The following is a 279879-nucleotide window of genomic DNA, read 5'->3' on the forward strand; positions in this document are numbered from 1 at the left end:
CCGTTACTTCTTTTTTTAAATTAAGGAGAAAAAGAGAGAACAGAGAGGACCAGTCTGCTTAATGCGTGAGGGCTTCTAGTATCTCATTCTGTGGGTTTCCTCCATAAGGAGTTTGTGACCTACTTTTGAGTGTGCTAAGCCTTTACTGCATAATTACCATCAAGAAGCATATACTTATTTGTTAGAAATCTTATAGAATTCCAACTGAAGAGGAAGTTTTTATGTAATATGTATTTTAAAAATCACAGGAAAGAGACTTGAATGCAGGGCTCCTTCCTCCCTGGGGAGTGGAGACTTTACTCTCTTGCCTGTTGCTTCCTAGCTAAGCATGAAGTCTGACCTTCTTTCCCTGAGTCAGAACAAAACTAGGCCAGACTTGTAGTAACAAGGGTTTGAAGGTGGGGAAGGGAAACTTATGGCCATGCAACCTTAGAAAATTACTTACCTTTGCCTCAGTTTCTTCCTCTGTAAAATAGGGATGTTAATATCTCCTCTATAGAGTGGGTTGGAGAATTAGAGATAGTCTGTATAAATCATCTAGCATAGAGCCTGACACCTCATGTGGATGCTCAAAAACGGTATCATCATCATCATTGCTGGTTAGTGTCTGTTGATTTTAGGCCCCTTGAAGGAATAAAGGATATGAGATTCTTTTCATTGAGAATGAAAGATAGATGTTTAGGGGAAGAAGGAGTGTATCAGTTATCTACTGTTGTGTAACAAAGCACCACAAATCTCATGGCTTAAAACAACAATGAACTATTTCTTACCCTTTTGTGGTTTAACCTGGTGGTTTTTGTCTCCTTAGATGTATTTGTGTAGCCGCAGTCAGAGGATGACAGGAGAGGCTGAAGGGTCCCTCCGTGGACTCACTCACGTGTCTGGCAGGTGCTGCCGGCTGTTTTTGAAGCATGTTGGTTCTCCTCTAATGGCCTCTCGTGTTCAGGAGTCTAGACCAGCTTTCTGACAGCACAGCAGTCACGCAAGCTCCACGTGACCTCTGCTCGCTCCTGCAGTCTCTGATTTCCCACTGGCCAAAGCAAGGCTCAGACCAATCCCAGGGTCACTGTGGGGGGATGAGACCCCACCTCAGTGGAAGAGGGAGTAGCAAAGCATCTGTGGCCCTTTTTATCTCTCACAAGCTTGACCTTATTAGAGCTCGTTCTTGGGCTAAAATTGGGCCCAGAAAGAAAAGGTTCTGTTGGTTTCTCCACTTTTCCTGTATCACTGAACCCTTCATTAGTCCGACTTAGGAGCTCATTAGGGAACTGGGGATATTTTGTTTGGACTAAAAGTTGGAGTGAAGGGTAATAGCTCCTTTTCTGTATTTGAAGATCTTTCTTGGGAAGGAGGGACTAGTTTCAGGGTGTGGAGATGACTGGAAAGCACGTATTGCCTCCATTTAAGGAAGGATTGCCACGTGAGACAGTGAGTCTTCTTGATTGGAAGTAAAGCAGAAGATGGGTAATAAGTGCCAGGTACTTTGCAGGAGGGTTTTCCTCATTGAATGACTTGGCTTGTTACTCATTCTAGAACTCAGAGAGAGCATTGTGCTTTTTTGCTGTGGGGAGGAATGGGGTGGGGGTGATGACAGGAAGGGAGAGATTCCCTGTGCTCAGACTGGCAGAGTCACCCTGCACCGAATTTTAACCTTACTTGATTTATAAGGTCAGCTCTACCTGCTGAACCCCTGAGAGTCGGCGTCTACTGTCGGTGCGAAGAACGTTTCTATTTGGTACAGTGTCGGGGGGATGCTGCATCTTGAAGACAGGTTTTCTGTGCGTCTTCTTGGGTTAGAATGGAAGGAATTGAGAGAGAAGAAATTTTAACAAATAAATGTGTACAATTGTTCCAGCAGCTGTAGGTTAGATGGTCAGCCTGTTTAATTTGTCTAATGAAAATGATTTTGGTACTTTCCCCATATCATGTGTTTTGCGCTACCCCAAGCGTGATTTTGAGGTCTTCTGATTTTGTCACAAAACACCCAGCCCAGTTGGTGCTATTGTCAGTGGAGAACACTGTGTCAATAGAATGTGGTCAGAATGTGAGCCTATTTCCTTTTCTCCCTCCATCACTCTCTTTGGAGGAAGAGGCAGGGACCACTACCTGCTCACCCTGTTGTAAAGCTGCTGAGCAAGAAGTTTGGTGTAGGTGCTGCCTTTGGCTTTGGTTAGTGTTACCGGGCTGGCCAGTTTGGTCAGTGGTGTTTCTGTGGAGCCTGCCTCACTTCCGGCACTTGGATTTTTAGAAAACTGAGAGTGAGACAATAAGCTACAGTACCTACAGGATTCAGACACAGAGTGGTGTTAGGTTTTCGGTGGGAAGCAAAATTTAAGCTACAAATAAATCTTCCAGCAGAAGCAGATGATTGCTCTCCTGACTGGCGCATTTACAAACTGGAAAATTGTGAAAAACCTCAACCCACCAACTGTCAAGCTCATTGGCTCTTTGCTTTGGGCTTCAGTGTTCTTCCTGATAAAAATAATAATTAATGTTATTCGGATATGGTTGCCAAGCGTTCATGCTTCTCGCTCCACTTGTGCTTATAAACGATGCTGCAGCGTGAGCTGCTTTGTCTTTGATTGAACGTTTCCGAGCACTGGAGAGTTTTGTTACCTGTGCTGATTTGTCGTTCTCTTCTCTAACTTTTCAGAATGGACTGCTGAATTATGAAGTATTCCAGACCCAGGAGGAGAACGTCACTCTGCCACTCACTCCCTTCTCCCCTACTAGTTATTTAAATTGGACTTTTAATATCCTACCAGCTGCTCTTCAGACACACATGGTGCATTGTTGCCATTCCCCAGATTGCATCTCTGAAACACAGGCTCTTAGTAACCTTCAGCAAACAAAGAGGCCGCCTCCCGGGGACGCTTGCTGGGAGGGTGTCACCCTGACTGCCCTCTAGCTTCGGCTGGCTCTGGATTGGAATTCCACCATGGAGCCTCGCATGGAGGCCTGCCTGGCACAGGTGCTACAGAAGGATGTGGGGAAGCGACTGCAGGTTGGCCAAGAACTGATAGACTATTTCTCAGACAAACAGAAGTCTGCCGACCTTGAGCATGACCAGACCACATTAGACAAACTTGTGGACGGACTCGCTACCTTTTGGGTGAACTCCAGCAATTACAAGGTAAGCCATGCGCTGGAAGACGCTCTTCTAGGTGGCCGGGCAGCCGTGGGGGATCAGAATGGGTCCTAGAAGAATCCTTTGTGAGCCGTCAGCATGATTCCTTGCTTTCCAGTAAGAGCAAGTAGAGTTTTCTTTGATTTTTGTTGGAGCTCAGAAAACCCCTTGTCCTTTAGCGCACTGAGAGAAGGCCAAGTGACCGGATAAAGAGAGGCTTTTATGTGGGAGAGGTTGCAAGCATTTGCAGCCTTGAAGTTAAAGTGACTATCGCGTCTAGCAGTGAGTGGCCCTTCGTGAATAGCAAGTGGCTTCTCTGGGGGTGGAATTGGCAGTAGGATGTGGGCATTTTACCTGCATTTTAGCTGTTTTGAAGTCGGCCCAGGTACTCAGCCAAGGTCCCTCCGGTGACTTGTGTGTAAAGGCCTGGAGGATATCCTTTAGGTTCCAAAGATCAAGGCTCTTCAGGTGCCCTTGGCGGGTGGGAAGGGCCAGGCGGGGTCCCATGACCCGACTGAGTTGTGAAGGTTGATTGTGTTGCCATTCGAGGACTAAGTTTTCATGAATGAAAACTGGGCTGGGCTCCAAGTGCTGAAGAGGTGTCGTTTCCCCGCCTTGCCCTCCCCACCTTTAGTTTGTTAAGAAGGTGGCCCCTTTGGATCCGGTTGAGGTGGAAGACATTGTGGGACATGTGCTAATAGGTGCTATAGACATTATACAGTCGGGCTTTCAGAAACAGAACCTTTTGCGATTTTTTAATTGAACCAGTCTTCTGACATGGATTCGGACTTGGAAAGGGTGCTTACAGGATTTCTTTGTTTGCTCTAGTATAGACTGTTTTCCAATTACATTAAACCTTGATCTTATCTAAGAGTCAGCGGGCTTTAGACTTGTTACCTCGGGCCCTAATAGTTCACTTACAACTCGATGTAAAATTTACCCTAATAGTCTTTGAAAGCCGAGCTTAAATTTCCTGTTTCATTCATCTGTTTTATTCATTTAGCTGAAATTAACAAGTGCTGGCTGCTGGGTGGTGGGAGCGTTACAAAGGGGAGGGTGATAGAGACTCTCTAGTCCCTTACATTTTTGAGGTCTCGGAAGTCTCCTTATCTGTGTTTGAATCACGGCTCCACGAACCTTTCTGTGTGCAAATCAGGATGCTTCTGGCTCAGAGTAGCTGAATGCTGACTTAGTTGACTTAAAGTTATCTATCATAAGGAGATTGAGTAATTTCCATTAAGTCTGCATAGTTAATGCAATGGCCAGGGAAGAAGAATGTCTGCTTGTGTCTTTTACTTGGTACTTGGGAGGAAACCTTCTCTGAAGCTCCCCAGCCGACTTTTTTACACTGCATTGGCCAGAATGGCCTTGCGCGCACACCATAGTATCGCTGGAAATGGACAGGTGTCCACGGTGGCCTTCAGCCATCACGCTCAACCTCCGGGTCCTACAAAGGGGTTCAGCCTCCCCTGAGCGAAGTGTGTGGCCGAGTGGAAGAGGCGGGGTACTCGGGTGGTATCGGACTCCTGATAGGAAGGAGGAGGTGAGGGATAGGAGTATCAGTCAGTATTAAGACTTGGTTCCTGTCTTCAAGGAGCTCGTAGTCTGGGGGGCAGGGGTGTGTGTATGGGCATGAATAAATAAGGGAATAGTTCCAATCAGTGTCGAGTGTGCAGTAATAGAGATGCACAGAATTTTGTGGGAAGACAGAAGAAGAAAGTAGTAACGTTGTCTAGAGGAACCCAGAGGTTTGAAAACTGAGTCTTTTTTTCGTAATAGGAATTGCAGAGTCACAAAGGAGTGAAAGATTAAGACTTGACCCTTTGTGAAGTACTTTCTAAGAAAGACAGCTCGGTGGGAAGGAAAGCAGGAAGATGGGGTTTGCTGCTGACTCGCGTGCCGTCATGGACAAGTCACTTTACCTGTCTGTGCAGGGCAGGTGTTTGACTACATCTTCTCTCAGGGCCCTCAAGCTCTGATATCTTGTGTGACTTCATACCGATGGCTTTGGAGTCAAGGCCATGTCTTGTGGTTCTGATCTGACCCAGTGATGAGCACCCCCCTGGTCTCTAAGGTCTCTAAGTATGGTGACTATGGGCCTTGTTCACACCTGGAGCCTAGAGCCTGGAACATAGCAGGTGCTCAACGAATCCTGGTTACCTGTGTGAACTCAGGAACTTAGGCATACTCTCGGCAAGTGTTCCTGGTTGCTTTACTGAAATCTGGAAACGTATCTTTTAGGGACCCATACCTGTTTTTTTCCTTTATCGTAGAGCAAGATTTCTCCTTCAGAGCCCGAAGTACACTTTAAGTTTTATTTGAAGGGATTCACTTTGTATTAAATAATTCTCTGAAGCTTGGCTTCTTGAAATTTTTTATTTTTAAATTCAGTACTAAAAAGATAAGAGAGGAAAAGGGAAGTACTTTTGGCTTTCCAAAACAGTAGTGCTTGGGTATTGTTATTCCTTTTCCTAGCAGGGAATGCAGATGAATGCAAGGACAAGGTCTTATTTAAAAAAAATAGTTGGCTGAAGTTTCAGTCACTTTACCTTTGAGTATTTATTAACGTGGTAGACAAATTTGTACCTGGTTTTGATTAAAGTTTAGTAGCTATCATTTCTTGCTTATTTACCATATGCATTCAGTATCTCATTTAATCTTCATAACACCCCTACAAGGTAGATGGTGGTATCCTGATTTTATACATGAGGTCACTGAAATTACTGAGAATTGCGAGGTAATTTCTACTTGTGATTATGGAACTGGGATTTAAATGTAGGTCTCTCTGGGGACCTCCCTGGTGATCCAGTGGTTAAGACTCCATGCTTGCACTGCAGGGGGCGTGGGTTTGATCCCTGGTTGGGGAACTGAGATCCCACACACCACGCAGCGTGGCCAAGTAAATAAATAAATAAGTAATAAAAAAATGTAGGTCAGGCTTCCCTGGTGGCGCAGTGGTTGAGAGTCCGCCTGCCGATGCAGGGGACACGAGTTCGTGCCCCGGTCTGGGAGGATCCCACGTGCGGCGGAGTGGCTCAGCCCGTGAGCCATGGCTGCTGAGCCTGTGCGTCCGGAGCCTGTGCTCCATAACGGAAGAGGCCACAACAGTGAGAGGCCTGCGTACCACAAAAAAAAAAAAAAAAAAAAAGTAGGTCTGTCTGATTTCCTAGCCAGTGTTCCTTTCAGAAGAATAGAGGTCAGCAAACTTGAAGAATAGAGGTAAACATATTAGGCTTGGTGGGCCCTGTGGTCTTCTTGTAAATATTTAACTAGTTTGGGCCATTATGATGCAAAAGCAGCCCCAGAGAATGTGTTCGTGAATGGGTGTGGCTGTGTTCCAGCAAGACTTAACGTACAGGAACAGGTGACTGTGGACTCCTATTTAATATTGTAGAATAATAATAATGACCCACGGTTATGGGACATTTCCTATGTACCAGAAGTTGTGCTAAAGATGTGTTCATTTTAACGTATCATTACCATATGAAGTTGGTCAGTTGGTCCCCTGGACCATAGTTTGCCAACCCCGGCACTAGCTAGAACATTGAGCACCTACTATGTGTAAATGCTTCTCCTTTACTGGTGGGAACCATTCGTGATTCAAGTAGGGGAAGAGTGAGCCTTATAATTTGCACATAAGTTGGGAATAACGGAGCATTCATTTAGGTTAAATAGAACGCAGTTTGCTTTTGGAGCATTTTAGCTCTCTTATGCAGACTCATTTTAGGGTCAGTATGCGTTCTGCTAGCCTATCGCTGGTTATCTGCTGTGAGCTGGCTGTGATCACGGGCCTCTCTACACGGCGTGCTGAATTGAATCTCGGAGACAGAGTGTTGGGTGAAGTAGAAAAGAGTAACTTTATTGCTTTGTCAGGCGGAGGGGGTTAACAGCAGGCTCCTGCTCTCGAAAACTAAGTGTCCCTTGAGGAGGAACCAGGACCCTGCCCCAAGGCTGCACTGTTGTTTCCTGGCTGCTCCTCCTATGTCTCTCCATCCCCTCCCTTCCTGGATTAGCAACCGTTGGAATCTGCCCCCCGGAACTCAGGGATGGTCAAGGAGGCTGAACGGAAGGGCTCCCCATACCCAGGAGCCCCTACAGGTCCTGCTCAGTTTCAGCTTTGGACTTTCTTGGGTCACCTTGGGGAGTGAGTAATTGGTTCTTTAAGTAATGTCCTCATACAGGCGGCACACCCTGGGGCTACACTGTGGGGCACCTTTCACCACCCCACCCCACCCCGTTGCTGGAAGAACTTCTTCGATGTCACCATGACCGTGGGAGACACGGAGGAGATGGGAGACTTCTTCTTGATTATGGGGCTTCTTTTCTAGATTAGTCTGACATTAAAAATAAAAATAACAACGAAAAATTTGAATATGGCTGCCCTCATTGATGTGGTCTCCTCTTCCTGTTTTTCCTGAATAAAACTCAAAGAAAGAGGAAGATGGTGGAGTAGATTCCTGATGTACCTCCAGCCACTTTTCTTGTCTCCCCCTGCCCCTTTAGGTGAGAAGGGATGAAGGTAAGAGTGAGCTCACCTGGGGAGGCCACCTGGGCCATGGCAGTTGGAGGGGATTGAGGGAGCCTTTCCCAGCTTTCCCAGGTCATCTGAGCAACTTGTACTGAGCCAAACAGCTCCGTGCGTGCAGTCTGGCGGTTCTCACAGGGCAGGAATGTGCGCGTCTAGTGGGCTGATCGGAACAGAGCATCCCAGTGGGGACCAGGTGCTTTTGTGAATATAGTCCCGCAGTCCCTTCTCTGCAGTTACAAATTCCCCAAATCTCTGAAGGCCTAGTGTTCTTCATTTTTCATTTGATGTGAAGTGAACCGATGTGAGAGTGCTTATGGTCCTTATTTACCTGCTTAGGGCATGTTGTGCTGTAGAAATATTCACGTTTGATGGTGGGTGCTGGCCCAGGTTCTGTTCAAGGGGATACCTATCTATCCATCTATCCATCTGTCCATCTATCCACCTATCCATCTGTCCCTGCCTGTCTGTCTGTCTATCTGTCTAAAACTGTGTGCAGCATTTTACCTTTCTAAAACATGAAAATTCTGTGTTCCAGAGCACATTTGGCCCCCAGAGTTTTGGATAAGTGACTGTGGACTCCTATTTAATATTGTAGAATAATAATAATGACCCACGGTTATGGGACATTTCCTATGTACCAGAAGTTGTGCTAAAGATGTGTTCATTTTAATGTATCATTACCATATGAAGTAGATCTTGTTATCCTCATTTTACAGATGAAGACATTGACGTGCACATAAATCAGGTAACTTGTTTAAGGCGACAGAGCTGGTAATTAAGGTTTCTGGGACTTGAACCCAGGTGTTCATGCAATGGCTGAAGTACATTAAGCACCTATCCTGTGCGGGTACTGCCCTGGGGGTGGGTATACCGTGGGAAAAGACAGGCCCGGTCCCTTCCCTCACAGTGTCCGGCCAGCGCTGGGCAGTCTCGCTCTAAATCTAACATATGTGGACTCCAGCCCTGTGCACTGTTGTCTCAAGGCCCAGGCTGTGCTGACTTGTATTTGACATTTGTAGGTTCCCTCTTAACTGAGGGCTTCCTTCCTCCCCGCCCTAATGGTCTTCGTGGTGTAAAGGGGGACAGGTAAGGCAGAGGAGAGGACAGGGCGCAGTGTAGGGTAGGGAATAATCAACTGTTAAATCTGTAGGTTCCCTCTTAACTGAGGGCTTCCTTCCTCCCCGCCCTAATGGTCTTCGTGGTGTAAAGGGGGGACAGGTAAGGCAGAGGAGAGGACAGGGCGCAGTGTAGGGTAGGGAATAATCAACTGTTAAATTTGTAGGTTCCCTCTTAACTGAGGGCTTCCTTCCTCCCCGCCCTAATGGTCTTCATGGTGTAAAGGGGGGACAGGTAAGGCAGAGGAGAGGACAGGGCGCAGTGTAGGGTAGGGAATAATCAACTGTTAAATTGCATCGTCGGAGCGTCTGTAAATGCCGTAGTGCCCAGAAGCAGACTGCAGAAGGTTTAGTCTCTCCTTAGCTGCTTTACGGGGCGCAGTGTGCCCTCTGCCCCAGATCAAGTGCCCTTTATGGCTGGAGGGGCAGGTGCTGACAGATACCTGGAGGCCCCTCTGTTTTCCCTTGCCTATCTCTAGAACCTTGGCTTCCATTGAGGCTTTTATTTTCCCCCTTTGCTCTTGAGAGGAGAGCCACAAAAGATGATTGGATTCAGATTAAGTGACTTCCGTTTCTGTTCTTGGCTTGGTGCTGACCTAGCGATGAGGCCTTCCAGAGGCTGTTCATTCTTCCCAGGTTTCCCCTGCAGCATTGTCCTGTGGGTTGCAAGAGGTGAATTTTTCTGGGTGTAGTTTAAAAAGACAGGTGCCTCTCGCAAGTAGGAAAGCTACAGTAAGCAGTACTAAGCAAAAGCAAAAGCAAAAAAAAAAAAAAAAAAAAAAAAAAAATCCAGGAAAAATTATTGCAAGAAAATTTATGCAGCTTGTCAAATAAAAATGGTGTCCTTAATGTATGTGATTAATGGCATTTCTTTCTGAATATGTGTTTATGTACATGCAAGGGCAGCAAAGTGTATTTGGAAATGATTCATGTTGGAGCATGAACAGTCTGGATTCCCGTCCTGGCTCTGCCACTTAGACTTTTGAGCAGGTCACTCTACCCATCTGTGCAGGGGGTCTGATGAAACCTGGTACATAGCATTGTTATAAGGGTCCAGTGAGCCAGTGTACGAAGGTGCCAGGACTGCTTGATAGCAGCACGTGGTCAGTAAAAGAAGCAGATGAAGATATGTAGTTATTGGGCCCAATGATAACAAGATCTGTAGAAAGGGAACTTTTACGTGGGACTGAGTTAGTGTGCCTTCCTGTAGTCCTTGTCAGCCTGTGCCCTGGAGCAGAGGCCTGGATCTTTTGTAATACAATAAGAATCCTTGAACCCTGCATTGTTGATAACGGAAGCTCTGAGCAGAGCAGCCGCTAGCCGGAAATTCTGAGGGTGAGTTTAAAACCTACTGGCAAAGGCAGTCCACTGATCGAGGACCCCTGTTTTCGGAGGGTTTCACTTGTTCTTTTTAATACTTTGCCTGGTTTCAGAAAGCTAAAATTGAAATAAGGATACATATGATAAAAGAAGTCATAAATTGGATATCGAAGCAAAAAGGAAAAGAAGCAGCTGGGGTGAGAGCATGGAGCTGACAATCAGGCTGATGTGTACGAATGGCTCACATTTATGAGGCACTCGTGTGCGGGATCCCTGAAGCGCTTTGCGGTCATTGCCTCCTGTAATTGTGAGGCAGGTACCCCGTGACAGGCCCTGGGATTGGTCCCGTTCTACAGCTGGGAGAAGAGCAGTGAAGAAACTTGCCCAGGGTTATATAACTAGAAAGTTATTTTAATCTGGATAGTCTGACCTTCGAGCCCACATCCGCATCCATGCAGTACGGCTTCCTTTATAACGTTGCAACAATATTTATAGCATATTTATCAGAGCAAAAGAGTGTAAGGACATACCTCACAGCTACCAGTGATGACTTTAGGAGGTCAGGTCCTGAGTGAGAGATAAGCAACTCATTTTGTACTTTAATAAAAAACCAAAATTATTTAAGATCAGTGTATTTAAAACAGTTCTTTGGCTGGTCTTAATAGAATCATGACAGTATGTACTTTTTAAAGTTTTTATTTTGGAAAATACTCAGACCTACAGGGAAGTTTCACAAAACAGTGCAAAGAAGCATTATTTACTATAGCCAAGATATGGAAACAGCCTAAGTGTCCATCAGTCAATGAATGGACAAAGAAGATGTGGTGTGTCTACACACACACACACACACACACACACACACACGCACGCACACAATGGAATATTATTCCACCATGAAAAAGAATGAAATAACGCCATTTGTGACATGGTTGGACCTTGAGGACATTATGCTAAGTGAACTAAATCAGACAGGAAAAGACACACCCTGTATGATCTTATATGTGGAATCTAAACAAAACAGAACACAAACGAAGCTCACAGGTGGTTGGTTGCCACAGGGAAGGGTCCGCGTTGGGCGAGATGGGTGGAGGCTCAAAAAGCACAGACTTCCAGCTCCAAATTAAGTACTGGGGGTAACATGCAGCGGGTATCACATAGTCGAAAGTTGGTGAGAGAGCAAATCTTACAAGTTCCCATCACAAAAGAAACTTCCTGTAACTATGTATGGTGATGGATGTTAACTAGACTTCTTGCGATGATCATTTTGCAGCATGTACAAATATCGAATCATTATGTTGTACACCTGAAACTAATGTCATGCTACCTCACAAAACAAATAAACCCAAAGCCAACATACCAGTGCAAAAAATTTCCATGTGTTTCATTCAGACCCCAGTGGCAATACTTCACCACTTGTTTTATCTTCTCTGTATGTGCATTTTATTATCGTTTGTGAGTTGTAAGACATATTCATGTTTCCTAAAAACATGGGCGTTCACTTACGTAGTCTTACACAGGTATCTAGAGCAGGATTAGGATTGATAGAGTACTAATATCCGGTCTGTGAGCCTTATTCATATTTTACCTGTTGTCCTACAAATGTCCTTTATAGCAAAAGAAAAAAAATTTTCTGGTGCAAATGCAGCCCAAGCTCACAGGCTACATTTTGTTCTCACCTGTACAGTCTCCTTTGGTCTGGAGCAGTTCATCACCAGTCTGTCCTTGTCTTTCTTGACTTAATGCACACCCGTTTGTTTCGTATAGCCCCTCCATTTGAGCTCGGTGGCTGCTTCTCAGGATTGGGTTAAGGTTATGCGTTTTGGCAGAATACCATGGAAGTGATCGGTGTATCACATCAGGAGGCACGTGGTATCTCTTTGTCCCACTTGGTGAAAGAGGTGTTTGCCAGGTTGCTTCCAAAAGTCGATATTTTTTCCTTTTATAATTAGTAGGTAGCTTGTGGGGAGATATTTTGAGACTGTAAATATCCTGTTTGTCATCAAACTGTCACCTACTGGCTTTAGTGTCCACTGATGATCCTTGTCTAAAATAATTATTTGGATGCCAAAGGGTGATTTTCTTTTCTTTCTTTCTTTCTTTTTTTTTTTGGCCATACTGCGAGGCTTGTGGGATCTTAGCTCCCTGACCACCTGACCAGGGATCAAACCTGGGCCCTCAGCAGTGAGAGCGCAGAGTCCTAACCCCTGGACCGCCAGGGAATCCCCAAAGGGTGATTTTCTGATTCCATCATTTCTTCTCCATTTATTAGTTGGCTTCATATATTTTTGAAATGTATAACCTTTGTCTATTTGTATAGCAGGAATTAAGTGTATATTTTGATAGTTATTCCCAAAAGGAACTACTGTGATGAAAGAAAAAAATGTTTAAATTTAGTCTTATTTAGATACATTTATATTTGTAAAGAATTTAAGGCAACCTAATAATTTGTGAACATAATGTGGTTAAGTTTGTTTTGAGCTCTGGGCTTCCTAGCAGCCAAAATAGAAATGGAGAATTGGTTACCTATACCATTTTTTAACAACTGTGAAAGGAATATAGAAAGGCAAATAACAACAAAATGCCTTCCTGGATGTAGCAGGGTATTAAAGGACACTTTGCATGAGGGGGAAAAAAGGAGAGCATGGAAAACAGATGAGACAGAAGACAGTATTGAAACCGTGCACCTCAGACTGGGACTTGAACCCATGTGCTGGGATTCTAACCCAGCCTAAACCCACTTGAATCCACGTGGCTGGGACTTGAACCCGGCCAAAACCCCCGGTCTTCCAACTGAGATCACACATCTGGTTTCAGGACTTAATGAAGCTCAGGTTCTTGATGTCTCGTAGCAAAAAGAATTCAGTGAAAGACAAAGTGATAGGTAACAAGTGGATTTATTCAGAGAGAAACACACACTCCACAGAGTGTGGGCCATCTCAGAAGGCGAGAAAGGCACCAGGGTATGGGGTTGTCAGTTTTTATAGGGCTGGGTAATTTCATAGGCTAATGGGTGGGAGGAGTATTCCAGCTATTTCAGGAAGGGGTGGGGATTTCTAGGAGTTGGGCCAGTGCCCATTTTTTGATCCTTCCGGTGGGCCTTGAAACTGTCATGATGCCTGTGGGTGTGTCATTTAGCTGGCTGATGTGTTACAGTGAGCATGTACTGAGGCTCAAGGTCTAGTGGAAGTCGACTTGTCCACCATCTGGGACCCATTTGGTTCTAATCAGTTTACGTCATGCCCTTGGGCTATGTCATTCTTTCAAAGGTTGTGCCCTGCCCCTTCCGTCCTGTTTCGGTACTGAGTGAGACACAGGTTATTCAGCTGTTCCTGTAGACAGAATTCACCAGCTAGAGTTTTGGGCTAAGGGGAAATTGTCAGATGGCATCCAGGGTGAAAAGATAACCAAGAGCTGAGTTATCTTTAAAAAAAGATAACTGAGTTATCTTTTTAAAAAAATTTTATTTATTTATTTATTTGGCTGTGCCGGGTCTTAGTTGCGGCACGTGAGATCTTCGTTGCCACGTATAGGATCTTTGTTGTGGCACGCATGCAGGACCTAGTTCCCCAACCAGGGATCGAACCCAGGCTCCCGTCTTGCAAGCGTGGAGTCTTACCCACTGGACCACCAGGGAAGTCCCTGAGTTATCTTTTTAACAGGTTAAGTAGAGGGAGAGTCTGTGACAAGGACCACGGCAAAGAATCCAGAGAAATTGGATGAAAGTGGCTTGAAATAGAGAAAGGGAGGTTGGCCTAGAGGAATTATCTGGCTGTAGCTGATTTTTGCAGGGTATTTGGGGTTGGGGCAAAGAGGGCTGTCCATTGTGGACCGTGTGGATGGGGTTCTGGAAGAGGAGGCAGTGCTTGGTGCCAGGCCTCATGGCGGGTGGGGATTTCTGTGTTTAATCATGCTCATTAAAGCCTTTGTGGAAGAGATGGCCTTTGGGCCTTTTCTGGATGAGAGAAGGGAGATGGCTCAGTGACTACCCAGAGGAGCATGTGGCAGGCCTCATTAATAGAGATGATGTTTTGACGTAAGCGGCCTGTCCTACACAAGTGAGGCGGGTCCTTCATGAGTGAGGCGCCTGGAGGGGGCTGTAGGGAGTGACTGTCCTCTGGCAACTTCGTAGGACCTGGGAACCGACCGGAGGGGCCATGGAAGCCGTTGAAGGACCAGCAGCTCTGGGTGCTGATGTGGGTGGTGTGGACTAGGGTGATTTAATGTAGCTTTAATGCACTATTTTCTTCTATGAGTTTTTAGCTGTCATTTCTTTATCCGTACTTGGTTGCCAACATCTAGGCTGTTTCTAGTTTTTTGCACTGAGCATCCTTGAACATACGCGTGTATTGCCCTCTTGTGTGTCTCTGCGCTGGAAGTTCTGAAGGGTTGAAGTGTTGGGTCTGAGCAGGCCGTATTGCCCACCCACCGGTGCTGTGTGAGTGCCTTCGTACGTTCCTGGGTCCTGGGTGTTACTTTTTCTCTGAATGTTTTTCCTTTTTGCTGGGCAGAAGATGTCTCTGTGTTGCCAGGCACAGTGTTGGAGAACGTTTCTTCTGCTTCTGACCTTTCAGATAAAAGCAAATCTTAAGAGGATATAAAGTAAATAATTTGATTTTTCTTAATCTCATTTCCCCCTTAAATGCTTGATGCAAATAGGTTCTGTCTGGGCCATCTCAAACATTAGCAGAGTAGGGGATGTCAGTGGTCAGGGGGAGGGAGGCCTGATAACTTGGCCGAGTCTACCCTGAAGTGGATTAAAGAAGTGGGGTCTCTCTATTTGTTGTTATTTATTCCCATTAGCTTTTGTTAAAAAAAAAAAACCCACAGAATGAATAAGAGAGTTGTGAGGAAAACACCCACCGTAATCCATTTCTTTGGAATGTTCCTTTCCTTTTTTCCAAGTGCTTTCCCATCTAGTAGAACCTAAATAGCAGCGCCTCTTAACTGGGCTAAGATGGGAGATACTGAATAGTCACTTTGTTTTTGTTGGACAGTGAGGGTATGTGTCTGATCTTCCTTGATTCTTCATGTAATTGTAGCCTAACCTAAGGAGCATTTTTTAAAAAACAGCTTTGTGAGGAAAAGGATTGATATTAACTTTTCTGCTCGAGGTGAGGAATTTGGATGGACTTTGTATTGAACAGTTAACTCAGCTCAAACCAGTTCAAGACAGAGAGGGCATCATTGGGGCAGACCCCTGGCCGGGGCTGTGGTTTACCGTGGAGAGCGCGCGGGGCCTTGGGGGGGGAGGGCGTCTGCTCTGTCTGGCCATTGGCTTCTGGACTCTCCCTTCAGCACTGCCCTCGTGGCCACCATGGTCCCACCTCACATCTTGCGGCCCTGTCACCGGGGCAAGAATCTCTATTCTCCCAGCTGGGAGTGAGACATGCCGCTAAGCCTTTGGCCCACTCGCTGTGGCCAGGCAGGTGTGGTGCCGCAAGGAAGTGGTAGCCTCTCTCAGAGCCCTGCACGTCGGGAGCTGGAGGAGGTGGGACGGTTCCCCTAGGAGAAAGGGGGCTTGGCTGGGGGCACTGTAGGCAGTGAGGACCTCATAGGTCAGATTGCTTGAGAGGCTGCAGGGCCCCCATGGAAGGCCCAGGCTGGCAGTGCAGCTGTCGTACTCGCTGGCCTGAATTTGGGGTCCCGTTGACCTCTGCTCCGCACACTCAGGAGTTGGCGCCCAGAGGTGCCCCGCGCTCCAGGGCTGGCCTGCCACCTGTGCCTGTGCCTCGCTTCTCTCCTCTGATGACCCTGCATTACGTGGGCTTTTCGCTGTGTCGTCAAGTGAGAGCTTTTCCGTCTTTCCCAGCCCCTTTAAGCTGAGAACTTATTTATTCTTGGTGGTTATTATACTAGTGTTTGTAATTCTAGTACCAAGATGCCAGTGTTTTTAGGAGTATAATGCCACTCTTTCCGTAGTTTAGACATCCGAAGTCTGGATCACTTATGTATCGATGGACGTAGAATCACAGGCTGGTTTTTAACGTTTCAGATGTGCATTTGCTTACCGTTTGCCTGTCCGGTTAAAACCATTCCTGGGTGTCTTGTTGTAACTAAGGAAACGGCAGTTAACATGAGTGAAACTGAGCCTCTTACGTTTATGATTTATCACTTACATTTTTCTGAGAGCCAGTTTGGGCCTTTCACTTCTGTCGGAGCTCCCAAATGGAGTAGCTTTACAACTAGGAGGGGAGGGGTGATGTGATGTTCAGGAGATTGATTTGGCTCCAGGCCTGCTTTCCAGCCTCCCGGGTCTGGGCCGCTTCCCTGTGTCAGGGGCTAGACTCCTGCTCTCCTTCCCTGCAGCTCCAGGTCTGTTCTCTCGTTCAGACCTTCTCTTCCCTAGGAGGACTTACTTTAGTCAGAGTCAGCCTTCCTGCCTAGTTATGCTACTTTGAGAGAAGTGTGTTCAGAGCAGATGGGTGAAAGCCAGTGCGCTTCCCAGTGAGTGTTGCTTGGGGGCCCGTGGCAGACGTGTTCCCAGCCCAGCCCTGGGGGGCTGCTCCTGGCTGGCTGTGTGTGAGCCACAGCCCACATATAAAATGAATGAGGAGGTTTAGACTCCCAGGGCCCCAAAGCACAGGGGGATGTGGGCACAGTGGGGACACGCCCACACACCGAGGATAGCTGATATACATACGGGGACTTTTTTTTTTTTTTAAATGCTTATTGAACATACTTGAGTTCAAGAAAACCTTATGTATACGCATCACTGATGTACATAGGAGCTTATATTTTGCTTTAACATCTGTGCTTTAACTCCATGTACATCAGTACATAAATGATTCAGACTTCAGGTTTTTCAAATACAGGAAGACTACCATAAAATACCATAAAAACACTGGCATTTGGTGCTAGAGTTCCAAGGAAAAATCTGGTATGGCATGTGTCCCACTATTAATGGAGTGTTTTTAAGCGGGAGGGGAGCATTTAAGGGAAAAGAGAATGTTCACATTACTACTACATTAAGTATTTCAGTGTTGGAAATTTCTTTTGTAACATCCGGCATTAAAAACAGCTTTTCTTTTTTAAGGAGACTTCGGGCCCTCAACACTGTTAGTTCTCTACACAGGTCAGCTTTATTCGTATTAGAGATGCATTCCTGCCAGTGTTCTCATTTATAACGGAGCAAGTGGAGCCAACAGGTTGAAGGTGGCGGGACAGAAAGCCGTCTAGAAGATGCTCTGAAGAGAAACCTCGAGTGCCTTGGGAGAAGGATTTGTTTTTTGAGGCCCATCGTTAAAAATTTTATTTTATTTTTTAAAATTCATTTTATTCAAGTATAGTTGATTTACAGTGTTGTATTAGTTTCTGCTGTACAGCAAAATGACTCAGTTACATTCATTCTTTTCCACTATGGTCTATCACAGGGTAGTGACTAGAGTCCCCTGTACTCTACAGTAGGACCTTGTTGTTTATCCATTCTCTGTATAATAGTTTGCATCTGCTAGAAGGATTTATTTTTACAGGCTGAGATCTTGATCCCTTTCTATAGAAAAAATTGGTCTGTTTGTTTTGCCAGCCCCCAGACGAGGTCCTCCTGGTTTAGGGCGGCGGTGCACCTCTAGGAATGGAACACCGACACAGGCGAGCTCCCGCGCTCAGTCTCTGTGGAGCCGTGATCTAGAACCCTGCTTTGGCGATTGCTTTCACATCCTCTGGGACCGTGGCCTGCCTCTGCTCTGGCTGTTGTTTTTGTCACTTGCCGGCAAATGCTTCCAGGCTGCAGAGATGTTTAGGAAGCCCTTTGTGATGTTGCAGCTTCCACTCAACAGTTCCTGGTTGGTACTTTTCCCCCCTTTTTCTTCTAAGGCGGCTCCAGTTCGGTAAAATACATAATTCCTAATGGAAAGTTTCAGAGCCTGGAATCTGGGGCCAGACCGCTAGGGTTAGAGGACATGCTCCTTCCTTTACTCCCCCTCTCACTGGCTGTGTGGTCCTGGGTAGGCTACTTAACCTCTCTCGGTCTCAGTTTTTCATCTGTAAAATGGGGACAGTATCCGTCTCAGGGTTGTTGTGAGGGCAAAAGAGTTCTTACGCAGGCAGTGCTTGACAGGTACACAGTGCTGCAGGCTTGCTGGCTTTATGATGATTTTACAGCACCTGCTGTGATAATTTCTCTGTGGTTGGTCCAGCACTATCACCACTTACCTTTGGGTACCCGTTAGGGGTTTAAATGGTCACAGAACAACCAAACAGCGGCAGAAAGAGAGGCCACAGGGGAAGAAGAAGTCTGGTTGCAAAGCAGCCTCGTTTCAGGAGACTGTAGTTGAGGGAGCTTTGCCGTGTGTCTCTACAGGGCACTGGGTGCAAGTTTACTGGCTCTGGCCTCTCCGTGCATTAACATGTGTACTAAGATGGGTTGTGGGCTCTTTGTTTCTTCTCTCCCTTTTTCCCTTCTCAGATCAGCACTGAACTGATCACAGTCAAGAACAAAAGAGAACACCTGTGAGCAGGAGAGGGACAGGGCTTGGGTGGGGAGACAGTAGCCTGATGGGCACTTGGCTGGGGCTCTAGAAGAGGAAGATGGTTTCGCTTGAGTAGAGTTAAAAGTGCGTTAGAGGTGTTTGCTGTGCGTATTTTGTCGAAATGAATAACTGGTGAGGGAGGTTGTGGAAGAGGAACTGTCTGAACGTCGTGAACAGAGTCACCAGGTATTCGACCTCCTGCCACGTGTCACAGATAATAGTAGGTTTTCCCATGCGTCGCTCTTACCCCACTTCCCAGAGGTTGGTTAGCCCAGAGACTCCTCAAGTTTAGGCAATGTCCCCTAGGGCACAGAGCACAGGACTGGAATTTACTGGACGTTTGTAGGGTGGCAAGGCCTTTTCGTCCCTCATTCAGCCTCAGAAAGCTTTGAGGCTGAATCCACCTTGTTCAGGGGGTAAGTTCAGCAGATGCTTGTGAGACAGGAGGGAGGGGAGCACCACAGGGTCTCGTCACGGTGGCTGGGAAACGGCTTGGTGTCCACAGGTTGTGCCCCTAGAGCACGGGCTCTAGGTGCACGGGCTTCAGTAGTTGTGGCTCCCGGGCTCTAGAGCGCAGGCTCAGTAGTTGTGGCGCACGGGCTTAGTTGCTCCACAGCATGTGGGATCTTCCCGGGCCAGGGCTCGAACCTTTGTCCCCTGCACTGGCAGGCGGATTCTTAACCACTGCGCCACCAGGGAAGTCCCATTAATTTAAAAAAGTAATGTGCCCTTGAACTGCGATAAAGAACTGGAAGTTTCTGCTTGCATTTATTTGGCTGGGTCAGTAGTTGAAAGCGGGCCCTGGTGTCTTGCTTCTCCTTTATGTGCTGACCTGCTGTCCTGAGGGCTTGGCTGCCTGCAGACTCGGCTTGGGGTGCAGCAGCCTTCTTCCTGAAGTGGCCCCTTGACTCTGCAGTAACCTTTGTGAGACGCTGGTCTGCCTGAGGAGCGCGTCTGAGGGTGAAATTCAAGGTCAGCTCCGTAAGATAGCCGTTGCCCAAGTGACACAGTAAGACAAAGTGAATCTTCCCTCCCCACATTCTTGGTGCTAGAGGTCAGGGGACGGCTCTGATGCAAGCTTAGAGTAGAAGAGAACGCTTTTTGACTGATTGAGGGCATGGCCTTTCATTTCTAAGTGGTTTAAAGAATTTACGGCCCATTGTTTGTTCATTCCAGAGTCCTAAGGATATGGGTGATATTTTTTCTCAGACAGGAATGTGGGTTTTGGCAGTGACTCTGCATCACAATAACTTGAAAATAACCCAGTCCTTTGGAACCGAAATGAAAATGTGTGACCTCTGTGCACAGGATGTGCGTGCCCATGAAAGAAATGTGTGCATGGTGAATAAAAAGTCATTTGAAACCAGAAATAGTGGCTTTCAAGTTGGGAAAATCTCAAATACCCAGCATTAGGAGAATATGAGAGGTATGTATTTCCACCCGTTTATCAGGAAGATGGTGTACTCCGCTCAGGGGTAGTCTGTAAAGACTTTTCAGTGCGGAAACGCTGATGGGGTGATGTAAAGTGAAAAAGGCAGGAGCAAAATTTATATAGAGCAAGGTCTTAACTGTGCACAAGTGTGTAGAATAAATGATCTAGAAGGAGCTGTGTGAAAATCTGAATGGTATTAATCTATATCGGGAAATTATAGACGATAGGTTTTCTTTCCATGTTCCTGTAGTTTCTAAATGTTTCACAGTAGGTGTTTGTTATTTTTATAAACAAAAATTAAAGAATTTTCTTCTTCAGCTGCTTTTGAGACGATATTGGTCAGGAAGTGATAGGGATGACATACCACGCATGCTGTCTGCTGCAGAAGTCAGACTTGTTGCAAAAAAGCAATGCCTTTGGTAGGCGCACATTTGCACGTCCGAAATTAAGGAGGGTCCCTGGTAGCTTAAAACGGTTCCTTAATTACTCTCTTGGAATTATGGTTACAGTAAAGTAACTTTTAAAATATGACTGATATGCAAGCAGTATTGCAGTTAGGGTCATGAATCCACTCAGCATATTCAACTATGTCAGCCCTACTATTTTCTCATCAATTTTCATCTAATTGCTTGAAAAAGATGAAGAAACTCTGTAGAAAATCTGTTATGCGTTCAACACAGGAACTGTTTTGATAAGTTTGATGGCTAAGTGAGCAAACATTGGTATGAATTTAGCTTATCTTGATGATTTAGTTTACCCCTCCCCCCCCTTTTTTTTACATTTATCTTTTTGTGGTGATTGCTGGATTTTATTTCGTTTTTGCCTCAGAATTTTGAGACAGAAGATTGTGAAATGTGCCATGGCCACATGTTCAGAGGTGATCAGCAGGGCAGTCAGAGGAAGCCAATGCTGGCTGTGTGATTTGATTCCTGCTTTATAGTAAAAAGAGGATTAATACAAGAGGAAAATGCTGATTTATCTTCACCAATGCATACGCTGGAGTTGAAGCTTGTTCTTTATATATTTCGAGCCGTTAGAGTGGGGATCTTTTGCCCTGAAGGCATGTATTGCCTCTTCCTGTCCCCTTCCCTAGCAGAACAGCCTTGGTAACAATTATAATCCTTTAGAGATTGCCAGGGTCTGAGGGAAGAGGTGGGGTGGGGGTAATGGGGAGTGAGTGCTGATGGGTGACGGTGTTCTTCTGTGTGATGAGGGTGTTCTGGACTTAGATAGTGGTGATGGCTGTGCGGCCTTGTGCAGATACTGAAAATCACTGAATTGTACATTTTAAAAGGATGAATTCTATGGTATGCGACCGATGTCTCCATTTTTTTTTTTAACATCTTTATTGGAGTATAATTGCTTTACAATGATGTGTTAGTTTCTGATTTATAACAAAGTGAATCAGTTATACATATACATATGTCCCCATATCTCCTCCCTCTTGCATCTCCCTCCCTCCCACCCTCCCTATCACACCCCTCTAGGTGGTCACAAAGGACTGAGCTGATCTCCCTGTGCTATGCGGCTGCTTCCCACTAGCTATCTGTTTTACGTTTGGTAGTGTATATATGTCCATGCCTCTCTCTCGCTTTGTCATAGCTTACCCTTCCCCTTCCCCGTATCCTCAAGTCCATTCTCTAGTAGGTCTGCATCTTTATTCCCGTCTTGTCTCTAGGTTCTTCTAACCACTTTTTTGGTTTTTTTTAGATTCCATATATATGTGTTGGCATACGGTATTTGTTTTTCTCTTTCTGACTTACTTCACTCTGTATGACAGACTCTAGGTCCATCCACCTCAATACAAATAGCTCAGCTTCGTTCCTTTTTGTGGCTGAGTAATATTCCATTGTATATATGTGCTACATCTTCTTTATCCATTCATCTGTTGATGGACACTTAGGTTGCTTCCATGTCCTGGCTATTATAAATAGAGCTGCAATGAACATTTTGGTACATGACTCTTTTTGCATTATGGTTTTCTCAGGGTATATGCCCAGTAGTGGGATTGCTGGGTCGTATGGTTGTTCTATTTTTAGTTTTTTAAGGAAACTCCATACTATTCCCCATAGTGGCTATATGAATTTACATTCCCACCAACAGTGCAAGAGGGTTCCTTTTTCTCCACACCCTCTCCAGCATTTATTGCTTGTAGATTTGTTGGTGATGGCCATTCTGATAGGTGTGAGATGATATCTCATTGTAGTTTTTTTCTTGTTTTTTTTTTTTTTTTTTGCGGTATGCGGGCCTCTCACTGTTGTGGCCTCTCCCGTTGCGGAGCACAGGCTCCGGATGCGCAGGCTCAGCGGCCATGGCTCACGGGCCCAGCTGCTCTGCGGCATGTAAGATCTTCCTGGACTGGGGCACGAACCCGCGTCCCCTGCATCGGCAGGCGGACTCTCAACCACTGTGCCACCAGGGAAGCCCCCTCTCATTGTAGTTTTGATTTGCATTTCTCTAATGATTAATGATGTTGAGCATTCTTTCATTTGTTTGTTGGCAATCTGTATATCTTCTTTGGAGAAATGTCTATTTAAGTCTTCTGCCCATTTTTGGATTGGGTTGTTTTTTTGATATTGAGCTGCATGAGTTGCTTGTATGTTTTGGAGATTAATCCTTTGTCCATTGCTACATTTGTGAATATTTTCTTCCATTCTGAGGGTTGTCTTTTCTGTCTTTTTTATAGTTTCCTCTGCTGTGCAAAAGCTTTTAAGTTTCATTAGGTCCCGTTTGTTTATTTTTGTTTTTATTTCCATTTCTCTAGGAGCTGGGTCAAAAAGGATCTTGCTGTGATTTATGTCATAGAGTATTCTGCCTATGTTTTCCTCTAAGAGTTTGATGGTGTCTGGCCTTACATTTAGGTCTTTAATCCATTCTGAGTTTATTTTTGTGTCTGGTGTTAGGGAGTGTTCTAATTTCATTCTTTTACATGTAGCAGCTGTCCAGTTTTCCCAGCACCACTTATTGAAGAGGCTGTCTTTTCTCCACTGTATATTCTTGCCTCCTTTATCAAAGATAAGGTGACCATATTTGCGTGGGTTTATCTCTGGGCTTTCTATCCTGTTCCATTGATCTATATTTCTGTTTTTGTGCCAGTACCATACTGTCTTGATTACTGTAGCTTTGTAGTATAGTCTGAAGTCAGGGAGCCTGATTCCTCCAGCTCCATTTTTCTTCCTCAAGATTGCTTTGGCTATTCGGGGTCTTTTGTGTTTCCATACCAGTTGTGAAATTTTTTGTCCTAGTTCTGTGAAAAATGGCAGTGGTAGTTTGATAGGGATTGCACTGAATCTGTAGATTGCTTTGGGTAGTAGAGTCATTTTAACAATGTTGATTCTTCCAATCCAAGAACATGGTATATCTCTCCATCTATTTGTATCATCTTTAATTTCTTTCATCAGTGTGTTATAATTTTCTGCATACAGGTCTTTTGTCTCCTTAGGTAGGTTTATTCCTAGGTATTTTGTTCTTTTTGTTGCGGTGGTAAGTGGGGGAGTGTTTTCTTTTTTTAAAAAATTTTTTATTTATTTGTTTTTGGCTGCATTGGGTCTTTGTTGCTGCACGTGGGCTTTCTTTAGTTGCAGTGAGTGGGGGCTACTCTTCATTGTGGTGTGCGGGCTTCTCATTGCAGTGGCTTCGCTTGTTGCGGAGCATGGGCTCTAGGTGTGCAGGCTTCAGTAGTTGTGGCACTCAGGCTCAGTAGTTGTGGCTCGCGGGCTCTAGACCACAGGCTCAATAGTTGTGGCACACGGGCTTACTTGCTCCATGGCATGTGGGATCGTCCCGGACCAGGGCTTGAACCCATGTCCCCTGCATTGGCAGGCGGATTCTTAACCACTGCGCTACCAGGGAAGCCCCTGTTTTCTTAATTTCACTTTCAGATTTTTCATCATTAGTGTATAGGAATGCAAGAGATTTCTGTGCATTAATTTTGTATCCTGCTACTTTACCAAGTTCATTGATTAGCTGTAGTAGTTTTCTGGTAGCATCCTTAGGATTCTCTATGTATAGTATCATGTCATCTGCAAACAGTGACAGCTTTACTTCTTCTTTTCGGATTTGGATTCCTTTTATTTCTTTTTCTTCTCTGATTGCTGTGGCTAAAACTTCCAAAACTATGTTGAATAATAGTGGTGAGAGTGAGCAACCTTGTCTTTTCCTGATCTTAGTGGGAGTGGTTTCAGTTTTTCACCATTGAGGTGGTGTCTCCAATTTTAAAAGAGAAGGGATTCCATATGTGAAGGAGTCCCATCAGTGTCCCACCAACCCCTTTAGTCCTCTTAGTAGTAAATTACAGAGTAGCCTAGTTCTCCCAGAGAAGCCTGGGTTAAGGCTGAATTTTCACAGGCATTTGACATGCAAGTTTAAAAAAATTCATGTGATTAAATGATCAGTCCCATCTAAAATGCTGCTATGAGAAGATAAAATCTATGGACATGGATAATACCATACCTGAAAGATCTGTTTCAGGAGGACCATTATGGGGATGTATTAGTGAAGACCGCCTCTGCTTTAAACTTTAAAATGAAACAAACATGTATTAGGTGTCAATAAATAACTGAATGAAGGAAGAGAAGGGAAGTAGGTGGGTTTTGGACTTGAGAAAATGAGGGGGTTTTTTTGGTATGTTTTAAGAAGCAGTTGCTTTATTGTGGTTTTCAAATGGGGGAAGAAAAAAGAAGAGCTCTAACAGTTTTGAATGTCTAGTTATGTGCCAGATCTTGTGATAATTGCTTTCCATATTTTATGCCATTTAAGCACCATAAGAACCATATTTTCAACCCTCTTTTAAATTTGGGAAGCTAAAAATAAAACAAAGAGGGACTTCCCTGATGGTCCAGTGGTTAAAACTTCACCTTCCAATGCAGGGGGTGCAGGTTTGATCCCTGGTTGGGGACCTAAGAGCCACATGCCTTGCGGCCAAAAAACCAAAACATAAAATAGAAGCAACACTGTAACAAATTCAATAAAGACTTTAAAAATGGTCCACATCAAAATAAAACAAAAAATAAAAAATAAAATAACATTCACTGCCCCCTCCCCCTTAAAAAATTACAGTTGTATGAGTGAATGCCTTCAGAAGTTCCCGAAGAACAGTTGACACCCAGTGTATCACCCCCCAGAGATGCCCACATCTTGCTGAACATCTGGGCATTTTCTTGTGCATGTATCACATTAGAATTATATTATACAGGGAATTCCCTGGCGGTTTAGTGGTTAGGACTCCGCACTTTGCGGTGGTGGTGGGGGGGGACCCGGGTTCGATCCCTGGTCCGGGAAATAAGATCCCGTAAGCCGCACGTTGTGGCCAAAAAACAAAGGATTATGCTATACATGCTGTCCTACGGCCTGTTGTGTGTTTGTTGCTTTGTTTTACTCAGTGTAGAAAGTTAGTAGAATTTTTGGGGAGATAAAATATGGTTGTTTCTATGGCCTCGTGATAATTCCTTTTTGTGTGTGTGTAATGATTTACCTAATCAGTCAGTCTCCTACTGATAGAGATTTAGGTTGTTTGCACATTTTCACCATTTAAACAACATTGTGATGAGTATTCATGCGTAAGGGCTGTATTTTCCCCCAGCCTTTTGTCATGGGTTTCCCTCCAACATGCATAAAAATAAAGAGAATAAAACTGTGAATCCCACATCCCATCATCCAGGTTCAACAGGTATTAGCGGTCTACCATTCCTGTTTCATCTGTCCTTCGTCCACTTTTCTCCCCCTGGAGTGTTTTAAAGCACATTCCACGAGTATTATCATTTTAACTGTAAATATTTCAATACATATCTCGAATAAATAAGGACTTAAAAAAAGTATCAAAAAAAAAAGTACCTACAGTGACATTATCACACCCAACAAAATTACTCAAAATTCCTTAATATCATCTAGTAACTACTCTAAGTTCAGTTATCCTCTGTTTCAGAATTGTCTTTTTACAGTTGATTTCTTTGGAATCATATCCAAATTATGTCCTGTGTTACATTTAAATTTTTGTTAAAATTGATGTTTCTCTCCCCACCCTCTCACCTTTTTTTTTTTAACATCTTTATTGGAGTATAATTGCTTTACAATGTTGTGTTAGTTTCTGTTGTACAACAAAGTGAATCAGTTATACGTATACATATATGCCCATATCTCTTCCCTCTTGCGTTGTCTCCCTCCCTCCCACCCTCCCTATCCCACCCCTCTAGGTGGTCACAAAGCACTGAGCTGATCTCCCTGTGCTATGGAGCCGCTTCCCACTTTTTGTTTTTGTTTTTGTTTTTTTTTGCGGTACGCGGGCCTCTCACTGTTGTGGCCTCTCCCGTTGCGGAGCACAGACTCCGGACGCGCAGGCTCAGCAGCCATGGCTCATGGGCCCAGCTGCTCCGCGGCATGCGGGACCTTCCCGGACCGGGGCACGAAGCCGTGTCCCGTGCATCGGCAGGCGGACTCTCAACCACTGCGCCATCAGGGAAGCCCGCTTCCCACTTTTTATTCATATAATTTATTTGTTGAAGGAACTGTAGTATTTGTTTTGTAGAAGCTCCCTTATTCTGGATTTGACTGATTGCATTTTATGTCATGGTGTCATGTGGCATGTTCTGCTGTGTGTGTCTGGAAAGCTGGTAGCTAGACCTGATTCTGGAGGCTCGATTAGCTTCAGTGTTTCTCTTAGTAATGAATGCTTCCTCGGTGCTGGCATGTTCATCCATCTGCATCACATTCACCGGTCCATACTGGCTGGTATTCTTACTTCTGGGGATGCCAGGATTGATCAGGGGGTTTGGGTGTCCTCATGGATCCCCCTGTTATATCATCTCTCACTTGTAATGGTTTTTAGGAGCAATTGATGATTGCTGCCTAGATTATTTCATTAGATGGCAATAGGACAGTTTTCTAATTCTATCATTTTCTTTAATTCTATTATTTATTCACTGTGATTCTTCTGTAAAGAACTTTGCCTCATCAACTAGTTGGTTACTCTGAAATACAGTCAGTATAGGAAAGGCAGTTTGCCTTATTCTTTCCTTCAGTTTATCAATTTTCAGAACACGAGCTGGTGCCTACCAGCCTCCAAAGATGTCTAAAGAGGGTGTTTTTAGTATTAATATGACTGATGAATTTAAACATATTTGTTGTGTTCAATCCATTGCATTTGAGCATCTTCTTGGTGTCCTATATCTGGCCATAGGAGTGCTTTTAAGTCATGTCAGAAGGGCACAAAGCCAATTTGAAAGGGCTGTTTTCCAGTAAAAGGAATTGGGGTGCCTTAGAGAGATGGCTGATTCCAGGTCTAGGCAGGAATTGTCCAAGATGAGCCCGGGACACCTCGTCAGACTTACAAGCAAGGAGGCGCTTTTATCAGGTTTCACACTCTATGGAAGATACCTGTCTGTTTGTGGCTCCGCACTAGAGATGAGCTTCTGGGCAGCAGGGACTGTGTTTTCTTTTGGAGTCTCATAACCCAGAGCTATCCCTGCTGGAGGCTCTGCATCCCACCGCCACTCCCCAACATTAAACAAAGCAAAACTCAGCTGAGAAGTGCTCTTGGAACTTAAGGTGCCATTTTCTCAACTGCGGTGGTTTCCCCAGTGGTCTTCCAGGAGCTCTTAGTGACGTCCCGAGAGTTGATTCTGGCGACTTGGAGTCCTGTCTTCCTGTGGCTTTCTCTCCTGTGTCCTTTAGCGAGGGCAAGTACAAGTCGTGGTGGGAATTTGACCCGGCCTGGACCATAGGTTTTATGGATCAGGCGGACCGTAGGCTCCAATTAGACCCTGGGCCGTGCAGTTGGCTAAGGATAGTGGGTGTAGTATGGGGCTAGGACAGCTGCACTGCTCTTTTCTGTCACCTCTTTTTCCCTCTTGCATCGGGTAGTCAAAGTTTTATTTGTGTGTTAGAGCTAATTCTCTGCATTTTACAACACTATTTTTTTTCCCTTTCAGAGCTGAATTTCTTATTACATATGTTATATTCCATAAATTTTGATCTCTCATCTCTTTGAAATTATTTCTTATACCATTTTATATGACTTCAAAGCTTTCCCTTGTAGCATTTATCATAGCTTAATTTATCTTGTGATGATTTGATTAGTGTCATAATGATTAATGTCATAATTTCTATGTGTCTTTTTTTTTTTTAAGTAATTTTACCTGTAACACCTTGGAATATAATTGTTCAGTAAAATTTGTCTCATAAACGAACAATCCCCTAACCTTTTCTGCCTGTGGTATTCGATGAGAATTTTTGAGAGTCAAATGAGAAGAATATAAGGGAAAGCCAGGTTGTGTAATGCCTTGCGTTGCAGAGACCTGGCTGTCAGGGCTTTGGGCTTGGCCTTGGCCTGTGTCACGCTCTCAGTAGCATCACTCATCTTGCACTGGAGGCGGGAGTTTGCACCTTCTGGTGTTGGGCGGGGTTTTGATGTGTCTGTCTCCTGTAGTTCATAACATGAAGCTGCCCCGTAGGTCATGACCCTTGGTTTATTATCTCGACGTCCCTGAAATGCTGTTGCTTGAATGATATCAGTTTGGGAGCCTTTGACCTTGCACATCCCCCCAACCTCCTCTAGTGGGAGGAAAGAATGTTTACACCGAGTTGTGAACATGTGGTTGTGGACTCAACAGGTTGCCTGACTCTGAGCCTCCTTCTGTCTGCGAGACTGCTACCTGGCAGTGATGCGGGCCTTCCCTCCCCATAAGACTGTGTGTAAAACTGGAGACCAAGGAATCGTTCAGTGGTTTCTCTTACTTTCTCCCTTTTACTTTGTGGTCACCAAGGTTTAGAATCTGAAACATTTCTGTGCTTTTACCTGTAAGTATTTAGCTCCAAAGCTTCCCTTTTTGTTGTTAGTCTATGATGCAGCCAAAGTACATAGGGTTTTACAGGACAGAGCTGCCCACTATTGTGTGTGTGTGTGTGTGTGTGTGTGTTTTGTTTTGTTTTGTTTTAATTACAAAGGATTCCCTTATTTAAAAAACTGAGATATTAAAGATTCATGCAACTGAAATAATACAACAGGATTCCTTGTACAATGCCTAATTTCTCACAAATAGTTACCTTTTGCCAAAGTGTGGTACAATACCATAATTGGGCATTGGCATTAATAACACCCCAACAGTCCTACTCAGGGTTATCTAATTTTATTTGTATTCACTTATGTGTGTCCATTGCTTTGGAACCGAAAAGTTTCCTAATCTGACATTTTAGATTTACGGTGATCAGGTAGGGTCATAGGGAAATATCACACGTCATATGAAGTAATTAACTTACAAGAAGAAATATGGTATCTTTCCTTTTTTTTAAAATAAATTTATTTATTTTATTTATTTATTTTTGGCTGCGTTGGCTCTTCATTGCTGTGCGCGGGCTTTCTCTAGTTGTGGCGAGTGGGGGCTACTCTTCAATGCGGTGCATGGGCTTCTCATTACGGTGGCTTCTCTTGTTGCAGAGCACGGGCTCTAGAGTGCAGGCTTAGTAGCTGTGGCGCATTGGCTTTGTTGCTCCATGGTATATGGGATCTTCCCGGACCAGGGCTCGAACCTGTGTCCCCTGCATTGGCAGGTGGATTCTCAACCACTGTGCCACCATGGAAGCCCGGTATTTTTCCTTTTAATTCTAGTGAAAGTAGTAGTACAGACCATGATAATTTGGGGGCAAATAGTGCAGTAACATTATCTCACAGATGTTTTAAAGAATTGAGAACTAATTTCTTGCATATGCATTCTTGACCTGTCAAGGACACTTTACAAATGACTTAACATATACTTGAAAATGGTTTGATAACTATATCCCACTGTCACTTTGTTTACATTGGTCTTTTGCTTAGAAAACCATGGTTTCTCGAGCACTGCAGGGTAATTCAGTCCAGCTCTGGGTTAGTGGAACCTGAATTAGATTTAATATCTTTGGTTTTCCCTTTTCCTTTTTTTTTTGCTATACGCGGGCCTCTCACTGTTGTGGCTTCTCCCGTTGCGGAGCACAGGTTCCGGACGCACAGGCTCAGCGGCCATGGCTCACGGGCCCAGCTGCTCCGCGGCATGTGGGATCTTCCCAGACCGGGGCACGAACCAGTGTCCCCTGCATCGGCAGGCAGACTCTCAACCACTGCGCCACCAGGGAAGCCCCTCCCTTTTCCTTTTTTAATTAATTAGAAGAAATTGGTGGATGAGCCTTAGAAGACTGCTTGCTTTCCTCCTTTGTTCCTGGTTGGGTTTGAGGCATGGCCAACACTGTAATAGGGGTTAATTTTTAACTCTTTATGTCTCAAATACCCCATTCCCCAAACATGCATAATCCAACTGTCCATATGTTTTAGTAGCTTTTTTTTTCTGAAATAATTCTTTTTGTATTTCCCCCATATTTAAGAATATGAAAAATGATACAAATGAACTTATTGACAAAACAAAAATAGAGACATAGAAGGCAAACTTACGGTTACCAAAGGGGAAAGGGGGGGAGGGATGAATCAGGAGTTTGGGATTAATATACACACTGCTGTGTATAAAATAGATAATCAACAAGGACCTGCAGTGTAGCACAGGGAACTATACTCAATATTTTGTAATACCCCATAATTGAAAAGAATCTGAAAAAGAATAGATACATATATATGTATAACTGAATCACTTTGCTGTACACGTGAAACTAACACAACATGTAAATCAACTATACGTCAATAAAAAATAAAAATAGGGACTTCCCTGGTGGCGCAGTGGTTGAGAATCCGCCTGCCGATGCAGGTGACATGGGTTCGATCCCTGGTCTGGGAGGATCCCACGTGCCACAGAGCAGCTAGGCCTGTGCGCCACAACTGCTGAAGCCCGCACACCTGGAGCCTGTGCTCTGCAACAGGAGAAGCCACTGCAATGAGAAGCCCGCGCACCACAGCAGAGACCCAATGCAGCCAAAAATGAATAAATAAATAAATTTATTAAAAAATAATAAAGAAAAAGAAAAAGAATATGCACCTATTTGAAAAGAGTGGAAAAGCACAAGGAAAATGGCACCAATTCCTTCATCTGAAGTATCTTCCAAACTTTTAGCTTTCCTTTCATTCCAGCCTCCCTCTGACCTAGGACCCAGACACCGCTTTGTTCTTCCCTGGCCTGTCGCAGTAGCTCTCTGACGGGTCTCCTGCTCCAGGCCAAGTAAGCTTGCTAAAACACAGGCTGCTCCGTCCACCCCTGCTTGGAGTTCTTGGCTTCTCTGCTGCTTGCAGAAGAAAGCCTGGACAGCTGACCATGGCTTTCAAAGCCCTCTAACATTTTTCTCCCACCATGTTGCCTGTACGTCTCAGCTACACTGCAGTGTCCCCACCCTGATCCGCAGTGGTATCCTTCCCCGCCCCTCCTCTTTCCTCTGTCTGGATGGCCTCTTCCTGGCCTTGTCAAACTCCTTTACATGGTTGAAGGCTCAGCTTAAATGCTGTGGTGTCTGTAGAGCCGGTGCTGATTTCTCCCAATTGAGGTGACTTTGTTCAATGGTTGGTGCCCACGGTTCGTAGACCCCAATTTATTTTTGCCAGACCAGGCTTTGCCTGGAACTGTGGTCATCTGCATACTTGTTTCAGCTATATTATCAATGTTTTGCAGCCGAGGGCCACATTTCATTTATCTTTGTGTCTCTGAACCCCTTACTTGCCCAGGAGGACCCTGCATATAGTAATTGCTTCTTAAATTTAATTATTCAACTGCTTGCCTGTATTTCCGATGGCTTTTTCTTTTTCTCTGTATTTTTTTTTTTTTTTTTTTTTTTTATGCGTTACGCGGGCCTCTCACTGTTGTGGCCTCTCCCGTTGCGGAGGACAGGCTCCGGACGCGCAGGCTCAGCGGCCATGGCTCACGGGCCCAGCCGCTCCGCGGCATGTGGGATCTTCCCAGACCGGGGCACGAACCCGTGTCCCCTGCATCGGCAGGCGGACTCTCAACCACTGCGCCACCAGGGAAGCCCCTTCTCTGTATTTTTGTTTAATCTGCTTCGTCATTAAAAAAAAAATCACTCAGACAACTTCCTCTCTTGTGGTTGTATCCTAATACAGTATAGTTTTATGAGAAGGACTAGCTGTGGGACAGATTTGTAGAAATGGTCCCTGCAAGGCAGGAGGATTCTAATGGGCCTCCAGATCCCATGGGTGGCATTTGTTTCTCACAAGGGTGAAGTAAAGTGGGAGCAGCCAGTGGGAGGGGACACCTGGGAACCAGCCAGGAATAACCCTTGTTTCCTTCCAGTCTAATAAATCTGGAAGTTGAGTTTTGGTTGGATGAATTCCTTGGCATCCATCCTAACCTTTGTTAGTAATTTAAGAACTTGATTTTCTATTGTAATTCATTGCCAGAAAAGTCCGACTAGAAGAATCATGAGTGTTCCAGAAGATCACACGGAAGGAAATGTAGAAGCGTGAAGTGTAGTTTTGATGCTGTGAAAGAAATACTGACGCCTTCACACCCCACCCCCTTTTGCAGGGGAAGTGCTGTGTCCGCTCTGTGCTGGAGGAGGCCCTGCAGGCGGGGAGCCCGTGGATCCTTAGGATCATTAGATTCCGTCTGCAGCTGTTAGAAAACGAGCAGTCTGGCATGTGGGCCTCTACCACGTTGCTCAAACGCTCAGCGTGAATAAGTGTGGCCACAGAGTATTTTTCATTTAGAGAAGGAAAACCTCTCCCAGCCAAGAGGAGGAGATTGCCCTCAGCTTTAAGAAATGGTAAACCGCCATCGTCTGCCTGCTGCCATGGCCGTAGCTGCCAGCAATGAAAAGGGGGGACCCTTTACTCTGTTAACGAGATGGTGTCAACTGTCCATTTCCTGTCTGAGAGAGAGAGAAGGCAAAGACGGACTCACGCGCTACAGACTTCTTGGGGACTAGCCCTTGCATTGTTAGTGATATTTATAAGCTTGGATACCGGTTTTTTTTTTCCTTTTGCTGTTAAAACCGAAACTAAAACAGCAACTTTGAGATATTCACGTTTATCTCCCTTTTACAGAGGAGGAAACTGAGGCATACAGAGGAAGTAATTTGCCCAGAGTTACATAGCCAGTGAGTAGAACAGTCTAGGTCCAAAGTCTGCATTCTTAACCCCTGTGCAATACTGTGATATCAGTTTAAAAACAAGATTGGCCATGGTTCCTGGAACCATCTTTGGTTCCTGGAACCAACTTTCTTTTTCTTTCTTTCCTGGAATGAACCAAACTTTTTAAATTTTATTTTATATTTATCAACTATACTGTTGATTTGCAATGTTGTTTTAGTTTCTGCTGGACAGCAAAGTGATTCCGTTATACACATAAATGTTCTTTTTCATATTCTTTCCATTATGGTTTATCCCAGGATATTGAATGGAGTTCCCTGTGCTGTACAGTGGGACCTTGTTGTGAACCCATCCTGTATATAACTGTGTGTGCCTGCTCACCCCGCACTCCCAGCCCATCCCCTCACCCCCAACCCCGGAACCAGCCTCTTAGAATCCTGTCTTAGAGGATATGTGATACCAACTCAGTACACTAAAAGGCTGCTACTTATCACCTCTGTCCCTCCAAACTCTGCCACGTCCCAAACTAAAACTTGCAGAGAGAGTTTGTGTCCCCCAGTGGCTTAGCAGCAAGTGAAGGCAGGACCCGACAGTTATAGAAGGCTTCCTGTGATGTGATGCTGGGCCTTGTCTGGTCCTGGAAAGGAACTCTGGACTTCAGCTCAGCACAGTGACTGTGTCTGTAATAAGTGACCCTGAGACATCAAGAAAGGCTCAGTTCCAGAACATTCTCTGTAGTAGACATGTCTACTACATTTTAGGAGATTTCCATGAACTAAATAGGAAGTCCAGACATTTGGGAACAGTCCTGTTATCTTAGAGAAACCTCTCTCTGGGTAGACTAACTTACCATTCTTTCAGCTGTGGGCCTGTGACTTGTTTAGTGCTGGGGCGTCTTTGCCAAATCCGCTATGCTTATTAAAGAAATGTTTCTTGCATTTGTCCTTCCACCTGTCTAGAATGCAGCTTGTTCCTTACCTGACCTCAAAGGCACTTTGAGTTTTCTGAGGGTCATTAACAAAATCTGATTAGACTGGCCCAGTGTGAGGGCCGGGAGGCTCTTAAGTCTGTGTGCCTTGGTCACGACTGCCCCCAGGGGTCCACAAGGGAGGGAGCCCGGGGCTTCCTGACCCTGCTGGGCAGAGACAGCTCCTGAACCCTTCCGGCTGGGCTTCATGAGCCCACTCTCCTGTCCCCATTCGTCCATGAACCTAAGAGCCTGTTGCACATTGTAAAGTTTCTCTGGGCAAGTGTGCGGACCCTTCTGTTCTGTACTAGCCCTTTCCCCCTCTTGGCTTTCAGTGAACATTTTATAGTAAGAAAAGGAAGGCCTTAATCTTCCTCTCTTTTTTGTTTCACTGATGTAAAAGCGTGCAACTCTCAGAAGTTCATTAGTCCATCGAAACTTTTCCAGTCTACCAATCCCATCTAAGGAAGACTTAGGTAGTCACATACAGAAAGAAACATTGTAGTGTCTTAGCCAAGATAGACCATTGAACCCTTGGTGTTATGTAGGCTCTGTAGGTATTTCTTTTCTTTCTTAAACCTCTTTATAATCTGGATTTCTCTTGGGGTTCCTTGGCTTAATCATAGCACGATGAGAGGATAATTGAGTTACAGATTTATTTGCCCATTTCACAAATTTGTTTTGAGAACAGCAGATGTGCCGCTTGTTGAGGAGAGAAAATTATACCCTGGCTTCTGAACAAGCGATTATAGCAGCGTTGATGTGGTTGCATCCGCAGACCTTGTGTTTGATGGGACAGTCAGCTGACCAGTTAGGAGAGGTGCCCACAGACAGCCCCAAGCTTCCCTTCTGTGGGAGGAGGCTGCAAAAGCCCCCTGCCGTGGTGGCCTGGGAGCTGGGTCTCAACAGATGGGCAGGATTTGGGCAGGTGTGGCTGGAGCAGGCTGGGGAGATTCCGCCTGGATGGGGCTGGTCTGTGAGGCCATGGGTGCTGCCCGCGCAGTCACGTGGAGCTCCGAGAGGCCTCGCTGGGCTCACCCGGAGAGCGGGGCACTCACACAGGGCCTGGCCCACGGCCGCACTCGAGTATTTGTTGGTTAGTGTGAAGGAGGCGGGCGGTGATGGCAGAAGCTGACGCTCACTGGCCAGTGCTCTGTGCCAGGCTTGTGCTGAGCTCTTGTAGGCAAGTCATTTCCCTCCATCCCATGGCCACCTTGTTAGTCACTGTTGTAATTCCCCTTCAGTGGGTGAAGGAACGTGGCCCAGCCGGCCTCGGGAAACCCGACTGCTGGGCTCAGGACCCACACTCTTCACTGGAACAGTGCTTCCTAGAAGGACAGGCTGGGGCTAGACCCGAGGGCGAGAAAGCCACACCCAGGCGCATAAGCTGGGTCTCCAGCAGCAGCCTGTGAGGAAGCAGTGAAGGGTTTAGAGCAGGCTCCTGGGGTGTTCTGAGCTGACCTGGGAAAGTTAAAATGTTATGGTGGTGTCTGAGCTGACCTGGGAACGACTAGGAGGTTACTAGGAAAGAGCTCAGTGAGATGAGCAGTAATGAGGTTGGGAGTGGACTGATTACTGGCGTGCTGGGGGAAGTTGGGTCATAATTTGAGCCCTTGGCCTTGGAATGTAGATATTATCACCAGACTTCATAGTGGCATCTGAGAGTGATTTAAACTTGAGCTTGTGCTTTGCACACAACAGGTCCTTAAGATAATAAATTGATTTCATTTTCTCTACAGTGCCTACTGGTTTGGAACTTTGACTCTCCCTGAGCTAAGGATGTCCTGTGTGCAGACATCTGAGGCATTATGCCTGTGAATGATATCTTTTTAGCTCTCTCCCATAGCTCCCCTTGAAATCAGAGCCTTTCAGAAAAAGAGAGAGGCCCGGGTCCATTTAATGTTTATATTTGATAGACTAGTACTTGTAACACAGAGTGTAGTGCAGTAAAGAACACGTTACAACACACTGTGACTGTTGCTCATAAAGTACTTCCAGGATTTATGAGAATGAGAATTCAGGTTATACCCCTAGCTAGCATGTGATCTGATAATAGGGCCCAAGAAATGCATGGCCCTCTGAGGTTGGGCCAAAGACTCCCCTCATTTCCTCCCCATTTCTCTTCTTGTCCCCCTCCCTCCCCTGCCTTCACTGTGGGAGAACCTTGAAACAGTTGCTTCCCAGGCACCTGAGCCATTGATGGGTGGGTTTCATCAGAATTGTTTGGTAGCTTGGATTAAACCAGTGAAATCTGAGAAGGGTGCTGGAGATCCATTAATAGGACACACAGCTGTCAATCTCAGAGAAGCCAAGGTCAGAGCTGGTGCTAATAACTCTTCCCGCAAGCTTCCCTTCCCAGAAACACCCCTGCAGGCCATCTTCTCTTGTGCTTTCTGGGAGTTTTCTCCTCAGATAAGAAAGGGACGGGGTGGGAGAGTTTGGGGTTAGCAGATGCAAACTATTATGTAGAGAATGGATGAACAACAAGGTCCTACTGTATAGCACAGGAAACTATAACTATATTCAATATCCTGTAATAAACCATAATGGAAAACAATATGAAAAATAATAGATATGTATAACTGAGTCACTTTGCTGTACAGCGGAAACTAACACAACATTGTAAATCAACTATACTTCAACTAAAAAAAAGAAAAGAAAAGAAAGAAACGGACCCCAGGGCTCTTGTTTAGTGCCTTCCCTGTGGGTGACTTGCGACAGGCTTTCCCAAAAGGGAAAGCAAGGACTTAGAACAAGTTTAAGAATCTCCTCCCTTCTCTCTGTGTATCAGGACTCTCAGTACTGCTGTAAACATCCAGACCCGGCAGGCCTGCTGGCCAGACCCATGAGCTGTGTTGGGCGTCACTCAGCGGGGGGCCGGCCGCGGGGAGGGGATGGCCCTACAGGGAGACGGGGCCCTAGGCCAGCCCGGCCCAGCCAGGACAGGGGGGACGTGGAAGGTCAAGGGGAGCTCGGGGGTGGGGGGGAGGCGGCTTGAGGGCAGGGCGTCAGTTGGCTGTGGACGTGGAGAAGCTTATTTCAAAGATCATTTAGAGAGGTTTTTAAAATTTAATTTTAAAAAGTGCGCCTCTTTCTGCAGGCGCACACCTGTGCCTATGGCTGTGCCGGTGCCCCTGGAGTCTGCGACAAGGTGGCTCAGGTAGCAGCTAAACACAGAGTGCTTTCGACACCTGTAGACGACTAGAGAAGGCGGTCACACCAGTTGCTAGCATTTGCTGAGAGCCGCGTGGTTTGGGGCATCGGGAGCAGAACAGGGCATCGCCCCGGCCTTGAGGGCCGCCTGCCTCAGGAGGCCATCTGTCCTTTTCGTCTGAGCCCATCCCCGTTTATGCCTGTTGTCCTGGTATCATTGTTAACAGCACCCCATTGACACCCAGAGTGCCCCAGTGTGGAGAAATTACTTGCTTGCCTTACTCGCAGTCTGGTGGCGAGAGGCTAATATGTAAACATTTATCTCATTACTGCTCATCTCACAATGAGCCTGACGTGCAAAGGGGCCTAGTCTGGCCGGTCGGTAGACCCCCTCCCCTGCCCGCCCCTGGCACCTCCCTCGTCTACCTACTTTCTGCTTCTCTCCCACAGTCCCGAACCCTCCCTGCCTCATAGCTGCCCACACAGGGCCCAGAACTTGCTCAGCGTCCGGGAGGATGGGCGCGCATCCCCACTGGAGCCCCTTTGGAGCAGACTGTGGGGTGCGGCCTCCCCTCTCTTTTCTTCTTCTGGAATTGTCTTTGGGGAGAATTTTCATTTACCGATGGCCGCTTGAGTGCCCCCTAGTCCCCCAGTTCTCTAGGGTATTTTGGAAAGAGCCTTCTGTGCTTCGATGCTGTCATTTTTATGGGCTGCCAGGAGGAGAGGTGGATACGCATGCGTGCTTGGGGTCCTGCCTTCAGCTTGGCACGCTGCTGGGCCCCGCTTCCTACTTGCCTCCACCCCTGGGAAGGAGACACAGTGCCATAGGAGGGGCTGGGCTGTGGAGCCCCCCTAGACCTGGGCGTCAGGACAGGCGGTAAGGCAGCCCTGAGATGGGGAAGCCGAGCACAGGATGGCGTCCGAGGCCCCTTCTGCCCGCATCCTTCAATAATCGCTCCGCAGTGATTTTGAGTTAGGGAGATGCCCTGATTGTAGAAGCCAAACCGCTTTAGGATTATGATAGGCGATGGTCTCTGGTGGTGGGCTAGAGATGAACTGACAATGTCTTAGAACAGAATGGGAATCCTAAAGGAGCCTTTGTGGAAGAATGGATACATGCTGGCTTCTCTCTTTCTTTTGTTTTTCATCATTGCCTCTGGGCAGATAGTGAATTCCTCATTTGAAATAATTCCATTGTGAACTTTTCATTTTCATCCCTCACCCTTTTTGATTTGTTTATTTTCCCCCAGGTGTGGTCCTGCCTACTTTGGAAATTTGGAATCACAATTAGATATGAGTAGGAGGTGGTACAGAAGAAGCTGGCTTCCCCAGAGCTGAGAATTCACCCCCAGTTCCCGGGGCCTTTTGTTTTCTAAGAGGCTGGAAGTTAGAAGAAATTAGAGCAGCAAGTTTTTTTTTTGATTTCTCTGTCCTGCCTTTAAGGTTTCTACACTAGAACAAGTTAGCTTATTTTTCATAAATGAATTCATTAAGTGTGCAGGCGTGTATATTTTTTTACTTTTCGGCGAGGCCGCCGTGCCTTGTGTTTGAAAACATGAATGAACTTGCCGAGCGGAAGAGGAGGGGCTTGACCCACAGGGGCGGCTTCTGCTGGTTCTTCCCGCCTGCTCTCTCTCTACGCTGTTACTTGCCCTCTGATAACATCACCTGGCTCTTACCTGCCTCTTTTTTCCAAGGTGATGTAGGCATTCCCAGCAAATCATCAGACAGTCATTTTACAGCAGAGGAAGGAACTGACACCCGGGAGGGACTAGGAACTCCCTTTCCAGATTCTGAAAACGCAAAATTAAACAAAGGCAGGAAGGATTCCCTGTACCCAGCCGAGTCACTGAGAGCCAACACTTAAAAACAAAACCCAAACAGCAGTGAAACCCCAGAGGACAAAGCCCAGCTTAAGCGAAGCTTGCCTGTCGTGTTTCTGCACTCGTGTTTGATCCCTTAGTAAATAATTGAAGAATTTGGGACAGTTCCAAAACGGAAACGTTTCCCAGTCATATCCATCTGAGAGTGTTTGGAGGAGCTGTTCAGTATTCCACCCAGTTGAGTTTTTGTGGAGGGAAAAAAAGGACTCAGTGTTGTAGCAACTCTGTCATGTTCTAGCCCGACTCTGGCTTTGGAGTTTTTGTTCTTTGCTGGGTGACTAGATAAATTAGTGAAAGGCAGAATACAGGGGAAGGAGGAGGGGTGTAGTGGGGAGAACCAAATGTACTGACTGCCTGGTTCAGTGTCGTGTGCTAAGTATCAGTACGTTCTCTGAGTCAGCTCCTCCAGTCCTGGGAAGGGCGCACATCTCCCGCAAATGTTCAACAGCGCAGGAGGGCAGGTGGTTACAGTCAGGCCAGGTCCCTGGGCTGTGTCCAGTCCTGGACTTTGCTCTAAGGAGACAGAGGAGGCCACCAGCTTGTCAGGCTCTTGCACTAGAGTCCATAGAAAAGCAATCTATTTTTTTGGGCTTCCCTGGTGGCGCAGTGGTTAAGACTCCGCCTGCCAAAGCAGGGGACACGGGTTCGAGCCCTGGTCCGGGAAGATTCCACATGCTGCGGAGCAGCTAAGCCCATGAGCCACAACTACTGAAGCCCGTGTGCCTAGAGACCGTGCTCTGCAACAAGAGAAGCCACTGCAACAAGAAGCGCACGCACCGCAACTAAGAGTAGCCCCTACTCACCGCAACTAGAGAAAGCCTGCGTGCAGCAGCGAAGACCCAACGCAGCCAAATAAATAAATAAATTTATTTAAAAAATATCTATTTTATATTGCAACCCATAAGAACACCTTAGGATTCAGAGGACAGACGCTCCACCCTGAGAGAAACCCCAGGACACAAGAACACCTTGTCTCACGTGAGGCCCTAACAGAAATGAAACCTTCCCTCATGAAAACCACTTCCCCTCTGCTTTTAGGATACCTGTGCCAGCAGACAGGTAGCGACCCCGACCCTCGTGGGTAGATGTGCCAGTCATGGGAAGAAACGGGTGATTTTCCACAAAAAAAAGGACAGTGAACATATTAATTATAGCTTTAGAAAACCCTTTAGACACCAGCATTATCCTTTATTTCAGAAGCCTGGACTCGCCCTTATGTCATCTGCAAGTGCTTGTCTTATTGTCTCTGAGTTTTCCTTTGACGTTGGTGGTACGAGACCAGTGCCCCTCAGGATTCCCTTTTAAGTCACTGCAGTATTTAGGGTGGGGGAGGAGGGCCTTAGGATGGGGTGTGTAGCCAGGGATTCTTCTTCCCAGAGCCTTAGTCACGAGTCTCACTCCTAACTCGGGAGAGATGGATCTCAAGGATCAAAGACATAGGCACCTGTAAAGTTTTCCTTTTTTTTTTAAAGTTGATTTACAATGTTGTGTTAATTTCTGCTGTACAGCAAAGTGATTCAGTTATACACATATATATTTATATATATATACATTCTTTTTCATATTCTTTTCCATTATGGTTTATCACAGGATATTTATCATAGTTCCCTGTGCTGTAGGACCTTGTTGTTTATCCATTAAAAAAAGATAAATTAATTCATTTATTTATTTTTGGCTGCATTGGGTCTTCGTTGCTGCACGGGGCTTTCTCTAGTTGCGACGAGCAGGGGCTACTCTTTGTTGCTGTGCGCAGGCTTCTCATTGCGGTGGCTTCTCTTGTTGTGGAGCACGGGCTATAGGCGTGCAGGCTCAGTAGTTGTGGCTCGTGGGCTCCAGAGCGCAGGCACACGGGCTTAGTTGCTCCACGGCATGTGGGATCTTCCCGGACCAGGGTTCGAACCCGTGTCCTCTGCATTGGCAGGCGGATTCTTAACCACTGTGCCACCAGGGACGTCCCTGCTGTTGGTTTCTAATCGGATACTTTTGATTTGTTGAAAGATGTTTCCTCCAGTTCTTTAGTTGCTGATAGATCATAATCATAATCAAAAGCAGAAATGAGAGTTAAAGCTTTTATTTTTCTTCATTTCCGCGAGGTGTTTTTATTCTGGTGCTGGGCCTTGTTACCTCATTTTTCTTCCTGGGATTCTCCCTCTTCTCGGTGCCCTTTCCTACCTACACCTTTATTGTCCATAATTTCCCTTCTCCCATTCCCCAGAACAATCCAGGGCATCCTAATCCATTTATTTTACACATATTTTGGGTGTTTATGATAAGGAAGTCTTTTAAATTTTGTGATGGACAACGAGAGCATTCCAGTTGTGTTAAGATTTCTGGGGGTTGGTTGCAAGTGGCCATCAGCATACCCTAGCTCCTGACACCTGCCCAGTAAAAAGAACTGTCAAAACTGGTTTAAGACACTGACTGCGGTTAATTCCCCGGGTTTCTGTCTGCCGCGTCACACTCGGGCAGGCCTTGGATCATCAGGCTTTGGATACCGCATTTTAGCACCTCTCCCAGCATCCTCTAGCTCCTCCTCTGTCCTTTGTGGTGTGACCTGAAATGCCTATCAATGATAGACACATTCCCTTAACTTCTGAATCTCCTCCTTCAGTCTATAAAATAGGCTCACGTGTCTACCATTCGAAGAAGAAACAACCGCCACCTTTACTTGACCAGCAGAGTCTTCAGGCTGCCATACTGAGTTTTGCCTGCACTTGGACTTTCCCACATTCGGTCTCGACCCGACATCCCCGTCACTCTTCGTTCCACATGTCTGACCTCTCCTCCCATGAACTTGCGGATGGACTAAGGAATTGCCAAAGCCAGAGTTCTTTCCACTCTGATCTTATGTGACTTCTTACCTGATCAGGCCCCACTGGGGACGCTGTCTTCTTCACTGGCTTTTGATGCCACCTGAGTGAGTTCTTCTTCCAGCAGCTCTTCTTCATCTACTTCGTGGATACCACCTCCTCCAGCCCTTGCAGACGTGGGTGTTCATCAGGATGCCAGCCTCAGTCTTCCCTCCGCGTGCTGCGTGTTCTCACTGGTGACTCTCATTCCTGTACGTGTTCCCAGACCCATATCTGCACCCTACACTTCCCTCCTGGGCTTCAGGTGGCAGACACGTGCCTGCAGGATATTTCTGTGTTGATGTCCCATCAGGCCCGGAGCGCAATGTGCCAGAAACAGTTCAGCTCCTTCTGCTGTCACACAGACCTGCCCCCAGCCCCCCCGCCTCATCTTGGGGTATGACACAACCATCGGCTTTGTTGCGCAGCCCAGAAACCCGCAGTCTCCGTCCTTGTTGCACCCAGAGTCCTCCCTGCCTCCAATTCGTGCTCCCCACGTTTGCAAAAATGAGCTTTCAAAACTGCAGATATATCCGTTTCACACTCCCCTATCCTTATCCCTGTCCTCTTTCCATCCCATCCCCTTTTTTCTTCCAAACTTTCAAATCTTTCAGTGGTTCCCCAGCACCTCAGTATGAAATTTCTAAGTTCTTAGGATGCTCAGAACTTTGTTTCCTTCCAGACTCTATAAAGTTTTTGGATTTCTCTCTTATTAGTGGGATTGGATACGTTTCCTTAACTTTGCATGTGATCCTTGCCCAGTTTTGTAGAGTTTTGCGAGCTTTTAGAATGAATTGGGAATCTTCTACCTCTCAGTGCTAGAATGTTTGTGGGTGGAGATGTCACTTGTAACAGGGTTGAAAGGAAAAATGGTTTCTTCTGGTTTGACCGTGGTGGGCACAGCCACGGCACCAATAGAGACGATGCTATTTTGGACTCGGTGTTGTAGTGAGGAAACAATTGCAGGGGGGAGATTAAACACTGCAGATGGTGTAAACCATTTTACAGCTCACATACCTACAGGCCTTCTATTTTTGATTTGTCCCTTGGTTTGCCCTGCACATACTCTTAAAATTAAAAAAAAAATTTGTGTTAAAATATACATAACATAAAACTTAGCCATTTTAACTGCTTTTAGTTGTACAGCTTAGCGGCTTTAAGTGTATTCACGGTGTTGTCCAACCATCACCACTGTCCATCTCCAGAACTTTTTCATCATCCCAAACTCATCCATTAAACAATAACTTCCCATTTCCCCCTCCCACCAGCCGCTGGTAGCCACTACTTTCTTTCTGTTTTTCTTTAATTGAAGTGTCGTTGATTTACAATATTAGTTTTAGGTGTGCGGCATACACTGTTCTACTTTCTGTCTCGAAGAATCTGCCGTTTCTTGGCACATCCTATATCTGGAGTCACACAGTATGTGTCCTTTTGTGTCTGGTTTATTTCACTTGCCTTAACGTTTGCAAATACTCTTGAACTTGATTTTTTACCTGGGAACGAAGGGGAGGACAGGGCCACGTTTACTATGTGTGGTTCACTGTGGCATGTCGTTGAAATTGATTGCTTCAGTAATTTTCCCAGTCACCTGCAGAAGGGGGTATTAGGTATCCCATTTTACAGATGCATATATGGAGTTTGAGACGTTAACATTCTTGAGGGCCCATGGCTAGGAACCATGGTGGTGCCATGTTTTGAACCCAGTTTTGTCTGACTCCAAAGCCTACTTACTTTATTCTCTGCTGCTTGGATCTCCACCCCCGCCCTCACCCCGACCCCACCCCATACTGGGTTTCTGATGATGGAGCATTCTGCTGGGCTTGTCCTGAACTGTGTGGCCTGCACATCTTAACCGGGTGTGGTTCACACCTTGCCTATCTCCATCACAGTGACCTGAAAGCTTTCCCCTTGAGTTCAGACAGGATGGCCGTCGGCTACTGTGGGTAGTAGTTTTGCTGATTGGTACAGTTCAGTGAATTGATTTTTCCATAAAATGTTCTTCAGATACCTAGCCTTGTGGAAGCTTTGTTCACAAGATCATTCTTACGAAGCACCCTGAGCAGAGTGTGATGGAATTTGGCTAGCTCTGCAATGGAGTCTGAGGGACTTGGGAATATGTCGTTTTAGCTGTCCCTTTTCCCTTGATTGCAGTACGACGCTTCCTAAAAAGTGGGACCTGGAGGGTTTCTTTCTGTTCTATTGTTCCCTCATTTCCCATCAGGGTGAGGTAAAATTCCTCACAGTTGAGGCCACCTTCACTTTTTAGACGAGTGGGCTTCATAGTGGGCACAGGGTGGGCCCTGGCACTGCAGTATTTTCCAAGTGAGAAATAAAGCAAATTGATGGGATTCATTCATTTATTCAACAAATAAGGTTCTGGACAATAGCAATGAGTATAACTAGATACAAATTCCTTTCTTCATGGAGCTTACTTCCCCCATGAGGGAAAGAACCCATAAGCAAGTCAACTGAGTGAGTTTTTATAGACCACTGGGAAGTGAGAAGTGCTTTGGAGAAAAGTAAAGCCGAGTGGGCCGAGGGCGTGCGTGCACGCCCATGATATTCAGTAGGGTGGTCGGAGCGGGCCTGGCTGAGAACATGGCACTGGGACAGAGACCGGGTGGGATGTTGGGACGGGCTGGGTGGCAGCCTTGGGGAAGGGCATTCCAGGCAGAGAGAGTGTCTGGCATAGGGAGGGAGCAGCTGGGAGGCCAGTGAGGGGAGGGGGCGGCCATCGGGGAGACCAGTTCTTACACAACATGGAGCCATTGGCGGGTTTTCAACAGAGGACATGCTATGACTTAACTTTTAGATGGACATTCTGGTCGCGTGGTGAGAATAGACGGAAGGGAGCCCGGGGTGGAAGGAAGGATCCAAACAGGGTAGAGTGACGGTGCTTTGCTGTTGGCCATTGTGTTTGGGGCTGTTCACTGGAGCGCGAAGCTCGTACCATTCACATTATTCCCTCTCTTACCCAGGCACCCCCAACCACTTCCTCCAAATTTGCTGGCATCATGGTCGATGCTGGTGATTCAGAAATGATGGAGATACGGAACCTGTCTTTAGGGAGCACTCAAGCTAGGCTTTAGGCACTAGAGAAACAGATGGTTTAACAAACCAGAGGTCGCAACCGCTACAAGAGCAGTGTGCGGTGGGTGTGCGGGACGTACCGCCTTCCGTCCCGGGCTACTGGGTATAGGCGGGAGGGTGCTGGAGCAAGTGATGCTTGAAGTGAGCCTTGAGAGGCACGAGAGTGACACAGAGAGAAAGCACAGTGCTTCAGGCCGGGACCCGTGTCAGTGAGAGCTGGCACATTCGGGAAAGCTGTGGGTGATGACTGGCCCACAGAGCGAATTGAGGTGTGTGGACTGTGGGCTCTTCAGAGCGTTCTCCGCAGCACCGATGGGCCTCTTGGCCCACGCAGGCTGCACTGCTTCCCATCACAACTCAGCTCCCGACCCAGCTGTTGGCCTTGCTTCCTTCTGCCGCAGGCACCACTTCAGGATCATTTCCGGATAGATAGATAACAAATACCTACCTTTGGCAGGTGTAATGAATTCTTCTTCCACAGTCCAGTCACCAGAAAGATCAGAGTAGAGTGCTTTTAAAACAAGTAACTGATTTTTCTTTTACAGCTCTATCGAGGTATAATTTACCTGTTAATCATACAGTTCAGTTATTTTTTAGTAAATTTATGGAGTTGTACAGCCATCACCGCTATCCACTGTTAGAGCGTTTGCCCATCACTCGGAAAGATCCCTTGCCTGCGCCTGCAGGCATTCCCCACCCCCACCTGCAGTTGTAGGTGACCATTTCTCTACTTCCTGTCTCTGTAGATTTGCCTTTTCTGAGCATTTCGTATAAATGGGATCATACAATAGGTAGTCTTTTATGTCTGGTTTCTTTATCCTGTATTCAAGGTTCATGAATATTGTAGCATGCATCAGTACTAGTTTGTTCCTCTTCACTGTGAATGGTATTTGATTGTGTGGATGTACCACATTTTGTTTCTCTGGTCATCAGTTGATGGGTGTTTGGATTATTAGCACTTCTGGGCTCTTAAGAGTGATGCCCACTTTTTTGCCAGAAGGGCATCTAGTAGGCCGAGGGTTCTCTGGGGAAGGTGCACACGAGAGCGATTTCGGTTTGGGAAGTGTCCTTACAAACTTAACTGTTCTTGCCTCGCCCTTTTGGAAGACTGGTGGAGTAATGAATGTTATTGGAGCCACGTAGTAGCTGAGTGGCCTTGCCCAGTTGCCTGTTTCCTTAGCTGGGAGGTGGGGATGCTTATAGGTGCAGTGCTTGGTACAGGGTATCGTGAGGATTCAGTGAGATAATAGGGAGAATATGTGCAAGGTAATGGTTAATTTTCCCCATGAGCCCCCCAGCCGCCAACACCCACCCGTATGCTGCCCCTGGGGAAGTGCTTGGGCATGAGAGGGGCTGTGTTAGGACCGCCCCGCTTCGAGTGGTCTGTGGTCTTTGGAGAGAGGTGTGGAGTGCCCGTGAAGTAGAGGGCCAGGGAGGAGCCCAGAGGCTGGAAGAGCTCCCGGGAGGGGAGCGGGGTGGGGGGCTCTTAGGAGACCCCGTAGGCCTGGCTGACTGGCTGGCTGGAGGAGAGGAGTGGGGAGGTCAGCTTAGAAGCTTATTGGGAGAATTTTAAAAGCCCACGTGGAAGACTTGGGTCCTTGTTTAATCCCTTGGGCAACCATGAATGCTTTGGTGCCTGATCTCACGTTTATGAGATGCGTCTGGAGGAGGGAGGTTGCAGATTTAGGGGTCTTTGGCCGGATTCCACCCACGAAATGTGTTTTTGGGCTCCCCAGTCCTTTAAATTCATTCAAAAAGTTGCCCGTGTTTAAAATCTGGCCATCTGGCCATGCTGGCTTCAGTTCCCACCTGGTGTCATGTGAGCAGGGCTTCCCAAGGAGTCCGGGTTTCCGTGGTTAGGTGCCGCCTCATCTCTCCCTGCTTGAGTTGCGGCCGTGGGTCTAGAGCTGCGCTGGATGGCACGGTGGCCTTGAGCCCCGTGCGGCTGTAAAGTTACATTAAGGAGCTCGATGGTTTAAGCTAAATTTAAGATTCTTTTCCCCATTCACACGAGCCACATTTCACTTGCTCAGTAGCCATATGTGGCTAGTGGCTGCTGATTTGTACAGCACCAATCTGGGACATTCCTGTCACTGCTGAACATCGTATGGGGCTGGTCCAGATCTTTGAACAAAGGTTACTGACTCTGCCTCGCACTGTGTTCAACCCCGGCCTCCTGGGCTCGCTGGGCCTGTTGCTGCTCGTGTGTGAAATGAAGTGGTTTGATGACGGATGATCCTTTCTAATGGTAAGACCCTGGTGTATGGGCAACAACAGGTAACAAGCCTATCACTTCGTGAGTCCCGTTAATCTCACATTAAGTACTTATATTTTAACAGACTTTTGTGGCTCAAAAAGTGTCTCCGGCGGCCATTCCAGAAGAGGGATTTAAAAAGTCAGCGGCCCAGAGGCATCTGGCTGGCACGAGTGTCCCAGGAGTCGCTGGGTGAAGCTGTGAAGGACAGCATGCTTGTGTGGACAGTTCTGCTGTCTCGCATGAACGCACAGGGTCACCGACTTTGTCACACTCTTCTTGGGTATCTGTGTTGTGCTTTTATTCTTGGGATTGAAAGTGAGTGCACCGTAAGAGTACTAATTGATTTCCCCCTTACTTAGTAAGGTTGCAGTGTAGAGTCTTAAAACGACAAAAAAATGTATAGAGTCAGCAGCCTGTGGCCCCATAGGGCACCTAGTGCATTATGGTAAAAATAATGCTAGTCGGGTGTACAGTGTGTGCTCTTTTTCAGAACTTGTCCTGAGGAGATAAGTGCACGTGTGCGGAAGTGTGTACCCATCACAGTGTTGATTAAGATAATGACTGTGGGTAGGGGCTTGGCGGCTCCGTTTAGTGATTATGGTGCCTGCACACAATGGGGTATCATCCAGCCACTGAAAATGGGGTGGAGATCTGTATGTATAGATCCGGGGCGATTTCCGTGGCATACGAACCGTTTCTGTAGAACTCACAGCACACACGTGTGCACACGTGTATATGCGAGATGTCTTGAGGGACAGTCATCAGAATGTTGACAGTTGGGTGATGAGATTTCAGGCGCCCTCACTTTCACCTTTGGGGTTGTGCCCCCTCGGACTGTTCCTCTCTTTGCTCAGTAGGCTGTGCTTTTTTGTTTTTTGAAAGTGCTGCTGTCATAAAGAAGGGAACAAACACTTACTGAGTGCCTACTGTATGCCAGCCATTTTGTTAAAACTCTTTTTTTTTTTTTTTTGCGGTACGCGGGCCTCTCACTGTTGTGGCCTCTCCCGTTGCGGAGCACAGGCTCTGGATGCTCAGGCTCAGCGGCCATGGCTCACGGGCCCAGCCGCTCCGCGGCACGTGGGATCTTCCCGGACTGGGGCACGAAGCCGTGTCCCCTGCATCGGCAGGCGGACTCTCAACCACTGCGCCACCAGGGAAGCCCTAGAATTTCTTTCTTTGATCATCGAGCAGATGTTATACCGTGGAGAGAGAACTGTGGTTGGTTCCATTTTGGTGCTTTGACTTGTGGTTTAGAAAGTAAGTAAGGCAGAGACTAGGTCCAAGCCACTTGTCACAGACTTTTATATATAGGTCAAGTGGTCCAGGGTCACTCCCACTTTTCTAGTTTTTAAAACCTTTAAAAAAATTGTGAGCTGTATTTAGAAAGTGCATAAAATGCAAATGCACAGTTTAATGAGTTGTAAAGCTAACAGCTCTTTAATTGCCACTCGGGACAAGAACTGGAACATTGCCAGCACTCCCCGAAGTTACCACTCTCCTGACTTGTATGGTATCACTCTCTTGCTTTTCTTTTTTAGTTTTATCATCTAAATATGCACCTTAAAATTATAGTTTATGTTTGCTTGTTGTTGGACTTATACAAAAGTGTATATACAGGCCTTTTCACTCATTATTATAGATTTATCTCTGCTGTTGAGCGTAGCTTTGATTCATTTATTTTGATTGATTATTGTATTCCCTGGCATGAAAACCACAACTTTCACATTCTACAGTAGATGGACACATGGATTTCTAGTTTTTGGCTATTACGAATGGGGCTGCTCTGAGCATTTTTGTGCATTTCTCCTGTTGTACACGTGCATGCGTTTCTGTTGGGCATATTCCTAGCAGTGGAATAGCTGTATCTCCAAATTTGGGAGATATGCCAAGATGTTTTCTGAAGTGTTGGTTGTACCAGTTTACATTCTACCAGCCCAAGTTTCCATGGTAACACGTTCTTGTCAACACTTGGTCTTGTCGTTCTTTAATTTTAGCCATTCAGGGAGTATGCAGTAGTGTGTCATTGTATTTTAGTTTATGTTTCTCTGATGAGTAATGGAGGTTGAACAACTTTTCATGTACTTAGGAACATTGATATCTTTTGTGAAGGGCCTGTTCAAATATTTTGCCCATTTTTCTACTGGGTTGTTTGGGCTTGTAGGTGATCTGTATATTTTCTAGAATCAAGCCTGTTGTTGCTTATTTGTCTTATAAATATCTCTTTCCAATGTGACTTGCCTTTTAACTTTCTTAGGGTGCTTTGGTATACCACAGTTCTTAATTTTAACTTGGTCCAGTGCATCACTCTTTCTTTTAACGGTTTATGTTTACTGTGTCCTGATACTTTCTCCTATCCTGGGATCATGCAGCTGTTTTCCTGTGTCATTTGCTAAAAGCTTTATTGTTTTGTTTTCCACACTTATATCTATACCAGGAGTTCATCTTTACGTATGGGGTGAGAGAGGAGTTAGTTTCTGTTTTATTCTAGATAGATACTCAGTGGGCCCAGGGTTCTCACTCCTCTGTAGTGCACACTTTGTCATAAAGAAGGTGCCCATATATGCATGAGTCTGTTTCTTTATTCTGTTCTGTTGCTATATTTGTCTTTTCTTGAGCCGATAGCACATTCTTGCTGTTTTATAATAAATCTTGATATCCCATGGGAGCGAGTTTCACCAGCTTGTGTCCTGCCATTTGCATTTCCACATAGATTTTGGAATCAACTTGTGAACTTCCTAAAGAAAAATTATAGTTGGGATTTTGAGTGGAATTTTATGTATAGATCAATTTGGGGAAAATGGAAATTTTGCAATACTGAGTATTTCAGTCTGTAGCTTCTCTCTGTTTATTTTGGTCATCTTTAATTTTTCTTTCTTTTTTTTTAATCATTCCATAGCTTTTGGGGTAGAGATTTATTTTGGCTAGATTTATTCCTAGGTGTTAATTTTTATGCAATTAAGAATGGAAAGTTAAGATTTCCTTTTTTGGCTTGTTGTTGGTATAGAAATGTAATTGTTTTTTGCCGGGGGAGGGTACATTGACTTTGTATTAATCAGTCTTGCTAAACTCACTTATTTTATAATATACCTGTAGATCTTCTGGATTTTCTACTTACAATTTCCATTCGTAATGACAGTTTAGCTTCTTCTCTATGAGTTTTATACCTTTAATTTTTTTCTTGCCATAAAGCTTTAGCTAGGACCAGTGTTGAAAAGAAATTGCAGAATGGATGTTTTTGTCCTGTTCCCCATATCAAAGGGAAAACTTGCAGTATTTCATCAAGTGTGGTGCTTGGTTTGATACTTGGATCAAAATTTGGCTCTTTCCACCTTTTAGCTGTTGTGAATAATGTCGCTCTGAGCGAGTGTACAAGTATCTGTTGGAATCCCTGCTTTCACTCCTTTTGGGTTTATAGCCAGAAGTAGAATTGCTGGATCATACGGTGATTCTGTGTTTAATTTGGGGGACCTGCACACCGTTTCCCACGGGGACTGCACCACTGTGTATTCCTACCAGCAGTGAACGCACAAGAGTCCCAGTTTCCCCACATCTTCACCCACAGTTGTTTTCTGTTTCTGTTTTTTGGGGGATAGTAGTGACCCAGATGTGTGTCCACTATTGCTTCTTGCCTAGCGTTGCTGACCTCTCCTTTTGAACTCCTTTTCAACTTATGTTAGTTCTGTTTTTCTCTATCTTTGGTCTCTTACCTCCTCTTTTGAATTCTCCATCCTTTTGTCTCTCTGGGCTTCATTCTGGATTTTTTTCTGCAGACTCAGTTTCCTGTTTACTTCTCCCTTCGTCTATATCTAGTGTGTTTTTAAGCCCATCTATCGAGTACTTAGCTTTGGATTTCTCTCTCCCCAATTTTAATCATGTGTTTTGTTTTCTTATACATAGTAAGAATTGTTATTTTAACATCTGTTTCTAATTATTCTCATACGCATAGTTCATATGGATCTTTGTTTCTGCTAGTTTTCATTTACAGTTGTCCTGTGTACCTGGTTGTCTTTGGTTGTGTTTTGGACATTGTATTTGAGAATTGTCTACAGAAGTAAATTGAAGACTAGACGAGGATTATATACTCTCCAACCAGAAATGATTTGTGTTTTTATCTGCCAGGGGCTTTAGGGCACCAGCAATCTAATAAGATCATTTCTATCTGCTGTGAGGGATTGGCATTTTTCTGGGTCACCCAGATTCTTGGAAGCTGGCCTGCAGTACATCTGGAGGCTGTTTTATTTCCAATTCACTCTCCAAGTGTATAGCCATTTGGATTTCCAACCCAAGGTATAGGGGTTTATCTGGGCCACTAGTCTTCTGAGGGCTCTGGAGTGCATGTTCTAGATAATGTGGTTATCACAAGTAATCAATCCTCAGTGTTGCCCCGTCCCAGTGTATAAATGGCCCTAGGGCAAAAGTAGACCATTTGCTGTAGGCTCATCTCTCTGGATTTTACTTTTCTTATGTTTTATGAGCCGGTAGTTCTTCTGTGCCTTCTTAGTTCTCTGATGTTTCCAAGAAGATGTTCTTTTATATGATATCCAGCATTTGTAGTTGTTTTTAGCATGAGGGGTGGTCTGAGTTACTTAGCCACTATTACCTCCTTTTAAAAGCATCTTTTAAAAGTTATAAAGGAACTGTGTTGGACCTTGAGAACACATCTGTTCTAATTCATCACTAGTCAATAAAGTAGGGCTTTATTGGTCACTTACCATGAACCCGGTATTGTGCTATATGTTACAGAAGTTTTGAGGAAATACAAGGCATGGTATTTCTTACATTCAAGGAGTTTAGCTGGGGACACAAGCGTAAACTCAGAAAATTAAATAGAATATTGGAGGAGGTGCTCAAGCGTCATACAGAGTTGATGGCTTAGTGAAAACTACGGGCAGAGTGGTGGTGTGAGCCTGGCCCTCTCTCTGCTGCTGTCCCCTCCGTCCTAGCCATCTTCACCATGGTGGGCACCATGGTGTCACTCCCCCTTCACATTCCAGCTCTGTGGTGGCTCCCCCACTGTGTTCGGGACCTAGCTGCGGCCCTTCCCGAGCTTCCTCCCTGGCCCCTCCCCCGCACCCATTCCCCTCCTCCCACCCCATGTGCTCTTCTCTCTGCGGGGAGGTCTTCTCTTCCTTTGGCGTGAGGCTAGGTCTTCAAAGCTTATGAGCCTGGTGCAGTGAAAGCCTTTCTGGGAAGCCTCCTCTGGGAATCGACCCCAGTCCCTGTCCCCGGGACTCATAGGCGTGGCCTCCACTGACCTGAATCAGTACCTATTTCCTCTGGCAGGGGCAGTGACAGTGCTTCGGTGCTAACAGCCAACAAGTGGAATGGTCGGGCCCTTTCCCCTACGAGGTAGCTGTTACTCTTTCCCCCATTTAACAGGTCAGAAAACTGAGGCACAGTGAGGCTTCACAGCCCCTAGTTAGAGTGGTCTTCTAGGCAATGACTTCACTCATTTATCCCTCTCTTCACTAGGGAAACAGGAGCATAGAAGGGCCTGAGCTGTGAAGATAAACATGCATGGTAGTGGTTCCTTTCCTGCCCCAGTGGGGCTGTGGCTAAGGGAGAACTGGACAAGTGTGTGCGGTAGTTGATTCTGTTGTGAGGGTGCCTGGACTGTGCTCCAGCCACTGCGGTCCTAGTGCTCTGGAGCTCGGCTGCATCAGTCAGCCTCGTCTTCCCGGACCGTCTGTGGATTCCCCAGTGTCTCTGGGTGGGACTGTTGGGGAACGTTGCGGTCTAGGATTTAGCCAGGGCTGCCGTGGTTGGACCTGCTAGCAAACCTTGATCCTGGAAAAGCTTAAAGTCTGTTTCCCCCAAATTCCACGAGTAGGTAAACCGACATGGGCTGGCATATGTGAAAAGGCCATAGTCCTCTTGCAGCTAAGTCTTGAGGGATTATACTTAAGGCAGGTATTAATAGTTCTACCACGAGGAACACTCCCCTCTCCGACCAGTAGTGCATCCAGACCAATGCTTAGGATTTCATCAGGAAAAGGCCAGTTCCACATCATTGAGAGGCTACTCTTCTTATAAAATAAAATTTTAGAACAGTTTTGCATTGACAGAAAAATCCCATTATATCATTCACCTCTAACACTGGTGGGGTATATTTCTTAAACCCAATAAAGAAAGACTGACAGATTATTATTAACTTAATGTCCATAGTTTGTTCAGGTCTTAAGTTTTACCTGACGTCCTTATCATCCCAGGATATTACACTCCACTTTATTATTGTGTCTCCTAGGCTCCTCCTTTTGGCTGTGACGATTTGACTTTCCTTGTCTTTGACGACTTCAAGTGTTTTGAAGTGTACTGATTAGGTGTCTTGCAGGATGTCTGTTGGGATCGAATGTGGGCTTCTGAGTTCTTATGCGAAGGACCACAGACCTTCTAATCACATACGAAGTAGGTCCTGCCGACGTGATTTTGTGGCTGTTGGTGTTGACTTTGCTCATGTGGTTGAGATACCGTTTCTGAGGCTTTTTCTCGTCGTACGGTTAGTTACCCCCCTCCACCTCTACGTTGTATTCTTCGGAAGAAGAGTTAAAACCTGGTACCTAGTCGTCCGTAGCTCATAAGTCATTATTTTAAAGTGTTTTCCACCGTACCATTACAGACACAAAAACCTGTCGAACGACAGTTGTTTCTTTAAGAAACGTTAAGAGGTGTGTCTTAAGATTTTAATGTTGCCAATTCCTTGGAAGGATAGTGCCTGAACTGTGGTGACTAGCGGACAAATTTGGATTTACCTCCTTTCGAAGTGGTGAACTTAGAGCTGACCAGCAAAACCTAACGTTTTCGCTTTTATCGAAACGCAGGAGCAGGAAGGTACAAAAACTCTTGAGTGTTATTACTTGAGATCTTCTCCAGTAACTTCAGAGTAGCTCTCAAAATAAACTTACACAACGCAGAAGTGTGTCTACTGGCAGTGAATTTCCGCACGGCTCGCGCGGCGAAGGAGACCAAGAAATCTGAACTCTGTGGAAGCTGCTAGCGCCCCCTTAAAATACAAAACAGTTTTACAACGGCTTTAATACAGCTCGGAAAAACTGCTCTTGAACTTTGACCTCGTGGAAAAGAGAAAATTCTTTTTTCCAAAAATTGCACCGAGGTAAAGCGTAGCTTTACCAGGTGCGAGCGTGTTGCATAGGCGTTAGCAGTACTGCCCTCGCTAAACGCTCATCGGACAGTAGCGCAACCCCAAGAAAAGGATGGTTAGCGCCGGCGCTCTTCGCGCCGCGAGAAGCAGGCGCCAACACCGGGTAGGCTTGTGGCGACTAACCCGAGCATTCCACCGCAGCCGCCCGGCAGCCGGCGCACTTCTGCTGATCCTGGCTCCCGAAGCTCGCCACGAACTCCCCGTTTTCGGAGGCTTCGGAAGGTCGCAAAGGGGCCGCTCAGTGTTACCCAGAAGGCCACGCGCCAGCTGCGAGCTGATATGCATATGTACTCTCCGCCGGGGCGGGGCCTGCAGGGGGCGGGGCCGCAGCGCGCGCTCCCACCCTAGAGGGCGGGCGCCCAGGACTCAGGCCGAGGCGGTGGGGATTGATTCGTGTCTCGCCACCGACTATTTCGTGTTAGCGCTGTAAACAGCCCTTTCCGGCAAGCGGCCCCCCTCCTGACACCCGGCTTAACCCTGCGGGTCGGCGCACGCTCCGGCTCCCGGGCCGCGTCTGAGCCAGAGATGCGGAGGCGCCCCGGGAGCCGGCGGGCGAGGGCGCCGCGCCCCCCGCCGGCCGCTGACGGGGGCCCGCTGTTTGCCGTTGCAGGTGGTTCTCCTGGGCATGGACATCCTGTCCTCGCTGGTCACCCGGCTGCAGGATCGGTTCAAGGCACAGATCGGCACAGGTGAGCGCTCTCCTCCTCCAGCCCCCGGCCTTCGCTGGGTCTCGCCAAAGCTTCACTTGTCTGTACCCGCCTTACACCCTTACCCTCTAGTCCCCCACCCCCCAGCCCGCCCCCACCTCCTCCTGCATCTTTAGATGCCACGGCTGCCCCGTTGCCCTCGCCCCCCTCCTGGGCGTGGCCGGATCTGCCGCCTCCGCACACCTGCTGGCACCCCACTCCCATATCTTTCTGCTGGCTTCTTCCACCTCCCGGTTCTAGTACCAGCTATTACTTTGGTTTCTTCCAGTTAGCCATCAGGCTGTGGTGCCAACCAAGCCCTCCTTGTCCCTGACCCTTCCCTTTGAGAGGCATCGCTTTCTCTCTTTGAGAGTCCTGCAGGTCCGATTCAGCTGTATTGTTAACAGATTTTTGTTGCTATGACTGTTTACACTTTGGTTGTAGATGTCATTTCAGGTGTGTGGTAAATGATCACTCTTATTTTGAAGGGAGAGCAGTAAGTCAGAAAAATGAAATAAAAATAACCCCAGGTTCCGTAGATTAAGAGATGATTTAATTCCCGACCTCTGGGCTTTGATGATGACAATATAAACACTAAGCGTCTCTGTGCAGGCATTTCCTTGTAGAATTTCTCGGTTTCAATTGGTACACGTGTATTTGTTCTGTTAACCGTCTGGTCAGTGTGCACCTTTCGATAAAGTCATGAGCTCTTCCCACTCTGGTACAAACCGCCCATCTGCAAATAAAAAAATCCCTCTGAGGAATTTGATGTTTTAGTAGCGTTCCATTTCCCCCTAAATTAGCTGAATTGTTCAGGGCTATCTCTTGTAAAAGAAATGTTTATAGATTTTTAGAAGAAGCAAAGAAAATTGACCTCTGATACCCAGGTGCCCTTGGAGCAGTAGTGATGGCCCGCCCCCAGCCATATGGAGGAAGGGCAGAGGAAGGGCAGAGAGCTGCATTCTGTCTGATGAGCTTGGGTGGATGTGATGTAAAAGTAAAAAGAGATTGAGCCATATGCCTGTTCCTCCCCCGCTCTCCTCCCCACTCCCCCCGAGCAGACGTGCTGGAGCCCCTCTGTCTAACCTGGATTTCCTTTTGTGTTGACTCTTTCTTGCCAAGGTCTTCCATCGACATCCATGTTAATAGCATTTCAGTAGCTTAAAAACATGCTGGAAGCTGCCTAGAGGAAGGTGGGATAAGGAAGAAGACAAACAGTGTGTCCATGCAAAGGATTTCTGCAGATTTGCCTAGTAGCTCCCCGTGGATGGATTTGAGCAGGAAGTGTAGAACTACAGGGGTTGGTGGGTTTAGAGTGATGTGCATCATTTAGGCCAGGATTTTGAAATATCCACAGTTGGTGACCACAGGCCACTAGACTAGGTTTTCATTTGATCAGTTTGCATTTTAATTTCCAGTGCTGCCGAGTTTAATAGACAGACTGGGCGACGCTAAAGACTCTGTGAGGGAACAAGACCAGGCCCTGCTGCTGAAGATCATGGATCAGGCTGCTAACCCCCAGGTGAGGCGGGGCAGGGCGGGGTTGGGGTGTTCCTGCAGAGTGCCAGTGGGTTTCAGAGGAAAATTTTCATAGCATTTCATCTGGCCCCTCTTCCCCCCATAGGATATTTAAACAACAAACAGCAGAAGGTATACCTTTGAATAAGTTAGTGGACTTAACATGGGTATCGAGTGCTTGGTTTGATCCATTAGAGTTGAGCTCATTTACATAACTGACTGTGTGCGTCTCTGAAAAGATGCAGCTGTGGTGTCCGGGCACTCAGAGGCCTGGCTGCAGCCCTGGTCCCTGTCTGCTGGTGAGCTGGGGCTGCCAGGGGTCCAGCTGTCCATTGTTGTGGGGTGGGGCGGGGCGGGGCGGGGAGGTGTCAGGAAAAGCCTTCCCAGGAAAGGTAAAGCCTGCATTGGCCTGAAAAGCTGAGCAGCTGTTTGGCTTGTGGATGGGGTGGGCACAGCTGTTCAAGCTGAGAGAGCAGTGTCAGTATGTGACCTTGGGCCTCATTTTCCTCACCCACAAAATGGGGACAGTTTCACCTCCCTTTCAGGGCTGTTGGGAGAATTAAACACAGTTGTATAAAGGAATGTGTTTTGACCGTTTTTAACTTGATATACGAGCATAAGTCACCATTTTCCAGCAAGCTCTTGAGAGCGCTTAATGAGCTGGTGGAGGTGGGGAGGGCTTTGGCACCTGTTGCGACGTGTCCCCCCCACCCCGACCCCCGTGGGCCCCGTGTTGGACGGGGCTGCAGAAGCTGCCCTCTCTCCTCTCCCCCCCGTCCTCTGCGCCTGCAGTACGTGTGGGACCGGATGCTGGGAGGCTTCAAGCACAAGAACTTCCGCACCCGGGAAGGCACGTGTCTCTGCCTGGTCGCCACACTCAACGCGTAAGTCTGGTGGGGCCTCAGGGTGTCCTCGGCTGAGCTTTTGTATCTGTAACTATTAATTCTGAAATCATCACAAATCTACTGGAAGTTATAGGGAAACGTCCTGGGAGGTGCCGTGCACCCACCTGTCGTCTTGCGTGTCTGTAGTGCAGGGTCCAGACCAGGAAGTTGGTGTAGATACGATCCACAGAGCTTGTTCAGGTTCATCCAGGACACACGCATGTCGTGTGTGTGCGCAGCTCTGACACGGGTGCAGCTCTGGGTAACTCATTGCCATGTTCAAGGTGCAGACCCGTACCTCGCCCCAGGCGCCCCCATGCTGCCACTCATGTGCTCTCCAGCTCTGCGATTTCATTATTTTATGAATGGAATCACATAGAATGTGACCATTTGAGATTGACCTTTTTTTCCCCCTCTCAGCGTAATTCCCTTGAGATTGCATACATGTTGTTGCCTGAACAGTAGTTTGTTCCTTTTTATTGATGAGTAGAATTCCCTGGTATAGACGTATCATAGTGTGTTTAACAATTCACCCGTTGAAGGACATTTGAATATTTCCAGTTTTTGGTTATTTCAAATAATACTGTTGTGAGCACACATGTACCAGTTTCTGCATGAACAGAAGTTTTCATTTCTCTTGGGTCAGCGCCCAAGAGTACAATTGCTGGGTCATTTGGTAGATTCATCTTTACTTTTAAGAGAAACTGCCAAACTATTTTCCAGAGTGGTCTGTATCATTTTGCATTCACACCAGCAGTGTATGAATGATTCATTTCTTCATTTCCTCGCTAGCATTGAATGTTACCACTGTCTTTAATTTTAACCATTTTGATATGCGTGTAGTGCTGTGTCATTGCGGTTTTAATTTGTGTTTCCCTAATAACTGTTGATGTTGAACATTTTAAGTGCTTATTTGTAGGAGAGCCTTTTTTTTTTTTGCGGTACGCGGGCCTCTCACTTTTGTGGCCTCTCCCGTTGCTCCGGACGCGCAGGCTCAGTGGCCGTGGCTCACGGGCTTAGCCGCTCCGCGGCATGTGGGATCTTCCCGGACCGGAGCACGAACCCATGTCCCCTGCATCAGCAGGCGGACTCTCAACCACTGCGCCACCAGGGAAGCCCAGGAGAGCCTTTTTTAAAATTACAAATTACAAATCACCTTTTCTGATTACTAAAGTAATACTGTGTATATCACAGAAAATTTACATAAAAAAGAAAATGATTATTGTCTATAATTCTGCCACCTTCAGATAATCACTGTTAACATGTAGCATTTTGTTCCAGCCTTAAGAGTTCTATTATTTTTAAAAACAAAATGGAGATTGTAACGTTTACATTACCGTATAAGTGTTTCCTCTTAATGTGCTAGACTTTTCGGGACCATTAAACTCGGTCTCTGAAGCTTTTTTTTTGGCTGCACCACGTGGCATGCGGGATCTTAGTTCCCCAGCCAGGGATCGAACCCTGTGCCGCCTGCAGTGGAAGCGCGGAGTCTTAACCACTGGACTGCCAGGGAAGTCCCTGGTCTCTGAAGCTTCTAAAAAATGTTTCTAGCCTTTGCTTACTGTAGTTCCGCATCTAAGAATTTGTCCTAAGAGAGTACTCAGGAAGTAGTCAGGGAGAGTGTTGTTGACCGAGGGTGTCTGTGACAGCGTTTAGTTTATGGCAGTGAACAGCTGGAGATAGCTGAGCTGTCCTCCAGCAGGGCATCATTCAGCTGGCGTCCTCTCAGCCGTTTATCGCAGTCTGTCTTCAAGCGGTTATTAACTGAATGTCTGGTGTGGCAGAGAGCCGCACAGCAGGGCGATTAGGGGAGGACCCCGGGAACCTGCCGGGTGGCTGAGTGCACTGAGTCGGCCAGAGTAGGGACCACCGCATGACGCATGGCAGTGTCAAGACGACAGGACCCCACGTGGGCGAGGCTGCGGCTGCGGCCCGGCAGCGAACGGCTGGGCCAGGTGGAGGGACCCTGAGCCGGGGTGGGGGGGGAGGGCGCTTGTCCTAAGAGGCACTCACAGTTTAGAACTGTGCAGAGGGGCTGTGCGGGTGTGCGTTTAGTTTGGAAGCAGAGGGGGACGGGTAAGGGGTGAGCCTTGGTGGGAGGTGGCGATGGGCCCAGGGAGGGAGGGAAGGAAGGGGTGAGAGGGAGGAGAGGCAGTGTGCTTTCCTCTCTTCCCACCAACAGTAAAGCACTGCTTTTGTTTTCAGCTCTGGAGCACATACCTTAACACTAAGCAAGATTGTGCCACATATATGTAACCTGCTCGGAGATCCAAACAGCCAGGTGAGTGTATTTAGTGAGAAAGAAATCATTGGCTGTAGACAGTGAGGGTGCATTTTGGTTCTGGGTGGGACTTTATTTCTCTCTCTAGAGCTCGGGGTGTTGGTTGAGGTGATGGGTGTTAGTGCCCAGTAGCATTTATCAGCATCTTTGGTGGATGGGGCCCGCTTTGCCCTCTTCTCCACATTGGGATGGGCCCTCACTAGCCTGTAAAGTGATGTCATCAGACCAGCCTCCAAGAGAAGGCACTCTGATCACCATCTCTGCAGCTAGAGGGGTGGGCGTGGGGAGGGAGTGACGCTGATGGTGGAGCAGCGGCCCCCTTCTGGGGTGGGAGAGGTGGGCTGGACAGGGCCTGCGGGGGCTTCTCCGAGGTGACAGAGAGGGCCCACGTTTTGTTTTGAGCGGTGGCCACATTGGTGCATATAACTGTGGAAACACTTCAGACTGACCTGTGCGTGTTATTTTGTGTAAAGTAAAACAAAACCCAAAAACGTCAAAGCACCACTTCCCTGGTGTCAGGGTGGGTGGGTGGGGATTTGCTAAGCAGTGAGCGGGCAGCCTGGGCCCCGGAAGTGCCAGTTCTCTCCCAGGTCAGTTCTGGTTATCACCCAGAGCCCTGTCTGTCACGTTGGCTCACACACCTGGTTAGATGAGGGGCTGAAAATAGGAACAGTAACTCGCAAAAGAAATGTACACCTGCCCATTGAACGGCATGGGATCGGAGTGAGCAGGTGCACCGGTAGGTGGCTGTTCAGTAGGAAACACTGCGGTACTGCGTGGCCCCCGGTGGTCTGGATCCGGCAGATCTGTGGATGCCTGGAGGGTTGGCGGCCCGCCTCCCCACGCAGTGTTCAGGGGTCGACGGTACATGGTGGACAGCATCTGTCAGTCTTGACTGGCGATGGCTACAGTGCCCTCCATAGATGACTCTGCTCTCCCTCCACCGCCCCAGCTCAGCTCCGAGGGCCCTTGGGTCGCAGAGCCTCCTGTTCCGCATCCTTTCTCCCTCCTCATCTCTGCCCTTGATCCCGGCTGTGTTTCCCGCTTCCTCTTTGGTGCCCTGCTGCGCTCCCCTTCCCGTCGCCGGCAGCTCCTCCTGCCTTCTTGCTTGCTGCCGGCCTGTGTCCCTGCTCTCCCTCACCTGCACCCACTTGCTTCTTTCTGTGCATCCTCTATCCAGCCTTCACTGAAAATATCTGACGTTGGAAATTTGAGTTTTAGATACTTTTATTTCCTGGATCATACTTTATGTTCATCATCAATTTGAAAATAACTGAAGCTACTTTGTATTTTTAAATTTTTTGGCCACACTGCGGCATGCGGGCTCTTAGTTCCCGGACCGGGGACCGAACCTGCACCCCCTGCATTGGACGTGTGGAGTCCTAACCACTGGACCGCCAGGGTAGTCCCTAACTGAAGCTACTTTTAGAAAAGATTCTGAATTACCAGATGGACTATTTTGCCTTTTTGCCCCCTTAACGTCTTGTCTCCACTTTGTTTTCTGTGGAAAAAAGTCCTTTATGGGGATCACTCCTTGAGGCTGTCACTGCTACCACGTGGTCCCTTCGGTAGAGCAGGAGAGCCAGCTGGGCTGGTCGAGGCTCTTTGTTCCTGACTCGGGTGCCTGCACCGGCCTGACAGGTGATATGAGTATCCCCGCCGGCCTCAGAGAGGCAGCGTGCCGGGGTGAACGAGGCGGGGCTCAGTGGGCGGCTGTCAGCAGTCTGGAGTGGCAGCGCCTGTAGCCAGTTTCCCACACTGAGCATCGGAGGAGTCCTTAGGAGTGTTTACCCGCACGTGTGCGCGTGTGTGCAGACACAGACACGCGGTCCTCACCTCCCCGCACCCGGGGGCTCCACGCCCGCTCCTCTGATGCTAAATAACCCACTTACTCATCCCCCCTTCCAGGGTGCGTGTGTATGTCACGTGTGCTTGTGCTCCGGACTTTATTTTCATTTTCTCGTCAGTCTTTCCTGCTGGTCTCTGAACCTTGAGGGTCAGGACTACCCCTGTCTCCTCTTTATCGTCCCAGGACTGCCTTCCAGTGGCCTTAGGACTGAGTAGACTCCCCATGGCTACCTGAGCGGTGTTCCCCTCTTAGCCATGGATGCCTCAGGCCGGAGAGGACAGTTGTGTGTTTTGCTGGTGCTGTCACTGCACTGGGCCCCTGACCTTGTGGTCGGCTTGCATCCAGCTCTCAGTCCTCTGCGGGGGTGAGTGAGTGTGTGAGTGAGTGTGTGTGTGTGTGTTGAGCCCTGCAGACACTCCTGCCCCAGAGGCTGTGAGTCCTTTGGTACTGGTCTGAGTGCAGAGTGACTCAGCTTCTCAGAGCGGGCGCCCATGCGCAGGCTTTGTGTGGCTCGGGATGCTTTTGGCTGCTGAAAGTAACTCCAAGTCCAGCTCAGAATCACCAGAGCAGTGGGGAAAATGTATCATCCCGTGTATGGGGGGCGGGGGCCCGAGGTAGGGAAGCCGCAGGGCCTGTTATCGGCTCAGTGATGTCCCCAGGACTGCGCGTCCCGCTCCGCTTCTGCTGGGCTGCCCAGCCCCTGGGCTTTGTCCTCTGCAGCTCTGCTCATGGGCCCTGCGTGGTACAGCCCAGCTGCACGCGTGTCCCGCGTGCCTGGCAGATGAAAGCCCAGTGCTTCTATGTGCCTCTCCTGTTTTCAGCTTTTCTAGATTGAAAGGTTCAAACGGAGGTAGAAGTGGAGAGAATGACGTACAGCATCCCCTCGGGCCCGTCCTCTGGCCTCAGCAGCTGACCAGACGAGGCCAGTTTACTTTCATCTTTTTGCCTCCCCCACCCCATTGTTTGGAAGCAAAATGTAGATTATTTTGAAGGAAATCTTAGACATTGGTTCATTTAATTCTTAAATACTCTAAAGGGTAAGGGCTCTCCACCCCCGCAAGCCCCCCACATAACCTTAACACCATTATCACCTCCTGTCCCTCAAGAATGCCTGATTCTCGCATGTCATTAAGTGCCCAGTCCACGTGCACGTTTCCCTGAGTGTCCCTGCGCTTACCCCCTTTCGCAGAGCGGACGGGCGTCTTCCGGAAGCTTTGCTCAGGCTCCCTGTCGTGTCTCGTGAGACCACATCCTGTGCCGCGGTCAGGGAAGGGACCAGGGTTATGGGGTGGCTTTACACTCGGGAGACTTTATCTCCCGAGCTGAGAACAGGGCCAGGGAGGACGGGGCCGCGGCATCCGAGACACCTGCTCTATGGGGAGCCCCTTTGTCAGATAAGGAGAACTCCAGTTCTGCCTGCAGACCTCTGACTTCATAGCTGCTCAGCTGGCCTAGGGCAGGCAGCGGTCGCCTCCGCAGGGCCTCCCCCCGCTGCCTGCCGTCTGTTTTGCTGAGGAGTTTGATCCGCATCTTCAGAGTCTAGAAGCATCTTGGGGTGGCCGAGGGGCCGGCACTGATCTCAGAGCTCTCTGCAGCTGGCCCTGGGCTGGCTGGCTGGCTGGGCTTAGGGGGGAGGAGCAGGGGAAGGAAGCCCCCGCAGAGGGTTTGACTGGTACCTGAGGAGTGGGCGGGTCTGAGACATCCTCTCTGTGGGCGGGTGGCTGCGGGGACAGGGTGGTTTTGGCCTCGAGTGGGTTTCTGGGTGCCCTCCCTGTCCCTGGGGGTGAAGTTCCCCCTGGAGTTTCCGCTGTGTAGGGAGCCCGTTCCTGGTGCCCACGTTGGGGTGCAGCGTGGCGCAGTGAGGTGACCGTGGGCCCCGGCAGGTGGCCAGCCCACCAGGCTCCGCCCTCCTCTGTGTCACAGTCAGCAGTGGCCCGGTGAGCGAGGTCATAGATTTGAAGGCCTCAGTCTCTCTAAAGCCTTCGGCCAGGGCCCGGCAGGTGGAGCTTAATGTACGGGGCCCTGGTCTTTTGCTGTCCTGGTGGCCTGAGCTCTTGGGGTCATTTGCGTGGCGAGCCTGCGGGTGGGCAGAAGCACGTGGGGCCCCCGTGGCGGCCTGTGGAGGGAGCACTGCATGGTCCCTTCAGCCCGAACCGACTTGCTTTGAGGGGACGCCCCTCCTCAGTTGGGCTGTGATACTTTGTAGTGCCACAGACAATCTGTTCTTCTGTGATTCTTGGGTCGTTTAGATCCTCAGATGCTCCCTGGCCTTGGAGCTTTCTAAGCCTGAGGAATAGCTGTTTAAAGGCTAAGGTTGCTGATCTGAGAGATGTAGATGATACCAGTCCCACCGGCCACTGTGCTGAGTGCTTTATGCATATAAACACGGGGCACAAACCGCTGGCCTGTGTCTGTGCACATACACGTGTCTGCAGGATGACTTCACTTCAAGTGTGGAGTTTGGGTTTGTGAGTTGACATTTGGGAGGAGCGTTTCTGAGCTTCCGCAGAAGAGTGAAGGTGGGGCAGAGCTGTACCTGTGCCCCACGGCTACATGTTGGCGGCCGCCTGCCCGAGGCTGGGCATCCCCCTTCCCCCACCAGCGGGTCCCGGGCCGGGGCCATTGGTCATCGTGCACCCACCCTGCTCCATGCATCGTGTTACCTGCCTGGGCCATGTAGCGCCCCCAGTTTGGCCCCGTAATAGGCAGTCAAATATTTGTTGAATTGAATCCATTTTTTTTCTTTCTATTCTTCTTCTTATTTTCTTGTGGTACGTGGGCCTCTCACTGCCGTGGCCTCTCCCGTTGCAGAGCACAGGCTCCGGACGCGCAGGCCCAGCGGCCATGGCTCACGGGCCCAGCCGCTCCGCGGCATGTGGGATCTTCCCGGACCGGGGCACGAACCCGCGTCCCCTGCATCCGCAGGCGGACTCTCAACCACTGCGCCACCAGGGAAGCCCTCTTTCTGTTATTTTTTTTAAATCTCAAAGCAGCCTTCCACTTACGAAGGAGAAAATGGAGACTAAAAGAGTTTAAAACACAGCATTGTAAAGCAGTTGTACTACAATAAGGATGTATAAATGAATGAATGAAAGTTTAAATGCTTTGTCCAAAGTTATGGCAGCCTCTAAATGGCCAAGTAAGTCCTCAGGCCTACTTTGACTCTAAGGCTAGTAATTTTATTAATTGATTGGATGAATGAATGAAAAATTCTTTAAATTCTATAGCGCTTTACAATTTCAAAAGTTTCACACATGATTTCATATAATCTCATAATAACCCCATTTCTCCTACCCCAATATTGCCCCTCCCCCCTTCCCTCTCCCCACTGGCAACCACTACTTTGTTCTCTATATATGGGAGTCTCGCTCTTTTTTGTTTCATTCACTAGTTTGTTGTGTTGTTTAGATTCCACATATAAGCAACATGTTACAGTATTTGTCTTTCTGTGTCTGACTTATTTCACTTAGAAGTCTAGTCATTTCTCCACTAAATCCCTTAAACTCCTCATAGCCCAGACTTTGTAAGTAGCAGACAGGGTATCGATTGCTCTTTAAAGGGGGTCCCCGGTGTGATCTGCTCTGGCTCTGAGCAGACGTCATCACTAGAAAGTAAGCCACGGCGATGCACTTGTCACTGATCCTCAAGACAGGGCATTGACTGCTTTTGTGAGATGTGCATGTTTCAATAGGGAAATGTTCCCTAACATCAGAAATTATTTCTTTTCCAAAATAAACTGGTAATCTCTGTTAGTCAGCTCAGGCTGCCATTACAGTATACCGTAGACTGGGAGGCTTAAACCACGGAAGTTTGTCTCACAGTTCTGGAGGCCGGCAGTCCTGGAATAGGGTGTCGGTGTGGCCGCACTCTACTGAGGGTTCTCTTCCTGGCTAGCAGACACATAGAGCTGTCTGGTGTCTCTCTTATAAAGACGCCCCTCTTATTATTATCAGGACCCACTCTTACGACCTCATTTAACCGTAACTACCTTCATTATGGGCCTGTCTCTAACTGCCATCATCAACATATGAATTGTTTCGGGGGCTGGTGGGTCACACACACAGTTTGGTGCACAGCATCAGGTTTTGGGTGAGAAGTAATAAGAACTTAGAATTTGCCTTTTTCTATCACGAGGGGGAAAATTATAAACAAAATTACCTATCGTATACCGCTGTTAAATCAAAGGGTAACTTGGCAGTGTTCAGAGCTGTAAACTGTTTGTACCCCTGCTTCTTTCCTCTCTGTTTCTTTGATTTCATTGCTTGAGACCAAATCTGCAATTGTGTTTGCTCTCTTGTCTTTGCTGGCTCTCCTCCCCTGGGCACCCCTGGGCACCCCACAGTCTGGCCTTGAGTCCATTGGATTTATAAACTTTTTTTCTTCCCACCTTTCTGTTGGCAAAATTTTAGACCTATAGAAAAATGGAAAGGGTAGTATAGTGAACACCCATATTTACCATTTAACTTTTGTCACATTTGTCTTATATCTCAACGTGTATACACACATGTGTACACACACACACACACACACACAGAGAAATAGACCTTTTTTCTTGAACCATTCGGAAGTATCTAGCACACGATCTTTTTACTCCTAGGTACTTCAGTGTGTGTCTGCTAACAACAGGGATATTTTTGTGTAATCACATGTTTTCACATCCAAGAAATTTAACATTGATACAACTATAATGTTTGGTATACACACAGCCCATATTCAAAGTTCCCTGTTCTGTTTTTTGTGTGTGTGTGTGTGTTTTTGTTTTTGTTTTTTGCGGTATGCGGGCCTCTCACTGTTGTGGCCTCTCCCGTTGCGGAGCACAGGCTCCGGATGCGCAGGCCCAGCGGCCATGGCTCACGGGCCCAGCTGCTCCGCGGCATGTGGGATCTTCCCGGACCAGGGCATGAACCCGTGTCCCCTGCATCGGCAGGCGGACTCTCAACCACTGCGCCACCAGGGAAGCCCTAGCGTCACCAGGGAAGCCCTGTGTGTGTGTTTTGTTTAAGTCCATTCTGTCTCTCGAGCCTTACATATCGCGACCTTTCTTTTCCTATCTGTGTTTGGCCAGACCGCTGCCTTGCTCTTCCTGAAGTGTATGCCTTGCTTCTCTGCTTTCATGCCTCTGCGCAGGCTGCTTACCTTGTTTGGAGCCTGTCTCATTCCATCTTTCCCTGGTAAAATGCTGTGTTTCTAAGTACATTTTAAGTGGTTCCTTCCTCTTCCATAAACTGTTTCTTGGTATCCTCTGGTGTGCTGTCTCCCTTCCCTAAACTATGTGAGCTCTTTGTACTCTTTTGTATAACATTTATTACATCCTGCCCTGTGTTACATGTAGAATTTGTGGACTTTTTTTCCCATCTCCCTTTTAGAACTATGAGCTTGAACGCAGTCTCCGTGTAGCCTCTACCATCCTTTTTTGTTGCTCCCTAAGTATTTATTTGACCTACATCCAGAATGTTTTACATCGTGTTTTATTTTTAGAATAATTCATTTATTTATAGTGTTTTCTATTTCGGAAAGGTGGTCTGGTTTCCAGACATCGTCTTAAAGGATGGAAAGAACTAAGGGGTGTGGACTTTAGCAGGTACATAGGGATGGGATCTGAATTTTTTCCTCCTCTTTGGAACTGTGCCCACAGAGTCAAAGCTGTCAAACCACAGCTGTGTCTAGTCCCATGCCCCTTAAGGGTTGTGTTTAGAATCGCGCTGGTGAGTGGGTGATAAACTTGGGGTGTTGTATAGCCTGTTGTGTCCGCAGCAGGAAGTGCTGGGGAATGACACAGAGCAGCTGTAAGATCTCTTCTTTTACATCTAGGTTCGAGATGCAGCAATAAACAGCTTAGTGGAAATTTACAGACATGTAGGAGAACGTGTGAGGGCAGATCTCAGTAAGAAAGGATTGCCACAGTCCCGGTGAGTTCAGACTTTTTTCCTTTCTTCTGCTCTTTCCCCCTGTACTCTTTCTCAGTTAACATCTTGGTTTGCACTGCTTATTTTGTTGTGGTAATTTTACTGAAAGAATATACGGTGAGAGGATCGGTGGATGGAGATCGCACCCAGATCACGTGTCAGGGGCCCCCTTTCATTCCACTTGCTCAAAAGTAAGACTTTCTCACCCAGACGTCTAGCCAGGTCCCCTGCCACATACCGATTTTAGAAGCATATTTAAAAGTGTTTGGTGTTGGAAGATTCAGCATTCTCTCGGTTCATACGGTTCTACATTTTGTATACGCACGACACCTAGTATAGTAGAGGCTTGGAGAATATTTGTTTGAATGAAGCCTTTCCAGGATGAGTCTGGATAGAAACATATAAGTAATAATTCTGGAAAACATCTTTGAAATGATAGCTTTCTGGTCAGGAATGCCAGTCTCAATGTCCAAGTCTCCAGTGCAAGATCAGTGTCTTATCACATCCAGGACAGCTTGAGTCCACAGATGTTTCTGTCGTAGTCAGAATTTTAAAAGTAATGAAAAATCACTCACCTGTGATTTTACCTACGACTGAGAAATCTTACACCAAGTGAATTCTAAGCCTTTTGCCCATCAATTCCATTGTGGGAGAAAGTGATATGAAAATCCTGGGAAGTTAGGCCTGGATGGGGCTCACAGAGCGGCTTGTCTGGCCTGTCACTGTGTCCACGGGGACAGCAGAGGCCCGGCGGCAGGAAGTGGCTGGAGAGATCACCCAGCTAGCAAGTCAGGGCTCAGACAGAAGTCCTGTTCTTCATTTTCTCCACCCCGTTCCACAGAAGAGCTTACGGACTCTTGGGCATCTCGATGTGGGATGGAATGTTGAAATATACAGGAGCCGTCTGCCGTGATGCCCCTCAGCCAGGTGTGACGGAAGTGGGCCACCTGACTTACCCTGCAATCGGGGTGCCTGGAGCACCTGGGGGGGCATCTTTCTTTGTTGAGAGTCACATCTGACCCCAGTGCTGCTCTCACCATGGCCCCTATAATTTTTTTTTTTTTTTTAAGCACTACAAGACTTTATAATGGTGCTGGAAATAGTCCATGCTAGCAGACATTGTGATCCATGAGCCCTGGGGGCGGGGTCGGCAGGGAGTGTGGCAGAGACCGCCCGTTTATGCCGAGAGCCTTTCAGTGGGGCAGAGGCAGCAGATGAGAATACAACGACTTTACGTGTTTTTTTACAAGAGGCAATCTGTGAGAACGGGGGTTTTTAATTCCTGTCTTTCATGAACCTCAACCTTCTGGTCTTTGAATAGATGGTGAGAACGCTTAGGAGGGAGCTGCATTAGAAAGTACTGACCGGGCTGTTAGGGAAAACTGGAGGGTGCAGATGAGGAGAGCAGCGGCGGCTGTAGGGGTGGCTATTTAGTGATGACGTCACCAGCATTGTCGGGGAAGCAGGCCTTGGGCAGCGAGACCCTCTCCTGCTTCCGCACGGCATCACCGCGCTGAGTAGCTCACGGTGAGCCTAGGCCGTGACCGGCCCCGTCTTCCCCGTGGGATTCGGGGGTCGTGTCCGATGGTTGCTGTAGCAGGCGACGACGGGGAGGTGACATGGTGAAACTGAGATCTAGAGAGACGAGCACAGGAGGCAGCTCACTCTGCAGGCCTGCTTGCAGGGGTGGCCCGGGCTGCAGCCTGGGAGCTTGGATGTGGGGGGCTTCCACCATTTCCACAGAGTGGGCCGGGGGTGGGGGGGTCTCTTGCTGCAGCCCGGCCGGGGCGTGGCTGCCCTCCTGCGGGGGTCTGGCGATTGCGGAGCCTTAGGCAGGGGGTGCCTGGGTGACCAGCGCCCATAAACCCTGCCCTTAGACTCAACGAGCTCTCCCAGTGGCCGGCGTTCCACCCGCGGCATCACAGCTTGTGGCTGGGGAATTCAGCCTGTGACTCTAGTGGGAATCTTGCTCGGCTTTCTGTGGACTTCACCCCACACGCCCTTTCTCTTTGCTGATTTTCCTTGTGCGCTTTTACCGTAATGATCACAGCTGGGAGTGTGACTCTGTGCTGAGGGCTGTGAGTCCTCCTAGTGAATCGTGAAACCTGGGGTGGTCTTGGGGACCCCTCCACGGAGATTGGTTCAGGTAAGGTCCCTCCTGGAGCTGGGGTTAGAACCTTCTCTTCCAGATTCCCAGTCATGTGGTTTCTTTCCCCCCATCACCCCTCACCCCCTTTTAAAAAGGAAATATTAAATAAATATTAAAAAGAAGCTACAGAAGGGTTAGAGCCTCTGTGAACAGGATTGAGAGTTTCCATTATCTCATGTTAGCTAAAGTCCTTCCTAAAAATTCTGGACCGAAAGGAGAGGGTGAGCCTAGGGAAATGGACCCACATCTTTTACAGCCATTATTGTAAAAATCTGGCAGACACACAGTGCTTGGAGAACTAAAAACTGTAGTGAAAGGATCGGAAACTTCATATTTCTTTGTATTTATGACAAGACATTACATGGGATCTCACACTGTGAGGGCCAGAGGCTCCGGCTGCCACCTTAATTTTGTTGGGGACCGTGTCCAAATGAAACAAGACATGGAAAGAATCTCCTACCGTTGTTTGGGAAATTTAGTATCTGCTATGTGTGGCTCCAAGTGGCTGACTGGAATACTTGAATATTCTAGACTTCTTTTACGTCATTACAGGGTTTTTTTGTTAACTGTGTGAGAGCATAGGGGAGTCTTCAGCTTGGCAAGATTCCATAGCACTAACAAAACATTGTGGAATTTGCTTGATGTTTTCTAAAACTTGCGTTTAGTCCTGGAATAAAAACGTTATCGTCTTCCGAGTTTGTTCATTGAGCGAGTACTGTATTTGAGAAGATTAATTGAATCTCTAGGAAATACGTGATGAAAAAGAATGCCTTCCTAATGTCAGCTACCTGACTTAGGGAATAAGAGTAATGATCTGATTTTGGCAGTAGTTTTCTTTGCCCATTTCACAGTTGGGACGAGAGACTCGTACGCTCTCAGTTTCACTTTGGAGGAGCTGGAATCATGCTTTGGGGCCATGTGTTCAGTAGTTGGAGTATTTCATCTGCTGGCTAACGTCATGTTCCTCCCGAGAAGGGAGTGGAGATGTTTGGCCCAGTCTTCATTTTAGGAGGTGTCTCCCCTCCGTGGGGTGTCAGCACAGCTGAGCTGCGAACTTCCTTAGCGTGGTATTTGGCCATTTTCCATTGTTTTACGCGTATTGTTTTCACAGTTCACACACGTGATGTGTTCTGAAAACAAGTACTACAGGATTCACTTCTAGCTGTCTGTTATACGAGGCCATACGCTGTAGGATATTTGTGAGGTGTGCTTGGAACTAAGGCAAACGTCGGTAGCTGCCCTGTCACTCACTACCCAAGGTTTCCCTTCACAGACAGGTGCTGTCCGCCTGTGTGCACACCCACTGTCACCCCACTGTATGTGGCAGAATATATTTCCATTCCATATGGTGTGTTTTAGTTTGCGAAGCTTTGGTAAAAAGATCACTGGTGTTAACTTTCTTCTGGAACCATCACCTGGGAACCAAGCTCCTGAAACAGCAGCAGCTTGAAATCTGATGATAGTTTAAGATAGAACTGAAGATAGAACTGAAGCATGTCAGTGGATGCATTGTAACTATTTGTTAAACTTTTCCTTCCTGTGAACCTACAGTTTTGAATAGCTCTCATAATATTTGTTCATAAAAATTGTATAAACATTCACTAGCCATTATTATCTCATGATTGTATTGTTAAGGGGAGAATTGAGGCTTTCTTATTTTTAATTTTAATTTGCTTGCTAAAGCTTTGGTGTTATAGGGAGGGCCCAGGGCAAAAGCAGATGAGAAAGGTGCTCTGTAATACCCCCTCTCATTTTTAAATTTTATTTTCTGTCATTCAGACAGAGAAGGTTGACTAGGTTTACAAGATACATTGAAAAAAGGCAATTCCTTATCTCTCCTGCCATTTTTCCTTAGAGGCAAACAGCGTCAACGGTTTTTACTGACTATGTTGTATCTGTTGCTCTGCCTCTAAATACTGTGCATGCACTGCTGTTTCTTAGTTTTGTGTCAATCTAAGAATTTTACTTCACATTACGGAGGGTGAATTTCAGCTCTCTTTCCTCCTACCCTCCCTCAGGTGCACTTACTGTCTCCTTGTCCACGTTTTCATTTTGATGAGGACGACATTTAGTTTATTCTCTGGCTGTGTAGGCTGTTCACAGCTCCCTATTTCTGTTTGGTGAACTTTGATGACTCTACCGTCTCTCCCCACCTCCCATGCACCCTGTTTCCCTGGGTTAGTGTCTTACCTTCATCTGTGTAGTTGTCTGCATGCTCCTGTTGCACCAGCGCTGTCTACCCACTGACGTACAAGTCAGGTACGTCTCCTTGAGCCTGCCCTTGCAGTCCACAGCAGCCGCCTCCACTGCCTCTCGCTTACCTTATCATCCTCTGGGGACTGCACTGCACCTTTCTCTGCAGGTGCACCTGCTGTTTCTTGCAGACGACGTCCTTCTTGGTTTTGTCCCTCATCATAATGGTGAGTATCTTCCAGTAGCTTTCTGAGAAAAGATGTGGAGAAGGAAAGTTTTTTGAGTCTGAGAATATTTTTATTCTATCTCGGTACTGATAGTCTGTCAGGGTTTAGAGATCTAGGTTGGAAGTCCTTTTTTTCCTCCAGAATGTTGAAGTTCATGTCCCCGCTCCCCTGCTTGTGTCTCAGCTTTCAGTGTTTCTAGTGAGAACCCAAAGTCATTCTGATTCTTTATTGTATGTCGATAACTTCGGTTCTCTTTGTCCTCACCGTTTGTCTGAAGCTTTATGATGATGGGTCTTATATGAGACACTTTTCATTTCTTTTTGTGCACTTGGAGGGCCTTTCAGGCGGGAACCTCATGCTGTCTAGATCTGGGCAAGTTTCTCTAAAAATATAATGACCGCTTGGACTAGTTGGTCTTCTGATTCTCTTATTTTTCTCTCCCATTTATAGCTTCACAATTTTGCCCTGTGAGTAATGCTCCTGTGAAAATGGGTGTACAAATATCTGTCCCATCCCCTGCTTTCAGTTCTTTTGGGTGTAAGCTTTTTTTTTTTTTTTTTCTGTGGTACGCAGGCCCCTCACTGTTGTGGCCTCTCCCGTTGTGGAGCACAGGCTCCAGACGCGCAGGCTCAGCGGCCATGGCTCACGGGCCCAGCCGCTCCGCGGCATGTGGGATCCTCCCGGACCGGGGCACGAACCCGTGTCCCCTGCATCGGCAGGTGGACTCTCAACCACTGCGCCACCAGGGAAGCCCCTGGGTGTAAGCTTTTTGAGGAACCACCATTCTGTCCTGCAGCTGCTGCACCATTCTGCATTCCTGTCTGCAGTACACATCCTGCCAACAATTGTTATCTCCTGTTTTGTTTGTTAAATAGCCATCCTAATGAGTTTCTCTTTGTGCTTTTGATCCTCATGGAATCTTTGTGGGACCTTTGTTGAAAATCAGCTGACCACTAATATAAAGGTTTCTTGGGAATTCCCTGGCGGTCCAGTGGTTAAGAGAGCCCGTGTTCAATACCTGCTCAGGGAACAAAATCCCATAAGCCACGCGGGGTGGCCAAAATAAAAATTTTTTTTCTGTAATCTCAGTTCTATTCCATTGATCTGTATGCCTGTCCTTCTACTGGTAGCACGCTGTCTTGATTAATTTAACTTTGTAGTAAATTTCGAAATCCACATTTGTTCTTTTAAAGATTGTCTTGGCTGTTCTGGGTGCCTTTTGTGTCCATGTGAATTTTATGATGTGTTTGTCAATTTCTGCAAAAAAGGACAGCTGGGATTTTGGTAGGAACTGAATCTGTAATGAGTTTGGGGAATAGTACCATCTTAACAACATTGCCTTCCAGTCCATGAACGTGGAATGTCTTTCCATTTTTAAAAGTCTTTAATTACTTTCAGCAATTGCTTAGTAGTGTCCAGTGGACAAGTCTTACACTTCCTTTGTTGAATTAACTCCTATGTATTTTCTTTTGGTGCTATTGTAAGCAGAATTTTTAAATTTCAATTTCAGATCGTTCATTGTTAACGTAGGGAAATACAATTGATTTTTTTGTATTGATCTTGAATCCTGCAACCTTGCTGAACTCCCTGGTTCTAAAGGTTTTGCCGTGGACTTCTTGGGATTTTTAAATACAAGATATGTCGTCTGCCAGTAGAGAGAGTTTATTTCTTCCTTTCCAATCTAGGTGCCTTTTATTTCCTCTTTTTTTGCCTAAAAGCCCTGGCTGGAACTTCCAGTAAGATGTTGAATAGAAGTGCTGAGAGGGGACAGCATTGTCCTGTCCTGATCTTAGAAGAAAAGCTTTCAGTCTCACACCATGTTTTATAATGTTAGCTTTGGGTTTTTTTCTGTATGACTTTATAAGGTTGATAAAGTTTTATTCCTAGTTTCTTGAGTGTTTTTATCATGAAAGGATGTTGGATTTTTTCAAATACTTTTTCCACATCTACTGAGATGATTATGTAACTTTGTTTTTTATTCTCTTGATATGCTGTATTATATTAATTGATTTTCAGATGTTAAACCAACTCTGCATTCCTAGGACAAATATCACTTGGTTATGGTGTACAACTCTTTATTTCTGCTGGATTCACAAGGGGTATTGGTCTGTACTTTTATTGTGATGTCTTTTCTGGTTTTGTTGTTACTGTAATATTAGCCTCATAGAAAGCATTCCCTCCTCTTCTGTTTTTTAGGGGTATATATATATTTGTTTAATTAGTAGACTTATTTGTTAGAGCAGTTTTCATTTTATAGAAAAACTGACTGGAAAGGACAAGAGAGTTCCCTTATTCTGTCCTCCCCCGCTCACGGTTTCTCCCATTCTGGTCTCTATTTTGAAAGAGTTTGTGAAGGATTGGTGCTAATTCTTTTTTAAACATTTGTTAAAATTCACCAAAGGTGAAGCCATTTGGGCCTGGGCTTTGCTTTAGGGATGCAGTTTTGATTCCTGAATTCAATTTCTTTACTTGTTATAGGTCTATTCAGATTTTGTTTCTTCTTGTGTCAGTTTTGGTAGTTTGTGTCTGTCCAGGACTTTGTCCATTTTATCTAAGTTAACTAATTTTTCACATACTGTTGTTCATAGAGTTCTATTGTGATCCTTTTCATTTTTGTAAAGACAGTAGTAATGTGCATTCTTTCATATTTTTATTTCAGTAATTTGAGTCTTCTTTCTTCTGATCTATCTAGCTAAAGGTTTCTCAAATTTGTTGATCAAAGAACTGACTTTTGGTTTGTTGATTTTTCTCTATTGTTTCTCTCTTCCCTGTTTCATATATTTCTACTCTGATCTTTGTTATTTCCTTCCTTTTGCTTGATTTGCTTTGCTTTTTTTTTTTTCTCTCAGTTTTTTAAGGTAAAGGTTAAGTTATTGATTTGGGATCTTTGTTTTCTTATAGGCATTTGTTTGGCTGCATTTCATAAGTTTTGGTATGTTGTGCTTTTTTTTTGAAGTATAGTTGTTGTACAATGTTACATAAGCTACAGGTGTACAAAACAGTGATTCACAATTTTTAAAGGTTATACTCCATTTATAGTTATTATCAAATACTGGCTATATTTCCTTTGTTGTACGATATATCTTTATAGCTTATTTTATACCTAATAGTTTGTACCTCTTAATGCCCCTATTTTGCCCCTCTTCATTTCCTCTTCCTACTGGTAACCACTAGTTTGTTCTCTATATCTGTGAGTCTGTTTGTTTGTTATATTCACTAGTTTTTTTTTTTTTTTTTTTAGATTCCACATATAAGTAATATCATACAGCATTTGTCTTTCTCTGTCTGACTTATTTCACTTGGTATGTTGTACTTTCATTTTCATTCATCTCAAAGTAGTATCTAATTTCCCTTTTATTTTCATCTTTGACCTGTTTGTTATTAGGGCTGTTTTGTTAAATTCCTACATTATTTGTAACTTTCCCATTTCTATTTGTTATTCATATCTAATTTTATCCTATTATGGTCAGAGATCATAATTTCTGTGTTCTGTGGTTTCGGTTCTTTCAAGTTTATTGGGGCTTGTTTTATGGCCCAACATGTGGTCTGTCCTGGAGAATGTTCCATGTGCACTTGAGAAGAATCTATATTTGAAATGTGCAATATTGAAGTCTTCTGTTAATACTGATGAATTACCTAGTTCTCTCTTCAGTTCTGTCACTTTTTGTTTCATATATTTTGGGGCTCTGTTCTTAGGTGCTTATAATTGTGTCTTTCTGATACACTGATCCTTTTATCACTGTAAAAATGTCCTTCTTTGTCCGTGGTAGCAATTTTTGTCTTGAAGTCTATACTGTCTGATATTACTATAGATACCCTAGGTCTGTTTTGAACACTGTTTGCATGGATTATCTTTTTACATCCTTTTACTTTCAACCTTTGTGTCTTTGTGTCTAAAATGAATCTCTTGTAGATAGCATGTAGTTGGGTCTTGTTTGTTTATTCAACTTGAAAATCTTTGCCATTTAATTGAAGTGTTTAATCCACTCATATTTAATGTAGTACTGATAAGGTACACTATTTCTGCTATTTTATTTTGCTCTTTGTGTTCTGTATGTCATGACTTTCTTGTTCCTCTATCCTTTCATTACTGCCCTATTTTGTAATAAATAGATATTTTCTAGTATGCCAGTTTAATTTTCTTGCTGTTTGTTTTATGGAATTATTAGTGTGTTTGTTCTGGGGATTTCAGTTAACATCTTAAATTATAGCAGTCTAGTTTGAATTATTATTCTTAATTTTAGTATTAAAAACTTTACTCCTACATAGCCCTATTTTCTCCCCACCTCTCTGTTGCTATTCTTGTTATACAGCTTACACCTTTGTACATTATAAGCTAGCCAACATACAGTTTTATAATTATTGCTTTATGCAATGTCCTTTTAAGTCATGTAGGACGAGCGAAGAATTAACAACAAAAAAATAACATTTGTACTGTCTTTTATGTTTACCTGTGTTTTATATTTACCTTTGTAGTTTTTCATCACCTCTTGTGATGTGTGGGGGATTTGTTCCAGGACCCCCTGTGGATGCCAAAAATCCATGGTTGCTCGAGTCTCTTATATAAAATGGTGTAGTATTTGCTTATAACTTATCCTCTTGTATGCTTTAAACCATCTCTAGGTTACTTAAAATACCTAAACACAATGTAAATCCTATGTAAATAGTTGCTGGCATGTGACAAATTCAAGTTTTCTTTTTTGGAACTTTCTAAAAATAAAAAAAAATATTTTTGGTCCACGGTTGGTTGAATCCCCAGATGTGGAACCCACGAATATGGAAGGCTGACTGAACTTTTACTGGTGTTCTTTATGTCTCCATGTGGATTTGGGCTCTTGTACTGTGTTCTTTCATTTCAATTCGGAGTCTTATTTTATTCTTTGCTTATCAAGAAATGTCCTAAATTCTCCTTCATTCCCCCCCGTCCCCCGCCCTGCCGCCATGCCCCAAGTCTGCACTTTATTGTATTATTAGTATGGCTTCATGTAAAGACTGAAGTGTCTTTGGTCCAGAGAGGATTCTCTGCTTCATTTTTGAAGGTTGATTTTGTTGGATATAGAAGTCTTGGTTGAGATTTTTAGTTTCAGGACTTTGAATATATTATCCCACAGCTGCCTGGCCTCCATTGTTTTTTGGTTTTTTTTTTAAACATCTTTATTGGAGTATAATTGCTTTACCATGGTGCATTAGTTTCTGCTTTATAACAAAGTGAATCAGCTATGCATATACATATATCCCCATATCTCCTCCCTCTTGTGTCTCCCTCCCACCCTCCTTATCCCACCCCTCTAGGTGGTCACAAAGCACTGAGCTGATCTCTCTGTGCTATGTGGCTGCTTCCCACTAGCTGTCTATTTTACATTTGCCTCCATTGTTTTTAATGAAAAATCAGTTACTAATCTTATTGGGGAGCCCTTGTATGTGATGAATGGCTTCTCTATTGTTGTTTTCAAAGTGTTCTCTTTGTCTTTTCTTTTAATCCTTTGCTTATTGTGTGTCTAGGTTAGGATCTCTTTAAGTTTATCCCATTGGGAGTTTGTTGAGCTTCATGAATTTAGAACGTTTTCGGTCATTATTTCTTCACATATTTTTTCTGTCCTTTTTCCTTTCCTCTCTCCTTCTGGGATTCCAATTAAGTGTATGTTAGTATAGTAAGAAGATAATCTCTGAGGCTCTGTTTATTTATTTATTTATTTTTCCTGTTCATTTTTCTTCTGTTTCTCAGACATGATAGTGTCAATTGACTCATCTGCAAGTTTGCTGCTGCTTTTTCTCCCAAATCACTGAAATCACTGTTGAGCCTCTCTAGTGAATTTTTATTTATTTATTTTTAAAAAATTATTTATTTTATTTATTTATCTTTTGGCTGTGTTGGATCTTCGTTGCTGTGTGCGGGCTTTCTCTAGTTGCAACGAGCAGGGACTACTCTTTGTTGCAGTGCGCAGGTTTCTCGTTGCGGTGGCTTCTCTTGTTGCAGAGCATGGGCTCTAGGCACGCAGGCTTCAGTAGTTGTGGCACACAGGCTTCAGTAGTTGTGGCTCGTGGGCTATAGAGCACAGCCTCAGTAGTTGTGGTGCATGGGCTTAGTTGCTCCGTAGCATGTGGGATCTTCCTGGACCAGGGCTCGAACCCGTGTCCCCTGCATTGGCAGGCGGATTCTTAACCACTGTGCCACCAGGGAAGCCCTGAATTTTTCATTTTAGTTGTTTATAAATGTTTAATTTCATTTCGAGAATTTCTGTATGATTCTTATGTTTTCTATCTCTTCATTGATATTCTCTATTTGGTGAGACCTTGGTTCTTATATTTTCCCCAGGCTTGCTGCTGTTGGTGTTTATTGTTTTTGTTGCTCATTGCTTGTTTAGTGACTTATCTGAGCTAATGCTGTAAAATCTGTAGTTTTTGGTTGTGTGTGGTTACTATAGTCATCTGTCCTTGGTTAGATTAGCGTTCAGCTGATGATTGGACAGGGGTTTCCTTCAGTGCCTTTGCTGAAGGCTCTGTATGTTGGGATGTGCTTTCAGTGTTCTGGCAGGCAGTTTATAAGTTACTGCCTTTATGTCTCTTTACTGCCTGCTTGTGCAGAATCTCACGGTCAGCCAGAGGTGAGACGTTAGTGCCTTGGGTCATTCTCAGGCATGCACACAGCCTTGTCCATATATGTGATCTTCTAGATTCCCAGGAATGTGTCAGAGCTTTTCAAAGTTTCCTGAGAACATCTCATCCTCCAGTTTTTCCTTATAAGTTTTTTGGTCAGTTTCTTTGCTCCTGCAGTTATTGCTGTGTTAAATAGTCATTGTGGATTCTTTTTGATTGTGGCCTCAGGGAAAAGGGTCTCACACTGAGCATGCTCTGAGTGAGTTGCGGTAAAGACAAGCCCTGTGAATGGGGCTTCAGGGATATACCAGGCAGGTCAGATAATGACAGTTCTCTGGGAATGGGGATTCTTGGGGGCTCCAGACTTGTTCAACTTTTTCTAGTGGTTGTGAGGCTGTTGGTTTTCAGCCTGAGTTGAGGTGGAAATAGGGCACTTGCAAAGCAATGGAAAACTTACTGTTCTTACCAAGATTCAGCCTTTTTGCTTGAAGAATGCTCGGATTGTTGCAAGCCTTTGTTTAATTTCCAGTTTTGGAAAACTTGATTTTGCTGATGTTTTCTTTGCTTCTTTGGAGGAGCAAATTTTCAGAGGTCCTTATGGTGCCATTTTGAAGGGCTCCTCCTGGTGTGCTTTTTTTTTTTTTTTTTAAAGAATTGTGTTGCATTCTTTTTTTTAAAAAAAAAAATTTATTTATTTATGGCTGTGTTGGGTCTTCGTTTCTGTGCGAGGGCCTTCTCCAGCTGGGGCAAGCGGGGGCCACTCTTCATCGCGGTGCACGGGCCTCTCACTATCGCTGCTTCTCTTGTTGCAGAGCACAGGCTCCAGACGCTCAGGCTCAGCAGTTGTGGCTCACGGGCCCAGCCACTCTGCAGCATGTGGTGTCCTCCCCGACCAGGGCTCGAACCCGTGTCCCCCGCACTGGTAGGCAGACTCTCAACCACTGTGCCACCGGGGAAGCCCCCTGTGTGCTTTTTTTTTTTTTTTTTTTTTTTTTTATTTTTTGGTACGCGGGCCTCTCCCGTTGCGGAGCACAGGCTCTGGACGCGCAGGCTCAGCGGCCATGGCTCACGGGCCCAGCCGCTCCGCGGCATGTGGGATCTTCCCGAATTGGGGCACGAACCCATGTCCCCTGCAGCGGCAGGCGGACTCTCAACCACTGCGCCACCAGGGAAGCCCCCCTGTGTGCTTTTATAATTAAAATATTTTCTCATCTCTTTGGAAATATAAATAATATATTAAAAACTGTTCGGAGCTTCCCTGGTGGCGCAGTGGTTGAGAGTCTGCCTGCTGATGCAGGGGGCACGGGTTCGTGCCCAGGTCCGGGAAGATCCCACATGCTGCAGAGCGGCTAGGCCTGTGAGCCATGGCTGCTGAGCCTGTGCGTCCGGAGCCTGTGCTCCGCAACGGGAGAGGCCACAACAGTGAGGCCCGCGTACCGCAAAAAAAAACCAACCAGACAAACTGTTCATAGTCTTTTCCCTAAATTGGGATTTGGGGGTATGTGTGTGTTCCTTTTGGTCTCACTTTTTCATATAACAAGCTTTGCTCATATAGTTTATAATCCTTGGTACGTACTCATATTTAAGAGTAGTGGACTGAAAAGCCAATTATAAACTCTGAGTGTAGAACTGGAGCTTGTTTACTATGAGATTACTAGTATTTGCTTTTAGGAGATTATTTTAAACTTATAAAATATTCTAGGGAGGCGTAATTAGATCTAAATCTTACAGTAAAATAAACACCAGTTGCATTGAAGAATTGAAAATAAAATTTAAATTCAGAAAAATGAGAGGAAAATGGTATTGGGTTATTTGTCAAACTAGTGAAGAAATTTATTTTATATTTGAGATCCGAAGATTTAAAATTTAGAAAGTGCAAAAAAATTGGTGGCTTCAGAGGGTAATCGTTAGTTATGTATTCAACGTCTTTGAACCTGTAAAACTCACCCTTTCAGACTTGTGCAAGTTGGTAGGTCATGGGAGAGGCATTTTGTATTGCTGTGCTCAGGGCTAGGAGACAGAAGGCATTCCCAGGGGAGGTTTTGTTGCTCTTGGACTGTCATAAAGCCAGGCTCCTGCGATCCGGGGGTGGTCATCTGGACAGGAGCCATTGTCTAGGCAGCTATCGAGGCAGGAGCTGGAAAGCAGCGGGAAAGGACGCCTGCCTGAAGTAATTCTGAATTATGGTGCAGGTGCCAACAACGGTAATCATCTTAGCCTTCCCATACCTAGTTGTCTGGGCCTACCGGTTGTGGGTCCCGTGGCCGCTGTGAGGAGACCCTACCTGCGAGCTACAGAGAATCTACAGGTGCTTCCACAGTTGCCATCGATAATGGTGAACGCTCTCCCAGGAACGGAGGAAATACTCGCCCCTCCCAGTGATTTCAGGGACAACCAGCTGGAGGTGCCCTTTGTCCCCAGTGGGCAGCCTCGCAGACATGCTCACGTCAGAGGGTGTGGCTGTGATGCAATAAAGTGGTAACTTGGTCAGGGCAGGCCCCGGCAACCTGTGTAGGGATATTATTTATGGGCTTGTTAAGCCAGCGGGGATCTTTGTTACTTATCAAAGGGCAGGTGATGGGTACATCATAAGAACTTGATTCTAAGGCATCTTTCCAGATTTTTAGTATTGCAAGTGAGCAATAGTTTTACTCATCTGGTCCTGGGATGACAAATAGAACTTTAACTCAGTGCCGACTTTGATTCATTGGTCGTAGCTGCCGGGAGCAGTTTTGGGAAGGATTCTGAGGCTACACCTGGACTTAGATGGAAAGACGGGTTGAAAAGATCAATATCCGCCATGGGACGGGAAGCGGGAGGGGCCGTGTCATCAGGCTGGTTCATCCCCTTCACTTACCTCGTGTTTGCTTATGAGTATTTTTGGCTCTCTTGTTTCCTAGAATGTCACAGTCGAAGTAGAGGTAAGTAGGAGCTCTAGAGGGTGGGACCTTCCCACACTCAGCATCTAGCTAGTTCAGTGCTGGCTCAGCCAATGAACGAGTGCATGAGCTGAGACAGGAGTGTGTGAACTACCTAGTTTTCCACCTTGCGCGCGGGGGCAGGACCAGGCACCAGCCTTCTCATTCGGTGATGTCACCCTCCTGCATGATGTGATGTGTGGTGTACACAGAATACCAAAGATAATATAGGTCCCATTCCTATACCCAAGGGGCTTCCATCCTGGTTGGAAAGGAAATCAAACATGTTTGAAATGATTAGAGCTTGTATGACAGGCTGGTTTGTAGGAAGGTGCTAACGTTTCTAGTCTAGTCCTGGAAAATGGGTGGCGTAGGTTTCAATGCAAAAGTGCGTGACTTTGGAATCTCATCCTTTAGGCTTATTCCAATATATCTGTGTTTCGTTCAGAAAGCCTCTTTTTTCTTGACTTTTCCTACAAGGTAAACCCCACCCCCACCCCCAGTTTTCCTCTCATTTTCGGTGTCACTAGGATGGAATATTTGGTGGTTAAGGAGTTTTGCTTCTTTTAAAATGTCATGGTGAAAATGATCCACTAATAGAAAATACATGTCATGCAGATTTTTAAGCTGAAGATTATCCAGTCACAACATTTGCTTCTAGAGAAATTATTTACAGCATTTTTAAAATAAGCAAAAGTCACAGAAAAGCCTTTGTACTGTAATATCAATGCATTTTGAAAATCTTTGTCCTGAGTAATCAGCAGTCTGTGCTTAGACAGAAATAGGAGATATAAACAGTTTTCATGATGCATACATTTTGTGTAGAGACGTCAGTCAGTTTAGTATAATGTCTGAGAGCCTGGGCTCTGGGTTCTTACTCTCAGGGCTGGCATCTCTACCCTGACCAAGTGTGTTACCTTAAGTAAGGGGGTTTTGATTTCCTCGTCTGTAATATGGGGATACTGATAACCCCTTATACAGCTGTTACAAGAATCAGAGGAGATTTTTCAGGTAGAGCTTAGGTCGGTGCTTGGCTTGTAATAAGCAGGTGCTCACTCATTGTTGGCTATTGATAATGCTGTTAGCATAGCGACTGTTGTTGTTAGATGGGTCTGTTATCAATGAGTGAGACTCACCTTCAGTGTATACTATGATTGTAAATATGTTAATGTAATTGTAATATGGTTAATAGTTTGTATAATATATATATCTTTTTTTTTCATACAGGTTGAATGTAATTTTTACAAAATTTGATGAAGTCCAAAAATCTGGAAACATGATACAGTCTGCAAATGGTGAGTAGAAAAAGCAACCATTCTACTTTTGCTTCTTCACTTCCACTTTTAGCATAAGTATTACTTACACTATATGCTATTCCTGAATAGCTGAATTTGATACCTTGATAGGAGTTTCTAGGTCTCAAGATTTAACCTCCATTTACCCACTTTCCCAAGCTCGAAACTATGGAGTTGTCATTGACTTTCTTTTATAACCTACACTGAATCCACCAGCTAATCCTGTTGCCTTTATTTTTAAAAATACATCTAGAATCCCAAAGAGTCCCCATGTAACTGCTTCTCTCCTCCTAGTACAAGCCATCACGGTGTTTTGCCTGCACTCCTGATTTTATTCTCGCCCCACACCTAAAGTCTGTTTTTCACTCAGCAGCCAGACTGATCCCTTTAGAATGTAGCGCAAGTAACGTTAATCCCTTGTTCATCAGAATCCCCCAGAGGTTTCCCAGTGCAGTGACTCACGGTGCCCCACTGGGCCCTGCCTGACCTGCAGCCCCCATTCTGAGGTCATCTACCATTGTTCTTCCTGAAAGTTCTCTTGGCTCCAGCCTGTTGGCTTCCTTGCTAATTTTTAGCATGTTTCTCCTGCTTCAGGGCCTCTGTGCTTGTGATTCCATCTGCTTGAGGCGCTTGTTCCCAGCTGTCATTAGGGCCTCCTCCTTATCCCACCCAGAGCTCGGCTGCAGTCTCGCTTCATTACACAGGCGTCCAGAACAGCGCACCCAGTGTTGTAAGGGAACACTCTCTGCCCTCACCTGATGTGACTTTCCTCCTTAATGAATATTACTGCAGAACTGTTTTTTTGTTTATTCATGAGGGTAAGAACTTTGGTTTTTTTTTCTCTTCTTTATCCTTAACGCCGTTTGGAAGTCATCAGAAAGTCCGTTGCCAACAAGAAGTTTTCTAACGTTGGATACATCACTGTATCATAGCTGTTTCAGGATTGCTAGGGATCTGAGACCATAGCGTAGCCTTCAGATTTTGACTATCTTGAGGCTGTTAAAGAAGTTTGAGTGATTTCCTGCAAAGGGACATAGTACTTGAGGGCAGAGCAGGAAACAGAATCCAGGTCTTTAAGCTCACACTCTAGTTGTGTACCCGTCGTTACCAGTACGGAATTTGTTTTTAAATAGCATGTTTCTTATAAAATGCTTTTTTAAAATTTCTTTTTCATACATTTGTAAAATCGTTACAGTATTAAAATAAAAACGATTAATTATGATTCTGCTATCACCAGCAAATCAGTTTTCATTTTTCTGTATTATCTTCTAATTAATTTTCCTATAACTGTATAATTTGTATGCAGTTTTAACCATGGCATAATTTCTGCATATTACCCTCTACTTTTATATATACTTTTCTTTGTGCTTTCAACTGTATCATTGGTAGAGCTGAGACCAGTGATGAGGGGGGTTGACAGTGTGTGTGGGCAGAGCTGTCCAGCCAATTGCTAGACACGTGCTTTTATTTTGTATTTTTGTTTTTTATTTTGTTTTGTTTTACGCTTATTTTTTTTTATTGGAGTATAGTTGCTTTACAATGTTGTGTTAGTTTCTGCTGTTCAGCAAAGTGAATCAGCTATATGTATACATATATCCACTCTTTTTTAGATTTCCTACCCATTTAGGTCACCACAGGGCATTGAGTAGAGATCCCTGTGCTGTACAGCAGGTTCTCATTAGTTATCTGTTTTATACATAGTAGCGTATATATGTCAAGCCCAATCTCCCAGTTCATTCCACCCACCCCCCCTTCCCCTCTTGGTATCCATAAGTTTGTTTGTTCTCTACATCTGTGTCTCTGTTTCTCCTTTGCAAATAAGTTCATCTGTACCATTTTTCTAGATTCCACATATAAACGATATTATATGATATTTGTTTTTTTCTTTCTGACTTACTTCACTCTGTATGACAGTCTCTAGGTCTGTCCACGTCCCTGCAAATGGCACTATTTCATTCCTTTTTATGGCTGAGAATATTCCATTGTGTATATATATATATATATACCACATCTTTATCCGTTCCTCTGTTGATAGGCATTTAGGTTGTTTCCATGGCCTGGCTATTGTAAATAGTGCTGCAGTGAACACTGGGGTGCATGTATCTTTTCGAATTATGGTTTTCCCTGGATATATGCCCAGGAGTGGGATTGCTGGATCATATGGCAGCTCTATTTTTAGTTTTTTAAGGAACCTCCATACTGTTGTCCATAGTGGCTGCACCAGTTTACATTCCCACCAACAGAGTAGGAGGGTTCACTTTTCTCCCCGCACTCTCCAGCATTTATTGTTTGTAAATTTTTTGATGATGGCCATTCTGACCGGTGTGAGGTGATACCTCATTGCGCTTTTGTTTTGTTTTTTGTTTTTTTTTTTTTTTTTTTTTTTTTTTTTTGCGGTACGTGGGCCTCTCACTGCTGTGGCCTCTCCCGTTGCGGAGCACAGTCTCCGGACACACAGGCCCAGTGACCGTGGCTCACTGGCCTAGCTGCTCCGCGGCATGTGGGATCTTCCCGGACCGGGGCACGAACCCATGTCCCCTGCATCGGCAGGCGGACTCTCAACCACTGCGCCACCAGGGAAGCCCTCTCATTGTGCTTTTGATTTGCATTTCTCTGATAATTAGTGATGTTGAGCATCTTTTATGTGTTTGTTGGCCATCTGTATGTCTTCTTTGGAGAGATGTCTATTTAGGTCTTGCACCCGTTTTTTTCACTGGGTTGTTTGTGTTTTTGATATTGAGCTGCATGAGCTGTTTGTATATTTTGGAGATTAATCCCTTGTCAGTTGTTTCATTTGCAAATATTTCCTCCCATTCTGAGGTTTGTCTTTTCTTTCTGTTTATGGTTTCCTTTGCTGTGCAAAAGCTTTTAAGTTTAATTGTGTCCCATTTGTTTATTTTTGTTTTTATTTTCATTACTGTAGGAGGTGGGTATAAAAAGATCTTGCTGCGATTTATGTCAGAGAGTGTTCTATGCTTTCCTCTAAGAGTTTTATGGTGTCTGGCCTTACATTTAATTCACTTTGAGTTTATTTTTGTGTATGGTGTTAGGGAGTGTTCTAATTTCATTCTTTTATATGTAGCTGTCCAGTTTTCCCAGCATCACTTATTGAAGAGACCAGCTTGACACATGCTTTTAATTGTGTGTGTGTGTATTCGTGTGGTTTTCCAGTTTAAAACTTGTTGACATCAAGATGGAAAGTAATGGGCAAGGAGGTAGCATTGGTGGCAGAAAAGCAAGTTTGTGCTTCATGCCTTTATTATATATGAGACAGAATCTCATTACAGTGCTGGCAATGGGGAGAAAGACCACACCATGTTGGCGGCCTTGCCTAGAAGATTATATATATGCACTCCATGAGTACTTTTTCCCCAGTTTTATTGAGAAATAATTGACCTACATCACTGTATAAGTTTAAGGGATACAGCATGATGGCTTGATTCACATATATCTTGAATATTCTGTGAGTTTTAATGAACTGACAATATGATTTAATCATCAGGAATACCAAAACCCTGTGGCGTTGGGAGCATCCCAGCAACATTTTATTCTAATTGTCCAGGTGTGAATATTGCCCCCCCATTTCCTTATTTTTGTGAAATGTGCATATGTATGTGTGTGTGTCTGTGTGTGTGTGTGTGTGTGTGTGTGTGTGTGTGTGTGTGTGTCTGTGTGTCTGTGTGTGCTTAAAGGGGTAGGGTTGAGGATGAAAACAGTTCTGTTAGGCTCTGTGTTAAAAAATAACAGATTGTAAGAAAGCCTTAACTCAAAATTTCTTAGAGACCTGTTCAGCTTTTTACTGTAGAGGCATACTTAGGAGGCATTGCAGGTTCGGTTCCAGACCCCTGCAGTAACGCGAATAAAATGGGTCACGTGAAGTTTTTGGTTTCCCAGTGCATATAAAAGTTACGTTTACACCATACTGTAGTCTCTTAAGGGTGCGATAGCATTATATCTGGAAAAAAAATACAGTGTACATACCTTAATTAAAAAATACTTTAGGGGCTTCCCTGGTGGTGCAGTGGTTGAGAGTCTGCCTGCCGATGCAGGGGACACGGGGTCGTGCCCCGGTCCGGGAAGATCCCACATGCCACGGAGCGGCTCGGCCCGTGAGCCATGGCCGCTGAGCCTGCGCGTCCGGAGCCTGTGCTCCGCAACGAGAGAGGCCACGACAGGGAGAGGCCCGCGTACCGAAAAAAAAAAAAAAAAAAACTTTATTTGCTAAAAAAATGATAAACATCATCAGACCCTTCAGCAAGTCATAATCTTTTTACAATAGTAACATCAAGGATCACTGATCACAGATCATTATGACAAATACAGTAATAATAGAAAAGTTGGAAATATTGTGAGAATTACCAAAATGTGACACAGAGACACAAAGGGAGCAAGTGCTGTTCGCGAAAATGGCTTCAGTAGATTTGCTTGACGCAGGTTTGCCACAGACCCTTCAATTTGTAAAAAAACAAAACCAAAAAGACGCAGTACCTGCAAAGCACAGTAATGAAAAAGTGCACTGAAACGAGGTATGCCTGTTGATGCGTAGACTTACTATTTTAATTGTTAGAGCCAGAATAGAATAACGGAAAGGCGCATATATAAAGGTTTTAGAATTCCTAACCCAAATAGCTTGGTCTCTCATCAGTAACTTTGGGAGACCAGCAAGGTGTTTAATTGCTGTCAAAAAATAAACCACCTCATTTTCTTCTTTGCTGGAGCCATTGAACATTTAGGTAGCAGGTAGCATAGAGAAGCTGCAGTAGCAGCAGAATAAAAGTCCCCCCCCCCACCCCCGACCCAGCTTCTCCTTTTTATTTGCCCACTGACTTCCAGTGTAAAAGCATTCTTTGAACTCTTTTGGACTTCAGACCATTGAGTCTTCTACTTTTTTCAACCCATCCACCCTCTGCTTTCTCCTGCTTGCTGTTTATACAGCTTGTATCGCAACCTTTCTGAACTTTCTTGTTAGTTCTAGGAGTTTTTGTTGGCTCCTTGGGATTTTCTGCGTAGACAGTCATGTCATCCACAAGCAGGAACAGTTTTGTCTCTTTCTGATGTGTATACTTTTTCTTTCCTTTTCTTGCCTTATTGCACTGGCTAGAACTTCTGCCATATGTAAAATAAGGGTGGTGAGAGTGGACCTCCTTGCCTGGTTCCCAGTCCTAGTTTTCCATAACTAAGTTTGATGTTAACTGTAGGTCTTTTTGTAGGTGTTCATTAGCAAGATGAGGTAGTTCTACTACCTCATTCCTACTTATCTGGCTTTTTATTACAAATGGGTGTTGCACTTTTTTCTGAAATCATCAGCATATTTTATTTATTTATTTTTGGCTGTGTTGGGTCTTCATTGCTGCTCGCAGGCTTTCTCTAGTTGCGGCTCGCGGGGGCTACTCTTTGTTGCGGTGCGCGGGCTTCTCTTTGTGGTGGCTTCTCGTTGCGGAGCACGGGCTGTAGGCGCACAGACTTCAGTAGTTATGGCTCGCGGGCTCAGTAGTTGTGGCTCACGAGCTCTAGAACGCAGGCTCAGTAGTTGTGCCGCACGGGCTTTGTTGCTCCACGGCATGTGGGATCTTCCCGGACCAGGGCTCGAACCCGTGTCCCCTGCATTGGCAGGCGGATTCTTAACCACTGCGCCACCAGGGAAGCCTGATCATCAGCATATTTTAAATATTAAGATATAATTCATACCCAAATAATTTACTTTGTTAAAGTGCATAATTCAGTGGTTTTTCATATATTCAGAAAATTGTGCAGTTATCACCACTGTCTAATTCTAGAAAATTGTCAGCAGCTCCAAGAAAACCTGTGCCCGTTAGCACTAGCTGTTTCCCTGTCCTTCTAGTCCCTGACAACCTGTCTTTTGTCTTTGTGGATTTGCCTGTTCTGGACATTTTATATAAATGGAATCATACGGTGTATGGCTTCTTTCACTTAATATTTTCAAGGTTCATCCACCTGGTAGCATATGTCAGTACTTCATTCCTTCTTATGGCTGAATAACATTTTTTTTTATAAATACACCATGTTTTGTTGATTCACTCAACAGTTGAAGGACATTTGGGTTGAAGTTTGTGCTTTTCAACTTTGTTCTTCTTTTCAAGATTGTTTTGACTCTGCTGGGTTCCTTGCATTTCCATATGAATTACAGGATTTTGGTAGGGACTGTGTTGAACCTGTCGACCAGTTTGAGAAATATTACCATCTTAACAGCATTAAGCCTTCTAATCCATTAATGTAAGATACCTTTCAATTTATTTAGGTCTTGGAATTCTTTCAACAATGTTTTGTAGTTTTCAATTTATAAGTCTTGCACTACTTTGGTTAAATTTATTCCTAAGTATTTTATTCTTTTTGGTCATATTATAAATATAATTCTTTTCTTCATTTTATTTTTGGATTGTTCTTTGCCAGCATATAGAAATAAAGTAGAATTTTATATTTGATCTTGTATTTGGCAACCTTGCTTAACCCATTTTTTAGCTAGATTTTTCCTCTCCAGTGGATTCCTTAGGATTTTCTATATACTAGGTCATTTAATCTGTGAATAGAGATTGTTTTACTTCTCTCTTTCCAATCTGGATTCCTTTTAGGGTGTTGCTTTTTTTGTTTTCAAATGCTTTTTTTGATGTCAATTGATATTGTTTTTCTTTAGCCTGATGATATTGTGAGTTATATTGATGGATTTTTTTCAGGTAATAATCCACTCTTGCATACCTGGAATAAATCCCACTTGGTCATAGTGTACAGTTCTTTTTATACAGTGTTGTGTTCAGTTTGCGAGTACCCTGTCGAGGAGTTTTGCACCTAACTTCATGAGAGAGGTTGGCCTGCACTTGTTCTCACCCCTCGCGCCCCCCCCCCCTTGTCTGGCCTGTTGACTTTTAAGCATGCCAAGTGTCGTTCAGTAAAAACACGCATACGTATATCTCCAGCCATTCTCATTGCTCTGCTTCTCTCCTCCCCTGTACAGCAAACTTATCCTGAGATGGCTGTGTTAAAAAAAAAAACAAAATTCAACTGAGTAAATTTTAAAGATCTACTTGGCTTTATTGAACGAGTCTTGAGTTGGGGAGCATCCCATCTAGCGAGGGTGTGTGTGTCTGGGGGGTTGCTCCAAAAGGAGTAGAGAAAGGGAAAGGTTTTTTAAAGGCAAGACAAGGAAGTCATAAACAGAAAAGATTATTTCAGGCTAAAGTAACCCACCTGTGGGGGACGGGACGGGTCTGTGTGGCAGTGACCTCACCTTCACTGGGGCTGGAGGTCGCCCATGAGACGGGTGACCTCCTTGGTGCCGACCGGGAAATTCCTGACTGACCGCGTGAGACCGCAGTTGGTAGGGAGGTTGAAGCAGCAGTTGGGTTAGGTATTCAGCCCCACTCTGGTGGTGTGGCCCAGTGTAAGTGACTCTGTCATGGGCCTGTGGTTTACTTTTTGAAACATCTGTATTCCCTTTCTCAGTCTCTTCGCCTAGTCACCTCCTCAGACTGCTCCAGGCTCGGGGTCAGCTCACGTCACCGACACAGCTGCTGGCGCTGTTACGGGGTGATGGCCACGCTACTCCACCCGCTGGCATTGCCAGTCTTCACCCTGCCCGGCCTCTCACCATGCTGGACACTGCTGAGCCCCATCTCCTCCTCCTGGAAGCATCCTTCCTCCTTGCCTCCTCTGGCCTAACCGCCTTTTGATGTTTTTTTCCTGCTGTTGGGCTGTTGTTTCTAGGTTTGCTGTCTGCTACTTGCCACTAAATTCTTAAGGCTGGCTTGGTGCTATGCCTTTCTCTTTCTCAGGCAGTGCTCTCCTCTGGGTTATAATTTTCCATGGCCGGAACTCTGTTTACTAGCCAGATAACATGTTTCCATAAATGCGTTCAATGCTGCTAACCGTATGTGAAGGAGCTGCCTGTCTGACATTTCTTCTTGTATTGGAGACACGTACCCAGACTCATGTCCCAAAGACAAAACCCAGAACACCTCAACATGACCTCGTCCTAGCTTCTCTCTGTACATCTCCCGTGGACGACCGCTCCACTGTCCACCCAGGCGTGTGAACCAGGACTTGCCTGTCACCCCGGAGGCCCCACCTTCCTCCCTGCCTGGTGCCTCGCCACTGGCTCCTGTGGCTGTGGACGCCTCTCAGTGGCCCCAGCGCTCTTCTCCAGCCCCTTTGCCCGCACTGTTGAAGCCACCTGCTCGCGGTCCCCCTGCCTCCTCCCCCCGGTCTGGTCTGTTGTGCGACGTCGCCGAAATGAGGGGACCGATCTTTCTCTCTGGATGAAGACTGCTCTGTGGTGGAAGAGACTGAGGCCAGGAGGTCTTCTCCTGTCTCCTTTTTCCTTCAGCCAGGACAGTGTTAAAAACATTTATAAGTATTACCTGCACTGTCACTTTGATGTTAGCCTGAGAGATGTTCACTTTTCAGAAGTCTGAGCAGGTCAGATCCTTGAAGGTGGACACAGCCTGTAGCCAAACTCTCTGGGCGCTCCTGGGGGCGGCCTCAGAGCAAGGTCTTCTGACCCCTTCCCTTTTCATTTCTTTATTTGGAAAATGTTAAATGTATGCTAAAGTGCATAGATGAGAATAATGGAGCCCCATGTGGGCACCACCCAGCTTCACCAGGTCTTGTTTCATCTCCATTCATCAGAAATAATGGGCTGTAAGTGAAGAAGAGCTGGAACACATTATGTCATTCAAGTCGGGTTCAAGACGTGGGCCTGGCCCTTTCTGTATTTTTTAGTAGAAACATTAATATAGAAAATGAGCATCAGTTCCAGATTAGGTATATTCTTCTTAGGAATTTTGCAAGCATTAATCTCCCAAAAATAAGCACACCGTTGTTATCGTCTACTTTTAAGAACAGGGGGGGCTTCCCTTGTGGCGCAGTGGTTAAGAATCCACCTGCCAATGCAGGGGACACGGGTTCAAGCCCGAGTGCCACAACTACTGAGCCTGCGCTCTAGAGTCCGTGAGCCACAACTACTGAAGCCCATGTGCCTAGAGCCTGTGCTCTGCAACAAGAGAAGCCACCACGATGAGAAGCCCACGCACCGCGACAAAGAGTAGCCCCCGCCCGCCGCAACTAGAGAAAGCCCCGCGCAGCAACGAAGACCCAACGCAGCCAAAAAGAAATAAATTAAATAAATAAATTTATAAGAACAGAGGAAAACAAATTACAGTTGGTGGTGACTCCTGTTTGTTTCAAGCGGAGGGAAAGGCGTGAACATCATACGTTAGCTGCGTGCTGATGGTGGCTGTGGGGAGGGCTTCCGTCCCATAGGGTTAGACGAAGGCTTTCCGGGCAGCTCTGTGTTGCAGGTGGATTCTGCCTCCTGCCCTCACAACTCACATGATTAAAAAAAAAATCTTCTTCCTGTTTCAATTCATTGCTCTCAAGATATCCCCCAGTCCTTAGCGGCCTGCTGCAGCCTTCTCAGCCCGGCCCTCCCCTGGGGCCACCTGTCCTCATTACCCTTCCTCTGAGACCCTGCTGCACGTCTCTTCTGTCTCCTCTTTCTTATCTCGCTGTTCCTCATCCTTTCCAGCTCAGTATTCCCTCCCTCTGGCTCTAGAAAGCTTTCCCTGACCTCCCTGTTGGACACTTCCAAGCATCCCCTACTTTGCTGCATTTGGTGATTTGACCGATGTCCCTCTTCTGCATTGGACTCTTAGCCCCCTGAGTACAGGGCATTCTAGGCCCCAAACACCTCCGTCTGTCTTCTGTTCTTAGTCCTGGTGAGTCCTCTGGGGTTGGCTCGTTTGAGGGGCATCAGTGTTTTCCTCTGTAATCTCTTTTATTATTGATAACACAGAGTGCATACGTGGAAACTTTGTACCTGAGGTACCCCAGTCCTTCTTGTTTTCTGCTTTTCCCTATGGATTCTTGGGTACCAGATGAGAGTTAGACCTGAGGAAGAAATGAGTCAAAGGCAAAGAGAGGATGGAAACATGGGGCTCATTTCCAGGTTCCTGAACTGCCTTTGGGCCAGGGTTCTGATGGATGGAAGGCCGCCGTGTTTGATTCGTACGTGTGTATTTCCTAGGCTGACCCGACAAGCCGTCTGTTGAGTGATCTGTCTCTCAAACCCCATTTGTGAAAATTCAGCCTCTGTTCACAGCAGGAGGACTTAACAAGTGACTCAACAGGGACCTAACACTTTAATGAGTGGTGACTGTGTGTGGCCACAGCAGGTGTCCGTTTTGGAGTGTGGGTGCCCGAGTCCCCCACGGGACAGGTAGACAGAGCGTCAGGGAGAAGCCGAAAGGGGCTGCTGTGGACGGGTGTGGCCATCGTTCCTCCTTAGGAAAGGCTTCTCTGCCCCCACACGCGGGCTGTGTGACTCGGGGCACCGCGCTTCCCTCCTGGGAGCCGGCTCGCTCCTGTGCTCTGCAGGGTAAATGAGGTCGGGTGTAAAGCTCCCAGCCGTGCCCGGATGGGGTTGGTGCTCAAAATGATAGGTTTCTCCTCCATTGCTCCATCTCAGGGATATATTCATTTTTTTTTAAATAAATAGAACATCATTTGAGAATAACTCTCATACTTGTGTTTCTTGTAGAGTTTTGGGTGATTTTGGAGTATACATTTAAAATTGAATGCACGTTTCCTTTAACGATAATGCACTTTTTAAAAAATGGTGTTTTTGAGGTGTAATTCACGTACCATACAATTCACCCACTTACAGTATATACTTCAGTCATATTTAGCATATTTACAGATATGTGCAATCATCACCACAGTCAGTTTTAAAACAGTTTTGTCACCGCAAGAGAGAAACCCGGTGTGCGTAGCCGTCACCTTCCTAATTCCCTAACCCCCACCCCTGCCCCAGCAGCTGCGAATCTACTCTACAGACTTGCCTGTTCTGGGCATTTCATGTAAATGGACCCACACAGTACGTGTTGATGTCTGTGACTTGTTTCATTTAACGTGATGTTTTCAAGGTTCGTGCGTGTCGTGGTGCTGGACCACCTTCTCTTGATCCTGTCCATTCATCCAGTGATGAACATTTCGATGGTTGCTACCTTTTTGGTATGGTGAATAGTTTACAGATTTTTGTTGAACGTGTTTTCAGTCCTTTCTGAGTATATACCTAGAAGTGGAATTGCTGGATCCTGTGGTGATTCTGTGTTTGAAGAATTGCATATTCCTCTTCTTGAGGAACTGTCAAACTGTTTCCCACCATGGTTTCCACATTTTATATTTCCACCAGCAATGTGTGAGGGTTCTATTTTCTCCACGTCCTCTCCAAGAAGACAAAACAAAAAACACCGTTGTTTCTTTTCTTTTTAAAAAATGACAGTCATCCTAGTGGGTGTGAAGCGGTATCTCATTATTTTGATCTGCATTTCCCTCATGACTGATGGTGCTGAGTATATTTTCATGTGCTTGTTGGTCATCTGTAGCTCTTACTTGGAAAATCTCTCTTCAAGTCCTCTGCCCGTTTCTAAATTAGTTTATTTGTCTTTTTGTCGTTGAGCTAAAAGAGTTCTTTATATATACTAGACAACAAGACTCTTATCAGATATTTGATTTGCAAGTATTTTTTCCCCATCTGTGGGTTGTCTTTTCACTTTCTTGGCATCTAAGTTTTTAATTTTGATGAATTCTAATTTATATGTTTTTTCTTTCGTTACTTGTGCACAATGCTCCTTTGAGTAAGAAATAAAAGCTCTGGATTTGAGCTAAGTTGAAAGGAACTATTAATGTAATAGCAAGACTCTTAGGGAAGAAATGGGTTTTGTCTTGGGTTGTATTTCTTGACATGTTCAAAATTATATTGTTCTAAGATGTGTAATCGATTATATTTATATAAATGCCACGGACTTCATGTTTTAGAAGTGTAAGACTTGTGACTAAACAGCAGTGAAAAAGCATCTGAGCAGCAACTGGAAATGGGTGTTCTGTCTGTAATAGAATACTTCATCTTTGTATGATTCTTTTTTGTTGCTAGGTTACCTGAAGGCCTTTCAGTTTTGAATGGCAAGAATATGGGAGTTAAAAATATGTTGTTTTATAGATGTTTCTTTTTTCTTTTTTTTTCCATCTCCGTATAATTAGCAAACCCCTTGAAGCAAAAATTACAGTTTTTCCTTCTGTGGGTTTTAAAAAGCAAATTATTTTCTGTGTACGTTTTAAAAATCATGCAGATGTGCTTATGCTCATGGGAGAATCGAATTTTCAGCATGAAAGAGCCAGTAATTATAGACTAGTCATTTGTCCTTTATCTGCAGCCACTTAATGTTCTTTAATTGGATTTGATTGAAATGAGGCCCATGGTTGTTAATTTGGTTAAAAATGTGCATGCTTTTGAGTTTCTTGAGCAAAGCTGACATGTTCATGAGGAAAGAATGAAAGTATCATGCTGGTTCAATCTTGAAAATTCCATAATAAATCTGTAGCTAGAGGAAAAATACTTATTTGCTAACAAAACTGTAAGCTAGATAGTAGATAATCAGAAAATTGTAATGTATCTAGGGCGTCATTTTGCTGCAAAACGCAGCCTGCCCTCTGTCGTTTTACTAAAAAATTTTATAATTTGAAGAACGTTAGATATCATCTCTAAGTTTGTTGGAAATGAGAACTACAAGTCTGAAAACGAATAGACTGACGATGGATTGTTAGGTAAGATCTGAACTGTTGCCCAGCATCGCTGGGACAAAGCATTCATTGAAAGGCAAATTGATTGTCTTTTCTTTATTAAGAAGCTAAGCCGCCGTTATTGTGCAGTCTTTAAAAACAGTGGTTGTGAATAAGTGGATCAGGTCCGATAATGGGTTCCCAGCCCTCCCCCCACTTGTTTACGGGACGCCGCATGTTAGGAGGTTTGGGATTCTGGCTCAGTATCTTAGGCAAGTGATTCCGTAGTCACGGCCGCGGGGATGGTGCACTCCAAGACTGGCAAGGGCACTGGACTGCACCAAGGAGACCGCCCCTAAAATAGCCTGGAAGGGACTGTCTCTGGCGCCAGCTTAAGTAGCTTAGGCTGCAGCTGACAGCTTTCTTTATCATCTGTGTGGGAATGCCATAGCTTTGTGACTTTCTTCTCATTTAAAGTTTATGTTGAGAGCGTTCTCTGTTTTTCCGGGGGGCGGGGGAGGGGGGAGTCAGGTAGTTGGTTAACATTTTTTTCAATACCAGTGTTAAAGAGGGCTCCCCGACTTGCGTCAGATGGGAAAGGTGCCCCCGCCCCTTGAACAATCACTGTTCTGCAGAGTGTAGGCTTTCATTTTGGAATAAGGGCGGCCGCTGTCCTTGGTGCTCAGATCGCACTGAAGAAGCCCTGTGGGTGGAGAGTTTGCTGAGGCGTCAGTGCCTGTGAGCAGGTGTAGCTTTCAGAGCAGTGTTTTTATTTGTACCGCGGTCACTGACGGTCATGACCACTGGGAAAGGTAGGCTATTCTAATATATTCTGGAAAGTGTTTGTAATTATTGCTGCTTAACCAGGAAATAAGATATTTAAGGTATTTTATCGTTGCTTTGAGAACTGAAGATCATGGATGAAACTTAGGAAAATAACTGTTATGAGTATTTGCATTTAGGCAGGAAAAATTGTGGAAGCTGCGGCTCTATTAAGGTTAGTGTTGACCTTCAAGGACCAGGAGAGAGCAAGTAGGCACAGTGAGCCGAGGTTAGCTGTGTTTTCATCAGCCTCTGTTTATTTTATGTGCTTTCAACTTTTTTTTTCTGCTCTCGTGTATTCACAGTATATGGCTCATGAAAATAAATTATTTTGCAATTACAAGACATTTGTTAATAAGTATCGGCTGTCTTGAAAGGACTCTACTGGTTGGAAATTTCTATGGTTTTCCCAACAGTGGGCAGATTAAAAACACATATAAATCAGAATAGTGCAGGGGTGCCGCTTCTGTCTTGAGAATCATTGTATAAAATTTTTTCCTTTTAAAAATAAAGACTTACATTTTTAAAATGCGCAGATGGAACTGGGAAACTATGAAAGAAGCATTGTTTACAAAGGTCTTATTGATTAGCCTTCAGTCTTGCCACGGAGGTTTTGCCAGGTTTTGGCAGTGCTGAAAGGATATGAAAGAGCTCCGTGTGATGGAGGTTTGTGTTGGAAGAAGAGTGCCTTGGACGTGCTGTGAGCTACCTGTATCCCTGTCTAGGTTTCCCGTGGGATGGGCTTCCTGGCAGGCTTTTAACTTGTTGTCTCTGAAGGATATTTCCAAGCCCTTCAGCTGAAAATAGGTATTACACAGAATAAATTGTGCACGGTAACAAGTGTTCGTTTGTCTCCCTGCCGGGAAATTGGCATGTGTCCAGCTCATTGGCTCTGTTCTTTTGCCGTAGATTGTTAAGGTGTGTATATCTGTCTTCTTAATTTGGTTGAGTTTGCCGAAAATGGACATATTGGAAGATGCTGGATTATGTTTCTTAATTATATTTTAAAGTTGAGAATTGAAAGCGTATACTGCTAGTGGTCATTTTTATTTCACCCCTTTTAACAGTATTCTGCATTCAGCTTAAGTTGCTGCAGGAAATCAAAACCTGGGCAGGACAGCTAAATAATTCACGTTCTGAAGTGACCTCTTTTCAGAACCCTTCATTTGAGGATTTGAAAGTGTGTTACTTATAAGTGGCATTTGTCTTAACGTTGTCATCTTGTAGATTTTTTTTTTTTAAACAACAGGGAGACATAATTATGGGGTTGACCATTTTATGTTAAAGACCGTGGAGAAAGCCTTGTGGCTCTGACTTTAAAATAAAGACTGTTCTCTCACTTGATAAATCCTTTCCAATAACCTGTCTCCTTAGTCACTGTTACTCGAAGTGCAGGCTTTAAAAGCATTTAAAAGGGTACTTTTTACCCTAGGGAGCTGCAAGTATAGTAGGAAACAAGGATTAAATGCTGTTTCTTGTAGCAGGGGCATATTTGAATCTTCCTCTGTCAACCATGGTTAATAAGGGACCCATAACAGTCTGTACAATATAATGCCAGCCATTTTCTACTATGGTTCTGCGTATTTTAGTATTTTCAAAGCACTTTCACGAATGTCTCTTGTTTGTTTTTGTTTTCTGATTCTCACAGCAGCCTCAGGAGGAGTAGGCGGGGAGACGGGAGGTTTGAGTTCTCTAAATGGGCTGGTGGCCCCGGACTTCTGCCATCCTCAACCCGCCCTCCTTCCAGCAAACCGTCACCCAGCTCAATGCTTTGCCCCTGTTGTGATAAAACCCTGGCTTTGTTTCTTTGATTCTGAAATTGTGCCATTTTCAGTATAGATGCCTTAGGGAATAGTTTAAAACTGTAAGCATTCAAAGAGATATTATTAAAACAGGCATTGGCCTGTTTAGACACATAGTGATCTGGACACTTGGAAGATGTGACATCCCTAATCAGTTGTTTGCCCAGTGATGGGTGGGTGGGGGCCGAGGGGGGCGGTTCTGGGATTGGAAATCACCTTCTGAACATGACGAGTTTGTTTTTGAGAGCAGTGTGGCATTCCTGGAGGGGAAAGTGCAGGGGAGATGGCGGGGGCCTTGTAGGCCATGCTGAGAAGCTGAGGTTTTTATTGTAGGCCATTTGCTCCTCAGAGTTAAACCTTTAAAAATTGGGTGGAGAGACTGATACAGGGTGACCAACTTTCTTATTTTATTTTATTTTAAAAAATATTTATTTATTTTTGGCTGCATTGGGTCTTCATTGTTACACGTGGGCTTTCTCTTGTTACAGAGAGTGGGGGCCACTCTTCGTTGTGGTGCGCGGGCTCCTCATTGCAGTGGCTTCTCTTGTGGAGCACGGGCTCTAGGTGTGTGGGCTCCAGCAGTTGTGGCTCATGGGCTCAGTAGTTGTGGCTCGCGGGCTCAGTAGTTGTGGCTCGCGGGCTCTAGAGCGCAGACTCAGTAGTTTTGGCTTGCGGGCTCTTAAGAGCGCAGGCTCAGTAGTTGTGGCTTGTGGGCTCAATAGTTGTGGCTTGCGGGCTCTAGAGCGCAGTTGTGGCGCACGGGCTTAGTTGCTCCGCGGCATGTGGGATCTTCCCGGACCAGGGATCAAACCTGTGTCCCCCGCTTTGGCAGGCAGATTCTTAACCCCTGTGCCGCCAGGGAAGTCCCAGGGTGACCAACTTTAATTTCACCAAATATAACATAGCAACAACCAAAAACCCCCACCGTATCTCTTATTTCAGAAAACAAGGGACTTTAACACCAGTAAAAAAAAAAAAAAAAAAAAAAAAAAAAAAGAGAAAGAAAGAAAATGAAATGACGTAATTTAGAATAAATGCTGGTCTTTTAAATGAAAGAAATTTAGCTCTAAGAGAAATTTACAAGTTTTTCCTTGAAGTTCTCAGTTTGGTGCAGACGGGTTAAATCATCCAAAAAGTGTCATCGTTACTGTACGTGATGTTTGGGTCTAGCTGACTGGATCGTAAGCATGTGGACTTCGGATCCCCTCCGTTGGAGTGTGCATCTGTGTCTGCGTGGACAGTGTGTGGCCTGGGCGGGCGGCTGGTCCGTCAGTCCTGGTTCCTCGTGTTCAGGTTGGCAAGCTGCTGTGAGAGTGAATGAGATGATGCACGTAGCACCTGTGTGATGTGGAGACACAGTCTAACGGGAGGTGAAAGTTGGATTTAGCTTGAAAATGACGTGGTTGAGCTTTTTGTTTAGATATGGAAGCTCCCTTAAGAGAAACAAGGTACAGAATCAGATGCAGAATAAGGTCTCTTAAAAAGAAGCTGCCACTAGTGCTCCGATCTTGGTTTCTACCACTGCCAGGGTCCGTGGGGATGGCAGATTTGAGGCCTGGAGCAGGGAATGTACACAGTGAGCCTGGGCGTCTTGCAGCGCCGGACAGTAGGGTCGTACCAAACCAAAAGAAATCAAAACTGTGACGGGGGTATGTCAGCTGTCACAGAGGGCAGCTGAAAGGTTCTCACAGACTAGAGCGAGAAGAGTTTGATCAATAAGGTAGCACCGGATTATGACCCAGAGTGTAAGTGTTGATGAGTCTGTACTGATGCACATCAGTGGTCGAATAATTGTGAACAAGGGGAGGGGTTGGAGGTGAGAGCCATACCAGCTGCACTTCAGGGTGAAGTGAGAGGAGGGGGGCGGGGGGGACGTGGTGGGAGATGGCTGCTGGGCTGAGTGGTGCTGGGACCAGCTGAAGCAGGGCACTCGGAGAGTGAGCAGGTTTGAGTGTGGGGAGATGATTGTAGTTTTGGACACTTGAACTTAGAATTTTATTTGTATGTGGCTTTGATTCACGTGGGTTTGTGTCTTGGAGTAGAGATGGGGCTGGCCTTAGAGGACTAAGATTTATCAGAATGTAGCTGTTTATTGTCAGTTATATTGTCATCTTATTTCTCTCTTTCTTCTTACGTAGAGGTGTGATTATTTGCCTCCCTTGGGTTCTTGAGAATGAAGTCATTAAAGCAGGGATGGAGGATTTGAAGGGTTATTGCACAAGAGGCAGCTAGCTCTTGGTGCAGTGGCTTTAATATGAGAAGACATTCTGGTAGGGACCCTCTCCCAAAGTTGGCTCTGGATTTTTCCAGCTGACTTGCTTTTGCTCCTGTGTAGTGGTTGTCAGGAAGAATTGGGTCAGGGTTGGTACAGTGATAATTAAAATGACATTTCCAGACGAATGCAAAATGTAGATCTGATATTTGTGGGATTTGGTTTCTGACATTAATTAAGCACAATACCCTTTTGGCCAAGTTCAAAGGTAAAATAAGTCCTGTGGTCAAAAGGAGAAAAGAAGATTAAATCAGGGAAAGGATCCATTGTAATTTTTGTTACTGTGCCATTCAGAGATTACCCAAGGTTTTGAAAGATTAGTTGCTGATTCCTAGAAGATTAGTTTTCAGTCATCAATATGCAGATTTTGTCCACAGCAGTTAAAGTTGCTTAAAACTCCCCCCTTTCCGTGAAATAGTAAAAATGTAAGTCCAAATATGTTCACTTAAAATAAATATCTTCGGGCTTCCCTGGTGGCGCAGTGGTTGAGAGTCTGCCTGCCGACGCAGAGGACACGGGTTCGTGCCCCGGTCCTGGAAGATCCCACGTGCCGCGGAGCGGCTGGGCCCGTGAGCCATGGCCGCTGAGCCTGCGTGTCCGGAGCCTGTGCTCCGCAACGGGAGAGGCCACAACAGTGAGAGGCCCACGTAACACAAAAATAGATAAATAAATAAATATCTTCGTGTAATTTTGGAGCACTTGAAAAAATCCTTTCTTTCTTTCTTTCTTTCTTTATTTTTGGCTGTGTTGGGTCTTCGTTGCTGCGTGTGGGCTTTCTCTAGTTGCGGTAAGCGAGGCCTGCTCCTTGCGGTGCGTGGGCTTCTCATCGCGGTAGCTTCTCTTGTTGGGGAGCGCGGGCTCTAGGTGCGCGGGCTTCCGTATTTGTGGTGCACGGGCTTACCTGCTCCGCAGCATGTGGGATCTTCCTGGACCAGGGCTCGAACCCGTGCCCCCTGCATTGGCAGGTGGATTCTTAACCACTGCGCCACCAGGGAAGCCCTAGAGTACTTTTGTGAGAAGTTTAAGTACCAGTTTAAGTGCCCTACTCTAACTTATTACCATGCAGATGATTGGGGTTATTATTATTGATAATTACCAGCCTGTTCAGCCGTCTGTGTGCCTGTACTGCCCTGGGGTCAGTCCTGATCGCTGCCTGGGTTTCTTCAGCCCAGGGACTTGGTACACACGGACCCCACTGGAGTCCACACTCCTCGTCACCCAGCTCAGCAACTGCTCAGCTTCCAGGCACCACCGTCATGGTGCGGAGGCCTCGGGGTCCCTTCCCTGGGCCTCTGTAACCTCTAGGAATTTCCTCTCTGAAGCCTCCCCGTGCTGCTGGCCGTCAGCTCTGAGAGTGGGAAGCACTTTTTTCTCTGAACTATTGGCATCCAGTTAAGGGCCTGGCACAGAGTGGGCACCTAAAGACCTTCTGAGTACACAGGTAACGGGTATGTGAATGATGCTCACTCTGCAGGTGAGGGACAGGCTCAGGGGAGCCCAGTAACTTGTCTAAACTAAAACAACGCCAGGGATGTCAAAGTCTGGACAAGAGCTCTATGAAACCTGTGTACTTTTCACCACACGCCACCTCCCAAGGTTACAGTCACAGGGGGAGGATTGAACTCCAGTTATTGTTATCTTTTCTCAGTGGAACCGCACACTAACTGGTTTACCCCCGTGCTAGAAATGCCAGGGTCTTTATCCAGCACGAAAGCGTGTAGCGCTGAGGTCGGAACGCTTTCCTTGGCCCCTCCTCTCTGGTGGGCATGCACACAGAGGCTGCTTCTAGGCTCAGCCCATCACCTGACTGCACATGTGACTGTACCACCTGTGTGCACCGGATGCCCAGACATCGAAAACAGATCTACCACTGACCTTTGGAATTGGGAGAACTGATTGAGCAAAGCAGGAAAAATAGTAGAGTAGTTAGGATGGGCTTCGTGGGTTCTTCTTATAGCCAGGTTCAGGGCTGAGTAAGTGTGTACATTTGATTTTTATAAAAATGAAATTGGAAAAGAAAACAGTTGAAAGGCCGTCTTCTATCTTAAAGTTCAGTTTTGGTGTCTTTAGTTTACTTGGGTTTCTTTGGACAGAAACGAGAATCGGGTTTGAGTGTGGCTCTCTGCGTTCAGACACCCACAGCTAGGGCGGCTGTCATGGCGGTCCTAACAGCTGCCTGCACCTGCTGGTGGCCACGAGGCTGGAGCCACAGGGTCCTGAGTCCGTGGTGCCCTTTCCAGAGAGGAAGGACAGCCCTGCCCTAGGGCCCTTTCCTGCGAGAGCACGCTCTCTACCCTTTTTTGCTTCGCTGTTCACGGTACATTGGAACTTTGCTGCTACCCTTTCTCCCCGTCCTGCTCTTGAATTCTCTGCTCGTGACAGAGATGCCTGAGTGATCCTTGCCCCTGTGATGATGGTGAGCTTTGGGTCTTTGGTGGAAGCCACCCCGTCTAAAATGTCTCTCACGACCCCCTCTGCCTTTTCCCTCCTCCGCTGCTCTACGCTCTGGTCTTCTGCTGCATCACCCTTATCACGGGTTATCTGTCATACTTGCGTTTGCAAATGTATTCTCTCTCTTTATAGCGCAGGTTGCCTGCGGGGCGGGAGGGGAGCCTGCCCTTTCGTTCTTCCTGTCTTCCCAGGGCCTGGCAGAGTGTCCGGAAGGGACTAGACCCTCCCGCAGTCACCGGATGGGACAGGAGGGACAAAGGAGGGAAGTGGTTGTCAAAGTCAGGCAGCCGCCAGCCTGCGGTCCTTTTGTGAATTTCTTCAAGGAGAGCAACGCTTTGCTCGTGCATTAGAACTTCAGAAAGAGGGTCTGTTCTCTCCTGCCATTCTCTCCTCATTCCTTTCCTCTCCTCTGTTTTTCTTCCCTCTTCCCCACCAGGTTCCTTTTTCATCTCTCTGCTTTCTTCCCTCCCACTGCTGGGAGGAGCCCATTAGCTACTGGAAGGCAGTCTGCTATCAGAGCACATTTTTGAGCCGGGCTGAGGGGCTGTGATGGGGTCCCTCCGTCTGCCCAGAGGTGCCTGCGAGGCTGACTTTTGACCGGTGGCCAGAGGGGAGCGAGGGTGTCTGCTCTCGTAAGCAACCTCACATGGCGGTCTCCTTTGGCGTAACTGGGAAGCTGTTAGGTGGGAATTGGCTTGGGAGCTGGGGAGGGCTGCGGGGCTCAGGGTAACGGTGAGCTGGCCCTGGTGGCAGCCACGTGGTCTGTGTGCTCACGTGCCCTATTCTTAGGGCCAGGAAATAAGCACATGATCAGTGTGAAGGACAGTTATCAGACAAGTAATTTCAGCAGTAGGCTTACAATTTACCAGAAGCCTCTCTGAGGATATCCTGCACCTTATGTAGTATAACTGTACTTACTTGTACTTTCTCCCCTTAAAATACACAGGCTCACAGCCTCCCGTGGTGTTGATATTGCCCTGAGCTTTCCTTTGCTTGCTTCCTGTTTTTAGCCTGCAGCTGGGTGGCCTCTACACCTGGCCAGGCATCAGAATGTCTGTCTTAGAAGCCCTTAGCCGGCAGGGACTCAGTCTGGATGATTCTCTAGACAAATAACAGCAACAAATCTGAGTGCCATTAACAGTTAATGGGCCCAGACGAGATTAAAAGAATTTTAGAAAGCAAACTACTTTGAAATTTTCAAACAAGTGATTCTTGCTTTATTAATGTTTGCTTTGTAATTATGTAAATAATCATGGCATTGTGAACTCCCAAGTAGCTAAGAGAGTAAACTCAGTAAAAGATACTAAGGCCTTAGCAGTAGCAAATCGGTTTTTAGCCTGTGTGTGTTACAGTTATCCAAAGGCCCTATTCTTCTTAACACCATGGAACAGCATCAACTGAAATGTGACTTTTAACTTTTCAGATGGTAAGACTGGAATTGTTCAGATTGAATGAAAATTGCCCTAGAGAAACACGGCCCAGTAATAGCTGGAGAAGATGAAACAGACCCAAACTCTTGCTGCAGTTACTCAGGGATGTTTACTTGGAAGGATCGCCAGATTCTTAAAATTCACAAGACTGTGAATGTTTGTTCATTACAATGGTTAATTCTTTCTTAGAATCTCTTTTTGAGCTGTCCTGAGCTTGACTGATCTGTTTCATGGGATTTAGTGTAATCCCTTGGTAATCCCTTTGATAATCTTGTTTCCTAGGAGAGAAGCCTGAAGGTAGCTAAACATTCATGGCCAGAGAATACAAGAGTCAGTAGTGAACTGACTTAAACTTTCTACGGGGCTCTGTGCAGGGGCTGAAGCAGGAGGGATTCCAAGTTGTGTGAGGAACTGTCTTCTGCCCCAGAGCACCTGTGGCATCTGGAAGAGAGAGAGAATCACACAGATGACTGCTGATTTAAGCCCCCTGTGCCCTCTCCTCCTCTGGCCGAGTGACCTGGGTTTGGGTGGCTCGTGGAGGACGGTCCCAGGTCCCCGCTCTGTGACCCTCGCGGACAGTAGGAGCGTGAGAGGGAGAGGCACCCCTGGGGCAGGCTCCTCCTGCATTTCTCTCGCCCTGGACCTGTCCAGATTTTAAGGCACTAACACACCTATGTCTGGGAATGACGATTCTTGGCAGAATGGAAAGCCACGTTTTCCGTCTGGCTGGGAGTTCGTGGTTGCTCACCAGACCATGTTAATACGGGGACAGTTCAAGTCTTCCCCGAGCTCCGTGGCCAGCTCTTCCGGCAGGAAGGCTGGTCCATCCCCGTCTTCCCTACTTCACCCCCTGAGTTACTCAGGATAATAAAGTAGCCATCTCTTTGCATCCCTCCCTTTCGGTTGGTTCCAAGGATGAGTTTATAGTCTTTCTGAGGTGTGTTGGGAGATACTCTTCTTCAAGGTTGATCTTCTGTACCTGATGATTACTGTGTCGCCGTGGGTTCTTTTCTTTGGGGAAGGCATCGTATTAACAGGGTTAGTTTTAGTTGGGCCTTCACACTGGTCAGGAGATGCCAACTTTAGTAACTCAAACCGCTGGGCACGACTTGGCGACTGTGTCCTCTGCTCCCCGGCGCCCAAGATGGGGATAGTCCCAGAACGGTGGGGCTCCTGGACCCGTCTGTGTGCAGAGGGCCGCTGGCTAGTTAGTCCCCTTTCTCTTGCCCCTCCTCCATCTGTCCGGGAGGTGTCTTTGGAATGTGTGCTCTCTCACCGTGTGTTCACTCAGCGTGATGGTCTACTGTGTTCCTGAAGCGTGTAGGCTGTGCACCCATTTAAAGCATTTCATGGTCCCAGTTCACATGAAGTCCTCCGGTATCGGACACAAGTGATGGAGTGAGTCACGTCAGAGGGTCGGGGCGGGGGTGGTGGTGCACAGGGAATCCTTTCTGGCTGATTCAGCCCTGTTCTATGTGCCCCTCTTCTGTACCCACTTGGCATATCCTGTGCGTGCCTTGAGCAAAGCGTCACAATGAGTCATAACTGCTGCGGGTTGTGTGTGTCTGTTTCCCACTCTGGACCGTGAACTCCAGGATGAGAGCCACGCCTTCCTGTCTGCATCCCACCTCCCAGCAGAGTACTGGGCACAGAGGTGTCCTTGGTAAATGAATGCAGAAGAGACGAAGGAAGGAAGCTGCACGTGGTGTGCTCTTAGTATTCTGAGGAGGTGTCCTCTCCAGTAACCCCCACTCCCGCCCCCAAGGGGACAAGTCCACTGCCTCTGGGCATCCATCCAGTTTTGTTACAGAAGCAACAAAGTGGGTATTCTGAGACCACATCACCTTTCAGGTGACCCTGTGCCTTGGACTTGAACTTCCAAGTCACAGGCAGTCCGTGGAGGGTTTAGAGAGAATTTAAAAGTTGGTGCCACTTGGTGGAAGCAGATTCCTAATTTAGCTTTTTTTCCCCTTTACCTTATAAATGACACATTTCTTTCCTGTGACCCTGAGAAAATTGTCATTGAGACCAACCCAAGGGTTCTTGACAAGGGGGCAGGTGGATCCTTCCTTCCATTTTGGAACCAGCTCTACAGAAGGGAGTTTGAGGCATTCTTCTGTTTCTCAAAAACGTCCCTACATTTCTTTTACTATATAACCTGAATTAGTTCTATGCCTTTTATAAGAGCATTAAAAGAATTCTGTTCCTCTAAAATATGACACAAATGAACTTTTCTATGAAACAGGAACAGACTCACAGACATAGAGAACAGACTGGTGGTTGCCAATGGGGAGGGAGGTGGGGGAGGGATGGGTTGGAAGTTTGGGATTAGCAGACGCAAACTGTTATATATAGGATGGATAAACAACAAGGTCTGGACTTCCCTGGTGGCGCAGTGGTTAAGAATCCACCTGCCAATGCAGGGGGCACGGGTTCAAGCCGTGGTCCGGGAAGATCCCACATGCCACGGAGCAGCTAAGCCCGTGCACCACGACTACTGAGCCTGCGCTCTAGAGCCCACGAGCCACAACTACTGAGCCCCCGTGCCACAACTACTGAGCCTGCACTTTAGAGCCCACGAGCCACGACTACTGAGCCCGTGTGTGGCAACTACTGAAGCCCGTGCACCTAGAGCCTGTGCTCTGTAACAAGAGAAGCCACCACAATGAGAAGCCCCTGCACCACAACGAAGACCCAATGCAGCCAAAAATAAATAAATAAATAAATTTATAAAAAGACAAAAAACCAACAAGATCCTACTGTGTAGCACTGGGAACTATATTCAGTATCCTGTGATAAAACCACAATGGGGTAGAATATTTAAAAAGAAGAATGTGTATGTATAACTGAATCACTTTGCTGTACAGGAGAAATTAACTCAACATTGTAGATCAACTGTTCTTCAGTTAAAGAAAAAAGAATTCTATTCCTAATTCTTCAGCTCCATCCACATTTTTTTTTTTTTTTTTTTTGCGGTACGTGGGCCTCTCACTGCTGTGGCCTCTCCCGTTGCGGAGCACAGGCTCTGGACGCGCAGGCTCAGCGGCCATGGCTCACGGGCCCAGCCGCTCTGCGGCATGTGGGATCTTCCTGGACCGGGGCACGAACCCGTGTCCCCTGCATCAGCTGGCGGACTCCCAACCACCGCGCCACCAGGGAAGCCCCAATCCACATATTTTTGAAAGGTTGCTTTTTTGTACTCAGGGCATCACACAGTGACAGAGTGTAACAGCTGCTGTTTGTTGAGCAGTTGGAGTTTTCCTACCTTTGCGTATATTCTTTCTAATCTGTGTGACACCCCCTTCAAGTGGTACAGAGAGCCCCTTGATTGTAAATGGTACACCTCCACTCCAGGTATATAAGTAGAAAGGGGGATCAATTGGCTTGGGTAACCGAGGGGTCTTGTTTTGTCCCCAGGCACACAGACGCAGTGTTGGCCTCCGCTCTACCCCGACTTCTGCTCTGCCTTCTTCTGCTGGCTTCCCGCTTCCCTCTTAGGCTGGGGCCTCCCTTCTTTGGGCTGCAGCAGTGCTAGGCTGCCCTCCACCTGGCCCCAATCCTGCAGAAAGACAGGCTCTGCCGTGACTTAGGTGGCAGGTGGGGCAGAGCCTCTGGGTCCCGCCCAGCCCCGAGGCAGGGCTGTGGTCACAGGGGGGCGTCCCCCAGGTCTGTCGGAGCTGGCAGTGGAGGAGGGCTGCCTTCAGATGATCCCTGTTGGTGGGCAGTATCACTCTTTTTTCACAGACAGGGAAACAGGAGCCAATTTCCATTCTGTTAAACCTCTTTTTATTTTACTTTAATTAAATAAAGTGGAAGCAGGTTTATTTAGAGAGATACACGTTGCATAGGCAGAAGGCGGACTCCGTTTTTAAACCCCTTTTTCAGCCTCGAGGTTGGTCTTGATGGAGGTGCAGGCCGGTGGCCGTGGCCCCGCGGGGGGACAGGCTCACCGCCCAGCACCTGCTGTGCGTTCCTCCCCCACGAGGCTGGCCGCGGGCTCTGCCGCGTCTCTCCTGAGCTGCTAGCTGTAGAGCAGCGGCCAGCACGTTCTCCATCCGACGCCGAGGAAGAAGCGCGCCCTGACCTGCGCGGGGAGGGCTCATCAGTTGTCCCTGGCGGTGCCGGTGTCGGCGCAGCTTTGCTCTGGGTCCCCTCACCTCTCCTTTCCCTCTCCAGCTTCTGATTGTGTCTGCCCCAGTTGCTTCCCCTTTTTGCTCCCTTCTTAGGGGATGAGTAAGCCTGAACTGAATTTCCTCTTGTCCCATTTGGCCCCCACCCTCTCTGCTGGCTCATCTGCTCTGCGGGCGTCGGGTGGACACGCGCACGGCCGAGGGGGTGGAAACTCATCCTCGGCGTTGAACTTGCCCGTGCTTCAGCTCTGCTTTTTTGTGATGGACAGTGGGTGACTGCAGCCGTAACACACTCTCAGCACCCTCGTTGCTCCCGTTGCGCCATGTCCGGTTTTGTTCTGTGAAATGTGCCAGTGTTTCCCGCCAGGTTAAAGTTTTTCTACGCCTTGTGCTCTGAAATGCTTAAAAAGCATTTCTTAATTTTGTACACAGGGCAGAGGAAGTTTTGTTTCAGAATATGGATATTGAAGGGTGTTCGTCACTGAGCACTGTTAAGTAGGACTGGTCCTAGTTAGTACTGATGCCAAAAGCTCAGCTTCTCTGTGCACCGGTGCCGAATCCAATCCCAGAGACAGAGTTCTGGGTGAAGCAGAAAAGAATAGCTTTATTGCTTTGCCAGGCAGAGGGGGACACCGTGGGCTCCTGCCCTCAAAACTGTGTGTCCCAAGCTGGGAGGATTTGATGAGGAGTTGTTTAGCAGTAGTTCAAGGGTGGGATTGCTGTTCTAATCTGCCCTTTGGAACTCAGGGAAGGAGGTCATGGAGGCTGGAGTCTTGCCTACAAGAAACGGGTGACAAAAAGGCTTTCATGCCCAGAAGCCCCTCAGGGTCCTTCTTGGTTTCACTGCTGGTCCATACTGACTGGGTTTGGGGGGGGGGTACACTTACCCCACTCCCCATATTTTGACGGAGAGGAGTGTAGGAACTTTGTAGAGAAACAGCCTTTTACCCAGCCACCTGCTGCAGACAGTGTGGTTTGCACCTTCATGCCTCTCTAGGCACCGTCCAACTTTGGTTAAAAGTCAAAGCTGGTGAGGACAAATGGGCGAGAAATACAGTTTGGATAATGAGCAAAGTAACTTTTCTTAAGTCTTCTGATCCATGAACGTGAGCTGTCTTTCCATTTATTACGTCTTTAGTTTCTCTCAATAATGTTATGCAGTTTTCAGCAAACATGCTGTAACGTAACTTGTGTTAAAGTTACTCCTAAGTATTTTTTTTTCCTTGATGTTCTTGCTAATTGCTTTCTTAATTTCATTTTTGGATTGTTCATTGCTGATGTATAAAAATACAATGGATTTTTCTATTTTGGTTTAATATTCTGCGACCTCTCTGAACTCATTTATTAGTGCTAATAGTTTTTTTAGTGAATTCCTTAGAACTTTCTATATACAAGATTGTGTCATCTGTGAATAGAGATAATTTTAGTTCTTCCTATTTGCTAATTGTCCTGGCTAGAACCTCTAGTACAGTGTTGAATAGAAGTGGTGAGACTAGGCTTCTTGTCTTGTTCCTCATCTTAGGGGGAAAACATCTAGTCTGTCACCATTAAATAAGATGTTAACAGTGTGTTTTTTGTGTTTTGTAGCTAGTCTTCATCAGGTTGCGGGAGTTCCCTTCTAGTCCCTGTTTGTGGTGTTTTTAGCATGAAAGGCTTCTTCCCCCCACCCCCGCCCCAGTATTGTCAAATACTTTTATTGCGTCTACAGAGCATGTGTTTTTGTCTTTTGGTTTATTAACATGATGATTAAATTAAGTTTTATATATTAAACCAACATTCCATTCTTGGGATAAATCCTGCTTGGCCATGGTGATAGTTTTTTATATGTTGCTAGCTTTGGTTTGCTGATACTTCGTTGAGGATTTCTCTGTCTGCAGCCATAAGAGTCACTGATGATTCCGTGTTTAAGAAATTATCTTAATTAAGTACTTTTCTTAAGTAAGCAAAGACGTGTTGTAAGAATTAAATAGAATGATGCACAGAAAGTACTGAGCACCGTGCTTCGCACACAGTGGCCAGTTTACACGAGTTGCTCTTTTTGTGTGGTGGTTGTTTGTTACCACAACTCGGATCCTAGCATCTTGAGTCAGACGCACATAGACTTGAACCCGGGCTTCACCCCCTCTTAGTTATTAACTGTGTGACTCTAGGCACTTGTATCTGGCTGCGTTAAGATTTTCCGCCTTTAACGTGGAGTCATGATAGTGCTTCCCTCTTAGGGTGGTCGGGAGCATTTGATGAGAATAGGCACAGCCCCAAACACGGCCTGGCACGCAGGTATGTGCAGACCTAGGTGTGCATTCACTGTTGCTGCTTTTAAACACATGACTGCAGTGGTGTTATGAGGGTGAAAGATTTGAAATAATCGAGCTATCTGTAAGCGATTGATCGAGTGTTACATATGTGGGCAGTGTAATAGTAGTCTTCAAAATGGATTAGACAGATACAGAAAAAATATCTACTAAATATTGGTAGTGGGCAAAACAGTTTTTGTTGCATATGTGTGTATATAATGGTAGGTTTATGCACGCATTGAAGTCTGGAGATGCATATATATCGTTGTGAACAGTTTAATTTTGGGGGGTTATGATTGATATAAGAGGGCTTTGACTTGTAATTTTTAAATAGGTATATGTTTTATCAGAAAAAAGGAATAAAGATTTCTGACTGGTAGGACATCAGGAAGGTTAAAAAAACATTTAGGGTTGTATTTACCTTACTTTCTTCATTTTCCCTCAGATATTGTCAGACTTTGTTTGACTATATTATCTCATGAAGCCTTATACATTTTTAAAAGCAGTAAAAGCTTCTGAAAAAGACACGTGAAGAATGGTTTGCATCCATTCACAAGTTTTGACTTCTTTCCTGCGGACTGCCAGAGTTAAGTATCTGATTGCCCTACTGCGTGTTGGCCCAGGCTCTGTGGTAGGTGTTAGGGATTCCAGAAGAATGCGTCTGCTCCAGGGACAGAGAGACAGAACAGATCTGCACACAGCTCATCACAGGGGGAGTCGGAGTAAAAGGCAAGACGTGTATGGCCGTGCAGCCCAGAGCAGGACAGAGCCAGGGAGGCTCGCAGAGGATGGCGTGTTCAGGATTACACAGGAGTGTGTTTGGTGTATGGGGCCGTCAGCCATGGCTTAGAGCTGTGACAGATCAAGACAAGATATTCGGGGATATTTACGGAAAGCAGCCTGCCTTTGGGCTTATTATCGCGTCTCCGTGCAGCCTTCTCTTGGGATTGCTAATTATGCTCCAGTTACTAGGCTGCCACATTTCTCATTCCCTTGGAGGAGAATTTCAGTAACAGGGAGTGGGCGAAGCTGAAAGCCTGTTGGGGTATCAGCTTCCACAAAGTGACCCTGACACAGGGAGTTAGTTGTCTTTATAAAGAGAACGAACGAGGAACTTTCTCCCCGTTGGACCTGCGTGGGTCACAGCCTGCCTCAGGGGAAAAAAGAGGAAAAGCTTGGAGGTTTAGGTTCCGGCCTCCCTGGCAGATGGACAACGGGACAGACACCTCCTCTTAGTTTCTGTGACATTTTCTTCGTCCTCATAGATGAGTGTATACATTTTCTAAACGGACAATATGATCCAAAACTTGTAATTCCGAGTTCTAAACACCAAACTTGAAGTCAGTCTTTAGACTGATATGTTTTTCTGCCACTCCTGGACCTGAACCTCTAGTCACAGTGCTGTGCGATGGTCTGTGTGATGACTTTTGACCTAGAGTCTGTGTGTGGCTTGTTGCTTTGTATCATCCCCGATCCAGCCTGGTTACAGCTCAGTCCTGAGGCTGCCGGGGCTCTGCCGGCCCTTCCTTAGGGGGTTCAGAATGTGGGTCAGTTCAGACCGATGGAGGGACTGCTTCTACCCCCCCGCCTGTGCCGGCCCTGGCCACTCGCCAGCCTCTGTCCAGCATCTGGACCACAGTTGAGGACTTCAGCACAAGTTCACAGACTTACTCAGCCTTGAGAACTAGGCTGGTTTGCTGCTAAGTCCACGAATGACTGTGTGTGCTCTCTGGACTTTTAATTTTTTCAAAAGGTTCTCTTCTGTGTTTTAAAACCTCTATTGTATCAACAGTTCTTTGGGGCATGCTGTTTTACTGCTGTTTTTCACTTCACGATGGCTGCCTGCTAATTGGGTTACCAGGAGTGGGGTGATTGAGAGTTGGATGAAAATTAGCGTCACACTGTAGAAGTTTCACGCGTTATTTTTAAATGTCTTGTCCCAATGCTGTAAAAGGGGGAATGGAACTGGCGTGATTTTTAAGAGATTAAAGGAACCGAAGGCGCCAATGAGCTTATGCCAGGTTTCTACCCCAGGCTGTCACGTGAGAGAAGTGACCCTCAGATTCTGACAGTCTTTGCAGTGGTGCCAGGAGATAGAATTAATTATTTCTTTGGGCTCAGGGAGAACCGATCCTTCTCTAAGAACGTTTTCTGTGTAACAGATGTTTTCTTAATGTGTGAAAAGTTTTAAGTTGATGTAATAGCAAAAGCTTGCATAGCTAAAAATATTCATTCTCACACATGTGTTTGCCTTAGTTAAAGCTCTAGAAAAAGAGGCTGTATTCTAACAGATGTCTGCTTAGCTGAAAAGCCTAAAGAAAATGGGAATTTAAGTGACTCGTAGAGTTCAGTATGGATTGATTTAGTTGAAAGATACTGAAACATATTAGACCCAGAGACCACGAGACCCCTCACCCTGGACTGGATCCCGAGTGTGTCTCCTCTGTGACCGAGTGCGGTGGCAAACACAGCTCGTTTGTCCGGGTCGGGAACGGCACCTTCTACATAAGAGAAATTTAACCCCAGTTAACTGAAACTGGGTACCTTTCTGAGAGCCTAACCCCCTTTTGGATTTGATTTTAATTTCTGGGTGTCCCAAAAGCTGGGAACCAGAGGGCAAACTTATTTTTAGACGGTGTGTTAGTTTTCAGATAATAGGCTCAATTGACTTTTATCCTCCAAACACCTCTCTGGGCAAATTTAACCTGGTAAATGACTACACCCTCGTTCCTGTTCCCCTGAATTTCTAACTCAGATAGAAAACGTGAATTACTTTCTCTGTTAGCACATGGATCCCATGAACAATCATGTAATCTTGCTGGTGCAGCGTCGTGGTGATGGGCACGCGGTACTGTGCTTTTAGGTTGGGACACGTGATCTGACCCCTGCACTGGCTTCTAAGCCTTGTGAGTTCGGGGTGTTTTCTGTGTGCATGTTTGCTTTTTATAGTTTCTGTTTAGCTGTCGGGCTTTCAACTGTCACTTTTCATTCACATCACTGTGCTTAACTCCTGTGTTCCATCCCCCTTTCTCGCTATTTCTATATTTAGTTGCTTCTAATCTGTTTAGAAAATTCAATAAGTAAGCCCGTTAGATTTGTTTCCAAAGGGGAAGTAAAGAGGCTGAGTCGGGACTGTTGGAGCTCAGTTTTAAAAAACCTCCCACTGGCTGCCTTTCCCCCTTCCCTTCCTTGGGGGCTGTTTCCACGCCGACGCTGGTGATGAAGCAGCTGCGTCCTCGGTGCAGCGGACGTAATGTGACATCTGCAGTGAACGTGGACAAGTTGTGATTAACTTTTAAAACTACAAGCTCTTTGAGGACGAATCTGAACCGCTTCCATTCTCTTCATACTTGCCCAGTTTTCTGTGTGGCATCCCTTACAGCAACATATATCCTAACCGCCTGGATATCCACATGCCGACATAGATGCTTTCTCTGGCCGTGAGGTTATCCTCCTTGTAACATGAGACTATAAAAAGGATGGAGACCAAATGTTGAGTATTTTATTTCTGCCTTAAATAATCAGTTATCTTTTACAGTAGTTAAAATACGAGAAGAAAGTCTTATATTTATCCACATATTTACTATCACCAGTGATCTTCATTTCTTAATGTAATTCCAAGTTTCCATTTGTTACCATTTTCCTTTTGCCTGAAGATCTTCAGCATTCCCTGGAGTGCTGGTCTGCTGGTGATAAATTCTGGTTTTGTTTGTCTGAATAAGTTTTAATTCAGCCTCTGTTCTTAGAAGGTATTTTTGCTGGATGTAGAATTCTAGGTTAATACTCCTTTCACCATTTTCAAGATGTCATTCCGCTGTCTTCTGGCACACGTGGTTTCTGATGAAAGCTGTTGTCATTTTGTTCCTCAGTATCTAATGTGTCTCTTTCCCTCTGGCTTCTGCTGGCAGTGCAATTTCACGTGTGCCAGACTGCTGGATATCATCCTACAGATCTCTGAGACTATTCCTCTTATTTCTTTTCTTCTTCAGGCTTTTTTTTTTTTTTGTCTCTGTGCTTAATTTGGGTTAAATTTTATTGCTGTGTGTTTAAATTCTCTCATTTTCCCCTTCTTTTGCAGTGTCTCATCTGCTTTGAATCCCATTTCAACGATATTTTCATTTCAGCTACTGTGGTTTTTTAATTTCTAGAAGTTCCATTTGGTCCTTTTAAAACACCTTCCTTTTCTCTCATTGTGCCTGTGAGTTCCTTTACTCCCTGAACACAGGTGTAGCAGTTTTAATGTTCCTGTCTGCAGGTTCCATCATCTCTGTCATTTCCTAGTGGGTCCCTATTTTTTGACGTTTTTCTCTCCTGATTATGAGCCACATTTCCCTGCTTCTCATCTGTTTATGAACTTTTGCTTAGATGTTGTGTGTTGTGACTGTTACGTTGTTGAGCGTCTGCGTTTTGTTATAGTCCTTTAAAGAGTGTCATGCTTTGTTTGGCAAAGCAGTGGAGTTACTTGCAGATCTGTCTACTGTCCTTGAGACCTGGCCCCACTACTAGGCTTGCTCTCTCTGGGGTCTCTACTGAATGCCTCCAGTGAGTCACCGAGAGCACCCCAGCTCTGGTGCTTGAGCATCTTCCTACTTTGTGTGGACTTTGGGGGTTGTTCAGTTTACAGTCTCCTGGCCATTTTTTGCCCTCCCTTAGGGCATCTCACTTACACGGCGTGGCCCAGAACTTAAGGCATGCCTAGAGCTCTCTTTCAGTGTGGCTCTCTCTTTTCCAGCACTCGGCCCTGCCTCTCCCAGCTGCCTGGCCCCCCTGGAGTCTGGTCTTCATTTTCTCCACTTAGCAAGGCTGTCAGGCTCCCTGGCCTGGGTGGCCTGGGAATTGTCTCCAGGCAGGAACTTGGGGTGATTGTAGAGCTCACCTTGTTTGTTTCCCTTCTCTGAGGCATCTCAGCTCTGTACTGCCTGTTGTCCTGTCTGAAAGTAGTTGTTTTACATATTCTGTCTGGTTTCTCTTAAGAGGTTAGGTCCTTGCTAATGCATCATTGCTGCAAGTGGAAATTCCAGGAATTCCAGTGAAATCGGCCCATTGAAAATAATTCTCAATAACGACGCATTTCTACATGGCATGCCTGCCCGTGTTAGAAAGACAAAGCTAAACACAATTTACATGCGTTTTTGAGTGAAGCATAGTCGTGGTCGTGTCCCCCACTCACTATTAACCTTCCCCACAGCCCGGGGCTGTCACTGTTCTCAGTGGAGTAATGACACAGCCCCGCAGCGTGGCCGCGTCACGACAGCGGTCCACATGCTCTCGGGGCTCCTGTCAGTGCCCAGTGGGTGACCTCGTCCTGTACTTCAGACCAGGTTTTACTCTTGCAGCGGCCTTGTCAGTGTGCTCTGCAGTGTAAGAATCACTTCTGAATCCACGTGGGAAGTCTGTGCTAATAGACCACTGAACGCCTGAATCAGCAAGACCTTGCTGTGTGGATTACAGCACAGCTTGCCCAGGCGATGGAGAATGTAAAGGCGTGTGGGGGGAAGCTGTTTGCACAGGGATCTGCATTTGTGAGGATGTGGTTCCTCCCTCCCTGACTGTTGAATAAAAGAAGCCCTGTGATTTGAAGGGGATTGTTGGTGAGGTGTAAGGAACGTTAGGGTCCTGAGTAGACGCAAGACTTGGCTGTTGATAGTTCAGCTGAGAAGCGACTAGAGCAAGAAAAACAGGTTATTTGTATCTGTTTTTTGGTCAGCAATTATTTACTTCAGACTTTCTGGTAAAAATCTAATGCCCGTTTTCAGAAATCATGAATATTGCCGGCTGTGGACGTCAGTTTTCTTTTTTTGTTTTTAATGACTCCTAAGTTCTTTGTTTAGCCTCCTGAATGACCCACACGTGCTCTGTATAGTGTATCGTGAGAGCTTTAATATTTGTGCCATCAAAATGCTGTTCATAAGTATGTTCATTTTTATAAGCCCAAAGATGGTTTTCTTTTTTTTAAATTTTAAATACAACTTGAGGAATATTGGTTGGATTTCCTGCTGTTTAGAACATTTAGAAGTTAATGAACTTAGGAAAAAATGCTCAACTTCACTATGAGAGGAATGCAACAGTAAAGAAGAGGCTTGCTTTTTTTTTTTTTATATTCAGCATTGGCAAGGGTGTGGCAAGATAGGCCCTTCTTTGAATTTCCAGGAAAAGTATGTATTTATATGAGGTTTCTGAAAATAAGGTTGGCTGTACCCATCAAAAACTTTATTATACTCTTTGACCAAGTAATCCTTCTTCCAGGAATTTTTTTTTCCTTAAAATTATTAGAAGTTCAAACAAAGATGCAAGTAGAAAGGTATCTGTTGCAATATTATTTCTAATGGTAAGTTATTAGAATCACCCTAAATGTCTAACAATGAAAGTATTTTTCATTTGTGCCATTTTCCAGTTGCAAAGTACCATGGAACCGTGAAAATGGTGTTTATGAAGAATGTTTCATCATGTGGTAAAATGGACATATTTGAAATACACAGTATCCAAAAATGAAATATAGTTTCATGTTAACTATTAAAAAAATGCATGAGAGAATGGTCAGAATTATGTCAAATTGTTAAAGTAACTGCTCCTAGGTGGTAGTTTTATGAGTTTTATGGTTTTCCAGAATTGGGGTGGAGAGCATTCCAGATGTGTGAAAGCAAACAGGATGTTTGTAGCTGCATTCTGGACTCAGCTAAGGCTTTTTTCTAGACCTGGATGGGCACCTCAGATTCCAAAAGAGTCGGCAAACCATTCATCTCTAAGACTAGTTGCTGTTTTCAGTTCAGGTGAAAAAGTACTTAAAAATGAAAACAAAAAACGATGTCTGTGCTTATTCTTCAGATAAAAATTTTGATGATGAGGATTCTGTGGATGGTAATAGGCCTTCTTCTGCCAGCTCTACGTCATCCAAAGCTCCAGCAAGCTCCCGCAGAAACGTTGGAATGGGGACTGCCCGCAGGCTCGGCTCATCCACTCTTGGATCCAAGTCTTCAGGTAGGACCGAGCCCAGTGTGGTACCGCGGGGTCCGCTCTGCCGACGTTTAAAACCAGACGTGCGTGATACTTGCCTTGTGCATCCTTAAGAGGTGAAGTAATCCTGTTGGCAGTACACTTCCACTGGCTCTTCTTGAATTAAATTAGTTCTCTGCTGTGGATGCTGATAAGCTGGTAGGCTGTAAGTCTGAGCTGCTGTGTTGCCACATTTGCTGAGGCGGAGCCTCTGGGCGTGTGAACCCAATACAGAGCGGAGCGCATGGTACCCTGATGGCCTCGGGCTCCAGCCATGCCTGACACTATCAGGGGGACTTTCAGCCAGTTGCTGTGTATCAAGACGAGACTGTCCGGGCTTCCCTGGTGGCGCAGTGGTTAAGAATCCGCCTGCCAGTGCAGGGGACACGGGTTCGAGCCCTGGTCCGGGAAGATCCCACATGCCACAGAGCAGCTAAGCCCGTGCGCCACAACTGCTGAGCCTGCGCTCTAGAGTCCACGAACCATAACCGCTGAAGCCCAGGAGCCACAACTACTGAGCCCGCACGCCTAGAGCCCGTGCCCCGCAACAAGAGAAGCCACCGCCACGAGAGGCCCGTGCACCATAACAAAGAGTAGCCCCTGCTCACCGCAACTAGAGAAAGCCAGCGCACAGCAGCAAAGACCCAACACAGCCAAAAATAAATAAATAAAATTAAAAACAAAACAAAAAAAAGACTGAGACTGTCCAGAAGTCAGATTGTACCTTATGTCTTTAAAATGTATTTTGTTCCTGTAGGGATGCCGAATTAGTGAATGGTAAGGATTAGCTCCCTGAGGCTTTGAACATTGATTTATAAGGATTTCTTCCCTAATCCCCCTGCTATCCCATCCCCCAGTTTAGGCAGTTTTGAGTCCTTGTTATAGACAGGTTTCATTTGGCTGTCACATTTTAAATTTACATGCAAATTACCTACTTAAAAAAAAATGCTATTGAAGTATAGTTGATTTACTATAGTTGTGTAAATTTTTTACCTCCAAAAAAATCACATAGCTGCTGCTCTTAGAACCGCGCTTACTGTCAGCAGTGGGCTCTTGGCTCAGCCAGCTGAGCTGAGGTAAAGCCGAAGTGAGGACCCGCGTTAGGGCGCCACCTCCTCCTGCTGGCCTTTCTTGCTCTCTGCAGCAGCCCCGGGCGGCGTGTCCTGACTCAGCGGCTCAGCGCCCTCGTAGCCTCTGCACAGAGTCTCTCTGCACAGCGGGAGCTGTGCTGGCGGCAGAGGGAAGAGCTGGGCTCATTTCTTACGTTTGTGTTGCTCTTCCTAGTTCTTTCTAATCCTTTACTTTTTGGTTCCTTAAAAATTTTTTTTGTTGTTGTTAAAGAGCTTAAATTCATACAACATGAAATCAACCATTTTAAAGGTAACAATTCAGTGGCATTTATTATCTTCACAGTGTTGAGCGACCACCACCTCTGCCTGGTTACAACACAGTTTGATCCCTCAAAAGAAGACCCTATCCCCTTTAAACAGTTCCTCCCCGTTCCTTCCTTCCCCAGCCCATGTTTTGTCTTTAGGCATTTAGCTATCTAGAAATTTCATAGAAATGGAGGCATCCAATATGCAGTCTCCTGTGTCTGGCTCCTTTCCCTTGGCATAATGTTTTTGAGGTTCATCTCTGTTGGAGCATGTATCAGTACTTTTTTTTAAAAAAAAAATTAATTTTTGTCCGCGTTGGGTCTTCGTCGCTGTGCACGCGCTTTCTCTAGTTGCGGCGAGCGGGGTTACTCTTCATTGCGGTGCGCGGGCTTCTGATTGCAGTGGCTTCTCTTGATGCGCAGCATGGGCTCTAGGTGTGCGGGCTCAGTAGTTGTGGCTCGTGGGCTCTAGAGCGCAGGGTCAGTAGTTGTGGTGCACGGGCTTCGTTGCCTCACGGCATGTGGGATCTTCCCGGACCAGGGCTCGGGTCTGTGTCTCCTGCATTGGCAGGCGGATTCTTAACCGCTGCGCCACCAGGGAAGCCCTGAACAATCTTCCTAATGTGTTTTCTTGATCCGTTTTTGAGTAGCATCCATTCCATAGACGAGGCTTAGAAATTTTCTGTGTCGTCAGACCACTTCTTTTCTTTCCCTTCCCTCACCGTTCCCCTTGCACAAACCCGACCTACGTAGATTGTGCAGAGGTACCAACCCTGTCTTCCCCTCAGACCTGATCCTGTCCTTTTCCGTTTCGTCTAACGCCATAGTCGTGAGTTTCCCTGTTGGCTCCCCGTCAGATGCCTCGGGCCCAGGGACTGTGCTTGGCCCGCGAGTCCTCTTTGGTATGTGGTGCCAGGCCTCACACAGAGGAGCGCTCAGCTCAGCACCCATCTGCTCGGTGGGACGCAGTCCTAACCTAAAGCAGACACAGAGCACCACTCACAGTGTGTTACTGTTGTCTGTGTGTAGTTTGCTTGTGAATGCAGAGTAATAGTCATCAAGAGTGATGACACGTATTTACCACTGTAACGAGTTGTCTTTAAAGCCCTTTCTGTCTAGGTGGTCCATGAGCACCTCAAACTCCAGATAACTTGTCTGGTAAGAAGCTCTAGAAAAGCGCTTGGACTAATCAATATAAATCATTAATGAGGGTTACAGGGATGACTGTAGGTAACCATTTGGAAACCTTTATTATGAAGAAAAAACATCTGATAAAATGTCACATGATTTTCATATGCGAAGTGACGCTCATGTTAGCAAACAGAAAAAGCTTTCTCCCAAATGATAGCAATTATAACAACTTTTAAGTAACAGAGTATCTTATAGCAACTTCGTGGGGTCAACTTGCAACTGACATGTACATGAAAAATTGACAGTTATCATGAGTTAAAGGAAATGAAAATGTTTTTTTCCTTTTTTCTTTCGAAATAATGTCTGGAGACCAATATGAAGTTGAGATGAAACTTAAATTCTTTAGAACTTATTTGAAAGTTTCACAAAATTACTAGATTCCTAACAATGACATAATTTCCTTTATTCCCTGAAGAATTAAAATTTCTATTATATATTTGGAATCTTTGAAAAGACTTATACATTAATACAGTGTAAACCATCTAAATCCTTTAACGGCTAGACTGGCCCTCCTTAAGCAAGTAGTGTCTTTAAATGGTTTTAAGCTAACATATGTTACACTGTAAAATTACTATACTTTATCTTAATATTGAAAGTCTATAATGCTTGTCAATGCCACAAAAACTCTAAACTTAAGACTTAAAAAATAGTTACAAATTTTCCAAAATATAATTTTGATTTTGCATATTCAGACTCCTCCGATACACATTGTTTACGTTTTAAAAATTGATCTTTTTTATAGCTGCAAAAGAGGGAGCTGGTGCTGTTGATGAAGAGGACTTTATTAAAGCATTTGATGATGTGCCTGTAGTCCAGGTGAGTGAGGATGTTTCGTTTGGTTAAAAACAAGGATGGGCTTATGCTTCAAGTTTCACTTTTCAAGTGTGCGACACGCGGAGTTTCTTACCAGGTAGGGTAATTCTGACTGTCAAGCCCACAGGAGATCTGAGGTTGCAGACCAGGAAAAGAAGAGCAAAAGTCACGGCCCAGGATGACCTTTCAGTAAGAACTGAGAGAAGTAGCTTGCTCCTGCAGTGAGTGTGTGGGTCAGGTCACCTAAAAGAGGGGGAAATGAGGGATTAGGTTAGAAGAGAGAACAAAGAAGCATGCTTATGTAGGGATTTTCCTCAGAAAGAAAACTCTGTAAAGTTGAAGGATTTGGGTGTCTGAGAACTACAAAAAATGGTTTCATAAAATCTTAGTTTATTCCATCTCGATGCTCCCCTTAAGTACCGCCTAACAGATGCGGCAGAGTTGATGGACAGAAGCTGGGGTACAGCCACACTTCTCAGACTGCTTTGTACCTCAGCACTCTCATTGGTCGGGGCTTGTGCTCCATCAGGTGTCCGTGCTCTGGATTCCTACCGCGCTTAATGTCTGTGTGAATCCCTTGTCACCTGCTGCTTCGTTGCCGTGTGTGTGTGCATAAAGCGGGTAACAGGTGTTTTAGGCTCAGGACCATCCTTACGTCCTTGACCTTCCCGGCATGCCTCACTCTTGGTTGTTTCTGGTTTCTTCCCCGCCCCCCCGCACTGTCTTATGAGTAATATGTGAGGATAAACGAGAGAGCAGACCTGGAAGTATTTAAAGTTGCAAGGACAGACGTACTTGCTGTATTGCGCTTCGCTTTGTTGTGCTTCACGGATACTGCAGTTTTACAGACTGAAGGTCTGTGGCCACCCTGCGTCGAGCACGTCTGTTGGTGCCCTTTTTCCAGCGGCAGTTGCTCACCTCGTGTCTCTGTGTCACATTTTGGTAACTCTCACAATATTTCAAACCCTCCATCAGCAAAAAGATCACAGTTCACTGAAGACTCAGAGGATGGTTAGCATCTTTTAGCAAGAAAGTATTTTTAAATTAAGGTATGCACACCTTTTTTTTTAAGACATCATGCTATTGCACAGTTAATAGACTACAGCCTAGGAGACCAAAAGAATTCGTGTGACTTGCTTCATTGCGGTATTCACTTTATGGCAGGGGTCTGGAAGCGACCTGGCAGTGTCTCCGAGGTCTGCCTGTATCATGTGGTGTTACGAAAAACGCTAAGAGTAATCAGTGACTTGTGCATCACTGCCGGTTCCCCAGTGGGCTTTTTCCTGTTTTGTGCATGAAATTATCTGTTAACTTATAGTAAAGCCATATTTGAGGCAAGGTTATCCATACGTGGGCATTGGATCTAGTCAGTATGCATTTAGAGCAGGAAAGAAGCTCAATCTAAGACAAGCTTGACTAGATGTTATCTCGAAGGCCCTTCTGAAAAATGAAATAATTTCTTTTACTGGGCTTACTAAGTGCGCTTGACTTCAGGTAATTAAGGAATAATCTTTGTGTATTCTGTAAATTTTCTCCTGTTGATTGTAAATTAATTTTGCTTACAGATTTACTCCAGCCGAGACCTTGAGGAGTCCATAAACAAGATTAGGGAAATATTATCTGATGACAAGCATGATTGGGAGCAAAGAGTAACCGCTGTAAGCCACTGACTGTGTGATTACATTTGCATTCGATATTTACACGGTCTGAATACTTTGTTATGAAACTGGGGTGCAGCTCTGATGAATTTTAAGTAGTAAATATTTTAAATATAAGCTTCCATATTTACACGTCGCCTTTTTAGTAGATTACTTCACTGTTGTTCTTCAAACATGCCAGCTTCTATCTTTTTGTGTATCCTGTACTTTTAGCAGAGACCTACCTGTGGTACGACCACCGCTTCTACGACCTCAGTAAAGATGTAGCTCTGTGACCATTGGCGAGGAAAGCGGCTTTTTAGTGACGTTTTCAGTGTGTGTCTCTCTATCCCTTGCTTTCTTCACAGCACTTCTGCTCCCTCTGTTTTTAAAAGTGGATTAATGGGGCTTCCCTGGTGGCGCAGTGGTTGAGAGTCCGCCTGCCGATGCAGGGGACACGGGTTCGTGCCCCAGTCCGGGAAGATCCCGCATGCTGCGGAGCGGCTGGGCCCGTGAGCCATGGCCGCTGAGCCTGCGCGTCCGGAGCCTGTGCTCCGCAACGGGAGAGGCCACAGCAGTGAGAGGCCCGCGTACCGCAAAGAAAAAAAAAAAAAAAAAAGTGGATTAATGAAAAGAAGTGGGCCGAACATTAAAGTGCAGGGGCATTACGTGAAGGCGTGTCTTTTCTGAGGAGAGCGATCATGCGTTGGTTGTCCGACAGGAAGAGGGCTGGGAACACTGCTGTGTGTGTGTTTTGGATGCACGCTGGCCCTTTAGTAAAGACACAGCGGCATGTACTGTGCAAACGCTGTAGCGGCGCTTCTTCCTATGATTCACTGAGTGAATGGCGGTTGGAGTGGGGTGCGGGGGAAGGTGAGCTCAGGGAAGGAGCTTTTACAGGCTACAGTGAGGGTTTAGTTACTCTATCCTTAGCATCCCAGCATGTGTGAGTCACTAAACTGTCTCCCATTAAAAAGTACGCTTTACAGAAGAATTGTAATCCATTTATCACAGACACTAATTTTAAAAATTACTAGTTCTTATTTATGATACCTAGATATATCAGCAGCTATTTAGTTGGCTGAATTCTTTTTGGAAAACTCTGTATCATTTAACTTTGATATTGATCTCTAATATTTGATGGCTTCTGTTGTTTTGTATATTCTGTTCTAAGGATTGTTTTGTCTGTCTCTTCGTTCTCTCCATCCCCTTAGCTAAAAAAGATTAGATCTTTACTTTTGGCTGGTGCTGCTGAGTATGATCACTTCTTCCAACATTTGCGTCTTCTGGACGGAGCCTTTAAACTATCGGCTAAGGATCTGCGCTCTCAGGTAGTGCGGGAGGCTTGTATCACCTTGGGGTAAGGATTGCAATGCTCCCGGTTCTCACATCATAAAATAGCCTCATGACGGTGCTTCAGAGATGGTTCATTGAATACGCCCACTGGGTCTCTTTCACGGAACTTTCAGCTGGTCTCCAAGACCCATTCCAGTTACGCTTCTGTTGACACGTTTACAATAGTTCCTGACCAGTTATGTTAAGTCTGACAGATTTTAAATTTTATTCAGTGACTTAGCTCTGAAGCCTCTGTTTTAAACTTGAAGCAGTTATTAATAATATGAAAAAATGAAATTTTGTAAACTTTTTTCCTCAGCCTTTTCACTGATTTTGCTGGCAGGTGATAGCATGGTTATTAGAATGTTTGTTTCTAGAAGAGTACTGTAGCTATAAGGTTAAAGGCATGTACTGCAGGGAAATTTTTTTTTATCCTCACGGTAAACCTGTATCAGTATCTAAAACTTCTGTCTTAGAAAATATGTTAGAATATCAGAGCAGCAGCAATAGTAAGGTGGCTTTGCAGCTGTTTAAAGTTTTGACCTCAGACACTGAAGTGTGAATGTTGTATGTTAAAAATAAAGAAGAAAAAGGGGGTGAAAGAGCTTTTTCATATTTGTGTTTTATTAGTATATGACTAACTTGTGTTTTGCTATTTTAAGAGTAATTAGTTGGAAGTGATTTATTTATTTGAAAAAAAGAGCAAACTCTTGGGCTAGTGGCTATTTGTGAAGTCCTCTATATGCACATTGGAAGTATTTGTAGAGTATTTTTAACTTAGACCTTTGTCCTTTATCCTTAGATAACTTTACATGAAGGCTCTAAAATGTTAAGAGGGTTATGTGCTACACTGTTGGAAAGAACTATGACTTCAGTTCAGTGTTCATTTCTGGTTATAGGCATCTGTCATCAGTGCTGGGGAACAAGTTTGACCATGGAGCTGAAGCCATTATGCCAACGATCTTTAATTTAATTCCGAACAGTGCCAAAATTATGGCCACCTCTGGTGTTGTAGCTGTTAGGTTAATCATTCGGGTGAGTATGTTTTGGGGCCGTACATAGACTAAGCAAGTGGTAAATATTGCTGGTTGATAATCAGTTATCAGAGACATTTTCCATTTGAGTGATTATGTACGTGGAATAATACCGTACGTACAACATTGGCCTTTTTACCCCACGTAACTATCGCACACGAGCCTTTTACGTTCCCTGGTGTGAACTGTGGGTGTGATGTATAGTTACTGAGGTGTTGCTCATCCACCGTCATTGGTTTTAAACATTTGAACACGGGTGTCTGCTTCTGAGTTTATACTCTGTTCTTTATGTGTCCAGGTATCACTTCTGTTCTTCTCTCCCCAGCTGTTCCATTTTAGGTATTTGTGCTTGTGGTTTTGTTATTCGCCTGACATTTTATTTAAATAATTGTACATAAGCCCAGAAACAAAATGTTATCTTCAGTTAAGTTTTCAAAACACTCATTTACTTAAATCCAAGTAATTAGCCAAGTAATTTACGTGCAGATTTTCAGTAAAACCTAATAGTTCACAAAGGCTTAATAAGTTCTGCGCATCACCTTCTCCCCACTGTCAAGTCCCTTTTCCCCAGAGGCAACCCTTGAAACTGGGTCTTGATGTTGACTGAAATCTATCCAGAATATTCGTGATTACTGTGGGTTGCTTACTTCATATTATTTGTAGTTCTTACTGTTTGCACTGCCTACTTGAGGTATTAAACCAAAAGCCGTTATCAGACATTTCTGTTGAAATAGTATTAAACTATATTGGCCTGCTGACTGCTTTTTACTTATTCAGATCTCTACTGCTCAGGTAATTTAGACTGCATACCAGTGATTTGTTTTGATTTTAGACTGACTGACTTGTCATCACGTTGCCTGCTTTGGCTCTGTAAATTCTGTCATGCCCTTTGGCAATATCCAATGAAAGTCTTTCTCCTTTTTAAACTCAGTGAAATTCTAATCTGAATATGCAGGTGCTTTAGGTAGGTTAGTAAGGAAGTGGTTGTCTTAGCTCTGCATTTTCAAGTGTTCGCCTCTGTTTTTTGTTCTCTTCCGCAGCACACACACATCCCTAGGCTAATACCCATCATAACAAGCAACTGTACCTCCAAGTCTGTCGCCGTTAGAAGGTAAGTTTTTAAAGAATTTTTCTCATTAGTTTTGAATTGTTTAAAAACCGAAACAAATTTCAAATTTACCTCCATGCAAAAAACTTTATGTTTGAGATGGTTAATATGATTTACGGTTGCTGTGATAGATGCCTTTGGACCGAAGGCTCATGATCTCAGCTGTCTGGAAAGCTAATTTGGAAGGCCTGTTACTTCTGTCTGTGTCTGTAGTGTGAGAGCGAGTGTGTGTGTGTGTCATGTGGGAGGGGCGGGGGGGGAGGGGGAGTGTACCCCCTGCGCATTTTCTTCCTGCGATGGTGCCTCTGCCTCTGTCATTGGTCTGCCCCATTCCCTGAGTGAAGGCCATGGCTGCCCGCCTGGAAGAAACACTGTGAAGATCAGCGGCCGTTCTTTATATTAACATAGATAGCAGGAGGTGTGTGTTGTTTGCAGCTTCTGATGTGATTCCTGGCACTCTGAATCCTGACCATGCTTGTGCTGCTGTCACAGTGACTGCACGTCGCTACTCAAATTTATCACCACAGGCTAGAACTGTTAAATGCTAGGGACCGAAGTGTTACCCCCTGAGCTTCTTATGTTGAGGGGAGGTAGACCCTGATGGTACAGCCTGGGTGGCCCGCGGGGGCTTTGTCTTGGGTCTTGCTGAGCTGCCCCAGCCCACGCATGGGATCAGGGCTCTGTGCTTCCAGCTCGGATCTGTGGGTCTGGACTGGTGACTCAGAGGCTTTCGAGTCCTAAAATCTGTGGACCCTCTTCCCAGGAAAGTGTAGATACACAGAATTTTTGTGTAGGTTTTCAGAGGATTCATGGACTTAAGCCTTCAGTAGACGAGGTCAGGAGCTTTGTGGGGTAAATGAACGGCCGGCCTGGACAGCAGGGAGCCTCTCGGCCCCGTTCCTGTGGTTCTGTGTCTTGATCCAGCCCAGGAGAGGGCCCTTCACTCCAAGGCGTCTAGCCCAGCCGCCCCTTGGCCGCCCACTGTTCCTCTCCTTTCCTAGGCTGTCACGTTGGACCCACCAGGGTTTCACAGGCGGGGGGATCCTTCCAAGCATGAGGCGGCCCCCATCGCCGTCGTGTTCCCAGCCACATGGAAGGCAAGGGAGACAAGAGGGGAATGAGCCAGCTACGTAAAGCCAAGGAGAAAGACGCATTATCCTTCCACCGAAAAGGCTGACTGTTCCAGCAGCGTGGCTCCGTGGAGTGTCGCTGACCCACAGTCTAGCCGCCCTCGGCAGAGCAGCTCCGGGCACCCCCCAACCCCCAAGGCCAGCGCCTGGCCGTGGAGGTGTGGGCTGGTGGTGGACTTCCCACATGCTGGGGAGGGAGCTGTTCTGCGGGTTCTCAGTCACTTTGGTAGAAGGGGCTTGACACTGGTGGGAGCTCAGTGAACGGCAGCCATCCTGAGAATTTTCTGCTGCAGTTACATTGTCACCCTTGATTTGGGTTTCCATGAGCAGTTTGGAAAGCGTGTTTGCTTTGGGCAAGGCAGTTCCTCTGGTGAAGTGACACGTCTCTGTGGGGAACGTTACAGGATATTTAGCGTATCAGTCGACTTGGGCTGCTGTAACAGAAGTACCCTGTGCAGGGCGGCTTAAACGACAGGCGGGTATTTCTCACCGCTCTGGAGCCGGGAATTCTGAGATCAGGGTCCGGCAGGGTTGGGTTCTAATGGAAGCAGCTTGCAGGTGCAGCTTTCTTGCTGTGTCTTCGCGGCGGTGGGGGCCGGGGAGCGCCCTCCTTGGAGGGCCACTAATCCCGTCAGGCGAGCATCACTCTCAGGACCCCCCGTGAACCCCACTGCTTCCCCAGGGCCCCGTCTCCAAATACCGTCATACTGGGGGTTAGGGCGTCAACATAAGAAGCTCAGGCGGTAACACTTCGGTCCCTAGCGTTTAACAGTTCTAGCCTGTGGTGCTGAATTTGAGTAGCGACATGCAGTCACTGTAACAGCAGACATGCCACCCCCTTCACCGGTTTCCGAGCCGCACACCCAGACTGGCGTTCCTGTGTTAAGTCAGAGCCATGTGTCTTAATGCTGAAAGGAGTGCTAGGGACCATCTGGGCCCAGTCCCTCTGCCTTCAGGAAGGAAAAGAGAGCCAGAGGGGGCAGTGTCACCAAGGCAGTGCGCTTTCTGTCCTGTATTCAACCTGTCGCTAGCTTCACTTCATAGAACTTGTAAGAAATGGATTGCCCACTCTCCCTGCCTTTAAGACGTTTATAATTTATTTGGGGAGATTAAAAACAATAATGCAAAGCAATGTAAGAGTGAGTTGCAACGTATGTATCGTGGATTTAGGAATTCAGAGGGCAGTGATTAAAACTAGCTGATATATTCCCTGGAAGCCTCCTAGACAAGTTAAAAAAGACTGAGCTGCCCTATTAATGAGGAGTACGACTCGGTGAAGAAAAGACAGAAGTTCTAACCAGATGTACTTAAGTAATGCAGTGTTTAAATAATGCCAACATCGATGTACTTCTGTGTATGATTTTAGCCTTCTAAAAAGTTGAAGACAAAACCTAATTTACATGGGATATTTTCGATGAAATAGATTGTTCTGAAACACATTGAAGACAAGAATTAGCACTAAAGGTGGCTGGATTCACTAAGAAATAAGTAAACGTAGACATATGCATACACACATAAAGAGACAAGGAAAGTCCACACCAGGAAATGACATGGACAAAGGGCAGAGGTAGAGTGACCGTGGCCTGGGCTGGGGCATGGGGGTGGGGGACAGCGGTGGTGAGAAAGGGTGTGGGCAGAGGTCAGTGTCTCTCCGTGGAGAGGATTTGTTTCGCCGACCGCTCCCCCGGCCCCCACTATTAGCAGCAGCCCTGGGACTGAGCTGTGCAACTCCCCTGAGCCCTCTGAAGCCCCTGTGCTCCCGGCACATCACGTGGTAACGGTTCCTTGTCTGTCCTGCTCGCTGGATTGTGTCTCGGTTACCATTGTATGTCTGGCATCTAGCATAGGGGAAGGGTTTATTCAAGATTTACTGAGTGATTAATTGTGTGGATTATGAGGTTTTGAATTGGGAAGATCATGGGAAAGAAAGTCTGATCGTTAGAGAAAGATTGCCTTCTGATTTATTTCCTTGAGTGGGTTCCTTAAGTCTAATAATATTTATTCCTACAAAGATAGTTATCCTGGAATTTAGAAAAAGGAAATGATGACGAGGTAGGACCCGAAGTGGTGATATAATCCAAAGGAGATGAGACCAGCATTGTTTTTGTGCACAGATAAGACCAAGAAAGATCACAGAAGTGAAAAGAAAGGATGTTGAAAGGTTGCAGAGAGGAAAATGCCAAGTAGCTAGAGAAAAATCTGTTTTAAATACTTGGTGGGAAAATTGGGTAAACACTTTGTTTTCCAGGGTATGTTTTACTTTTTTTGTACAAGGCATTCTTTGGAATTAATGCAAAGACTAATTCCCTGATTCTGTAATGTACTCAGATCTTTTGTGCACCTGTAGCTCCTGTATTAATGTATCATTTGAGGTAGAATAAAAACCAACAACAGTGATACACCCTTTCAGTAAGGTTGCCATGAAGCCCAGGTTTCTGATTTGAAGGGAACTCTCCTGTATCCTGTCCCTATAACTTTGTGATTTTTCTTCTGGACCACCATAGGTGCTTAATTATTTCAATCTGCTTTGGTTTTCAGTCAATTCTGATTCCATCTTTATGTTCCATTTTTTGAATCATAAAAAAAATAGAAGATGGGACTTCCCTGGTGGTCCAGTGGTTAAGACTCTGCATTTCCAGTGCAGGGGGTACAGGTTTGATCCCTGGTCCAGGAGCTAAGATCCCACATGCCTCGTGGCCAAAAAACCAACAAAAACCCCATAAAACAGAAGCAACACTGTAACAAATTCAATAAAGGCTTTAAAAATGGTCCACATCCAAAAAAAAAAAAATCCTAAAAAAAAAAAATAGAAGAGGGCTTCCCTGGTGGCGCAGTGGTTGAGAGTCCGCCTGCCGATGCAGGGGACGCGGGTTCACGCCCCGGTCCGGGAAGATCCCACATGCCGCGGAGCAGCTGGGCCCGTGAGCCATGGCCGCTGAGCCTGCGCGTCCGGAGCCTGTGCTCCGCAACTGGAGAGGAGGCCACAAGAGCGAGAGGCCCGCGTACCGCAAAAAAAAAGAAAAAAATAGAAGAAATTTATCAATTATAAAAAGTAGTGTTGGGTCACTTAAGAAAAAAGCTTTTATTTTCATTAACATACAAATGACTAAGTTACATATTTTTCTCTTCACAATTTTCAGGCGCTGTTTTGAATTTTTAGATTTACTTTTACAAGAATGGCAGACACATTCACTGGAACGGTGAGCATCTGATTTGCTGGTTTTCCCTCTGAACTGAATCTTGAGATTTAATATCTCAGCGAGTGGTCCAACCCACTTTTTACAAGAAGTGAAGGAATCCAAGTGTTTATTTGCGTGATTACTGGTGTTATTTCTCCTGATGCTCATGTGAGGCACCTACCATCGGCAGAGGCTCTTAGTGAGCTCCATTGACTGTCACGTTAGCCTTGAGGTGTGACCCGGGGTGCCCCGGGACACTGCATGGCCAGGACTCACTCTGCAGTGGCTCTGATCTGCTGCCTGGCATCCTGTCAGTCCCAACGAGTTAAAAAAAGGTTTAAAGCTGCTCTTAGTAGGCGAGGGGTAACTTTGAAAATCCTTAAAGGAATTTCACTCATTTGAAAGTTTTCTTTTTGATCCCTCTGTATCAGAAAGTCAGCAGTTTTCTCTTTATTCAGGCTGGTGTGTGGTAAGTTTCACATCCTCATGATGCAGAATTCTTACAGAAGCTTGTCTCTATTTTGAGGTTCCTTCTTTGCCATTTTTAGTTCCTGTCAATTTTAGGTGCCTGTTATTCTTTCTGAGTTATATTTGGAGCTGATAGATGATGATACTGTGCCACCCGGTTTTTCATGGTGTGTTGTGTAGTTTGTGAAGAACTTTACAACGTACTAAACAGGTTACGAGTAGTGGGAGTTTAACACATGAGTACGCCTGGAGTCCAGTTCAGTCCTGCAGTGCTCAGAGACGAAAAAGCCAGGCCTCCCAGAGGTGGAAGTTCATCTGAAAATACTTGGGATCGAGAAGATGATCACACATTTAAAAAATACTTTCTTGTTCTTTAATCTCTTGGGTATTATATCCTCTTTATTTGGTGATAGTTTTGGAATTTAGAGTGGGAAGGTGGAATGAGGGATTGAACACCGGGGCCAGGTGAGCAGGGCAGGAAAACGTGATTGACTCAGATGTGGCCTCATGTGTTTATTCACTTCCGCTCAGCCTTGCCGCTTGGCAGGTTCTCACCAAATGCCTGCTGGATGAGTGAAGGACTGAGGACTGAGGTGGGGTGCTGGTAAGACTGGTGCCTCGCCTTTGTCCTGTGAAACTCTTCACTCCAGTCATCGCCCTTTTCTTAAAACCGTTCAGTATTCAACGAGACAGTTTAACGATTTCTTCTCAGCTAGGGTAGAACGTAACTAAGAGAACCACCTGTGTATAAAACAGAGACATAATTTCATAAAATTGTTCATGTTATGTATGTAGTGGAACTTGAAAAAACATTCTTTAATTACAGAAACCTGATGCAGAGTCTCTGCAGTATTAGGATTATTACTAGCCCATTATAATTTCCATGGAAACTTGTTCTGACCATGGAGAAGGAAGGGTTTTGTTGTTTGAGTTCATAAAAGATTGAACTAAGTAAGCATGGCCCGAAATACATCAGCCGTTACTTTAAAAAAAAAAAAAAAAAGCCCCAGGAGAGTAGGGTTATCAGGTGCTGAGGTGGGGAAGGGGTGGGAATAGGTACTGGGACAGAATCATGAATGAGTTAGCAGATCTGTGGAGTGTGCTGATTTTCTAGGCTGCGTGTTTGTTGACTCTCTGGGCACAAAGGGCCTATACCTTCCACGTTGCCGTTTGGGAGTTATTTCTCAACACCTGTTTGTATCCGCATAAGACCATATATTGATGATTGTTCCCGCTTTGTCTTCTAAATATCCAGACACATATCAGTATTAGCGGAAACAATAAAGAAAGGAATACATGATGCTGATTCGGAAGCACGGATAGAAGCCAGAAAGTAAGTGTCGGCTGAACACCACTTTCCTGATTCACTACTTTTATATTTCAGGTGCCCTGTCCAGATCACCTTATGAAAGCTTATTAAGTCACATGGACATGTTTTGTTAATCATGACCTTTAAATACGACCCAAAAGGCCACTTCAAAACATCTCTCTAGTTTTCTGTTTCGAGGGTTGTTGAGTTGAGTGTCCAGGCCTGAAAGACTGGTACTATTTGAACATAAAGTGGACTGAGGTAGACACAGAAAGCCCATTTTTAAATTTATGAGAAATTGCTGCGTGAGCCGGCAAAGCACTTGTCTGCGTGCCCCGTGTTTTCTCTCACTCACTAAGCTCTGTGGGTCCCAGTGGCTTGTTGACCTGCCGTGAAGAATCCCGCTCACGGAGATCCTTTCCCTGGGATCACAGCTCTGCAGGCATCGGCGGGGTGGCATGCCGGGGCAGTGAGCCCCCCAGGCGGGAGGGGGGCTGATCGCAGACCACAGCTCGCTGTCCCCGCTCGCGTTTGGGGCCGTCTGGCCATCAGGACTGGTTATGCTACGGTCGTGAGGCTGGGTCTCCACGTGCAGTGCCCTCCTGCGGGTGAAGCTGCCGTCATGACCGTTAAGTAGCTGAAGCTTGACGCCAAGATGTCCTCCCTCTCGGGCAGCTCAGAGAGAAAAAAAGCTTCCCGTTTTGCCCTGTGGCTGTTCTCCTGCGCTTTCGTAGTCGACCGGCTCTTCTAATTGACACGGGTTAAAGCCCGTCCTTACGTCCTGGAACGCTGCAGACTTGCTTGGCTGCACAAGCACACCCTGACCTCGCGCTTCCTGCTCCGACTGCTCTCTCAGTTAAGCCGTAGTTCCCTGGATTCAGAGTGTGTGGAGGACTCCCGCTTGGCCCTCAAGTGCTCACTGCAATCTCGTGCTGGGAAGTTCCTACCAAAAGAAGGGACATGACAAGCGGTGGCTAAAAAGTAAAAACTAGGAGGAGCGGATTTGTGAACGGTCTGCGTACGCTGTTCTTCACCCTCATCTTGTATTTGGTGCCTCCACCCCAGTTTTTTCTTGTCCTTTGATCGTAACACAGTACAGGTTTCAAGTAGCTGTGAGCCTCGTCCTGGTTTTCTTTTGTTCTCGTTACCTAAAGCCGTTTTAAGTACTTGGAACCAGGGAGTGTCACATTGCATTTATAAAAGCGTCCATGACCGAGTCCCCCTCGCGTGCTGGGTGTCGTTCTCGTTGGTTCGGCTCCATCTTCCCTGAGGCTCCCAGTCTTGCGAGTCAGGCTCTTTAATTTCCATTTTATCCATTTCATTAATGCGACTGAGAGTCAGACAGCTGGGCCGGAGTCACCAAGGACGGGAGCTGGGAGTGAGGATCCACCAGACCTCTGCGGTTCCCACGCTTCCTCAGGCCGCAGCTGCCGCCGGTCGTAGGAGCTGGCGGTGGGGTGGGGGTGGGGGGTCCCTCCCTGACAGCGTCCCGGGTGCATACCCGTTGACAGGAGGCTGCGTGTTTTCCAGGTGTTACTGGGGTTTCCACAGTCACTTCAGCAGAGAAGCGGAGCACCTGTACCACACTCTGGAGCCCTCCTACCAGAGGGCTCTGCAAAGCCACCTGAAGAGTTCGGACAGCGTGGTGTCGCTGCCCCAGTCGGACCGCTCATCCTCCAGCTCGCAGGAGAGTCTCAAGTAAGGGCCCGGCTGTGAAGAATGGGCTGCACGAGCCGCAGACTCTCCCTGTGCTTTTGTCCGTCTGCGTGCCGTTCCCGTTCCCCCTTAATTCAGGTGGAGGTGGTGCTGGGGAAGATGCTGTGGGGATGGTGAGGAACGAGTGGCCTGGTCCCTGGTCCCTGGTCCCTGAGGCAGGTAGTTTGGACTTAAATTTACATGGCAGTCCTGGAACACAGTTTTGGAGTAACACAAGCGAGTTGTTCAGGGTGTCTTCTAAGACAATAGAGGCGTTAACTTGGAGACAGCTGTGGAAAGGGAGGGCTTTCAAACCCTGGGACTGAACGTGCTGCCATCTTCTCTCGGTACCTCTGATCCCTGTTGCTGTTTAAGACTTCCCTCCGTGTGTTTGAAAGATAGTCCAAAATATAATGCTAAAGCTTTTCCGAAATCGGGGGTTTATAAGGTTGTGGTCCAAGGTACCTGTAGAATTCTGGGAAGCCTGAAGCAGTTCTTTATTATCATATTCTCCCGCTGTAGATTGTACTTGTATCAATGCAGATACAGTGCACCTTTGATAATAGACAGACGTGTCCCTTTATTTCCAGTCGGCCGCTCTCCGCCAAGAGAAGCCCTACTGGCAGTGCCACCTCCAGAGGTAAGGCGGACGCCGCGGGGGAGGCCCTGAGCCTGGGGCGGGCTGAGCAGCGGCTGGAAGGGTCTGCGGAGGGCCCGCCGTGCCCCGTGCTCCCACCGGGCCGGCAGACCTGTCCTCGCCCACAGAGCTGCCACGGGGGGCGCCCCTGTGCTCTGCGCACTTGCCGGGGGAGCGGGGGCCGCTCGGGATGTTCCGAGCAGCAGGCAGCTGACGGCTGTGGGAGGACAGGAGGGGACGTTCCCGAGAGGGGGAATGTCCAGCTCGGGGTGCGCCTTCCTGCCACCCTGGCCAGACACGATCGAGTTTTCATTACGTCGCTGCTCACGCGAACTGGAAACGTGGTCCGTTTCTGTGGGGTTTATGGTCTCTGATGACGGGGGCTCGCGGAGCTGCGGCCACTTGTCACTTCCTGCAGCATCGGCTGAGCTGTGTCGGGCGAGCAGGAGATGCTGTCGGCCGGCGCTGTGTGCTCCAGCCTTTGTCAGAGCTTGACTCCTGTTCTCAGGAGAAGCAGGGCACGCGTCAGCGATACAGGTCTAACATTCTTACGTGGCCCTTACCGTCGTTGCTAAGGTTCCCTCCTCCCCCCGCAGCTTCCACAGTCAGCAGCAAATCCGTGTCCACCACGGGGTCCCTGCAGCGCTCTCGAAGCGACATAGACGTGAACGCAGCCGCCAGCGCCAAATCCAAGGTCCCCTCGGCTCCCGGTGCAGCGCCCTTCAGCTCCGCAGCAGCCTTGCCTCCGGGCTCGTACGCCTCCTTAGGTAACCAGCCCCGCGACCCTGCCCCCGAGTCTGCCGTTCAAGATGACCCTTAACCTCTGCTCCAATCCGTCCGTGTAGCAAATTACCAGGAACCGGAGTTGAGGCGGTTGCAGGGCTGACCTTTCAGAGTACGTGCGTCTGGGCGCTGACCTGCGTGCTGACCTCCGTGCTGGCCACTGGTTTGCAGCCACCCTTTGGTGGGTGTCCCTGCTTCTGGGGCGTCACCCTGGTCGGGGACGCATGCCTCAGCGCCCCGTGCCCCTTCCCGGCTGCCCAGCCTCCTCCTGTGTGGCCAGGGCTGGGTTTCCTCCCCTCCTGACCTGTGTGGAGAGCCTGAAGGGGGTGGGTGGGGCGCTCCGGAGGAGCAGGAGGGACTCAGCAACCAGCATCGCCTGTTGTACAGAAGGGTGTCTTCCTTCCCTGTGTCACCTTGGGAGGAGCGGGTACCTACTCCAGTGAAAACCCGGAAGAGTAAAAAGATTATTTTCAAAAGAATATCTGACAGAATGCTAGGTCAGTTTTTCAGCAGACGCTGCACATCTACTGGGGGTAAGGCTGATAGTTTGAGTTTGTTTTTGTGAAAAGCAGAGTTGTTCAAAGCCAAAGTCTGGAGACCTCGCTGGATCCATTTTATTTTGGATCTTAAGGAAACGAATACAATTCAAACTTCATGAAACGTCGAGACTTATTACTTGTGCGGTTTACAGACTAATTCCAAAGTCAGTCCTACAGCTAATATTCTGAAAGCATGGAAGCAGAGCGAGAGAACACTGAGAGGAGGTTACCAGGCCCGACCTTGAGTCGCTCAGTGATCCTGACCAGGCTGTGTTTCCTCTACCCATAAATGAGTTGTAATAATAGCCACCTAATTCAGACACGGGGTGGGGACAGATGACATTATATAAAAGTCCTTTGTCAACCCTTATCCTATACGGCGAAGGAAACTGCGGTTGTGATAGGAGCGTTATTAGGTTAAAAGGTAAGGTGTATGTTGTGGGACATCGTGAAGTCGGTCTTGTTTTCTCTACAGAAATGCCTCATTGAGATTGAGCAGATACCCAGTAAGGGCTCTCCTTTTCTCTGGTTTATTTAACTCTTACAAGATCACGTAGGCGTGTTTAGGATCCCATGCTGGTGTGTGCTTACCAAGAGAGAAGTCAGGTGGGAAGGCTTTCTGTTCATTTTAGTTCCGTCTGATCCACCTTGAGAATCTGTAGTTAGTGTTTGTTCCATTGCTTGAAAACCTGAGTAAAGTTACAGCAGTCCTTGTTTTTCGGTGCATGATTGAGCTCTTTTAATATGGACTCTGTGGACTCCGCTTGGCGCTAGTCAAGGCACTTGGGTCTTCTGGTCTGGTGACACAGAAATGACCTTTTAGAAGCGCTGATGGTAAATTTTCAGCCCAATGTTACCTCTTCGAATGACAAGACTGGAGTATTCCCCATTCTCCCAGCATTTCCTGAGAGCTCGACCTCTGCTTTCCTGATGTCCAAGTCAGCAAGAACCAAAAATATCAGCCCGCAGATATAACATAACCCTTCGGAGGAGCAGTTACAAGTACTACCGAGGTAGACACGTTACGTCTGTGAGGAGTGTAGCGTTAAAGCTCATGATCCTTTTCCAAATTTCTAGAGTCCAGACGTGTGAGGGGAGACACGGAGCCCCTAGGCCCTGACTCAGGTACCGAGCTGGACGGTCTTGCTGCTCGCTGTGTGGCTGGGACAGGCCTTGCTGCAGCCAGCTTCTCGGAGCTGCTCACTGACTGTCTCTGTCCTTTGGGTGTCCTTTAGTTCCCTGCCCCCCCTTATTCTGCTGGTGCTTTGTTCCAAAAAACAGGGGACTCTTCAGAGGATGAGGTTGGGCCACATCAGAAACACAGGCAGTCTGTCAGCTGAGGAGCGACCCTGGGCTGCCCTTTCGTGTTTTGTCTTCTGCAGGCAGAAGCACATTGTCCTAAGCCGATTTCGGTAGAAGGTGCACCACTTACTTGCTTCCGACTCTGCTTTGCTGTTGAACTTGTTTCCCTTTTAATTTTATTTTAAACTGTACTTTTGCTTCGTTAGTAGCCAATAATAACATTCTGCTTTTTAATTTTTTTGATGCGACTAACTGTTCCCTGTTGTCCCTTCCCTTGTTTTTTAATTTGCTTAAAGATGGCACTGCCACCAAAGCGGAGGGTAAGCAGTTTGTCTCTGTGGCCGAGCTGTGTTTCCCTCTCACTGGTCCTCTGTCCCCACGAGTGTTGCCTGGCGCCCTCGCCCTCCCCGGGGTCCCTGCATGACACGTTGCACGTGCATCCCTCCACTCTTCTTCATCCTGTTTCCACTGGGTTTTGCCTTCCCCCAACCTGAGCTCTCCTCTCCTTTCTTGTGTGGTCGTTGTGCTTGTGAATTTGGGCCCTGAGTGTGCTGTACGTGGCGTCGCTCTGAGCCCACACTGGGAGGAGGGTCACGTGACCTCGTGGGTCCCAGCTGCTGTCACCCCTGAAGCACCACCTCAGCTTCCGTTTCATCCTCCTCACTTTGTGCTTTTGTGGGCCTCTCAGGATTTGCCTTTCCTCTTTTAAACATAAATTTAAGTGTCAGTCGTCAATTCAGGTTCAAGGCTGGTGAAGGTTTTCCAGCAGGTAATTTCTAGACGTGAAAAAAATTGTTTCCTCTCCCCTAAAAGTGCTGAATTATGTGATGCCATTTCTGTTTGTCTCACTGACGCATACGTCATTCATTCCTGTACCTTGGTCCATCCACTCAGCAGCCTTGTCCTCTGTGACACACAGGGATATAGCTGGTGGAAGAAATACACAAACCCATGTCCACTTTGTCTTCTTTTTGTCTCATTCTCAAGAGGCTCTTTCTGATGTTTCATTCTTTTGAATTTTAGATGGAGCTGTTCTCATTGGTACAGGTCTTTGATTAGAACATGCTAGACAAGGTCGACCTTGCAAAGTCTCTAGATAGTAAGCACGATGTCTCAAATAATTGAAATTTAGAGTTAACCTCGTCTGCTTAAGGGAATGGCTTAGACCCATGAACCCTCGGGATGATTTAACAATTAGGAACTGCTAGATGACTTTCCTGTATTGTTTAGCCGCTCTAAAGGGCCAGCCAGCAGAGCAGACTGGGTTTTATCTCGAGATGTGCACTACTTCCTGAGGGACTCGCAAAGGAAAAATCGGAACGGAACTTCTAAAAAAGACGAGCGTAGTCTCAAGATCAGTGTTCTTTTCTGTGTTTAAAAAAAAAAAAGATCAGTGTTCTTCAAACTCATCTCATCGTAAAAATCACCTGGGTGCTTGCTGCAGGGGCAGAGTCCTAGGCCCTGCCCCCTGAAAATGCTGACTAGCTTTGGAAGGAGCAGGGACTCCGAACATTCACCAAGCCCCGCTGGTGGTTCTTGGGGTCGGATAAGTTTTTGAAATGAAAAGTTTCCAAAATGAAAAATGGACAAAAGGCCCACGTCACGACGAGGGTGTCATTTGTGATAGGAGACTGAGGCTGGGTGTGATTTTCTTCATTTTTTTCCTTGATATGAGTCATTTTATATTTCTCCTTCCCCAAGAAACCATCCTAAGTATTTCCTCAGCCTAGACGGATGCGGAGTGGAGGGCAGAATACAATAATGTATTTCGTCTCATCAGATGAAAAGTGAAGAAGTGATGTGGGAAGTTATACATTTTTTGCAGAATGCCCTGCTTGATTTCGTATACCTATATAGCACAATCAAAATCAGCCTGTGATTCCATGCAGCAGTGGGGATTTTGAACTTTTTTTTTTTTCTTCTTTCTGTGAGTTTTCTTTTACCTGTCCAGAGCAAGATCAGAAGGTTGCTTACTTAGTTATTGTGCAGGAGGCTGAGGATGAGAAGTCTCTTTCAGGTTCTCCTTCTTGTAGAAAAGTGGAGGTTGATCTGTGGGCCCTTACTTAATCTTATATAGAGTTCAGAATCAGCCAGAAGAGAACCTTATCGGGGCAGCCCCGTGCGCCTTGGCCTCAGTCCCAGGGCCATCCAGGCCATCACAGAACTGGCCGCTCAGAGCCTCCAGCCTTGTGTGATGACAAGACAGAATACAGAGGCCCCGGGAGGCCTGTGAACTGGAGCCCCTCTAGGCCGTCACTTCTGTTTGTTTCAGCTCTGAAACTTAGCAGGCCTGCTTAGAAAAGCTACACATGCAGCAAGTATCACTTAGCATCTTGTCATGAGTTTTCTGTCTGAATTTTAGGGATCATTATGGGCCTTTTGAAGATTTGTTAATAAAGTCTGTTGGCTATTTTACTATCTAGCTCCTGAGGCAAGTGCTAGGCACTTGCATCACGAGGCAAAGATATGACTTTGAATCAGTGGTTGGATGCTCTAAATTCAGAATTCAGGCAATACATTTGAAACCTGGCCACTCCCTTATTATCGGAATTGAGAAAAACAAATAGTCTTTGGGAGTTACCTATCCCACATACCAAGTAGCCACTCTAATGTTTATGACTAATCAGATAAATATTTTTTGTGAAGGACTCAAAGCTCAACTTTTGGACGAAAGTTTATTTCCAGGTTATCTTTCAGTGTGTTATTATGTTCAGTGATTTGGGGGATTTGGAAAAGGAAGCATTGATAGTGTCTTTTACGCTGCTCGTGAGAGAGTTTATTATGATCACCCTGGACCCTTGAGCAACATGAATTTGAAGCGTGTGGGCCCACTATAGGCGGATTGTTTTCAGTAAACTTACAGAACTGCACAGTCTGTGCAGGGCAGCTGTGGGACTCGAGCATCTGTGGACTCGAGCATCCCCGGCCGGCCCTGGAACCAACCAGTCTCTGCGGGTACCAGGGGTGGCTGCAGATACTCCAGTTGTGTGGAAACGAATGACTCGCATCTTCTCATCTCATGCTTTTTTTTTTCTTTTAAATTTAGCTGCTGGGTTTAGGGAATGTATTATTCGTGTTTTTTTTCCCCCAAAGAAATAATTTTAAATGAAGAGTTAAAATACTTCAGTGACCTGTTGGTACCAACAACTTAGTGGTGGGTTCAGAGCGTAGTAATCATAGGTTACTAAGTGTAGTCAAAGGCCATGCTTAACTACTGGTGATTTTAATTAAGGTTACACAATAAAAACTATGTAGCCTTGTCTGCTCTTCTGGAAAAGGAACTTAGATTTAGTTCTCTCTTACTGGGAAATAAAACATTTGGTATTGCTGTATGTCTGTCGAAGAGCTCTGAATTTTAAGAAGTTGGCCTTTTTACACAATGAAAAAATATGTATGTATAAAAAAATAAAAGTTGTAAACTTCTTTTACTTTTATCTTTAAAAAATATGAGTGAAGTTATGGAGCGGCGGGCGGTACCTGTAGGTAGCAAAATTTATAGGTGATCAACTTTCCAAATTTTGTTTCTTTCAAAAATGCCACGTGCGACTAGAGAGGTTGGGCTTTTTGTGCCCCAGACAGTGGGTGTAAAAGCAGGTTCCTGGACCCAAACGTCCCAGCTGGAGAGGGAGATTTATTTACCTGGAGACCTTTTCATTCTCACGCCTCAAAATGGAGACAAAGACCCAAGTGGGGAGAGGCTGTCGAATGATGTATAACTGTCTTAGGCCAAACTGGACGTGGGAAAACCATGCTTCCAGGTTAAACCAGTTCACAGGTTTAGTTTCCAGTCCTGAGGGCTTTTCTAGAAGAATGGCAGTGTGACTGGCTGTTATTAACGGGCCACGAGATACGGATGTTCTGTCTTTATTCCACAAAAGTCAAGGGCTGCACTGCTCTTACAGGTCTGTTGTCCTCTGGGTCTGCTTTTCTCTGGATGTGTGTGTTTGTTGATGCACCTCTTGTCTCTCCCTCCAGAATTTTTTTTCTGCTGTAGCATTCCCTAATACCCCATTTCCATGTCTTTTACTTAACGCTGACGTTTTTTCCTTTTTCACACCTTTCTGTCCCTGTCAAAACACGGTATGAGTGAATATGTCATTAACAGGTCATAGGGTAGAACTGAAGTATATTTTTACTGTTTGTTGCATTTATTGAGCAGGCTTTCTTTTTCCTAAAGACCGCAGAGTATTTTATATCATGTCTTTAAAACATACAGGCACTTGCAGTAATATTGCCAAATTAATAGGATGACTAAACCAAACGATACCTCTTCCAATAAGGGAAATATACATCTGAGTACAATACAACAGAGGCCCTTTAAACTCCCAAAAACGGATTTTAAGGGTGCTCTGAGGTTACTCATGTTAAGTCCCTAGGTGAGAGTTAAGAGTTGGCACTCAGCCAGCATTGTAAAAGTGCTGTATATCCTTGAAAAGGTGGGCTTGGGGAGAAAAACCTTTGAAGACATCAAATTGACATGATCTCTCTCTTGACTTTGTCCCAGGCAAAGGAAAACCAGCCTCCCCTAATTTGTAACTAAACTCTCTTCTCACACAAGTTGTGCTTTCAGTTTTTGTTATCTGTGGTATCTGGGAAACCCCAAACTGATGAATAAGTGGTCTGCGTTTACAGCCTCCACGGGAAAAACAGTGAACTTCTACAGAGGAAGCCACTGTCAAATCTGGTTTCTCAAGGTCCCCACAGATTAAACTCTGGCAAATACGAGCTCATAGTCCAAAATTACATCCATGTTGAGTGAGAAACAGCCGAGAAAAAGAATAAAAACATAATTAATCCTTCAGGACTCGAGGGTCTTTTATGTAATATGAAATTGCTATATTTAAATGTTTAAAGGAAATAAGAAACTTGTATTTTTAGCAGCATGTAGAATTTAGTAGTCTGAGTGATCCTCCCAATTGAGAACAGATCACCCCTCTGGAATAAACGTAGTAAAGCCACTCATCTGCAGACTTAAGCAAAAGCAGAAACCCTAGGAAGTGAGGGCCAGAGCTGGTTTGCATCCTGAGGTTTTTGGCCGAATCCTGGAGACCTGGGGCATTTGCTCAGGACGTGGAGTGACAGGAAGTCACTGCATCCTCACTGGTGAACAAGAGGTTGACTCTACTGAAGAGAAGAGGACAAGAGGGAGTCTGCCCATTTTAATCTTAAGTACTGGGTGGAGCAGGGAACGTAATCTTCCCTGAGAAGTTGCAGCCATAAATTGGGCCTTCGTGCAGCTTTCTGGTCAGAACTCGTGCTACCTTTGTGGTCTGAGAAATCCAAGCAGATAAATCATGTTAAAGTGGCTGTGGATTGCTTGTATCCACAGGACGCTAGAAGAAGCAAACATAGGTCCTCATTGGAAGAACTCACCTTCAATCTAGGTCTTAAAGAATTCCCATAAAGTTCCAAGAAAATAAACCATTTTGTTGTCTTAATGTTTAAAGAAATAAGAAGAAAAATTGAGAAAGACAAGCAGGGGAGCAAGGAACTATAAAGAATGACCAAGCAGGCTTTGAAAAAGAACAAATGGGTCCTCTAGAAATGAAAATATAGTAAGTTATTAAAATTTAAAACTCGATGGGTAAATTGAGCTGCAGAACCAATGAAACTGAAGAGTGAACTCACGAATTCAAGGTAAGAAAACATCGTCCAGAGTTATGTGCAGAAGGGACAGAGTTAGAAAACAGGATGGGGTGTTACGTCCCACGGGAAGTAGTGAAGAAATTCAACCTATCTAATTGAGTTTTAAGAAGAGAGACTGGGGTGGAGACAGTATTTGAAGAGGTAGTGGTTGGGAATCTTCACGATTGTTGAAGGACACTGAACCGCAGATGCAAAAAACCCGGTACATCCCAGCCAAGACAAAAAGAAAATCCACAGTGAAACACATCATAGCAAAACTGCAGAACACCAGAAATTAAAAAAATAAATATATTACAAATAGCCAGAGGGAAGAAGAGACTACCCACAAAGGAAAGCCAGAGTTTAAATACAACTGGGGACCCTGGAATCAGATCGATGGAGCATATCAACGTCCGTGTCCTGTTTCTGACTTTCTACAATAGTTTTGTAAGATGTTACCATTGAGCGAAACTGGGTAAAGAACACACGGGATCTCCGTGTATTATATCTTACAGTCAAATCTGAGTGTACAATTATCTCAGAATAAAAAGTTTAAGAAAGGGGTCTAGAAGTTGTGCTTTTAATAATAATATTTTAATCTGTAAGACTGTTACCTTAGAGATAGCAAAGCATATCTTGAAAAAAATTAAGACAAAAGGAGGAAACAAAGGAAGTTAAAAGGAAAATGAGAAATCAAGACAAATAAAAAGCATGCCTATAAGTGGTAAGAACAAGCTCAAATGAACTGAACTTTCCAGTTAAAATAGAAAGATTATTAGACTTAAACTTTTAAAAAAGATCTAGCAGTATGATACTTAAAGAGATTAAGCCTTTAAGGCTACAGATAGAGTAAAAGACAAAGGATGAGAAATTCATAGTAAAAGAAAGTTGTTGAAGGTTTATTAATAACAGACCCAAAAAAGGCAAAAAGAGGACTTCTATGTAATAAAAGAGTCAATAAGTCACTAAGGTGCAATAGACCTAAATTTTTATGGATCTAATAAAACAGCCTCAAGATATACAAAAAAGAATTTGCAAATTAATATTTATAGTGGGTGGTATATAAAAATACAAATTTTGAATAACTTTATAATTCAAATTCAAAATAATAAATTTTGAATAACATTAACATAGTTCCAAACTCAGAAGATATAAAGAGGTATGCAGTTTCCCCTCATCTTTGTCTTCCATTTATCTAGTTATCACCTCTTTCCTTCAACCTCAGTATGTTACTGCTTTTAGTTTCATTTTTATCCATAGTTTCTTTGCATAAAGAAGTAATATAGGGAATTCTCTGGTGGTCCAGTGGTTAGGACTCCACGCTTTCACTGCCAGGGGCCTGGATTCAGTCGCTGGTCAGGGAACTAAGATTCCGCAAGCCGTGTGGCGCAGCAGGAAAAAAACAAACAAACAAAAGAAATAATATGAAAATCATACTTTTCCCTTTTTTAAAACATAAAAGGTAGCATATTTACATACACTATTCTGCATCTTCATTATTTTCACTTAATTATAGCTTAAGATCCTTCCATGTTAGGTTGCAGAACCTCTTCACTCATTAATACTGCTGTACATTCCCCTATGTGGATTAACTTGAACAAACCAAACCCATATTGATAGACATTTGGATTGTTTTCAGAGCTTTGCTGTTACAAACAGTGCTGCCATGAGTTACCTTTTATATACATCATTTTGCATGGACACAAGAATATTGGGAGGATAAATTACCCGAAGTGGAATTGTTGGATTAAAAAGTGCACGCATTTGTAATTGTGATAGATATTGCCAAATAGCCCTCTATAGGGACTGTGTTAATTTTAACTCCCACAAAGAATGAATGAGAGTGCCTGTTTGCCTATATGCCAGAATGTTAGCAAATTTTTAAGATTTTTGCCAATCTTGTCGGTGATAAATAGCATTCTTAATGTCATTTTAATATTCTTTTCTTACTGGGGGGCTGAACACTGTTTCATACATTTCGGGGCCATTTCCATTTCGGTTAAATATCTATTCCTAGCCTTTGACCATTCTTTATTGGGATGTGACCGTGGTGTGTTGAAGCTGGCTTGAACCAGTTCATCAGATTCCAGTTGTTAGATTTTCAGGAATTTTATAAGCTGGTTTACATTATATCAATGGCCTCAAATAGGCCACGGTGGGAATATTTACACCAGGGAATTGCAAAGCACCACAAGTCAGCAGAACACTCCCCCAACCACCACCACCACCCCCTGCACAGTTCCCTTCTAATTGCTAAACATTTACCAGCACACTTGCTGTTGAACTTATTATTGATACCTAGGAATCTTTTATGTGATAAGGAAATTAGCACCTTATGACAGGAGTTGCAAATAATTTTCCCCCATTTGTCATTTTCTCGAATTTGCTCATAGTTTTCTTCCTGCCATCCTGAGATTTAAAAAAAAAAAAAAAATTAGTCAAATTTATCAATCTTTTCTAATGGCTTTTAATTTTGTTATCGTGAGAATGGACTTTCCACTACAAGTTACAATGGAATTCTCCCATGTTTTCTTTCAGAACTTTTTGTTTTTTGGCCGCACTATGCGGCATGTCGGATCTTAGTTCCCCAACCGGGGATTGAACCCGTCCTCCCTGCAGTGGAAGCGCAGAGTCCTAACCTCTGGACCGCCAGGGAAGTTCCCTAAAACTTTGATGGTTTCATATTTGACATTTTAATCTTAGGTCCATTTGCTGCTTTTCATGGTGTAAAGTGTGTGAAGTATGGATCCAACTTATTTTTCCAAAGCAGAACATTAACAAATGAGATCCTGTAATCCATTTTTTCAAAAGCAACATATTATGTTGAACTACATATTAATCCTTGTGGAATGAAGCAAAAGCAGTGCTTAGAGGGAAGTTCCTAGCCCTAAGTTTATATTAGAGGAGAGACTGAATTAGTTTGTTTCCAGTGTGTCAGTGAAAGAACAGAATAAACCCAAAGAAAAGGAGGGAGGAAGTAACAAAGATATGAGTAAAAGTTAATGAAGTAGGAATTAAACATTCGTTTTAGAGGATTAAGAAATACAAAATGTGATTCGTTGAAAATACTAATAAAATAGGCAAACTTTTGGAAAGATCAGTTTGAGAATTGGCAGTGATAAAGCAGGTATAAGTGTGGATCAGTAGAGCTTTAAAGGGTAGTAGAAAACTATGACAATTTTATGTTAACAATTTTAAAGCAAATTGGACGAACTTCTAGGGAAAAAACCTGTTTCTTCAAGAAGAAGAAAAAAACCCAAGTAGTTTTAAGACTACTCATTAAATAATTTGAATCAGTACCTAAAACTCCATCCCCCCACCAAAAGCTAATTAATTAAAATAGAAAAGATATCCAAAATCCCTACCATGCTCAGACGGCTATACATGCAAGTTGTGGAGCATGGGACAGTTCCCGTCTTACATAAACTCAGAGACCAGGAAGAGAGAAGGCTTCCCTCCCTGGTTTCATGTAGCTGTTGTGACCTTGGTACCAGAATCAGATGAGGTACAATACAGACATTCTGTGTACGTGACTGCGTGAGTCATGACAGTGGAGGTTTGATACTTTCAAACCTTATAGATGCAGCTCAGTACGTTTAGGAGAATAATCCTCTTTATCTCAGAAGATGGAAGCAAAGCATTAAAACATTCCAGAAACATTTCTGATAAATTCTTAGCAGTTAGGAATGAGTTTTCTTCACTTGTTGAAGTATAGTTTGTGAAATTCCAGAATTATTTTTTTACATGTGACTCAAGATAGCAAAGCCTACCTCGTGCTTCTCTTGAGCATTGTGCTGTGTGTCCAAGACAGCAGATAAAGTGATGAAGGGTAGAGTTTGAAGGGAGGAAACTGAAGTCTTATTTGCAGGTGGTTTTCTGTTTAGAGAACACCACATAATCTACATGTAAATTGGTAGGATTAATAAAAGTTTAGCAAGGTCCCTAGAGTTAAGCCGGGGCTTCCCTGGTGGTGCAGTGGTTGAGAGTCTGCCTGCTGATGCAGGGGACACGGGTTCGTGCTCCGGTCCGGGGGGATCCCACGTGCCGCAGAGCGGCTGGGTCCGTGGGCCATGGCCACTGAGCCTGCGCGTCCGGAGCCTGTGCGGGAGAGGCCACAGCAGTGAGAGGCCTGCGTACCACCAAAAAAAAAAAAAAAAAAAAAAATATATATATATGTATATATATATATATATATATATATATATATATATATATATATATAAAAAACAGTCATATTCTTATTTGTCAGCAAGTTAGACAATATAATTTAATCAACTGTGTTGTGTATAATAAAAATAAGGCGCCTTTAAATAAGTCTATAAAAATTGAATAAAACTTTTGGAAAAATTATAGGCTTTATTGAAAGACACTGAAGAAGGTGAAAAAGAGAAAATGCTAACGAATGGAAAGATCAATATCATAGGGCTGCCCCCCCTCCGCCCCCAGCTTAACCCCAAATTCCACATTGCCAGTCAGAATTTCAACATGTCTTTTTATTACATCTTCACGTGCGCATATGCAAGAGAGCAGAGGGCTTTAGGGGAAAGTGGCTTGATTTGCCCTACCAATTAGGAAGGTAGTTTTGAAAAGCTACTCACAACAGTGTATGTTGTACAGGATGGACACATGGACTGATGGGGCAGACACCACAGTGGAGAAAACGGACCCTTGCATGTATACAAGTACTTGTAAGTGACAAAGATGGCTTTGTAGGTTAGTTAAGAAAGGGGTTAAGTAAATTTGTTTGGACCTTCGTTAGTCACACAGAAAAAGTAAAACGGGTCTCTCCTTTACGTCCTACAAAAAATCACTTCCGTAACTGAGGTCACAGATAAAATGTTGAGCCAAACAGTAAGTTTTGGAAAAACATATACCCTATGATACGATTAAAAACATTAAAAAAACATAAAATAATGCCATCTATTTCTTGGTTATGCAACTATGTATATTAAAAACATAAAGAAACGCTAGGGAATGATGACCAGTGGAGGGTTGGGGGGAGGTGGAGGACACAGGGACATAGCAAAGAAGATTTTTTTATTTTCTTAGCTGAGAGGGTTTGGATGATCACTTAAAAAATCCTAAGAAATTAGATTCAGTTGTTTTTTTCACGTTCAGTTTTCTTGGTGACTTCCTTAGCAGAGTAAAATGCCCTAGCTCACGCGTCGGCCCGCCAGGCAGCCAGGCACAGGCATCTGAACCTGTGGTGGGACCTTGGACAAATTAAGTAACCCCCTTGCTTCTCTGTTTCCTCATATGTAAAGTGGGAATAATTACTTATATGTTGGTGTGAGGATTTTTGTTTTTTAATTTTATTTTATTTTTGGCTGCGTTGGGTCTTTGTTGCTGCACGCGGGCTTTCTCTAGTTGTGGTGAGCGGGGGCTACTCTTTGTTGCAGTGCACAGGCTTCTCATTGCGGTGGCTGCTCTCGTTGCGGAGCACGGGCTCTAGGCGCACAGGATTCGGTAGTTGTAGCACGCAGGCTCAGTAGTTGTGGCGCACGGGCTTAGTTGCTCCGCGGCATGTGGGATCTTCCCGGACCAGGGCTCGAACCTATGTCCCCTGCATTGGCAGGCGGATTCTTAACCACTGTGCCACCAGGGAAGCCCGGTGTGAGGATTTTGAGTGCACACATATATAGCTCATAGTATCCTATATGATATAGCTCCTAATTTTAGTCTGGATTCTAGAACTTGTAGGGCTTTCATTCAACTGCTAATAAAAGTCATTGATTCTTTCTAGTTTTCTTTCTTCCTTTTTTTTTTTTTTAATTAAGTGCAGTGCTTTCTTTTATTGCTCTTTACCTTCCTTTCTTGAACCTTTTCAAGCCTTAGGATTTGTTTTTCCGTATTGCCTTTCTGCAAACTTTCTCAGTTGATGAGGTAGATGTGCTTTTGAACAGTGTAAGAAGCCAGTGGGAGTTCAAATTGCTTTGTGTTTTCCCTATCAGATTGCTCTTCCGATTGAATTATGGAAATCGGGGCATTTGTGCCCCTTTGAAAACAAAGAAGCCCTGTATTTTAAAAAGTTTAATTCCTTATCATTCTAGTCTTACCATCAGTGATTTTGTATTTATGAATCCATTTTTATTTTTATGGTTTCATGCTTTAATAATTGGAGTTAACACATTGCTTTACTTAATAATGGCAAATATTCTTCATAAATGCCTATGACATTGCATTATTTTTAGGTCACTTCTCTAGGTATTCCTAATATTGATTCTTTCTATAAACTTCATCTTTTTGCAGACTAGAAACTTGCTGGCATACATGCTTTAAAATAGAAGTTTAATGCTACATAGCAAGACACGTTTATTCTCCAGGGTGATCTAGCTTTTGCTGATTGCTGAGTTAAGAAGGTTTCTTTGTTTTATTTTGCATTTACTCTTTTTTTTTTTTTTCCTGTAGTAGTTTTCTGAAGATGACAGCTAATATTCTTTCCTGCTTTTGGAAATTCGACAGACATGTCGGCAATGAACAGGAGAGAGAATTTAATCTGGAAAAAAAATTGTGGAAAAAACCCTCAAGTGACTATCACCTCCCCATCTGAAAATAGAATATGCTAAAACAATTGAAAGCAAAGCACCTGATGGGTTCCTGAGTCCCTCTGAGGAGTTTCTGACGTGTCTGTAGAATTTGTGTGTGCACACAGGGACGCGTGTCAGGACCACACGTGGGAGACCAGCTCCCCTGGCGGTGGCTCAGCCCGCGCCCCTTGCCCGAGGAGTGGTCGCGTGTATTGGAAACATTACGGAAGCACTGTTTTTGCCGTGTCCTCCAGGTCGGATCCGCACACGACGGCAGAGCTCTGGGAGCGCCACCAATGTCACCTCCACGCCTTCCGACAGTCGGGGCCGCAGCCGCGCCAAAGTGGTCTCACAGTCCCAGCGTAAGAAGTATATTTTATGCTCTCTGCTCTCTTAGTTTTATCCAACAGCCATTCTGCAGCTGAAAATTTATAGTATTTTCATCGACTTAATGGAAAAACACATTTCTGTGGTTCTAAGACACTGTGAATAATCTTGATGTTTGTTGGATGCTTACAAGACGGGGTATTCCAGTGTACCTGTGTCCCCTTTCCAGGTGATTTACACTTTGTATCCTTAGGCAGGAAACATTGAAATGCAGTTTCCCTCCCCTCAAGCCTCCCAAAGTGAATCGTACTTGGGCTGGGACCCATTTTGCTGTTGATGAGGGATCCTGATGTCATTCAAGAGCAGCTCCGGGGGGGAGATGACTTCATGCTGAGGTCTCTTCCCAGCGGCAATAAGTAAATCCATTCGAAGCTGCCCCCCCCCCCCCCCACATCACCCGCTGCGCTAACATGCCACTCTGCTCCTTTCCTCCTGCCAGTGTGGGCTCTCGCTTCGCTCGGCTGCCCTCGCTCGCTTCCATTGCTGCTTCTCTGTATGTGTTGAGTCACCTGATTTGTTAACATCAGCCATGAAAGCAGCCGTGGGCGGGATGAGTGTGTTCTGATCTCTCTTAGGATTCAGGCTTGGTGTCTCACTTCCCAGCTTCCCGGTCTGTGCACCAGGAGTGGGGCGGGGGGTCAGGGCCCTCCTGGGCAGGCGACCATGGTGGAGGTGCTCGTCAGCTGACGGAGTCGGCCTCCTTCGTGGCCCCAGGAGCTGTCTGGCTTGTGTAGAGAGCCGCTAGTCTGAGGCCAAACCTTAGTTAGCTTCTCTCGTAGGTGTTTAGAGTGCCTTCCTCAGCTCCTCCTGAATTTAGATGCTTTCCCCACGTCCCTTTGATAACTAGAGTCCTCATGTTAAAAGAAGCTTATGTCCTTTCTGAAAAGAAAGTCCAAGGTCAGACATACTGCTGTGAGACGACAGCACCCAGGCTTGTTTGTCTGACGCAGAAGCCCATGCTTTTAGTGTATTACACCATACCACACAGCATAGGTTGTGCAGGTGTAGTCCAGTTCTGCCTGGGGAGTAGTGTCCAGGCCCTGGTTATTCTGGTGAACCCTAGTGATACCTGGAGTCACAGATAGATATAATACTCTGGTCATGACCTCATAAATATGAGTCGGGTCTTATTGCAAAAAAAATTTTTCTTGGCCAAAAATGTTCGAGACTCAGAATATAAGTCAATACGTTGAAATTGAGTTGAATAAAAAAATTGTATAGGGTTGTATAGGCTGTATAGGGTTGTTTCCTTTCTTGGAGCGTGAGGGCTGAACAGTATTTTCCATTTCTTTATGTCTGCTGTTTATTGGCATTGGCCTCTGCAAGGGCCCCTGCCCCTAGCTGGGTCCTCTGCTTAAGAGGTGGTGGAAATAAAGTTCTTCTGTAGCGGGGGATGATAGAGCTTTAATTTTTCAGTCATAAAAATACTGCACCTTGCCTTGGGGATCCACTTGAAAAGCTCATCAGTTTTATTTTACTCACCAAATTCCACTCAAGGGAAAGAGACAACACCAGCAAACGATCAAGCCTGGACCTTAAACTTATATATATAAATCAAATATTCTTTTTTTTACATCTTTATTGGAGTATAATTGTTTTACAATGGTGTGTTAGTTTCTGCTTTATAACAAGGTGAATCAGTCATACATATGTTCCCGTATCTCTTCCCTCTTGCATCTCCCTCCCTCCCACCCTCCAAATATTCTTTTAAAAATTATTTTAATAGGTAGATAGGAGCACATCTAGATATTTTACGAATGTAGCTATACTAGCATTCATAGTTCTGGTTTAAGAGTAAGTAGATTTCGTTAATATTAAATTTAAGACAGTTAACAGTTGGCATCTTTTGAATAGTTGAGGACTTAAATATGTGAGGATTAATGTTTAAATATTGGAGAATTTGGCATAAGACATTCAGATGAAACTACCTAGTAGTGGTTTCTTCCACTTGGTTGATGTCTCTGGAGCACCTCCTGTGTGGTGAGCACCATGTGCAGGGGTAGAGATACACAGACGGTAAGATGCAGTCACTTCTGCCAGGCTGCTCAGAGCCAGAGGGCAGGTGCCCCCAAAGGGCCCGGCATCTTCTCTGCATCTCATCCGCCTGGCACTGTGCCTGGCGCATGGTAGGTTCATAAGTGTTTCATGAGCAGATCTGAAATAAATGCTAATACAGTATGATGTGTATAAAGTAAAAATAAGCACGAAAATAGGCTAGGAGGAACAAGACCTAGAAAAACAGCCCTTTTGCTAATGTGTTTGTGAACAAAGACATTTGTGCTGTGTTGCATGCTGACCTTCTGTATTGTGTTATTGTCTTTTAATCCACTTTTTGCCTGTCCTTTGGTCTGCTCTCATAATCAAGGATCCAGATCTGCTAATCCTGCTGGTGGTAAGCCATTTCTCTTCTTGCTTTTTTTTTGTTTTTTGCATTCTCCCTCACCCCATGTTCCTTGCACAATATTAATTTCTCTCTTTATTATGAGCTTAGTTAATCTTGCTGCGTTTTTTCTGTATGTTCAAATTCCAGAGTTTGAAATGGATTTCTTTTCTCCTTTTATACAGCTTAATCGTTTATTTGTGTGCTCAGATTTTATGGGCAAAATTAATAGATCCTGAGACATGTTCTTCATGGGAACGTGTACTGATAATTTTATAATGAATTTCACTTAAACTGTAGTTAAAAGTACGAATTTTCGTAAGTAGTCATCTGAGTGATTTATTTGAATGATGGAGGGGTGTGTGTGTGTGTGTGTGTGTGTGTGTGTGTGTGTGTGTGTGTTTAATTTCCAGGTAAGTGTTATTTTGAAGGTTTCTCCCTCTGGATCATTCTATTCTGCTACATGATAACAAATACTTGATATTTGCGAATTTTATTGCCTTCTCTGCTTAAGGAGATGATCTAAGTTAATGACTGCCATTTGGGTGTATTGGTATGATCCTTAAAATTCTGCTGCTTTCTTTAAGAAAGAATTTTGTTTTACAAGAAATGGTTATATAGGTATGTAGTCACTTAGCCATTTATAAAAATAACTAACCATATTATGATTTTAATTTCTAATTTTATTGCATTCACATCAGGGAATGTTTTCTATATAATTTCTACCTTTGTAAAAGGTTATTGAGATTTCCTTTGAGGCTTAGTACATAGTCAGTTTTTGTACTATTCCTGTGTGGAAATGTGAAAAGAATGTGTATTCTGTTTGTTGGACTATACATTGTGTGTATATGCGGGAGGTGTGTTTATACATATCTGTATAGTTTTGACTGCATGTCTGCCAGTTTCTGAGTAGTGTATTAATCTTTCATTAGTATTAGTCTTTCTGAGAGATATATTAATAATTACGGCCTTTTCAATCTCTCTGGATTTTTATCGTTTTTGTGTTTTCTATCTCAAAGCTATGTTACGTGGAGCATAAAGTTTCATGATTATTATATCTTTAAGGATAATTATTTAATCAATATGAAACATCCTTTTTTCTCTTTTAATGCTGTTTTTTATTCTGTTTTGTTGTTTTGTTATATGTATGTTGTTTGTCTCTTATAAACAACATACAGTTGAATTTCATTTCAGTTTTTTTAAACCAATCCAGGAATCTGTCTTTTAATAGTTGAATTTAATCCAGCCACATTTATTATGATTACCGATATGTTTGAGCTTATTCTTACCATTTTATCTTGTGATTTCTGTTTACCATATTTCTGCCTCCTTTTCCATTTGTTAGATTAATGGAGTCTTCCTTTAGCGTTTAAGAAATTTCTGTTACATTTCTACTCTTTCAGCCATTTTTTAACATACCAACTCCTACAGAAAACAAACCAGTTAATAAATAAACGCCTTTGTGATTATTTGTAGAAATTTGCTGTGCAACTGAGAGGCTTTTTGTACTCAACCTGAGCCTGCTCTTTTGAATCAGAAATTTTGCAGTCATTTCTGTAGAACTCCATCTTTAATTCTCCTGTGTATAAATACTCTTTTATGAAAATTTGATGTTCCTTTATGCTCCTTAGTTTTTGAAAAATTAGTGATGTTACCAGCTAGAAAGCTATTTTTATATAAAATTCTCTTGATATTTGATCCAAACTCATGTGTAAACTGACTTCTAAAATTACTGTAATTTATTTCTTGATTTACATCCATTATTCAATTTTGTTTCGCTTCATTTTTAGCTGGCAGCCGATCAAGTTCCCCAGGGAAATTGTTGGGAAGTGGTTATAGTGGCCTTGCTGGGGGTTCCTCGAGAGGCCCACCTGCGACACCCTCTTCAGAAAAACGAAGCAAGATTCCCAGGAGTCAGGGATGTAGCCGAGAAACAAGTCCAAACCGCATAGGATTAGGTGAGAATTCTCAAAGATCTTGACACATCATTCCCAGCCTGGTCATAATTTTGATTATAATCTAATGACTTTGTCTCCTGTGGGAAATAGCTGTTTTTGAACCGAGGATGTCACTTTGCCTGTGTTAAAAAGACATTTCAGTTTGTGCTTTTTACAGATGATAGCAGGTTCAGTTTTCAGTTAGGACTGACAAATATGTGGGGTTTACCTTCACTCTGATGGGAAAGAATTACACCATTGTGGGCTTCTGTGGGTTAGAGTCATTTTGCAAAACATTAGCCTGGGGGATGGGCAGGCTTCTTTCCTGCATGGGAGCACTGTTGCTTTTTCCATTTGTCTTCCACTGATTAGCAGTAAATAGCCATTAACCTATATAAATATTCAGAAGCAATTTGTAGGGTCCACATTTATTTTGATTTTGCTCTTCTCTAACCCAATTGGTGAAAATTATCATCACAGAATATCTGTAGTTGTTACTTTTGACATAATGTTGTTCAAACGTAAAAACCAAGAAGAGGAAACCTGGTATATATAGTGTTGATTTTTGTGTTGTAGTGTTTAGTTTCTTTGTAGTCGGATTTCATAGGAATGACTCTCAGCAGCTTAACAGTCGTTCACGCTATTAAAATCTAATTTGTATGCTCCCTTTTTAGTAAAACGGTTAGAAGTCTTGTGATCTATTGTGAAAAATCTGTGTTCATACTCTTATAGTCTCACCTGCTTTCTCAGGGTAAAAACCTACTAATGTGAAATCAGAATACTGTATTCTTTTGTCCTGTTGCCTTACCTTTGTCATTTATTCATTTATCTCCTCAATAACTTTTATTGAATACTGGAACGTTTACTGTGATGTGCTAGGCACATGTTGTTAGATCTTAGGATTAGAAGATAAATGCAGTAGATTTAGCTTCTGACTTCAAAGAGCTTGTGGTCTTAGAGGTGAAAATGTAAGGCAGTATGACAGATACCCTGGCAGGTGCTCTGGGACCGTAGAACAGGAATGTCTGCCCCAGTCCTCCTAGGTTTCCTGCCAGGGGAGCCTTCCCAGAATCGACCCTGTTTTGATGAGCTGTATAAGGTGGCACCAGGCAGGGTGGGGAGATGAGGCAGAGAGGAACCTGTGCAGAAGCGGTCAGACAAGAGGGAGCGTTGTGCGCCCTGGGACCACTAGTGGTTTATCTGACGATAGCCGAGGATGTTTGTCAGAGTGGGTGGGAGATGGGGGCAGAGGGACTGGTAGGGTCCAGCTCACGAATGTCCTTGAAGGCTCCCTGTACTTCGAGAAGGCGGTGGGGGGCAGGTATTTAAGAAGTAGAATCGAAAGGATTTGGTTTGACCAACATTTCCGAGGCAAGTGAGAAATGTAATCAAGCCGTGGTTTTGTTAAAATGCTGCGTGATGCTGACCTTCTGTGAGCTTTATGGAACATGGTCCCTGAGCTGGCCAGTTATTTGCATCCAGTAGTAGCAAGTAATGTGGATACAACCAGAGAAAATATCATGACTGCAATATCTACTGATAAATTTCAGATTTGTTGTTGTCACATACGTGTACTTGGATCTGGTTGTGTTTGGAAAATACATTTGATTTCAAACTTAGGCTTGAGGTTTCAGCTGTCCTTTTCCCACAATTAGTTAAGTTTATAGGATGTTTCTTGGTGATCCTGACTTGTTTCATACTGCTAAAAATTCTTTTCTTTTGTTTTTGTTTTTGTTTTGCGGTACGCGGGCCTCTCACCACTGTGGCCTCTCCCGCTGTGGAGCACAGGCTCCAGACGCGCAGGCTCAGCAGCCATGGCTCATGGGCCCAGCCGCTCCGCGGCATGTGGGATCCTCCCAGACCGGGGCACGAACCCGCGCGTCCCCTTCATCGGCAGGTGGACTCTCAACCACTGCGCCACCAGGGAAGCCCCAAAAATTCTTTCCTTTTTTGGGATTTTACTTTTTAAATTTATTAAAGATGCCATTTTTACCTTCTTCTTGAAATTGGGAAATAATCCAACCTCGATTATCTAACATGACTCTAGGACCTGGCAGTCTATGCTCTTAAGTATGAAGTTTGCACTGTGGGGTAGCTGGAAAGACAGCGTTTAATAAGCCTTTGAAAGAAGTCCTATGGAACATCATCCATCAGTAAGAACTAAATAGGAGCCTGTCAACCTTCCAAAGCGTTCTGATTTGAAACATCATTTTGAAGAAAGTTGTTTCCTTGATGCTCGTTAAGGGGATTAGTTGTGGATGGAGCTTTGAGGTCATACATACAATTCTGATTAAAGAAGATACTTTATAGACATTTTTGCACATTGTGAGAATATACATACACAGTTATAAAATATATATGAGTAAAATACATCTTTCCACTTTTTTCCTCTAGTACTGCTTAGAGATTCCATTTTATGGGGTGTCAGATATGTTAGCATTTTTCTGTAATAGAGTGTATATTTCTTTGATCACTTAGTATATACTGGGTATATGTCTATGTGTCTAAACATTTGGTTCATTGTATAGCAACTTTAAATATAAATATTCAAAAAAATATAGGAGTATCTTTTAAGAATATTTTCTATAATCCCCAAACCGGTTAATAGTTTTCCTCATAGCTTGGAATTTGCCCTGAGAAAGAATTCTAGTTATCTGCAAATTGTATTTGGTTCAACTACGCCTTTTTTTGTTTGAAATAATATTTCTTAACTAAATTTTCCTGTTTCACCTGTGATAAAGATGATGTCAGAGCTCTTTTTCTTTAGCATTTAAGGTTTCTTAAGCAAAACGGGATGTAATTCCTGTTGGATAACTAAGAAACAAAACCCTCCCACGCCCTTCTTTCTGAAATGTATTCCTTCATAAACTGAGCAAATGGAGGAGTGTGTGTGTAAATTGTTTCCTTCTATGTGTGACTTAGGGTAAAGTCACACGAAGTGCTGACCTCTACAGCAGTCACGTTTTGGAAGTTGGCCTTTGGTTCCCTTGTTCTCCCAACTGTCTACTGAAAAGGCTATGAACACATTGGACTTTCTGCCTCTAACAGTCTGTGGATATGCATTTAAAGTGTTCTCAGATGCTTTTCTGGTTAAATGTGTTTTGAAAAAAATTGAAATTAATAATTCCTTTTAGCTCTTTGTTAGATTAGACTACTGTGTGCAAGACCAAGACATGAGAATGTCTAGGCTAGAGAGACGTTTCATGTCTTTAACTTCCAGGAGTTTTCATTGTTCTTCTTGTACTTCTGCTTTTGATAGGAATTCTGGTAGGATCCTTCCTTGAAAGACAAAAGTCAGGAGTTCCCTTAAAACGCTACAAAGGTAGAGTGTCACTCAAGGAATGAAAACCAGTCAGAGGGTTTTCCAGGCTTCCCAGCGTTCCGTGCAGGACTCCAGAACTCCCTGAGAAGCCTGCCTGCTTTTAGGAAGCTCACGCGGCAGATGTGTTTTATCGTCTCTCCCTCCTCTGCCACCCCTCCTCCAAAACCTGTTCCCACACAGAACGCCCACTCTCGGTGCTCAGTACACAGACAGGGTGATTCGGTATGTTGTGGTGTAGTTTTGACGCCTAATCAATTAGTCTTTGTAAAAATCGTTTATGTGTATATACTTACTTTAAATCCTCCTTGTAGGTTAGTCTTTGGAAATGGTGTTGCAAGTAAGGGGGAACTTCTTCCTCTTGTGTTTTAAATTATCCAACATGTGAACTGTTGATTTCACCGCTAAGTGTACTTGAATGAAGTTTGGGGCCAAACCATGCACAGAATTGTAAACAGAATTCTTTTTCTCCGTGTTCTTACCGGCCATATGGTAAAGAAGGCGGTCAGGACAGATGGGTGAATGGACGTTCTCTGGGCCAAATACGAGGACGGTAGACCTCGTTAAGAATTACGATTGTTGTTATTTCACATGGCATCTACCTATTTCTTCTCACGTTCTTCATTGCCCTCACAAAGCAAGCTCAGCCTGGGGAGAGAGCAGAGCTTCCCCATTGTTGTAACATATCTGCTCACTTAAAGCAGGGAGTGAGAACTATGTGAAAATTCAGACGTAATCGGGCAAGAGCTATAAGAAAATGGTCAGCTAAGCATGCCCACGTGTGAAGACCTATCAGGACTGGCGTTACTGCTTTTTGATGATTGTTTTGGAGTGGCCGGTGGAATAAGACAAGGTTTTCACGTATGCCTTGCAGCAGGGACCGCAGACGTACATACGTACGTACCTTATCTCACGGTACCCTTTTCATTTAAATAGTGGGGACTCTCTCTCTCTCTCTCTCACCTTCCTAACTGAAGGCTGAGATCTAGAGCGGCTGAGTGGCTGGACCAGTGAGCTAGCATGGAGCTGGAGAGGGCATTTCTACATTAGATGTGGTAGTGGCCCCCCTAAGGACTCTTTTGTAGGTTTTATGCAACTTTTCCTTTACTGACGGGGTCAGTAGATACTCCCTAGTTTTTTAAGTTTAATTTAGCACCTGTTGCTTTGGCCTTCATGGTAGGAGCAGGAGGTGTTTAGAATGTTATCAAGAATTGCTGATTAAATTGTCACTACTACTCTGAGTGAAAACTCAGTGCTTCCACGTCACTATAGCAAAATGAAGGAGAGTTTAGGAATTCCTAGAGAATTCCAGATGAAGCCCCATTTTGACTGATGGCTGAGATTGTGTTCCTGGGCTTGACCTTGCCTTGCTCGCCAGCACAGACCTGATAAACCTTTGCACATCACTTAGGTACGTTTAGGGTCTCATTCACCTCTGGCACTGAGCAGAGACCACAATAGGAAGTTGGTTTGGTTTTTCACTTCCACGTTCTTCTAACTCAAGGAGTTTTATGATTCTGGTTTGTAAGACATTCTTGTTACGGTTTGGCCATATAATAAATCTACCTTTGCGCTGAAATTATAGGCTTTGCTCATTGCAATGTAGTAAACATGGAGGTTTTTACATCAGTGAATCAAATTTATATTTTCCAAACCTTCTGAGAAAGGCATTTCTGTCTAATTCAGAATTAGTAGATCCTCTCAAGATGGAAATATTTGTTTTTCCCATCAGCTGTCATGTAGGTGGCTACGTGCTTTCAGTTTGCGAAGTTGTTTTTGAGTATTTTGCCAGTACTGCATTTCTGTTTTCTCAAAGCAAGCTGAAAAATAAGAAAATCATGGTCTTTCATGAGATTTATGGCCAAGTTATATTAGCCGTTAGGCTGCTCATGGGGTTCTGTCGTCTCAGTCTCCTGTGATGTGAGAAAGTAATTGGCTTTTATCAGGCCAGTGGATGATCTTTAACCATGACTGTTGGGATTATCAGGCCACCTGGGATGGACTCAGGTGTGAGGCTGGGTGAGTGGAGGTGCTTGGGTAGGGATGACCGACGGATCTTTTTGGATTCCGTAGAAAACACCAGAATTTATGTCGAGGTCAGTGAATGAGAGGTTAGCAGTCCCGATTCTTTATATCCTCACACTGATTTGCACACGCAGGCTCTCTAGCAGGGTCAGTCCTCATGACTTCTCTTTGTAAAGAAGGCCAGGCTGGGGGAGGTGAACAGTCTTCCTTTTAATTAGGTAAGTTCATGGAGTTCAGTGACCAGAGCCTTTATTCTGTTTTTAATCCAGATTAAAGTATCTTTCTAAGGACCCAGTGCATATGAAAATGACTATGGCCTTTTATTATCCTCTCAGGGAGGAGTGTGCTGAAACCATAGAAACTGATCATTTCCAGAAGACTTTGGAGCTTGTATATTCTGATCCAGTTTGCTCTTTGGAGAGCTTTCTTTTCCATTTCTTACCTTTAGGTGTTATTTCACCTTCCTACTGAAATGCCCAGCTTTGCGAGGCCGTGGGCAAGTCCAGCTTTGCCCACCCCCTCCTGTTGTTGGCCCGTCAGTCAGTGAGGCCCGAGCAGGGGCAGGCGCGGGCCGTGTCGCGATTACGTGAACGGAATGTGACTGACCATGTGTGAGTTTCTCTGTCTTCATTAAACTTGTTCCCCTTCTCTGAAACCCCTCATGCTGCACGCTAGCACGGAGCAGCCGTATCCCTCGACCCAGCATGAGTCAGGGGTGCAGCCGCGATGCCAGCCGTGAGAGCAGCCGCGATACGAGCCCCGCTCGGGGCTTCCCTCCGCTCGGTGAGTACCCGCCGGCCTGGCTCCTGGGGCTCCTCCCGCCCCGCCGGGCCCAGCCACCTGCCTCTGTCCCCCGCCGCTGTCCCGTGCGCCTCTCCACTCCCGTCCTCTTCCCGAGCCTCCCTTCCTGTCCCTTCTGCATGCTCGGATTCTGGCAGTTCCCAGTTTTCACATATCAGGGGAAGAAGGCACCCATTCGCTCTGTACTGTTGTCGTTTAGGACCACTTGCTCCGGGCAAGCCCGTCTGCGAGGTCGTTGCCAGCGTGTGGCACAGCTCAGCCAGAGACCATTGCTGCTTAAAAGCTGAGCGCGTCCAAAGTGTCTCCGTACTCACTGAATCTCTGCAACCTGTTTTGAATTTTACCAGGGATCAGCCCATGCGTGATTCACTTCAGAGAAGGAAAAAAAAAAAGTATCATCATGATAACATTTAGGAAACTAAGCGTGTGCTCGGTTTGGGGGTGAACACATTAATCGAAAAAGCGGCATGAATATTAGCTCTCCTTCTGTGAGACGAGTCACTTCAAAGCTTTCTTTAAAGCGGTCTGCAAATTGCTTTTGGATAAACGGCCTAAGTGTACAGCACAATGCAAAAACCGTTATGTTCACTGTTAATTATTAAGATACTTTTCATTCTTCCTGGGCCCAACAGGCTGTTTAATGTTTGTGATCCGGTGCCACCCCAGGACAAAAAATTTACAACATTTGGTGGCCATGGTACATGGTAACATTGTACCTCTGATCACCAGTTCGGTGTCAGCTGGGGCTGCTTGTCTGACAGACGCCCGCCGTTTCAGTTTTCCTTACAGCTAGAATTTGTACTTTAACAATTTCTAGTATTCAAGACAAACAAGACCGAAAGAGAAACATTTATGCTTTATAGAATATTGAATTTACATTTTCTATTTCGTTTTAATAGTCTTGCCTTTCTCTAAAATGGACATATACCTTTTTACCTAGTGCAAATTATTAATCCTGTAAGACGTCTATCAACACATACTTTCACACACACAAAAAAAAAAGAAAAGAAAAATGTTTTGTATTCTTCAGTGATTGTGTTTCAGTTCTTGGGCATATGAAGTGCTGTACAGCTGTGTATTTTTTCCTCATGATAAGCATGACAGGTAGAAATCACTTTATACCGGTAGGTCCTAGGCCTGAAGTTATTCTCTGGAACTGTGGACTGCAGCAGTCTGTTATTTTGACTCTAATTATGAAACGGGTCTTTGAAATATAAAAATGTCACTTTGGAAGATGGATGTTACAGCAGAAGCATAAGGTTTTAATATTTGCCACTATCTCCTTCTAAGTCATACACTCCTTCCCAGTATCTTTTTTCCCCCAATTAGCATCAGTACTCAGAATCTAGACCTATTTCTTCATGACCACTGTCCCTCATGGAGTTCTCAGAAAGAGCAGGTGGACAGATGCAGGGCCCTCTAGACGATCACCTGACTTGGTGAGGAGATACCTGTGTGAGGTGTCCTACCTGATGGGCATGAGGGCCTGAGTGGGGCAGCTCACCTGGTCCCTGCCAGCTCTTCCACAGCAGTCCACAGCATTAGATCAGAATCCTCAAAAATCCAGGGCAGCAAGGATGATTTTTTTTTCTGAGTGAACTGGTGGTTTTTCCTTTGAAGTTAAGGCTGTGTATCTATGCATCCTTGTTCACGAGTTGACCTTCGAAATAGCCTGTTCTATAAGTGAAACAGTTCAGTCTGGTTCTTGGTTATTTTGTCTCTTAGAGTTCAGTGTTTTTATTTCACGTGTACACTGCTGTTTTTGTTCCTGTCCATGGAAGCAGCCTTTGTGACCCAGCATGTGGTCTGTGGACCAGGCAAGGTGTGCTGGATTCTTGAAGTCCTGCTTGGACCCTGAGGAGCTGAGGGATCCAGTCTGATTTCCACTGAAGTGTTTTGGTGACAGCCCGGGTTGTGGACGTGTGTCACTGCTGCTACCACAGCTGGAGCTGTGGCTGCAGACATCTCCCCTTCTCACAAGCTCTGGCACCAGCGTGGTCTTCTGTGTGGTCAGGGCAGGAGTTCACATCATTTCAGCTCAGTTTTTAGACCGTGACTTTTTTTCTTTCTTGTTGGGTTAAATCTGTTCATAAAAGTCCCGTCCAGCAAGAACAGCACCAGTGCCCACATGTCCCTGGCACCGTGCTGAGTGATCGGTGGACATATAACCCTTGTGGGTCCTGTTCAGCCTCTGGGACTGGTATCGTCATCCCTCTTGTCTGGATGACAAAACCAAGACCTGGGGAGTGGAGGCCACTTCCCCAAGGTCACACGGGTCTGACTTCAAAGCGTGGCTGTTCCCCTGCCTCACCTGAGGTGTCTTTCATTGGTTCCTCCGAAATGTACTAACTGCTTTCTGAGGCCTCTCCAGGCTCAGGTACAGAGAAAGTGCTTGGCCACGTTTCTGAGTCGGGATTTCCAGGTGTGGCTATGGCACCTGGGAATTCATGGATAAGTCCCAAAGTTTGCTGTGCCCCCTGGGGAGCCTCCTACGCCCTTCGGAGAGTGTGATGTTTCCTTCTTATTCTCATTCACTTTAATGTTCATTTCCTACCCCCTTTATAAGTCAGTGAGATTTTGTATTAGTGCCCCTTTGAATCAACTTACGTAGCCAACCTTCACTTTTTAAAAGAAGAGGACAGAAGTAATTGTTTCAGTGACTACATATTGGGTTTGAGCTTGCATTTTTCTTAAAAAGTTATTTTGGACCATTTTAATGGTATGAATACATAGTGACAGTGACAGCTTTTAGGTGAGATTAAGGCTCTAGGACTCTGCTGTCAATGAGGCTTTGATGTAATCGGGTCCACCTTGGATTCCATTGTGGGACGTTCACTTGAGAACGTGACAGAGAACTTGTTACGTGACAGATTTGCTGTAGAATATTCTGTTGAAATAGAACCAAAGGACGACTTTATAAGGAACCTTCAGATCAGGTGTTGCTTAAACATGGTTTCCAGTTTAAACTGTCAGGATACAATACCATTGTGCTTGTACAAGAAATGAATAGTTTGCTTCAGTCTTACACAATGTTTTGCCAGTTTCCTTATTTAAGGAAAGTGATTGTTTTGTAATACCTGTTTTAGAGCTTGCCGACTTATTCTTGTGTATCTCGAGGAATTAGGGATTTTCTTTTTCTTTTGCATGCTGGTAAAAATGTGTCCTTACTGACCAGGTAACCTTTGCTGTTCAGTACCCCTTATCCCGCAGATGTGCACATTTCACAAGGTGACACGAGCTTAAGTAAATAAAATTGTATTGAAGAGTTTGGGGTTTTGCCATTTCATGACTAAGCATGTAAATGCGGGAGGATTCTGGACTCTGGCACTGCTTAGTGTCACTCTGTGAAACCTATGAACTCTCTGTGCTACAGTCACCGTGTTCTTTCCAAGTAATGATAGAAGCATGTTTTTTTCTTTTTCTTTTTTCTTTTTTTGAGGTAAAGAAAAAGCTACATATTATGTGGCACTCGGGTCAATAGATTCAGGTTTGGACCCAAGCCTGTATTTCATAATTGTTTCTAAAAGTTATTCTCTCCACACTAGGATGGAGTTTGGTGTATGTTTTCTCAGACTGATGAATTGATGCGATATAATATTATGAGTACTTGCTAGCAAAATAACATTTATTAACCAGCACTGCTGCTGTTAACCACCACGGTTTATTCTGTTCCTGGTAGCGTTTCAAGTGTTTGATGTATAGTCTCTCCTAATTCTCTTAACTCCCAAGAGGAGGGTACCCTTGTTGGCCCCCTTTCACAGATGAGGAACTGAGACACAGAGGGGTTTAGTACTTTGCCCAGGGCCCACACAGCTAGTTGTGATCTGACCAGGACTTGCCCCCCATATGTCACAGAGCTGGTGCTCATAACCAGAGGCCTGCAAATGCCTCTCCAAGGAAGGCTGTTAAACTTATTACAGCCAACTTTCCAACAGTTAAAACAGTGAGTTCATTAATCATTGGGATATTTCTGCAACAGAACAGCACACATGTTGACTAAGGAAAATGGAATACAGTTGTTAAGCCCCTTTCTTTTTTTTTTAATTGATTTATAATTTACCTGTGAAGCATGAAGTATTTTATTTCTTTTTTATTGAAGTATAGTTGATGTACAACATTGTGTTAATTTCTGCTGTACAGCAAAGTGATTCAGTTATACATACGAACGTTCTTTTTCATGTTCTTTTCCATGATGGTTTGTCACAGTATATTGAATGGAGTTCCCTGTGCTCCACAGTGGGACCTTGTTGTGTATCCATCCTGTATATGAAAGCCCCCTTTTTGTGACTTCATTCTGTGTCTGTTGAGAGAACGTTGTGTGAACTTCTTCGCTTCTGTTTCTGGTGCATGGTCGCGTGTGCATCGCATCCTGACGGGAGGCGTGACCCATCCTGCTGCTCCGCCCCCTCGGCGCGCCCCTGGCGTCCTTCCCGTGCCCAGTCTGTGGTGGCGACGGTGGCTCCCGGGGGCAGCGTGCACCCGGGGGCAGCGTGCACCCGGGGGCAGCGTGCACCCGGGGGCAGCGTGCACCCGGGGGCAGCGTGCACCCGGGGGCCGCTGGGTGCACAGGCAGCCCTCCTCCTGCGCCAGCGCCCCGCATGCAGCCTGGGGGTTGGCCCTCGCTGTCCATTCGTACCCAACATCATCTCTTTTCGTGAGGAAACACGGCCACGTTGGGAGCAGCCCCGCGTTCCCTTCGGTCTGTGGCCGCTGCTGTCTCAGGTTCTCGTGTGTTAACGCTGTGGGTGTTGCCGTTCCTTTTACCTGCAGCCTCTCGACGTCATTCCAGGTCCACTAGTGCTCTTGCCACGGCTGACTCTGTTGGGCAGTCAGGTGAACACGCGCTCATGCATGCCATGCCTGTCCACGCTCATTGTCACGCGCTCATTGTCACATCTGGTTCCCATCAGTGTCCGCTAGCACTTGGCATGTATGCACCTCATATTTTCTTTCCCCCCACGATGTGCTTCTATTTTTTTTTTTAAGTTGTTGAATGTTTATGGTCCTGTTAATAGGCCGTAGATGCTTTGTAGCCAGTTTGACGACATCATTTTTCCAGTGTTCGTATTTATGTTAAAACAAAACAAAACAACAGGATAGGGAAGCACTTCTGCCCCTCCTTTCACTCCCTCCCCCAGGAAAACAGCAGCCCCAGATAGGTGTCCTGAAGGGTCCCTCGGAGGAAGTGGGGTATGGACCTCATCCAGCAGAGGCTTTCGTCTCTCAGTCTTAACTTAATGCTAGTTACTACCATCCGGTTCTAATTACTTGGAGGTACTATTTAGTGACCAGATGTTTCAGATTATAGCAAACCTCATTTCACATGTATTGAAGGAAATGGATTGTCCTAAAGCATTTATGGAAAAACAAATCACGGTTAGGATAATCAAGTCAGGCCAAAGGTAGCCTTTGCAGCCTGCAGAGCCGACACACTCCATCTCAGCCTCATTGTAACAGTACCCCAAATGCCCTGGTTAGCCTCTGGGGCAGAAAGTGAGCATACAATAATGCATCAGTTTGCCGGATTTAACTGGCATCATTTTGATACGCTAATAATCCCTAATGACTGTAGTTTTATCAACTGAGTACAAGGCATAATCTATTAAATCAGACTGTTGATGGTGACAACTGTGACCAATTTACTGAGTTAGTGTCTCTGTTTTTCCTCTAAATGAAGCCACCTATGCATTTTATTATGTATTCTCTGATTAGGATATTCCCCTGAAGATTATGGGCCAGACTGAGGGCACAGTCATATATATCCATCTCGTGGAAACTGGACAGTACCAGAGAGAACGTAGAGCAGATTTTGGTCTGGCGAAAACAAAAGGCTTATAAATTTTCTTAGGTCCAGACAAACATTTCCCCTTAAGTTTTGAAATTCAGTTATCTACGATGTATATCAGATGATCTGCAGTCACTGTGTATGGCAAAGCTGTATGCATCTGGGAAGCACAGAATAATTGCTTTGTTCTTACAGTTTTAATTTTGTGTGTGAAAAATCAGTATTATCCCTGGAGCAAGAATTGCTGGCATGAGACCTACTTTTTTTTTTTTTTTTTTTTTAAGATTCTGTTTTATTTACGTTTATGCTGGGTAATTTTTAAATGGCTTATAACTGAATTACTTTCATTCTGTTACTCATAAATCCCTTACTATCTACCCTTTTTTAATGGAAAAAAAAGAGACGTGAACAAAGATCATTTATAAAACTATGTGTATAATAAATCTCAAATTTATAATGTTATTTCAGGTGATGATTTATATTCTAGAGAGAGAGAGAATTGTTTTGTTGTCTCTTTTTAGTTTATTTGGCACATTAAATCACCTTTTAAACATACACGTAATGGTGAAATTCAGTACGAGCAACAAGTGCATTAAAAAAGGGGATAGTATAACATACAATTTTTGTTTCCCTCTAAAAATTCATAACTATATAGCTTTTGATAGCAGTGTTTAAATCTTTTCCCCCTTTCTGTGGCAGTGGAATGTATAACGTTTTGAAGCTGACAATTTAAAAAAGTTAAATGACACTTCACTTTTAGAGCTCACCAGTTTGTAGATGATGTCTTGTTACCTACCCAAAATTTTAAATATATCATTTTATAGGAAAGATCAATTATGTAAAACCGACATTAGCTTTCTTTTATTTCTTTTTTTTTCTAAATGCTTCATTAGTAGAATATGGCACATGCAGAGACTTTCCTTGTCCAAACAGTGTCTTATTTGTTAACAAAGAGAAAGCATTTTTAATCTTAACATTTTTCTTCCAAAGGTTTATTATACATTATAAGAACCTTTTACCAGACTGCTTTGTCTTGAGCTGCCACAGCTGTGAGCAGCAAGGCCTCACAAGGGCAGCAAGGCCTCACAAGGGCAGTGAGTCCCAAGCAATCTTAGCACTTCTTAAGGAAGGCTGGTCAGCTTACGTAATGGGACTTTTAAAAGTTAGTCTCTTTGGACTCAGCGCTTTCACTGCCATGGCCCAGGGTTCAATCCCTGGTTGGGGAACTAAGATCCCGCAAGCTGTGCGGCCAAAAAAAAATTAAAAAGTTAGTCTTTATTGTCCATGCTTGTTAACAGGCTTAGAATAGTTGTTTGAACTGCTAAAGTTGGAACTTGTTTTGCATTCTGTCCATTCGGTTGACACGTATAAAGATTATCATTTAAAAATCCTTTGAGGGACTCAGGAGAAATTTATATTATCTGAATGATTAATGTTTTGCAGCAAAGATACTAGCTTTTTGTGGTGAAGATTAAAGAATTTTAATAAACTGATTTTTAAATAGCCTTTGGTGACACAGGCCTCATGATGAACAAATACGTAACATTAATTGAGGTTAATGACAGTTAAACAGTAGAGACACTAATGAAAATTTGCACAGAGATCAATTTAATACATTTGTTTCAAATTTTAACTTTTTATGACACATTGCGTTAGAACTCATTGATCAAACCATGAAGCTTTCTAATCAGTTTGACCAAATGTCAGGGCCGCTAGCCTTTAGAGAGAATGCTGTATACATGAAAAGACTACCCTCATGGCCCAGCCACCTTCTATAATAAGGTCCCCCCCATGTCTCAACACTTTTCAAAAATAGACTGTCATTAAAGAACCGTTTCAGTTGTCAGGATGCTTTTTGGCACGATCGTACTAAATGTGAACAGGGTGAACCTCTGCCACTGATAATAAGCAGGTCAGGTGTAGTTGAAACTACAAGTCAGGTGCAGTGAAAATTGACTAGAGATGCTTCCATCCTCTGTCCAGTAAGTGGGACGAGGCCGGAGCCGTCGCAAAGAAGTGAAGACACGTGAATTAAAGTGACACATCTTTTGCTTTTGTTTTTTAACTAGACCGGTTTGGGCTCGGCCAGGCAGGAAGAATACCTGGCTCTGTGAATGCCATGCGGGTTCTGAGCACCAGTGCAGATCTGGAAGCTGCTGTTGCTGATGCTTTGGTAAGAGGCACGACGTGTGTGGAGTCTCTTTGAATTACTCACCTGCGTTTTTCTGTCTTAACAGGAAGTAGTCTCCAAACCAGGTCACTAAATCATCTTTGACACTCTTTAAACTGTGTAAATTTATATTATTATGCTTTTCTTCTTAAACTGTGAACTCTGTACGTAAGTGAAAACTGGCCTTACAAGACACAGTAGCATCAAGTATGTCTTCTGTGCTCCGCAGTATCAGTGAAGTTGTGATGACATCAGGCTTCTCTGATGTCATTGGGCTTCTTCTTTTCCTTTTTTATCTTTTTTTTTTTTTCAGCATTTCCTTTATTCCCTTCTATTGCTTCTGTTGCTGTACAGACTTTGATGGCATAGCCTAAGCATATCATTGTATAACAGTAGGTCATAGCGTTTGTGGTTTGAAAATCTTGCGTTTATTCCATTTCCCTCACTAGTTGTTCCATATGATTTTATGTTTGTTTGTTTAAGTGAGTCCTTAAGTCATTATTTACGGAAACTTTCCCAGATTTTGAGGTCAACTCTGAGGATATGAAGCACTAGTGAAGTATGTTTTTGCACTGTTACAATGTAATATCTAGAAAAGCAACGTAAAGTGATTAGAAGTCCTTAAACTAATGGTTATAGCAAAGAATTCCTAAGTAGAATCAGCTTGTGGTCAAATGGCCTTTTAAAGATGCATTGCAGCTGGTAGTAACACAGCCTCTTGTACTTTCTGGTTTATGTGCTCAGCATTTAAAATAGACATTCTTTAGAACTTCCCGATCTCTGGTCTTGCTTGTACTGTTTTAAGACTTGTTCTCTTCTAATGAACAAAGGTAATAACCCCGCTTTCAGACCCTGAGGTTTTAAATCAAGCCCTGTTTCATCTGATCAAAACTTTATAGCGTGTGGCCACAGTGATCAGAACCCTGAGGTTTTAAATCCAGCCGTGTTTCATCCGATCAAAACTTTATAGCGTGTGGCCACAGTGATTCCAACTCTCATCCCTCCTGGCCCTCCCTCATTTATTCCTGCTCAGCCAGATCTCTCTGGCAAGCATCTGTGAGCAAGCAGTTTTCCGCTCTCCTCATGGTTTCATGGTGAGGGCTGCCCGGCCAGCTCTGTTCATCAGCCTTGTGTGCAGGAGGGCTTTTTCTGGCAGATAACTGGAGTTCAGGATAATTGCTTTAAGCAGGACTTTGACTAAAGAGTCATGAGGTGGCGCACAATTCTGTGAAGCGGTTCTTCCTTCCAAGTTGCAGCACTTGGAATCTGTTTCTTACTCATTTTGGGACTTGAAGAAGTGGGGGCCAGAGGGGTAAGAAGTGATGGATGCGCAAAGCCCTTCCTCCGTGAGACACGGAGCACTTCGGTGGGGGGTGGGGGGAGGGGTACAGTGCCCAGAGTGCCAGGGGGCAGAGCAGGACTGGAGAGTCTGGGCTTTGCCTTCACCTGACTTGGGCTTTTCTCTGAGCTCTGGCTCCCCTTACACCCCCGCTGCCCTCACTACTATGTTTTGTCCAAACTGCTTGGTCTCTCCAAGTGACCTGCTCCAGAAGAGATAGCGCCGGGATGGTACACAGTCCTTGCTCGCAGAAAAGAAGTCCCGGGGCAGCATCTGTCCTAGGAGCAGGCGACAGAGTTAATAGCGGCATTAGGGATATACCTCAGTGCTATGTGGAGAGTTTCAGCAAAGAATTCCAGCAGATACCGGAAGGTCTCATAAGAGGCGTAGGAGGGTTAGGAAATGCCATTGTGAAAGCGTTCTTTGTTATTCGCTTGACACGAATCGCTTGCTAACCTGTATTTTTGGTTTGCTAAGATATGTTCTGCTGTACACTTTTGTTGCAAGAACGATCCCCACATATGCTTCTGACATAATTCTCTATGCTTTTTCCCCATCCTTCAATATTTTCCTGCCTACAGCTGTTAGGAGACTCCAGGAGCAAGGTACCAGTGCTTTAACTTTTGTTTTATGTTTTGTTTTGTTTTTTTCTTTTTCTTCTGTTGAGTATATTTCCTTTAGGAGCTGGTAAAAGCAACAAAAAAAGTAGCATCGTATAGAAATTCTGTTCTGAATTGTGACTTTGTGGAAACTAGTGATGCTGTTGCTAGTGATGGAACTGGTCATCTCTCACATTTGCCTCAGTGTTTTCGAATATCAAGCTCTGCCCCTTCTCCTACTAGCGTTTCATTTTAGTTATTAACCTAGTTTGTATCTCCTCTTATGTCGTTATTGATTCATGAATGGATACATTCAACATTTTTCTTATCTTAGGAATCTAGTTGATGGGTAAGTGAGATGACCATATAATTATCATCCTACCAAGGATCCTTTTGAGAGTGAGACAGGGTGCTGTTAATAATTATGCCGGGACAGTAGGTGGAAGGCAGAGCTGTCCCGGTGTACAAGTCACATTCCTAGAGAATTACATCAGTACAGTTTAAGCCAGTAGCTATTTGTTTTTCTCTTGGACAAACCGTATTTTATAAGTTTTATCTATTTTATGTAGCTGTTGCTAAATTATATAGGGATTTAACTTACAGTTTTATATTCAGAGGTAAGAGAAATGAATGACATGGGTATTCTAGTCTACAGAAGGCCTATTAGTGTGGTAAAACTTTAAGTCCTTAATAAAAACAGTTTAGATCATTTAGGAATCCTTGTATGTAGGACACTCTGCCACTGACATTGCAGTGTCAGACGTTCTTAAGGAAGCATGGCTATTCAAACAAATTTACTCACAGACCATGCTCAAGATAGATTGCTTTTGATTGGGAAGGGGCTGGTGGGCGCTCATACTTAAACGGTGCGTCAGGTGCCGAGCCGGGCTGTTTAACATATAATTCCACTTAATCCTGACAACAAGCCTGTGAGAAGGATAATCGTTGTCATCTCAAAGATGGGGAAACTGAAGCAGACAGCTGAGGAGGCTTTCTGAAGTCACACAGCCAGCCTGTCTTACTGAGAAGGCCACGCACCGCGCTAGAGATCGTGCTCTTTCCTCTCTGCTGTGGGCTGCTCTGCTTGTTACTCACCCTACGTCTGCTTTTCTGTTTTTACTCCCCTCATCTGTAAGCGCAGGGAAAGGGCGGTGCATGCGCCTGTGTGTGTCTACGTTTAGCTCTCTGTCGTTGGTTTTGTTTGGTGAAACTCACGTCACCTGTCCGTGTCTCCCCCGACCCGTCCTTGGATCTGGCAGAAGAAGCCCGTGAGGAGGAGGTATGAGCCGTACGGGATGTATTCCGACGATGACGCCAACAGCGACGCATCCAGCGTGTGCTCCGAGCGCTCGTACAGCTCCCGGAACGGGGGCATCCCCCACTACCTGCGCCAGACCGAGGATGTGGCCGAGGTACTCAACCACTGCGCCAGCTCCAACTGGTCCGAGCGGAAGGAGGGGCTCCTGGGCCTGCAGAACCTGCTGAAGAGCCAGAGAACACTGAGGTGAGGGCAGGAGGCCAGGCTTGTGAGCTCAGGCTGAGTCCCGTGTTGCCCTCCCGGGGCCTTACCCGGGCCCCCGTCATCTCAGGAGTTCTTAACTTTAGTGCCGCTGGGGCAGGCACTAAAGGTGCTGGGAGGGCTAAGTCGTGGTCCTTGCCTTCCGGAGAATTTGAAATATCCGGCAAGCACTTTGTAACTGATTAGGTTTAGAAAGCATTTGGTTCCCTATGGCTTACACTTGTCTATTAGGTGTTATTTGAGAAATCTCGGTACAGTTTGCAATTTAGGTCAAAAGTAAAACAGCTCTGCAGGTTGGGACGGTTTATTACACTTTAGAGTCATGGATAAAATGATACCAGCCTCAGTCTAAAGTGTTCTGATACACATAGGCGTAGGTATAGTTTATAAATATGCAGAGTAGAGAGATACTCAAATAGGGTACTCTAAAGTACTCTTCAGCTTTAGAACTGATTATTTTTGCTTTTTTTCTTTGTTTCTATATTTCATAAATTTTCTAAAATGAGCGTGTATTACGTATACCAAAAATATGTGTTTAGACCATATTTCCTCAAATCTAAGGCACCACTGACACACCATTATTTTATATCTGAGAAGAAATGCTGCTTATTAAACCATGACAGTACTAATAGGTCATTGCTTATAAGATGAATCTCAAAATTACAGAGATGTTTGAACTACACTATATTATATTCTTCGGGTAACTTTTTTTAAAGCTGTGTGGTGAGACTGGATAAATGTCTGTGGTCATGGATGGCTCCGCAAAGCCATGGGAGCATTGACTGACGAATCACTGGGCTTCAAGCACGGCTGTCCAGTCAGTCTGGCCCCTGCCTTATTCCTTCCTGCCGCCTTCCCTCCCCACCCCCCGGCCCCCCTTGCTCTGTTCTGTGCATGCGTCAGGAGAAGTTTTGCCACATGCGCTCTGAAGTGCAGGTCCTCTCTGGTGCGCTAGTGACCTGTCAAAAAACAGAAAAAAGGATTTGCTGTCATCATTCGTCAAGAATCTGCTCAATTCTCGCGGCCCCAGTTTCTTGATTCTTAGTGTTCACCAAGTATCCATTGAATAATCTCTAGAAATCTGTTGATTAGCGTTGGTCTGATCTAGATTTCATTGTTAGCAATGTTAAAGGATCACCCAACCTGAGAGGGATGATTTGGGGAAGAAGGTGAGTCTTTCTAATGAAACCTTGAAGCAGAAATGGGATTCAGTAGTACAGTTCAGGGTAAGAAAAGTCACAGGGGCACCGACATGAAATGCGTGTTTGCTTTGTCTCAGGCACAGTTGCAGGTAGGGTGTGTTCTTTAATCCTTTTAGCAGTCGCTTGGTTCACTGAGATGGATACAAAGATATCAGAGTTCTTTGGCTCTAGCAGAACTGAGATTAAAATCCAGGTCTGTCTGACCCCGAAGCACATGCTTTTTCCTAGTTGATCCCATTGCCTTTCATTTGTGGTGGTGGAAACACGCCTGCAACGAGGTGAGCAGGATGTGGCTCATGGCTTTGCCACGCCCACATGTGTGAACTCGGGTGATCACGCTCTGAGATTCAGTTTCACTTTAGAATGAGAGCAAGACGATCGTGAGTTTTCTATTCCTGTGCAGTTCCATCATAAATTAAAATTTAGATAATTGATTTGTGAAGAAAGGACTTTGTTATATAAAAATTATATAAAGCTTATGTAGTGGAATGAAATAAAAGGATTTCGAGAAGCTGTAACTAATTTCAGTATTGGCTTATTAAATATTAAATTTATTTATTTCTATTTTGTTTCCTCTAGTCGGGTGGAGTTGAAAAGATTGTGTGAGATTTTCACCCGAATGTTTGCTGACCCTCACAGCAAGGTAAGGTCTGGGGAACCTGCCCACTTGTGTTCCTCTCTGCATGTCTGCGTGGGCCACATAATACACGACTTCAGAGTGGGATACCAGCCCCGCAGCACAGTGTAGACCTTACAGACTGAACCCCAATTTCAGCAATAGTTTGTTATGGCTTCTGAAAACGGAATTCTTAGAAACTTCCAATGTCCATACAACATCGAGTTAAATAAAGTGTGTTTCAAGTAAGGGTTACCGTGGAGAGAATGAGATGTAGTCTTTTACTTATTCAGCAAATATTTTCACATACTTAGCCAAATGGTGGGCTGGGTGCTAGGATGTAACAGTGTGTTACAATATAATGCCTTCCTGAAAAAAGTTACAGTAGTGAAGAAAATAATCAAGTTATGTAATTTTTTGCGGGGGGGGGGGGTACCCATGTAGAATTTGTCTATATGGGATGAGATAGAAAATTGGAAGCATTTATAAAATGGATTTACTGAAGAACCACATTAAGTATTTCTCCAGACACCAATAGAATTGCCGCCTCTAAGTATTTGCTGAATGGTGGTCTCTTAGCTGGTGCCTACACCTCCTGGGGACCGGAGGAGGACTGCCTTTTGACAAGGACTCCCTGCTGAGGGGAGAGCACCCAGGAGTGAGGGACAGGCCCTTTCTAGGAGTGGAGCTGAGAGCGGGACCCTTGACAAAAGTTCACTTGGAGTCTAGATTGTAAATAAATACCATTTTTTGGGAGGAAGGCTTTGCAGGCTGTTGCTGTTCGATGGTTTTAGAGAAAGAAAAAACAGAGGAATGAAGATATCGGGAAAGTTAAAGTGTAAAGGACAGAAACTGAAGTAGAAATTGAGGGAACCAGAAATCAGCACCAGCAAATCTTAAATGCTTGATGTACAAGACTTAACTGCCTTACACTATCATTTTCCTAGTAAACATGGTCTCTTCTAAATAAATCCTCCTGGGGGAAAGAAACCTGTGGTGGCCAGAAAGTCTAGCCAGTTACTGTGATCCCCCTCTTTTCCTACACTTTCGTCCTCACAGGAATTGTCTGTGAAGTGTCAATCATCCATCCATCTGTGCAGTCATTCAGCATTTACTGAGCACCCACTCTGGGCTAGGGATACAGAAAACAACACAGGACCCCTCCCTGCCTTTTGAAATGCTCACGGGAGCATAGGAGAATGAATGCGGGGTGCTCCTTTTTGGGGCGGGGGCAACAGTTCTCCTCAATATTGGTCTTAAAGCATGTCTTAAAATTCCTGTTATGACCCTCACAGCAAGGTTGACATGATTCAGAGTATTAATAAAATCCAAGAAACGTTGAGTTTAAGGGCCAGGTAGATATCCAAAGATATAATTATCAGGATTTTCTCTAAGATAGTATTAAAAGCAGTAAGATTTAAAGCATAAGCATAAGATTCATAAGATGTACAGCATAAGGGATATTAGATGGATTTGGACATGGATGAAATTTCTGTCACCTGTCACATCTAGATTGCTGATTCAGAACCAGAATGTGAGGATAAAGAAGGAAATTTGTTTCCATCAGAAGGCTCTTGTACAGTGAGTTTGCAGGTCTCAGTTTAGTAAATACTTGCTAGCTGCCTTTGTGCTGAGCCAGGAAGCCCACAGCTGGGGCTCATTGACTTCTTTCTGAGCTGTCTCACGGGAGACCCCTGGTGGTTAATAGTTGCTGAGCTAGAACCGAGTAGGTCTGCGATAGCTGAGTTGTCCCAGGAGAGCAGGACTCATTTACCAAGTAGGGTGCACAGTGCCACCGCTAACCTCTCTGAGACTGGTTCAGGGGTGATCCACCGTGAGCTCTGTCTCACCGTAGGGAGCAGTGGTGATCACACAGCAGCGTGAGGATTATGTCAACTGTCGGTGTCTTTCATCCCGAGTCATAATCTTTTATAAAGATTGATATGGCTCTTGTAATATCTTTTCATAAAGATAATACTTTATAAATATCTGACCGGACATACATCAAAATAGATGACTGAAATGAAAAGCAATATATATGCAAGTTTTCTTTGCCCTCATCCTGTAATAGTTTTTGTTGAATGCTAGGTGATGAGCAATAATAGTATAGAATTATGATGGTTAAAAGTTTTTTTAAAGAAAAAGAGGGAGAGAGAAAGGAAAGAGAGAGAGGGAGGAAGGAAGGAAGGAAGGAAAGGAAAAAGGAAAGGAAAGAAAAGAAAAGAAAGGTCTCCAGGATTAGACTCATATTTTCAGCAAAGTTAATTTCTCTCTGTACTGAATTTTAAAGGCATGTAGAGGGAGGGGAGAGTTATTTCGTCAGTTTGTAGCCTTTTCAGGCCTTTTAAGAAACTGCATGAAACTTGTATGACTTCACTGTGGACTAACATGGAATCTGTTTCGTTGCATGGCCTGGTTTGCGGTGGAATTCACACCAGAGAGTAAGTTCCGACCCCTTTTCCTTTATCTGTTCTTGTTACTGCGTTTGCCTCCTATGCCATGTCCAGTTGTGGACAGTGTCGACCCCAGTTACGATTCTGGACAAAGCCAAGATGGGCATTTTTATCATTTTGGAGACTTGGGAGGAAATCGTGAATTAAATATGTGAAATACTTGGTTTCCATTTGTGTCTAGGTTTTCAGTATGTTTTTGGAGACTCTTGTGGATTTTATAATAATTCATAAGGATGACTTGCAAGACTGGCTTTTTGTTCTTCTCACACAATTGCTTAAGAAAATGGGAGCAGATTTGCTTGGATCTGTGCAAGCGAAAGTTCAGAAGGCTCTCGATGTCACAAGGCAAGTGTTTGGGGGCAAGATCGTTTTTTCCCACCTTTTGAGGTAAAACTGACATACAGCGTTGTGTAAGTTTTAAGTGTATAATGTGAGGATTTGATACATGTATATATTGCTAAATGATTACTGCAATGTCAGTTAATACATCCTTCACCTCACATAATTACCATTTTTTGTTGCTTATGCGGTAAAAGCAGTCAAGATATGTTCTCTTAGCAAGTGTTATAACTGTAACGGGAAGTTTGTACCCTTTGACCAACATCTGCCCATTTCCCTCACCCCACTAGGCTCTGGCAACCACTCTTTGTTTCCATGGGTTTGACTTTTTTTTTTTTAAGATTCCACATATAAGTGATGTGTAGTATTTGTCTTTCTCTATCTGGCTTATTTCACTTAGCACGATGCCCTCAAGTTTCATCCATGTTGTCACAAATGGCATGATTTCCTTCTCTTTCATGACTGAATAATATTCCATTTATATGTACACCGCATTTTCTTTATCCGTTCATCCATCAACACACTTAGGTTGTTTCCATGTCTTGGCTGTTGTGAATATGGGGTTCACTTGCTGCAGTGAACATGGGGTCGGATATCTCTTTGAGATACTGATTTCATTTCCTTTGGATGTATACCTAGCAGTGGGGTTGCTGGCTCATATGGTAGTTCTATTTTTTTCTTTTCTTTTTATTTTTTTTGGCTGCGCCACGTGGCTTGCGGGATCTCAGTTCCCTGACCAGGGGTTGAACGTGGGCCACAGCAGTGAAAGTGCTGCGTCCTAACCGATAGGCCGCCAGGGAATTCGCTAGTTCTAATTTTCTTGTGGAACCTCCATACCATTTGCCATAGCGGCTGTGCCAATTTTCATTCCCACCAGCATTTGTTATCTCTTGTCTTTTTGATGATGGCCATTCTAACAGGTGTGAGGTGATACCTCATTGTAGTTTTTATTTGCATTTTTCTAATAATTAGTGATGTTGAGCACCTTTTCATGTACTTGTTGCCCATTTGTATGTCCTCTTTGGGAAAATGTCTACTGGTGGGGCGGAGGCACTAGACCATTTTGGTACTACGGGAGTCTTTGTAGGTGGTTTCTTGTCATTTTGTTACCTGTGGCTTTTGTCACCCACTTGAATATCTACTTTCTTACTTAATTCCCACATTCTCTTATTAACATATATGTTGAAATATCCCAACAATCCATGAGATGAATTGCCCATATCTTCCTTGAGTTGACATTATTTTTGTGAATACCTAAGACAAATGTAAAAAAAAGAAAAAAATTGAAAATTGATTCTCTTCTCTTTAAAAAACACTTTAGAATATTTATGAGCATCCTTCTGAAGACCTTAGTATTTTTACGACTTCAGCCTCTTGTAAGGCACACTAGAAATATTTCTGTTCATGTGTGGTGTAGGGTTCCCGTTCATCCAGGAATAGTTTCTATTAACAGTTCATTGGCTAGAGATGATAACACACTTAACAATATTTGTAGCCCATCTGGCCTTTATGAGAAAAGAAAAGCTACTGAGACTCAGAAAAAGTGTAAAAAAACTGACTCTGTGCCGTTATTGTTTGGAAACAAACTTCTGACCGTTGCCTGTGCAATAGTAAATCCTCGACACACGAGTGTTAGAAATTGAATGATCTCAGAAGATGGTTCGCAGTAATGTCTTGGTTGTGATTTGGTGGATGACGGCGGGGAATGTGTCAGACTGCTGAATTTTTAAAAGAATAAACAGATGTCTCCAGGTCACTCAGAAAATCATCAGCAGCATAGTAACTTTTATATGACCCGTTACTGCAAACTGGGATATGAGTAGGTATCATAGAATTGTCAAAATGGAAGGACCTTTCTCATTTCATTATAAAATTAGGAAACAGAGAGTAACTTGACACACCCGGAGCCCCACTTCCTTCTCGTGGCAGCCCGGGAGCCAGCATCCAGGAGAGCCGGTTGTCACTCTGTGGTGTGTCCTGTGGTCGCCGGCTGGCCTGAGGGAGAGTGTGGAGGGCATCACACTGCCCCGTCATCGTCCCCCACACTTGCATCTGTTAGACGTCTCTGGCTGCCAAGCCTACATTTGTTCCTCTGCACTGTGATGCCAGCTTTTCTTTTGGTCCCCATCCCCGGAGGTCTGTGTAATTTGTGCTGCTATAGAATTTTATTATCCAAGTAGATTTCCCTTTAGATTTTCAGTGAACTCAGTGTAACGTACTGTATTTGCAGTAAGGCAAGGGACCTAGGCCGGGGAATTCCCCAGAATTCCTTCTTGCTTCCCAAGAAGGCAAGCAGACATTCATTGCTCCATCCCTCCTGTGGGTGACTAAGTGTGGTGCAGTTGGGGGACAGTCCTCTACACCAGTGGATTCCTCACAGTTTGGCCAGAGGTTGACTAGAGGGGCTGAGCTGACGCAGCTGATGATACACGAGCCATGTAAACGGCAGGGTGGTTATGCGAGAGGCTGGGGAGCTGCGGTGAGTTGTGGTCACAGGGGATGTGGGCCCAGTGGTCCAGGCTTTTCAAGAAAGGTCAGAAATGTGGATTAAGGCAAGATATTCCAAGATATATTTTTTAAAAATGACACTGTGAAAGCCAAGGAAAACATTTGTAAGCCAGATTTTAGCCTGTAGATTGCTTCCTTAATTCAGGTGAATTTATGAATGACAGAAGATCCATTTCAGATTTTTAGGGATGATGGAAATATTACGATTATATTTCTGATCTTTGGTGATTAAGGGAAATAATTGTGCCCTCCTATTAGTTTTCCCGGATGCCTCATTCCTTTAAGAACCCTCTTCTGGGGAATTCCCTGGCCTAGGTCCCTAAAGCATGTGTCCCTTTTTCTCGGCAGCTGAGATGTTTAGCTCTTTCAACTTATCTAGGATTGTGAGTACTGAGGGCGTCTCAGTGGTGGCTGAGAGCTGTTCCTCAGGTGATAGACCTGATTGTGAGTCTGCCTCAGTTTCCTTTCCTTTGGCTGCACTCGACAGCAGGGCGCAGCTCCAGCTTCAATACACCCATTACTCAGATGTATTCTCCATCCTCCCGTTGCTGTAGAAGAAAGGAGAGGCGTTCTGTGTGTGGTTTGTTTCTTTGATGTGTGGCCAGTATGAGTCACTTAAATCATATGTACTAAGATGCGCTTTGCTTTCAGAGGTGGTCCTCAGAGCTTCCTGGGCACAGAATAGACGTGGGAGAAAAGGATGTGCTGTTGGTCAAGTTTACTTTTTATTAGTAATTATGATGGTGGTACTACTAGTAACTAGTATGTGCCACACACTTTATGTTTTTCTTGTATTATTTCATTTAAATTTCAAATCAGTCCTGTAATCTGAAAGATTCGAACCTGCGTCCCTTTTCTTTCTACTATCCTTCCGTACACTGAGAATCATCTCTAAGGGAGTCTAAAAGAAGGTGATGCAGTCACTCAGCCTCAATTGGAATAGATCTTTGCGTTGCATTATCTTTCCTGTTAGCATGGAAGGGACCTCTGCATTAGGCACAAGGGCTCCTTCAGGCAATTTTAAACTCATACTAGTAATTGTGGCTTTTTAAGGGAGAGGGCACTGACTTTCGCTCGCCAAGAGCCCTCAGGGTTACTCAGTTGGATCAAAAATGTGAGAGGACCACGAGAAATGAGATGAGTCGCAGGCGAGAAGTGGAGCCGGAGTGGGGCTCTTGGGGTCCCAAGGCTCCTGTGTGTGTCTGTAGCTGGAGAGGGGTGTCTCTGGGTGAGCGTCCCACGGGCGCTTTTCTGTAGTGACCGCACAAAGCCAGCTCACGGGCGGTTACCCAGCGAGGACCCCAGGAGCTGTGCAGGCAGCTTCAGCAAGGGCAGCTGCAAGCAGCCTCATCAGGATGTAAAAGTTAGATTTGGGCGATGGAAGTGTTTCTCACGTGAGCAGTATTCCGAAAGGTACCTGGAAAGAAGACGAGCAGATCCCAAGAAGGCAAGCAGACATTCATTGCTCAGTTTATGTGTTTCAGGACTTTTAACAAGATTTCCCCTTTTCTAAATTTTCTAGGGAATTCCCTGGCGGTCTGGTGGTTGGGACTCGGTGCTCTCAAGTGCCGGGCCCGGGTTCCATCTCTGTTCCGGGAACTAAGATCCCGTGCGCCATGTGATGCAGCCAAACAAAAACCAAAAAACAAAACAAATAAGTTTTCTATGTAATGTGTATTACTTTAGTATTTACATAAAATGAAAAGTAATATTTAAAAAATATAAACGTGCTTGCTTTTTACATATGTTAGTGGAATCTATAATACTGTATTTTTGTTTCTTATATGATTTTACATTGTTTTTTGTAATAAGTCTTTCTTTTAAAATACTTTTTTTTTTTTTTAAACCTAGGGACTCCTTTCCGTTTGATCAGCAGTTTAACATTTTGATGAGATTTATTGTGGATCAGACCCAGACTCCTAACCTCAAGGTCGGTAACCATTTGTCATTGTAGTTCAACCTCGAGAATTCAAATTTGCTGAAAATATACTTGCTTATACATGACTCATATTTGGCTATTGTGAGTAAATCTGCTGTGAGCAACATGTTTCCATTTCTCTTGGTTCAGTACATAGTAGAGAAGTTGCTGGTTTATTGGGTAGGGACATGCTTGACTTTATTTTAAACTGCCGAAATGGTTATATCAGATTATATTCCTACCAGCGGTGTCTGAGAACCCCAGTCGCTCCACATCCTTACCAACATTTGGGCATTGTTACAGTGTTTCACATTAATATTTAATGTAGAGAATTTTCATGTGTTAAAATAGGTATCTTATTGGAATGGTTTTAATATTAACGTCGTAACACATGAAAAATGAATTGACATGTTTTATAAACATAATACCTATAAGAATGAACTAATGGTATTAGAAGGAGGATGTGCTCCTTTGAATGACATCAGGTACATTGTCTGTTCTTTGATCACTAATTTTGCTGAGGGTTTTAGGAGAGGCCCAATAAATAATAACCCTTTTCTCCTGATGTCAAAACCAAGTGAGACCTCGGTGGGGAAGTTAGAGCAGAATTATCAGCTTGAATTACCTTCAGTGCTGCCTTGCAAGACCTGGCCTAGAGTGGCTGAAAAATAAAACTCACACAGAGTTGTACTTGCCCCGCGGTCGGTGGCAGAGCTGGAGGTCCCCCTGGTGCCTCCACCCCTCACCCCAGTGGGGGCTCCTGCCCGGCACGTGTCTTGCGGCGTCTGTGAGGAGCAGAGCCTGCCTTCTCTGCAGGCCCGGCAGTCACAGAGGGAAGAGGATTAGGCTGCAGGCCTCCCTTCTGTTCCCAGGCTTCCCTGTCAGTCATCTCATGCTTTTTCACTGCTGGAGGGCCCCTGCATGTAGGAACATAAATCCAGGAGAAAGGTGGTGGTGTCCCCTCAGTAGTGTGTTCTTTTCTCTGAGCACCAGTTAAGAGTTCCGTTCAAAGATTTATAAAGTGTACCTACTGTTTATAATTGCTGGATCTTTCAGGTCAAAGTTGCAATCCTGAAGTACATCGAGTCTCTTGCTAGGCAGATGGACCCAACAGATTTCATAAACTCTAGTGAGACAAGGCTTGCTGTTTCCAGAATTATAACCTGGACGACAGAACCAAAGAGTTCAGACGTGAGAAAGGTATGTCCTTAGGCACGCGTCACGAAGAGGCATTTATGGGAACTTGTAAACCACCCACAAGCCTACACGCAAACCACTATCGCTCCTTTTCTAGAAAACCAAGGCTCTGCTCCTGTCCCTCCAGCTCCGTCTAGTTGCAGCCTTTGAAGATCAAAATGAAAATCTGAAATCTTGTATCATGGGAGACACCTTGATAGCAAGATGTTGTGTTTTTTTTTTTTTTCAATCACCTAAAGAGAAATATTTGCTATTTTCTTCTGAAATGGCATGTTGAAAGGCATATAACACAGTGGAGGGAGCACGGGACCCTGTTATTTCTATTCTTAGGTAGTATTCTGCCTTAGGACTACTATGAAGATGAATTCATATATGTTAAAAGCATGATCCATTCCTGACAGGTTATAAGCACACAGGAAGTGTAAGTTATCACTCTCTTCGTTGTTTCTATTATTCTCTTCCTGTCAGTGTCCTGTTCTTCTACACTTGAGTTTCACACATGGCCATTGTTCTTTTACTTTATATATAAACAAGCTAGCCTTTCAAAGTTACTGATAAAAACCAGATTTCTTAGTTCTGGTTTCAGACTAAAAGTACTTGATTTTGGTTATTTGTATGTAATCATGAACTTTGCTTTTTTTTTTTCTTCTCTTTTTTCCCCGTAGTATACTCCTTCCACCGCCAAACATGCCAAAATAGTCCTTTGGCCTTGGGGTAGAGTTGGTAACGTGGACCACTTGGGTCGAGGCGGGGTTAAGGATGAGTCCAAGAGGTAGTTGGCGAGGTTGTTGTGGTTCCAAATGCCCCTGAACACCTAGCTCCTGCTCTAATGGAATCCAAGGAAGGGAACCAAAGAACCACCTGCAGGGTTTCTTTGGGAAGGTCACAGCCAATGTAATTCTCCAGCCATTGTACAGTAATAAACTAAGTTGTCCAAGGTCAAAGAAACAAGGATGAATTTTATTAAAGCACTCATTCAAAATTACTGTTCTAATAGTAAATAATAGTAAAATAATATTTTTGATTTATGATCTGTTTGTAAAATGTTTCAATATTTATTGAAAGAGCATTTCACTGGCAACCTTTAATTTAACCATTAAGCCTCTTTGGGACTTGGGAGGTGGTGGCATGATTTGGTTGATTGGAACGTCAGAAAGATATTTGTGTTACAGTTTTCAAAGTCACAGATCAACCAAGAAATACAAGAGCCCAAGTACAACTTCCTATCTTTAGTCATAACACGTTGAGTACGTGTGTCTATATGAGTATGTGTTTTTGTAATTGAAGGTTACTGAAGGGTTCCCTCCCATGGGGCTGGAAGATGTTTTAGACATGGCACGTTATTATCATGATTAGGGCCTGTATGGGAACAGCCAGCTTTGGTCATTATGGCTACTTTCTCTGGACATGCACATTAAACATTTGAGCTCGGATTTATTGTCCTAACCTTTCTAATCAGGACACTAGAGGAATGTTTTTCCTTGAGTTATCTAGCCTGGGGCATCAAAACACTGCCTCCAGTATCTGCCCGCAAGTCTTCCCCTTCCCCATTGTGAGGACTGCCAAACACCCCACCTTCAGGCTGAGGTCGAACCTGGCCTCCGGGACAGTAATCCCGGCCCCTCAGAGGAAGCTGAAAGGCTTTACGTCAGTAGTTCTCAGTCCTGGCTGCAATGAAAACTAACCTGGATGGCTGTGCTCTCCCCGCAGTCACTTGACTTCACTGGTACAGAGTGGAGCATGGACGTTGCTCTGTGTCTGGTCGGGGCTCCTCCCACTCTTGGCTGATCTTTAATGCAGTGTTGAGGCTCATCAGTTTAGACCGTTCCCCTGGGACTGAAGCTCAGGCACGCAGGCTGCTGACGTAGTCTTGACCTGGTTGCCGCTAATTCTCTCGGGACCCAGCCTGGGCCCTGGGTGTCTTCAGGGCGAGGCCTGGCCCTGCTGTTCCCGGTGCCTCCTCCACCTCTCTTCTTTTGTTCACCCTGCATGCTCAGCACCTAGCACAAGACCTGTAAAACAAAGTAGGCATTTAGTAAGTATTTTCAGTGAATTAATGAATGATAAATACCCAGAGAGAGGGCTTCCCTGGTGGCGCAGTGGTTGAGGGTCCGCCTGCCGATGCAGGGGACGCGGGTTCGTGCCCCGGTCCGGGAGGATCCCACATGCCGCGGAGCGGCTGGGCCCGTGAGCCATGGCCACTGAGCCTGCGCGTCCGGAGCCTGTGCTCCGCTACGGGAGAGGCCACAACAGTGAGAGGCCCGCGTACCGCAAACAAACAAACAAAAAAACCCAAAATCTCTATTCAGCAAAACTATTCGTCAAAAATGAAAGATAAATTAAAATGAAGCCAGCAGGAGACTCTCATTTTAATCTCTCTGCCTCTTTAAAAAGGGCTCATCTGATTATCACCACACAGGATAATCTGCCCTTTAAGTCAGCCAATTAGGGAGGGACTTTAATTATACCTGCAGAACCCCTTCTGCCATGTAACGTAATTATGGGAGTGAAGTCCATCACATGCGTAAGTCCCGCTCACCCTGGGGGAGGGCTGTAAGGCTTACCCACCAGAAGGCGGGGACCCTGGGGCCCACCTTACGCTCTGCCTACCAAGGCTTTGTTTTTCGGCGGCCTGGCATGAGTCTTCCATAGTTAGTTATTCGGTAGTTCCTTAGCTCTTACCTGAATAGGGAGCTTTTTTACCTAACTATGCAAATTGTAATGAGGTTCATTTTAGCAGGTGCATCTCTGCATTCTGAGCACCCGGTGAAATTTTTTTTTCATCCTCGAAGATATTCGTGGATTAGATTGTTTGGCTTTCAGTTGTATCCATCGAGCACTCGCTAGGATAGGCTTGTTAAAGCACAGTATTCAGATACGTGTTCTTTTGCCCCATACAGGTGAATCCTTCCTGGAGATAGAGCCGCTTTTATTTAAATGCTCTGTTTTGCGGTTCCATCCACTGGATATTTATATAAATGTACATGCTGTTGTAAGTGATGCACCCGCCTTATCCAGGAATTTGAGATGTGTTCTAAGGATTGTCTAAATGAATGTAGTGCCTAAGTAAATTAAAATACTTAGAAATTGTGATATGGTATGTATCACTCTGTGCTAAGATTTTAAATTGTCATCACTGTTATTTTAAATCTGCAAGGAAAGAAAACAGGCAGCATTTTCATCTGGATGATTTAGTGCACTAAAGATTTGCTTGCTTATCTCTTCTAAGTAGACATATGTTTTGCCTCGCCTGTAATTTGCAGAGTTATTAAGAGGTTGTATCAGGTGCTAGGGAAATCTTGGTGATTTTCATGATCAGAAAAGCACTTTCTGATCATGAACCAAGTTCTCCTGTTGGTGCTGACTTAATTTCCTAAGAGTAGGGCAAGGTTACATTCTAAATACTAGAAGAGCCCTACAGTCGGAAATCTATGCAGTAAACTCTCATATTGACCCTATCCTTAGAGAATATTAACTTTATACAAACAGTACTCGGGAAGTTTGCAGGCAGTGCAGCGCCTCCTCGGTGTATCTCCTGTTTGGGAAACAACTTTAGACACATTTTAAGCTGACAAAACTCTTGATTCACTGACTTCAGTGTTTTTGATACTGTGTTTCTCTTTTTATGTCAGTGTTCTGGGGTGTTTCCTCTCAGAGGGAGTCGGGTGTTTGAATATTTAAGATGTTGAGGGAGAGAGGAAACACAACCTAAACCAAAACACGAGCCAGTCGTCAGGAGGCGCGCTTGCCTGGCTGGGACTGACTTGGATGGATGGAAAAGCCCCACCCGGCTTTAACTGGCCTGCTTTACTCCCAAAGAAACCTTTTCCATTTTTTAAGTATGGGAGTCCTGAGAGTTGTGTTGACCAAACTACACAGACGTACGCTGGACCTTTCTTTTTTCTTTTTTTAACATCTTTATTGGAGTATAATTGCTTTACAGTGGTGTGTTAGTTTCTGCTGTATAACAAAGTAAATCAGCTATACATATACATATACCCCTATATCCCCTCCCTCTTGCGTCTCCCTCCCACCCTCCCTATCCCCACCCCTCTAGGTGGTCGCAGAGCACCGAGCTGATGATCTCCTTGTGCTATGCGGCTGCTTCCCACTAGCTATCTATTTTACATTTGGTAGTGTATATATGTCCGTCCCACTCTCTCACTTCATCCCGGCTTACCCTTCTCCCTCCCCACGTCCTCAAGTCCATTCTCTACGTCTGCGTCTTTATTCCTGTCCTGCCCTTAGGTTCTTCAGAATCTTTTTTTTTTTTTAGATTCCATATATGTGTGTTAGCATACGGTATTTGTTTTTCTCTTTCTGACTTACTTCACTCTGTATGACAGACTCTAGGTCCATCCACCTCACTACAAATAACTCAGTTTCGTTTCTTTTTATGGCTGAGTAATATTCCACTGTATACACGTGCCACATCTTCTTTATCCATTCATCTGTTGATGGGCACTTAGGTTGCTTCCATGTCCTGGGTATTGAAAATAGAGCTGCAGTGAACGTTGTGGTACTTGACTCTTCTTGAATTATGGTTTTCTCAGGTATATGCCCTGTAGCGGGATTGCTGGGTCATATGGTAGTTCTATTTTTAGTTTTTTAAGGAACCTCCATACTGTTCTCCATAGTGACTGTATTAGTTTACATTCCCACCAAGAGTGCAAGAGGGTTCCCTTTTCTCCACACCCTCTCCAGGATTTATTGTTTGTAGACTGTTTGATGATGGCCATTCTGACTGGTGTGAGGTGATACCTCATTGTAGTGTTGATTTGCGTTTCTCTAATGATTAGTGATGTTGAGCATCCTTTCATGTGTTTGTTGGCAGCCTGTATATCTTCTCTGGAGAAATCACTAGACCTTTCTTAATCCACTGTGTCTGTATTAGGATAATACAGTGTATTCTAGAGTTGACCTCTGTTGACTTCTGCCTCTGCTACTTTTTAGCGGTGTGAACAAGTAGTTTAACCTCTGAATCCTTGTTTATTATCCATGAAATGGGAATCATGATATTTGCTTTAGGCACTGTTGGGAGGACCAACTGCAATAAAGCATATAAAAACCTAGATAGATACTACTCTGTTTGTTGTTGTAGCTTCAGCTATTACTGCTTGAGCGTTGCTTTGGTTTTGCTGCCGGTCCAAATTTTTTCCAGCGTTAGGAAGATTTTTTTTTTCCCATCAGGCAAAGGGAATGCGGTAATGACAATAGAAATTTTAATGGTATGTTTATATTTTAGGGTTCAGAATCCCTGTATGTTTACTTATCATACGTGATTCTCTAACATTGAGCACCTGCTTTGTCAAGTGAACTAACAGATTTATTAGCCCCCAAATGTTGTTTTGAGAAAGGCGGGAAGTAAAGGCATGGCAAAGAAAATTAGAGATTATAAAGGTGCTGTTGCCTGGAGCAGGAAAAGTGTATATAAATAGCCTTCAAAAGTCGACATTTCTATTTGAAAAAAATTATAAATCTCTGATTATACATAGGCAGCGTGTCCTAATCTAAAAAGCTCAGAGTTTTACCATCAAATAAGATTTGAACCTCAGCTGAATATGACTGCCTCGCTCAAGTCTCATTTTGATCTGTTTGCAAGAACACTGTTACTTCCAGGAGGCGTTGTGATGATTGTGAAGGACTTAGCAGATGATGGAGGTTTAACACTGGCAGTTCCTGTTATTATTCTTAAGGGTACTGTTACTGTTCCGTTATTATTCACAGACTTTTAGATTGTATAATCTCTCTCTATATATATGACTTTAGAAAAGAAGCCAAATACCTGTACAGCTTACCAATAACCATGGTTTTGAGCGCGTGCTTCTTGTCTCTGATTAAACCCTACCCCTTTCCTGTTTGTCCGTCCCCGCTTCAGCGTAGTCGAATAGGTGAGGATTTCCCCACTAGGTCAGCCTCCACCTGCTCTGGGCCTGGAGAAGGAAACTTGGAAGAAAATTGTAAACAGGTAGATTTAAAACTGTGTGCTAACTTGCAAAAAGACACTTCAGTGTTTGCATTGAGATTGTTAATCCTGATTACCCTTGTGAAGACACTGAGAAGATTTTGAAGAACCCTAAAATTAACATAATACTACGTGAGCCAGAGCGTGCGTGCGCGTGCGTGCGTGCACCTGTGTAAATGCTGTGTTTTGGTATGTTTTATGATTAACTGCCTTCCCAAAGAAATAGCCACGTTGCAGACAGGCTTCTACCGTATTTTAACGAAATAGCAACGGAGAGATACTAAATTTAAAATGTCCGAAGGTTTTGAAATACCTTCTCTTTGGTGGTTTTTCTAAAGCAATTTTAATCACAGTCTGAAGGGAGCAGTAATATTTGTTCAATAAATTTAAAAAGCCCTCTCCTCAAATTTTAAGTTCTCCATAATTAATACTGACACTGAAACATTTGTCAAAGTTTTATTGATCTCCTGTCTGGAAGAATCCTTTTCTGCTGCGAGGCACATGACATTCAAGGCCATCGATAGTCTGCAGGTTCTTTTCAGACACTAGCAGTGAGATTTGAAGGCCCTTTTACCCTCGCCCCCCAAGTTCTACTGTAGGGGCACAAGTGGGAGACATTTCCTTTTAGGTCGCCACTTGGTCGTTAAAGTACGTCGCCCCAGAGTTGCCCGTTAGAAAACGTCAGCAGCAGAGGTTTTGGTTTGGTCTGGCTTTTCAGTGGCCCTTCCTCACGTGGGGCAGGAGCTCCAAGTTGGGACAGCGACACCCTCTGGTTTTGGGCTCATTACTGAACACGAGCTCTGCCCCAGGCTTTTTAAAATGAATCTTTCCAGCCCATGCCCATATTTGGAATTATTCCTGCAGTGAGAGCATATTGATGGTAACGATAAATATAACCCAGTTGTCATCCTTGCCGGGACATTCTGGTATTCAGACTCCTCACTGATACAGAGAGTTGTAGATAAAATGTTTCAGGATCATAACAGTCTCATTCCTTTTAAAACTCTGATGTGAAATCTTTTTAAAATAATATACTTAAATGATACTTTCCATCCACTTCTGGAGCTTGGGTTTCAGGAAAAGATTTTACTTTGAAAGCAGCTTTAGGCCAAAGGGTTACTTTTGAAAACTAATAAAATCATTTACATTTTATATTTTGGAAAATGCAAAAACAAATTATATTCACTTATATGCGTAAGTCACACACATACCATCTGTCCAACGAGTTATTTTCAGAATTCCCTGTCTTTCTATTTGATTTCTTATCAAAATTCAACTTTAGGGTTATTGAGAGAAGGTTCTTCAGTGGGTAGAAGTTGAAGTCTGCTGCGCTTTCTTTTCCCATATGACGAGAAGTCACTAATGTTAAGTAACGACGAATTAGCACAGTCTCTAGGCCTGTCACCTTGCAGCCCTCTTGTTCTTAGAAGATCCTTCCAGTTTTATAATTTGCTTCATGGAAAACCCCAAGTAAATTTTTAGTATCAGGTATCTTGTCATTCTGGGAAGAAATTAGGTCTAAAGACAGTGGCACATTTCACATAAAAACATGCTATTCAAAAATGTGATAATACATTTAATAGTTTTCTAATGCCGTTTTCAGCATTTTCAACTTTCTTATTCAATTGGTGATGCGGATTTTTTTTTCCCTTGGCCAAAACTCAAGTCTGCTTCTTTGCTTCTCTTTGAAGTGCAGTGTTTTCTGCATGCATTTTTTTCCAACATCTAATAAAATTTTTTTTAATGCACAGGTTACTTTGCATGATTTGGGGAATTTGCTTTCATACAAATCATATTAACAGTGTGTTAAATTGATGGTGAAATAGATTTCTTCAGATAACGATTTGTTAAAACTGTTCCAATAATGACATGTAGAAATGTGTGTTTTAGTACAATCAATAATAATGTTTTTTGCCTGTCTTGTGAAAGCACACTGGCCCTTATGATTTAATTTGGTTAGAGAGGCTATTAATGACCATATTTGGAAGTCAAGGGTAAAAGTAAGATCCTTTTGCCCAATGCTTTGCTTTAAGAAATGCTTATGACATTATGAAAGATAATTTTTTATTGTGTAAAATATGTTATTCTACTGACATTTCAAAATTTGTAATTAAGTTTTCATTTTGGTTAAATACATTTGGGTCTTTGGATTTTTTTTTTTTTTCCCTTCTCCAGGTACAAAATAGTAATTTTATATTAACTGGACCTAGAATTAATTTTAACATTATAAAAGCATTGAAGTGGGATTTTTTGTGGGTGTTTATTTCCAAAAAATTTCTCAGCAAACATGTTTCTATGTAATAGTCTATATAGTGGAAAAATATTTAGGATAATTACTGCAATCCTAAATATTACAGTCTTTGGAAAAATAAATGTTTGCTTCTAGTCGAAAGATTTTCATAATATGTTTTCCTTTCTTTTGACTCTTAGAAATTTGTAAGAAATGCCTGTTAGTACTAACTAAAATTTTCTTTTGGAATAGTTCTTCCAAATCAAAACCCTTGTAACTAACTCTGAGGGCACTGTTTTCGAAGCTCGAGCACCATAGCAAGGCATGTAGCTTTCCGGGGAAGCCTGGGTCTCACTGCTGGTGTTTTAGCTGCTTGCTCTTCCCCACTTTGCTGCTATAGCCACTACGAGCATATGTTGTCTCTAATAAAGAAAAGTAGAACATTTTCCAAAAGGCAGAAGAGTAATAACTTTTTAATTCGTACCATGTAAATCTAGTTTGCTTCCCAAAGACTGTCTCTGTCCTCAATTCATAGATGTAAAAGTAGGAGTTTTTCAGATGTATTTGAACTCTATTTCTAATGTTTCTTAGTCACTAGGAAAAGTGGTTTTTCAAGATAACGCAGTGGTAGCTTGTTTAGAAACTTGTTCTTTCCAGGGTGTGCTAGGAGCCTTGTCTGGTTCTGACTTACTAGAATGGACAATCTTAAGCCTTTTCAAAGTTCTTGATTGTTTCATTTATGTACTCACTAGCTTTGTCCCTAGTGTTGGACAGCAGAGGAAAAAAGTTTCAGGAATTTATTGTTAATGTGCTGTTGTAAAATCCAAGGCCAGGGTGTTCAGTGAAACCAGGGATTATTTTCCATATTGAAGTTTGGCTGTTTATAGTTGATGATGGTATTTTCTCTAGGTGCTGTTTGTTTGTTTTTTTATGGCACAGATGTCCTCTTATTATTTATTCTACTCATACAAAACAGATTTCTTTTAAAAACAATTTTGGGAATTCCCTGGTGGTCCAGTGGTTAAGGACTCCGTGCTTTCACTGCTGGGGGCCCGGGTTCAATCCCTGGTCAGGGAGCTAAGATCCCACGAGTCGCGTGGTGCGGCCAAAATAAATAAATAAATAAAATAAAGTAAGACAACTTTAACGAGCATTTTGACCAAGATAGGCAATTGTACGTGACATAACTTAACCATGTCTTCCGTTTCTAGGCAGCACAGATTGTGCTCATCTCTCTGTTTGAATTGAACACTCCTGAGTTTACCATGTTACTTGGTGCCTTGCCAAAAACATTCCAGGATGGTGCCACCAAACTCCTGCATAACCACCTCAAGAACTCCAGTAACACCAGTGTGGTGAGTGCTTGGGTCACGGTTGGTGGCCTCCACTTACCCGTCCCCGTGTAGAGCAAATGCTCAGTTGTGTCTGCTACTCTGTCTGCTCCCGCTGACAGCAGTCACTCAGCTTCGGGAATGCCTGCGGGACAGTTATCCGTTTTGGGTTTGTATGCACTTAAAATTGACCTTATGATTCTGGAAAAAATCACCCTGATTATGCAGAATCTGCCCATTTATTTGCAGGGGGGTTCAAGGGCCGAGGGGCAAGCGGAACTGTGTTCTGTATTTATCCCTCGCGTGATGGAGCTCTTCTACCTTCCCCCAGGGCTCTCCGAGCAACACCATTGGCCGGACTCCCTCTCGACATCCCAGCAGCCGGACCAGCCCCCTGACCTCCCCTACCAACTGCTCCCATGGGGGCCTGTCTCCAAGGTAATGCCATTTCAACAGAAGTGAAGACACTAAAGCACACCGATGACTGTCTAGGCTCCTTCTGGGTTTTTAGACCAAGCTTAATACCAGAAAGTGTATGGGTACCAGGAGCCCACGGCTCCTATAGCCCTCACACAAATCTTAACCGTGTCACTTGGGGCAAAGTGGTTAGCTTCTATGGTGAAATGAGCAGTTTCTGCTGAATGGTCTCTGAGATTCTTCTAGCTCTAAATGCTTTCTTCTAGTACCTTAAAGATTTTAAAACTGAAAGTTATGTTTAGAGCCCTGTTTCATGTAGAAAGCATTTAGAAACTCCTCACCTACTCTGTAAGTGATAGGAGCACCTACGGGTATTCGATCGTCTAACTAAACCCTTTATAATCAGTCCACACGTAGTCTGGGGTAGTTTCCACCCAAGTGGCCATTCTGGACTCACGTTGGAAGCCGAATGCTGCTCTGAGAAGGGATTGAGAACCTGAGAACTAAAACTGGATCAGCATTTTCAGACTCCTGTTGGGACCACGTGAACATTGGCCTAACAGAGTCTGGGGCAGTGACTTAGAAAGAGAAGAGAGTTTGCCTTGAGATCTTTGGATAACATTTCCCGTCTGGCCAGAGCCCTTAGAAGTCCCTGCACGGCGGCTTTCATGACCCCCTGGCAGGTGTTGGAGTTTCTCATGGCCCCACTCAGAGTGGTGACCCTATAGGCCACAGCTTTTAGGAAGGAGCCAGAGGCTGGACCTGCAGGGGTGTCATGCATGTGTGTTTGGCTTCAAGAAATGCAGGGCTTTGAGATCACTAACAAGAATCAGGGGACTGTGTCTTAAGGGTTGCTGACACCACGATCTTAAAATTGGAGGAAAATGTCACAGGTATGCCATATGCCATACCCTTTTAAGAGTTACCTCTTTAGTTGGAAGATAGCAAAATGTAAGTGCCTTCAAATTTAGATTTTTTTTAATGCTCAAGACTCTTCCAAACTCCTCCATCGTTACCACTGAAGTTGTCTTCAGTTTCTCAAGTTATCATATAAATATTTTGGAAAATGTCAAATTTGTGTTCTTCTCTTGGAGAAACGAAATATTTTGTATACTTAGAGTATCCTAGTATTTATATTGCTTTATGTTTCATCCTCCTAAGGTCCCCTGGTACTGTACGTAGGTAGAATGAAGCATAGCGTTATGTTTCCAGATTTGGTCTGTGTGGTCATGGTTTCAGCAGGCTGGTATAATTAGACGCTTGAGACCAGAAACTAATGGAAACATGTCTGACTTTCCCCAAGTGTGTCTCTGGCTCAGCGCACTTGTTTTTTAAATGTTGCCATCTGTATCAAAACAAACGGTTTGTCTTAAGTGACCCCAGTGTTGGCAGTAAAATCATGGAGTCCTCCTCCTCGGTAGGAGAGAATTTTATGGAGAAGTTGTCTTCTCTGTAAATTGTTGCCTTTGTTTAGAAATGGTACTTCTGCAACATTGGGAAATCTTTTCTTCCATAATACACAGTTCATACTTCTTATTTTTTAGTTATTTCATTAATAGGGTGGCACATTCTTTAGGTAATAAACAAAAGGTAAAATTCAAATGAAGTATTTTGTTATAGGTGCTCATGGTCTAAGTAAAAGATTGGTGGGAGCTGCTAGCATAATCCAGCAGAGCTAAGACTTGGCTAGGTATTAAGCTTCATGGATGTCCAAATTATTTAAAAATTCTAATTTAGTTTTCCAGGTCACCATATTCATTCTTAACTAGCCTGGCCTAAATTTTTACTGTTAGGGTTACAGGTGAGTGGAAGAAATGGGGAGATTTATTTTCAATCTTAAAAAGTCCAAGTGTGACCTAAATATTTTCTTATCAAGCAATTCTTCTTTAAGGGATTATTTAGTTGTGTAATTTCTTTCTTTCTTTTTAAACACAATATGCCCTCAGTCAGTGCATAAGTAGCCAGAATGGCCTTAGCTGACTTGAACTCAACAGGAGAAATAATTTTTCTCACAACCAGAACTGTCCAGAAGTGGGAAAAGCTGCCCCCATGTCATCATATCACGGGAAATATTCAAATGGGCTACATACGTTCTACCAGGAAATTTATAAAAGGAATGAACTCTTGCACTAAATAGGAGAATGTACTGGGTTACCACATTCTAAGTAGGGAAAGACCAATTCTACAGGATATAATCTCAGCTATTTTTCTGAGCGGTGCTCTTGAAACATTTATTTTCTATGACCCGCTATTTTATCTTTCCCATTGGATGTTAGCTTTTTGTCCTTAAGGGGAAGAGTTACTGAGTTGTTTGTTTTTAATCTAACTTTCAGTATCAAAAGAAACTAGTTACTTTTTTTTTAGTCCAAAAATTCTACACTCAGATTATGCTGGGAATAAGAAAATACTCTAACATGATGAACACATTTAATTTGATAGTTTAAAAAAAGAAAATCGCTAGTGAGGAATTCATTTTTATCCACCCAGTAACATTAGAGAAGCCGTAGCAAACAAGTTAGACTTTTGTGGAAGTTCCATCCATCAGTCATCATTTCTGTGGGAGAGAGGAGTCCTGCTTATTCCCAGTGAGCAAACAGATGCTCCAAGTCTTCGGGGAGAAGACGAATGGCCTGGAGTGTTCCATCATTAAACACACATTTACGTTTCAGCTCATTTTACCGAGTGCGATCGATCCTAATTGAAAAACAGAGTTGCAAGGGGCTTCAGCAATTACGTGCAGTCCGTTCCCTTTAAGACAGAAAAAGCACGTGGCCGACCTCACTCTGGTCTGCTGTGCATTCTTGACAAACATGCCGTGGAGCGCTCAGCAGATAACCTCTGGTAGCCCAACAATAAAAGGCAATTTTAGGTGGATTTTACACTCATCCCGTCAGACGATCAAGCGTGTGACGGACTCAAGATGGGGATCAAGCTGGAGACCCCCTCCCACAGGGAGGTGCTGGCACATCCTCTTGGTCCTCCCCCTACTGGCAGGGCCCCAGTTGAGGGGGGTCTCCCGTGTCCTCTTGTGCCACTGACTCAGTGTGTGGCCTAGAGGAGACCTTTGGCCCTTCTGTGCCACAGTGACTGCTCCCCTCCACACCTTGTATTCCTTATAAAATGGGGCCTTCGCTGTCCTCAGGTGAAGACCAGCTCTGGACCACTGCTCTCAGAACCGCCATGAGTGCCGGGGCAGGCGTGCTGCTCCGTAGGGACCCTGGTCCTGTGGACCCCTTGGCCTGGTATCCCATTTGCGGTTAGCTCAGTTCACGCCCGTCCCGTGTCTCTGGGTCTGTTGAACTGCAGCAGTTGTTAGAACTCTGGCAGGGCCTTTGCACACCCAGGTCACTTAGGGACACCTGCCAGGTGAGGAGAGCCTGTGTTCTCAGGCGCACTTTAGTCCTCGTATCAGGTCACGTGAGCATTCCCCCCTCTCGGAGCCAGCCTGTGGGCCGTGGCCCGCCCCCCCCCAGTGGTGCTGTTGTTTTCACAGAAGGAAATACCCATCTGAGGGTCGTCCCGGTGGGGGGACGCGTTGTCCCCTGCCTGAGTGATCTGGCCGGGTGGCACCTTCCCTGAGGCTTCCTGCTCTCGTCCCTTCGGTCCCATTTGAATTAAGGCCCATGAATCCTTCTTTGGTTCTTCCTGAAATAACCGACTGCATTATCTGCAAGTACATCTGTGTTTTTTGCATGTAAGTGCTTGTAATTTCCTTTACACACACACAGTCCTGTAGTTGGAATCTCATGTGATTTAAAAACATAGATGCAGGACTCAGAATTGGTTTTTGCCCCCGAATGGTGCAGCATGACTCTGGGTAGAGCTTTGTCAGGGAGAGGGGCTCTAGGACACAGAGTATAGTGCCGCCCTTGCCTGTCTTGTCTCTTTCTCTGACTCTCGTCTTCTGATCACCGCAGTCGGTTGTGGGGTTGCAGTGCCGATGGGTGGTCGAAGCAGCCAGCTCCCTTTCCTCAGCCTAGCTCCATCCCCACCGCTCCCTCCCACAAGACTCTCAGGCGCCCTTACTCTCCCAGGTAACGAGCTACCTGTTCCACTTCTCTGAGGTGTCACAATATTATTGCACTTCCAACGTCGCCTCAGGTCTCTGGGGAAGCCTCTCCGCCGCCTCCGGCTGAGACCAGCCGGGCTAGAGCCTTGGTGAGAAGTGTGAGCCAGGGGCGTGGCCTCGGCCAGACCTCTCGAGGACGCTCCTACGGTGCCCCCAGGAGAGGGGACCATTGCATCAACTGGCCACATCCGCCGACATCTGTGGTTGCAGCGCTCGGCCCCTGGAAGGGGCTCGGGCGATGCGTGCCGTCAGGGCTGCGACCGGGCGCGGTGTCCCCAGCCTTCTGCTCGACCGCACAGGGCTGCTTCCTCCCAAACCTGAGGTCCTCAGTCCTGCTGTCAGTGGTGTGGGCCAGTGTCCTTCCTGATGTCCCGTCCTGATGTCCCGCATGTGCTGATAGTCTGAGGACTCAGATCCAGAAAGGCAGCCCCGAGAGGTGCCCTCCCCGTGACATCCCATAAAGGGGGCCCAGCACCGGGCGGGAAGAGCCGTGGGGTCCCCACAGGCTTCTGGCCGAATGCGACAGTGCTTTACAAAGGGGGCTCCATGGGCTCCTACGGATTCGTGTTTGAGGGTCTCTTAGGTGCTTTTTATAAAGGTCCAAAGATCAGAGGATCCCTTCCCTGGAGCCCTATGATTACATGAGCAGAGGACGGAGCAGTCCAGCTGCCTCTGTGCTGTGTGAGATGAGTTTGCACCCTCTGTGGTAGGACAAGGGTAAAGACAAAACAATAAAGAAGTCTTACTTTTGAATGCCTCAGAGATAGCTTTTGCACAGAAGATTTACATTCTTACTTTATGTCCTCGACACAGCGAGACTGTATGTAGTAAACAAGTCAGCTAAGTGTTTTAACAGCATCTTCCTTTGGAAACTCTCCCAGTTCTGAAAGTAGCTTCTAAAACGTGCAGAGACTCCTGTGGTGACTGTCCAGATGCGCAGGTTGGGGCACGGGCACGTCGACAGTGAGACGGCTGCGTCCTCAGTGTTAATAAAGCGTGCCACCGCATTTGTCTTAAAGGTTAGTCATGCCTCAACGTATCAGACCGGTTGATTGACCGTCTCCCAGTACACTGACCTGTGTGCCTTACTGGGCACCAAGCTTCACCCCCAGCCAGTCTTCCCATCCGGCCACTGAGACCACCCTCCAGAGGACATCTGTTCCCAGAATCACCTTTTACACGTGTGTACAATGCTACAGCTAACACTTCACAAACAACTATAACTTCTGTTAACTGTCAGAGGGAGAGAGAGTGGACCCAGAGACCTTTACACTTAGAGAACCTATCGGTTACGTAAAACTAAGAGGAAATCTGTATCTTTTCTCTTTGCCAAAACCCTATTGATTTCATGAGAAGGAACAATTATCCTCATTCCATACCTAGTATCTTTTCCCTACAAAATGACGAAGAAGAAGCTCTCAGAAGGCACACTTCCTGTCTCCGGCTTTTCTTTCCTTGGTGACCTGACCTCACGCATCTCCCCGCCTGCGCTGTGCAGCCTTTCTGCAGGGTGAGGCCAGAGCCGCCTTCTGCCCCGGTATTGGGTGCCCTGGCCTGACCTCAGGTCAGTGAGTATTGACCGATTGAGCAACTCTTCCTAATCTAAAGAACCCTATGGAAACCTTTCTGCAGTCTAATCACAGTGTTTACAGACTCCTAGGACCTGGCCTTTAACCTAAGGGATTATACCTCCGAGCTAAAACAAGACAGAATGTGAGGGCAGGTGGCAGATTGGGGTTCACCCAACCAGGTCTCTTCTAAGCAGAGCTGCTGCCTCCCCCTTGCTGTTCCCTTGTGGGTATTGCTTGTCGGGACCACATCACCTGTGATTCCCTGATGACGGCATCCACGAGAGTGTCCTTTTTCCCTATGAAATAAGGGCTCACAGGTATTGACTGGGAAAAAACGCAAACGCCAGAACGTGAAATGGCAAGGAAAGCAACACTGTCTGCTTCCCTTTAGAGGAAAATAATGCTCTCTCTCACCTGGAGCTCACAGTTTCCACTTCATACCAAGGAGATGCTTCAAAGCTCAAGCTAGTGAGTCTAAAAGAAGTGTCCCCAATAGATTGTGCCTGGCCGTGCACACGTTCTCCTAAATTGGAAGTCTGAGTTGGTTTATTAATTGAACGTAAGAAGGAGGAACATTAAGTGGCAGAATCCTTTATTTTCCTATTTTAAAGAGAGGCTGCTATCATGCTAAAGTTATGTGAACCGAAATGAGGTATTTTAAGAAAGTTCAGGGTAGGAATAATGGGATGAACTACATGAAACCTAACATCTTCTGAAGCGACATGGAGAATAATATTGTGACATCCCTTAAAAGCTGAACGTCCCCCAGACTTCCTCCTGTCCACCCCTCCATCCTTCCTGTTTTGTTTTGGTTTTTTCCCTTTTGCATGGGCTATGTTACTCTTTTTGGTTGTTGTGATTAATAGTATTTTCAGGCATCTTTTTACATCTCGTATACATATTTTTTGTTTAAGTCATATTCAGCCTTTATTTATGAAAAACGGTGTACTGGCCAGATGTATAAATGCCTTTGCTCACCCATAAGCTGGTGCTGTGCTGTTCTAGAAGGGGCCGGGGAGGGGAACGGTCAGGGGGCCCCAGTGCTCCCCAGTCACGCTTTCTTCATGCCAAAGGGGTATTGCCTCTTAGACAGATAACGTTATGAACTTAGAAGGGGTTGCAATCTTGAATTCTGTTCAGGTTTTTCGATTCTGCTTCCTGCCAGTGTATACACGGAGTCTTAGCTGTAAACGTGTTGAAGCTCACAATTCTTTTTGTTTGATGGCCAGAGCCAGTCTTTGAGTTGGCGTGTGTTTTTGTGAGCTCTCCAAGTGCAGTTGGGGTGTCTGTGTTCTTTCATTCATCAGAAGAGAAGAATGGGTTCTACCTGGGCCAGGTTTGCAACAGGAGAGTGAATTCATCTCTCAGGGTGAGTGAATTCAGGTCTTGTACTCTCGCAGGACCCATCCGGCCTTAGAAAACACTCGGGTCAGTACAGCCTCCAGCCAGCAGCGCTCTGGCTACTCCAAGTGAGCGCTGTTCAAATCTTGTCTTGTTCATCTGCCCAAACCTTAAAAAAAAAAAAAAAAAAAGTGTGTGTGTTGAGGGAGAGGTTGGTAAACATTTTTTGTTTTTAAGTTACCGGGAAGTTTCCTCTCAACAGAATGCACAGGACTGGCTGGGTTGCCCTTAGCCCGGGGTTCCCACCAGTGGGTGACTGGTTTCAGTTACTTCTCTTTGGAAGAAGAGAAAGATCGGTCCTCTTTAGTCCTTAATAATGCATGTTGTTGAATGCTTACTTATATACAGCCAAGGATTCTTTTAATGTCCTTGGTAGTTCTCAGTATAGCTCAAGACTGTCTGGAGATTAAATTAGACCAACTCATCCGATTTTTTCTTGAATACTTTCTTGGGGCAAGTGACGGTTTATTCTTTTTGAGGGAAGGTAGTGGTTGTTGTTCTTAGGATCTTCTGTCTGTTTCCGTGTACTTTTCAAACATGTAAAGGTCACTTGTTGATGCACTGCGTTACACCAGAAGGCTGTTGAGGATTTTTGCTTTACTTTGTGTTTTGCTGTGCTAAATGTCTGAAAGGACAACCGTTGACGTCACTTTTCTGTAAGGGACAAATATTTCTTGCTTTTTGGAGTGCTTTTAGATATTCATCTGGAAGTGTGACTCATCTTTATAAGATCTGCTTTCACTGTAAAACTCCCACTATCCGCGTCTAGAAGAATTTGGTTATTCAAGCAAATTCCTGGATTAGATGGCGTGAGAGGCTTTCAGGAGTCCGTTGGTGGATCTGACTTTGAGGCATTTTCTACTCTGGGGTTTTATTTCATAGGTTTCTGATACTGGTGAGCATAACCCAGCTTTCTGAGGTCATGCACTTTGCTCCTTTAAAATTTGTGTGTAATAACTAGCTTTCTTTTCATTTATTTGTACATTTGAGACCAGTAACAACCAAACTGCTTTTTTCCATCTTCAAGATACGAAAGTTATTTTTCCACGTCCATTAACCTCGTGCATCGTCACCAGTTGTCACTCTCTGAGTTCCTGCATTCTCGTGGTTCTCGTTGTTTCCCACTGGCTCTTATTGAGTGCTGATGTCATGTGTTTGGGACCAGATCTGACAAGGAAGCTGTATGATTCAACTGTCCAGTGGTGGTACTCTTAACAAAAGATGTCTTCCTTATCATTCCAAATCACCTAAAGAAACTATAATTATGTCTTACTCCGTAAATGATTAGAAGTCATTTTTACCCATACCTCAATTTTATGCATGTGCCTTAATTTAAGAAATGAAATATTTTTGCTCTTTAGCCTGCTGGACTATGATACCGAGAACCTGAACTCTGAAGAAATCTATAGTTCTTTGCGTGGAGTGACAGAAGCCATCGAAAAGTTTAGTTTTCGAAGCCAGGAGGATCTGAATGAGCCCATTAAAAGAGACGGCAGGAAGGACTGTGATGTCGTGAGTACCCGCAGGCTAACAGGGCCATTCATCAGTGAGGGGGCGGTCACCACCGAGGCCGGTAGAGAGCTGTGTGTCCCTTAAGGGATAGTCCTGAACGCTGACCACGGGGATTACTGAACTCCAACATTATTTTTATCTCGTAGTTAGAATGGTATGATTTTAAGAGGCCCAAGGCAACTTCACGAAATTGCAGCAGCCCTCAGCTATCTTGGTGAAGAATGTTAAAATGCCCTTTCTCTCAGCTGGCTTTCATTTATCCTGGACACGTTTTTGTTCCTCTGATACGATAAAAACAGTGAGCCTGCGCCCGACGCCAGCGTGGCTCTCCGGGAGCTGCAGCCTCCTGCAGAGGGGCAGAGTGGCGCAGGACAGATCTGCAGAGGAGACGATGTCACCCTCTGAGCACGGAGGCCACGAGGTCACGAGGCACTTGTCGGGTCAAGTAGGAGGTTGTCGTCTGAGAGGGGCCTGTGAGAAGGCAGAGGGATGGGAGTGGGCACGGGGGCAGGGAGAAGGTGGGCGTGCCCTGGTGTTGGGGAGGCCCTGGGAAGAGAAGGGCGTTCACACCAGGGGGTGCACAGCCATCGTCCAGACTACTCTGGGGTCCCTGAAGAATCTGAAGGATTTTTAACCAGGGAAGAGCCATGGTCCCACGCACGTCTGAGGAGGGTCGCTGTCACTCTGCGATGGGGAGTGACCCTGGAGGGAGCTGGGTCGGGTAGCGCGTGAGCAGAAGCGGGAGAGCCGGAGAGTCCGGCAGGGACTGTTGAGGAAGTGCTGCTGCACCGCAGTGAGGCGATGTGATGGGGAGAAGAGGCGATGTGGAGCCCTGTGGAGCGCAGTGAGGCATCCAGGCAGACACAGCCACAGGCCTTCGGGTGCGCAGCCTGGAGTTGAGGCTGGCGACTTGGGCTGCAGGTGGAGGTTTGAGGGACACTGACTAGATGCTTGATGGTAACTAAAGAAAAGTAAGTGAAATCAGCCAAGTGGAGGAGGGTAAGGGCCGAATCCTCAGGAGCGTCACCACTAAGGGAAAGACAGAAGAAGCGGGCTCAAGGAGGAGAGCAGAGGAGAATGTGCCGTCCTGGAATTTGAGGGGGGCTTTCGGGGAGGATGTTCCAGCCAAAGGGGTCTCAAGTCAGACGTGGACTGAAAGGGCTCCACTGGATCTTTTTTTTACGGTCTGCATTAAATAGTCTATTTTAATCTAGAATATTTAAACCACACAGTTACTCACCGGTGTTTGGATGTAGGGCCAAGACCTTTTCTTTGAGATTGGGCCCCCGTCTGGACTTCTGTCTTCTTTTTCTTAAATAGCTTTTAGACCTAATCACAGTCTGCAGTTTCCAGGGTTAGTTTCTCCGGGAGTCCATTGGGTGTTGTGAGCAGAGCTGAGAGCAGAGCTGAGAGTGGACACGAGGTCACAGTGGGCCGAGGGCCAACTCGAGCACAGGCTGGAGCGAGGAGGGGCCGACGGCGGGTGTGCAGTGGGAGAGACCTGGCCCGTGTGGAGAGAAAGGTGTTGGCTCTGCAGTGGGGGCAGTGGACGATTCATGGACACGGGTCCTTGAGGATGTGGGGAGGTGGCGAGACGGGGGCCCTGGGGGAGCGGGTCGGCCTTAGCCAGGAAGGAGGGGAGCGGGCCTGTGGAAGCGGGACTTGGAGGGTGTCCACACTGGCAGCTCTGCTGTCCATGGGCAGCGCTTGTGCTGAGGAGACGGGAAAGGCTTCTGAAGTGCATGCGAGGAACTTGGGGTCGGGTGGGGTTCTGATCAGGGAAACAGAAGTCCTGCCAGGAACAGCAGAGGCCCCAGGAGAAGCTGGATGACAGAGGTATATGGCCAGCATGTAAAGAAAAGAAGGAAGAAAAAACATCTTTAGAGAGAGCCACCATTAACACTTGGGTGTGCATCTTTCTATTCCCTTAGGTGTACCTGTACATGTCTGTATGTGTAGGGGTGTATGGAGCGTGTTCTTTAAGGTAAAGGTGACTTCATAGGGTGCCTCCAGTTTGGTGTCATCTTTCATGTGCCTTCTTGTGGCTGGATGATAGTTCAGCGTAAGGATATGTGCCACAGTCATGTCCTCGGTGCCCTATTTGGGAACGTTTAAGTTGTTTCCAACTTTTCAAAGTATGAAAAAACACCGTGCCGGATGTTGAAAGGAGTGGGGGGAAGGTGGAGAGAGCAGGCCCGTACCAGGATGGGGAAGCGGGGGGCCGGGAGGGGCTGCGGGACTGGCAGGGGGTGGCAGACGGGGCGCTGACGGGTCTTGGCTCAGAGGGGCGGGGAGGGGAAAAGGAAGAGTTGTGGAAGTCCAAAGTCAGCATCTTCGCCACTCGTCACCAAATGTTAGCTAAGAAGCCGCTATAAAAGTGCAGTAAGTGTGGAAGAGTCAGGCACCCGCATTTCTCTGCTCAAGCTTGACCAGCGGGCCCAGTCTGGTCAGACAGAGTCCGTCAGGGCGCAGGTCACATCCAGGGGGAGGGTGGGTCACACAGGCAGAGACAGACACAAACGCGTGCATGTCCAGCCTTCCGGGCAGTTACAGAAATGCCACAGGCAGATTCTGAGGTTCCATTTCTTTGTCTCAAGTAGAAATTAGAGCACTTGATGCCAGAAGGGACATCAGGAACGAGTGTAGTGCTGATGGCCTGGAAAATTGATGCGGCTCTTTTGGAGTTTAGTGAAAAGTCGTATTCAGCAAAAGCGATTTTAAGTTTCATATCCTTTATCCAAAAATCTAACTTCTGGCAATCTGCGCCAAGTAACTAACTTGACAAAAGGGAAGAAAGATGTTATTTACACAAAGTAGCTTATTTCAGCATTATTTATAATAGCAAGAAACAAAAACATTAAGGAAAACACAGAAGGGGAATCAGGCAGTAAATCTTATTAAAACACAAGAAATAGTGGTGTGATTAAACATTATGGCTGCAAAATTTTTATTTACGTGGGACATGCTGATCCTTTGAGGAAAGCAAAATATATGCTGTTCTGTGCACTGTGATTCCCACTCTATAAAATCTGCCTGCAGACTAAGACTGGGGTAATATAATATACCGAGTTAAGAAAGTACGATTTTGTTGTTAAAAGTGATTAGTATTAGGAGTTTAGTTTTCTATTTTTCTTTTTTTTAATAAATTATTTTATTTTATTTATTTTTGGCTGCATTGGGTTTTTGCTGCTGCGCGCGGGCTTTCTCTAGTTGCGGCGAGCGGGGGCTCCTCCTGGTTGCGGTGCGCGGGCTTCTTCTCACTGCGGTGGCTTCTCTTGTTGCGGAGCACAGGCTCTAGGCACAAGGGCTTCAGTAGTTGTGGCTCACGGGCCCTAGAGCGCAGGCTCAGTAGTTGTGGCACGTGGGCTCGGTAGCTGTGGCTTGTGGGCTCTAGAGCGCAGGCTCAGTAGTTGTGGCGCACGGGCTTAGTTGCTCCGTGGCATGTGGGGTCTTCCTGGACCAGGGCTCCAACCCACGTCCCCTGCATTGGCAGGCGGATTCTTAACCACTGCGCCACCAGGGAAGCCCTAGCTTTCTTTTTTGAATGTCTGAAGTTTTTAAACCCTTTCTCCTTTTATAAATAATCTTTTCATTATATTAATCATATATGTTTTACTTTTAGAAGAGAGTTACATAGAGAAAAAAAATTAAAATCATCCATGAATCATCTTATACCGAGAGAAAACCCCTGTTAAGTCTCATTTTGTTCATGTCTGTACACATATTATATATTCTTTTATATCCTAACAGTTATATTAGGACAAAATCTTCTGGGTGGGATGTGTAAGAACCAAACGCATCCCAGCAGTTCCACTAGGTGTATATCCAAAGAAAATGAAAGAAGGGACTTGAACAGATATTTGTGTACCAGTGTTCAGAGTGGTGTTAGGTACAGTAGCCCAAAGGTAGAAGCAGCCCAAGTGTCCATCAACAAATAAATGGGTAAACAAAACGTAGTATGCACATGCAATGGAATATTATTCAGCCATAAAAAGGAATGAAATACTGACGCATGTTACAGCACGAATGGACCTTGAAAACATTACGCTAAGTGAGACAAGCCAGACACAGAAAGACAAACACTGTGTGATTCCACTTATATGATGTCCCTAGAGCAGTCAAATTCGTAGAGACAGAAAGTAGAACAGAGGTTTCCAGGGCTGGAAGGGGCAGGGAGGTACAGAGTTTCAGCTGGGGAAGATGAAAAAGTTTTGCCCAAAGTCTAACGTAGTGGTAATGGTTACACCACATTGTGAACGTAATGTCACTGGATTATACGCGTATGAATTATGTGGTTGAATTTTTAACATACATATATAAAACTACAATAAAAACCGCACAAAGGCATAAGCGTGGGTGACAGCGGTGCACCTTGTCAGCAGCACAAGGAAAAAGTGCCACAGGGCTCACCAGGGTGGTCTGGCTGCCTGGAATTGGTTCCCCCACTGTCCTGTAGTCACGCGTCTGAGATGAGGGAAGTGACCGTTTTGCTCTGTCCCCTGCAGTCAGCCACACTTGCTCTGTTCCCTGCAAAGGGAGCCAGACAGGCCAGTGTGCGCAGAAGAAAGGGCCTCGGGGAGAGAAGGGGGTCAGAAACATGACACAAGGGCCAGGGGCCCAGAGGTTTAACTAGTTGAAGACAAAACTCAGCGCATATCAGGAAAAACATTTTCAGACAATATTAAAGACCTGTTCTTTGACCAGTGTAAAGACCAGTTCTGAGAGTCAGAAATCCCCAAAGGAAAAGCCATCTGCCTGGGGGATGTCATGTTCTCCATAGTGAGACGTTTCACCACTTGAGGGGAATATAGCAGGGGACTCGTGGGTGGTGGGACCACTGTAGGTCTCGAGAGGGTCATCGGGGGAGCATTTGTCCATGGCGTTGTGTCAGGGTGTCAGTGAGAAAACCCGTCCTGTCGGTGGTGAAGGAAGTTGGCTGGGGTGTTGTGGGCACCTGAGGTTCCTGGGGAGCTGGGGGTGCCAGGTGTGCAGACTGCCTTCTCAAGGGCTCCTCAGAATTTCATGTCACTAATCTGTCAAAAATGAGTCAAATTAGTCAGCAAATGCAAAGTAAAACAGACATTCCTTGTAAACTAATGAATGAATAGATGAGAATATCAGCGTGTTCTGTCCCCTCTGAGGTAGCTTATGAGCTAGGTATTTACAAATGGAGGCACTAACAACCGTCCTTTTGTCAGTGGCCAGACTTCAAGTGAGAAATCTCTGGCTCTCCTAATAGTTCTGAAGATTTAAAGGAAGAGTTTGAGACAAGCACCGAAAAGGAACTAACAGTGTGCTGTGCCCCAGGTGTCCCGCGATGGTGGCATCACCTCCCCCGCCACTGAGGGCCGGGGCGGCAGCGACGCAGTGGAAGGAGGCCGGACGGCTCTGGACAACAAGACCTCCCTCCTCAACACCCAGCCCCCGCGTGCCTTCCCGGGGCCACGGGCGCGGGACTACAGCCCCTACCCCTACTCGGACACCATCAGCACCTACGACAAGACGGCCCTGAAGGAGGCCGTGTTCGACGATGACATGGAGCAGCTGCGAGACGGTCTGTCTCTCCTGGTGCCACTCCCACCCCCCACCCCCCAACCAGGGCAGCTCCGGGCACGCGAGGGTGGACTGGGGGCCTGCTCTGCTCAGTCGTCTGTGTGCCTGGGTGTGGGGGCACACAGAGGATCCGTGGGGACGGCCTTGTGAGGAACCACGACCCGGGCGGCGGTGAGAGCGGGGCGTGGGCAATGGGGCGCCCGGGTGCAGCCTCTGGTGTGCGCTTTCCCGTCCCGCTCTGTGGCCGGGAGGCCCGGAGCCCTGTTGGGTGGCTTCCCTCTGCTCTCTCAGCAGCATTTGAGCCAGGTCTCCCGAGCTGCTTGTGTCACCTTCGGTCCTGTAGGTGGGGAGGGGATCTAACCTGCCCTGGGCACCTGCGTGGCCTGTGCTGGCTGCTGAGACAGGGATCATTCCCATCATACGGGTTAGGAAACTGAGGTCCAGAAAGGTGAAGTTACTGCCCCAAGTGTAATAACACACTTGATATGGAGCAGAACTGGTCTGGGTTTTCTTCTGACACTTGTGCTAAGACCAGTGTCCATTACTGAGTAACAAGTGAGTGAGTACTTATTGCTATGAAGTATTTTTATCTGGAAGTTATTTCTTTCTCTTTTCACCTCACTGGCTTGTTCATGTGTTTTGGTTTATTTCAACTTAATAATTAATTTAAAAAATCTTATATAGGTATACTTTGTTTCCAAGCCTGCTATTTTATGTTGCTTTCAATTTTGAATGAAGAATTATATTAGGACCTTAAATCAGAATTCTAAGCAGTTAACATTCAGTGAAGGCCTACTGTGTGTCGCAAAGGTTGTGGCTTGCCAGGGCTGGCTGTGCAGGGAAACGAGACACAGCCCCCGGCCCCAGAGTGCAAGGCCCGTCAGGGGAAACAGGCTCATTGTGGTGGCAGGCGTAGAGGCGAGGGCCATTTTAGCAGTGGCTGCTGGATCCAGGGGAACATGAAAGGAAGAAAACTGTGCTCTCAGTGGATCAGGCAGTGATGGGACCCTGAGACGGAAGGGAAGGCCTTCCACGGTCTGAAAGCACAAGTAGCTTCAGGGGCTTGAGAGCGTGACCCCTTGGCTGTTGATTGCTGCTTGCCAGTGGGGAGCAGGTCGGTCTGTACCCAGCCGTCCATCTGCTGGGCAGGAGGCTGGTGGTGGAGGGTTGACTTGGACTTGCGCTGCCTAGGAGTTGTGGACCGTTGCCTTTCTTTGCTCATAGAGCTGGCACAGCGTTTAACTTACCCAGTTGTTGGTTTTATTTAAGACAGACTGGAGATCGGGATGTTGGCTGTAATTTATCCACTAACCATATGCTAAAAGGCGTAAAGGAAGAGGTAGGATGGCAGGGGCGGAGATGAGAGGGTTCTTGAAGACGTCAACTTTCTCATTCTTAGAAGCTAAAGAAATATGTGAGTACAAGTTTAGGTTCCTAATGATTTGTCTTTGTTTTTTCATCCTTTCTACTTAAAGTGAATATTCAGAGTTGAGATCTCTTAAAACAGGGGTCCCCACCCCCTGGGCCGTGGACCGGTACCAGTCCGTGGCCTGTTAGGAACCAGGCCACACAGCAGGACACGTGAGCGACGGGCGAGCGAGCGAAGCTTCATCTGCTTCCCATCGCTCACGTCACCGCCTGGACCATCCCCCACCCCCAGCCCCGGTCTGGGGGAAAATTGTCTTCCACAAAACCACTCCCCGGTGCCAAAAAGGTTGGGGACCGCTGTCTTAAAAGAACATGGAAAGAGAAGGGATATGCCCCTCTGCCATATAAACCACACCCAAGTCCCCGCAAGCAGTTACGCTACGTGATGTTGGCAGACCTGGCCGTCTGTGAATGGACAGTCCGTGGGTAGCCTAGACACCGCGATCCGTGTTTGTTTACACTCTGGACGCTCAAGAAGGGAATGGGGATGAGTGGGTCAGACACGGTGGTGGAGGGCCTGGAGGAAACTGTGCCCATTGGGTCTGAGAGTAGTGAGGGTGTTGCTGGCAGGGCCTGGCTGAGGATGGTTGCAGGGAGCAGAGTTGGGAAGAAGACGATGCAGGAGGGGCTTGGGGGGGGTTCCTCCTCTTTGTCTGAAATAGGAGGGAAAGAGGCCGGTCAGGTCGGGAAGGGCGCTGTGTGTTGGTCCCGGAGCACTAGACACCTGTGCTCACCCGTTTTCACAGTTAACCTGGCGAGGTGACCTGCTGGGGGTGTGACGCGAGGCCAGCGCCCAGCGCGGCCCACCTCCTGGAGTCAGGAGGGCGGGGGTGCTGAGCGTCTGTCTTGTGTCCCCCAAGTGCCCATTGACCACTCGGACCTGGTGGCGGACCTCCTGAAAGAGCTGTCCAACCACAACGAGCGGGTGGAGGAGCGCAAGGGCGCCCTGCTGGAGCTGCTCAAGATCGCACGCGAGGACAGCCTGGGTGTCTGGGAGGAGCACTTCAAGACTGTCCTGCTACTGCTGCTGGAGACGCTGGGGGACAAGGACGTGAGCGACCCCCCTCCCCCCTCCCCCCTCTCTCCCTCCCTTTCCGTCCCCTCTCTCCCCTCCCCTCCCCCTCCCCTCCCCCTCCCTTCCCCCTCCCCCTCTCCCCTCCCCTCCCCCTCCCTTCCCCCTCCCTCTCTCTCCCCCTTCCCTCCCCTCCCTCTCTCCCCCTTCCCTCCCTCTCCCCCCTCCCCCCTCTCTCTCCCCTCCCCTCCCTCCCCTCCCTCCCCCCCCCTCCCCTCCTGGGTGGCCAGGCCTGGGCCCACGGCTCCCCTCCACTCCTGTGCTGTGCTTCCTGTTGGCACCAAGACAGCTTTCAGGTTTTCTGGACCCAGTCAGTTAGTGGAGACAGGCCCCACCCTGGCCTCCACGCAGGTTTTTCTGTAATTGGGTTTGTAGTCGTTGAGGGAGACGTGCTCCCTCTTTGGTCCCTTTCACAAAATTTCTTAAGAGTTTGCTAGTGTAGGAATGTGGCTTGTTTTTTTACGATGGGGTTTTCTTCCTTAGGAGTTTTATTTATGCTTCACATGCAGTTGAGAAATCAGAGGCTCATTTTTGGAAGACCATACTAAACCCTACTCAATGCGCCTTCCCTGGGGCTCTGTGTTGGTTCACCCCTGCATTGTTAACAGTTTCAGCGACAGATCCCAGAAGCAGAGATCATTTCTGTTTTCTGTTTTCGTCCATTATTATTTTTAAAGTAGAAAGCCGTCTCCACGCGGTGACACTTGAATGTGACTCTTCAAGGGGTGAGCACCCTGATCAGAGGCCCACCTCCCCCCCGCCTGCTGTGCAGCCGCTCCCTTGTGTGTGTGGCAGCAGGAGTAAATGTTAGGACTTCCCTGGATTAAAGTCCAGAAGTAAAACTCCATCTCTGTGCTCCGGGCTTCGTGTAGGTCAGCAGAAGCACAAGTACAATAAGTGTGGTGAACAGCTCAGGGGGTAGGACCAGACAGATTTCGAGGAAGTTGGGCACGGCCCCGGGCAGAGGTCATGCCCAGGTCACGTTGATGGTGATCTTAATGGAAGACAGGTGAGCAGAGGCTGGCAAATGTCATGGTGACTCCAGTTGCTGTCTGGTGCTTAGGGACGCATGGTTTGGTGTGGGGTTAATCAAGGTAGAAGAACGGCGATGAAAGATCTGTATTCGCTTTTCTTAAGACAAAGTACCTGTTGGCACCTGAAGCGCTTCTAGTGGTTGGCTTTGTCAGGAGGAGAAACGATGTCATGGAGAGGGCAGGGGATGGTGTGTGAGCCTGTGGCTGATGCAGGTGAGTGGCAGAGAATCAGAATGTTCTGTCTGGTGTAAACCCCATTCTCTGTTGTTGAGATTAGGGGTCTGTTTGGAATGGCTTTCCTCCAGATGCATGACTCAGGCCTCAAGTAGCTGGAGTTCTGTACACGTTCTCCTCCCCCATGACCTGCTCACATAGGAGGTCAGGAATATCAGCAGGTCTCCCACTGTCCTGAGAGAGTCCACTGTCTGACAGGTCGTGTCGATGAAACATGTAGGTGCCCTTTACATAGGGCATAGGGCTGTCCTTTTACATAGTTTATAGATACACACCTGAGCCTCAGAAAATCCGGAGCCGCCCCCCGGGAGACTGATAGTGAACTTACCAGTCGTCCTCATTTGGTCTCGTTCCGGAAGCCTTCCTGGGGTCCCCCTCAGGTGCCGGGTCCCGGGATGTCCCCGCAGGCACAGCACCCGCCCTCTTGGAGCCGGCCATCTGGGAGCCTCCATCCAGGAAGCCTGGCGTCCGTGTCGCAGTGCCTGCAGGGCGCCAGGGACCCAGGCCTGGGAGCCGGTCTCGGGGCCCCGCTGGCCGTGTGCACAGAGAGGCGCCGCGAGGCATTTGCTGATGTCCGTCTCTCCTCTGCCCCAGCACTCCATCCGCGCGCTGGCACTCAGGGTGCTGCGGGAGACCTTGAGAAGCCAGCCAGCAAGGTTTAAACACTACGCGGAGCTGACGATCATGAAGACGCTGGAAGCCCACAAAGACTCCCACAAGGAGGTGAGCCAGCCTCTGGCGCACAGCCCTGCCGCCACGGGGTCTGAGCAGCGCTGCGGGGGCCCCGGCGGCAGGGCTCTCCGAGCCTCGTCCGGGCGGGTCTGCCCTTTCCCCTGCGGTCAGGGTGGGGATGGAGACGAGCAAGCCTTGCTCTGGGCCCTCAGCCAGGCTCCCTCACCCACAGGGCCCCGCTCTCCTCGGGGGGCTGTCACCCCACCGCCGCCCACAGGAGAGCTAGGTGAGGCTGGCGCGTGCGGGCGGGCTCCCCCTACGGGCTCGAAGGACTGGAGGCGGCCCGCCCGCTCCGTGGGCTCCGGACTCTCCTCGGGCTCCCGTCACGGGGCAGGGAGGGCGCGGTTCTGGGCCCGACGTGTGTGCACGCAGAGGCCAGCCCATGCGTCCTCGTCCAGTCGCTTGCTGGACTGTCCCGGGGCCTGCTGCCCGCAGTCCTCTACGTATCGAGAGATGGGAACTGGGGCGGGTGGAGCGTCCTAAAGGGAGAAGGTTTCAGGGACGCCTGCCGGTGAAAGGCACTGTGGAAAACAACCGTCTAGTTCCAGGTTTGGAAAACTTAACTTGGCGAAACAGTGGGTTTGACCCCGAAGTGAGACATAAGCACATGTCAGTTCAATCTTTTGGCTCCCGTGTGACTCTCGGGACCACAGCTGTGGATGAAAGGAACTGTGATTAGAGCAGTTCTTCTCTTCACAGCGAGAATCAGACCCTGAATCATGGCTTTTTCCTCTGTTCAGCAGTTACATGGCTACTGAACAGGGACCGGTCTGGCCCCTCAGGTTCCCACCACAACTGCAGGCTCAGCGAGGTTGAGGGCGTCCCTCTGGCCGGGCATCTCTCCACCCAGCAGTCCTAGTGCCACACAGGTGCATGAGTGATGGGTGTGTGTGCAAACCACTCACTCACACTTCCGGGATCCAGCTTGGTTGCCTGATGGCGACAGCACCTACTCGTGTTCGAACAAAACGCTTTCCACTTCAGATAACTCATTTGCAAAATGTGAGGACCAGGTAAGCTAACAGTAGTCACCGTAATTATTCCCAGGTGAGGAAGAAGGTCCAGGAGGTCCCATCCTTTGTCAGGTGATGCACACGTGGCAGTTCCTGGCAGAACCAAGATGTGAACCAGGTCGTGTGTCTTAAGGGGCAACTGGTCTGTGCTGACTCTTTTTTTTTTTTTTTTTTTAACCACGATAACTTCTCCTTAATGAGAATACATGATGAAAAAAACGACATGAAATGGACGTTCTTTTACATACATACGATGTCAGTTGTTTTCAGAGGGGAGGACATATTGAGACTGTGACACTGAGGTGAAACAAAGCCACCTGCACGGTGTGGCGGTCACTAGCCATCCCCTTGGCAGACGTCTGTCTTTACAGTGGCCGTCCTGATCGTAACCTCCAGGACTTGGACGGTGGACCCGGAGAAGTATACGTTACCAGAAGTTGCTCCTTACTGTTTACGTGAGAGATCTTGTTGTTTTTCCCTGCGAAGCGAGAGACTGAGGAGAGAACGTTCTTCGCTTTGAAGTCCTTTAGGTTGCGTAAGGGACACAAGCAGAAAACACCTGCTGCTTAAAGCAAACGTAGCAGCACTCAGTTGCCGTGGAATTCTTGTAACCCGAGGGTCTCCATGCGGCTGTCACTGATTTCCTGATAAGCAGGTTGAGGAAACACTGTGTTCTGAAATGAGTGTGGTTACTGGCAGGCCTCCCCTGCTTTGCATGCTTTCAGACTCACCTTGACTTGGTGCCCTTGTCGTTTTCCTTATGAAACTTCACGCTGTCACTTTGCCTGAAGCTTCTAACTTGGGCACCCGTATGTTTTGGTGTTAGGTATCGTTTTCGTTTTTGTTTTTCTTTTCCTTTAAAACTCTTCCATGTGGTCTTTCTCTGGCTTTGCCAATTCGCGTTTGTTTTTAGGCCCGATAGTTAGACACACAGGGTCTGTCTGGTAGCCGTTGTGCTGGCATATCCCACACAGTATGTCTCTGGTTGCTACGTTTTCTCGTCTGCACATTCAAACATCATTCCCACATTTATTGACTGGAAAGGAGCCGAAGTGTTTCTAGACCTGGTTACTAGTCAGACAGGGGCCAGTCTCTCTTCCCGTCTAAATTGGCACTCCCAAAGTGTGCTCCTCCCGGCGACAGCTCTGGGCACCTCCTTCTCGTTACAGCTAGTTGGTTTTGTGTCCACAGGCAAAACCCAGGCTTTGGCAGGTGAAGGAGTTGGACTGGCAGGTGGACACAGAGCGGCTGTGAGAGCGCTTGTCACCAGACATGTCTTTCCTTGGCCGCTGGGGCCGGAGCCCCGTCAGCGTGTGCACTGTAGTTCTGGCCGCGGGGCTGTAGCAATGAAGCACTTCTTGAAATGCAGTTTCTATAAGTTGAAAGGTGTCATAAGGCCCTTAGGGAAGATGCATAAAGCAGGGCTGAGGATAAGATGGCTTGTTTGTCACCGATAAGCCAGAGACTGTGTTCCCAGGGTCTTAAACAGGAGCTATGAGTGCAAGACACTTTTGTCACACGCTGAAACGTGCCGGGCACTAAATCTGTCTCAGGCATCGTTCATCATAAGCTAACGGAGATGTTTTACAATAAGCAAGATAGAGGATGCGGGTACCGGTTTAAAGTTTTTATTTTAAAAGTTGGTATTGGGAATTCCCTGGCGGTCCAGTGGTTCGGACTCAGCACTTTCACTGCCGAGGGCCTGGGTTCGATCCCTGGTCGGGGAACTAAGATCCCATAAACCTCGCAGCGTGGCCCAAAAAGTAATTAAATAAATAATTAAAAGTTGGTGTTTGTCCGGTTAGACAGTTTTCATATTTCCTATTTGAATAAGTAAATCTCTTTCATTGTCTAGCTCCTTATTTTTATCTTTTTAGTAAATAAAATTTGCTATTGAGTTTCAGTAGCTCATTAATGAGGTTACTATGGTATACCATAGTGTTAGCTTTTAGCAAACATCCGAAGGGGCGAAGGGCTTCATAGTGACCTTTTAAAATCTTACGCCCCCTTTTCTGTTTTTCAAGAAACAACTCCATTAATGTTAACACTTTTTATCTGAGAACTTGAAATCCGTTTGTTGGGGCTGGTACAGAACCTCTCCTTCAATGATTACGAGAAGATTTAGAGCTAAGAAGAGCACTGATACTTCGCATGCGATTCTGGGGTCAGTGGGAGCGCGAATCTAGAGGGGGAAAGCCTGGTTTTCGGTCCAGCATCCGACCTCCAGCCCAGCTGTCGGTTTGATCCCTTCTGTCTAAGCCTGTGTAGCGTGGCCGCCTCGAGAATCAGACACGGGACATGGAAGCATGCTTCTAACACCGTCAGGCACTGTACCAGTATTGCTACGTCTTCAGTAAGCAGTAAAGCCGTCTTCAGACACCCGTACCGTCTCAGAGGCACTCGCTTCAGTAGCTGCTGCTCCCAGGCACTGCGGCTTCCATGCGGTACCCAGAGTGCTGGGGTCCTTGCTCGCCGTTCTGTTTAAACTTGAGAGGAGCACCAACTCTGTTTCTTTGAAGATGTTCTATACTTGAGACTTTTTGCTGACCTCGGCCACGTTAATGAATATTCCATTACATTTTCCTGTTAAAAAGAGGAAAATATCAGCTTCGTTTTTTGTCACCCCAGGAGGTCACCAGACATTTCTTGCCCCACAGCAGCCTTGGTGTTTAAGGCATCAGAATCCAGCCTCAGGTGGTTTGGCTTGTTTGGGGAAGTTTGAGTCTCAGGTAAATATGAAACAACCACTGTTACGTCTCCCAGGGTTTTAAATGATTAGAAACTAATCATTTCTAATTAGTTTTATGATTGCAAGGAATTAAAAAAGCAAAGCCAGACTAAATTTATTTTTACAATAGAACTTTTCGGGGACCTCTTGGCAAATATCACAGCCTGAGCAAAGCAGCGGCGTGTCAGAGAGAAAGCACTTTAGCGAGCTGACGTTGTGCTTCAAATACCAATTGGAATCACTCTCTGACCATGGCTCACCCAGGTCCCCTGCATCTGGAGTGGCCCTGAGAAGCCTCTCGGGGCAGCGGCCGTGTGTCAGTGGGTTCTGAAGAACAGCGCATTGTGTGAGCGTGGAAAGATTATTTCACCTCTCTGGACCTTGGGTTTCTAATCTGTTAGCCCAGGGAGTGGACTGCGTGCTTATCTGTGTGTCATCCGGCCTCAGGATAATGGAGGAGGCTGCTGAGTAACAAACCTCAACCTTTCTAGATTCTAAGTCTCCAGTCTTCTTTGGGCCCAGTCTTGGGATATAGCCAGAGGCCCTATTTCCTTTGTAACCTTCAGCCTTTTAACAAAAAGACAAAACCAGAGACCTGTATAGTCATTTAAAAGGTCAAAGTTGCTGAGCCAGACAGTCTGACACTCGTAGCACAAACTGGTAAATGTCCCATTAATGGGCAGGTTGCAGGGCGGTGCTCAGACCTAAAGGAACTTACACGGCTTAGGTGACGTTAGAGCAGAGGAATTCACGTGGGGTCCAGAGAGAAGTGCGCTGGGAGTCTGGGGCAGTTTGGGAGGATGCTGGCAGTGAGCCAAGCAGCGAGGCCTGGGGCCGCGGGCCGGGAGGACACAGCTGGGCTGGACCGGCTGGACCCACCCCGCCACAGGTGGCGGTCCCATCGCCCACCCTGCCGGGTGGTTGGGACATGCCAAGCATGGTGTCCAGTCCTGAGTGGTGGCGGCCGCTGCCCCACGGTTACTCAGGGTGAAGGGACACGGCCCCTCCTCTCTGATGGGCCCAGCCTCCTAAGACCAGACGTGACACCTGCCCTTTAGCTCCCGTAGCCTCAGAGCGTCTTACTAAGGGAGGAAACCCTGTCTGCAGAAAGCAGTCGGGGGGCCCTTGTTTAATGTCAGAACGCTGGAGTCTGGAGACTTGGGTCCTCATCCTACTTTGGCCAGTCACGTGGCTGGGGATGGGACGCAGCTCTGGACGCTGGAAGTGCTGGCACCCGGGGTGACCTGGGACGCCCTGTGAGGCCTGCCCTGCAGGGCTGACCTCAGAGTCAGGGCAGCGAGGAGGCTGGCACTGTGAACACTGAAGACACTGTCTTTTATCCTCTTCCAGTGAAGAAATAGACCGGTTCTGAGTAGAATTGTGCCTGAGGTTTTTCAGTTTTACGTAAAGCAGACATAACCGCATTTCTCGAACTATATCTCAGAAGGCTATCGAAATTTGGGCGAATAAACTTTGGGCTGTGTCTCTGGGCTCCTGCGTCGGCTGAATCTCTCGGCATCTCCACTGGAGGGGCCGTCACACTCCCACACTTGAGGCTGGGAACACCAGGAGTTGATGGATTTGAGAGGCGCGGAAGAGGAGTTCTGTGCGCGGCCCACCTTCCGCCTCCCAGGCTCTTCCGAGGGGCCAGCCATCCCGGCGTCCGAGGCGTCCTCCAGGGTGGGGACACGGCCCCCTCCTGGGCACCCACCCTGTGACTCCGTGGCATTGTCCCCCATCAGCCCTGATTCTCCCCCTTGGGGTGGGACAGAATAAGTCTCCCACCTTGGCGCCTTTCCACGTTCGAGACGGTGTTGCCCTGAATGCGCTTGTCCAGGGCGGGGGCTGTGATGGCCGTGTGGTCAGAGACCATCCGTGCAGGCTATACCATCTGAAATTGTACGTGTGCGTTTTCCAGGAGCAAGTCCTCATCAGCGAGGTCTGGGAGATAAGGTTTCACGCTCCAAACTGATGCAAGCATTCTAGATTCGCATCCCCCCTCATTTTACTGATGAGGGAAACTGAGGCCCAGACAGTAGAAGAAACTCCTCCCACGTTCACCTCACTAGTTGATGTCAGAGCCAGGTCCCTGAACTTGGACCCTGAAGGTTGTTCCTTTCCTCCCACCGTCCTGTGGTGCCGGGTCCGGCAGACAGGGGACTCGCATGCTGGGTTCAGGTCCCCGGTGGCGCCCACCTGAGCTGGCAGCAGGCAGAGCAGTGCTGCCCACAGTCCTGCCCCGCCCCACCAGAGACACAGCCGCCCCTCCATGGTGGGCGCACCATTGCTGGTGGGTACACGCCGGGCACCTGGCCTGTTCGGTGAGGCCTCCCCGGCCTTTCCCAGAAGGTGGCGCCAGCCTCTCCCTTCGGGAGCCATGGTTCCTGAACACCCGCTGGCTGGCTGGCTGGCTTGCTTTTTAGTCAGCCAGTTCGGCTGCCGCATCGGTGACAGAGCCCAGTCAAACCCTGTGAACTTAAAACACGCAGTCCAAATTTTGACAGGTTCTGTGCTCTCAAAGAAACCTTATCTTTAAGCAAACATTCATCAATATTCTGAGTAATGATCTCATTTTTTTAAAAGTTAGATAAGGAAATTATGCTTTTCCTAGCTAGACACTGTTATTTCAGTAACTTAGAAAAAGCAGAATTCCTGTGTTCCTTACCAGACTGCAGCAAAGTCAGCAGAACTAGAACAGTCTTGGTCACTTGGGGTAGATGACAGCCCAGAAGGCTGCCTGATCCCCCTTGCTCTCATCAGCATCCCTGCCCCCTTGGACAACGTCTTTGCCGCCTCTGGCCACCTTGTCTGCTAGACAGTACTGTCCTCCTTCCTCTCTGCTGCCCGTGTTCACTTTTGCTCTCTGTTTGCTTACACTTATAATCTTTGCTTCTTATGTTACACGGAACACAGGGGCGAAACCTAAAGTTCACCCTGAATCAGGCAGTGGGCCAGCCGCTGGGAGCTTGGCATGTAGAGGGAAGTTGAGAACGCCGACCCGCCTTGCCAAAAACAGCATCTGTCTTGGGAAACGTGTTCTAACCTCAGTGAAAGAGGGGGCCTCAGACGGGCCTTCTTAAAGCGCAGCTTCTGGCATTTTCTTTCCAGGCATTTTCAGAAAACCTACATTTGATTAAATGCTTCCTGCAAGCGACGTCAAGAATTCGTGGAGTTTTATATGACAGAGTTCTCCTTGGGTTTGGGTTTCAGCTCAGCAGACCTGAGAAGGTCTGTTTCCCAGCAGCTCCCTGCAGGGTAACTCCTGTGACCTGGATGATAGCAGAGCGTGGGGAGGTTGGGGGGAGGAGGGGACCCCTCGTGTTAGAGTCTCGCTGTGAACCTGGCCATTTAGTTCCCTGAGAGGCCCCGGGAGGTTTCTAGTTTGCTCCTCTCAAGACTTAAGTGGCGCTGTTGGGACTTGAACCCCAGTCTGTCTCCCAAGCCAGTGTCTTCCCGCCCACTGAGCTGTGCCCACCTCCTGGTGGTCTCCTGAATTCCCCTACATCAGTGTTTTCCAACTTGAATATTGTCTATGAAATCATCCAGTATATCATTTCATTTTTTTTTTCCATGTTTAAAAACTAAGACCTCAGGTTTCGTCAGTTAGTTACTATCACTCAGCTTTCTGACCAGTGTGTTGTGACACCTGTAAACAGTGGTTTCTTACAGTAGAAGGGCATCGGTGTCCCACTGCGGGACCCGATTGGAGAAGGGACGGGCCCCCTCTTCCACCGTCTGCCTAGCCGTGTGTAACACGCCAGACGCCTGGCTCTGCCAGGTCCGCCGTGGACTGACCACACTCTCAGGGACATGCCTGAGCTCAGGAGGAAGCACAGCACTTCATCTAGTAATTGTTGCGTGATGGAGCCCTTCTAAGCAATATGCTGTCCCTCTCCAAACAAACAGATCACTGAGCATTTAAATACACACACACACACACACACACACACACACACACACATACACACACACACACACACACACACTGTGGGGAAATGAGTTGGACAGACACTTACTGAGCACCTAGTGCGTGATGATGGACACTGCTGGGCATGGGGACAGAAGGGTGGCCAACATGGGAGCTTGCCTTCAAGGAGCCCTTAGTCTAGTGGGGAGACGGTGTCAGCAGAGCAATGAAGTGCAGTGATCAGGGTGCCCCGGGGGTTCCGTGGGGGTGAGGGGGACCTGCCCGGCCAGGTCACTAGCGCAAGTGAGCAACTTTCAGGAAGAGTGAAGGGAGCTGGCGGGGCCCCACAGCGGCTGGCGGGGTGCATCTTTGCCCAGTGTTCCCGCACAGGCCTCGTTTCCTTGCATGCCTGGTCATCGGGGTGGCCCTTTGGAGTGAGTATTGGACCGAGCAGATCCCTGGGCGTAGGCCCTGGGCCTCTGGACCGAGCCCTGGAGCCTTGTGGGGCACCTCAGTGGCCCAGCCCCACTTCTCTGCTGTTCCTCCACCAAGGCCGAGCTCGGAGCCACACGGGCTCTGCAGCTACAGTCGTTGCTGTGTCATCTTTCTTAATCCAGATAGCTGTAAAAGTAGGTGTTTTGTTAATCCCCGCTATGGAATTTTTAAAAATTGAGGCTCCTCTTGGTAGAGGAACGAACTGAGGTGCGTCTGCTGTGCTGCTCTCAAGAGACTGAGCATGTGCCTGCCTGACTCTGCCCTTCTTGGGGTGAGAGGTTAAAGATCATGTAGGCACAGCAGACTCTCTGCTGTCAGGGGACCTGAGTGGGACACACCGCAGTTCGTAGGCGACGGAGTTGGCAGGAGAAACATTACGATGGGCTTCCTTTAAATAGTCTCATTTCCGTGTGTGTGTGTGTGTCTGTGTGTATATATATGTGTGTGTGTCTGTATATATGTGTGTATGTATATGTGTCTTTATATGTGTGTATATATGTATGTATATGTGTCTTTATATATGTGTGTACATATGTGTGTATGTGTGTATATATGTGTGTATGTCTGTGTCTGTATGTATGTGTATGTGTGTGCATATGTGTCTGTATATGTGTGTGTCTATATATATGTGTGTCTGTATTGTGTATATGTGTGTGTGTATGTGTCTTTGTGTATGTGTGTGTATATCTGTGTGTATATGTGTGTATGTGTGTGTTGTATATGTGTATGTGTGTGTATATCTGTGTGTGTATATGTGTGTATATCTGTGTGTGTATGTGTGTGTCTTTGTGTGTATATATGTGTGTATGTGTGTATGTGTGTGGTGTATGTATATGTGTGTGTCTGTGTGTGTATATGTATGCATGTCTGTGTGTGTATATGTGTGCATGTGAGTATATGTGTGCACGTATGTGTGTCTCTGTATATATATGTGTGTATGTCTGTGTATGTGTGTGTATATATGTGTTTCTGTGTGTGTATATATGTGTGTGTGTATATGTGTGTCTGTGTGTCTGTATATGTGTGTGTCTGTGTATATATGTGTGTGTGTGTGTGTATATGTGTATGTGTGTGGGTATATGTGTGTCTGTATATGTGCATGTGTCTGTGTATATGTGTGTATGTATTGTATGTGTGTCTGTGTATATATGTGTATGTGTGTTTGAGTGTGTATATGTGTGTGTCTGTGTGTGTATATATATGTGTGTGTCTGTGTATGTGTGTGTCTGGGTATATGTGTGTGTGTGTCTGTATGTATATGTGTGTGTGTGTATATATGTGTGTGTATATGTTGTCTGTATATGTGTGTATGTATTATATGTGTGTCTGTGTATATATGTGTATGTGTCTGTGTGTATGTGTGTGTCTGTGTGTGTGTGTGTGTATGTGTGTGTCTGTGTGTCTCTGTGTGTGTGTGCGTGTCTGTGTGTGTGTGTGTGTGTGGGGGGAGTGAGAGGCCCTGAGCATGACTGGTGACTAGTGACCGCTTGCTGGCGGGGCTGGAGCTTAGGAGCCCCGTGGGCCACCAGAGGAGCCTCCTGCTTCCTGTCCCTCACCAGCCACCTCCTGAGCCTTTGCCTCCTCCTGTGCCCGCCCCACATGGACCAGCCCGCCCTGACAGGCCCTGAGCTCAGCTCAGCTGCTGCCACACAGGAGTGCGCGAACACACACGGCACAGATAGAGTGGGGGGAGGGCAGTAGGGGAGATGGCCCAGGCTGTCAGGTTTCTAAGGTCCTTAGGAGCCGGAGAGTAGGACACGGCTCTTCTGGAGTACGGCTGCCCTCTCGCCAGCCCACCCAGCTGACACTGTTGGAGCGAAAGCGCAGCCGGGCCGGGGCCGGGGGCCGCCCAGCGCGGAGCGACGCGAGCCTGTCCCTGGGCCTGTGAACCCGGGCAGCAGTGCTGTCTGGTGTGGCTGGAGCTCACCCACGCGCGGGCCGTGTTTCAGGTGGTGAGGGCTGCCGAGGAGGCCGCCTCCACGCTGGCCAGCTCCATCCACCCGGAGCAGTGCATCAAAGTGCTGTGCCCCATCATCCAGACGGCCGACTACCCCATCAACCTGGCCGCCATCAAGATGCAGACCAAAGTCGTGGAGAGGATCGCCAAGGAGGCCTTGCTGCAGCTCCTCGCGGACATCATCCCGGGCCTGCTGCAGGTGGGCCCCGAGGGGTGGGCGGGACAACCGGGCGGTGCAGCCCCTGCCTCTGTCTCTTCTGGCCCACCCTCTGCTGAATGCACGGGAAGATCTTCCTGGCAGCCCAGGCCTGTGGCTCACAGAAGGAACTTTCTGTTTACGGTGAACATGTTTTGATCTTTCTTCCTTGTTCCTTCCTTACTGCACGGCAGTGGGCCCGGCCCTGGGCAGGGTGGGCTGTGGAGCCCAGCATCAAACAGTGGTCCTGGCTCTCATCCGTCCAGCTAATATTAATTGAAAACCCTCGTGAGCATGAGGCGTTGAATTAAGTAGACTCCGGAAGACGAGGTGTTTTCCACTGTTGGGACCCTACCTCACGGAGTCTCTAGCCCGCTCCAGGACCCGGTACAGCCGTACAGACGGCCATGGGTGAGGGCGGGTGCCATGTGCTGAGTTGCTGCCACGGGGGTGCAGGTAGGGGTTTCTGAGATCGGGGTGGGGGCTGACCTCTGGGTTGGGGTGTCAGAGAGAGACGGGCTCAGAGAAGAAGTGGTTTAGAGTTGGGCCCTAGGGAGAGATTTCAGCGGGGAAGGGTAGAGAGACATCAGCTTTACACTTAATAAATGCTGCTGTTTGCTGAGTGCTGGGCTCAGAAATTTAAACACGTACAGCCGGGCACTGGCTTGTTCCAGGCAGAGGGAAAGACACAAAGGTGGAAAGGTCCAGAGGGCTGTTCGGAGGAGAGCAGACAGTCCCACCTGGGTGTGGGGCGGGGGGAGGCCCACAGGCAGGTTGTGGTCCAGCTGGAGAAGGATGCGGAGGTCTGGCTGCGGGCGGATGTTCCCCGCAGTCCGTGGGCAGTGGAGTTTTGCCCACAAGAGTGAGTGACGTGGTTCTCGTTTCTTGAAAGGGGTTTGCACGTGTGAGGTTTGCTTTACCGTGGCGAGAAATAGGAAAGAAGCCAGGTATTTTCCCCCTTAATTTCCTTTTCTCATTCTGTTCTCTCGTGACTTCTCTTGGCTGGTGCCGCCTGGCAGCTCGTGATACAGCATCTATCTGTGTGGAGGAGACCAGCTCGCCGGCCTCCAGCCTCCCACCCCGGAAGCAGCTCACTCTTGGCACTCTTACACGTGGCCTCTCCGGGGCGAGAGCTCTCGGGGTTCACAGGCAGAGCTCAGGTGTATCCAGGCCGCTCCTGACAAGGTCGAGGTTGAACCGAGAGGGCATTTGTGGAAACGTTGATGAAATATCGACAGTCAGGCAAAGCTCTGATCTCGTTTCCTTTCTGTGTCCCTCTCTGACTGCAGGGTTACGACAACACCGAGAGCAGCGTGCGCAAGGCCAGCGTGTTTTGCTTAGTGGCGATTTATTCCGTAATCGGAGAAGAGTTGAAACCTCACCTGGCACAGCTCACAGGCAGCAAGGTGTGTATAGCGTTACACGGGCGGGTCGTACACCTGGGCCTGCTGGCGCATTGCAGACTTGCTGCCCTGCAGCTCTGGGCTCCGCACGGGCTTCCTCAGCACGTGCATTCTAGCTGGGCCTTATTCTCCAGAGGCGTTTCTCTAAAGACGAAGTGACCGGCCGTTTAGTGAAGTCATTAAGGTACAACGTGGTCTGTCGTCGCTCCAGTTTTTGAAACGATAGCTTTGAACTTCTAGTTTATCCCAAAAAGGAAGATGACTTTCTTTAGAAACCAGCTTGTTTTCTCCCCCCGAAACACTAAGGACGTTTACCTGCTGGCTTCACACAAGGCTGGGGGGCTCCAGGTCCCTGTGGGGTTAGGACGGTGACCCTGCACGTGACCCGCCCGGGGGCCCACAGTGATCTCACTCTGGAAGCCAGGCTTTTTATTCCCTGGGCTGCCTCTCACCTTCCTTCTAGACTCAGGGCCAGAAAATGGGACAAAAGGACGCTGGGCTCATGGAAGGTGACGGGGGCTGGAGTGCTTGTTGGTTGAAAAACAAACTCACATCTGATGAACTGCCAGGGGAGAGCAGGTGGCCACCCTCGAGCTCTGGCTGGAGAGGCCAGGGCCTGGGCCGCGGGGCAGATGTGTCACCGTGAAGTTACAGAGGCCCTGGGCAGGGGTGCAGATCCACGAGCGCAAAGCCTGCAGTGCCTGGCCTTCCTCCTTAGAAAAGAAGGGAGCAGAGGTGAAGCTCGTGGCTTTTCAGTAGGGCCGTTCCTTTGACACAGTTGGCGAGCATCACCGCTCACAGGGTTCTGGCAAAGGTGGCTCTGCTGCCTTCGCCCGAGCAGGGCTCGCACCTTCGGCACTGCCGACACCTCGGGCCACTTCCTGGTGGAGGCGCCATCCCTGAGGTCCCAGGAGTGCACCCCACCCTCAGTTGATGTCCCCACACCTGGCCAGGTGTCCTCTCAGGGCAGAATCAGCCCTGGTGGAGAACGACTGGTCCAGAAGGAGACACTTGACTCTTCCCGCAGACAGAAACCAGCAGCGGGGCTGGCAGTTGTGGAGGCCGCTTCCCCTGATTCCACTTCCCAAGGTCCCCGTCCGGCCCTCCTGGCCACGGCTTGCAGGACCCTGAGCCGAGAGTGCCGAGCAGTGCGCTGGGCCGGGAGCCCCCCTCCCTCTGTGGCTGTCGTCGGGGACCATGGATGGTCCCTGGCAGCGGTGGGGACGGCACAGACAGTCTTCACAAAAGGAATTAGATTCGTAAAATGGGAAATTCACCCAAAAGTAATATTAGCCAGACCTCGGTTTTCTGGTACTTCCTACTCTCGTGAGTAAGGGAGCTGCCCTGCCATCTCATGTGCCCCCTCCAGCAAGGGGCTGAGGAAACGCAGGTGTCTTCTCGTTCCTGTCCTGCGGTTGATCTGCTGCCCCTTGCAGCGGTGGTCTCGGGTCTGGAGCCCAGTCCTGATTGGAGCCAGTATTCCCATCTCCCCGCTGATGATGTTGGTCGGCTTGGAGGGCTTGGGGAGGCTGGCCGCACACCTGTCCACTGGGGCAGCACAGAGCTTCCAGCCATTACAGTTTTTATAGGTGAGAACTCCGTTGTGTTAACGTGAACCTGGTAGACTCCAGCGCACATCTTCTAAAACAAACACCCTCCCACCCAGCTCCCCAAAATGGGTAGCTGACAGCACATGGTGCTAAGTTAGAAACAGAGAATCAAGCCATGGCTTCCAGTTTCTGTGTGTCACCAAGCCTATCAGACTCTCCTTCCACTACTTAAATGAAGTTAATAAATGACATCAGGTTCTGCAGAGAAAGGCTGGTGCAAGGAACCTGTGAGGTGCCTTTGAGAAGTGTCCCGTTGCCATGGCAGCAGTACTGGCTTTAGGATCAGAAAACCTGTCCCCCGCTGACTAGCTGTATGACTTTGAGCAACCTTTTCTTTCTGCTTCCTCCCTCCCTCCCTCTCTCTCTCCCTCTCCCTCCCTCCCTCTCCCTCCCTCCCTCTCCCTCCCTCTCCCTCCCTCTCTCCCTCTCCCCCTCCCTCCCCCTCCCTCCCTCCCCCTCCCTCCCTCTCTCTCCCTCCCTCCCTCTCCCTCCCTCCCTCTCTCCACCTCCCTCTCTCCCTCTCTCTCTCCCTCCCTCCCTCCCTCTCTCTCTCTCTCTCCCTCCCTCTCTCTCTCTCTCTCCCTCCCTCTCTCCCCCTCCCTCTCTCTCTCTCTCTCTCTCTCTCTCTGTAGAATACAGTAACATAAAATTTACTGTCTTAACCATTTGTAAGTGTACAGTTCACAGACACTAAGTACATTCATATTATGTGTATTCATCACCACCATCCACCTCCTGAACTCTTTGCACCTTGGAAAACTGAAATCGATAATATTCCCCCTCCCCCCTGGCCCCTGGCAACCACCATTCTACTTTCTGTCTCTGGGAGTGTAAAATACTCATAAGTGGAATCATACAGTATTTGTCTATTCGTGACTGGCTTATTTCACTGAGCATAATGTTCTCTAGGTTCACCATGTTGTAGCAGGTGTCAGAATTTCCTACTTATTTATTTTTGGCTGTGTTGGGTCTTCATTGCTGCACGTGGGCTTTCTCTAGTTGAGGCGAGCGGGGTCTAGTCTTAGCTGTGGTGCGCGGGCTTCTCTTGTTGCAGAGTGCAGGCTCCAGGCACACAGGCTTCAGTAATTGTGGCACGCGGGCTCAGTAGTTGTGGCTCACGGGCTTAGTTGCTCTGCGGCATGTGGGATCTTCCCGGACCAGGGCTTGAACCCGTGTCCCCTGCATTGGCAGGAGGGTTCTTAACCACTGTGCCAACAGGGAAGCCCCTTCCCTTCTTTTTAAGGCTGAATAACAGTTCATTGAATGTACATGCAGCATTTTGCTTATCCATTTCTTGGTAATGGCCTTGTGGGCTGTTTCCACTTGTTGGCTATTACGAGTAATGCTGCTATGAACATGGTGGTACAGATACCTCTCTGAGACCCCACTTTCAATTCTCTTGGGTATATATCCAGGAGTGGAGTTGCAGGATCATATGATAACTGCCAAACTGTTTGCCACAGCAGCTGCACCATTTCACATTCCCACCACCAACGCACAAGGGTTTCAGTTTCTCCACATCCTCGCCAGCACTTGTTATTTTCTCTTCTTTTTTGATAATAACCATCCTCATGGGTGGTGTGAGGCGATATCTCATTGTAGTTTTGATTTGCATCTCCCTAATGATTGGTAATGTTGAGCATCTTTTCATATGCTTGTTGGCCAGTTGTATATCTTCTTCAGTGAAATGTCTATTCAGGTCCTTTGCCCATTTTTGAATTATGTTATTTGTTTTTTTGTTATTGTTGAGTTATAGAAGTTCTCTCTATATTCTGGATATTAATCCCTTGACCTTTGGTGCACAAAATTTTTTAGTTTTCGTGAAATCCAATTTGTGTATTTTTTTGCCTGTGCTTCTGGTGTCATCATATTCAATAACCATTGCCAAACCCAGTGTTGTGAAGCTTTTGCCCTGTGTTTTCTTCTAACAATTTAAAAATTTTATCTTTTAATGCAGGTTTCTGATCCATTTTGAGTTAATTTTTGTGTATGGTGTTAGGTAAGGGTCCAACTTCATTCTTTTGTGTGTGGATATTCAGTTTTTCCAATACCATTTGTTAAAAAGACCTTCTGTTTCTTCAGAGAACGTCATTAGAATTTTAATAGGGGTTTCATTGAATCTATAGATAGCTTTGGGTAGTATTGACATCCTAACAGTATTGACTTCCAATCCATGAACACAGGATGTCTTTTTTTTTTTTTTAACCTCCATACTGTGATGAGTTGTTTGTTTTAAGTTTTTTATACTTTTTTTTTTTTTTTTTTTTTTTTTTTGCGGTAGGCGGGCCTCTCACTGTTGTGGCCTCTCCTGTTGCGGAGCACAGGCTCCGGATGTGCAGGCTCAGCAGCCATGGCTCACGGGCCCAGCTGCTTGGCGGCATGTGGGATCTTCCCGGACCAGGGCACAAACCCGTGTCCCCTGCATCGGCAGGTGGACTCTCAACCACTGTGCCACCAGGAAAGCCCTGTTTTTAGTTTTTTAAATTGAGATATAATAAACATGAAATTACATTAGTTTCAGGTGTACAACGTAATGATTTGATATTTATTTATATTGCAAAACGGTCACCACGGTAAGTCTAGGTAACATTTGTTGTCACACACAGCTACACAATTTATTTCTTGTGATGAGAAATTTTAAGATCTACTCTGTTAGTGACCTTCAAATATACAATACCGTATTATTTACTATAGTTACCATGTTGTACACCACATGGGATGTCTTTTTATTTGTGTTTTTAATTCCTTTCAGTAACATTTTGTAGTTTTATTGTACAATTCTTTCATTTCCTTGGTTGAGTTAATTCCTAAGTATTTTATTCTTTTTGATGCTATTGTAAACGTAGTTGTTTTCTTAACTTCCTTTTCGGATTTTTCATTTTTTTTAAAAAAAATTTATTTATTTATTGGCTGTGTTGGGTCTTCGTTGCTGCACATCGACTTTCTCTAGTTGCAACGAGCGGGGTGACTCTTCGTTGAGGGTGCGTGGGCTTCTCATTGCAATGCCTTCACTTGTTGCGGAGCACGGGCTCTAGAGAGCTGGCTCAGTAGTTGTGGCACACCGGCTTAGTTGCTCCGCGGCATGTGGGATCTTCCCGGACCAGGGATCGAACCTGTGTCCCCTGCATTGGCAGGCGGATTCTTAACCACTGCGCCACCACGGAAGCCCAGATTTTTCATTTTTAGTGTATAGAAATGCAGTTGAATTTTGCTCGCTGATTTTGTATTCTGCTACTTTGCTGAATTCTTTTATTAGTCTTAATGTTTTTTTGTAGAATCTTTAGGATTTTATACCTGTGAGATCACAGTTGTCCCTTGGTATCCACTGGGATTGCCACAGATAACAAACTCTGCAGATGCTCAAGTCCCATACCTGTGGTTCCACTTCTGTGTAGCCAACTAACCACAGATGGTGTAGTGCTGTGTGTGTTGAAAAAAATCCCTGTATAAGTGGACCTGCGCAGTTCAAACTTGTGTTGCTCAAGGGTAAACTGTATATCATCTATGAACAAAGATAATCTTGCTTCTTCCTTTCCAGTGTGGATGCTTTTTTTTTTTTCTTTTCCTGCCTAATTGCTCTGGCTGGAACTCACAGTACTATATTAATAGAAATGGTGAAAGTAGGCATCCTTGTTCCTCATCTTAAAGGAAAAGTTTTCAGTCCCTTAACCGTCGAGCATAATGTTCACAGTGTGCTTTTCATATCTAGCTTTTGATACGTTGAGATACAGGCAGCCTCGGAGAGAGTGCGGATTCAGGCCCAGATTGCTGCAGTAAAGCAAATATTGCAATGAAACAAGTCACACAAATTTTTTGGTTTCCCGGTACGTATGAAAGTTATGTCTTTACTGTAGTCTATTAAGTGTGCAATAGCATTCTGTCTAAGAAAAGTCAGTATATCTACCTTAATTAAAAAAAAAGTTATTGCTAAATAATGCTAGCCATCATCTGAGCCTTCAGCGAGTCATAATCTTTTTGCTGGTGGAGGGTCTGGCCTCGGTGTTGATGCTGCTGACTGATCAGGGCAGTGGCTGCTGAAGGTGAAGGTGGCCGCAGCAGTGTCCTAAAATAAGACAACGGTGAAGTTTGCTGAATCGATCGACTCTTCACAATTCCTCTGTTGCAGCAATGCTGTTTGATAGCATTTTACCCACAGTAGAATTTCTTTCAAAATCGGAGTCAATCCTCTCGAACCTGCCACTGCTTTATCAAGTAAGTCTGTGTAATAATCTAAATCCTTGGTTGTCATTTCGCCAGTCTTCACAGCATCTTCACCAGGAGTCGATTCCATCTCAAGAAACCACTTTCACATGAGATCCCCCTAAGCTCCAGATTTGTATCTCTGGATTTGGGTTAGTGGAGAAAAAAATTAAGAAATCATGCAACTGAACTAGATCTCACTAGTTGGTGATGCTCCAGAGGAAAGTCAATGTCAGCATGGGGGAAAGTGAAATTCAATATCCCAGCTCCTAATACTCTGATCTCCTACAGCAGAATTCAAATTTTACCCTCAGCTCTACAAGCTCAATTGCCATTCTCCTTTAATGGAAACTTAAGTGCACACTGAGGGCAGGATTTGGCTCAAAGACTTTCTACACTGCACTAAACATTCCTGTTGTTAAAAGCACCTTTACACATATATGCCGTTACAAACTAAGACTGAATTTCTGGACAAGATGTAAAATGCAGACTTTGGAGATGAGTGCAGAACAGTTTAAAGTATTTCACCAACTCCTCTACCAAAAACAAACAGACAGACAAACAAAACCTTTGCCTCTTCCAGAGTCAGGCAACTTCCCCAAAGTCATCAGGCAGCCAGAATTTCCCAAGGATTCTGAAGGTACAATTCCCTGTTTCTTGGACTTCATGACACCCTCCCCATTCCTTTAGAGAGGTATTTCGTGGTTTGTATTTCTTTTTTTAAAAACTCATTAAAATTAATTTTGCTTTGAAGGAAAAAAAAAGAAACCCTTTCTTTGCTCATCTGTAAGAAGCAACTCCACATGCACTAGTGTTTTATCATGAGATTTTATCAATTCAGTCCCATCTTCAGGCTCCACTTATAATTCTAGTTCTCCTGCTGTTTCCACCACATCTGCAGTTCCTCCCCGAAGTCTTGAACCCCTCAAAGGCGTCCAGGAGGGTTGGAATCAACTTCTTCCAGACTCCTGTTGATGTTGGTATTTTGGCCTGTTGCTGTGAATCAGAAATGTTCTTCATGGTACCTAGGATGCTGAATCCTTTCCAGAAGGTTTACAGTTGACTTTGCCCAGATCCATCAGAGGAAGCTCTATGGCAGTGATCGCCTTACAAAATGTATTTCTTAAATAATAAGACTTGAAAGTCAGAATTATCCTTGATCTACGGGCTGCTGAATGGGTGTTCGTAGGCATGAAAACAACATTAATCTTGTTGTACATCTTCATCAGAGCTCTTGGGTGACCAGATACCCTGTCAATAAACAGTAATATTTTGAAAGGAGTCGTTTTTTCTGAGCTGTAGGTCTCCACAGTGGGCTTAAAATACTCAATCATGTTGTAAACCTGTGCTGTCATCCAGGCTTTGTTGTTGCATTTACAGAGCACAGGCAGAGTAGGTTGAGCATAATTCTTAAGAGCCCTGGGATTTTCAGAATGGCAGATGAACTTAAAGTCACCAGCTGCATTCGCTCCTGACGAGAGTCAGTCTGTCCTTTGAAGCTTTGAAGCCAGGCATTGGCTTCTCCTTTCTGGCTCTGAAAGTCCTAGATAGCATCTTTTTGCATTATAAGGCTGTTTTGCCTACATTGACAATCTGTTGTTTAGTGCAGCCACCTTCATTAACTACCTCAGCTAGATCCTCTGGATAACTTGCTGCAGCTTCTACATCAGCACTTGCTGCTTCACCTGGCACTTTTATGTTATGCAGGCAGCTTCTTTCCTTAAACCTCATGAACCGACATCTGCCTGTATCAGACTTCTTTCCTGCAGCTTCCTCATCTCTCTCAGCCTTCCTAGAATGGAAGAGAGTTAGGCCCTTGGTCTGTAATAGGTTTGGGCTTAAGGGAATGTTGTGGCTGGTTTGATCTTCTGTACAGACCACTAAAACTTTCTCCCTATCAGCAGTAAGGCTATTTTCCTTTCTTATCATTCGTGTATTCACTGGAGCAGCACTTCCAGTTTCTTTCAAGAACTTTTCCTTTGCATTCACAGCTTGGCTAACTGTGGCACGAGAGGCCTAGCTCTTGGCCTGTCTCAGCTTTCAATATGCCTTCCTCACTACGCTTAATCATTTCTAGCTTTTGATTTAAAGTGACAGAAGTGCAGCTCTTTCACTTGAACACTTCAGGCCACTGTAGGGTTATTAATTGGCCTAATTTCAATATTGTTGTGTCTCAGGGACTAGGGAGGTGCGAGTACAGGGAGAGAGACCCGGGAATGGTGGGTCTCGCGCAGTCAGAACACACACATCTGTGGATGACATTTGCTGTCTTTACATATGGGCGTGGTTCGTGCCACCCCAAACAACTATAGTCCTAACATAAAAGAACACTGACCACAAATCACCATAAGAAGTATAATAGTAATGAAAAAGTCTGAAATAATTGTGAGAATTACCAAAATGGGATGGTGACATGAAAGGAGCCATGCTGTTGGAAAATGGCACTCATGGACTTGATTGATGCAGGGTGTTCACAGACCTTCAATTTGGGGAAAAAACACAGTATCTGTGAAGTATATTAAAGTGGAGCACAATAAAACAAAGTATGCCTATACTTTTCTTCTATTCCTAGTTTATTTGGTATTTTTATCATGAAAAGATACTGAATTTTGCCAAATACTTTTTCTGTATCAATTGAGATGATCCTTTGGTTTTTGTTTGTTTGTTTTTAAATTTTTATTTATTTATTTTTGGTTATGTTGGGTCTTCGTTGCTGCGTGCGGGCTTTTCTCTAGTTGCAGCAAGTGGGGGCTACTCTTCATTGTGGTGCACGGGCTTCTCATTGTGGTGGCTTCTCGTTGTGGAGCACGGGCTCTAGGCACGCGGGCTTCAGCAGTCGTGACACACAGGCCCAGTAGTTGTGGCTCGCAAGCTCTAGAGCACAGGCTCAATAGTGATGGTGCATGGGCTTAGTTGCTCCGAGGCATGTAGGATCTTCCCGGACCAGGGCTCGAACCCATGTCCCCTGCATTGGCAGGCGGATTCTTAACCACTGCGCCACCAGGGAAGTCCCTGGGGTTTTTTTTGTTTGTTTGTTTTTGTTTTTTCCTTCATTCTGTTACTGTGGTGTATTATATTTATCAATTTTTGTATGTTGAACCATCCTTGCATTTCAGGAATAAATCCCACTTGGTCATGGTATTAAAGCCTCTTAATGTGCTGTTGAATCTGGTTTGCCAGTCTTTTCTTGAGGATTTTTTGCATCAGTGTTCATAAGGGCTATGGATCTGTAGTTTTCTTGTTATGTCTTCAGCTGGCTTTGATATCAGGAGAATGCTGACCTCATAGCATGAATTCAGAAGTGTTCCTTCCTCTTCAGTTTTCTAGAAAAAATTGAGAAGGATTGTGTTAGTTCTCTAAATGTTGGTAGAATTCACCAATGAAGCCACCTGGTCAGGGGCTTTTCTTTGTCAGATTTTTGATTACTGATTCAATCTCTTTACTAGTTATGGGTCTGTTCAGGTTTCTCTTTTCTTCTTGATAGGTTTTGTGTTTCTAGGAGTTTGTCCATTTCATCTAAGTTACCTAATTTGTTGGTGTACAGTTACTAATAGTATTCTCATGATCTTTTTGATTTCTGTAGAATCAGTCATAATGTCCCCACGTTTGTTTCTGATTTTAACAATTTGAGTCTTCTCTCTTTTTTTGTTAGTTAACTTAGCTAAAGCTTTGTCAATTTTGTTGATTCTTTTTCAAAGAACCAAGTTTTGGTTTTGTTACCTCTATTTTTTGTTTCATTTATCTCTGCTCTAATCTTTGTTATCTTCTTTCTGCTAGCTTGGGGTTTAATTTATTATTCTTTTTCTAGTTCCTTAAGATATATAAAGTTAGGTTGTTGATACAAATCTTCCTTCTTTTTTATATAGCTATGAATTTCTCTCTTTACACTGCTTTTGCTGCATCCCACAAGTTTTGGTATGTTGTTTTCATCTGTCTCAAGGTATTTTCCTATTTCCTTTGTGATTTCTTCTTTAAGCCAATGGTTGTTTAAGAGTGTGCTGTTCAATTTCCACACATTTGTGAATTTTTCAGTTTTCTTTCTGATTTCTGAGTTCATCTATTTTGGTCAGAAAAGGTGCTTTGTATCATATTTATCTTTTAAAATGTATCGAGGCTTAATCTGTGGCCTAACATATGGTCTATCTTGGGAAGGTCTCATGTGCACTTGAGAAGAATGTGTATTCTTGTGTAGAATGTTTTGCATATGTCTTTTAGATCTAGTTGATTTATTGTGTTGTTCAAGTCCTCTAGAGTGGAATATTGAAGTCTCCCAACTATTACTATAAAACTATTTCTCCCTTCCATGCTGTCAGTTCTTGCTTCATATATTTTGATGGCATGTTCTTAGATGTGTAATTATAAATATTAAATTTTCTTGCTGTATTGCTCTTTTATTAATATGTAATGTCCATCTGTTTCTTGTAACCTTTTTTGATTTAAACTCTATTTTGTCTGACATTAGTGTAGCTACCCCATACTCTTGGTTACTGTTTGCATGGAATATCCTTTTCCATTCTTTCACTTTCAACCTATTTGTGTCTTTGGATCGAAAGTGAGTCTCTAGTAGACAACATATCGTTGAATCATGGTTTTCTTTTTATCCATTTTGCCAATCTTTGTCTTTTGATTGGAGAATTTAACTCATTCACATTTAAAGCAATTACTGATAAGGAAGAGATTTCTGTCGTTGTGGTATTTGTTTTCTATGTGCCTTATAGCTTTTTTGTCCCTCATTTTCTACACTACTCTTTTGTGTTTGTTTGCTTTTTGTACTGAAACGTTTTAATTCCCTTCTCATTTCCTTTTGTGTATATTCTATACCTGTTTTCTTTGTGGATTACATTTTGAGATCCTAAAGTTCCAATCCTCTAATTTGAATTTATACCAGCTCATTGAGCAAGCGTTCTGAACCCTGGCCTTTTCATTTGTAAAATAGGAGAAGCTGTTCTGCCTACCTTGTTTTGAGGCCCAAATGTGATAATCAGTGTAAAGCTTGTAAACCGTTGGACATATACACATTGTTCACTCTATTACCGTCATCTTTTCCTTGTACTTGCAATTATGTTCTAGACTTGACTAGGTAGATACAATAGGGGTTCTGAGTTGTAAATAACTATTAGCAATATTTAGCAGCTCATTTTTAACCAGGCTTTCATAGAAATATAACTATCCTGCTTTCTAGATCACTTTTTTCTTCTTTAAAAGCTCTAGTGGGAAGCAGCAGCATAGCACAGGGAGATCAGCTCAGTGCTTTGCAATGACCTAGAGGGGTGGGATTGGGGAGGGTGGGAGGGAGGCTTAGGAGGGAGGAGATATGGGGACATATGCATGCATATGGCTGATTCAGTTTGGTGTACAGCAGAAGCTAACATAGCATTATAAAGCAATTATACTCCAATAAGATGTATTAAAAAAAAAAAAAACCTCTGATTCAACAAGTACATGTTAGGAACCTGCTGTCTTCAGCACACTATGCTAAGGCACATGGGAAGAGCAAGAACTCGTCCTGCCCTGACAGGACTGACACATGAGGAAACTTGTACAGCTGCCCAGGAGTGACCAGTGGACACGGTGGGATGGGCTCTGATTGCTGGGACAGGGGCCTGGAGGAAGTGGGACCAGATTGGGCTGGGCTTGGCAGGATTGGGGAGCTGCACAGGGAGGGAAGGAGTGGACTGCAGGGAGGAACAGTGTGAACAGCTCAGGTAGGAGTAGGAGTGGGGTGCTCAGAGGACACGTTCTTCGAGCAGGGAGCTGCAGGAAGCACCTTGCAAGTGTCACTGCTCTGCATTTTGCAGATGGGAAAGTTGAGGCTCAAGAAATGTTTGCCTGAGGTCGCAGAACTAGTTAGTGTTGGAGTTGGTTCTAGAATTCTGCTGGACCTGTTGAGCCTCAGGCCAGTGCTTTGTTGAACGTACCACGGCTTCCCTTGCACCTGGTTGGCCCTGGTCATATCCTCCTGAGCCTTAGAGCATTAGGAACCTTGTGTAAAATGATGGCACTTTGGGTTTTGTTTTTCTTTTTAATAAATTTTAGTTTTGGCTGCATGGGGTCTTCGTTGTTGCACACGGGCTTGTCATTGTGGTGGCTTCTCTTGTTGCAGAGCGTGGGCTCTAGGCGCGTGGGCTTCAGTAGTTGTGGTGCATGGGCTCAGTTGCTCCGCGGCATGTGGGATCTTCCCGGGCCAGGGACTGAACCTGTGCCCCTGCATTGGCAGGCGGATTCTTAACCACTGCGCCACCAGGGAGGTCCAATGATGGCACTTTGATCACCACACTGACTGTTCTATTGATAGGTTTCAGATTTTGAAAGGTGTGGGGTGAAAACAGACTGGGATATGTAGCGTAAATTCCCGACACACTCCCTGCAGCTGAAAAGAGTAAGAGGCATTACAGGTCCTGATCTGGGGGGGGACCCCCGGTGGGCTGCTGCGTGAAGACGCTCGGGCAGAGCCCTCCCGCCAGCTGCACGTCCCAGGCTCCACAGCCATGTGACTGAGCGCGCCTTGCTGGGGGTCAGGGAGACACTGCCTCGCGGGAGCTCTGCTGGTTGCTGGTCCTGTTCCCACCCATCATCCGAGGGCCCCGCTTTCTCCTGTGCCACACGCTCCACTTGGAGTGTGTCTTCGTGGGTCCCCCGGGGACCAGCCGCTCCTCCCTAGGCAGCCTTACACCTGGCCTCACAGCCTGTTCAGAGACAGCAGCTGAAGAGCTGTGGAAGAGCTGTGGATAGTAAATATTCCCTTCGTCTTACCAGTTGTGTTGCGTAGGTTCTTATGGGCACTCCGCTTCTGCAAATACCTGTTTCTTTAATTTTTAATATGATCTAGCACACTATAAACATATGAAGTTAGCGGCATTCAGCAAATATTTAAGAACCCACCGTGTTACATGGTGCTTTAGGTATTTTGAGAGTCCAAGGAGCTTGAGTTAGAACTAAATGAGATGTCAGGCTTGGAAGCCCTTTTGCCGTCAAGCACTGTGCCTGACTGAGGGCACGTTGTTTAGTGACGCAGCATCTGGCCTCAGGGAGGTTGAGTCTTGCTGGAAAGATCCAGCCCACTGCTCCCGGCAGCAGGAGGTGGCCTGTGCCGAGCCACAGTGGGCGGGGCTGGGGCCCGGGGTGCGGGAAGGCCATGGGGCACATGGGGGCGGCCTCGGATTCCATGCGCCTCGGGAGGTGTGCAACGGGGAAGCAGCAGCTTCTGCACACATGTGAGGGTTAGAAAACGTGACCTCTGACCTTGGCTTGCTTCTTCATGCCGATGGAGTGTGGCTTGCACCCTCTCTTCCCGCTGGGTTGGGTGGAGCCAGTGACTGCCTTGCCCCTGAAGTGTGTGGATCTGCAGCCCTGAGGCCCACCTCGTGGAAACATGTTTCCCTCTTTTCGTGATAACCCCTCACGCTCCCTCCTCTAGTCTGACCTCCCAATCGCGGTGGCCCCGGCCCCGGGCAGATGGCTTGGACCAGTGGTGGGCACTCAGTAAATGTCTGTGCAGTGAATTTCTCCACTAAGGGACGTGCTGTTTTTTGGTGTGTTTTTTTTTTTTGCGGTACGCGGGCCTATCACTGTTGTGGCCTCTCCCGCTGCGGAGCACAGGCTCCGGACGCGCAGGCTCAGCGGCCATGGCTCATGGGCCCAGCCGCTCCGCGACGTGTGGGATCTTCCCGGACCGGGGCACGAGCCCGTGTCCCCTGCATCGGCAGGCGGACTCGCAACCACTGCGCCACCAGGGAAGCCCGGACGTGCTGTTTTGTTGTCACCTGGGTTTTCTTTCCTGCTCTCTGATTTTTTCCTCCTGCTCACCCGTTTGTATCTTCTCCTTGCAGATGAAGCTGCTCAACTTATACATAAAGAGGGCGCAGACCACGAACAGCAACAGCAGCTCCTCATCCGACGTCTCCACGCATAGCTAATGCGGCGCCAGAGTCCCCGTGTAGCCCTGGAAGCAATCGGTGGTGCCTCTCAGAGAACTCCCCTCCCCCCCATCAGCTGCCCAGTCAGTACCAGGAGGCCCGCAAATATTTATTACAATCAGTATTTTGATCCCTTCCAGCTTTTGTGTAGAATCATACTGGTATTGAATGTAAAGGAAGCAAGGCCTGCATTGCATCTTCCTACAAAACAAAACAAAAGGAGTAAGAAAAGAAGAGCCATACTTAAACCGTCTTGTCCAGCCTGCTGAGGTCATAAAACCGTGTGTGTGGGGTGCAGTTTTTAAAAATCAGAGCTCTCTAGCCGATACCTGGTAGAAAGTAGCATTTTCTCTTCAGTTAATAAGATTGGAGGAGGTTGGGTTAAGTTGTGTTTCTCTTTCATCTCGGCCTCCTTGGTTTTGGATGTGGCCTGTGTGGGGCAAAGCCCCACGCCTTCCACAACTGACACCATGAAAGGGTTTGTACGTTGTAAGTTGTGTTTTGAGACCTACTAAGAATATGAATCAAGTCTTGGCAAGAAGTGGGAGAAAAGCCTGAAGATGGGAGAAAAGCCTGAAGATGGTCTTTTAATGAACATGTAGTAATCGTGCTCACCGTCTCCGGACCGGAGGCTGACGCCCTGCGTGGTCTCCTTCCAGGACGGGCTCCTGCCCCTCTGAGCAACCCCACCGATGCCACCCCTGCCCCACAGCTGCCACTTGAGGGGCTTCTTAGAGATGAAATCCAAACACAAAAATCAAGGTAAATCGACAGCCTTGGTTAGCGTGTGCTTGAAATGGCCCTTCGTGCAGCGTCGAAGATACCGGAGAAGCTGCTCGTTTTACTGCCGAGATCCTGGGAAACACTATTTAACAGCGCTTCCCCCGTGACCCTGGCCCCTGGTGGTGCAGATTTAGGGCCCCCTCGCTTCCCTTCCCCAACCCGCGCCCGAGCGGCTCGATTCTAAGATGTTCTCGGTTAGTCTGGTAAATGGCAGCTCCACCATCTCAGTTTTGAATTCTCTGTTTAATTTGGGATTGAGATCAAAGAAAAATCTAGAGAGACCAGGTATCAGGATTTTTTTTTTTTTTTGTAATTTTATGGACTGAAGTACTTCCTTGATCCTCTGCTGAGAGAATCATGGTTTTAAAGAAAAATTAATTGTCGTGTGTGGCGGATCGCAGAAAAACAGGATTGGAAACACAGTTTTAGAATCAAATTCTTCAGTGAGAAACTTACCCCTTTAAAATTTCTTCTTGAGGGTTGCACTGCTTCAGTGAAAGCAACTGCGGATCAGGACCCTGGTTAACAAAGTTTGGAGTAAAAGGCTTCAAGCCAAATGGAAGTTCTTAATGCGGTCAGGAAGGCGTCTTTCGTCTCTTAGATTCCACCGTAGCCCCTGTAAACGGAACTGACTTTTCCATATTGTTAATGAGGTGTTTGCTGCTCTGGCGTCCAGTCCCTGCAGCTGCCGGGCTGTGTGGCTCTCACCCCAGAGCTGCACAGCCCCGAATGTAGCTTGTTTTCATGCAGAATCGACTTCAGATACTTATGCGGAAATAGGCACTGAAGACGGAGGTCCTGGAGCAGAGGCCGGGGCGCCTTCACTGCGTGCGCGTGCATGCTGCGTGCGTGTGCTTTGTGCGTTCGTGCACGTAGCGGGTATCCTGCACGTGCGGGAGGGACCCCGCTGCTGCCGTTGAGGGAACGTCAGGGGCGCGCTTTACGTGGTCGAACGTTATTGGCTTCTTTTCGGCTCAGAACAGCCATTACTGTTTGTTCTTACGTCATTTGCGGGGTCGCTTTCTTGCCCTCTACCATCATGAGCATCTGATGACTCCTCTGAAGCAGCACCTGTGTTCCGCCGGGTTATTTCCGAGTCCTTCCTGGCGAGCGCGTGTGGAAAGGCCTCTCTCCTTCAGCTCGTGGACGCCCAGGTGGCCGCGGCCTCGCCCGCAGTCGGGAAGGACCTTGGATGTGGCCACGCGCGTCCTCCTGGCGCTCACAAAGGGCTAGCCTTGAACGTCACTTGCCCAACCTTGATGTCCTGACCCAGCGGGGCCCGCCCACTCCCAACCGACAGCTGCAGCTGCCCTGCCTCGCCGCCTCCCTGCAGGCGTCCTGTTTGGATGAAACGGTAGAACACAGGCGAGCAGAGCACCCGAGACCTGACTGTCCAGGGCCCCGAAGAGCCCCAACGCCACCGCCGGGGCCAGATCGCCGGGCTCCCGCTTCCCATCCCGCTGCTGAGGCCCCGGGGGGAGGCGCACGGCCTTCCTGGAGCCACTGCAGCCACGGGCCGCCCGCCACGGCCCCACTAGCTTCTCAGTCATGCAGCTGCACCTGACCTGTCTCCTGAATCTTTTTCTTGCCCTACCGCCCTTAATTTATCAAGCATAATATTACACGTTAAAGAACAGCAAATAAGAACTCTGTAGAATCCCACCAGGACTTTGCTAACCGTGATATTTGGAGATGATGAAAATGCTCTGAAAAATATCAGCCACCAAAATAGTTTTGTCGGCACTGTTCACACGCATGGTCCCCACGCCCCCAGGTTGGGTTTTTGGTTTTGGTTTTTGGTTTTTTTGGGGCTTTTTCATGTTACATCCATATCTGTATTTATATCTTATTTGTTTCACTTTCAAGTGTATCATGGCAAATGTACAGATTTTTTGTTGTTGTTAATAATGTGCTAGGATTTGCTAAAAAAGAAAACAAGAAAAAAAAATCCTTTTGAGTTTGCTCTAGAATAAATGAGACTTAATTCAGTTTCTGACGTCCGAGTGGTTTTTTGTGTTTTTTTTTTTTTTTTTTTTTTTTGGTCACAGTGCTTGTAGGTAGCATATCCCGTCTCTCTGACGTCAGAACGAGGCCACATTTCTGAAGGATCGAGGGGCTACATGGAGGAGCTCGTGAGGTCAGCAGGTCGTACTGCAGGGGGCCCAGGGCCCAGGGCCGGGATCAGGCGGGTGTCAGGATGGAACTTGGGGGAAGGGGAAGGGCGGAGCCATGGAGCTGGTCTGCAAGGAACCCGTGCACGGCCCCCAGGGGTGCTGGTCCGTCTCTTTGGAGCCTTACTTTTGCTTTCGGAACGATTTTGACTCTTACATCGCGTTCCATGAGGCATCTCAGTATCCCTGACTGGTGACCTTGAGCCCCTTTCCCCCATGGCCCACCGCCTCCTGTCCGTTTGACACGTGAGGTCGGCGTGATCACAGAAGCTGGGTTCAAATCCCGGCTTCCCCCCTCACCCCCTCGGGCCAGTGTTCTCACGGATAAACCACCGGAGTGAGACGGACCTTGTGGAGGTGCTGGGAGGGGCCGCGGGTGATGTAGGTGAGGCCGCGGCCTTGCCTCCTCCTGTGGGTGAGGGCAACACACAAGTGCGAGGCTGTCACCACCCCACCCCACCTCCAGGCCTGGCGCACCGTCCGCCCGTTACTACGGAGCAGATGCAGAAGCCCCCGTGGATGTGCTGCGCTCAGGCGGGGTTGGGGGTGCACTCTCTGTACTGGGGTCTCTAACCCCTGCCGCCACCATCCTTCTTATCCCAGGGCGGCCAGGAAGCCCCTGCTGATGGCTGTGTGTGTGTTGCGGGGAGGGGGAGATGCCCACCACAAGCAGCGGAGCTTGACTCGGGGGGGATCTGAACGGTCTTCTCTCCGGAAGGTGCCCCTTTCCACTCACAGTTTTGCACTCAGTTGTAAAGGTTGCAGGACTCGCTGCAGAGGTCCAGGGGTTCCAAGGTGAAAACTGCCTATGGACCAATGCTCTTGACGTTCTTGGGTCATGAGTGGAGGGGGTGGGGGTGGGGACAGCGGCTGACAGGCAGCCTTAAATAACGTCATGGGCGACGCACTTAGACTTCTGAAGTACTCTCATCCGTGGCAGTTTTTTTTTAATTAATTTTTATTTTTGGCTGCGTTGGGTCTTCGTTGCTCCACGTGGTCTTTCTCTAGTTGCAGCGAGTGGGGGCTACTCTTTGCTGCGGTGCGCGAGCTTCTCATTGCGGTGGCTTCTCTTGTTGTGGAGCACGGGCTCTAGAGCGCAGGCTCAGTAGTTGTGGCGCACGGGCTCTAGAGCGCAGGCTCAGTAGTTGTGGCGCACGGGCTTACTTGCTCCGCGGCATGTGGGATCTTCCTGGACCAGGGCTCGAACGCCTGTTCCCTGCATTGGCAGGCGGATTCTTAACCACTGCGCCACCAGGAAAGCCCTGTGGCAGCTTTCTGATTTTCATACCAATCCTGAGATGCAGGTGAGGAACTTGCCCTCCTGTCGCCTTTCCAGGTGGGGAAGTTGAGAGCCGGGCAGAGCACCAGCTAGATGGGGATGAAGGGACTCGGGGCCAGACCCCAGGCTGTTCCCCACGCTTCACACAGCTTTCCTGACTTTCCGGGGGGCACCTCAGAATCCCCTGGGGAGCTGGTGAAGCGGAAGGCGGAGTCTCGCCCTGGTGTTGCTGATTCTGCAGGGCTGGGGTGGGGCGTGGGGATGGGCATTTCTAACCAGTTCCCGGGTGCTTCAGATGCTGACAGGCTGCGGGCGCCGTTGGAGAACCATTGTAGAACATTCCACGTAAAGTACGACAGGCGGTTTGGTCCTCAGCTTCGGGATGCTCCTTGAGGCAAGCTGCTACAGTAAACAGCGCTGGGCTTCGGGAACCTCAGCCAGACCATCCCTGCCGTTTCCAGTTTAGCATCCAGACTAGGACTTCTGAAAGGGAAACGGGGTGCCGTGAGCAGAGGGAAAGCCGAGCGTCTCGGGCAAAGGGGACATACGGCCCCTCGGGGCATAAAGCTCCCTGCTCAGGGCTGGGCCTCTCCATCTCCGGTATTTATTCACTCCTGCTTCAGTGGCTCCAGGCGAAAACGTAGAAAGGTCATGTGAATCGGCATCTAATCCCAGATTATGTATTTTTAAAACATTACAATACTTCCACAACAGTGCTCTCCACAGACGCAGGGCCTGCTGCCCCCGCTGAGGCCCCGGAGGTTGATTAGGTGGGGCTCCGGGGCAGCGTTTCGGGCAGATTCCCCGCAGCTCCGGGATTCCACCTTCCCCAGCAACGGGTTCAGGCTGTTGCCTCCACGGCCGCCAGGCCCCTCTGCTTGGGAGAGCTTGGAAGGCTTTGCGGAGTTATCTGATTGAAGCCTCGTAACCACCCTGAGAGGTAGGTGCTATGATTATTCCCCTTTGGCAGATGGGAAGTAGAGGCACAGAGAGGCTGAGCAACTTGCCTAGGGCCACAGAGCTAACAAGAGTCATAGGGGAGATTCACACCCAGGAAGTCCAGCTCTAGCCTGAACCGGAGTTTCGCCTTGTGTCTCTGTCCCTTCTCTGAGCTTCTGTTTTGTATCCTATCCACCCGACTCATGTTAGCAAGTTCGGGTGGTCCCTGGTCACAGGCCTGCTGAGCTGTTTGACATTACACTCATGGCAACATTTCTGGGACCCCTCTGGGGTCCTGCTCCCCAGGCCTGGCAAGGGGGGAAGGGCTCAGTTGGGTGCAGGATGTCTGGGTCCTGAATCCCACTCTGTTTCAGGGTCTATGACTTTAGCCGAATGACTCCAGCTTAGAATGACCTTGGCTTCTTCCTCTAGAAGCCCAGGGGTGGGGACCTGGGAGGGGTTGTGGGAGCACATAAGGATCAGCGTACAGTCCTTCGACCCTCAACAAATATCAGCTCTTGGAATTCTTATATTATTACCATTATGATGACTACCCCAATTTCTGACACAGGCGACGCTCAATAAATGTTTGGACAAACGATGGAGAGAATGAGTGTCTGTCCCCTGAAGACCCTGGTCCTTCCCGGTGGGAGAGATCAGCACACGCCCTGAGAGCTCACGGGTGCTCTTCCGTCCACGAGAGATGAGCAGGTTGCAGGAGGCGGGAGAGAAGGGGGCCGTCCCAACGTCCGGCTTATTTTAATTTTCGGCCACGCCGCTTGGCACGCGGGATCCAGTTCCCCGACCAGGGCTGGAACCTGTGCCCCCAGCAGTGGAAACACAGAGTCGTAACCACTGGACCGCAAGGGAAGTCCCCTGTCCTGCTTATTGACCGTCCCCACCCCCACCCCGTCCCGGGCCTCCAGCTGCTCCCCGGGCATCCTCCACACCCGCTGTGCACTGTTCACCTTTATTTATCTCCTCTGGGCTCCAGATTCACACACACACACCCCCACCCCACTCCCCGGCCTGCTCGACTTCACCACGCGGGAGTCTCAGGGCTGCTCAGTTGGAGTCTTTCCACAACCGACGCGTGAGCTGGTCCCCCAGACCCGCTACTCTCCAGGATGGAAGATGGGAGCTCACCCGCCCAGATGCTGACGCCGGGCCCCTTCCCTCACCCTCCACTCCTGCCCGAGTCCTCTGCATCCCACCTCCGACCCCCCTGAGCCCTCCCTCCTCCCCGACCCACGGCTGCCCCCTGGCTCAGCCCTCCCCACCGCTCGCACCTGCACTGCCGCCCACGAGGGCCTCATTAGACCCTCTCCTACCCTCACCCTCCCACTTCTATTCTCCCTCCTCAAAGTTCACAGCTGCTTTGTAAAAATACGCCCATCGGGCTTCCCTGGTGGCGTAGTGGTTGAGAGTCCGCCTGCCGATGCAGGGGACACGGGTTCGTGCCCAGGTCCGGGAGGATCCCACATGCCGCGGAGCCGCTGGGCCCGTGAGCCATGGCTGCTGAGCCTGCGCGTCCGGAACTTGTGCTCCGCAACGGGAGAGGCCACAACAGTGAGAGGCCCCCGTACCGCAAAAAAAAAAAAAAATGCCCATCTGGTCTATCATCCCTTTGCTTTCAAACCTGCAGTGGCTTCACACACTCACGCAGACACACGAGGACACGGTTCCAAACTCTTGATCATGGCGCACAAGGCCGCCCCCTCCCTCCCGGCCCCGCCTTCCTCTTTCACCCCATTCTGTGTCGCTGCGCCCCAGTAACCTTCCCTGCCTCAGGGGCCTTTGTATCTCTGCTCCCGCTGTCTGACCCCTCCCCTCAACCCCTCTGCACACACACACACTCACGCACACACACACACCTATACGTGGACTTCCCTTGGCTTACTTCTGTGGATGTTCTAGGTCTCAGCTTAAATGCCAGGTCATTACTTCTTTGGAGAAATATCTAAATCCGTTCCCTCACTTTTCCTTTCTAACGCTCATCACATACTGTATATCCATCTGTGAAATTATTTGGTTGATTTACCTAGATCTGCGGGCAAGAACCAGGCCTGTCTCATTTCCCTCTGTGTTCATAGCATTCGGCTCATGTGCCTGGCCCGTGGTTGGTGCCAAATGAACGAATGAATAAATGAGTGAATGGCTGGTTTGCAGTTCCCCGAGTAGGATGCGATCTCAGTGGCGTGCCCCATGATCTAGAGGAGCCCTGCCATGGTACCTAAGAATGCAGCCGCCACTGCTATACCACCTGGGTTCAAATCCCAGCTCTCATTTGACCTTGGGCTCTAACCTCTTCCTGCCTCAGTTTCTTCCTCTGAATGGACAGAATGCCAGTCGGCAGCTGTACCTTCCTCATAGGATATTTGTAAATCACTTAAAAAGAAAGGCTCCCTGGACACTGCCTGGCATTGCAAAGCCATTACTTTGAGGTTTTTTTTTTTTTTTAATTGAAGTATAGTTGATTTACAATGTTGTGTTAATTTCTGCTGTACAGCAAAGTGATTCCGTTATACATAGATATATTCTTTTTCATATTCTTTTCCATTGTGGTTTATCACAGGATATTGAATATAGTTCCCTGTGCTCTACAGTGGTACCTTGTTGTTTATCAGCCATTACTTTGTATTCAGTGGTCAGTTAGACCAATTAAGTGGGAGAGAGAACTTGGCCTTAGAGCTGGCCCTGGGTTCCCATGTTGTCATCCCCATTTCTGTGTAGTCGACCCTCTGTGACCAGGGATGTGAAACCTGCAGAGACAGAGGGCCGACTGTGATCTCTCTTGGCTTCTATCAGCCCTAACGTTATGAGGCAGCACGGCCAATGTGGAAAGCAGTTTGACATTCTCCGATAAGACTGAAGGCTCATATACCTTACAACCCATCAGCCCCCCTCGTGGGGCAGGCCCTGGACGAGCCCAGCAAAGACTCCGGCAGGCAGGGTTCCTAAAGCCCTAAAAAGGCATAGCCCAAGGGGGCCCAGGAGGGGGGTCGATAAAGAATTAGTGGGCCATTCATATAATGAGATCCGATACGGAAGTGAAAATGACTGAACGACAGGTGGGGTTTATCAACGTGACCACTCTTAGGAAAACCATTTTGAGGGAAAACAGAAAGTTGCAGAAGAATTCGTAGTGTCTTAATTTTTTAAGGTGAAAATAACCAAAACGAAATAACCATACATCTTTTAGAGACACATAGGCAGTGATAAAATTCCATAAAGTAAGTGGATATGAAACAAGCTTATGAGACCATTGTGTGATTTGGGAGGCATCAAAAATCTAGAACAGCGACAGTGGAAACCAGACCAGTAAAATCACATTTAGTCAGGGTTTATCGTGCAGGAAAGAACAGTTCGCAAACTGGGAGCTTTCAACCCCCAGACTGATATGCTCGTGTTACAGGACGGTTTCTAAAGTGAAAATAAGGAAATCGTTTAACCTTTACAGTGATTGGCGATTACAATGGGGGTTTCCAGACGGCAGGGAACTGGTTAAAAGTGATTATCTTATACCATTTTAGGAAGAGGACAAATTTCTTTTATGACTGTCAGAGGCATTTATAAGAAACCAGCTAAGCTGTTTCACTTACGTTTATGAAATAAGTTAGATTTACGGGGCTTCCATTGTTCTGCCTGCTCAGGGCATTTTCCATAGCACAGGGTAGCTCGTGGTGATGATGTTTTAGATCACAATTTGGGTGGTGGGTTCACAAGTGTCTTATTTTTATAGCTTGTAAGTAACCTATATATTATATATGTTTTCTCCCATAGTATCAAACACTGCATAATTTAAAAACAAAAAAATGTGTGAACATACTAAGTTATAAGGTGACTGAGGGGACTTCCCTGGTGGCACAGTGGTTAAGGCTCCGCACTCCCAATCAATGCAGGGGGCCCGGGCTCGATCCCTGGTCAGAGAAGTAGATCCGCCATGCCGCAAGGAAGGAGTCCACGTGCCACAGCTAAGACCCGGTGCAACCCAATACGTAAATTAATTAATTAATTAATTATTCTTTTAAAAATAAGGGGATTGAGGTGAGTCTATTAATCCTTCGGATTAGTATAGAGATGGAAACCGCCCAATTTTAAATTCTTGTAGAGAATTTGCAGACCCTTGAGAATACATCTAGAGACCACCATTCAAGGAATGCTATACTACATGGGACCATCCATGGTCCTAACAGGCCTGTGTCTGAACAGAGGCTCTGGATACGGACATCCTCACCCTAAAGAATATCCTCTCTGCACAGGGTAATGGGGGAGGGGTGAGCATGGAAGATCTCCTTCTTAGCACCAGTTTCTCACAGTCCCTTGGGCCCCCTCCTCAGCTCGCTCCTCTCCCGCCCGGTTATACCTCCTAATAAAAGCCAAAAGGAGAAATGGTTCTGATGTTGTCCAAGTTATTATGGATGACAGAGGGTCCTGCTTTTTCAGTCAAGTCTGAGGTGCCTTCTACTCTGTGTGAGACATGCTCCAAGAGGGACACACCCAGAGAGGAGAGATGCTGAGTCTGAGAAGGACTGGTGTGCTTCACGCCTTTCCCTTCTAGCATGCCTTCCTCTACTGCTGGGCCAAACTCCCTCGGTGCTGGGTTCCACGTGTCCCTGGGCTCTGCCAAGGAGATGTGCCTCATCAAGGAGGGAAGCAGCTTTCACTGAGGATGGACACACCGGTGGGGAGAGGGGCAAACCAGGTACACGTTCTAGATTCTCCCCAGTGTAATAGCTACCAACTGCCGGCTGGACCACCAAGGTTTATCCCTTTATCTGGGAAGGAATTTTCCCTGCTTGCTCTTGTTCCTGGCTGAGTGGCACCCAACCTGGTCCCCTGGCTCTCCCAAAGATAATGTCCACTACGTCGTAGCTCTCCGTAAGAAATCCCCTTCTGCTTAAACTAACTGGAGGGGACTCCATCACTCACTTGTAACAGAGAACCCTGAGCAATAGCGAGACAGACAAATGTCCAGCTGAAACCAAAACAACAACTAAGTGAACTACGGTTCAGCCTTTTTTTTTTTCTTTTTTGCGGTACGCGGGCCTCTCCCGTTGCGGAACACAGGCTCCGGACGCGCAGGCTCAGCGGCCATGGCTCATGGGCCCAGCCGCTCTGCAGCATGCGGGATCTTCCCGGACCAGGGCGCGAACCCGTGTCCCCTGCATCGGCAGGCGGACTCTCAACCACTGCGCCACCAGGGAAGCCCACGGTTCAGCCTTTTGACGAAATACTATCCAGTCATGTAAAAGTGTATGTCCAAAAAAATGCTTAAAGATGTGGAGTAATGCCCACAAAGTTAAGCGGAAAAGGAAAAGATAGGAAGGATTCCCTTATCTAATAATGGTATACCAGGGGCTTCCCTGGTGACGCAGTGGTTGAGAATCTGCCTGCCAATGTAGGGGACATGGGTTCAAGCCCTGGTCCGGGAAGATCCCATATGCAGCGGAGCAACTAAGCCCGTGAGCCACAACTACTGAGCCTGTGCTCTAGAGCCTGTGAACCACAACTACTGAGCCCGCGTGCTGCAACTACTGAAGCCTGCATGCCTAGAGCCCATGCTCTGCAAGGAAAGAAGCCACCGCAATGAGAAGCCCACGCATCGCAACGAAGAGTAGCCCCTGCTCGCCACAACTAGAGAAAGCCTGCGTGAAGCAACGAAGACCCAACACGGCCAAAAATAAATAAATTAAATAAATAAATTTATAAAAAAAAAAAAAAATAATGGTATACCAGACAAATTGGTATTACCTTCTGCAGAAGGTAACTAAAAAATCTGGACAAAATAGTTTGAGAATTTGATTAAAGACATCAGAGATTTAATAAAGTAGTGAAAAAGTACCTGGAATTAGCAGGAAGTGATGGAAATCTGGAGAGACGAGCCTTGTGTTTAGGGCCCCTTGTGTCCTGGGAGTGTTTCCCAATTCAGAAGGGAAAGCCGAGGCAACTGAGATGTGGACAGAAGTACCATGACCCGGGGCTTCCCTGTGGTGCAGTGGTTAGGAGTCCACCTGCCAGTGCAGGGGACACGGGTTTGAGGCCTGGTCCAGGAAGATCCCACATGCCGTGGAGCAACTAAGCCCGTGTGCCACAACTACTGAAGCCCGCACACCTAGAGCCCATGCTCCACAACAAGAGAAGCCACCACAATGAGAACCTCGTGCACCGCAATGAAGAGTAGCCCCCGCTTGCCACAACTAGAGAAAAAAAGCTGTGCACAGCAACGAAGACCCAACACAGCCAAAAATTAAATAAAAATTTTTTTAAAAAGAAAGAAGTAACATGATCCAAACTGCAGATGCCCCAAGTTCCTGGCAGAAACAAACATAAGACTTCTCTGGAGGAAGATAACATCATCTAGGCCACAAAAATATTTATACAACTTTTCAAATATAACAATAAATAGTAACCTGCCACATGAATGGGCAAAGACCAACAGAAACAACAGACAATGGATAAATACCCACAGGGGCTCCAACAGTTGAGATATCAAACATAGACTTTAAAATAACCTTATTTAACATGTTCAGAGAGATAAAAGACAAGATTGAGAATTTCTGCAGAGAACTGGAAACTTAATAAAAAATCAATATCATATTTTTAAAAAGAATATAGTAGAATTTTAAAAAATTCTTGAATTGAAAAACATATTAACTGCAATTAAGAACTCTAGAGGTAAATATAACACAAGATTAGACATAGCTTAAAAGATGATTAATGAACTGGAAGGCAGACCAGAAGACAATATCAAGAATGAATCACAGGAATATAAAACAATGGAAGATACAGAAGCAATAGTAAGAAGCAAAGAAGCCATAAAAGATGTAAAAATCCATGTAATGAGAATCTTAGAGGGGAGTAGAAAGAGATTTGAGCAGAAGGAATATGTTGAAAAATAATGGCTGAGAATTTTTCAGACTAAAGACATCAAACTGCAAATTACAAAGTCCAATGAAGTCCAGTAAGCAAGGTTGGGTTGAAGGTACACTTGCATGACCCTGATATTGATTACATCCTTAAATTTTGTGCCCTAAGCATCTCATTGCCTCACTCTAGCCCTGATCCTACCATTTCGGGCAAATAAAATAAGCAAATGTAGGTACATCATAATAAAACTTTATTAAAGCAAGACAAAGAGAAAATCTTGAAAGCAGCTACAGAAAAACAAAGATTATTTTCAAAGAAGCAATGATGAGACTGTCAGCTGACTTTTCAGCAGAAACAATAGAAAACAAGATAATGGAATTCTGTACCTAACAAAAACATCCTGTCAGACAGTAAATGAAATAAATAAAATTTCAGACAAACAAAAAACAATAAAATTCTTTGTGAGCAGACCTGCATTTTAAAAAAGTGTCAAAGGGATTTCTCCAGGCAGAAAGAAATTATCTCAAATATTAGGTTGTTGTTACAGAAAGGAATACAGATTGATTGGAATGGTAATTTCGAAGGCAAATCCAAAAGATTCTGTGTGGAAAAAACAACAATAATGTCCCACAGGGACTTCCCTGGCAGTCCAGTGGTTGGGACTCTGTGCTTCCACTGCTGGGGGCACAGGTTCAATCCCTGGTTGGGAAACTAAGATCGCAGAAGCCACGTGGCATGGCCCACCCCCCCAAAAAAAGTCCCATGGGGTTTAAAATGTATATGGAATTAAAATTCATAACAACAATGGTGCATAAATAAATAGGGATCCAAATGAGGTTTAAGTGTTGTACAGAAGAAAATAGAAGTACTGATTAACATTTGGTTTTGAAAAGTCAAGCATGTATTTTGAAACTCTAAGAAAAACTTAAAAATAAACTTACAACAACGTGTACCTTTCAAACTACTAAAAGGGGGAAATTGTATAATGAAAACAATCCATTGGAAAAAAAAGGCAAAAACTAATAGAAAAAGAATAGAGCAGAAGGGACAAATAGAAAGCACATAGTAAGATGTTAGATTTAAGCCTATGTCCTACCAATTACATTAAATACAAATGGACAGAATATGATGATGAAATGACAAAAATTTTAGACTGGATTTTAAAAAACCACAAGTATATGTTGTTTCCACGAGGCACATCTAAACATAAGTATATAGGTAAGTTGAAAATCAGGTAGGAAAAAGATATACCATGCAAGCACAATATTTAAAATACACTTCTAAATAACCCAATGGTTGAAGAGAAATTATTGCAAAAATTAGAAAAATATGAACTAAATGATAATGAAAATATCAAATATTTTGATATTTTGGAAATGCAGCTAAAGCCAAGCTCAGAGGAAAATTTTAGCCTTGGATGCATATGTTAGAAAAAAGGAAAAGCTGAAAATGTATCACTTAACCATTCGTCTCAAGTTGTTAGAAAAAGGATAGCAAAATAAACACGAAGTAGAAGAAAAAATAATATAATGCTGAAATCAATTAAATAAAGACCAATATGTAATAGGGAGGATCAATAAAGCCAAAAGCTGACTATTTGGAAAGACTAATACAGTTAACAACACCTCAAAATCAATAAACCTTTGGCAAGATTAATTGAGATAAAAAGGAAAAGGCACAAATTATCAATATCAGGAATGAAAAAAGGAACATCATCAAAGATCTTATAGGTGTTAAAAAGATAATCAGAGACAACTGGAAAAGACATGCAAGAGAATAAATCTGAATCTCTGCTTCCCACCATATACAGAAATTAACTCAAAATGGATCAAAGGTCCAAATGTAAGAGCTAAGACTATAAAACTCTTAGAAGAAAACATACGTTAAATCTACATGAGGGCTTTCCTGGTGGCGCAGTGGTTGAGAGTCCGCTTGATGATGCAGGGGACACGGGTTCGTGCCCCAGTCCAAGAAGATCCCACATGCCGCGGAGCGGCTGGGCCCGTGAGCCATGGCCGCTGAGCCTGCGCGTCCGGAGCCTGTGCTCCGTAATGGGAGAGGCCACAACAGTGAGAGGCCCGCATACCGCAAAAAAAAAAAAAGAAAAGCAAAGAAAACAACAACAACAAAAAACACCCAGAGAATGGGAGAAAATGTTTGTAAATTATGTATCTAATAAAAGACTTATATCCAGAATATATAAAGAACTCTTACAGTCAACAATAAAAGACAAATAACTCAATTTAAAAATGGGCAAAGGGCTTCCCTGGTGGCGCAGTGGTTGAGAGTCCGCCTGCCGATGCAGGGGACATGGGTTCGTGCCCCGGTCCGGGATGATCCCACGTGCTGCGGAGCGGCTGGGCCCGTGAGCCATGGCCGCTGGGCCGGCGCGTCCGGAGCCTGTGCTCCGCAATGGGAGAGGCCACAACAGTGAGAGGCCCGAATACCGCAAAAAAAAAAAAAAAAAAAAAAAAAATGGGCAAAGAATCTAAATAGACATTTCTCAGAAAAATAAAAAATATGGCCAGCTAGTACATAAAAATGATCAACACTTTTAGTCATTAAAGAAATGCAAACCAAAACCACAACAAGATATCACTTCATACCCACTAGAATAGCTAGCATCAAAAAGCAGACAAGAACAGTTTTGGGGAAGATGTGGAGAAATTGGAACCCTTATACATTGTTGGTAGGAATGCAAGATGGTGCAGCCACTTTGGAAAAGTCTGGCAGTGCTTCAAAACTCTAAACATAGTTACCAAATGACGCAGTAATTTCAAACCTGGATATTTACCCAAGAGAATTGAAAATACATGTCCACACAGAAACTTATGAAATAATGTTTATAGCAACACTATTCATAATAACCCCAAAGTGGAAACACTGATGTCCATCAGCTAATGAGTAGATAAATAATAAACAAATAAAAATAAACAAAAAGGCTGAGTATATACAGTATAATGATAACAATATTATGGTAAAACGTAGATGAAATTGACAAATCGTAGAAAAAAATCCAACAATCCAAAACTGATACAAGAGAAAAAGAAATTGTTAATAGTCTTAGAGCTGTTAATGAAATTGGATAGATAATTTTATTTATTTTGACCTCTAACTTATTTTTTTAATTGGGTTATAGTTGTTTTACAATGTTCAGTTAGTTTCTTCTGTACAGCAAAGTAAATCAGCTATACATATATATCCCCTCTTTTTTGGATTTCCTTCCCATTTAGGTCACCACGGAGCACTGAGTAGAGATCCCTGTGTTATACAGTAGGTTCTCATTAGTTATCTATTTTATACATATTAGTGTATATATATCAATCCCAATCTCCCAGTTCATCCCACCCCCGCCTTTCCCCACTTGGTGTCCATACGTTTGTTCTCTATATCTGTGTCTCTATTTCTGCCTTGCAAACAGGTTCATCTGTACTGTTTTTCTAGATTCCACATATATGCGTTAATATATGATTTTTTTTTCTCTTTCTGACTTACTTCATTCTGTATGACAGTGTCTAGGTCCATTCATGTCTCTACAAATGACCCAGTTTCGTTCCTTTTTATGGCTAACATTCCATCGTTTATATGTACCACATCTTCTTTATCCATTCGTCTGTCAATGGGCATTTAGGTTGCTTCCATGACCTGCATACTGTAAATAGTGCTACAGTGAATATTGGGGTGTGCGTGTCTTTTTTTGTTGTTGTTGTTAACATCTTCATTGGAGTATAATTGCTTTACAATGGTGTGTTAGTTTCTGCTTTATAACAAAGTGAATCAGCTATACATATACATATATCCCCATGTCTCCCCCATCTTGCGTCTTTTTGAATTATGGTTTTCTCAGGGTATATGCCCAGTAGTAGGATTGCTGGGTCATATGGTAATTCTATTTTTAGTTTTTTAAGGAACCTCCATAGTGGCTGTAACAATTTACATTCCCACCAACAGTGCAAGAGGGTTCCCTTTTCTCCACAACCTCTCCAGCATTTATTGTTTGTAGATTTTTTGATGATGGTCATTTTGACCGGTGTGAGGTGATACCTCATTGTGGTTTTGATTTGCATTTCTCTAATAATTAGTGATGTTGGGCCTTCCCTGGTGGCTCAGTGGTTAAGAACCGCCTGCCAATGCAGGGGACACGGGTTTAATCCCTGGTCCAGTAAGATCCAACATGGCGCACAGCAACTAAGCCCATGTGTCACAACTACTGAGCCTGTGCTCTAGAGCTCGCGAGCCACAACTACTGAGCCCGCATGCCACAACTACTGAAACCCACGCACCTAGAACCTGTGCTCCACAACGAGAGAAGCCACTGGAATGAGAAGCCCGTGCACCGCAACGAAGAGTAGCCCCCGCTCGCTGCAACTAGAGAAAGCCCGTGCACAGCAACAAAGACCCAACACAGCCAAAAATAAATAAATAAAATAAATAAATTTATGAAAAAGAATAATTAGTGATGTCAAGCATCTTTTCATGTGTCTCTTGGCCATCTGAATACATAATTTTAAACCTTTGCACAAAACTCCAAACTCAGATGGCTGCACTTGTGCATTTTACCAAACATTTATGGAGGAAAAAAAAAAAATCAGTCCCACACAAACTCCTCCAGAGAATAGAATAAGAAGGAACACTACCTGATCAGGTCAACATAACCTTGATACCAAACCTGATAAGACCTTATGAGAAAGGAAAAGTACAAGCCAGTCTCACTCATTACAGATGCAAAAGTCCTAAACAAAATATTAGCAAACGGAATCTTGTAACATATAAGGTCACGTAGTGTTTACTCCAAGGTTGGTTTAACATTAGAAAGTCAATGAAATTCAACACATGAACAGAGTATAGAGGAAAAAACATGATCAGAGTATAGAGGAAACAGCATTTGATGAAATTCAACATTTATTCATGATTTTAAACATACTTTTAGAAAACTCAGAATAGAAGAAAATTTTCTTAATCTGATAAAGATTGCCTATTAAAAATAGCTAGGGAAAAATACCATACTTAATGATGAGGTATTGAAAGCTTTCCCTGTGAAAGCTGCAGCAAGGCAAGGATGCATATCATTGCTACATCTACTAAATGTTGTGCTACAGGCCCTGGCCAGTGTAGAAGGGCAAGAAAAATAGCCATTAAATTCATAAGGATTGGGAAAGAAGAAATAAAACTCATAATTCATGGGAGAAATGATGATGTAAATAGGAAATCCAGAGAATTTACAGATAGATTATTCCAATAAATAATGAGTTCAGCACTGTTGCTGGATAAAACCCAGTAAAAATAAACAGTATTGGGACTTTCCTGGTAGTACAGTGGTTGAGAATCTGCCTGCCAATGCACGGGACATAGGTTCGATCCCTGGTCCGGGAAGATCCCACATGCCGCAGATCATCTAAGCCCGTGCACCACAACTACTGAGCCTGTGCTCTAGAGCCAGTGAGCCACAACTACTGAGCCTGCATGTCACAACTACTGAAGCCCACACGCCTAGAGCCCGTGCTCTGCAACAAGAGAAGCCACCACAATGAGAAGCCTGTGCACCGCAACGAAGAGTAGCCCCCACTCGCCGCAACTAGAGAAAACCCGTGTGCAGCAACGAAGACCCAATGCAGCCAAATAAATTAAACTATAAAAGAAAATAAACTGTATTTCTATATGTCAGCAACAAACAAAAAACGAAAATTTTAAATAGGTACTGTTTACAACAGAATAAAAATTTTGAATACCTAGAAATAAATCTAACAACAACAACAAAAATGGGCAACACCTCATTGAAGAAAACTATAAGAACATTATTGAAAGAAAAATTTAACTAAATGAACAGATGTTCAGCAGAAGACATAGTATTGTAAAGTTATCAGTTCTCTCCCAAATGATCTATGTAGTTAATACAATTCTAATAAAATTTGCAATAAGAAAGCTTATTTTAAACTGTATATGGAAATGTAAAGGGACAAAAATAGACAAGACATTCTTGAAAAAGAAAAACAAGGTGGGAAGATTTGTTCTACCAGGAATCAAGAATTTTTACAAAGCCCACAAGAATTCATTTTTCTGCAGCAATAGAAAAACTGCAAATAGATGATGAGAACAAATAAAGAGCCCAGAAATAGACCCATTCATATTTGGACACTTGGTTTATGACAAAGGTGACAGACACTGCAAAGCAGTGGGAAAAGGCAAGTATTTTCGATAAGTACACTAGGTCATAAATGTGGGGGGAAAAGAAGAGAAACTTGACCCCTACCTCACACTATGCACAAAAATTAATTCCAGGGGGATTGGAGGCCTAAGCACAAAAGGCAAAACAATAAATCCTTGAGAAGATAATTGAGAATATCTTCATGACTTCAAGATATGGAAGACTTCTTAAGCAGGACACAGAGAAATTATCATAAAGCAATGGATTCAAAAGAATCATCAAAAGAGTGAAAAGATAAGCTAGAGAGTACAAACATATTTTCAATATATTTAAAGGGCTCAATATCAAAATATAAAAAAGGAAAACTCTGGTAAATCAATAAGAAAGAAACACCCTAGAAGACAAGTGGGTGATAGGCTAGCAGTTTGCAAAACTAGAAATCCAAATGAGAGCTAAGAAAAGGTGTTTGGCTTCATTAGTGGTCAGGGAAATGCAGATTAAAATCACAGTGAGACGCTTCAACACATACCCACCAGACAGCTGAAATTAAAAAGACAAACAATGCCAAGAATGGAGTAATGGGCATTCTCATGTTAAGTAAGAGACAGCACTTCTGAGGTTGAATAAGGCACATTCTACAATGCAGCAACTTCATTACATCTTTACACCCAACAGAAAAGTTTGGGGGTGCTAGGAAACAAAACAATGTTCATAGAAGCAATATTTAGGGACTTCCCTGGGGGTCCAGTGGTTGGGACTCCACGCTTCCACAGAGGGGGCATGGGCTCAATCCCTGGTAGGGGAACTAAGATCCCACATGCTGCAGGGTGCAGCCAAAAAGAAAACAGAAGCATTATTTATAATATTCTCCACCCCTCGCTCAAAAAACTAAAACCCTGTAAACAATACAAATATCTATCAGCAGCAGAATGGATGAATCGTGGTGTATTCTCGCAATGCAATAATTCACAGCAATAAAAACAAACAGACTACGTCTATCAATTTGCCAAAGAATCCAGACACAAAAAATATAAGTGCTATAACTGGTGCAACTAACCTATAATGTTTATTGACAAACACTTAAAAGTAGAGAAAATCAAGGGAGAGATTACCATTCAATCAGGACAATGATTATCTTTAGGGAGACAAAGAGAGCCATGACTGGGAAGGGACTGTGGTTGTCTCTAGGGTGCTGGTAGGTTCTACTTTTTTTTTTTAATTTGTTTTTATTTTTGGCTGTGTTGGGTCTTCGTTGCTGCGTGCGGGCCCTCTCCAGCTGCGGCGAGCGGGGGCCACTCCTCGCTGCAGTGCGCAGGCCTCTCACCACAGCGGCCCCTCCCGTTGTGGAGCACGGGCTCCAGGCGCACAGGCTTCAGCAGTTGCGGCACATGGGCTCAGTAGTTGTGGCTCGTGGGCTCTAGAGTGCAGGCTCAGTAGTCGTGGTGCACAAGCTTAGCTGCTCCGTGGCATGTGGGATCCTCCAGGAGCAGGGCTTGAACCCGAGTCCCCTGCATTGGCAGGCGGGCTCCCAACCACTGAGCCACCAGGGAAGCCCTATTTTTGTTCTTTGATAGTTACATGGATGTTAACTTTGTAATGATTCATGAAGCTGAACACTTATGATCTATGCACTGTTCTGTACATTTTAAAAAGATATGAGCTGCATATCCTATATAATCTCAACTATGAAATTATATACATGTATAAAGAAAGATACCATAATGTAATGTGTAGCTGCCTTCCAAGGGTGGGAACCTGGATGATTTTTCTGCTTCTTCAGAAGGAAGAAATAAAACTGTCTTTATTCACAGATGACATGATCATTTATATAGAAAACTTGAAAGATTTGACCAAAAAACTCCTGGAACCAATAAGCAATTATAACAAGTTGCAGGATACAAGGTTAATATACAAAAGCCAATCACTTTCCTATATACCAGCAATGAACAAGTGGAATTTAAAATTAAAAGCACAATACCATTTACATTGGCACTGCCAAAATTAAATACTAACAAAATACGTACAAGATCTATATGAGAAAAACTACAAAGCTCTGATGAAAGAAATCAAAGAGAACTAAGTCAATACATTCCATTTTCATGGATAGGAAGGCTCAATATTGTCAAGATGTTCGTTTTTCTCAATGTGGTGTTTAGATTCAATGTAATTCCAGTCAAATGCCCAGCAAGTTATTTTGTAGATATTGACAAACTGATTCAAAAGTTTATATGGAATTAGAGAAATGCAAATCAAAACCACAATGAGGTATCACCTCACACCAGTCAGAATGGCCATCATCAAAAAATCGACAAACAATAAATGCTGGAGAGTGTGTGGAGAAAAGGGGACCCTCTTGGGCTTCCCTGGTGGCGCAGTGGTTGGGAGTCTGCCTGCCAATGCAGGGGACACGGGTTCGTGCCCCAGTCCGGGAAGATCCCACATGCCGCGGAGTGGCTAGGCCTGTGAGCCATGGCCGCTGAGCCTGCGTGTCTGGAGCCTGTGCTCTGCAACGGGAGAGGCCACAACAGTGAGAGGCCCGTGTACTGCAAAAAAAAAAAAAAAAAAAAAAAGGGGACCCTCTTGCACTGTTGGTGGGACATATGACCTAGCAATCTCACTACTGGGCATATACCCTGAAAAAACCATAATTCAAAAAGAGACATGTACCACAATGTTCATTGCAGCACTATTTACAATAGCCAGGACATGGAAGCAACCTAAATGTCCATCAACAGATGAATGGATAAAGAAGATGTGGTGCATATATACAATGGAATATTACTTGGCCATAAAAAGAAATGAAATTGAGTTATTTGTAGTGAGGTGAATGGACCAAGAGTCTGTCATATAGAGTGAAGTAAGTCAAAAAGAGAAAAGCAAATACTGTATGCTAACACATATATATGGAATCTAAAAGAAATGGTTCTGATGAACCTAGAGGCAGGACAGGAATAAAGACAGAGACATAGGGAATGGACTTGAGGGCACGGAGTGGGGGAAGGGTAAGCTAGGACGAAGTGAGAGAGTAGCATTGGCATATATACACTACCAAATGTAAAATAGATAGCTAATGGGAAGCAGCTGCATAGCACAGGAAGATCAGCTCGGTGCTTTGTGATGACCTAGAGGGGTGGGATAGGGAGCGTGGGAGGGAGAGGCAAGAGGAAGGGGATATGGGGATATATATATGCAAATAGCTGATTCACTCTGTTATACAGCAGAAACTAGCACAACATTGTAAAGCAATTATACTCCAATAAAGATGTAAAAAAAAAAGTTTATATGGAGAGGCAAAAGATCCAGAATAGCCAAAAAAATATTGAAGGAGAAGAACAGAGTTGGAGGACTGATGCTACCCAACTTTAAGACTTACTATAAAGCTACAATAACCAATATAACATGGTATTGGTGAAAGAAGAGACAAATAGATTAGTGGAACAGAATAGAGAACCCAGAAACAGACCTATATAAGTATCATCAACTGACTTTTGACAAAAGAGCAAAGGCAATACAGTGGCGTAAGATAATATTTCAACAAATGGTGATGGAACAATTGGACATCTACATGCAAAGAATGAATCTAGACACAGACCATATGCCTTTCACAAAAATTAACTCAGAATGGATCACATACTTAAGAGTAAAACTTAAAAGTATAAAACACCTAGAAGATAACATAGAAGAAAACCTAGATGACCTTGCCTATGGCAATGACTTTCTAAATACAACACCAAAGGCACAATCCATGAAAGAAATAATTGATAAGCTGGACTCCATTAAAATTTAAAACTTCTGCTCTGTGAAAGACAATGTCAAGAGAATGAGAAAACAAGCTACAGATTGGGAGAAACTATTTTGCAAAAGACACATCTGATAAAGGACCGTTATCCAAAATACACAAAGAACCCTTAAAACTTGACATTAAGAAAACAACCAATTAGGGCTTTCCTGGTGGCGCAGTGGTTGAGAATCTGCCTGCCAATGCAGGGGACACGGGTTTGAACCCTGGTCTGGGAAGATCCCACATGCCGCGGAGCAACTAGGCCCGTGAGCCACAACTAGTGAGCCTGTGCGTCTGGAGCCTGTGCTCCGCAACGAGAGGCCGTGACAGTGAGAGGCCCGCGCACCGCGATGAAGAGTGGTCCCCGCTCGCCACAACTAGAGAAAGCCCTCGCACAGAAACAGAGACCCAACGCAGCCATAAATAAATAAAAGAAAACAACCAATGAAAAAATGGGTCAGGGACTTCCCTGGTGGTCCAGCAGTTAAGACTCCATGTTCCCGATGCAGGGGGCCTGGGTTTGATCCCTGGTCAGGGAACAAGATCCCACATGCCACAACGGAGACCTGGTGCAGCCAAATACATAAATATTTAAACAAAAAAGTGGGTCAAAGACTTTAACAGATACCTCATCAAAGAAGATATACAAATGGCAAGTAAGCATATAAAAAGATGCTCCATGGCATATGTCATCAGGGAAATAAAAATTAAAACAAGAAACCACTACACATCTATTAGAATGGCAAAATGGTACCGGTACTTCGGAAGATAGTTTGGCAGTTTCGGACCCAGTTATTTGTTTGCTGGTAGTAATGCCCTGTACCTTTATTGAAGTGTCGGTGCATTGGAAGTGTAGGATTAAAATTCCATGGTGAAACATATGTATATGGATCTGTGAAATAATAAAAAATATATCAGGTCTTTTCCTCCAGCTCTAGGCACAGAGTTCAAAAACACTTGGAGGGAATTCCCTGGAGGTCCAGTGGTTAGGACTCCACACTTTCACTGCCCAGGGTCCGGATTCGATTCCAGGTTGGGGAACTAAGATACTGCAAGCTCCTGCAGAGTGGCAAAATAAATAAATAAACCAAACCAAAACAACACAAAACGAAAAAACACTGGGAATTTCCTGAGTGATAGGAGTGTCTTTTGTTATTCATATCAAGCCCTTTCACCACACCTGTTTTTATGCTAAGGTGGGCCTTTAGATAGTTTCAAGGGAGGGGCTAGCTACATCAGAAAGATCAAGCACGTGATTATAGGGTTGGAATATTCAGCCTCAGCCCCCAACCTCCCAGGAGCTCAAGACAGCTCAGTCACACGACCAATGATGTAAAAAGAGGCCAGTAGAACTCTGGACACCCAAAGTTCAAGGAGCTTCCTAGTTGGTGAACACATTTATGCGCTGGGCGAGTGTCATGCTCTGACTCCACATATGGGACTTTTTTAGACCTTGCCCTATGGGTCTCTTCCATTTGGCTATTCCTTAGTTGCACCCTTTACGATAAATCTGTAATCGTAAGTATAATGCTTTCAGAGAGTTTCAATTGGTTGTTCTAGTGAATTCTCAAAGCTGAGGGAGCCTGGGGACCCCTAAATATATAATTGGTCAGTTAGAAGTGCAGGAGGCTCCTGAGACTTGCAGTGGACATCTGAAGTGGGAGCAGTCTTTTGGAGAACTTTGCCCTTAATCTGTGGGGTCTGTGCTAACTTGGGTAGTTAGTGTCAAAATTAAATTAAAGGACACCCAGTTGGTGTCAGTGAATTGGTGTCAGGGCAGGATTAAAGTCTCATGATGAAATACAAACACGCTTAATTTCATCCTAAGTTGTGTTTTTAATATATGTCCGTAAAATCATTGATATTCCTTGCTTTAAGAGATGGAGCCTGTTTACAATAGCCAAGACATGGAAACAACCTAAATGTCCGTCGACAGATGAATGGATAAAGAAGATGTGGTACATACATACAATGGAATATTACTCAGCCATAAAAAGGAATGAAATAATGCCATTTGCAGCAACACGGATGGACCTAGAGATTATCATACTAAGTGAGGTAAATCAGAAAAGAAAGACAAATACCATATGATATCACTTATATGTTGAATCTAAAATACGACACAAAGGAACCTATCCACAGAACAGAAACAGACATAGAGAACAGACTTGTGGTTGCCAAGGGAGAGTTGGGTAGGGGAGGGATGGATTGGGAGTTTGGGATTACCAGATGCAAACTATTATATAGAGAATGGATAAAAAACAAGGCCCTACTGTATAGCACAGGGAATTATATTCAATATCCTGTGATAAAGCATAATGGGAAAGAATATGAAAAAGAATGTATATACATATGTATAACTGAATCACTTTGCTATACAGCAGAAATTAACACGACATTGTAAATCAACTAGACTTCAATAAAATAAAATAAAACCTTTGGGATTAAAAAAGAGAGAGATGGACTAATTCCCTTCCCCCTGGGTACGGGCTGGATCTAATGACTCACTTCTAATGAATAGAATAAAGTGAAAGTGACCGTGTTGGACTTTGGAGACTAGATCAGAAAAAGCACTGAAACTTCCTCCTTACGCTCTGTCGGATCGCTCATTCTGGAAGGAGTCAGCCTCCACGTTGAGAGGACACTCAGACAGCCCTGTGGAGAGGTCACACGGTGAGGACTGAGGCCCCCAGCCAACAGCCACACGAGTGCACCATCTTGGAAGCAGCTCCCCAACCCCAGCCCAGCCTTCAGTGCCCACAGCCATGTTGACCACCAGCCTGCAAGATCACGAGCGACCCTGAGCCAACATCACCTACCTGTGTGTGAGGATAAAGATGTTGGTTAATTTAATTTTTTAAGTTTTGGAGCAATCTGTGATGCAGCAGTAGTTTATACACCCTGTAACATTGATCCAAGAGCCCAAATGTGGATTTCTTCCCCTAAGTATTTTCTGGTTCTTATGTAGTTACAGGATGGCACGGTAGCTAAGAGGACGGGCAGTGGAGACGCATACATTTCGTCATACGCTGGTGAGGCCACTGAGTAGCTGTGCCTCCTTGGGAAAGTGCTCACATCCTCAGAGCTTTTGCAGCCTCACATTTGCAAAATGGAAATGGGAATTGTTCAGCAGAGTGCGTGGCTCTGGGCAGGGGACTCAACATGGAATTGTATTGTTATTATTCAATAGTTCGCTGTCATTGCTGCTTACCTACCTCTCAGTACAAAGAGGCTTGCTTCCCTCCTGACCCGTCCCCGTTTGGAGCTGTATCCACCAGGCTCCTAGCCTTTGATTCCGGGTTACAGCTCTTCTGCTGCTCTTTGGACCTAGTATCTCTGTTTGTTCTACAAGGGGGTTGGGGGTTTGGTAGCATCAGAGCACCATGCAGCTGCGGTCGGCCTCCCTGGTAGGCAGCTAGAGCCCCCGGGATGCAGCTCTGGCAGAGTCCTTGCAGCCTCCCCTGGGACCACCATGCTCCTTGGCCATGCCATCTCCCCCACCAATGCCCACGCCACCTCTGCCTCCTGGGCTCCATTTTCAGCTGGCTTCTGAGCTCCTTTGCTGGCCACTGGGCAGGCACCAGGCATGAGAGATAGGTCAAAAGTTCCTATCCTCTGGAAGGAGACAAGCGTGGATATATCTGTGGTGTGATGATGCAGCATTGGGAGCACAAGGCCAGAGGAACCCAGGACCCCGAGGAGGGAACACCATCCAACCTGGGGGTGAGGAAGGTTGGGAGGCAAGGATGGAAGGTTCCTCGGAGTATGGCTTCAACTGAATGTTGAAATCTACGCAGACCCCTCCAGACAGAGGGACCAGTGTGTGCTAAGGGGCAGCAGCGTGAGAGGGGATGAAAGCTCTGGGTGTGGGAAATACATTGGTGGAGGGGGTTATGTGGAATGGAGAGAGTGGGTGACCCCCATTCATTCCCTCAATTGGACCCCAAAGCAGACACTTGGCCATTTACCCAAGGTCTTTTTATTCTCACCCCAAAAAGGTTCTTTACACAATGACGTGACCCAAAACCATTCCTGAGGGATCTGAGCTCTTAGTGATCTTGTTTATGTTGGATTATTATGTCATCCATTAATCTTACCTTTGGACATAGCTGTACCAGGGACAGTTCCTGAGGATTTCCTGCCCCCATTGTGTAGCAGTAATGATATCTCCTCTTGAAAATTAAGGTCAATCTCACTAGTCAACATTTTTTTTTAACATCTTTATTGGAGTATAATTGCTTTACAATGGTGTGTTAGTTTCTGCTTTATAACAAAGTGAATCAGTTATACATATACGTATGTTCCCATATCTCTTCTCTCTTGCATCTCCCTCCCTCCCACCCTCCCTATCCCACCCCTCTAGGTGGTCACAAACAACCAAGCTGATCTCCCTGTGCTATGCAACATTTTAACTCTCTTTTTTCTTGTTTGTTCTTTGACATGAGGATCCCCAGATAGCCAGGTGAGGGTCTCATCTTCTAATTTAATTTAGCTTAATTATTCTAGTGGATACATTCCTTCCTTCCTCGAGTTACCAAGACTACTTAAATAATGGAGCCCAAAATTATGGGGTTATAAAGACAAAAACCCTGTGTTAGTCATTAGTTGTATTATGAGGGAGGTGACTAGCTCTTCAACTCCTGGACTCAGGTATGCTGCCTAAGAGGAAGAAACATGACCATGTATTGATAACTGATTCAGGACACTGATTGTACAGTGTAGAATAGAAACTTTTGTGAGGCGTTGTCTCTTATCTGGTGCTATAACGGGGTCTTTAATAGGCCATCCCACTGTCCTATAAGGTCAACTGCTTTGGAGTGAACAGGTACATGGTAAAAACCCATGAATCCCATGGGTATTATTAACCCATTGTCTTACTTTTCTTAGGTTGTGAAATAAGTTACTTGATCAGTAGCAATGTTGAGTGACTAAGGGCTCCAGTAAGTCCACAGATGATACTGCCAGCAGAAACAAGGCAGATAGGGAAGAAAAATCCCTTCGAAGAACTGTCTAACCCAATAAGGAAAAATCACTGCCACCACCACGATAGGGGGCGACCAACGTGACCAACCAGGTTGAAGACTGGTCCCTGAGGGTATGGAGCCATATTGAGGAATTGGGAATGACAGTAGCCAAATCAGGGTTTTTTTTGTGTGTGAGCAAATTCAATTTAAGATCTATCCTCTTGGGACTTCCCTGGTGGCACAGTGGTTAAGACTCCGTGCTCCCAGTGCAGGGGACCTGGGTTTGATCCCTGGTCAGGGAACTAGATCCCACATGCATGCTGCAACTAAGAGTTAGCATGCCACAACTAAGGAGCCAGCAAGCTGCAACTAAGGAGCCAATGGCCACAGCTAAGGACCACACGTGCCACAACTAAGGAGACTGCCTGCCGCAACTAAGACCTGGTGCAAACAAATAAATAAATTAAGTAAATATATTTTTAAAATATATCCTCTTTTTTTTTTTTAAGTTTTTTTTTTTTTTTTTTTTGCAGTATGTGGCCTCTCACCGTTGTGGTCTCTCCCGTTGCGGAGCACAGGCTCCGGACGCGCAGGCCCAGTGGCCATGGCTCACGGGCCCAGCCACTCCACGGCATGAGGGATCCTCCCAGACCGGGGCACGAACCCCTGTCCCCTGCATCAGCAGGCGGACTCCCAACCACTGCGCCACCAGGGAAGCCCCTTTTTTTAAAGTTTTTATTTTTCACTGGAGTATAGCTGATTAATGTTGCATTAGTTTCAGGTGTATAGTAAAGTGATTCAGTTATATATATACATATATCTATTCCTTTTCAAATTCTTTTCCCATTTAGGTTATTACATAATATTGAGCCGAGTTAACTGTGCTATACAGTAGGTCCTTGTTGGTTATCTATTTTATTTATTTTTAAAATTTATTTTATTTATTTATTTGGCTGCGTTGGGTCTTTGTTGCTGCGTGTGGGCTTTCTCTAGTTGCAGCGAGCGGGGGCTACTCTTCGTTGCAGTGTGCGGGCTTCTAATTTTGGTGGCCTCTATTGTTGCAGAGCACGGGCTCTAGGCACACAGGCTTCAGTAGTTGTAGTATGTGGGCTCAGTAGTTGTGGCTCACAGGCTCTAGAGCACAGGCTCAGTAGTTGTGGCGCATGGGCTTAGTTGCTCTGTGGCATGTGGGATCTTCCTGGACCAGGGCTCGAAGCCATGTCCCTTGCATTGGCAGGCAGATTCTTAACCACTGCACCACCAGTGAAGCCCTGGTTATCTATTTTAAATATAGCAGTGTGTACATGTCAATTCCAAACTCCCAATCTATCCCTCTCCCCCACCCTTCCCCCTGCTAACCATAAATTCGTTCTCTAAGTTTGTGAGTCTGTTTCTGTTTTGTAAATAAATCAGTTTTAGAGTGATCAATTCCATGCTGTTGTGCCAACATTCAACCTCCATCTCTGCCATCACTGTTCCACTTTGTCAATGAGTAAGTACTGGCTGGGGAAAGAGAGGGATGACTAAAAACCTCCTCTGCAGTGGGTATTCAGAATGGGAAGCATTCACATAAGACACAAATATTGTCACATGATGGGCCCATTCTTCCTCCAACCTTGCTATCAGTTTTTCGTCTAGCTACTTCCAAGTTCCTTACCCTGACCTTAACTACCACCCACAAATCAGGAGAGATCCTCACTTCACATCATCTATAGGATCGTGCAATTATGTACTGGTTGGAGTTTTGGCTTTGGGAGGATTTCCCATTACCACTGTCTTTCAGCACACCACTGAGCTGGGCCGTCACTCCTCGGTGGTTTATCTTCAGCTGGCTGCCACGTATTGTTCAGGGCCATCTGAACGGGGCTTCAGTGCTTTCCTCAACTGGTCTTAGGGTGGGTTGAGGGAGAGATTGCTAGTGGGTGAGTGAGCCAGCTGCTCATGTGCCTTCCTTGTGCTTCCAGGACTTGCATGAGCCCAATTCCATCCATTTGATGGTGGGATGATCTGACAACCTCCAGCTCATGCTGGGCAGCTCAGTTTCATGGTCATGGTCATCTGGTTCCCCCTAGGTATTCACTCTTAACCAGAGCAAAATCGGTTTCTTCAGGGAATAGTTACAGAAGAGGATACTGCTTGTTGGAAATCAAGTGACTGAGTAAATGTGGGTCTATGTCTGGGTTCCATGACATCTGATCCTCATGCCTGTATCTCACTGAGCTGGTTACTAAAGCATATGGTGAATCTTGAGGTCAGGTAGTATGAAGTCCATCCATTTTGTTCCTCTTTTTCAAGACTGCTTTAGATATGCTGGGTCCTTGGGATTTTCATACAGATTTTAGAATCAGTTTGTCAATTTCTAGAAAATAAAAAGCCTAATGAGATAGAGACTACATTGGATCTATAGACAAATCTAAGAACTGACATTTTAACAATATTGAGTCTTTCCCTAATGACACTGATACGTCTCTCCACTGATCCAGGTCTTACACATCTTTGGTTAAATTCACTCCTAAGTATTATACACCTTTTGATGGTATACTTGGAATGTATTTTCATTTAAATTTCCAACTGTTTGCACACTGACTTATATTGTGTGATCTTGCTAAATTAACTTTTAAATCCTTGTCATTTTTTTGCAGAGTTCTAGGTAAGAATTTTCTATGTAAAATACAATCATGTCATTTGAAAAAAGAGATAGGTTTGATTCTTCCTTTCTGACCTGCATGCCTTTTATTTCTTTTACTTGCCTTATTGCACTAGCTAGTGCCTCTAGTACAATGTTTAATACAAGTAGTGAGAATGGACATCCTTGTCTAATTCCTGATATTAGAGGGAAAACAAGGTATTTACTCCAAGATAAACTGGATGCTGAGCATTAAAACAAATCTTAATAAATTTTTAAAAAAGGACTGAAGTCATACAGAGTATGTCCTCTGACCACAATGGAATTACATAGAAAAAATAATAATATTATACCACTTCATGTAAAATGCAGGAAGCTTGAAACTGTATAGATACATTTACAGGCATACTCCAAATATATTGCAGGTTTTTTTCCAGACCACTGCAATAAGGTGAATATCGCAATAAAGTGAGTCACAGAATTTTTTGGTTTCCCAGTACATATAAAATTAGGTTTACACTATACTGTAGTCTATTGTGTGCAATAGCATTAATGTACACACCTTAAATTAAAAATACCTTAATGCAGGACTTCCCTGGTGGCACAGTGGTTAAGAATCCACCTGCCAATGCAGGGGACATGGGTTCAAGCCCTGGTTCAGGAAGATCCCACATGCCGTGGAGCAACTAAGCCCGTGAGCCACAACTACTGAGCCCATGTGCCACAACTACTGAAGCCAGCGCACCTAGAGCCCATGCTCTGCAACAAGAGAAGCCACCGCAAGGAGAAGCCCACGCACCGTAACAAAGAGTAGCCCCCGCTCGCCGCAACTAGAGAAAGCCCATGCCAGCAATGAAGACCCAATGCAGCCAAAAATAAATAAATAAATAATTTTATTAAAAATAATTTGAATAAAAATACATTAAGAGGGACAATATTATATTTATCCACATATTTCTTTCCTTTTTTTTTTTTTTTTTTGGCTGCACTGCGTAGCCTGTGGGATCTTAGTTCCCCAACCAGGAATTGAACATGTGCCCCCTGCAATGGAAGTGCAGAGTCTTAACAAGTGGACCGCCAGGGAAGTCCCCACATATTTCTTTTTTTATTTCTCTTGCTCTTCATTCCTTCCTGAATATTCTATGTAATCAGCCTGAAAATGGTCTTTGCTACCTCATAGTAGTGTACATCTGCTAGCAATTGTCTTAGTTTTCATTTATATGAAAATCTCTTTGTTTTTCCATCATTGTTTAATAATATTTTCAATGAATAAAGCATTCTGGATTTTTTTCAGCATTTTAAAGATGTCATTCCACGGTCTTTGGCTCCCATTTTTCCTGATGGGAGGGTAGCCACAGTTTTTATCATTGATTTTCTGAATATAATGCATTATTTTTCTCTGGGTTTTTTCAAAGTTTTTGCTTTATCTTTGGTTTTCACCCATTTGACAATTACATGCCTAGTTGCCATATTTTGGTATTTATTCTTTGTGGGGTTTGCTTACCTTCTGGAATCTGTGAATGTGTGTCCTTCAACAACTTTGAGAAAGTGTTGGCCATTATTTCTTCAAATATTTTTACTACCCCATGTTATTTCTCTTTTCTTTTTTTTTAAGTTGAAGTATAGTTGATTTACAATGTGTTAGTTTCAGGTGTACAGCACAGTGATTCAGTTTTATATATATATTCTTTTTCAGATTCTTTTCCTTATAGGTTATTACAAAATGTTGAGTATAGTTCACTGTGCTATACAGTAGGTCCTTGTTGATTATTTCTCTTTTCTTTCTAGGACCCTAAATACAAGTGTGTAAGGGGTTTGAATATTGTTTACAGTTCCCCAAGATTGTGTTCATCTTATTTCCAGTTTTTCCTCTCTGTTCTTCAGATTGGATCCGTTCTGCTAATCTCTCTTCAAGTTCACTGATGCTGCTGACATCTACAAACTGCTATTAAATAAAGCCAGTAAATTTTAAATTTTAGATGTTACATTTTTTAGTTTAGAATTTTCAATTGGGTTCTTTTTTTTTAATAGTTTTTATTTCTTTGCTGAAGTTTTAAAGTTTGATGTAGTCCCATTTGTTGATATTTGCTTTTGTGGCCTGTGTTTTTGTGTCACATTCAAGAAATCATTGCCAAATCCTATGCGTGATGCTTTTCTCCTGTGTTTTCTTAGAAGAGTTTTATAGCTTTAATTCTTACATTTAGGTCTTTGATAAATTTTGAGTTAATTTTTGTATGTGATGTAATGTAAGAATTTGAGTTTATTCTTTTGCATGTGGATATCCACTTCTCCCAACACTATTGGTTGAAAAAATGGTTTTTGTCTTATTGAATGGTCTTGGTATCCTTGCCAAAAATTATTTAACTATATACACAAGGATTTATCTGTGGTCTATCTATTCAATTCCATGGTTCCGTATGTCTATCTTTATGCCAGTATTAGTTTTGTTAAGTAAGTTTTGAAATTAGGAAGAGTGACTCTTCCAACTTTGTTCTTTTTTAAGATTGTTTTGACTATTCAGAGTCCCTTGAGAGTCTGTGAATTTTAGGGAGGATTTTTTTCTATTTCTGCAAGAAAACATTGGGATTTTGATAAGGATTGCATTGAATCTATGGATCACTTGGGTAGTATTGACAACAACATTAAGTCTTATAATCCATTAACATGTGATGTCTTTCCACTTATTTGTGTCTTCTCTAATTTCAGCAATGTTTTGTAGCTTTCAGTGTACAACTCATTTGTCTCCTTGGTTAAGTTAATTCCTAAGTATTTTATTCTTTCTGATGCTATTGTAAATGGAACTTTTTTTTTTAAATTTCCTTTTTGGATTGTTCATTGTTAGTGTATGGAAATGAACTGATTTTCTAAAAATTTTAAATGGGTTTATTCAAGTTACCTTTAAAAATTATTTATTCAAAATAGTCCCTGTCAAAAAATGGAAATAATGTGATTAAAAGTTAAAATAAAGGAGAAGGTTTTCTTCTTCCTGGTATTAAAACGTACCACATTGCAAGGAGGCACGTAATAGTGAAGTACAGTTGAGAAAAGTAGGAAAGGAAAGTGGTTAGCAGTAGATGAAAGGTACCAAGAAACTCTAGGAAGGAAGAAATAAGACAGGATGGTGTTCATGAAAGAAAGGAAGTATAAGAAATCTTGCTCAGAACATGCCCTTCATAGAAACTGCAAGACTCTTTGGAACTGATTTACCTAAAACACGTCCAAGAGAGGTTTTGGCAGTAATGGACTGAATTTCTGGTAATGGTAGCAATGAGAAATTGGATGAAAACGAGAGTAATACTTGAAAACTGGTCTACAGAGAAAGTTTTCCCATCTTCAACTTTCTTCATCTCTGTGTGCAGAAAAACAGTAAGTTTCTTAAGTTCAGGAAACACACATACACCAACAAACACACACACACACCCCTTTTTTTTTTTTTTTTTTTTTTATGTGGTACACGGGCCTCTCACTGTTGTGGCCTCTCCCGTTGCGGAGCACAGGCACCGGACGCGCAGGCTCAGCGGCCATGGCTCACGGGCCCAGCTGCTCCGTGGCATGTGGGATCTTCCCAGACCGGGGCATGAACCCGTGTCCCCTGCATCGGCAGGCGGACTCTAAACCACTGCGCCACCAGGGAAGCCCCACACACCTATTGTTAAATCACATATAATTTGACACTTCTCCAAACCAATTAAACAAACAAAACCAAAATGCATAACTGAGATTTTTCTCCCCCAAAAATGAATGAATTATCAGGAGAAATGTATAGAGTGTTGTTGTCCCAGACTCTAGCTCTCCTTTCTTTTGGTATTTTTGGGGAAAGACAGCACAATATTTAGCTCTTTACAGTGTTACCTACAGCAACATTTGCCAGTCAAATCCTACTCATGTACATGATTGCCAGTCAGTTTTCCAAGTCTGTGTTAGAACAATAAAAAAATAACAGCAACAAAACAGGTTTATTAGTTAAAAGTCATTCCATTTTGAATCACTTCAGGAAAAGTCTAGAAAATGTTGGTAGGTGAGATAGGAAACTGTTTATTGGTTTTATTTTCATTTTAAACTCATATATTTCTTGGCTATGTATTAAATGTTTATATAAATATACTTTCTGCAGAGTGAATTAGTATACTTTATATTTCCTTTCTTGCATGGATTTTCTACCAACTCATCTTTAATTTTTAAAAATATCTTTTTTCTTGCAGTGTTTTACTACATCCTTAAGTTATTTTAAATCTCCAAAAAAAGTTTCTAGCTTACAAAATCCTCAGGGCAAAGTTACTTGAGAAGCAAACTGATTTTTGCATGTTGCTTCTATATCTTTGCTGAATTTGTTTGTTAGTTCTAGCAGTTCTTTTGTAGAATCTTTAGGATTTTCTACATATTAGCTCATGTCATCTGTGAACAGAGGTACTTTTACTTATTCACCTCCAATTTAGATGCCTTTTGCTTCTCTCTGTTGCCTAACTGCTGTGGCTAGGACTTCCAGTACTCTGTGGAGCAGGAGTGATGAAAGCAGTCATCCTTCACTTGTTCCAGATCTTAGGGAAAAAGTTTTCAATCTTTCAGCATTGAGTATGAAGTTAGCTGTGAGTTTTCCATATGTTGAGGTAGTTTCCTTCTATTTCTAGTTTGTTGAGTGTTTTGATCATGAAAGGGTGTTGAATTTTGTCAAATGCAATTCTGTGTCAGTTGAGATAAATGTGTGCACTTTTTGTCCTTCATTCTGTTAACGGGGTGTATAAGAGTGACCGAGTTTCATGTGTTGAACTATCCTTGGATTCCAGGAATAAATCTCACTTGGTCATGGTGAATAATCCCTTTAATAAGCTGTTGAGTTTGGTTTGCCAGTATTTTGTTGAGGATTTTTGCATCAATGTTCATAAGGGATATTGGTCTGTTTCTTCGTATAATGTCTTTGCCTGGCTTTGGTATCATGGTAATGCCGGCCTCATAGAATGAGCTAGGAATTGTTCCTTCCTCTTTAGTTTTTTGGAAGAGTATGAGAAGGATTGATGTTAGTTCTTTTCTAAGTGTTTGGGTGGTATTCACCAGTGAAGTCATCTGGTCCTAGGCTTGTCTTTGTTGGGAAGTGTTTTATTGTTGATTCAGTCTCCTTACAAGTTATAGGTCTGTTCATATTTTCTATTTTCTTCATGATCCAGTCTTGGTAGGTTGTGTATTTCTAGGAATTTGTCTATTTTATCTAGGTCATTCAATTAGGGGGGTATACAGTTGTTCATAGTACTCTCTTGTAAACCTTTTTTGTAAAATTGGTAGAATGTTTCCTCTTTCATTTCTGATTTTAGTTATTTGACCCTTTTCTCTTTTTTTCTTGTCAGTCTAGCTAAAGGTTTGTCAATTTTGTTGATCTTTTTGAAGAATGAAACTCTTGGTTTCATTAATTTCCTCTATTGTTTTCCTATTCTCTATTTTACCTCTAATCTTTAGTATTTCCCTCCTTCTGCCAGCTTTAGGTTCTTCCTTTTCTGGTTCCTTAAGGTATAAAGTTAGGTTGTTGATTTGAGATCTTTCTTTTTTTAAATGTAAGCACGTACAGCCATAGATTCTCTCTTAGCTCTGCTTTGTTGCATCCTATACATTTTGGTATGTTGTGTTTTCATTTTTATTGGTCTCAAGATATTTTCTAATTTTCATTTTGATTTTTTTCTTCACCTGTTGGTTGTTAAAGAGTATGTTGTTTAATTTCACACATTTGTGAATTTTCGGATTTTCCTTCTGCTGCTGCTTTCTAGTTTCATTCCATTGTGATCAGAAACAATGCTTTGTATGATTTCAACTTTTTAAATTTATTAAGACTTGTTTTGTGACCTAACATATTGTCCATCCTGGAGAATATTCTGTGTGCACTTGAGAAAACTGTGTACTGTGCTGTTGTTGGGTGTATGTTCTGTATAAGCCTATTAGGTACAATTAGTCTAAAGTGATATTCAATTCCTTTATTTCCTTATTTATCTGCTGTCTGGTTGCTCTATTCATTATTGAAAGTGGGACTTTGGAGTCTCTGACAGTTATGTTAGAGCTATTTCTCCTGGTCAGATCTATGTGTGAGTAATCATAGCCCAATAACTTGCCTCCCCACAGCTTTTTGTTTTGTTTTTATTGTGAATTTTTTGTTTTGTTTTTATATGTGTATCATACATAAAAGAGTGCATATACATATATGGGTGTTTAAAAGCTAAAACAACTCCCCATTTCCCCCCATTGGCACTTAAAATCCGTATTTTTCTACATAGTTATGTATCCCTTTACAATGTATTGTTTAGTTTGCCTGGTTTTACACTTTTTTTTTTTTTTTTTTTTTTTTGCGGTACACGGACCTCTCACTGTTGTGGCCTCTCCTGTCGCGGACGGAGCACAGGCTCCGGACGCGCAGGCTCAGCGGCCATGGCTCACGGGCCCAGCCGCTCCGTGGCATGTGGGATCTTCCCAGACTGGGGCACGAACCCTTGTCCCCTGCACCGGCAGGCAGACTCTCAACCACTGCGCCACCAGGGAATCCCTACACTTTTTATAAATAGAAAAAATTCTTTTGCAACTTGAGTTTTTCCTTTCAAGATTATGTTTCTGAGATTTAACCGCATTGATGCATGTGACTGTTTTTATTTCATTTTCACTGCTGTATGTATTTCTATGTTGAATTTGTTCATACCAAAATTGTTAATCTATTCTACAGTTGAAGATGGCTACTGCTCCTCTTTTTTATGAACACTTCTGCTCTGACCCCTGGTGCACAAGTTCAAGAATTTCTCCAGAGAATATACTTAGGGGTAGAATTGCTAGGGCTTGGAATGTGCACATTTAACATTTTCTACAGTGGTTTGCCAATTTACACCATCCTCAGCACTGTTGCACAAGTGTCCGACACTTGGTATTTCAGACCTTAAAGTTTTTGCCAGGCTGTGAAATTTTATCTCATGGCCTAAATTTGTATTTTCCTGACTACTAATTAGGTTGAACAGTGTTTTATATGCTTATGGGCCATTTGTGTTTTCTCTTCTGGGCAATTCCTCTTCAATTATTTTGCCCCTTATTCAACTGAATGTGTTGTCTTGTTCTCACTAATTTATGGGACTTTTTAATGTATCCTGGACACTAATCCCATGACAATTATATATACTGCAATGACTTTTTTAGTCTGAAAATACTGAGCTCTGTAACTGTAGATCTCTATCCTCTTTTCCCTTGGCCCACCCTCTTTGCCCATCCCCCTTGACCCATCCCCCTCTGCCCCTGCCTTGAGGTCATTTGAAACAATAGGTTCAGGTGGGAAGGCAACATCCTTAATCACACCCTTAATCCAATCTTCCTGATGGGTTTGCCCCCTTCATCTGGCAGAAAACTCTCACTAGAGTGAGACTGAAAAGGATGCGAGACCATTTTTTTGTCCCCAGCTAAGACTGTTTCTTCACATTTTCATTGCACAGCATGGGGGATATGGGGTGGTGGGCGTGGGGGGTGGGGGGGTTGTGGAGCAGCGGAATTCAATTCTGCAAGGCTCCAAACCAGGACCCTCAACCAATTTAGAATTCAGGCTGTAGGCAGAGTGGTATTTCCTTTCTTCTCCAACCAGGTGGCTCTCGTCTTGGTTTTCTTTTTCTTGTAGAACTTGGCTCAGAGCAGCCAGAATGAGCTGAGTCAACACATGCCAATGTTCTGCCCCCTTTCCACCATCGGTGCTAACCTACAGACTTGGGTGGCACAGAATCCAGCTTCCAAAGGACCACAGGCAACAATTTGACCAAATGTTTCACTACTATATGACTAAAGGCAACAACTTTCCAGCCTGTCACATCTTTACCTTTATAGCCTCAAACCCAACCCTCTCCATTCACCCAATTTTAAAACTTTAGATTCTGTAACTTGCAGCTCCCAGTACCAAATTAGGATCAATTAATATCATTTAAGATCTGATGGGCAGGGCTTCCCTGGTGGTGCAGTGGTTAAGACTGTGCTTCCAATGTAGGGGGCCCGGGTTCGATCTCTGGTCAGAGAACTAGATCCCACATGCATGCTGCAACTAAGACCCGGTGCAACCAAATAAAAATAAACAAATATATAAAAAATAAATATTAAAATAAAAAATGATCTGATGGGCAATTCAGGGCTGAAATAGTGTCTCTATGATGTCTTCAGGGATTCGAATTGCTTTTGTCTTTCTGCTCAGACAATGTTAGAATGGGCATTTAGCCTTCACAAGATGGCTGCCTGAGCTCCAGCCTTCACAGCTGCCTTCAAGGCAGCAGGGAGCATGAAAAGACAAGGGCAAAAGGATATTATTGATCAACTGATTCAGCTCTCCCTTCCAGTTTTCTTTGCCATAAACTATATTTACATAAGCAGTTAGGTACTTATTTAGGTGGGAAAGATGATACTCAGATTTCTCTACTAGGTTCAACAGAATATAACGTTGAAGAATGCTACTGTGTGGAGTAGGTAATGTCACATTGAAACAAATGTTAAACAAGGAATACTTAATCTTCAAAGAGACTTATAATAATAATTAAAACTTCATCAGCAGGACTTATTCCCATTAAAAACAGTAAGAGATAGGACCACCAGGAAACAAAAGCAACCTCTGAGAATATGAAAAGGGATGTAGGGCAAGCTAGATGGAAAAACAGTATTTACTGAGTTATAAATACAGGTTTCCATAAGGTGGACATGAATTTCGTTCCTCTAACTTTGAAATTATTGAGGAATGACTGACACATATTATTGAATATATTTAACATGTACAATGTGATGATTTGGTATGCATATACACTGTGGAATGATTACCAAGATCAAGCTAATTAACACATCCATCACCTCCCCTAGTTAGGGACATTCATTTCTATTCAATGACACATCTTGTAAATACAAAATAAAACCCAAATCAGTGGTCAGGGAATTCACAATTTACCTGCAAAAAGGGCAAGGCAATAAACTCAGAGTCTAGCCTGTCAAATATTTCCTACATTAACATTATGTACAGAAGCACTTTGCCAATTTGTACCCAGCAATTTCTTCTGTAGCTGACTGGGGTCCAGACACTAAGTATAAACGTGTGTGCAGAGCCAAAAGCATTCTCCATGGGCAGGGGGTTATCAACAGACAGTGGAGAGAACTAAGGTTTTATATCTTTCTTGCTTTACCATAATTGCAAATATGCATTTCAGGATGTGATTTTGTTTTTGAAGATACTTCCCTTGAATATGTGACCTGTGGTTACAATGAACAATAATAATAAGATGAAATTTTAGTTTTGGGGAGCTGACCCACACCACCCCATCTGAGGATCATTACTTTGTGGGATACACTGAAGTCAGCTCACCTTTAAGGAACTCCCCCCAAAGGTCCACCCACCAACTTCTACTCACATCTCATTGGTCAGAATTTAGTCATGTGGTTAGCTCTCCAAGGGAGCCTGGGAAATACAGGTTTTCAGTTGGCCACAAATTGCTAAACCCCAGCAAGATCAGAGGTTTTGTTGTTTGTTTGTTTATTTTAACAAAGAAAAAGGAAAGAAGAGATCTTAGATGGGCAATTCTACCTGGCTGGGGGCAGAAAGGAATTTCATTCCTGCAGAATTGTTAGAAGGGCTGAAGAAGCAAGTCTAAGCAATGCTCCCAGAAACGGTCCTGCTTAATTGGTCTGATTAGCCTCAGAAACACTTTTTCTGCTGCCACCCATGCCAGCAAAACGGATGACCTCTGCACAGCCTGCTTCTTCATGTCACTTCCAAATCAGAGCCTTTGATGAGTGCATCTTATTGGTAGAAACTAGGTCACAGATCTGCAAGGGAGGCTGGGAAATGTAGTTTAAAAATTCGACCTTAAGACGGTGGGATTCACAATTGTGATAAACCAGCATATTTCACTGATTCTAAAACATGATTTTTAAATTTTTTATTTATTTATTTTCTTTCATCCACATTTTCATGTCTCTCAAATCAGGATGCTTCTGACCATTGGTGATGTCTCTTGGCCATTTGCCAGTTTTGTGATGGAGTTGGCATTGCCCGTACATACATGAAACTTCTTTATAAGGTTGTGAAACACCTCCATCAAAAGGGTGCAGGGGCTTCTCTGGTGGTGCAGTGGTTGAGAGTCCGCCTGCCGATGCAGGGCACACGGGTTCGTGCCCGGGTCCGGGAGGATCCCACATGCCGCGGAGCGGCTGGGCCCGTGAGCCATGGCCTCTGAGCCTGTGCGTCCGGAGCCTGTGCTCCGCAACGGGAGAGGCCACAACAGTGAGAGGCCTGCGTATCGCAAAAAAAATAAAAATAAAAAGGGTGCAGGATTTTCCTGGTTGTCCACTGGTTAAGAGTCCACGGTTCCACTGCAGGGGGTGTGGGTTTGACCCCTGGTGGGGGAAGTTCCACATGCCACACAATGCAGCCAAAAAAACCCCACAACAAACCAAAAATAAAAAAGGGTGCAGTTGAGGTATCTGCAGCTTGGAAGAAAATTCTGGAACAAACAGTGCTCGTAAATGCTGCACCATCAATGCTCCATCCCCAAATGCAGAACCTACAACAGACTACTATAAGTTAAAAGGGGACCCAGAAGAGTTGTACCTGAAAATATAGAGAACTTCTAGAGATAAGTTAAATGATCTCCTTTGCTTATGTTTTCCTTCTCTATGTGTGCACAAGAGAGACAGATGCCTCGGTAAAGAAAATGAGGTCTTTCAAGAACAAGATGCAGATTCTAAGTGGTAAGAAAACATTGTGTCAGAGTTTAATTCCCAGTGTTTTCTCTTACTGGTCCATAAAATAATGGGACATCTTACAATTGGTGGCATCTTAGATTCAATGAAATAGTCAGTCAAGCATGGGGAAGGGGTCAAAAGATTCTAGGCAACCAGGGCAAAGTCTGCACTGGTGGACAGGACAGTGAGGAAATGTTTCATGGCTCCTGACCACCGGAGGTGGCATGGTAGGAGCGGGGGAATTGCTGGTGAACGTGGGGTCCTGGACGTATGGGTAGTGTGCCTGGTTCCAAGGGGACAGCTCTCAGGACTCCTCAGGCCACCCTGGGAAGAGCAGGGAGCTGCCCAATGGACAGAACAGCCTCCTGAATGTACCCAAGGCCCAGGAGGGAAGCATGGCTCCCTGGCAACCCCAGGCTCCTGCAGAATCGGGTTCTGCAGGTGGGAGTATCGACCCCTGGGTGCAGAATTCTGCTCCTTCCTAGGGCTTGGCAGGCTGTGGAGCCCTTCCACACCCATTGTGCCTTTGCTTCCTCCCAATTCCACACCGTACCGTGGGACCGTGTGTTTGCTTGCACGTTTGTCTCCCGGTATCAAAGCCTCAGCTCTGTGAGGATGGGTACCATCTGTGTGGTTGCCCGACCAGTAATAGAGCTCAAAAAATACTTGTTAAATGAATGAATGAATAAGCTAACAGATGACAGGGACGGGACTAGGACAGTGAGACTCAGAGGACCCCTAGGTCTGGCGAATGGTAGAGCCGAGGGCTTTGCCCCTCCCCTCATCCCTGTGCATCTCCCACCTGCCATCCTAGGAGAGACCCCCCGAGAGCAGACTCTGAGATGGAGATCGGGTGCAGGAAGTTTCTGGGGGAGTGCTGTTGGCATGGATGTAAGGGTGTGTGTAAATGAAATGCACGGAGGGGAGAGTTGAACTGCCAGGCAGATGCAAGGAAGGCGTCAGCCAATCCCATGGCAGCTCTGACGCTGGGATGGCCTGGCAGCATTGTCCCAAGCTGGGGCGTGGGAACCAGACCTTTATATGTCATGTTGACCAGCCCTTGGGTGTAGGCAGCCCCAGTGAAGGGGACATGACAGAGGAGGGAAAGTTCCAGAGAGGTGCCCAGCTGTAAAGTGTCAGCAGCCAGCATTCCCAGGGCTGGGCAAGGGTGGGACAGATGTTTGGACCTAAAGGGGATGCCTGGACAGCACACTGCGGCATCCCCTACACCCACAGGTGTTGTCATCTCAAGACAGGAGAAAAAGTTACTCTGGAAGGGTGTGTGTGTGTGTGCACTTAAAAAAAGAAGCCTGCACTTCCACTGTGGCTGGTTTCAGGAAGGTAGATGTGCTGCTAGTAAACTCCAGACTTTACCTGAACGTGAAGGAGCGTTTTTGAGAGCGAGTGAAGTTCTCGCCAGAGGAACTGGCACCGTGGTGATGGAGATGACGATATGGGTAATTGGCCGGTGGGATTCCAAGGACAAAAATGTGATTTAGCCAAGTTTGCAGGGTAGCAGGTATGAGGAAGAGGCACGGGAAGTCGGGAGACCTCAGCTCGTGCTGGAAAATGCCCTTTACTCTGTGTCTTGGCAAGTCCCCTCACCCATGTGCCTCCGTTTATTCCTCTGTAAAATGGGAATAATATGTCTTGCCTGGTGCCCCTGGCAGATACTAGTCTCCTCCTCAGATCCATTCTCCCATCTTCCTTGGTAAGAAACCCCTGATTTTAGCTGGGCATGTGCCATACCTTAAGAACTATATTTCCCAGTTTCCCATACGGCAAGGTGAGGCCAGGTGACTAGGTTTACAATCATTGTAAGTAAGAAGAAATGGTGTGTACATCTTCCGTGAAGAGAGAAGATGTGGGACTTCCCTGGCAGTCCAGTGGTTAAGACTCTGCACTTCCACTGCAGGGGGCACGGGTTCAATCCTTGGTCGGGGAACTAAGATCCCACATGTTGCAAGGTGCAGCCAAAAAAAAAAAAAAAAAAGAGAGAGAGAGAGAAAAGATGTGCCCTTATTCTGTGCCTCTTTGTGGCTGATGGGAGTGCTGTCAGAATGGCTGGAGCTCCAGCAGCCATTTTATTTTTTAATAGATCTTTATTGGAGTCTAATTGCTTCACAATACCGTGTTAGTTTCTGTTGCACAACAAAGCGAATCAACCATATGCATATACATGTCCCCATGTCCCCTTCTTGAGCCTATCCCACCCCTTTAGCTCATCGCAAAACACCAAGCTGATCTCCCTGTGCTATGCTGCTGCTTCCCACCAGCCAACTATTTTACATCTGGTAGTGTATATATGTCGATGCTACTCTCACTTTGCCCCAGCATCGCCCTCCCACCCCATACCCTCAAGTGCATTGTCTGTGTCTACCTCTTCCTGTCCTGCCCCTAGGTTCTTCAGAACCTTTTTTGTTTGTTTTTAGATTCCATATATATGTATTAGCATACAGTATTTGTTTTTCTCTTTCTGACTTACTTCACTCTGTATGACAGACTCTAGGTCCATCCACCTCACTACAAATAACTCAATTTCATTTCTTTTTATGGCTAATATTCCATTGTATATATGTGCCACATCTTCTTTACCCATTCATGTGTTGATGGACACTTAGGTTGCTTCCATGTCCTGGCTATTGTGAATAGAGCTGCAGTGAACCTTGTGGTACATGACTCCTTTTGAATTATGGTTTTCTCAGGGTATATGCCCAGCAGCAGGATTGCTGGGTCATATGGTAGTTCTATTTTTAGTTTTTTAAAGAACCTCCATACTGTTCTCTATAGTGGCTGTATCAATTTACATTCCCACCAACAGTGCTGGGGGTTCCCTTTTCTCCACACCCTCTCCAGCATTTATTGATACTAGATTTTCTGATAATGGCCATTCTGACCGGCATGAGGTGATACCTCACTGTAGTTTTGACTTTCATTTCTCTAATAATTAGTGATGTTGAGCATCTTTTCATGTGCCTCTTGGCCATCTGTATGTCTTCCTTGGTGAAATGTCTATTTAGGTCTTCTGCCCATTTTTGGATTGGGCTGTTTGTTTTTTTTTGATATTGAGCTGCATGAGCTGCTTATAAACTTTGGAGATTAATCCTTTGTCAGTTGCTTTGTTTGCAAATATTTTCTCCCAATCTGAGGGTTGTCTTTTTGTCTTGTTTATGGTTCCCTTGCTGTGCAAAAGCTTTTAAGTTTAATTAAGTCCCATTTGTTTATTTTTGTTTTTATTTCCATTTCTCTAGGAGGTGGGTCAAAAAGGATCTTGCTGTGATTTATGTCATAGAGTGTTCTGTCTATGTTTTCCTCTAAGAGTTTTATAGTGTCTGGCCTACATTTAGGTCTTTAATCCGTTTGGAGTTTATTTTTGTGTATGGTGTTAGGGAGTGTTCTAATTTCATTCTTTTACAGGTAGCTGTCCAGTTTTCCCAGCACCACTTATTGAAGAGACTGTCTTTTCTCCATTGTATGTTCTTGCCTCCTTTGTCATAAATTAGGTGCCCATATGTGCATGGGTTTATCTCTGGGCTTTCTAGTCTGTTCCATTGATCTATATTTCTGTTTTTGTGCCAGTACCATACTGTCTTGATTACTGTAGCCATTTTAGACTATGCTGTGACCTTGCAAGTGGAAGGTACACATGGCAAAGGAACAAGGTATCAGAAGGCTGGGTTCCTGACACTGCAGAATTCCAGGCACTCATTACCTCTAGGACAGTTTCACAACCTGAGCCCTATTGACATTTTGTACCAGAGAATTCTTTGCTGTGGGGCCTGTCCTGTGCACGGTATGGTGTTTAGCAGCATCCCTGGCCTCTACCCACAAG

The 279879-nt window shown here is 45.4% G+C and overlaps 1 protein-coding gene and 1 non-coding gene across 9 annotated transcripts; one reads left to right on the plus strand and one right to left on the minus strand.

Annotated features, from left to right (window-relative positions):
- The first annotated feature begins 2938 nt into the window (after window positions 1–2938).
- CLASP1 (cytoplasmic linker associated protein 1) lies at window positions 2939–235995 on the plus strand. Of its 8 annotated transcripts, XM_065880862.1 has the most exons (40): window positions 2939–3133; window positions 54965–55043; window positions 56459–56562; window positions 57351–57442; window positions 59648–59723; window positions 67384–67481; window positions 82790–82857; window positions 117454–117606; window positions 120930–121003; window positions 122566–122658; window positions 123852–123997; window positions 124872–125007; window positions 126047–126117; window positions 130385–130444; window positions 132147–132224; window positions 133731–133898; window positions 134486–134535; window positions 135129–135299; window positions 149563–149670; window positions 152061–152087; window positions 153866–154033; window positions 160032–160139; window positions 164928–164990; window positions 168012–168115; window positions 171310–171554; window positions 173351–173414; window positions 175826–175828; window positions 176022–176185; window positions 180539–180617; window positions 181662–181805; window positions 191209–191352; window positions 191660–191766; window positions 195663–195779; window positions 200148–200298; window positions 205606–205852; window positions 208140–208330; window positions 210214–210342; window positions 220444–220650; window positions 221937–222053; window positions 235690–235776. In XM_065880862.1, the coding sequence occupies exons 1-40, from the start codon at window positions 2939–2941 to the stop codon at window positions 235774–235776; spliced, it is 4686 nt and encodes a 1561-aa protein (XP_065736934.1). The 8 variants fall into 8 exon arrangements, with proteins under 8 accessions (XP_065736934.1, XP_065736937.1, XP_065736935.1 ...); XM_065880865.1 differs by lacking the exons at window positions 160032–160139; window positions 164928–164990; window positions 195663–195779 and adding exons at window positions 137453–137476; window positions 170033–170056 and having other exon boundaries at window positions 235690–235995; XM_065880863.1 differs by lacking the exon at window positions 164928–164990.
- Window positions 54286–54411, minus strand: LOC136126179 (U4atac minor spliceosomal RNA). Its single transcript, XR_010656072.1, has one exon. It is a non-coding gene; the product is annotated as a U4atac minor spliceosomal RNA (small nuclear RNA).
- Window positions 235996–279879: the final 43884 nt, after the last annotated feature.

This window comes from Phocoena phocoena, chromosome 7 (assembly GCF_963924675.1).
Source record: "Phocoena phocoena chromosome 7, mPhoPho1.1, whole genome shotgun sequence".
Classification (NCBI taxonomy): Eukaryota; Metazoa; Chordata; class Mammalia; order Artiodactyla; family Phocoenidae; genus Phocoena; species Phocoena phocoena.

Excerpts from the sequence above, each read along its gene's own strand:
- CLASP1 (XM_065880862.1), top strand. The coding sequence starts at position 2,939 with ATGGAGCCTCGCATGGAGGCCTGCCTGGCACAGGTGCTACAGAAGGAT. Across the intron at positions 59,724-67,383 it reads TCGGAGATCCAAACAGCCAG|GTTCGAGATGCAGCAATAAA; the intron begins GTGAGTGTATTT and ends TTTTACATCTAG. Across the intron at positions 121,004-122,565 it reads ATGATGTGCCTGTAGTCCAG|ATTTACTCCAGCCGAGACCT; the intron begins GTGAGTGAGGAT and ends TTTTGCTTACAG.